We start from the raw sequence: 266,690 nt of genomic DNA, 5'->3' as shown, positions 1-266,690 counted from the left end.
AGCATCCTCAGGCTGCTGTGCCACTGCCCTTGCATGCTAATGCTTGGTTCCCATCTGAGTGACCCAGTCACACCCCCAAAATCACAGCTCAGCATCTCCAGCACCTCGCAGCGACTGCCTCGAAGCCCCAGCTGCTGAACTGCTTTGTTTCTAAATGCTCGCCCTCTCATTCTGGTGTAAGCGTGAAAACAACAAAGGCAGCTTTTAGAGAGGTCCTAAAATCAGGAATGTGTCCTCTCAAAGCCCTGGTGCAGCTTGAGCTCGACCACAACACGTTCAGTGCACGGGCAGTGACTCCAGTTTGTTTCCTAAAGGGTTCGACGCGGCCTGCAGTGGGGTTAAATCCCGTGCATGAAATTGCTGCACCCTTTCCTCTACCCTGCAGAACCGAGAGGACCTCGGGAGTCACCCAAACACTTCTGGAAGGAAATCAAAGCCACACCTGGAGGCACCCAGTAGTGAAACAACTGCAGGCAACACCTCAGTAACCAGAGGGCATTTGAGCAGTGAGGAAGTTGGAGGTATTTAAGCCCATTCTCCAGTACAGCTAGGAAGGAATCCATTTCCCCAGGCAGACAAGAAACACCCCAGGTGCCCTTTGCCTCATACACACCTTTCTAAACAACAAGGAGGGCAGCCAGGAACCAACCTTGTTGCGAACAGAAAGGAAAATGATAAATACCTCGAGTCCCAACTGAGGCACTCGACTGGGTGAACGTGCAAGAGGGCTACCACCTGCAGAGACAACTCTGGTTTGGAATAGGAAGGCCCACGGTACCACTTTCTTACACAAAGTTAGCTCCAGACCTTCAAATACAAGATGCAGAACAGCAACAGGCTCAGTTTTTGTGGGAACACTGCACCCCCTACCCAGCCAGAGAGGAATCGCTGGTTATGTTTTTTGCATTCATCTGCATCGTGAGCATTCTCCTGCACCCATGGAAACCAAACATAAAGCACACTCAGTCTAAACAGTGACTGAGCCCTATGAAACACTGGGTTGTAAGCTTCCTAGAACAGGAACTGAAGAAATCAACGACAGCTTTACCAAAATGCGTGCGGTTTTATTTTCTGAGTAAAAAACTGTTACTAAAAACACTGCCCGTGCAGTTGTTTATTTGTAGAAAGTGAAGTTTTCTTTAGAGTTGCAAGCAAGGAAGGCATCTTTTGAGCTCACACACCATGCAAGTGTTCTAGTTAACATACCATTTCACCAGCTGAGTAGAGCCAGGACAGTTCTTGTCTTCCCTCAGGATTTTGACGCACAGATCTCAAAACAACAACAAAAAAAGTATGTTAAATATTTTTTTTTATATGTTAAATATTTTTTTAATATAATATTTATATTATATGACAAAATTATGACACTAAAAGTGAAGTTCATTCCCCAGAATTGTATGTTAAAAGTAGACTATCACTTACATTGCTCTAAATATTCTAATTCCTGCATCAGCATCACCCCTATCTTTAATAAAACTCCGTAATATTAGCAAAGTTTTATGACATTCATAAGAAATAGCTATTGCCTTTAATTAAATGAACTTTAATTTATTTAAAAACGCCAACTTAACAACCACCCTGTGCCACTGCATCATGCAAAGAGCCTGTTACCATCCAGGTATCTTGTCCCATAGGCACTTTCAGGGAAGATCCCCCTCAGGTACGTGATGCAGGACACTGCCACCGCCAAGAGCCTCTTCACCAGCGTCAGAGATTGCTGCTCTGTGGTTATTTTATTGGGAAACACAACCGCACTCTGTAAGAGGAAAAATAGCTTTCAACATCAAATGTGCAGCCTGCGGTCTGTTCCGCTGCCTAACATTTTAATTGACAAACGTTTATAAAACTAAGCATTTTCTTCACACTTGGTGTTCCTACGTTTTTAGGACATTGACAATTTCTACCAAGTGTATGACCGCAAAGTTCAGACTTTTAAACCTATTTTGAGCACCTTTATGTGTGAGTATTGAATTAATCCATAATTTTCCAACCCAGAAATCTTACAAAGCACCTGGGTGCATTACTTCAGCTACGATTCACTGTTTTTCTTTATTCGAATAGCACATTGTGCTGAAACATGACAAAGTCATACCGTACAGTTCTTCTGCTTCTGAGCAGTTGCCATTTTGCTGATTTTACTCTTCTGGCTGTTAAGAAAACATCTGCATTAATGCACGTACAACCACTGCTCAGGAGCGCGTTCAGCTCACGCTGCAGCTATTTGGTTTTATCAGCCCAGTAGCTGAACCTACAGATGTTTCCTGGGCAATTTACCTCCATCAGCTGGCAAACTCATTTAAATGGAACAGCACACGAGGTCTTATTTAGTAATTGGCTGTATTAGGCCCAGGATTTTTCACTTCTAACAACAAAGGGAAAAGTTGCATGAGCTAAATAAGATCAGGGACGCATGTGCACGGGCAAAACCCACCCCAACCACCACCTCCCCTGTGTGTGTCAACACAAAGCCCCCCTCCCCAGCTCCCCATACATAATTACAGTATTTGGGGCCTATTGGCATGATATAGGAGCCTTTGAAATAGATGCTACATGTTAACACCAGCCAAAGCCAAACCATTCTGGTTTTGGCCACCACCTCCAGATTTCGGTTGTTTTCCTTCACCACTCAAATGAAAACACACAGAAACAGAACCTTCCACGGCTCCTTTTTTTGCCTGTTTAACCACTTTTTGACAACCCCTGACATTCAGTGGTTTAAGCATGTGGTACGAACACCCCAAGCAAGCCTTCCACAGCCCTGTCTCTCAAAGTGAGATGCACCTATGATGAAGGACAGTAACCCCTTCCCTTTGTAGTCCGGAAAATACACCAGATTGAAAATACACCTCCAGAAAACACCACACGAGGCTGAAAAAGCCACCCCACAATAAGCACAAGGGCCTGACACAGACCCTCCCCCTTCGCTCCTCAGAACGCAACTGGCCCGGCCCGCCCGCTCCCCTCCGCTTTTATAGCCCGCGAGGGCCGTGCGCAAAACGGGGCGGGGCTACGAGCTCTGCACGCGGCGCCGCGGGCCGTGCGCAGCCCCGCCTCCTCCAGCCCTCAGGCGGCAGAGGGGCCGTGCGCAAAGCTCCCAGTACACTCCCAGTACACTCCCAGTACACTCCCAGTACACTCCATTCCCAGGCTTCTTCAGAGCTCCCAGTTCTGCTCAGAGTCTCCCCCTACCTGCCCCCAGTTCCAGGGTTTTCAGTGTAAAAAATAAATGTATTTACAAAGAATTTTAATCCCTGTTCAGCTGCTGGGATTGCCTTGCACAACCAGTGCTCTGTTGCTGCCAGTACAATGGCCAAAGCCAGAATTAAAAGCACTTGTTGGGTTTATAATTAATGGGAGGGTGTTTGCTGTGAAAAATGTAGTGAGGGAAGTGGTGCTTGACTATGGGAAATCCAGGGCAGCTCCCACCACAGTCAGCTGTGAGGCTGGGCCTTTTTATTCAATCAAATTTGGGAATTGTTTTGGCTAAAGAGGATGCTGCAAGTGCTGTGATCAAGCTGGTGGTGGACATCCCAACTCTGACATTTCATCACATCGTTTGGATGTCAGCCCCCTGGCTCTGTGTTGATTGGGGGCACCTCTAAGAGAATTAACTTTGCTTCAGGCTCGGTAAGGCAGCAAAGCTTCATCCCCGTGGCTTGTCCCTAGCAGAAGGTAGAGAAGTGGCAGCTTGGAAGTGGTTTTCCAGACCTGAGGCTGTATACCTATGACAGTTTAAAAATCAAACAAGTGAAAAGCGCAGAGAAACCCTGTTAGAAAGTAAAAGAAATAAGCATCAAGTGCTTTGGTGTCTGTGCCCCGTTCTGTCTCATGCTTGCAAAATATGCTTAGTCTGCAAAATGGTGCAATAAAACAAAATGCCTCTTCTCCCCAAGATGTGAAACCTGCACGTAAAAACGACACGGGCACCATGGCAAGCCTTTGCGTTCGGGCTTGGTCTGACAGAGGAAGAACCTCCGAAGAACCTAGGGGAAAAGACCCCGGGGTGATGCCACAGCTGCCACCTCAGGGGGCACCTCTGTGACCTCAGAGGCGTCTGTGCTCACCCCTGGGGTGAGCCTGAGGTCTGCAGTGCCCTGGAGATGGCGAGGAAGGCTCCCCGAAAGAGGCGCCCGGGGGCACCGCCGGGCCCCTCGCAGAGCGAGGCCGCCAGCAAGCCCACAGGGGAGGCAGCGGGGCCGAGCCCCGGGTACGGGGTGCTGAGGCTTTACGGGGAGGCAGTAGCCCCAAGTTTTGCCCCACAGGGGGGCCAAGCCCCAAGTTTTGCCCCACAGGTTGGGGCCAAGCCCCAGGTTTTGTTCCTTAGGAAGGCCAAGCCCCAGGTTTTGCTGTACGGGGAGGCCCTGCCTGGCTGAGCGTGGTGGCCGTACAGGCAGAGACCCCGCCAGCATCCTGGGACACAGTGGCCATGGTAGGGGACTGTCCCTGCTCCCTGAACAGCATGGGGATATTGAGAGTAGATCTAGGTTAGATGTAAGGGAGAAATTCTTCACCCAGAGGGTGGTGAGGTGCTGGAGCCTGCCCAGGGATCCTGTGGAGACCCCTGAAAATCACCCAGCCCCGCTGCCCTTCCTTGCTGCAGCTGGGAGGCCCCTGGGAGCCTTCCCAAGCCCTGTCCTCGGGCTAGGGGCTCTGGTGAGGCTGCTCCTGCCTGCTGTGGCTCCTGCGGACAGACAGGCTTCAGATTTTTCCTCCCGCAGGTGTCTCCATGTGCAGGTCGGGCTGCAGGAGGTGAGGCACTCGTTGGAGCTCATTCCTGGCTCTGCCAGTCAAGAGCCTGCAAGGCAGCATGACACAGCCACGGAAGCTGCAGGTAAGCTGGGCGCTGCTGCTTGAAATCCCCTGGGGTGACCCCACGGAGCTCCTCTGTGCCCAAGGAAATCGCTCCAGCAACATTTCCCCCGTGGCAGAAGCACCACAGGCTGCTGTCCTCCGGGGCACGCCTCTGGTGGGGATCCAGGGCAGGAGAGCTCAACACCGAGAGCTGACTTTGTGCTCATTTCTTTGCCCAGGGACGGTCGTCGGCACTGCTCGCCATCTGGCAAGGGTCCTCGTGCTGCAGACCCTCCTCAGCGCTTGCATCCTCGCTGCGTACGTACAACACGGTACTGTTGTGGATTAGGGGAGAAATGGGACGGCTGCGGGCCGGAGTGTGAGCAGGGGAGGGCAGGGAGTACTGCCCGGCCAGCACACTGTGGCTACCACTAGCCAAAGCTCTGGCACTGCTGTTTCCATCCCTTAGCTGCGTTTATTTCCCTGGGTTATTCCCGTGCCCTTTCTGAAGGTGCTCCTGGAGCCCTTCCTTCGGGGAAGATCTGCCTGCGGCGCTGGGCAGTGTGGACAGAAGGAGAGTTTCTCCTGAGGGCTGCCCCCTCAGCTTGCTCTCCACAGCAGGCTTCCAAAACGGCTTCTTTCCAGACTGCGACTGCAAATCCACCCACAGCGGGGGTTGCCCAAAGCTTGGAATATTAACACCACCAAAACTCCCTCCTTCTTAGGAAAAAGATGACCCTGCGCAAGAAGGAGCTCTTGAAAATCCTCCTCGTGGTCTCAGTGATCCTTGGTGAGTTTTCACGAGGAAATACCTGGCCGTGCCCATGTTCCCCGCGTCCTCCTTTCACCCGCTGCCACCCAGCAGCAGGAGGAGACGCGGTGACCACGGGCAGAGTAACCGTGTCCCGGTGATGTGCGTTGCAGCAGCCGGCGCAGTTTGCTGCAGGACCTCACGGCTGGGCTGGAAAACGGGGGCGAGGAAAGCGGCCCAGGTGAGCGATTGCTGCGGGGCAGGCAGCTCCTCTGGGAGTGCTGCTGCTGGGAGCTGGGGGCATCGTTTTCTGCTCTGGTCCCCTCTGGAGAGACCCGAGGAAGCGGCAGCTTTGCTGTGTCTCCTCGGGGAAGCCCATGGGGAGCCCCAGCAGCTTCAATTCTCTAAGGGAGAGCTTTTCCTTTCCAGAGGCTGCTGGCAGAAACGGAGTCTCTGCGGTAAGAGATGTTTCCTGAGCCGGGCTTGGTTTTGGGCAGTAGCATGTGCTGACCTCTGGCTACTTGCACTCATTTTCGTAGCGTCCTGGGCTCGTGTAGGTCTTTGGGTCTTCGCCTTTTGCTAAACCCAGTGATGAAGGGAAGCACCCACGCGAAGGAAAAAGAAAGGAGAGCCAAGCACAGCCTCCTCGCTGGGCTTGGAAGCTCTCAGGAGGGGACAGGCTGTGCTCTGACGGGATCTACTGCTTTCCTGTTGGCCGCAGGAACTCTCTGGATTCTGTGGAGGTCCAAGCCAAGAGGATCCAGCTCCTGCTGGGGCAGCTGGCTTCGCTGAGGGCAGAGCTCAGCAGCGTGAAGGAGGTGATCCTGCACTTTGTGAAACGAGGCCGGGATGAGCACAACCCCTGGAGGCTGGAGCTGCAAGCGTAGAGGGTGGAGGCAAGGCTGTGGGGCCTGGCCCACGTCTGCGCTGTGGCTGCAGACACAAATAATGCTCCTCAGCCCTTCCTGCTCCTGCCAGAGAGCAGAGAGAGCCTCGCCTCCCTCCAGGCATCGCTTGCCTTGAGCTCCCCTGGAGAAACTGAGCTGCTGCTGCTGCTGCGGTTCCCTCCTGTGACCGCTTCTGTCTTTCCCAGGAGGTTCAGAAGCTGAAACGGGCAGCGTCTGAGACGGCTTTGGAAGACGATGCTCAGCTGCCTGACCGGGCACTGGAAAGCTCAGGTACAGCCACACGCTCTCACAGGGGCTGAGCAGCTTTCCTCTGAATCCCGGGGCCGGGTCCCCCTTTGCTGCCCGTGCTTGGCGTCCCCGTGGGCGCTCGGGGCCTCCCAGCGCCACCAGAGCTGCTCCTTGCGGTGCAGAGCAGCAGCCAGGTGGCTCCTCTGCTTTCCCTGTGCAGCTGGGCACCTCCACCCGGCGAGGACGGCGGCGAGATGAGGGGCTTGGCACCAACAACACCGTGTGAGCACCGTGTAAGCACCGGGGTCTCCTACCCCGCAGCCTCTTGCACCCTCATGCCCCTTTCTTCATTAAAGGTGCCACCACCGACCATGTGAATGCCCAGAGTTGGTCCTGCAGGCTTTTTTTTTTTTTTTTTTTTGCTTCTTCCGTGCCACGAACTCCTCCTTTTAACCATCTTGCAGCTTTCAGCCCTTCCTGCAGGGTTAGCAGATCTCCCCACAGCCCAGTTCTATTGGGTAAGGATCCTAAAAGCCAAGGTGTAACGCAGGGCACAATTCTTGCACCCTAGAGGCCTCCTGGGGACACTTCCTTTAATTTACTGCCTTCTGGAGGTGTCACAGAGCTCTCCAGTGTGCTCCAGGGGCCTCCCAGGGGCCCACATTTTGTTCCAAAAGCAGCTGGAGCCATGGGAACGCTCCCCAGTGACCTCGTGGGTGCCCTGGAGTCCCTCCAGGCAGCACCACGGCCCTTCTGGGAATCGATAACCCACTCCAGAGTCCTCGCGTGTCTACAAGGACCACCCGAAACCCTCCCAGTGACCTCCAGTGTCCTCCAGGATGCCGCAGAGCCCTCCCAGTGCTGCCTTCAAGCATCCTGGGGCCCTGCAGTGCTTCCTAGGACCTTCTGGAGGCCTCGAAGGGCTCTAGCACACCATAAAGACCTTGCTGGACTCCCCGGTGCTCTCTGCAGTCCCCTGCAGGCCTCCCAGTCCCCCCCTGCTGTTCTCCAGTGCCCTGTAGGTGCCTCCCAGCACTCCCAGTGCTGGCGATTCCCAGGCAGGAGGGGGGGAGGCGGGCACGGGGCTGTCTGCACCCACAGGACAGCCCCCGGAGCTGCCGCGAGACCCCCACCTCCAAATCTGGGGGGGTCCTGTGCCCGAAGGAGCCTCGCACACCACTGTTAGCATAAATAGATTTTATTACTCTGTACACATCTACATGTTTGCCCCCAAAACGCGGCGGTGCCCCAGAAGGAGGCGGGGGGGGGCAGCCCCCAGCACAGCCACCGCGTCCCCGCAGGACCTGGCCCACCTGCGAGGAAAACGGGCGGTGAGAAGGGGCTGCACCCACCCCGGGCAGAGCCAGAAAGCCCCCCCGTGTGCCCCCCACACCCCTCTCACGTACCGGGGGTGGCCAGCAGGAGGTCAGGGCTACCAGCCAGAGAACCAGCGACGGAAAAAGCTGCCCAGCACGGCCGAGGGGTCGCTCAGGGTGGGCGCACGGAGCTCGTCGTGCGGCGGCCACGTGCCTGCGAACTGCGCCAGCTCCCCTGGAGGGCAGGGGGGGCTCGCTCGCAGGGCGCTGTCCCCTTCCCCTCACCCCTCCTGTCCCCCTCCCCGGCGCCCCACTCACGGTCGTCCACGCCGAGCAGCTCCTCGCGGTGCTCCTTGCCCTGCCCGTCCTCCGTGGTGGTGCTGACGAAGGCCTGGGCGCCCCTCCGCAGGGTGACGGTCGTCTCGCGGCGGCCGTGGCTGTCCTGCACCGTGCGGCGCTCCTCCACCGCCTGCACGGGGCACACACAAAGTGGCACGGGGCACCCACAAGGTGTCACAGGGTGCCCACACCATGGCATGGGGCACCCACAAGGGGTCAAGGGGCACCCATGCCGTGGCACAGGGCACCCACACGGGGTCAAGGGGTACCCACAAGGGGTCAAGGGGCACCCACACCATGGCACAGGGCACCCAAGAGGGGTCAAGGGGCACCCACACCATAGCAGAGGGCACCCACAAGGGGTCAAGGGGCACCCACACCATGGCACAGGGTACCCACAAGGTGTCATGGGGCACCCATGCCATGGCACAGGGCACCCACAAGGGGTCACAGAGTGCCCACAAGGTGTCACGGGGCACCCACACCATAGCATGGGGCACCCATAAGGTATCATGGGGCACCCACACCATAGCATGGGGCACCTACACGGGGTCAAGGGGCACCCACGAGGGGTCACGGGGCGCCCACACCATGGCATGGGGCACCCATAAGGTGTCATAGGGCATCCACACAATGGCACCGGGCACCCACACCATGGCACAGGGCACCTGCACGGGGTTTCGGGGCACCCACACCATGGCAAGGGGCACCCACGCAGGGTCAAGGGGCACCCACAAGGTGGCACAGGGCACCCACATAGGGTCAAGGGGCACCCATGCCATGGCATTGGGAACCCATAAGGTGGCACGGGGCACCCACACCATGGCACAGGGCACCCAGTGTCATGGGGTACCCACACCATGGCACAGGGCACCTGCATGGGGTTTCAGGGCACCCCCACAGGTCAAGGGGCACCCATAAGGTGTCACGGGGCACCCCCACTCACCCCGTCAGGCAGTGTCACTTTGGTGACGGAGACGCTCTGGAAGTAGGAGCGGGGCTGGGGCTCGTGGGGCCGCAGGATGGTGCCCAGCCCCTCCGAGGACACCTGCGAGTCCAGATCTGCGGGGGGGGCCGCACGGTGAGCGCGGGAAAGGGGCAACGAACCCCGACCCCCCCCCATACAAGAGGCGCCCCCCGCACCCACCTCGGTCCTCCCTGCGCTCCGGGGGGGCCGGGCGAGCGTCCTCCAGCTGCAAGGCAAAGCCAGGCACCGGTCACCGGAGCCCGGTGCCGGGACCGGGGGGGGCTCCGCTACCCGAGGGCCCCCCCTGGCAGGGCAGGGCCCCCCCCCACGTACCTCAGGGAGGAGGCTCCAAGGCCGGGCCGGGTCTCGGGAGCCCTCGGGGCCGTCCGGGTGCTTCAGCATCGAGTCCCGCAGCGGCCGCCCGGGACCGGGGCCGGGCAGGGGGGGCTCTGCGGGGCACAACCGAGGGTGAGGGGGGGTGAGGCCGGGCCTCGGGGCCCCCCCTGCGGTCCCGTTCCCACCTATGGCCTGGGGGGGCCCGGCCCAAGCCCCCCCGAAGGCGCCCAGGAGCTCGGCCGCGTCCCGGAACAGCTCCTCGAGGGCCCCCCCGGGGCCGAAACCGAAGCCGAAGACATCGGGGGGCGGCGGCGGCGGCCGGGGGGGGCCCTCGGCGGCCTCGTCCTCGTCCTCGTCCCGCGGCGCTCCGCCGAACAGCGGCTCCCGGGGCCTGCGGGGGGGGGGCGCTGAGACCGGGAAGGGGAACGGGGGGCCCGCAGAAGGGGCCGGGGGGGTGTAGGGGAGGCCCGGAGGGGGCTCCGGGAGGGGGTCCCGGGCCCGGCTCCGGTACCTGCGGCCCCCCGGGAGCCCGAAGAAGCCGCGGAAGGCGTCGTAAAAGCTCATCGGGCCCCGCCGTAAAGCGCCGCCGCCGCAAAGCGCCCCCGGGGCCGGCCTCGGGACCGGGAACGGGGCTGGGACAGGGCCCGGGGCCTCCCCGCCGCCCCCCCCCCCCCGCCACGGCGCTTGTGGGGAGGGGACGGGAGCGGAGGGGGCCTGGGGCCTGTCGGGGGGCGCAGCCCCAGTAACACACCAGTAACTCACCAGTAATACACCAGTAACACACCAGTAATACGCCAGTAACAGCAGCAGTCCCAGTAGCACCAGTAACACCGGCAATCCCAGTAGCACCAGCAGCCCCAGTAGCACCACAGCAGTAACGCCAGCAGCCCCAGTCACACCAGTAACAGCGGTAACGCAGCAGCCACCTCATGAACACCAGTGGTCCCAGTAACATCAGTAACCCCAGTACCACCACCAAGAGCAGCCCCAGTAACCCCAATAACACCAGCAGCCCCAGTAACACACCAGTAATCCAAATAACACCACCAGCTGCAGCCCCAGTAACCCCAATAACACCAGCAGCCCCAGTAACACACCAGTAACCCCAATAACACCACCAGCTGCAGCTGATTCCGGGTAGGGATACATTTAGGGTTGTTCGGAAAGAGCGAACACAGAGGGTCGAGTTGCATGTGGGGCTGCGTAAAGGCTCCCCTGGGGAGTTCAGGTGTACCCAAAGCCTTCCGTTGGGGGCACTTTTTGATGGGAGAAAGGGGTGTGACTTCTAGGGTCATAATTAGGGTTAGTTTTGGGGTTACTGGGAGGCTTTCAGGGGGAGCTAGAGGGCTCTGGGTGGCTCTGGTCAACAGGGTTGCACAAGGGTGCACTGGAGAGCCCCGTGTGTCCTCCAGAGGCCTCTAGATCCCAGGAAGTGTCCTTGTTTTGCCTCTAGGGTTCAAGAGGAGGCTCTCAGAGCACCGCAGGGTGCCCCAGGAGGCTTATACGGTGTCCTAGAGAAAATTGGGGTCACTGGAAGCCTTTCCAGAGGACATTTGTTGTCCTTGGTAGACCCACAGAGGATCTGGAGTACCACAGGAGGCTCCTGGTGTGCACGAGAGCACACTTGAGGGCCCCATGATTCTGCTGGACACCAGACTCTAGGCAGAGAATTTATGATTTACTCCTATTATTTATTTAGAACGTTTATTTATTATTATTATTTATTCCTTGTTTTGCCTGAACGGCTTGGAGGGCGCCCTGGGAGGCATCCAGGGCGTGCTAGGCGACACCGAGGGGGGGACTCAGAGGCTGTCCGGGGAAGCCCAGCCCTGCAGCTCCCGCCCGACCCATGGCGTGAGGTGGCCACGGGGAAGCCCCCCGGGGCCCAGCAGCTGAAAGAACCGGTCCCAGCACCTCCATGGTGATTAAGGAGGCATTGGGGAGGCATTGGGGAGGTAAGGACAATCCCCAGACAACGAAACAAGACACTGGAACTCATGATAAGGAAGCGGCAGACGGACAGAGAAACAAATGTAAGGACTATGTATCTCGAAACTGGACATTGGAATTCATTATAAAGATACAACAAATTCTTAATTGCTCTTGCAATTAAGAAACCTGCCAACTCAGCAGATTCCTGACCAAAGGTGAAAAGTACACTGTGAGGAAGACTCAGGGTCTTCCTCCCAAAGACCACTGTCCACGTCCCAAAGACCCCTGCCCACAATTCTTGGGAGGCTTTACGCAGGTGTAAGGTGCCAAAAGGCTAATTAGCATGAGAAGCGAGGGAAGGCGGGGATAGGTGTTGAATATGTACAGGCGCTTGTAGAATATTGACAGATTGATTGTATAAATTCAAGACTGCTTTCCACTTTGGGTATGCACGATAGGTGGAGAGATCCCCCGTGCATCCAGCGCTGCAATAAAGAATATACCACTTCAAGGAAATTTCGGCTTCGATCTTTGAATCGATAGCGCCGATTTCCGCCCCCCGCTTTGAGCACGCCGGCCCGGCCGCCAGAGCTGCCGGCCATTAGTACTGGCGCGGCCGCCATGTTGCCGGCCCTCAGGGCCGCCATGTTGCCAGCACGAAGTCCTGGCGCGGCGGGAGGCGGGCTCTCGCGAGGTGAGGCCGGGCCGGCCGCCGCCATGTTTGCCCGGCCGCCGAAATCTCGCGAGAGCTCGCGCGAAGGGGGGCTAGGGGGCAGCCATGGCGGCCGAGCGGGGCCGGGGGCGGCGGCGGCGGCGGCGCGGGCGGCGCTGAGGGGGCCCCGGGAAGGCCCCGGGAAGGCTCCGGGAAGGCTCCGGGCCTCGCCCCCCCGCCGGGGAGCCATGAGCCAAGGCGGCGGGGCCGGCGGTGAGAGCGGCGAGCCCGAGGCTAAGGTGCTGCACACCAAGCGGCTGTACCGGTGAGGAGCCCCGAGGGGAGGGGGATTGAGGGGGTTAAGGGGGGGGTTGAGGGGGTTGGGAGGGCACCGGGGGGGTCCCGGGGGGTTGAGGGGAGCGGGGGGGTGAGGGAGGATAGGGGGGAGCGGGGGGGATCAAGGAGGAGAGGGTTGAAGGGGGTCGAGGGGGTGTGGGGGGGTTGGGGGGGTATAGGGGGGCCAGGGGGGGTCTGGGGACAAGGGGGGGGTCCCGGGGATTGAGGTGGTGAGGGGGGATCAGGGGGACCGGGGGGGGTCAAAGAGACTGAGAGGGTTTGAAGGGGGCTGGGAGGGATAGGGGGGATGCCAGGGACCGGGGGGGTGAGGGGGAATCGGGGGGGGTCAAGGAGACTGAGAGGGTTGAGGGGGATCGGGGGGGTCAAGGGGATGGGGGGGGATCAAAGGGGCTGTGGGTGAGCAGGAGGAGCGGGTGGAATCAAGGGGACCCAAAGGGACCGGGGGGGACCACGGGGATCAGGAGGGTTGGGGGGAATTGAGGGGGCTGGGGGGGATCAAGGGGACCGGGGGGGATCCCAGGGAGCAGGGGGGGATGCTAGGGACCGGCTGAAATTAGGGGGAGTGGGGGAAATAAAGGGGATCGGGGGATCGAGGAGAGCAGGGAGGATCGGGGGGATCATAGGGATAAGGGGGGGATCAGGGGAAGGGGAGGGGAAAGGGGGAAACTGGGGAGGATCGGGGGGGAAGGGGCTGGGGGTGTGGGAAGGGCAAGGGAAAGGAGACTGGGGGGGTTAGGGGGGGTCTGGGGAAGGAGGTGGGGGAGGATCCCAGGCAAAAGAGGGGAAGGAAAAGGAAAAAGGAGGTGGGGGAGAAGGAGCCGGGGGGGAGAAAAGGTAGGGGGATTCAGGGAAAATGCGAGGGGGTCAGGCAAAGGGGGCAGGGAGATGGGTCAGGACATTGGGGGGAGGAAGGAGTCGAGCAGGGTCCACGGGGATGGGGTAGGGGACGTGAGGATGCAGAAGGACGTGGGTAAGACTTGGGGACACCCAGGGAAAGGGGAGGCTGTGACGGGGCCTGCATGGCACCAGTGGCACACAGGGGAAGAGCTGGAAGGATTTTGGGGCCGGGAAGGCTCCTGCTGGAAGGAGGGCAAGGCTACGGCTGCTGCGAGCCCTGGTGACAAAAACACTCCTTGGGGCTCTGCTCCTGCTGCGTCTCCACGCCGTGCAGGTGCTGTCAGGGCAAAATCCGGGCAGTTTTGGTCTCCCCAGCCCTGCAGGACCGAGGCACCGTGCCGAGGTGCTCCGTGGATGCCTTATTTTGGGACCACCCCCACCTCTTGCCCCCTTTTTCGCCGTTTCTCCGGTTGTGAAGCAGGCTGGCAGGCGAGCGGAGCAGTGACAGTGCGCCTTCCGAGCTGAGCGAGGTGCTGAAGGGAGATGTTTTTGGGCACAGCCCGTTTGTTTTCGTCCCACTGGCTTGCCCGGTGACATCGGGCCCGGCCTTTCACCTCTCCCAGCCTCATCACCCCCTTCTAAACTCGCTTCCCTCAGAGAAACCCAGCGAGACCCTTGACTGAAAACACAAAGCACAAGTGGCAGCTTGGAGGAGCTAAAATCCATTTCCTTGGCGTGCTTCGGACAGGTTTTTGGCGCTGGTTTTGGCCCTTTGAGGTTAGATTCCTTGAGCAGACGTGGGGCTGGTCCTCGGGGCAAGGGGGAGGTCGTTTCTTTACAGCAGAATTGGCTGAGTGGTTTCAGCAGAAAAAGTCAACTGCAGCTCCTGGGGATCTCCGTCTCCTTTGAGCCAGGAGCGTCGTGGTTTCGGCGCAGGGTTTATAAAATCTGCAGCAGCCACAAATTTCCTCGCTGTGGCTGATAGCTCTCCTGGCCAGCCGTCCACCTGAACCAGCCCTTTGACAATTTTTCTTGATTTCAGCCCGAGAGTTGATGAGGTCAAGCAGTATCTCACTCTCCTTTACTTTGTGCTCCTTGCTGCGTGCCTCGGATCGGTTCCATTTAACTCTTCCCCGACGGATAATCCCGGAGTTTCACCTCAGATCGTGGCAGCTGGATCAATCTGGCTGCTGTTTCAATCTGCTTTTTTTATTTTAGGGCGACCAGGTATTTTTTTTTGACAGCGTTCTCTTGGCTTTGCCCTCCTCTCCTCGCCTGCCAGCCTTGTTCTGGGCAGTATTTGTGCACCGACACGTGCCAGGATCAAGCGAGCGGCTGCAGCTCCTCTCCCTGAGAAACCTCACACTCCTCCAAGTCCGTGCCTCTTGGTGATGCATTAAATAAAGAAATACAGGACAAATAACTCCCCCTGCCATCTCGCCCTGTCCTGGAGCTGTAGGGACACACGGAAAGCGTTCCTTCCCGCTGGGCGTCCGATTCTTGCAAGTCGCCTCTGGCCATCGCAGCCTCTGCCTCCTCCTGGAGTTTGTGCTAAGAAGAGCTTCTAGCATGGGGCATCCCTTGTGCCCTACAGGCACCCGCATCCTAAAAGACAAACCTTGCTGCCCTGCGGTTTTTGTGGCATCAAGTTTTTAGGATCCCATTAAAAAAAAATAGCAAAAGGATCCGGTGTCTCCAAGTGCCCGCGTCTGGCTTTTGTGGGAAGTAATCTGTCGCTGTTGGACTCGAGGATCTTTTAACAGGGCTTCGTGGCACCTTTTTAGGTATTTAAAAAAAAAAAAAAAAAGAGGAAATCACCGAGTCGTTTCCCACCTGGTGGTGTCAATGATGTGTGAGCTTGGGTCCGACCCCCAGCAGCCGCCAATTCTCTGTATGGTGAAGGCATTTTTACAGCTGTTCTGAAGACGGAGAGGCTACCTATTTTGGGAATAGATCATAGATTTCCTCTCCTTCTCTCTGGGAATCAAATGAATCAGCAGTTCCCCTTTCTTCTGGCCACCCTTCTGCATAGGAAGCGAAGCAGTTCCCCGTGCACGGCGCTGGTCGCTTCCTGCCGCAGTGATTGCTGCAGGAGGTCTTTGGGAGGTGGCGATGGGACACGGAGCACAGGCTGCAGCAAGGATGGTGACTTTGGGGGAAGCTAGGGGTGTGTGGAGGTTTATTTTTCTTCTTTTTCCCCCGTCGATATGCCGTGAGCTTGGACGAATGCTTCGTGGCTTGGTATTTTGCATCTTAACCTGCTAAAGAGAACGCGTTCTCCTTGCTTGCCTTTCTCACTTTGGAGAGCAGTGGGTTGTTAGAGTTTGCAGAGGATCTCCACGCCGCAGGAGAAAGATGTTAGTGAGCAGAAGGACATCCAGGTTAGGGGCAGGCTTCTGGGCCACTTGTACTCTGGTCTGGGTTTTCTCCGTGATTTTTTAGGAAGAAGTTGGTTCAGGTTGGTGTTGCGATCTCCCAAGTCTTCCCTACATTCCTCTCCTCCTGTCAGGTGCTGTGGTGTACTGAAAACAATCCCTCTGTTACCTGTCATCTAGAGATCTTTAAGACCTTTAATTAAGGAATCGTGGTAACGAAGGAGAGGAAATTTTGGCAAATAAGTTGCTTTCTGTCATAGATCAGTTGGTAAGGAAGCAGGAATTGGTGGAAATTTGATTCGCCCTATCAAAATGGCAATCGTTGGGAATTAATTCATTTTATAATGAATTAAATGTATGGTTCCATGCAGAGACTCCAGATCTCGTAAAATAACCTCAGACAACCTGTGCTGAAGCTCCTCTTTGTGTTTTTATTACCTTGCAGAGCAGTGGTAGAGGCTGTTCATCGATTGGATCTCATCCTCGGTAATAAGGCAGCGTATCAAGAAGTGTTCAAGCCAGAGAACATCAGCTTGAGGAACAAGTAAGTTGGGCAGGGCGGTCATTTTTTTGTATTTCTCTGGAAAAACCCACATGAAGTAACACGTGGACGTCTTGAATCAACGGTTTTGCGGTGTGTTCACTCTGTGGTGCACCCACTGAGGACGGATTCCTCCAGGTTTTCGGAGCAGAGGCTAAATTTCAGGTATTTGAACAACACCTAGCCACAGAATCTCTGGCTGGGGGCTTTCCCAGGTGCCACTATAATACAAAAAAGCTGTTGGCTGGTGCCTTCCTTGTAATTATCTTAAAAAAAAAGAAGTGTGATGTAGAAACTTCGTGTTTGTATGTGATAAATCTTTTTTCGGGTTCAGAAGATAACTCGTGGGGTTGTCTTTTCTTTCTAGCCTGTGGCCATAGACAATTTTTTACACTGCTGCAATTTAAGAAGCTGCTGATGGCCAGCTGAGCCGTGGTAACTGGTTAGGGGTGGGCTTTTCCAGATGTTCTTGTGTGGGAGCAGCACAAGCTGTACCATCACCCGATAGCCTAGCTCATCCATCGTAATTAATTCAGATTTTCTTGGTTTTGCTCATGTAGTGGCAGCTGTATTTGAAGCTGCTGTGGCTAAACACGAATTCTTTGCTGTCTCTCTCAGGCTGCGAGAGCTGTGTGTGAAGCTGATGTTCTTGCACCCAGTGGATTATGGAAGAAAAGCAGAAGAACTGCTCTGGAGGAAAGTTTACTATGAAGTTATCCAGCTCATTAAAACAAATAAGAAGGTAAGGATCTGTTGCTCTGGTATGAGAGAGTCTCTGGGCAGGCAGTGGGTCAGAGCAAGTTAAAGGCTTTATTTGCTTGGAGATGTTGTTATCTGAACGCTGGGCAGTCCTGAATTTTAGTTGTGGAGCTGATGTGCTTTTTGGCTAGCTGTGGGCAGGTAACTTCTAATGCTCTGCTGCGAGGGCTGCCACTCCAGAGTATATTCCAGCATCATTTACTTAATTTTTGTCTTCCCAACTTCACAAAACCCATTTTCCACGTAGAACGAGTGCCAGTGATGGACTTAGGAGGCTTTGTCAGTGCTGATGTATTTATTTTTTTTCCCCTTAGAATTGATCACTGGAAAATACAAAATATTCACGCTGTATTTTCCAATGCTGTGACCTGTCTCCTGGTGATCTGGTTGTCTGGATGTAATGACGGCGTGTTCTAACCAGACAGCTTGATTTTACTTTTATTCTTTGTTGTTCCAAGTGTTTCTCCTTGGTGTCTACCCTCGGTAAATACTACTAGATAAAACACTGTTGAGCAAAGGGAGGTGCAGAACTGTGCAAAACCAACAAAAGCTGAGTTGCCTGCTATTTTGCTTCATATAACTTGGGTTTCCAGCCTAAAATGTCATCGGGCTGCAGTGACAATCTTTTCACCTCTCTTCCCTCCAGCACATTCACAGCCGCAGCACTCTGGAGTGCGCGTACCGGACTCACTTAGTTGCTGGCATAGGATTTTACCAGCACCTTCTCCTCTACATTCAGTCTCACTATCAGCTGGAGCTGCAGTGCTGCATCGACTGGACGCATGTCACGGACCCTCTAATAGGTTGGTGCTCGGTGTTTAGGGCTGTTGGGTAAGGCTGGATCCCAGACCGGTGGCTTCCCCTTGTGCCAATCCATCCTTGTTTCAGCACTCAAGGTGCCATCTTTTATGTTTCTGATTAGATTGGTGTCTGTTCCGAACAGCTTGTCCTGTTCTCCCTGTTCCCTTTTCCATAACGCTTTTTATTTTTTTTAATATTAAACTGTTTAAGCCAGAAGGGTTTCTAATAGCAAGAAAACCCTGCTAGAAAATCCCTCAGTAAATGTTTGGTGATGGCAGATTTTTGTGGAATCATAGAATCGCAGAATGGGTTGGAAAGGACCTTAAAGATCATCTCCTTCCACACCCCCTTCCACTAGACCAGGTTGCTCAAAGCCTCATCCAGCCTGGCCTTAAACATTTCCAGGGATTCCACAGCTTCTCTGGGCAACCTGCTGTGGTGCCTCACCACCTTCAGAGCAAATCAAAGAATTCACAGCTCAAGGCTGTGTATGGATTCACATCCTAGATTATCTTGCAATGCTTCGTTCATCTTTGCTCCTGGGTTGTGCTCAGTAACCTCAAGGTGCCTGTTTCCGTCTTAGGTGAGTCCAGCTGGGAAATGGATCGTCTGAATTTTGGGGAACTGCATTAGCAAGGGTTTAACTGGCGTTTTTCAAGCTAGCAGTGGGGAGGACAGCAGAAATCAGAGTTAGTACACCTTTAGCAGTAGAATGTTTTAGTTGCCGGGATCCTATTCTTAGCTTCTGGGAGATGATTGTATCATGATCAGCTTTGAAATGTCAGTTGATAAGGCAGATGTCCCTGGCAACTGTTGATTTTAGAAATGTATCTCAGCACGGCAGAATTAATAAATTTTCAAAATGCACGCTCTAGATCAGTTTATGCCCTGCGGTGTGATCGCATTTGAAAGGCTCCCGTGTTCAGGTTCCTTGATGTGTCTGGGCTCTATAATTAAAATGATGCAGCAGACAAATATGTAACTTCATAATTAAGATGGAACCTTGCATGTCCAGGAGAGATAGATGTGGAAGAATCCTGCATGAACTCCAAATTGGGGTGGCGACAACTTGATTGTTATATAAAGGGAAATGAGAAGATTAAAAGGGAAAAGGAAAGGGAGGATAGATCCAGTAGCGTGTCTGGACGCAGCTTTCGAGGCCGTGTGGTGGTGTTGTGTGACTCAGTGCCTGTCGGTGAGTGGGAACCATTCCTCACGGGTCACTTGAGCCTCCAGATATCACTTCCACCCTTTTAAAGCAAGCCAAGAGGAAAGCAGCTCAGGCTGCAGATTGGACCGAGCTGAAAATCTTCCTTTGGGATTCCTGTTTGAGGGATTTTTCTCCTCAAGTAGAGACCTTGGCAACAGGAAGACTGAACCTAGACCACATCCGTGACACTGATTTTGCCCAGCAGCAGTAAATGAATTCTGGAGGGGAAGGGCAAATGCAGTACCTGTGCCCCTGAGCTCCAGCTGAACCCCTGGGCTGGGGAGAAGGTGCTGATGCGGGGATGGGAAATTGTGGCTTCCCAACTGCAGCCCCTCCCAGGGACTGAGCCACGTTTCACAGCTTAAATTAGGTCAGGTCAGCTGGCTGGAGCTTTCCCCTGTTGCTTTTGACACTTTCTACTACCTGAACTGTTTGTTTGTTTGTTTGTTTTTTTCCCCGGAGGCAAATTCTCCCTGCCTCTAACACAGATTTGCTGTCCTGACTTCTTTTTTTCACTTTTCTTCCCTTTTTTTTTTTTTTTTTTTGGCAATTCTGAATCCAAATCTCAGTCTTGATCTGGAGTTCGTTACCACCTTCAGTGTCGGGGGGCTATGTCCATGCTGTGTGCTGTCGCCAGGTGCAGGCGTGCTCAGCCTTTGTTCTGGCTTCCAGGGATTTGCGCCAGCTCCTATCCAAAGGCCTCATTAGCCATGCTAACAAAATCAGCCTCTGCAGGCCTTATTAGCTTGTGCTCAACGCTGTGTTAACACGGTCACGTGCCTCGTAGACAGGAATTGGCCTTTGTCCTCTCGTCTCGGTGCAGGCGTCGCCAGCTCTCTGTGGCGTACCTTTAAGGCAAAGCCTGAGCAGACAGACATTTCGGTGACTGCTGGCGATGCCGTGACACTCGCTGCCCCCGATCAGCGGGGAGGAGGCGAGCATCAGTGCCTACATGGCACTTGTCACCTTTTTGGCAGCGAGGATGAGCCGCTGCTTGTCTGTAAGGAGCCCCAAACAGCCCACGGTGCAGTCTGAACGTGTGATTGTGGTTTTCAGCTGGTGAAATGCTGGGGTCTGAGGCAGGGGTGTGGGCTGCTGGCGTGTCTTTCCAGCTGCCTGTGCCCAACGGTGTGTGTGACTTTCGTATTTTGCCTGTAGGCTGCAAGAAACCCGTGTCTGCATCGGAGAAGGAGATGGAGTGGGCACAGATGGCATGTCACAGATGCCTGGTTTATCTCGGAGATCTAGGTAAGAGCAGCAGCATCTTTCAGGGTAACCTTTAATACGTTAAAACTGGTGCCTGTGCAGCACTGAGTCCGTGACCGTAAGTCACCAGTTACTAGCAGGTGCTGGTTTCTCTTGCACACATTCATCACTGAAGGGTGAAATCGTCACGGATAACTGCTGCAGATTGCAGGAGCTTTTGTGTGTGTGTGTGCCAGTAGCTGAGAGCTTTGCGTTTAGCAAACAGCTGCATCCCTGAACGTTAAGGAACGGAATCCTTTGCTTTCAGTCATGTTGCTTGGATGGTGTGAAGGAAACTCAAAGCGGGCTGATTTCGCAGTTGAGGCTTGCTTGAAAGTTGCCTCGCTGTCGTGAGAAGTGTGACTGCAAATCAGGTTTGTTAAGCACTATTGTGAATTAATCCAGAGTGATGGGCCACGGCAAAGCCCAGGGTTCTTTGTCATCGTGTCTGGCTGTGTGTCATCCTTCGGGTAGCAGACCTCTCTGTCCCACAGTCACCTCCTGAAGCGTGTGGTAAGCGTGTCAACTTCTCGCTTGATGGTGACCGTGTGGGTGTGAAAGCAGTGAGCAAACATGTAATGGTGTGAAAAACAGCTAGCTGACGTGTGTCATGGGTAAATGTGCTTGGCACGCAGCAGCAGCCTTCAAGCTCTTGAAACCTGTGTGAATCAGCTCGGAAATGCACTGCAAATATGTTTCCTGGGGGTGGTGAGAGTGCCATACCTGGCTGGTGGGAGACAGACACGCTCACCTCTTCACTGTGCTGTCCCCTAAGGTTTCCAAAATGCCTACTTTTGTGTCTGCGATCCACCACTGCCACCCAAATACAATTGTCTAGCCACAGCCAAGTGTTTTGTGTTTTATTGTCTTGCTTTAGATTTCACACTGTGCTGTAGTAGAACATAGTCTGGTTGAGGTACTGGGAAATGGAGCACAACACGGAGTTATTCAAGGAGAAATTAATCAGCACTTAGCACACGGAGGAGAAGAATTTCTTCTTTTTGCTTACATGCTACCACAGGCGCGGAGGGATGCTTTCTGATTTGCAGTGTGTGGTTTTCTTTCAGCTCGCTATCAGAACGAACTGGCAGGAGTGGACACAGAGTTGCTGGCTGAGCGGTTTTACTATCAAGCCCTTTCTGTTGCACCGCAAATTGGTGAGTTGAGTTACGTTTTGGTCATTAACATCACTTTTCCCTAACCTGAAAACAGTGGTAGTGGTTTTTGTTCAGGTTTACATCCTGCTGCTGAGAGAGGAGTGGTTTTATTCCCTAGTTAAAATCACTTCCTTTTCTGAGAAACTCTCTCTTGCTGACAAGCCAAACAGAGGAGATAGAGCAAAGGTTGTCTCCCCGCATGGCCTCAGCTTACTCATCTGAGAAGGTCAAACTCCATGGATGTGGTAAAATTGGGTTTGTCTGGCTGAGGGAAAATCCAGCTGCCCATTGCCAGAAGCAGAGCGTTATTGCTCCTCTCTGTGCCTTGCCACTGCCACCTCTAACCCCCAGTCTCATGTGTTCCTGTCTCTTCTAGAAGGAACTACTTTACAAGAACACGTTGTGGCAAGAGTTGGGAGCCTGTCTTATCTCAAAAAGGATGTTCCAAAGAGATCTGCCCTCTGTGCTGTCTTTGCAGGATTCTTGCTGAGGTGTTTGTTCAGTCTGATCCCCAATACCAATAACTGACCAACGTTTATGTAGCGCAGTGAGGTGGGACAGAACTCTTCAATGCTGACAAGATGTTGTCTAAGACAAGAGGAATACAGTATGACAGAGTCAAGGCCTTGTCATTATTAATACAGAGGTGGAGGAGGAGTTGTTTGCTCTGCTTACACAGCTAGCCGGCAGGAAGGTGCGGAGGACCAAAAGCACCGTAAAGCCAGAAAAAAAAAAGTGGTGAAAGAATCGAGTAGTCCAGTTCTTTGTACTGCAGCTTTTTAGCATTTTTGGTGCCACCTGTTTTCGCTTTCACGTGAAACGGAGTGAGGAAGAAAGGCTTTGCTTTCTAGCAGGGCCTTTGGAGGATCTAAGTTAATTCCATTGCCCCTCTCTTTCATTACAGGCATGCCTTTTAATCAGCTGGGGACATTGGCTGGGAGCAAATACTACAACGTGGAAGCCACCTATTGCTATTTACGCTGGTGAGTGTCTGTGAGGATCTTGGCTTTCTGGGCAAAGAATCAGTGCTCTGTGGTTGCTGGTGCCAGATTCTTTTCTCCTTTACTTTGACCACTAAACAAACACACACAGGGCAGCGTTTCAGCTGAGCCCCTATGCCTGGGCTAGAGAGCTGTGTCTGAAGGGGTGTGGAAGTGCTGAGTGAGGCACCCAGCACAGTGAGGTGGAGGGAATTAAGATATCTGAACATGGCCTTAAGGCACAAATTTAAAAAAGGTGTGGAAACATTGCAGACAGAGCCGTGATGCAGCCTGGAGTGGGATTCACAGATCTCAGGGGGAGTGAAGTTCCTTAGCTGTACCCATCTTCGTGTTTAGATGCCTGAATAACTCTCTGGCGAAGTAAAGCCATAGAACGTGAGCAACCTTGTGGCAAAGTAACTCCTGATGTGTTTTATTTCCATATCTCAGTATCCAGTCTGAAGTGTCCTTCGAAGGTGCCTATGGGAACCTGAAGCGTCTGTACGACAAAGCAGCCAAAATGTATCACCAGCTGAAGAAATGTGAAACCAGGAAGTTGTCTCCCAGCAAGAAACGGTAGGAGGGCAAGGAAAAGGAGAGGGGTGCGGGCTGAGGGTTTGCAGTCACACCAATATCCTATTCTGGGGCAGGAGCAATGTCTTTCTGGGAAACGGGAACTGCTAGGTCATCCATTTGAGGCAGCAAGTGTCAAAATTTGGGGAGTCCCAGTTTAGATCCCATTCCAGGTCTCTCAGGCCACAATCTTAGGAGAGAATATGAAGGCTCTCTGGGTATAGATGTTGAGGTGAGGTATTTCTCCCTCTCCCCTGGAGCTGGTGGCTGTACAGGAGCATCAAGACATGGGTGAAAAGCAAAAATACATAAACTAACCTTTTTTCTGCAGTTTCCCTAGGATGTAGTTATCGATTGAGACCTGATTTACCTATTGGTAGAGCTCTGTTAGCCTTTTCCATCTCAGGGATGGATACCTGCAGGAGGGTACCTGCTTGACAGTGTTTTCTTCGCAATCTTTTTAGGTGCAAAGACATTAAGAGGTTGCTGGTGAGCTTTATGTACCTGCAGAGCCTTTTGCAACCAAAGAGCAGGTAAGGTCATGACAGATTCTATCTTCCATTAATAATTCACCGTAGCAGGCATTCAGAAGTGGAAGAGGCTCTTCCCTGCAGGATAACAGTGCCTGTGCTGAAGCTTTTTGCCAAAAGGTCCAAGCTTTATGTAGTCTTTTTCTGCTGGGAGGTTTTCAGGTGATTCTAAATTCACCTCTTGAAATAAAGCAGGCGTTTTAAAGGGCTAATACACAGACTGCAATTAAATTCATCATGGAATAGTGTAGTTTGGAGGAGACTTTCTAGAGGTTCAGTCTTTTCCCCAAAGTAGGGTCTGCTGTAAAGATAGATTCAAATGTGAAATTAGGTGAGGTTGCTCAGAGCCTCAACCAGTTGAGTTTTCAGTGAATCTGAGGACAGAGATTTCACACCTCTCCGGTTCCCCTTCCAGTCTTTCACCACCTTTACCACGGAGGGATTTTTATTTTCCTTTACTGCAGCTTCTGCCTGTTGCTTCCCTTCTTTTTGCTGTGCACCATGGAGAAGAGTCCTCTGGCTGAGGCCCTTAAACCCACCTATTTGGCACCTGAACACAAAGTTTATACTTCCCTAAGCCTTCCCTTCTTCAAACTGAACAAACTCAGTTCTCTTTCTCTCTTCTCATACATCCTGTGCTGTGTTACACAGTACTCCAGATACCATTTCACGAGTGCCAAACAGAGAAGAATAATGATTACGTTCCATGTGCTGGCTGTGCCCTTGCTGATGCAGCCCAGCATGGGGTTAGCATTCAAATATTGACTGATACCAGACAATATCTTTGGGCCTGGGACTCGACGTGTGAGTCCACCTGCTGACCCCATCCCACCCCGTGTTTTTTCTGGTGACCCATCTCTTTGCAAGGACGTGCCCTAGTTATAGTTTATCTTTAATTTATCAGCCTTGGAGAGGAAAATGTAATCTGATTCATCCCATTTGCTTCTCATACCTGTGGTTGCCTGCGTTATGTTCCCCTTTGCTTTATCATTCCCAGGGCAAAGGATCGCCGAACTGTAGCTTCTGCCAGATCTGGTCATTCTCCGCGCAGCCATTGCCAGGAGTTTGGGTCTTGAATAATAATTCTTGTTAATTTTTTCTTCCCGTTAAGCTCTCTGGATTCCGAGCTGACATCACTCTGCCAGTCTGTACTGGAGGATTTCAACCTGTGCTTGTTCTACCTGCCTTCTCCTCCTAACCTGAGCTCAACCAGCGAAGATGAAGAAGAGTATGAGAGCGGCTACTCCTTCCTTCCCGATCTCCTGATCTTCCGCATGGTGATCATCTGCTTTATGAGTGTTCACAGCCTCAAGAGGGCAGGTAACCAGTGCCTTCAGCCATTCGGAAATCAAGTGATCTGATAACAATCAGCAGTCCAATTAGTCAGAAGAAGTCTTAGTGGGCGCTCGTGTTTTGGGCTAGCGGTCAGTCTCCTCTGCCTCATTAAGCTGTCTCCTTGCAGGTTCGAAGCAGTACAGTGCAGCCATTGCTTTCACGCTGGCCCTCTTCTCTCACCTGATAAATCACGTCAATATGCGGCTGCAGGCAGAGCTGGAAGAAGGGGAAAATCCAGTCCCAGCCTTTCAGAATGATGGCACAGGTAAGAAGACGGAGATGGAATTAAGCTGGCTCTCCCCACTTGCATGAAAATAAGGGGGTGGCTTTTCCTTTCCTTTCCTAAATCTCCTGGACGTGGGTTTTGTCGCATCGTGCCTGAGTGGTGCTAGAAACATCTCGATCTTTGACTGCTGGGCTGAAATCCACGAAGACGGGTAATTTGGGGAGACAGTCTCCACTTCGATGCTCTCAGCGAGTAGCAGAATCATCATAGGATAGAAGGGTCGCTTGCTTTCTTGAAAGGAGTTATGGTTTTGTGTCTTTTGGCAGCTTGTTCATCATCTATTTACCCCAGTCTGTGCTGCTTATGTTCTGTCTTTGTTCACTGTTATTTACTGGACTCTTTTTCTCCTCCATTGAGATGATCTCAGGTAAAACACCTGAGCAGAGCAGTTTGTAGGGGAGGCTGGCCTTACTCTTCACGCCTCATCTCTGTTGAGACAAAAGCAGGTCTGTAGCTGCTGGTGGAGCCTGTTGAGCAGAGAAGAAAACCACTTAATCTTTCCCCTCCAAACGGTCAATTTGTACCATTTCACAGAATGCAAGGCTGGACTTTTCCTGGCCAAAAGCAACAGTGAACGACTCCTCCCCTGCCTGGGTTTTGAAGCTGGCAGGGTGACAGAGGGCTGCTGGAAAGGCTCGGGGCGTGTTGGTGGAGGAAAGGGATGAGGTCAACTCAGTCTGGTTATGAGGTGGGGAGGCTGGTTTCATCGGGGTGACTGGCACACGCTCCTGGCCTGCTAGGTGGGTCACTTGGCTCTCAGATTTTAGAAAGCCGGGGAGAAAATTTCAGATTCAGCTGCGTGTTCTGTGCTGGTTTGGCAACGTTCAGCGTTGAGGCTGCCTGATAACGGAGCAGCACAGCTTGGGCTGTAGGAATCCAGGCTTCTTGAGTCTTTCCGGCTGCCCTTTTCGTGTCTGAGTCATTCTCTCAGGGTTGTCATTACTTCTCTTTCTGGTGAAAGACAATAATAGAAGCGATGGCTGAAATTTATGCTGCTGGTTCCCCTGGCTCGGGGCCGGCAAGCAGCTTGTGTGAGACATCGGTGCTTTTCTAACTTGTGGCCTCATTTGAAATGTCTGCAGATGACCAGGAGCCGCGGGAGCCTTTGAACTCGATTGAGAAAGAAGCCGAAGCTGAGTTGGCCAATCACCAGCCCAAAGAGGAACAGCGGAAGAATGACTGCAAGAAAAGCAAGAAATACTCTCGCCTCTCCTGTTTGCGTCGCCGTCGCCACCCCCAGAAGGTGGATGAGAGCGACCTGAGCGAGGGCTTTGACTCTGACTCCAGCCAGGGCTCTACAAAGGGCAGCGATGGCTCAGAAAGTGGCTCAGAGAAGAGTGACGAGGAAGCAGAAGCTGCTTTTGATGTGGAGACGGACTCTGACATGAACAGCCAAGAATCTCGGTCTGACTTGGAGGACATGGAAGATGAGCCGGGTGAGGAGGGAAGCAGCCGAGGCAAAAGTGTGCCCAAAGAGGCCTTAAAAAACTGTGTAGATGGCAGTGGGCTTGGGGACTCTAAGATCCCGAGCATCTCTAAAACTGAGACCCCAGATTCGGCAGTGAATGGACCCGTTTCCCTGAGCACTAACGACGCGAGCATAGCCAGTAACCTCCAAGCCATGTCCACCCAGCTGTTTCAGACCAAACGCTGCTTTCGCTTGGCTCCCACTTTCAGCAACATCCTTCTGAAACCAAACTGTGAGCCAGCTGTCTTAAAGGATGGGCTGGACAACAAGCCATGCGTCAACGGAGATCTGGAGAAACCCAGCTTGGCAGAGCAAGGTAAGGACGTTGGAAATGTGTTGTGCTTCTGTGTGGAGGGCTGCGAGCTCAGAGCAGTCTGTTTGCTAAAATCCACCCCCTTCTATCCTGCAAGGTCTCCTTCGGGCAGGTTTGGATGAGCTGATTGCCCACGTACCGTACAAATCTGGGGCTGGGTGTTTCCTGGAGGAGCTTTGCTCCTTGCCTGACATCTGGGATCCCGTGCAAGTGAGCAAAGGAGACACCTGCAGCCAGCCAGCGTTAGCTGTTGTTCTGCTCAGCAGGCAGAATAATAATTCCAGCCAGGTGCTGAGCACCTCTGATGTAGTACCGGGGATAATTCCAGCAGGGATTAGCAGTCTGGATTATCTTCCTCTTCCCCACGTGAAATCTCTGTAATCAGATCCTTCCCAGTGCAGACGCAGTCGAGGAAGTTTTCCACGAGCCATCATGTCACCAAAACTGTTGTGGCTTGTCTGGAAGACGTGTCCTAGGTGCGTGCAAGAGGAGTTTGAGGTCACTTTCTGTGACCCTCTGAAGGCTTCCACGCTGAATTCAGTGCTGAACCAAACTGCAGATGCACAGCAGGTGGAGCTGTGATTTCTCTGTCACCACACCATTTATGCAACTGAGTAATGCTCTGGGAAGGAACAGCTTGGAAGGGAGATCTGATGCACTACAGGGCGTTGTTTGTGTTTCAGATAAAACCACATGGGCCTGTTCAGTCTTGTTTGTCGTTCCTCCCCGCTTCCCTGGAGCAAGGAAACATTTCTGCATCGTGCTGCCAGACTCAATGGGCCTGATTCAGGCTCTGCCTGGGTTAGGATTTGAAGGGGAAGCATTAGATCATGGGTGCAATTTGTGACTCCCAGCTTGGCTCAGGAGCCACTTGAAAGAGTTTGGGGGAAAGAAAGAAACAAAAGGGGTTTGGTCTGTTTAACATTTTCCTTTATATATTCAGTGGGCTATGCAGAAGCTGCAGATCCAGGAATGTATCTGAATCGTGTGGCCGTGTTGCCTTTATAGATGCAGAAAGTGAGAGGTTGAATGAATCCCTGTGCTTTTTGGCTTGGAGCTCCCCTTCCCTCAGCTGTGCTGTTTCAAAACCGGGGCTAATTCACGGTTTTAACGCACTGTTGGGGGTGGTTTCTGGATAAATTGCTTCCTCCCTTTTGATTCTGAGCATTTATTGAATGATAATCGCTGTGCTCATGGACAGAAGTGACTGTGCAATTAAAATAAGGGACTGGAGTAGAACACAGCCGATCCCACGCTTGCTGCTACCTTGACCTCAGGTCGCTCGTGTAGCTGGCCTGATGTTGTCATCGAGGGATGTTGCTGTGCCCTGGATGCTGACTTTGAGATCCTCAGGTCTGTGGAATGACAAAATGGCAAAACGTACTCAATATTTAAGTTCTCGTGGTCCCCCGGCTTGTAAAATAATGCTGTTTTCTGCTCTTGTGTAGCCCAAAGCTGGGTGCACGTTGACCCACCTGGTGGTCTCTGTTCTGTGCAGTGAATGATGCCGTCCTCGTGCTGGCACGTGCTGTTCCCCCCTGCTCTGTTGCAGAGTCTCAGAGGCAGCTGCAGAGGGTTAAGACTTCTGTCAGGTTTTCACAGAGCCATTTTAGCAATCTTCCATCGCTGAGGAATAAAGTGCAACAGCAAGACACTCATCAACAGCACAGGGGGCAGAGAACTGGCTTTGTCAGGATATGCAGAGGCACTGACAAGTTCCACTTGACTCTTCCAGCTCAGCACTGTTCTCACACCCGTAAGGCTTGGCTTCTCGGGGGGTTTAATGCCTGCCATCATCTCGTTTTCCCTTTTATTTTTCCAGACGATGTGTCTGACTCTGAGGAAAGCATTTCAAGTAACAAATCCTGCAGGAACGAGCGATCCCTTCAGGAGAAGCTAGAGATCGTGACCAACGAGGGGCTGCTTCTCACCGTCAAGGTGTTCCTGGACTGGCTGAGGACAAACACAGACCTCATCATCATGTGTGCTCAGGTGGGAACTGGGCTCGGTGTTTGCTCCAGGGCTGTGTCTGTTCAGATCCCCTGGGCTGGGCTGGGGCTGCTAAGGGCTTAATGAAACTGTTGGCCCAGTCCTGGACGGGAGGTGAGGTTCCACACCCCACCAGCTGAATTAAGATCATCGTGGCCTCAAGAAGCGTTGTGAAGTTTATGTTTTTAAAGCATTTTGAGGTCTGCGAAAGAGAATGAGAAGCCCACGTGGCCTGGTTACTGCATACATCTATCCTGACGATTTCTGTGGCCTTTTGTGTTTTGTTCCTGCAGAGCTCTCAGAGCCTGTGGAACAGGCTGTCTGTGCTCCTGAACCTTCTGCCTTCTGCTGCAGACCTGCAGGAATCAGGTAGGGGAGAAGGAAAGGGCAACGCAGTGTTTCAGCAAGCCTCGGTGATTTTTCCATGTTTCCAGTAGCAGTTTGCTTTAAGCCCAATGCAAAGTGACTTCTTCCATGTGTTATTTTCTTATTTAAACACTGCTCCAGTTAAATACTGTCCTGTAGACTTCAGCTCCATGAATCCATGATGTGGGGCTGCCTATAACCAAAACTCTCACACCTGTGTGTGTGAAGTCCTTGTGTGGCCAACCCGATCGGAATCATCAAGACCGTAAGTGAGGGTCTGATTCCATCGTGGCAATCATGGAAATCAGTTTTCAGCCTTTGGATGCTCACGATGTGCCCTGCACCTCAGCCTAAAAACCCACGTGGGTGTTAAGAAGCATAGTTTCGAGGGATGCTTCTCTTTTGGAAGGGATGGGCAAGCTGACCCTCCAAACTACAGCTTTTCGGACCAGAGAGGTTGTTTGGAGCAGTTACTCTTCGTGCTGTGGGTGGCCTTTTTGTTAACAGCATTCCTCCCCCAGCACATGTTCACAGTACCTATGTAATTACAAACCTCCGCCCTTGTTCACCGTGCATTATGTGCCTTAGAGCATTTTTCCTCTGTCTCTGCATCAGTTGTTTCAATCAGCACATGTTGGTGTGCTTCTCCTCCCTCCTTCCCAGGACTGGACCTTTGTAATGAAGTCAAGGACATGCTGAGCGGCGCCGAGCTGCCAGACCTGCACACCAACTTGCTGCTCCCAGAAGATGTGGCCCTGCGAAATCTGCCCCCTCTGAAAAATGCACACAAGAGGTTTAACTTCGAGCAGGACCGACCGATTTTCTCAGCAGTGGAGGAGGTGAGTCAGGGTAAATCCCGAATCTTGGCACGAACTGCATTTGCCTTTCTGGAAGTGCAGCTTATCTTAGCTGTGCAGGTGAAGATCTAGTTCTTTTTATCACCAAAACAGGCCCCAGAGTGACTCAAACCCTTGAGTCTGAGTTCATGTTGTTATTGGTGGTTGCTGAAGTCATCTGTGTCCAAAAAACCAGCGTGCTTTCCCTTCCCTTCTCTGTCAGAATCATTATGAAAGGAAGCACAGTCACATGCCAGCCTTGCTGCATGCAATCTCCTGACCTCTCTGTCTGGACAGAAGAGTTTTGTCTCTGCCCTGCCTTGGATGAAAGGGTCAGAGTTGCAGGATACATCCTGTGATCCTACTCAAGAAAAAGCAGAAGCTGGTGAAATGTTGTGTTTTGTGGCGCTGCGTGCCCTCGCAGAGCACTTCTGTCTGTCTCCCCAAATGTAAAGGACCAAGGTGATAATTTAGGGGTGGTGTAGCTGTCTTCAGAAAGAAAACAACAAACAACTGGTCTTCTGTTTTGCATTGCTGGACCAGTCTGCTTCCTTCGGGGTGGGGAATATGCTAACATCTTAACCCCACGCTGTTAAATCGCAGCCCGGCTGGGTGAGGTCTTGAATGTCCTCTCAACCTGCCGGGGCAGCTGGAGCAAAGAACATCAACGTCACGTCCCACGTGAGCTCACCTTTTGCTGCCTTCTGCCAGCAGCGCAACAAACAGAGTAGTGCCTGCCCCAAAACAAGTGTAGAGGTTGTAGTTTCATTTGATTTCTTCTCCCAGCTCGAGCAGAGGTTTCATAGGGAAAGCCTGTGGATGTTTTCTGGAGCTTTTTTGAGCTGAGGAAACCCAGGCTGCAAACACCAAACACTTCTCAGCTTTCTGGCCAACTGTAGACTTTCCCTGCAGCCCTCGCCACATGTCCCTCTATTCAGCAGCACGTTTTCATCAGAAATGTTTCCTCTGAGGGTTGTTTTCTGCTTCTTTGCAGTCTGTTGTTCGGATTTGCTGCATTCGGAGCTTTGGCCACTTCATTACCCGCTTGCAGGGCAGCATCCTGCAGTTCAACTCAGAGCTTGGGATCTTCATCAGCATAGCACAGTCAGAGCAAGACAACTTGCTGCACCAGGCCCAAGCCCAGTTTCACATGGTGAGTTGGCAGAGGTGGGCTCATTCTCAATGCTTGCCACAATTCCCTACATCATTCCTATTAAATTGGAACTATAATCAAACAGATTTGGGGTTGGAGTTGGAAGTTTTGCTCCTGTTACCCTCCAAAACCTACTCAGGTGTCCCCTTTTCACCCTGTTTCTGCAAGTGGCTGCTCGTGTCAGCTCGTGTTTCCTGCTAATTGATTTGGAAGTTTGTTTTTGTAACTAGGCTGCAGAGGAAGCTCGTCGGAACAGGCTCATGAGAGATATGGCTCAGCTTCGATTGCAGGTAGGAGACCTTTGGTTGCTGGCTAAACCCTGGCAGAGTGATGCCCCTGAAATGTCTGAAATTGGGAAGGGGGAGATCTCCCTCCCTCTTTCCCATTCCATGCAGAATTAAGAAGTTTTCTCTGCAAAAGAGAGCTGTGATGGGTGGGATGGAACCGACCACTTCCAGCTCTCTGCTTCCTGCACAGCTTCTCTGTGCTGGAAGGTTGGGAGGGCCGGATGGAGCACCGTGAGGGGAATCTTGCCTCCTTCCATCGTTTGTTTCAGCAAAATGTTAAAGCAAGTCTCTCTGTGTTTCTCTGTGTGTTTCAGCTGGAGGTTTCTCAGCTGGAGGGAAGTCTCCAGCAGCCCAAAGCACAGTCAGCCATGTCTCCTTACCTTGTCCCGGACACCCAGGCCCTCTGCCAGCACCTGGCTGTCGTCAAGCAGCTGGCCACCAGCGGGAGGTTCATAATCATCATCCCTCGAATAGGTACGGGAGCTCTGCTTCGTGTCACGCTGCTTTCCACCCTGCTTCTGCTGTCCTTTAGAACGGCTGCAGCAGCTGAACCACGGTTTCTGCGTGTCCCTTTTGGGGCCTGTTTGTGCCTCATGTTTGGGATCTAACGTGGTTTATCAAAAAATAATAATAAATAAAGAGAGAGAGGCCCTGTTCACCCTCCCCTTCGCATCCTGTCCCAATCCTGTCCCAGAAACTGCTGCTGTGTAGGGACAGTTCTGTGGGATGAGAAATTCCTGACGCATCTGGATGAGTTTGCTAAGGCAGATGTCTCTGTTTCTTTTTTTTATTTCTGTTAGTGATCGATGGCTTAGACTTCCTGAAAAAGGATAACGCAGGTGCTCGGGACAGCATCCGGTATCTGGAGGCAGAATTTAAAAAGGGAAACAGGTGAGAATGGGAGAGGGAGGCGCTTTGCCCTTGGTTTTGTAACGGGGGTATTTTGGGATGGAAGGAAGCATCAGAGATGGGAGCAAGCTGTGCATCCCTTAGAGCAGAGTGAGGAGTGGGCTGAGGGAATGCCAGGCCTCAGGAATGTGCTTGGCAAGAAGGGAGGTGGGGAAATAACAGCTTTGGCAGCTGGTTCTCCAGATGGGCTTGTAGTTGCTGCTTGGCCGTGAAATGTGGCTGCTTCCAAGGAGCGGAGTCGCAGCTCTTCAGCAGCATTGCCCAGGTTTGCTGCAGCAGGACAAACAGCAGCACTTCTGCAAAGACAAAGTGCACCTTCAAGGCTTGTGTCAGGGCTGGCAGCCTTGGAAACACTTGTGGGATCTGTGAAGTGCACCCAGTGGCAGTGATGAGAGGGGGGAGGCGGTCTGAGGGGCTTCACAGGGGGTTTCTGGAGCCATCCTTTAGGTATTAGTCTGGCTGATAAAAGCCAGCGTTGCCAGAGGTGCCTGGGGACCCTGACAGACCTGTTGTAGGGCACTGACTGCAGTCTGTGTGACAGTCTCAGTGTGAGCTCAGTGACTCTGATCTTTCCGTAGGTACATTCGTTGCCAGAAAGATGTCGGGAAGAGCTTCGAGAGGCATAAATTGAAGAGACAGGATTTAGACGCCTGGTAAGATGACAGCATCTGGAGATGTCTGAGCCCGATTCCCAGCAGGCAGGTGGTTCTGGAGAGAAGTGTTAGCGCTGGGAGCAGTCATACAGCTTGCTTGGTTTGATATTCTGTGTGGGTGACAGTCAAATTCCCCAGAGAGGGTGGGGAGGGCGTCCTTCTGTGCATCGTGTGTGGCACCAAACGCTTCTGGCCCTAAAAAGGGTCCCAGAAAAGCCCTCAACAGGCAGCAGAGAAACAGCCCTGCTTTCAGTGTGTCATCCTAAGAATATCTGAAACTGTTTGCACAAACAAGTGGTCTCCCCTCTTTCTCTTTTCTTTGCATCTGCGTGGCAGGAATCTCTATAAAATCCTGGACAGCTGCAAACAGCTGACGGTGTCCCAAGGGAACGGAGAGGACGACACCACGGGAATGGTCACCATCATCACAGGCTTTCAGCTGGAAGACCCAAGCACGCTCTCAGCACCCATGCAGGTCAGTAACTCCGTGCTGAGCTCAGCCCTCCTGCTTCCTAGCAAGATTAAAATCTGGTTGGGTTGGCAAGAGGGTTTTTACTTAATGTTTTCTGCAGTGAGTAAAAACAGTCCTGGATTTCCCAAATTTAGTTGGAAGCTCTTGGTCCCCACACATATTTCCTTGAAAGCCCCTCGATCCAGCATGCTGTAGTGGTGCGAAGTAATCCTGGGGGAGGAGAGAGAAGTGATTTGTGTGTCTGTACAGGCCTTTAATGCCAGAGAAACTTCAGCATGAAGGAGAGCTGGGCCTTCTAGCCGTGGCTGAGAATCTCCAGGTTGTGAAGGGCAAGAAAAAAAATAACCTGTCGTGTCTGTTTGCTTGCAGTCTGCCATCCAGGCAGCCACCAGCGCCAGCGTGGAAATAAAAAACGTTCTGGAGTTCTACAAGCAGTGGAAAGAGATGGGCTGATGTTCAGAAGGGCATCGGGTTGGTGTACCTTTCTCTCCCCCTCTCGGAACGTGCAGCGTCTGAACAAAGGAAACAAACATCCAGGCGACACTCAGCCACGAAGCAGCAGCAGCAGCAGCAACGACAATAAGAAAAATACCTTCAAAAATTAAAAAAAAAAAAAAGAAGAAAATAATAAAAAAAAAAATCAAATAATCTGATTCGGCACGCACACAGACACCCGCCACCTGCACCCCAACCAGACGGCTGCACATCTCTGACGGCGCCAACTGCTCTGAGAAGAGAGAGGCACCTCGGCACGGCCGAGGCAGAGCTCTGCCCTTCTCCCAGTCGGCAGGGACGGGCGAGAGACGGGCAGTCATCCATTTTTTCCCCCCTTCCTTCCCCACCAAAAGCTTGCTTGGTCAGCTGAAATGGGCAGGCGGCTTCAAAGCGTGGACTCGACTTAAACGGAACCGAACCAGCAGAGCAGACACGGAGCCCCCCTAGCTTGGCAAAGAAGATCCAAAGAGTGTTGAGCTTTTGCTTGGCAATCTGGTGACAGGAAAACGTACTTTTTTTTTCTCTTTTTTCCCCTTTGAATTAATTATTTTTCAAGGATTTTTTTTTTTTCCTTTTCAATTCTTAGTTTTTTCTATCTATAAATAATATTAAAAAAAAAAAAAAAAAAGAAGTGGAGTTCCTTTGGGGTTCTGGATACTCTTCCAATGTCAGAGAGAAAAGGAGACAATGATGCTATTTAAAAGGGGGGGGAAAAAAGCTCTTAATATAATTTTTTTGTTTTTTGGAACAAGCATATTTATTTCCTTTCCCTGTCCCCATGGAGCGGGCTCAGTGCAAAGCGATGTTGGCCTGCGAGAAGAGCGCTGCGCCCGTGGGCTTGGTGCACATCCTTGCTTCCTCGACGAGCTGCACACTTCACGAGCAGTAAGGGATCGACCAGGCTGCTCGAGAGAGGTGAAAAGGACTCTTCCCCTGTCTTTTTTCTCCTTTTTCCCCCTTCCCCGCTCCCTCCCGCTTCTTTGCTTCCAGCCTCAGGCCTTGGAGGAAAGGAGTGGAGTCCAGCAGAGTTGCTGGAAGAGGAAGAACCACGCAGGATTCAAGCCCCAGTGAGGCTCAACCACTCGGTTGGAATGCAGAGACTGAGATGGATCGAACCAGCAGACATCAACAGTCCCAATGCCTCTTTTTTTTTCCTTTTTTTCCTTTTTTTTTTTCCCTTTTTTTAAACCTTGCAGTGAGGCGTTAACGGAGGAAGCAGGATCTCAAAGCCATTCTCTATTCTGCTGGCTGTTCTGACACCACTGCTGCTACGTCCTGCTAGAGAGGGTGGCAGAACTGGAGTGGTCGTCGTGTTCCCCCCCTCCTCGCATCCCTCCGGGGCAGCTCACAAACTCTCCAGTGCTTTTAGCATCCCGCAAAGAAGGGAAGCTGCTCCACGGCTGGATGCTGGAAGATCAAAACTCCCCGCCTGACCTTTCGAGGGCCCTTTCAGCCCTCCATCCATCTCCAGCATCTCCAGCAACCTGCGTTTGACGGCCCGCCACGTGCTGATGCCTGGAAATGAAGACACGGGTTGCTCCCAAGACAGCTTGAGCGGTGGGAGACGGGGCTGCAGGGCCTCTTGATAATTCATCTGTGGCAACGGGATGGAGATCCAGCTGTCTCTGCCCACGTGAGCTAACAGCAGCTATGCAAGTCAAAACCACTAGTCCTCTCCGCTCGGTTGTTTTTCACGTGGGCCAGCCAGAAGCTGCTACAAAAGCCTTCCTCCCACCACGCGTTGTACTGGAGTTGGCAGGATGTTCCTTGTTTTCAGGTAAAAAAAAAAAAGAAAAAAAAAAAAAAAAAGAAAAAAAAAGGAAACATAGCACAAGTCCCAGCTGCTTCGTTTGTCTTGCAATTTGCGTTCCCTTTGCAGCATGCAGCCTGGTAGCACAGCGGGGAGAGATGCCAAGCTTTAAATTACGCCCGGAGCTGGCCCCAGCAGGGCCACGCACTCGAGGAAAGGCGAGGGGAGAGGGGAGAGGGACAGCGTTTCCCCGCTGATTTTTTTCCTTTTGCAGCTTCTCCCCAACCCTGCGGGGCTTTCCTTGGCTAAACCAAGGAACCACCACCAGTCAGAGACTCCGGCTCTTCCTGGGCACGGTTAAGAGATCTCAGGCGGGCCGTGAAGCTGGTCGCTCCTCCCGTGCTCCCAATGTTTTTTTTATTTTGAAGCCCTTTGTTTGTCTAGCTCCTTCTTTTTAATTGATGGGGATGGGAGAAGAAAAGAGAAGCCCCCTGTGGGACTGGGAGCGATGTGGTGTGGTGGAGAGCAGAGCCCCCCTCCCCTCTGGGGGCCTGGAGAGTGCTGAGATGCCCTCCTTGTTCACTAGGGGCCTGGCTCAGTGGGATTTTTATTTTTTTTCCCCCTTTTTTTTTTTTTTTCCCCCTGCTGCTGAAGAAAACCATCCTCCTCCCCGCTGCGGGGCAGAAGGGGCTGCAGCCTGCACCTCCCTGGTGGAGCCCGGCTGGGGTTGCAGTCCCCAGGCTCAACTCTCCTTCCCTTCTTGGCACCTAGTGCCAAGTGTGGAGGGTTTCGGGGGGGTGTTGCTGCTCTGAAAGCCGGAGGCTGAGGTTTGGAGACGTTTTTCAGCTTTGCCCTGGGCTCAGTGCTCCCTTGGCTGGAGCTGGAGGAGGGGGAAACGCAAATAAAGCAGTGCCCAAAAGGGAATTCCCCTCGTGCTGGCGGTGAGAGCATCTTGGTTCTTCCTGGAGCTGCTGGGGGGGGACAGGAGCAGGGCTGGGGGTCAGGGCTGGAGCTGTCCCCTAAAAAATTGTCCTTTTCTGTAACACGAGGACGTTGCTGAGCTGCACCAAACCCTCTTACGAAGCCCCAGGGCAGGCTCAGAGGGCTTTTTCCTGAAAGGCAGCGAGGCTCTGTCCCCATTCTCCTCATCCACATCCCCTAGAGCCTGCCCTGCTCTCCGGAGGGGTTGTTTTAACATAACCCCAATGGTTTTTTTTCCACCTGGAGAGGAAGAAAAGGCCCCAGCCCTTCAAAGGGACATCTTAAAAACTGCTAAACAGCCCGAGGGAAGGTGGCAAGCTGCCCGAGGCTCAGCTTGCCACCTTTAAGGTCAGATTAAGGGAAGGTGCTGAGCCCAGGACCCCTGCCCCGTGGTTTCCCCACAGCCTTCCTTAATGCCAGCCTGGCTCAGCTGGGCAGCCCTCGAGCCTTGCAAAATCCCCTTCTGGTGCCCTGCTCAGCCACACGGTGCTATTCCCCTGGCCCTGAGCTTTTTAGGACTGGCTCCGAGCTTGCCCCATCAACCCCTCCATGCTGGGAAGCAGAGCAAAAAAATAAGAGGAAAAAAAAAGGTAATTTGCGGGCTAAAAGCGCTGTTTTTACTGTGTTTTCACGGGCTGTGCCAAGCGCCTCTTCCCGTCCTTCCCATCCCTGGATGCCACCTGCAACGCCGCGGATTTTTGGCTCTTTTTCCCTTCTGACCATCCAGCAGAACTGCCCTGGGGATGGGAGGAGGAAATAGGGTGGGCAAAAATTGGGGTGGCTGCAAGAATGAGCAAGGGGGGAGGGCTGGAGCCGCGCGCCGCGGGTGCTGCCTCTGGCTGCGAGGCACGAGGCAGCGTCTCCCCTTCCAGCCTCCTTCCTGGAGCCCAGACGAAGCCCAGGCTGTGGATTTGTGCCCGGGTTGCTCTTGCTGGGGGGCTGAGGGCACCTCCAGCCGGGACGAGGAGCTCGGGGGCTCTCACGGCGTGTGTCTGGATCCGGACACGGCGGCTGGCTCAATAAAACACACGACGTTTGTACCCCTCGTTCTGTCGTCATTCCCAGCCCGCGTTTCTCCTCTAATTACCTGGATTCTGAGCTGGGTCCGTTTTAATGCACAAATCAACTCTCAGACACGATTTCCTAACCAAGCTTTGAGCTTTTTGGAAGGGAATGACTGCCCAAAGCCTTGCCACCTCTACCCCATTTGATTTTTTTGTCCCAGTGCCATGATTTGGCTCATTTTGGGTGAGATCTGGGGAGTTCCTTCCTTATCTCTAAAGCAAGGACATTATTTCCTTTGCTCCTTTCACTTTTACCCCCTGCTTCCCTCCTTTGGGATGACTTTGCCCTCTTGCTGGGGTGCCTGTAGGAGCATCCCTGACCTCAGTAACATTGGCACAGGGAAATAACTGCAGGGTTTGCTGGGCGGCTCCTCAGCTTTGTTGTCCAAGCAGGCAGGGGAAGGCAGGTTTATTTGAGGTGCCTTAAAAAACCTCGATTCCAGGGGCAAAGCTGGTGAGGACGATTGTAGTCGGGCCCTGAGGGACAATGCCAGGCACTGGGGAAGCTGGGGGAGGTTTTTTTTGGGGGGGAAGAAGAAAGCTGGGGCATCTCCCAACCCCTGTATTCAGGGTTCCTGTAAATATTCCCTGTTTATGGTGCTGGGGGGGCTGTGGTTGTGCTGCCTGCCCTGCTCACAACCCCCCTGCACCTCTCTTTGCGCATCGCTGCCGAGGGTGCGTGGCTGGCACGGATCAGCCTCGCCCCGGAGTCACCAGCTGGAGGCTTTGCTCCCAAAAAAAAGGCACCGTGCACGGGACCAGGGGGGCCGATTACCCACCCCCACCCCATCAGATCCGGCCTTAACGAAGCGCTGGCTCATTAAGAAATTGCTGCCCTTCGTACCTCCCATGCCTGGGATCAAGCAGCTTTAAATCAAGCTGAATTAACACTGGGGCTGCTCATCGCCGGGGACGAGGCCGGTCAATGCTCAGCCCCGCAGGTGCTGGGAGAGCGAGGAAGAGGCTGGGAGCCTTTGGCCTCACGGGGGGGGGGACACGGAGAAGCCTCCCCCCCACCCCCAGCATAGGAAGGAGCCAGCTGCACGGTGTGAGCCTTTATTTCTTTCCACAATTAATGAAGGGGAGCATTAACGAAGGGTGGCCCGGGGCACGGCACCCACGGGACCGCGGTGGAGCTGGGGGGGGGTTAAACGGGGCCGTAGAAGCGCCGGTAAGCCTCCTGGAAGCCGATGTGGTCGGCCAGCTCGTCGCAGTCGGGGTTCAGCTCGCACACCTCGCGCTTGGCCTCCAGCGGGTTCCAGGCGGGTGCAGCTCCGTAGACGCTGCTGGGGACGGATGGGGGCACGCAGAGAGGGTTGGGGAGGGGCAGAAGGCACCCAGGGAAAGGACCTGGCAGCAGGGCCCCTCCCCAGAAATGGGATTTCATTGCGCGGCCTGGATGGGGAGCGAGGGTTACCTGTCATAGACGTAATTCCTCTTGTGTCTCCGCGCCATCTCGGCGCTGGCGCGTTTGGAGATGAAGGCTACGGGGACAGAGCAGGGGATGAGGGAGGGCCGGGTCCTCCCCAACCCCGTCCCCATCCCCATCCTCGGGGTGTCAGGGCCGTGTCTGGCCACGGGCACCACGGGCACTCACCTTCGGAGCTGGGCGACTCGTCGGCGCTGACGGAGTGCTCGGGGGCTGCAGGGGAAGGGTTGAGGTGCTCAATACCCCCTAGTTTGCCCCCCCCCAGCTGCCCCCTCGCCCTGCTCCCAGCCCAGTCCCTCACCCGGACTCCCAAAAAGCTAACAACAGGATCCAGGCTCCTGATCCCTGTCCCTGCACCGCGCCACCCACCCCAAAGCTCAGGAAACCTCTCCCTGAGCCCCTCTGCTCCCCCCAGCTCACGGCGTAGGTCCCCTCCCCGCAGCCCGGCACCCCCCTAAAACTCCCCATACCCCTGCGGCAGAGGCCGAGGGTCAGGAGGGCCAGCAGGAGCAGCAGGACGAGGGCCTTCATGGTGCCCGGCCGTGCAGCACCGCGCTCGCTGCAGCCCCCGGTCCTCGAGCAGCTTTATAGGGTGCCGTCAAGGAGGGGCCCCGCAGCCCCGCCAGGGCTATTTCCAGCGCATCCGCTGGGGCCGGGAGCTGCCGGCACAGGCGGCAATTGTGGTTTTGGGGTGAACTCAGTTCCCCTGCGAGCGGCCGGAGCCCGCAGGGAGGGAAACACGGCCCCGGGCCAGCAGAGAGCGGCCGGTGCCCACGGCCGGTGCCCGCCTGGCAGCACCGAGTCTCCGACCCCTAACGGGATGGGAGATGGAGCACCGGGTGCAAATTCCTTGCTGTGCTCCCCAATCCCTGATGGGGCTGTCCCTCACCTCGCTGCTGGGCTCCCAGCGGGCTCGCAGACACGCTGGGAGCATTTCCTGACAAAATCCACAAGGGTTTCCCCTCGGCACACGGGGTGATTTTTGCCTGGGGACAACGTGCGCCCCTTCAGCGGCAGCCGCTCGAGGTCAGCGGGGCCGCTCCCCATGCCAAGCCCCAGGAAGAGAAAACCAGCAGATGCCACTGGCCTCGCAGCTGTCCCATGCCACATCCTCTCCAGCACCTCGTAAAACCCCAAATCAGGGCTTTGGGAGGGCAAAAAGTGTGATGCTGGCATGGGGCAGGTACTGAGCAGTGGGAAAGGGGACAGGAGAAGCTGGAGAAGGGAACCCTCAGGTTCCTCCTTCCCTTTACTTCTTCTTCCCAACTCCTCGACACGAGCAGAGCTCAGGGCCTTCGGCCACCCCTGGCAGCTGGTTCAGGACTCGAAGCAGTGCGAGCTTCCTCGAGCTGCCCAGGACGTTCCCCCTTGGGATCCTGACCACTTCCCAGCCGTTCAGATCCTACAAATCCTGCCCTGTCCTGAAAAGCGGAACCGGAGGCTTTGGGGTGGAGGAGGAGAGAATTCCTGAAGCCAGAGCCTTTGACAAACAAACCCATAAAACTATAGAGTACGTGGGCCAAGGAAGCACAGCAGGAGCCAAGACCGGGGAGGGGGGGAAAGCAACAGCCCCAATTTATTTAGATTATAATGCAGCGAGGGAAGGCTTGTTTATGACAAAAGGAAAATATGCCCAAGTCAGTCAATCACAGGCTGTAACGGCCTCTAATTGAAAACAGAGGCTTGTGCTTGCTGGAAATTGCTACCTTTGTTCTCAGAATTCCTGGTTTGACACCGCACCAGGCAGCTTGCACCGACAGCCCAAGTGCAACGCAGGCCAGGGGGCTGACAGGTGAGGACCCGCAGCTTTTGGCAGACCTGGCATCTGCTGGAAACGCTTGTGACTGAGCCCTGCCAGGCCCAATAAGGCTCCTCATTATCTTCCCAGCCCCGACAAAGGACTTTCTCCTCCCTCTGAAGAGCAGCCTCGCTTGTAAGGTTTCAGTACGGCCCTTGCAGGCAGCCTCCAGTTAAGTGCCTGCTCCCGTGGCTGGCAAATTTCAGATGGGATGGTGAAGAATCGCTCTGGGGGGTGTCACCAAACCCACCTGTGGCTTACAGACGCAAAAAATCAACAAGGAGGTTTCTTAGGGAAATATTCAGTCCCTTTACACAAGCCCACAAAGCCACAGCGGGGCCATGCTAAGCCCTGCTCAGCTCCACACCAACAAGGGACAGGTCCCCACGTCCTCAAGAAGTGCCCTCCCCGTGTACCTTGCTCGTCTGTGGGTAGCAGAGCAGGGCTAGAAAACAGCTGGGAAAAAAAGAATATTATGGCAACGAGGAACCTGATGGGATAAGGCAGATGCTGACGCCTTTTCTCAGGGGTCATGGGCAGAATTATTTAAAGAAGTGGGAACTGGACACGAGCACCTACAAACGCAAGGCACAGGAGGAGTCTGATGTGGGCTCCTCACTCCTGAGCACAGCACAACCACCTTCTGTGCTTTTTTTATGTATAAGGCACCGATTTTTCTCTAAGATGCACCTGAAATGCCTTCGAGGTCTCCAATTTGGCTTTAGCATGCCAGAATCACACTCGTCGTAGTGCTAAGAAAGCGTGTGAGAGCTAAAGAAGTGTGTGGATGGCTCTCAGACCTGGGGGCATACAAATTTGTCATCTGGTCCCAAACATCCTGATGTGCTTTCATAGTTCTTCACAAACTTGGAGCAAATTGTGTAAGTCCAGCAACTTTCTGGTTCTACTGCTGGTTTCTTTCAGGCGGAGAAGATGAGCTCAAGTTTGCATGGTTTGTACGTGCCACACGGTGTCCCACGTCCCGAGGCATCATCAGTGCTTCAGAGCTGAAGATAAAATTCCTACGTGGAAGGTGCAGAATCTCTCTGCTTCCTCACTGGGGATCCTTGAAGGTCATGATGAGTTCTCGTTGCTCTTTACTAATTGCCTAGAAGGAAAACAACCACCACCAACTTCAGCACAGTGCTTTTTCTCCACAGTTGCCACCGCCCTCAGCACATACAGAATACAACCCACCGATTTTAAACATTTGCCCCCTGGAACATCCCACTCAGCACGCTCTGGGAGCGCCCAGGGAAAACCATCCAAGGCTTCCACTGAAAATTCTCAGGCCTTGCAGGCCAGCGTCAGCAGTTCTTGGCTCCTGGTGAGGCCTTTCATGAGCGAAGGGCATAAATATAGTGCAGCCGTTTGCTAGTCAAACCACAGCTCAGCATTTCTCTCAGGATGATGCCGCCAAGAAGAGCATTTTTAAATTATTATTATTATTTTTTTTACCTGCCAGGCTTGTCTGCGAGTGTCTATCAGCTGCTGCAGCTTAGCAATCTGATCCCTCCCCGCGAGCACAGACTCCGCTAGCTTCCTGTTTTCTTCCTCCTTCTCCTTCAGGACTTTCTGCAGGTATGACTTGTGCTTCAGGAGGTAGGGCACCACGGCGCTGCGAATGTCTTCTTCTGGGATCCCACTGGGCCGCCTGTGAAGGACCAGGACCTGAAGCCACCAGAGGGCCTCGATTCCCCACAGCAATTAGTCTCACACGCTGTAATCGGAAGTTGTGCTTTGCCAAAACGCATCAAATCAGCTCACCAAGCCCAAATTTACCTTTAGCGCTGCCCAAGCCTGGATGGGCAGATATAACGGGATGTGCACCCGTGGTATAGCCCCTTGTGGGGCACGTGAGGAGAGGGAATCCTCCCCAAAACTCTGCAGTTAGCTGAGGTGTGGAGGCAGGGGATGTAATTAACTTCCCCAAACACAGAAACAAGGAATCATTATGATGATTTTGATTAAAAGACCCGGCCTGCCCTTAGGGCAAACAAAGGCAGCTCATGCAACTCCCAGTACCTGCAGAGCCCCTAAGCCACACGTTCCTACAAAAAGCATCGATGTGAGCTCCTCTGTTAGAACAGAGGCTAAAGGCTAACTCAGCCTCTTGAATTATTCAGATTTCTTTGAGTTTATCCCCATTCTGGTCCCACCAGCACTAACCTCTCTCCCTGCACAGAGAAAGCATAGACGCACGGCTTAGAGAAGCACAGACAGAAGAGTTTTCAGATGTTTTAGAAACTGTGACGTTGCTGTTAAAGTCTGTGGGGTTTTGGAGGATCCCTTTGCAGCACCAGACCTACAGAGCACATCAGCAGGGCCCGGACATCCCACGGAGCTGCCTGTGGGCTTCCCAAACCACCTGCCACCAAAATTGCTCTTACCAGGCGGGCTCTTTCCAGTCTTTTGACTCCTCCACGATCTTATCCAGCGAGTTAAAGAGCTCCTCCAGGTTCCCCTCCTTCTTCACCTCCTGGATCTCCTCCTGGCAGGGAAGGCACCAGAGGGATTCAGTGGGGCAGTGCCCTGCTCACCTATCCCTGGTTCTCCTCAGGGGAAGGCTCCAGCCTTTCCTGAGGAAAATAAAGCCCGGCAGAGCACCCAGGGGGGTTTCTAACTGCTTTTTTTTCCCGATTTTAAGGCGTATTTGCCACCGAGCAGGGGGTTTCTCCAGCTGGGGCTCGGAGCTCGTGTCCACCCCGGGACCCCCCTTCCCCTTTTCACCTTGATGGAAGCCTGCAGCTGGGCCACGAACTGGTCGTAGATGCTCCTGGTCAGCTCGGGCTGCAGCCTGTAGAAGCGGTGGTAGCAGCTGGCGAACCTCTGGTAGCTGCAGAGCCAAAAAGAAGGGGAGGGGGGGACGGGACCGGGCGTCAACCACCGGGGCGCGGAGCCTTCCTTTCACCCCCTTTCCCCTTCAGCCTCACCTCCCCGCCGCCACCAGCTTCTCCATGAAGGCGTCCACCACGGCTGCGAAGAGCTGCCCGCGGCCGAGGGCGCCGGCCCCGAGCTCCTCGGGGCCGCCATCGCCGCCCTCCGCCGTCCCCTCAGCCCCGCCGCTTCCCGCCTCAGCCGCGGCCGCCGCCATTTTGCCGCGGCCCCGCCGCCATCAGCGCGCATGCGGCGGGCGCCAAAACCGCCCCCCCCGCCCCCCCCCCAAGAGGCTCCCCTCAGGGCCCGAAATTTGGGGAGGGGGCTGAGGGGGGGGTGATAGGGGAGCGATTGGGGGACGGGGACACTGTGGGGACACACTGGGAGTGATGGAGGGAATATGAGAGTGATGGGGGGCAAGGAGGGAGGAGTGGGGGGGACACAGGAGGGACTGTGGTGGGACAGGGAGAGGAATGGGGGGGCCACGAGAGTGATAAGGGGACAGGGACACTGTGGGGACACACAGGGAGTGATGGGGGGGACACAAGAGTAACTGGGGGGGCTGGGGGAGACACGGGAGTGACTGGGGAGGGCCACGAGAGTGATGGGGGGACAGGGACACTGGGGGGACACAAGGGGAGTGACTGGGGGGACACAGGAGGAGACACAAGAGTGACTGGGGGGGCTGAGGGGACACAGGAGTGACTGGGGGGGACACACGAGAGTGATATGGGGACAGGGACACTGTGGGGACACACCATGAGTGATGGGGAGACACAAGAGTGACTGGGGGGGACACACAGGAGTGATGGGGGTACAGGGACACTGGGGGGGGACACGGAGAGTGATGGGGAATGACTGGGGGGACATGGGGAGGACACAGGCAGTGATGGGAGTACACAGAGGGACACAGGGGGGTCACAGGGAGTGATGGGGGGGCAGAGGGGACACGGAGGGATGAGGACACGGGGGGGCACTGGGCAGACACTGGGAGCGACTGGAGGGGACATGGAGAGTTGATGGGGGAGTGATGGGGAGATGGGGGGGGGGTGACAGGGGGACACTGTTCACGACTGGGCAGAGGGGAGGCACTGGGGGACACAAGGAGTGACTGGGGTGACACTGGAGGATGGGGGGAGTGACTGGGAGGACATGGGAAGGGATGGGGGGGACATGGGGAGTAACTGGGGGACTCTGGGAGGGGCATAGAGGGTGACTGGGGGGACATGGGGAACGACTGGGGGACACGGGGGATATGGAGTGTGATTTGGGGACGACTGGGGGGGGACACCCTGAGCCCTGGGCCCCCAGTCCCGCAGGCAGCCACCTGTAGGGCCCGGGGCTGGCTGAGGCTCAGCCACCGAGCACCCACCCCAATCCCACCCACCCCAATCCCACCAGAGCAGCCTGGGTGCTTCAACCCATTTTTTCTGGCTTTTTTTGGCTTTGTGCAGGGTCACTGCCAGCAGCTGCTCGCTCGGGCTCTGCTGGGGAGGTTCCTCCTGGTGCTCCTTCAGAAGGCAAAGCATGAAAAAGAAGGACCCGTTGCTGTGGGGTGACGGGAACTGGCAGACTGCCTGGGCAAGAACCCCGAGACCGACTCGCTTCAAGCCCAGGCATCGAGTTGAAGGTCTCAATTTTATTAGTCACCGAGAACTACTCCGGTTACGAGAGAAAATATCGAGCTCGAGAGCATCTGCCTGCGTTCGTGGGGGCTGCTGCCACCCCTGACACACCAAAATTCACCCCGCTGGCACTGGGCAGAGGCTGGTTAAGGTTTGGAATTGGCATCACCACTGCCTTCGGATGAAAATGGGGCTACCACAAACTCACAACGCTTCCCTGCAAGCCTGTGAGTCCACCGTGCCACTTCTTCCAGCAGAACCAGCGGCCACAGAGCTGACTGCAAGGGAATCAACGAAAAAACACAACAGGAGAGCAGGCTGCAGAACGCACGGAGGCATCCGTCACCTTACCGAGCGCTGCAGACAATTAGAAGGGGGATTAAGAGGTCTTTGATGACTCATCCGCAAGCCAATTAAGGAGTGCTGCGTCTCAGAGCCGGGTTCTGCCCTCTGACTCCAGCAGTCCCCGTCTGTGCGGGTTCCACCTGTGGCAGCTGAACTGCAGACGCTGGCATCGGGCACAAATCCCTCACTGCCCGAGGTGAATCCCAAATATTGAGACCAGCAGGGTGAAATCCAACACCCCTTTCCCTCCTCCTCCTCCCCAAGCAGCAGCCTCTCGCTTCACCGTTCGGCTGTGGGTTTTTGCCGTGTCAGAAACACGCCACAGCTTCAGATTTTGATCCGGCAAGAGTGTGCAAAGAACCATCCCCGTCCTCCCCGAACAGGACCAGCAGGATTTCGGCTCAGGCTGTATTAGCAAACCATCGCTTCTCATTCAATATGAACATGCCAGTCAGGTTTGAACTGGATCAAAAGCCAGTGCAAGATTTCTCCTTCCCTACCTCCCATCCCGCTGTAGCTCACGTCAAGCTGGGCTCTCACCTCGGCTGCTGGCAGCAGAGCAAATCCGACGCTGCCGAGCTCTGCGCCTCTTTTTGCTTAAACTAACTACAGGAGGAAAGTGGCCTCAGCCACCCTGAACATGCAGCAGCGACACATTGAACAAGGCCACGGAACAACCACTCAGTCCCCCAGAAATCAGAGTAAGCTTCCCTGAAATAAAATAATTAAAAAAAAAAATAATTAAATTAAATAACATTAAAAACACGGGTGTCAAAAATCGCCATCGACTAACCACAAACAGCCAACTCGACCCTCAACTCGCCCGTCAGCGAGGCTTGCTGTTTGAAGGATGAGAGACAGGAAACAGTTCCAAGAATATACAAAAAAAAAAAAAAAAAGGTATGTACAGATCTATTTAAAACGCGGGAAATCAGGTCGTTAAGTGGTTCCAGGTTACTCTCTTCTCACACCTTCTAGCAAGAAAAGTGCGTGAGTGGGGAAAGTTTCTTGGCTAAGTTTAGTCCTCCAGCGTCCCACGGGACAACTGCAATCAGCACACGACCCACCAGAGGGCTCTGCTGCAGTCTGTTGGATTCCCCTGCTCGGAAGTTCGACAGAATTTAAAATAATTTAAGGAATAAACCGGCTTTTTGCTTCAAAAAAAAAAAAAAAAAAAAGGGAACCGAGAATTTGCCAGGATGCATTCACGCATCTGGCTGCTCTTGAAGGAACCGTCACAGGCGTGGCCGAGGGTCACGTTTTGGGTGGTTTGGAGCAGAAAGAGCAGCAGAGCACCAAATTGCCATCCAATCTGAAGAGGTGAATTGCAGTTGCTCCTGCTTCTGCCTCGTACTGTGAGAACTCACTCCACGTTAGCTAGAGACAAAGCTTTCCACCGTGACAGTCCAGATCCAGAGGGTCGAAAGGAAGGTTTCTCTCCCACCCCTCTGCCTCTACCAGTGTCTTGAATCCACCAGCTCCGGGCGGAGGCTCAGCTTCTTCAGGGTTTCGTAGCCCACCACGATGACGATGGTGGAAGGCGTGGCGGAGATGATGCGGGCAGAAAGGCCTTTGGTCAGGCCCCAGGGCCCTTCCTCTGCCATCAGCTGCTTGAAGGTGAGGACGATGGAGCTCTTGCCTTCCACCTGAAAATCAAAAGAGAGATTCACCGAGGTGCTCGATTTCATCCTGAGCTGCCCTGGGGCTCTGCTCCAACTGAATTCTAAGGTTCAGCTGCTCCAATAACCTTTATCCAGCATCCAGAACCCACAGGGGGACCAAAAAAAAGAGCAGCAAGCCCTAAAGAGGCATCAGGAAGTTTCTTAGACCCGTCCCCTCCTTCCTTTTGTCTGCTCCTTCCTCAAAGGGGCTGGGCCAACACCACAGCTCGAGTTTTGCTCAAACCAAGCCTGCTGGAAGCACCTCTCCTGACACAAGTTTGAAGGGGAGCTTTATTTCAACAAGCAAAGCCAGCCTTGCCACCCGAGCTGCCTCCTCCTAACGCCAAGTGCAAATGAAGCAGGGAGATGGCAGCACAGAACAGCCCACAGCTCACCCGAAGCCGCAGGGATCAAAGGGAGTGAACCCCACCCCGGCGTCACGCTGCTGCTGCTGCTGCTGCTGCAGGGAGACGCGGCGAGCGGGCAGCCAGCTTACCTGCACCCGAGCTCTGATCACATCCATGGGGTTGGTGAGCGTGGAAGCGGTGGCAGCCGCGAGCGGCCCCGAGATGGCTTGCAGGAGGAGGTGGGGGCAGTCTTTAGGAGTCAGGCTGGAAAGCTGCTCTGAGGACAGGAGAGAGAATAAGGATTCAGAGAGAAGCAGCTGCTTATCGGTTCCTTTATGACACGTGCTAATTTAGCCCGATTTACAGTGGGCAGAGCTCCTGATTCACCGCCTGCCACCTCTCCTCCCCTCAGCACACCCACCCGGTGCTTTCCAAACCACCAAGGAAGTTGGCAGAGTGCAGGGAGCCAGCCTGCGAGCACCCCAACGGCTCAGCCTTCCAGCAGCCTTTGATCAGCTCTCAGGCCTGCTGGGCAAAGCTTGGGGGTCTCCAAAACACAGCAGGGAAACAGCCCCCCCGTACCTTTAAAAGGCAGGGGGGAAGCCTTTAGACAAGGCAAGCAGATCTGCGGGGAAGATCAGTCGCTGCTACCCACAGATCACCCGAGAAATATCAAGCTGACATCCTGCTGCGGGATCTCCCCGAAGGAAATTGCCACACGCTGCTCGTCCCGGGAATTTCCTCAGCCTGCCCCGAACTACCCGGCACACAGGATGTGACTCTCCTCCCTCTCACACTTTTATTAGCTAAATTTGCATAGGACAGAGGCCAGAAGTCCCAGCTGTTGGTTGTTTTGTTTTTTTTTTTGATGGTTTGGTGGCTGTGCCTAGCTGGAAGAGAGGAGGAGAGGAGGAAGCTGCTCCATTTATGACCCCAAACACCTGATCTGAACGGCAGCCAGCCGCGTACTTTGAGCCCTGAGGAAGGTTCAGTGCCCGCTGCTGCTGGCAGCCAAAACCTGCACTCTGCCCAGGGACCGAGCACGGGAAAAGCAGCTGGAGCAGGGTTTTGCTGTTAAAAACTGCTGCCACGGACAGCAAAAGCCTCACACGGCGAGATCTGAGCCTGCCTCTGCTATCACTTTTAGGCAGATCGCTGCACGACAAACCTCAAAGATTACTGAGCACAGGGAACGTTACCTGGCCGGGTTCCTTCAGCACTTGGGAACAGCCCAAGCGTTACCAGAGCTGAGTTAGAGAGGGAACAGCGTTAAGGATATCCCAAGATTTCTATCACCACGCTTGGTGCCAGTTTGAAAGCCAAGGAAACCAGAGCACGATGTACACCCTAACCACAGCTGACCGGCCTTTGTTTCTGCCTATCCCTTGGTTTCGTTCTGGAATTTCAAGCCCTGGAAGTCTTTTTGCCACACACAAGGCTCCTGAGTCCACGTGAACTGCCACACAAATGGCACGGTGACTTCAGAACTCTGCCTGGTGCCAGCCAACGGCCTTCCTCACCTCCATACCAACAGCCAGAATTATTTGGGGTTAGCAGGAGGCGAAATCAGCCACATCGAGCCCCTCTCGCCCACAGCCTTCTCGTTTTAAAGTCCTTTAGCACTCACACCCTGTTCTTTACCTGCATTAAAACAAAGGCTGCTCTGCCAGGCTTCCACCTGTAGGATTCATTTCAATCAGACCCAGCTCTTTGTTCTCGCCAGCTCCTGCTCCCACCCCAAATCCATCAGAGAAAGCAAATCAGGCTGGTCCCACAGCTTCAGAGGCGACCTAAAGGCCTTCAGGGCCTGCTGGGATAAGACCTGCTCAAAGCCAGCCCTCACTTACCAGCATAGAAGTGGTAGAAGGGCCACCAGACCGCGCTGTTGGGAATATAGGTGAGCAGAGAGGCCACGTAGCCCCTGTAGAACCCCCGAAAACCGTCAGCCTTGAAGATCTGCACGATGATGTCCTTGGTTTGGCCAAAAACCAGCATTCGCTTGCCATCCAGGTTCTGCACCTTGAACCTGCCCATGCTTTCCCCTTTCCTCTGCATCATGAGGTGCTGGGAGATGACATCGATGGGCACCGTGATGCTCTGGGCCACCAGGGAGGCCGAGCCCCCGGCCACCAGCGACTTGATGGCGTTGTTGTTGTTGTAGCGGGCCACGTACTTGCGAGTCAGCTCGTAGGTCGTCACGTAGCACTGCCCGGAGATCAGGGTGAAAGTGTTGACCAAAAAACCCCGGTAGAGCCCGGCCGTCCCTTCTGTCCGCAGGATTTTCACGAAGGCATCGAAGGTCCCGTTGTAGAGGCTTTTGCCCTTCTGGACCTGCAGCCGCGTCCGGATGAGCGTGAAAGGGTAAACGCTCACCCGGATCATCATGGTCATGCAAATCCCAAAGACGTAGAATTTCCTCTTGTCCAGGTGCTCCCACTCGATGATGGGGATGTTGCGTTTGTCCTCCATGGCTCCCTGGAGAGGGGCAGCCCCAGATCGACCTCGGAAGTTCAGGACGGATCCGGGTCCGGCTCCTTTATCTCAGGCACCTCTCAGGCTCGGATGTGCTGGCACCTGAAAAAAAAAAACCCACAGAGATGCCTTCAGAGGACTGCTAAGAACCAGAGTGAGCTTAAACAGCCTCCACCACCCAACTTCACTGATTTTAGAGTTCCCAAAGAGCCCGTGAATGAACCATTCTGCTGGGGAAACCCCAGGAAGGAGGGCTTTGAAGCGTGGCTGATGGCAGCAGAGCGATTTGTCACCCTAACGGCGCTCTGTGCACGCAGCAGGTCTCACTCTGCTCCGGATTGCTCTGCCCCAAAGCTTTGGAAAGCAGCTTGGAGAGGGAGGGCGCTGCTCCAGCAGCGAGAACTACCTTTGAACGAGCACTCGGGGATACGGCTCGGCAAGCAAAGCAGCTTCTGCCCGCTCATTCCGGGTTTGTGGTGCTCAGGATGGCAGGATGCCACTTGTGGGTTCCGGGCTCTGTAAGAAAACAAACAAAATAAAATAAAATAAAATAAAAACAAGAAGTGAGAGGCTGTGAAGTCCCTGCTTGCGTTCCCAGGTTCCCTGCACAAAGTAGGAAATCAGACACGGGTTTCTTGCATGTCCTAAAGCTGGAGGGAGACGCGAGGCAGCAAAGGGGGGGGGGGGTCACAAAAGGAGAAGAAACAACAGGAGAAAAAGGCTTAGACCCCGAGTTACGCAGAGCATCCACGTCGACAACAAGATCCTGAAAAGAAAGGGCTGAAAATCGCAGCCCAGGGATCTCTTTTCACTTCTCGGCATCCCAGGAGCTGAAGGATCAGGAGGGGAGCACCGGGTTCAGCCTCCTCCAGCAGCCCCCACACCCCTTCCCCAGGCTGAGGCTCGGGGCAGTTCCTCCCCTCCCCATTTTGCCTGCAATTTGCTCTCATTTGATACCAAAAAAAAAACCAAAAAAACTCCCTGAGAGGACAGAACCCACACACAGCCGATGGTCACTGACCACAAAAGGGTTTTCCTTTATAGAAAGCCTCCCATAATTTATTTTTTTTGTGTGTTTTAATTTCTAGGAATCACACAGGCTTCGTGAGGAGAGCTCCACCACTCAAGATCTGGTCAGAAAGGCGAGGACCAAACCAGCCGTCATTTACCTCTGGCACGGAGAGGAAGCGAAGATGACGAAATTACGCCTGGCTGCCAACAAAATATTTACCTCGTGCCAAGAAAGCGCGCGGCCACGCGGGCTGCTGATGGGCAGGGAGTTAAAAATACCCCAGGAGAGCGGGGAAAACGCTCTTGTACCTACCCGACCGAGAGCTACAGGTCATCCTTAATCAACTGGCTTGATAAATAACACGTAACAAACACCACGGCTTGTCTAAGCCAGAGGTGCACGGCTTTCACTCTAATTAAACCCTCACCGCTTCGTTAAGGTGTAATTAGCCAGCAGAGAGCTTCCTGCGCAGGAGCTGTCTGCACAGAACCTGGAAAAACGTGGTTCTGTTCCCATCAGGAGCCCCGCCAGCTTCAGGCTTTATTTAAAAACAATTTAAAGCTTGGCCAACGCAGCTGCCCGGCAAAACCTCACGCGGGGTTGTGGCCACGCTCTGAATTCCTCCTCCACCCCAAACCCGACCTCGCAGAGCTCCCCACGTGGAAGCTGCACCCACGAGGAGAAATCCTCAGGAGGGAATTAACTAAAACCAACCTCGCTGGTTTTTGGTTTTTTTTTGCATTCTCTCCACGTACGGCAGCGCTCGGCGTTTGGCACCCGAGCCAGAACTTCCCCGGGGAACTTATTAAAAGCCCATTTCCATGCAGGATCTAAATTAGAGGGGTGATGTCACCCAAAAAAAGCACCGAATTGCTCCCACCAGGAGCTGAGGAGGGAAGGAATGCCTGAAACCACCAGCGACGTCCCCGTTCGGTGGCCACGGGCAGATCCTTGCTCTGCTGAGAGGAGTTTTGCTCGTGGCAACGCTCCTGCAGCAGCCAAAAAGTTCCAGTTTTGGGGCTGAATTCGGGCAGGCGGAGAGAAAAGGAACCTCTACATCTCCGAGGGGCTGAGCCTTGGTGCTGGAAACGAAACCCAAGGTCCCGTCTGCACCTCAAACCCAGCCTGGCCCTTACCGGGATCCTCTCTCACGCCCCATTTGTCCCCTTCTTGGTGCTGCCCCGTCAAATCCTCCCCCCCAAAACCCTTCCTGCTCCATCCGGGGCTGAATTGGAGTCTTTGGCAGGGAGAGACGGGCCCTTTGTGTGCCTCCACGGCCGCCTCCTGCTCCGCATACCAACGCCTCTGCCAGGAGGGCTGGGAGCCGGCCAGGGGCGGGCGAGCCGCCGCCGCCTCCCGCGAAATCCTGGTGGGGGGGATTTTCTTCACCCCGACAGCTCCGGAGCGAATAAATCCTGAAATGTGAAATTTATCCCTCCGGGATGAACCCGGCCGACGCAGGCAGCTTGTTTTATAAAGCTGGGAAGTCTCCCTACTTAAATTGCCCCCCCCGGGGAGCCTCACAAGTCCTGGAGGGGCGTGGATGAGGCTGAGGGGCTCCAGTGCAGGAGCCCCCCCGAGGCCACGCCGCCTCCTCGGTGGTGTCGTCGGGAGGAGGAGGAGGAGGAGGAGGGGGGCAGCCGAAATCTGGAGCTGCTCCGAGAGGCTGCGAACGGCGCGGGGCCCGCTCAAGGTCACGGTGGGGTCGGGAGTGGCTGTGTCCCCCCCAGTGTCCCCCCCGTGTCCCCTCCCCGGTTCTGTGGCCTCCATCCCCTCGCAGCCTCCCCCCTGGTGGCTCCACCCCGGCCTCTCTCTGCAGCCTCCTCCTCATCCTCAGCTCCCCTCTGAGCATCCCTGCACCCAGCCCCCCCCGACCCCCCTTACAGTGCCCCCACCCTTCAAGGCAGGTCCTGTACCCCCCCAAATCCCAGCCTCTGACCTCTCCCCAGCCTTCCCCCAGCCTCCAACCTCCCCCTAACAACCCCAGCTCCCCCCCAGCCTCTGGCACCCTGAGCCTCCAGCCCCCCCCCAACCCCCCCAGCCTTCCCCCCAAGCCCCCAGCCCCCTCCCCACAGCCCCCAGCCCCCACCCCCAACCTCCGGCCTCTTCTCCAGCCCCTCCCCAACCCCCCCAGCCTCCTCCTCAGCCTCCAGCCTCCTCTTAGACCCCCCCAGCCTTCAGCCTTCCCCCGTCCAACCCCTCCCCGACCTTCAGCCCCCCCCTCAGCCTCCAATCCCTCCCCAACCCCCCCCCAGCCTCCTTCTCATCTTCCTCCCAGCCCCTTCAGCCTCCGGCCTCCCCCCGAGCCCCATCCCAACCCCCCCCCAGCCTCTTCCTCAGCCTCCAGCCTCCCCCCCCTCCCAAACCTTCATCCCCCTCATACCCCCCCCACCCCCCACCCCTCCCCACCTCCCCCCAGCCTCCTCCTCACCCTCCCCCAGCCCCTCCAGCCCCCCCCCTTCCTCCCAGCCTCCCCCTCACCCCCCCCTCAACCTTCACCCCCCCCAACCTTCCCCCTCGGCCTCCAACCTCCTCCCAACCCCCCTCAGCCTCCAGCCTCCCCCCCCGGAGCCTCCATCCCCCCCCCATCCCCTCAGAACCCCCCTCAGAGCCCCCCCCCGGAGCCTCCCTCACCTCAGGCCGGTGGCCGGGACGCCCCCGCCCGGCCCGGCCCCGCCGCCGGCCGCCCCCGCCGCCCCATGGCCGCTTCCCCTCGGCTCCCGCCCGCCGGAAGTGAGCGGCGGCGGCGGCGGCAGCGCGTCGGGCCCCGAGAGCCGCTCGAGCAATCAGCGCCCGCCCGCCGCCGCCATCTTGGAGAAGGGCTGAAGCCACGCCGGAAGTGGGCCTCCCCCCCTCCCAGCGCGCTTCCGGCCGTAACCGACATGGCGGCTGTCCCCGGGGGGAAGAGGAGAGGGCGGAAGGGGAGCGCGCATGCGCAGAGGGATGGCGCCTTCAAAGGGCAGAGCCAAATTGTTCCTCTTAAAGGGGCAACGGCTCTTAAAGGGGCAGTGCCAAGTAATTCCTCTTAAAGGGGCAGCGCCAAATAATTCCTCTTAAAGGGACAGCGCCAAATAATTCCTCTTAAAGGGACAGCGTCAAATAACTCTTCTTAAAGGGACAGAGCCAAATAATTCCTCTTAAAGGGCCAGCGCCCCACCCCGCCTGGCAGCGAGGCGTGCAGACGTCGCCCCCCCAACCTTGCCCACCCCCCTCGCACGCACCCGCGCCCACCCCCCCCGGTCCCGAGCTGCCCTGGAGCCAGCGGAACAAAGTTGGTGCCTTTTGGGGTTTTTAATACAAAAATGAAGCTGTACAAAGCGCAGGGGGATTTGCAGCCCTTCCTTCCGCAGAAATGAGGCGAAACGCGGCCAAGCGAGCAGCGGGGGGGGGGCAGCGGAAGGAAAATTGGGGGGCACCAGGGCGAGGATGGGGGCACCGTGGCTGGGGGGGGGCCAGGACAACGCCGCCACCCCCTCCCAGCCCCATTCCCGACCTCCCCGTCCCCATCCCCACCCCCGTCCTCACCCCTTCCCCATCCCCGCGTCCCTCCCTTGCCCCTTCCCCACCTCCCTGCCCGTCCTGGCGCTCCCCCCCCCCTCACCCCCCTTCCCGCCACGCCGCCGCGATGGCCAAACGCTACCACGTGTTAAAACGATTGTATTAAATTAAAACCAAACCAAAACCAAAACCAAAAAAAAACAACCAAAAACAAAACAAAAAAAAATAAATTCACATTCATACTCCCCCTCCTTCCACGGCCCAGCGGGGGCTCAGCTCCCGCGGCCTCCCCCCTTGCACCCCAACGGGGCCGAAGCGGTGCTGGTGGCGGGGGGTCCGGGCGTCACGCTGTGACCGGGAGCCGAGCGGTGCCGGTGCTGTCCCCTGGGCCGTTGTCCCCGTCCAGCTGCAGGCAGCAAGCGGGGGAGCCCCCTCGCTCCTCCTTGCCGGCCGGGGCCCCCCCGTTGAGCGGCGCCTTCTCCCGATGACGGCCGGGGGGGCTGTGGGGCACGCTGCACCCCTGCACCTTGCTCTTGGCCTTCAGCTGCTCGCAGTAGGCGGCGAGGGCCAAGGCGCCGGCGGCCGCCAGGGTCACGGCCAGCAGCACGGTGACGGTGACAAATTGGGGCCAGTAGGAACGGGGGCCGCCGGGGGAGACCGGGGTGTCCCAAGACAGCCCCTCCTGGGCCGGTCCGTCTTGGGGGGTCGCCCCGAGGGGGTCTTGTAGGTGGTAACGAGCCACGGGCCAGGTGTAGCCGTTCTCGGTGGCCAGGCAGGTGTAGGTGCCGGCGGTGCCGCGCCGCACGATGACCACCAGCGTGTGGTTGGGGAGCAGCGCCGAGCCCCCCCAGCCCCCCGGCTGCTGCCAGCTGTAGGTGGCCAAAGCCGAGTGGCGGGGGCACGCCAGGCGCACCACGGCGTTGAGCGAGGGGCTGAGCCCTAGGGGAGAGGAACCAGGCTGGCATCGGCCCCGCTGTGTCCCCCCCTGCCCTCCCTCCCCGCTGTCCCCAACGCGTCCCCGTTACTCAACTCTCTACCGGCGGCCCCTCGTGCACGCCGTGGGTGTGCGGCATGGCCAGGCTCCTCCCGCGGTGGCACACGGCGGCTGGGCTCCCCTCCTCGATGTCCTGAAGCCACCCGCTACTGGGGATGGGACAGCAGTGTCAGCATTGATGTCCCCCCCCCAAAAACCCTCGTCCATCCCCCCGCTGTGGCCGTCCCCCGGCTCACTTGTCCCCGCTGGCAGCCCGGGTGGGTTGGCAGGAGCTGCGGGCGATGTTCCAGGCGCAGTAGGGGTCTCGTGCCAGCACGCACTCGGCGCAGCTCCGGTGCTGGCTGCAGTTGGCCAGGGGCACTTGGAGGATGCCGCCGGAGTAGCCGATGTAGAGGATGCCCTGGGGAGGGAGCAGAGTGGGCCTGAGCTGTGGTTTGGCCGGGTCCCTGTCCTGATCCCATCCCTGTCCCTGTTCCTAGCCCCATCCCCATCCCTGTCCCCGTTCCTAACCCCTGTCTTTCTCACTGTTTCCATTTCCAGCCCTGTCCCATTCTCCATCCCATCCCATCCCCATCCCTCTCCCCATCCCATCCCATCCCATCCCATCCCATCCCATCCCATCCCATCCCATCCCATCCCATCCCATCCCATCCCATCCCATCCCATCCCATCCCATATCCCCATCCCTTTCCCCATCCCATCCCATCCCATCCCCATCCTCATCCCTCATCCCTATCCCCATCCCATCCCCATCCCTCCCCCCATCTCCATCCCCATTCCCATCCCTCTCCCCGTCCCCATCCCCGCCCCTGTCCCTGTCCCCATCCCCTACCTTCCCTGGGGCCAGCAGCAGGTTCTTCACCGGCTCCGGCGTGCCGAAGAGCTGGATGCTCTCCACGATGTGTGGGCCCGCAGGCAGCTCCACCGCCTTATGCAGGAAACCCTCCTCTGTCGGGGTACAGGGGGGTCACCGTGGGGGCCGTCTCCGACCCCAAAAGTGGTGACTGGGGCAGCACAGGCTGGGCGAGCGGGCTTCCTGTGCATAAACCCACCGGTAGCCAGGAACATGACCCGGTACACGGCCCCCAAGACGCCGCGGGTCTCGTCCACCGCGATGCGCGTGTACTTGACGTCCGTCTTCACCAGCAGCGGCCGCCCCTGGGTGGGGGCCACCTTCCCGTCCATCAGGAAATGGTCCTTCATGAAGGTCAGGGCTTTATCCGAGGAGGGGCCCATGGAACACTGCGGGGAGGGAGAGAAGAGTTGGTTGGGGAAACCGAGGCACGGCCACACCAGTACGGGCGCACTGGGATGAACTGGGAAACCGGGGAGGTGTCGTTCCTGGGCAGGAGGCACTTACGCTCCCGGGCCGGGGGCTGATGTTGGGGCCGCTGTAGACGGTCCAGCGGGAGCTCTCCTTGTTCAGCTCCTTGTACTTGCCCTCGAAGACCTCCTCCAGAGCCTCCTGGCTGTAGACGCAGACGGCCGCGCTGCCCGCCCTGCCCGCTTGCCTGTGGGGACAGCAGGATGCCCGCGGTGCTGAGGACACGGGTCCCCGGCACCCACGGCACCCCTGGGTGCTGGGGGCTCACCACTGCGAGGTGAAGACGGCGTAAAAATCGGCGCCGCCGCTGCCGTCGCGGCGGGGCAGGGCGAAGGCGTGGTGGATGACGTTGAAGGGGAAGCGGCCGGGCTGCGAGCACACCAGCTGCGCCTTCAGGAACGTCGTCCACTTCTTCTGCAGCACCTTGTCCCCCCCGACGTCGCTCTGCGGGAGCAGGGTGGGCGCTCAGATTTTTTGGGGGAGGAGGGCGGGGAGGGGTGCAGGCGTCCCCGCTCGCCCCCCGTCCTCGTCCCACCTTGCAGACCCGGGCCACCCGCGGCACCAGGAGCCGCTCGAAGAAGTCGAACTCATCGGCCGTCTCCTCGAAGAAGAAGTAGACTTTGTCGTCGTTGGGGATGCTGAAGGAAGCCACGAAGGCGGCGTCGGCTGCGGGGCACGGCCAGGGGTGAGGTGCTTGACGGGATGGGGTCCCTCAGGCCCTCCCCAGCGCTTTGGGGAAAGAGGGGGACGCTGCGGGGACCCTGCAGGATCCAGGTCCTCGCTCACCCGAGAGCCAGCGGAGGAAGGCGTCCGTCTTGAGCAGCGTGCGGCTGCCCAGCGAGCGGGAGATGATGGGCTCGTTGCCCTGGAAGTTGTTCATGGTGCCGGCGTAGAGCTCGCCATCTGCTCGGGGACGGGCACGGGGGTGAGCAGGCACCGGGGCGACCCCCCCCCCCCCACGGATCCCCCCTCAGCCCTCCCAGGGGACCGTGCTGGGGGCTGCCAGAGCCCGTACTCACCCACCAGCAGGGCCGTGTAGGTGTGCTGGGGGTCGAAGGGGCACTGGCCCTTCCCGTCCAGGAAAGGTTGGCTTTTGCCGCTGGACACCAGCGTGAAGTTCTCCAGGTGCTGCGGAAAAGGGAGGAAAAACCCCTTTTTCAGAGCGAAAACGAAGCTGAAACCTGCAAAAATCCAACTGCAGGAGCTCTACGGGGCTGCAGTGCTCCAAGAGCGGGGAAACGGAGGCAGGAGGGGTGGCAGGACCAGGAATTGGGGTTCTGTCACCCAAATCAGACCCGGCAGGGGGCAAATCCTGCCAATGGTTTTGGCACCAACAGCGCAGGACCCATGGCACTGTGTCACGGTGGTGGGGGGCACCCGGCGTCCCCCTCCCCAGCCCCGAGGGCACTCACGATGTAGGTGCAGGCCGGGCTGAAGGCGTAGGTGCCGCAGACGTAGAGGTGGGTCTGGTTCAGGGCCACCAGGACCCGGATGAAATTGAAGCACTCGGTCTGCACGGGGGAAAAGAGCAGAAAGGGGTGAGGATGCTGAGAGTCCCTGCAGGGCCAGCTCCAATTCCTCCCCCCCCCGGCTCCCCGGGCCACCCCGCGGTGTTTCTCACCTCCTGGCTCTTTTTCTTGAAAGCACACTCCGAGGTTTTCTCTGCCGTGGGGCCCCACGTTATCTGGGGAGGGAATTGAGAGGGTCCGGAGCTGCCACGCAAGCAGGGAGCCCAGCCACGGTTTCCCAGCCCAAGCAGGGAAACTGAGGCACGGCAGGGCTGTGGGGGGGCACCCCTCCACCCCTCCGCTCACCGAAGCTTTGGCATGGATGGTGCCCGGGGCGCCCACGGCCAGCGCCAGCACCCTGTCACGAGCCCCCACGTACAGCTCCTCCTCGCCCTCGCCCAGGAGGAAGATGTCGTAGTGGGAGACGTTCTCCTGGCTGAAGCGGGTCAGGATCCTCCGGGGGTCTCCTGGAAGGGGTAAAACGAGCTGAGGGGACGCCGAGGAGCTGAACAAACACCCCGGCGCCGCCGTCGGCCCGGATGGATGCGGTGACAGCAGCTTCTTCCCCCGGCCCACGCCGTGCTCTGCCCACTTCCCTCTGTGGGTCCCCGCTTCCCCTCCTCGTCCCCAGCCAGGCCCTGCAGCAGAAGCCGGCGTCACCGCACCGCGAGGGCCCTAAAGCCCGTGCCCTCAGAAGCTGCTTTGCTGCCCCGAAAGATTTGGGGTGCTTTTTTATTTTTTTTTCCCTGCAGGGTGCAGGGTTCTGCCCCTGCTGCTGCGGGGCAGCGCCTGCGGGGCCGGCGGTGGGGTGAGTGGGGTGGCCGGGGGGCTTCCCAAAATCCCCGCGGTGTCCCCACGGGCAGCCGGGCTCCGCCGGCTGCAGTTTGCCACCGAAACGAGGAAAAAGAAAAGGGAGATTTTACAGTTCTCCAAATGGCTGCGTGGGGAAGTGGAAGTGGCAGCTCAAGCAGGAGATGGCTGCGGGGTGCAGACCTCCGCCACGCCGCCGACCTGCAAGTGCCCCGGACACCTCCAGCACCTGCTTGTGCCAAACCATCCCTACAGACATGGGCAGGGCACGAGGATCCTTTCGGACCCCTCGTTGGCTCCATTAACACCTCAGAGGCAGAAGATGCCCTGGACGGGGTGGCCCTGAGCGGATCCCCGGCTGCCAGGTGGGTGCCAAAAGCCCTCAGCCAGAGCTTGGGTGGCCGCCAGCCTCACCCCACGTGCCCCACGCTTCAGCCCTGCAGCCGTCTGCATCACCGGGCTGCCTCCCCTCCCAGCCCCACGGCCACAGCCCCACTTCCCCGGCCCCACAGAAGGCGAAGGAGAGGTCTGACGAGCCGGGGACCGGCCGCCACCCATGGGTGCCCAACACCAGCCGCCTCCTCCCTAGGGCACGGAGGCACTCCCAAGCCCGTGCTCCCCGCTCCCGAGCCACCTCGTCCCCGTCCCCGTCCCCTCCACCGGTTTCTCCCCTCTCCGTGCCCCCACTCACCGCTGGGGAAGGCGACGCGGGGCAGGGGCTCGGCGCAGAGCATGGCGGCTGGCACCACCACGCCGCAGAGCAGGCGGAGGGCGGCTGTGGGCATGGCGGGGGGCGGCAGGCTCGCGCCCCTCGGGGGCCCCGGCACCGTCCCTGTGGGAAGGGCGAGGGTTAGGGAGCCGCAGGAGGGCTGCGTGTGTGTGTCCCCCCCCTTCTACCCCGACGAGGCGAGCGGAAACGAGCCAGGGCTCAGCGCGGGGAGGGGTTGAGAGGGGGGGCCCCAGCGCATCGAGCTGTGCACGGCCTCAGATGTGGGCGAGAGCTTCCCCCCTGCCACCGCAGCCCCAACGACGGCGGCGCCGGGCCCCTCGCACGGCAAATCCTCAGCATGGGGGTGTCCGGATGCACCTGCCTCGAGCCCCGGGGACCCCATCCTGTCCCGTCCCCGTAAGGGACCCCCTCCGTGCTGGCCACAAAAATAGAGGAGAAAGCGCTCAGCCGCCCCCCCTTCCCCTCCTCCCCATCCCTCGCAGCTCTTTTTGCAGCTCTTGCTGGAAACACCGGGGGTAGAGCGATGCCTCAAGAGCCGTTCAGTCCCCGGGACCCGTCACGGGTGTCCCCAACGAGTGGCATTTACCTCTCCGACGGCGAGGACAGAGCCAGCTCACCTCTGCCCCTGCAGCATCGGTGCCCAGCGGGTGCCTGGCCCCGGGGGGCTGCAGCTGGGAGACCCCCACGGGTCCATGCCCAGCACCCGGCCGCGGTCCGGCCGAGCTGCCAGGCTCCGAGCCCGGCTCGTGGCGGGGCTCGTGGTAGCCCAGCCCAGCCCAGCGTGGCCCCGTCAGGGCCTCTGGGAACCAGAAAGTCCTGCTGGAAGAGGACGAGCCTCAGCAGGTTGGGGACGCAGGCGCCTCGCCTCGCCTTCGCATCTTCCCCCCCCCAAGGAAGGCAGCGAAGCCTAGTGGAGGGAGTTGGGATGGGAGCCGGGGTGCTTCCCGCTATGAACTGGGGATAAACTGGGGGGATTTGGGGTGCCCGGACACACGGGATCCCTTTCTGGCTCCGGGGAGGCCTTTAGGGTTAGAGCCAAGTGATGGCACATCGCCTGCCTGCGGGTGTGGGTCAGTACTGGGCCTGAGCATCGTCCTGTGGAGCTGCAAACAGACTGTGGGGCCGAGCATCATCCCACAGGCAGTCCTATGGGGCCAAGCATCACCCCACACTCAATCCTATGGGGCCAAGCATCACCCCACAAGCAGTCCGGCCGCCCCGCTGGCTCCGTTCTCCAACCCTGATTTCTCTAGGATGGCTGTGGGTCAGAAACCCACCAGATCCAGACACCCTCACACCACACCTTCACCCGTACCCCATTAAGGATGAGGTGAGGGGACAACCCCGGTCTCCTGTCCTCACCCCGTCCCCACCGGGGCCTCCCTACCTGCCTCCCCTGACGCCTCCATCTGCCCGTTGTGCCACCGAGCCCCGGGGCGGGCAGCGCCGTCCCCGCCACCTTGCTTGGCCGGGACAGAAAGCTCCTTGTGAGCACAGAAATTAGGTTATTCTGCCCCGGATTTCCCACTTGGCGGACGTTTGGCTGAGAAACGGGGGCTGCACAGAGCCTCGGCCCGGCCACATTGTTCTGCCCTGGGCCGGAGCCACCATGGGCTCGGAGGAGGAGGAGGAGGATGGGTGGGAACGGGAGCAGCGGCTCCAGGGCAAGGCTGGAGGCTGGGGGGGGTCCCGACGGGGCTGGGGAGCCCCCACGGAGCCTCCCCATTTAGGCTACTGGAGCCTTACTGGGAGCTAAACCCTGGCCCAGCACCGTCTCCCCTCCGGATCTCCCAAACCAAAGTTTCGGTGCACACGGGGGGCTCTGTTACAGCCCCCTCCCCGCACACACACACGTGGGAATTGGCACAGGGAAGCAGGAACCCCCCCCCCAGGCCCTCATAGCACCGGGGGGGTTCAATTTTTCCCTGCTGCCTTCAAGTTTCACCCCGGTGGCACCGCGGGGACTCGGTGTCCCCTCCCAGCCGCTCTCCGCATTCATTGCGTGCCCTAACGGGGGGGGGGGGGGCACACACACACACACACCACCCACCCGTCCCGCTGGCAAAATTAAGTTTGACTTTAACCCGTTCCGAGGCAAATTGGGTGGTGGGAAGCGGGGAGGGTTAAGGGAGGACACGGGGGAAACCCGAGGGGTGCTGGGGAGGGATGTGAAGGGGGGGGGGGAACGCAAAGGGAGGCGGCCGTGGTGGGATATAGGAGGGATTTTGGGGGGGGTGGACGCGAGGGGGGATGCTGGGGGGGATGCAGAGGGGAGAGGGGAGGAAGAAAAATGGGATGTGGCAGGGGAGGGCTGCGGGAATGCCCTGCTTGGCCCCAAGACCTCAGCCCCTTTGTACGGAGCCGTCTGGGGAGTCCCCAGAGCCCAGCCCCGCCATGGCGACAGCCCCCAGCCCCAGCAATCCCTCACGCGCCCCCCCCCCCTCCACACCCAACCCACCCCCAAAATCCCCCAAACCACCCCTAAAAAGGAGCCCCCGTCCCCCGTCCCCCCCCCCACACACCCTGGGGCCCAAGCACCTCGGTACCGACCTGTGGCAGCGCCCGCGGGCGAGCGGGCGGCCGGGGGGGGCCTGGCGGGTGCAGCATCCCCCGGTGGGGGGGCTGCTGACGGATCCCCCCCCCCCCCCTTCACGTCTCCATGGCTACGGCTTTTCCCTCGGCCGGCCTCACCCGCGCCCGCCGCCGCGCACGGACACACGGACGATGGGGCCGGACGGATGGACGGACGGACGCGGTGCTGCACAGCACGGCCTAGCACCCGTGGGTGCCCCGTCACCCATCCATGCCCCCCCCCCGAGCACCCCCGTCCACATCCAGCCCTCTCTCGTGCCCCCCCCACATCTCCCCTGCAGCCCACCGAGTCCTCACCGCACCCCGACGCCCCCATTTCTGCCCCCGGACCCACCTTGATCCCAGCCCCAAATTTTTTTTGGGGGTGCCTGTGGGTGCTGGAGACCCCCGCAGGCCCCTGGATGGCGGCACGTCCCGCTCCCCCCCCATCAAATATCCCCAAGGATGCAGCCCCCACGTCCCCCCCGGCCACCTTCCCCTGGCATCGGGGTGCCCGGAGCCCCCCATGGGATCCCCCTGCTGCTGCCCACCCTTGGGGATTTCTTCCCCAGCCCGCTGTGGGGCTGTGACCCTACAATTTTTTTTCCTTAAATTATTTTTTTTTATGGCCTGTAATGGGGTTCTCAGCTCAGCCCTGCCAAGCAGGGAGGTGGAGGAAGGGGGAAATTGCACAACGGGGCACCCCGGATGCGTGCCACAAACCCCGTGCCGGTCTCCCCCCCCAACAGGCATTGAGCCAGGATGAACCCACACAGGGGTTCTGGCCTCTGCCCACCCCAAAACGGGGATTTCTTCCCCCTTCCAGGGCTGGGGAGCCGATCTGGGGGTCCTGTCCCTTGTTCTCCCCCCCCCACCACCCTCCTTTTCCACTGCCCTGCTTCCCACGGGGCTTGGGAGCTTGGAGCTTTCTCCTGGGTGCCCTAAGGAGCTTGTCTCTCGTGCCTGCCCGCCCGCCGGCACCGGGGGCTTAGCCAAAGCCCGCTGCGGGGAGCCAGAGCTGCCCCAAACCTTTGGGGTCGGGGTGGGGTACCCCCCAACCCAGCCTGGCTCTCCCCACGCTGCCCCCGATGCGCCCCGCGCTGGGCAGCAGCGCCTCGGGGTGCGACCTTGGGGGGTGGCAACGTGAGCAAGCTCCCACCTTAACCCCCCCCCCATGGGATTAGCGGGGAGGCCTGACCTTAATCCCCCCGGGCACGCAGGGGGCTGGATGGGGCTGCTGGGGGACTTGTGGGGCCCCAGGAACCCGCTGAGATGGGCCCTGGGGTGGGCAAACCCTGGTGGCTCCCAAGTATCGGGGTCAGTCCTGGCACTGTCCCCAGCTGGGTGCTTGGTCCGGGGACCCCAATACCTGAGGGTTCCCCCCCCCAGCACCCTTGTGCGTGGTGCCCATGGGGTTGTGCACGGTCCCAAGGGGTCAGGCACGGTTTCCACGGGCCACCTGAGGTCCCCAGGGCACCGATGGTGACAAAGGGCACTGAGCAACGCCGCCAGCTCAGCCCGTCCCAGCGTGGCTCAGACACGCCGTGCCAGGACTCTGGGGTCCTGTATGGGGTTTTGGGGGGCACCGGGACATCTCCCACTGCTCCCAGATGGGATCACGGCCAGGCTGGAGCACGACAGCCCCATATCCAACAGCGCGCAGCCTCGTGACTTTTGGGGTGCTGGGCTGGGGTGGGTTCCCACCTCGTGGGTCACAGCACCGATGGGTGCAGAGGGGCCCTGTCATGACTCCTAGACACCTCCAATTTTGGGGTTCACCCGCCCCAGGGGTGCAGTGTGGGTGTCCCCAAGCCGCCAGCACGCCGGGTGCCCTGCTGACACGGGGTCAGGCACGTGGTGGTGCTGGCACCGGTGCCAAAATGTGCCCAGCCACCCCAAAAACAGGGAGAGCACCTGATCCCGAGCCCCCCACCACAATCCCTCCTCCTGGGGGGCTGTGTGTGTGTGTGGGGGGGTGCAGAGATGCCTTGTGCCTCCCCACAAATTGGCACAAAATTGCACGCACCAAAGCCACATCACCTCCCCTTGTCCTCAGCCCCGCTCGCACCCGATTTTTGGGGGGCGAGGAGACCCCGACACGGCCAAGAGGCCCCATGCCCAAGCCCCTGGTTGCGCACTGGTGGTGTGGGGGGGGTGTTTGTCCTGCAGGGTGGGCACGCCGGGCACCTACCTGGCTGTGCCTGCGCCCCGGCCGCCCGCCGGTGCTCGCTCACATCGCGGCTCCCCGGCGCCCGTGTCCAGCAAAGCCGATTACGCGCCGGCTTTGCGGCTCTCCCCTTTCCCCAGCGCCCCTCCTACCCGGCCACGGTGCCTGGCACGGCCCCCCCCGGGTTGGGGGGAGCAAATTGCAGCCCCCTCCGTCCCTACATCAGGGGAACATCTGTCCCCAGAGTCCCTGGGGGAGGCAACCCCTGATCCCGCAGCCTCTTGAACCGGGTCCCCTCGATGCTCTGCAAGTGGGAGGAGGGCTCCCGGCTGCCCCCCCCAGCCCACAGCATCACACCCCGGACCCCCCCAGGTTCCTGATGGCAATGACAACAGCACACAGGGTGGGAAGGATTCTGCTGTATTGATTTCAGAAGGCGATACAGGCACGGGTACAGAAGCTTGGCAAGCACAGGTCCGAACGCGGGGTGGCTCCTGCTGGGGGCCTGAACCTGCCCCAGGGCCACGCTGGAGGCAGAGGGGCCGGGGGCTGCCCCCCCCAGCGGGGCAACACGTGGAAATCTCTGCTGGTAGCTGGCTGGAGCCTGGCGGGGAGGGGAGCTGCCTGTGCCAGACCCCGAAATCCCCCTCCCTCAAACAGCCGTCCTGGCAAAACAGCCCAGCCCGAGCATCCTTGGCCTCATCCTGCCCTGGAACGGGCGCCCGAACTCCTGCACCGGAGGAGAGCCAGGCTGGACACGGCAGGACTGAAGCCCATGGGGCACGGGGCCGGATCCAGCCCCCAGGAGCCCCCCAGGAGTGGGGGCCGCTGCCCCCTCAGCCGAATCTGCCAGGAGCAGGGCGCAGCTTGGCCATCAGGGGACCCACCTCGGGGCTGCGTTGGTGGCAAGGCTCCTGGCTAAGGCACAGCTCGGCTGCTGAGAAACCCTTGGGGGGGGGAAAACGGTGCCCGGGGAGGGGGGGTCGGCAAGGTGGCAATGCCCAATGCGAGCCAGGACGCTGCCCACAAGCTGCCGGGAACCCCCTGAGATGTTGCAGCGGAAAAATAACCAAAAAAAAAAAAAAAAAAAAAAAAGGGAAAGCCTGGGGAAATTTGGATCTGGATTTAAAAAAAAAAAAAAAAAAAAGGGGGGGGGATTACAAAGGCTCTGGGCTCTGCTGGAGCCAGCAGCCCTCCAAGGCACGTGCCCAGGAGTGTAGTGGGGTCACTGCGGCAGCGCTGGTGTGGGTGGCCCAGCCTCTGCCCCAGCACCTCTGAGCTCCGGTCCAGCCACCGCGCGCAGCGCCCGGCACATACCCGGGCTGGCTTCGCTTGTCTTAGTCCTATATAAAAAGCTTTGGCAAAAAAGGCATCAGCTAGAGAGCTATTAAACTACGATCTCTTCCTGCATTGCTGCTCGGTAAACACGATTCGTCGGTGTCTTTGGCTGAAGTTTTAAAAAAAGTTGTGAAGCTGAAAAGCTTTTTCTTTTTTATAGAAATAGATTTTTTTTTCTTTACAAAAAAAAAAAAAAAGCATCTTTTAGCATTTTTAATATATATATATATAAAATTCCTGCTATAGAAAACAAAAATTTCAACCTTGGTTTTGATATCTTCTTCTTCTTTTTTTTTTTTTTAAAGGAAAACAAAACAAAAAAAAAATCTTTTGCTTTGGGAATAAACTAGCTCGAGATGGCCAGGAAACACAGGAATGGTGCCACAGAGTTACATGATGCTGCAGTTTTGCGGGGCCTGAGCCTGGGAGGAAGTGGAGAGAAGAAAAGAAACGAAACCACGGCGTTACCCTCCGCTCGCTGCGGCCGCCCAGGCGACGCCAGGCGGCAGCATCCAAGCGGGACCGCGCGGGTGCCACGATGCCCGAGGATCCCCCGGCACCCTTTAACCCACTGACCTGCCGGCGAGGGCTGGAGCTGCCCAGGATGTAGGACCTGGTCACCAGGTTTTCCCCGAGGCCGCTGCCACCTCCGGAGCCTCCGACGCTGCGGTAGCTGCGGGTGACAGTCACGCTGGAGGAGGAGCCCGAGGACATGGAGCTGAGGCCGGCGTTCTGCGAGCCCGACTTGTCGGCTGGCTGACCGCAGCTGCTGCACACCACCGTGCGCGAGCGCAGGTTGTACTCGCCGGGGTCCCCGGAGTCACCGCAGCTGCCCTGGATGGGGACGAACAGAAAAAAAACCAGCCCTGAGTGCCCACCCGAGTGCCTGCTGCCTCAAGCATCCTGCCCTGAGCACGGCAGAGGCACCAGTGTTTGGTGCCGGGCTCTGAAATAATTCCCCCAAAATCCCAAATCATTGGGTTTGGGTCTGGCGCACGGCACAGGGTGGGTGCTGACCCCCACCACGCTGCTGCTCGCAGCCCCAGGCTCTCCACGTGCTGCAGGAGGTGTTTCCACCACGCTTGCCCTGTGCTCAGAGCGTCCTATTCCTCAATGCCTGGCACAGCCCCCGCTGATGGCTTTCCAAAAGGAAATTTGTTCTTGGAAAGGACTCAGGGCCCAGCAGACCTGGGTCCTCGGGGGCACCTGGGTTCTGCATCCAGGGATAATCGATGCTGGGCTTGGCAGGGCTCTTCCCACCCAGAGCAATTCCCAGGCAGTGGATCCAGAAGCCTCCAGCAGTTGTTTTTTTATCGAGGAAGGACAGAGGCACCTCTGGATCCGGCCCAAAGCCCTCACGAAGTGCAGAGGATGGTGCGAGTGCCACCAAGAGGTGGCATCCATCAGCCTCCCACCACCTCACCCTTCATCCCCAGCCAGGCAGGGCCCAGCTCAGCCTCTCTGCCAGCTCCTCCCTGCTGCTCCACAGCGAGCCGAGGTCCCTCTGGCTCGGAGATGTCTTCCAAAAAGACCTGCAGAGCCTCTTCCATCTCCTCCAGGTGCCTCTGTTCTTCGTTTGGTGGTTTCCAAAGCACCCTCCCACCTGCCTGCTGCTGCCGGGCCAGATTCTGCCTGGTTTTGAGCTGCCCCCCGCCTCGACCAGGTCTGAGCTGGGCTTCCCCAACACCCCCCCACGAGAGACGAGCGCGGCACTCACGTGGTGGTGGCGGTGGCCGGTTTCGTCATCCTCGTCGTCGTCTTCGTTGTTGATGATCACGGTGCGGACCAGCTTCCGCATGGCCACCTCCTGGAGCAGAGAGAATCCCAGAATTATTAGGGTTGGAGAAACCCTCCAAGCTCACCTGGTCTGACATCCCCCTACCACCAATGTCACCAATAAACCACGTCCCCAAGCATCACGTCCAACCTCTCCTTGAGCACCCCCAGGGACGGTGACCCCACCACCTCTCCAGACAACCCGTCCCAAGGCCTGGCTGCTCTTCCTGAGCAGAAATATCTCCTCATTTCCAACCTGAACCCCCCCCGGCACAACTTGAGGCCATTCCCTCTGGTTATCTGCGAGAAGAGGCCGCCCCCAGCTCCCCACCCCTTCCTTTTGGATAGTTGGAGAGAGCAATGAGGTCTCCCCTTCTAAAGAGCTTGTAGCCATCCACTGCAGCACCCCAGCCGTGGCAGTGGTCCCACCACATTTCAGGGACCATCGTAGAGCAGCTCGGGTTGGAAGGGACCCCAAAAACGATCTGTTTGTGTCCCACCCGTCCCCCCCAGGCTCTCACCTCCCCGTTGGAGTTGATGAGGGCAGTGCGCAGGCTGTCCCCGCAGCCCCAGCTGCTCTGGTTCTTCCACACCATGTCGGTGGGGGGGCTGTGGGTCGCCCCGGCCCCCGAGGCCCAGATCTGGGGAGGAAAGCACGGAGAAAACGAAGGGCTCAGGACCCTGGGGCCGTGGGTTGCCCCCCCGCCCCACCGAGGAGCCGTCAGGAAAGACTCACCGTGACCGTCTGGCCAGCCTTCAAGGTGAACCTCGGGGGGAAGCGGTAGGTGATGACGGGGTCGTCCCCGTTCTGCCTCTTGATCTGCCAGTTCCCTATCGCCTGGTCCTGCGACAGCAAAAACAACACCCTTCAGACCCCGCCGCCTCCTCCCCACCCTGGGGGCTGAGATAAAACGCTGGTGAAGCCCCGGGACCCTCCTGGAGGTGAACCCACCTCGTTGGATTTGTTCTTCAGACGGACGAAGCGGCCCTCCAGGTCCACCTCCTCCACACCGATGCGGCCGCTTGTCCGGGCATGGTGGGAGAAGCTGGTCCGGCTCTCGCTGTCCTCCAGCTTCCTCTTCTTGGACGAGCTCGAGCCAGAGAAGTGGATCCCGTGTCCTTTGTGGGAGGACGGGCTGGGGGACAGCCTCAACCTGGGCAGGAAAAAGCGAGAAGGAGCCCGTGAGGATGCGAGGGCTGGGACCTGTGCCCTACCTGGGGTACCTGGGGCAGCGATTCCCACCCACCTCTCCTCCTCGCCCTCCAGCAGCTTGCGGTAGGCATTGATCTCCATGTCCAGAGCCAGCTTGATGTCCAGCAGCTCCTGGTACTCGTCCAGCTGCTGCTGCATGCGTGCCCGCATCTCGGCCATCTCCCGGTCCTTGTCGGCGAGCAGGCGCCGGTTGGTCTCGCGCTCCCGGGACAGGGCATCCTCCAAATCGTGCAGCTTCGCCTCCTTGGCAGCCAACTGAGCAGGGAGAGAAGGTCAGGGCGGCCACCACGCCTGGGGTCGTCCACGCGAGGGGACCAGCCCGGGGTGGGGGACAAGCTGGGGGAGCCCCCTCGGTCCCCACTCACCTGCTTCTGCAGGTGGCTGACTTCGGAGGAGAGGCTGTCGATGCGGATGCGGACTTGCTGCAGCTCTTCATGGGCAGCTCCTGCGATGTTGCTGTTCCTCTCGGCAGACTGCTTGGCGTTCTCCAGCTGGACGGGGGCACAAGGAGGTTAAAGCCCCCGGTCCCCTCCATCCACCGGCGCCCCGGGAGGCGGAGGAAAAGCCACGGAGCAAAACCTGAGCGTGAGGAAGGGTTGGAAAGGGGCACGGCCGCTGCTCACCTTCGCGCTGTAGGTCTTCTCCAGTTCTTCCTTGTACTGCTTGATCTGGTTCTCGTGCTGCCTCCGCAGGTCCTGCAGGGCCTCGGACAGCTTGCTCTCAAACTCCTGCTGCCGCCCGTTGTCGATCTCCACCAGCCGGGTCTCGTGGCGGCGTTTGGTCTCCCGCAGCTCCTGGGGACGGGGCAGGAGACACGGGGTCAGCTGGGGGTGGCACCAGCTCGGGGAGAGGGGCTGGAAATGCGGCGTGCGGGGCTTGCCCCGAGCACGCTGCCTGGATCAGCCTTCTGCAGGGAGGCACGGGCAGGGAATTCGCCCTGCACACCCCCCAGGGCAGCTCTGCCTGCTTCTCACCTCGCTGTAGATGTTCTTCTGGAACTCTAGCTCTTCCTTCAGCGTCTGCAGCCGGTTCTCAGCATCCACCCGGCGCAGCATCTCGTCCTGCAGCTGCTTCTTAGCCTCGTTCCAGGCGCTTTCCAGCTGTGGAAAGAGAAGGACCGTCACTGCCTGCACCCGGGGCCAGCCCGGCTTGGCCTCCAGCTCCTCCACCCCACAGCCCCAGCACACGGGGGATGGCTTCAGGGGTCCCCGAGGGGGACGGGGACGGTTCCACCACTGCTCACCTTGGCCACCTGTGCCCTCAGGTCCCTCACTTCGGCCTCCAGGTTCCTCTTCTCGCTCAGGGCGGTGGAGAGCGCAGCCTCCTTGGAGTTGAGCAGCGCCTCCAGGTCCTTGAGGCGCGCCTGGGCGGACAGCAGGTCCCCTTCCTTCTTGGCATTGCTGCGAGGCACCGAAAAAAACGTTGGTGAGGAGGGGGGCGTCACCACCCTGCAGCTGCGCCCCTCCGCTCGCCCCCCAGCATCACCGCAGGGTTGAGGCTGGAGCGCGCCCTGCGCGCACCCGCTAGGGGTCACTGCGAGCCCGGCTGAGCCGGAGGTGCCGTGGGGGGGTCACCAGCCGTGTCCCCCCCTTTTTTCCCCTTAACTTCAAGCCCTCTGACAGCAAGGTCAAGGCCGGCTCTCGCAGGCAGCAGGCGCATCGCTGCGGAGCCAGGGAACCTGAGCCGAGCGAAGCGCAAGGCAGCCCGGCGCTATTTTGGTCGGGTCTATAAAAAGAAAAAGAAAAAGAGGCACGGGGAGGGCGTCGACACCACCAAGTTTGCACCCTCGGCTCCTGAACGTGGAGCCCCCGCTGCCCACCAAGTGGGGTGGACGAGGGACGGAGCCGGCCGCGGTGGCCACACGGTGGGCGAGCAACGGCCACGTGCCGGCGAGCGCCTCCGGACATTCCTGGGGCAGCGAGCGTGAACCCACGCCGTTAGATCATGGGTAAAGTTAGACACGGCGCTGAGCCTGCCCCAGCTGCAGGATCTGGCCCGGGTAGGACGGGGATCACCAAAAACCAGGCACTGGGGAGCCGTTCACCTCCCTCTGCGGCGGGGCGAGCAGGAACCGGTGACCCCGACACCTCTCAGCCTATGTGGATTTTCCTGCGTTTCCTTCTGCTTCACCAGGACATCGTTTGGAGACTTTTACACCTCTCCAAGCCCGGCCACACTCGAGCAGCCCCACAAGCCAGCCCAGCTCCCCATTTTGTGGCTCGGTTTGCCAGGGCCGGCCGCCCAAGCGCTGTGCCGGGGGGGGGGGGGGGTTCTGCCTGCGCACCACCACGCTCCTTCCATGCCAGTGACTCATAGGAGAAAAATGCCATCTGGGAGCCGAGCCCGAGCCTCCTCGGCTGAGCACAAACACCCCTGGAGGTTGAGCTTTCCCAGCTGGCAGCAGCTCGCCCTCGCAGCCAGCGTGGCTGGCTCGTTGGCCACCGCTGGCACGGTTTAATCCTGCTTCCCCTGATCGAGTTAATCGCTGCTTAACTCCGCGGAGAGCTCTGCCTTCGCTTTTTTGCATCTGGAGCTCTTTGCTCTTCCTTTGAGGGACCGATTCAGGCACTGCTTGGGCTGTTTGGGTGCAGGGCCGGGCATGTCCTGCAGCCTACAGCTCTTCAGGGGACACCACCGGCACCATCAGTGATTGAAAGAGGGAGGGGAGGATGCCAAGTGGATGGTCACACTCCTGTCTGCACAATGATTAACAGGTTTGCACTCTCCAGGGACCAGGAGGGCCGCAGGGCTCAGGGGAGGACCTGTTGGTGCCTGGAGAGCCCCGAAGTAAATCCCAGAAGACCCGAGAACAAAACATTTGTCCTGAAAACCTCCCCTCATCATCCCGGGTGAGGCTGGAGAAGAGCGGAGAGGGGAGCTCAGAGCCCAGCCTGGGCCACATGAGGCTCTGGGGGACCTGAGCATCTCCCCAAAACTCCGGCACCTCTGGGTGAGCTCCCCCCTGGACCCAGCTCACCCCTGCTCCAGCCCAGCCAGGGTTTGGGGTTTCCCTTGCCCCCCCATGGCCGCTGCCTCCCGACGGGTCCTGTTATTTCCCCTGCAGCCTCTCGGCTCCAGCTGACGGCGGGCTAAAAATAAGAACGCTTACGGCAGCTGCACCGCTCCCACCTCCCTAAGCAGGGAGACAAGAGGGGATGGAGGGGGCTGTCGGTCTCCCCATCCTGCCCACGGCAGCCTGAAGGATCCCAAATTCTCCACCGGGCAGAAGGGAAGCGCGGGTGGCACCCCGAAGGGCCCCCCCCATGCCCGGAGAACCAAGCCAGTGAAAAAGAAGCATTTATCAAAGCCCAGGGCGGAAAGATGCAACGGAGGCAGCAAATCCTCGAGCAACAAATGTCTCGGGAGAAAAAGATGGAGGGAGAAGGGGGCCTCAAGGCGGTTTTATTTTTAGCCTTTAAAAGCAGGAAGGAGGAAAAAAAAAAAAAAAAAAAAAAAGAAAATTGCAGCCGAGCTGCCAGAAAATGCAAACATTAATGGAAAGTTGGATCTGCTCTGCCTGTGCTTAACGCAGACACGGGGAAGAGCCCGGCCTCGGAGCGGGCTGCAGCTGAAGGGGCCCCAGGGTGCGTGGTCCCTGTGCCCAGGCACAGATCCGCCGCTTTTCCCCCCAAATCCCAGCCCAAGGCTCAGCCCAGCGGCTCCGGGCTCCCCTCTAGAAAGTTTGAGAGAGTTTGGAGCCGTCGGGGCTCACGGGAGGAGGCAACCAAACGGCTTTGGGCACGTGCGCCGGGCTGGCCGGCGAGCCAAAAACCCCGCTAAGCCCACGTCGGGAAACACCCTTCGGTTTCTCCCGGCCCAGACAAATCACACCGAGACGTTTCGGAAGCTCCCACGGACCCAGCAGCTCCTGCTGGGCTGCTGGAAGGGACCCAGCACAGTGGGAGAAGCGGGCGTTCCCCCGCCTCCGAATCGCAGCCGCCCCACCCTGGGGACCTCGCGGGTTCGTGCTGGCTTTTGCCACCCGTCTCTCCATCCCCTGCACGTCTGCAAAGCCCCTGGGGAATTCGGTTTCTCGCCTCGCCACGGGGCTGGGGGGCACGCTGTGCCAGGAAAGGCTCACGTTGTACTGATGGGTTGGGAAACTGAGGCACGGAGCAGCGCGGGGTGCCCAGGGAGCTTGGTGAAGGATCTGGTTAACGGGAGGACCCGGAAAAAGTGCTCTGCCCCCGTCTTGGGTTTGCTGCTGTGCACGGTGCTGCCTCTGGCATTGAGGATTTGTTCCTCATCCCAGGGATCCACACCCACCCCAGGGATCTGTTCCCATCCTAGGGATCTGTTCCCCACCCCAGGGATCCACACCCACCCCAGGGATCTGTCCCCATCCCATGGATCTGTCCCCATCTCAGGGATCCACACCCATCCCGGGGATCTGCCCCCATCCCAGGGACTTGTCCCCATCCCAAGGATCTGCCCCCACCCCAAGGATCTGTTCCCTACCTCAGGGATCTGTCCCCACTCAAGGGATCTGCCTCCACCCCAGGGATTTGCCCCCATCCCAGGGACTTGTCCCCATCCCAAGGATCTGCCCCCATCCCAGGGAGCTGTTCCCCACCCCAGGGATCCGTCCCCACCCCAGGGATCTGCCCCACATCCCGGGGGGCTGGCAGGCACAGCGGGAGGAGATGTGGGCTGGGAGAACCTCGGCGGTGGGGCACTGGGAATGCGGCCGAGCCGCTTCTCCCAGCTCCTGACTCATCGGCGCTCGGCGGGGCCGTCGCCAAATCACCAGGATAAACAGGGGCTGGTCTCCTAGCAGGGAACTGTAAATAGCCAGCGCGACGTATAGGGAGGACCAACATCTGCACACAGCCAGCATCCTGTTAGGCACCAGACCCCGGTGCCAAACGGCAGCCAGGGGATCCCGGTGCCGGCGGCGTTCGAGGTTGTGTGGAAACGGCCCCCGCCCGCCGGCACCCGCGGTGCCAAAATCCCTTCCCGGGGCCAGGGCTGGTGCCAGCCACGCTGCACGGCCCCGGCACGCTCGTCCCCTGTGGCCAAAGGGCTCGGCTGCACGTGGCCAGAGCAAACAGCTTGTGAGAGCTGGGGTTCCCCAGCCCCAGTTTGGGATCTGGTCCTTCCCTGCATCCCCCAACTGACCCCAAAGCACTGCTCCTCTGGGGTTCACAAGGATGCCAAGGCAGCTCGCCACTGGCACGGGGGGGATGTTGTGGCCATTTCGGGCTCCCAAAATCTTGGTCATCCCCGTCCCACCTCAAATCCCATCCCCAGGAGCTTTGCTTGGAGCACTGGGCACACAAAACCCTGCACAACGGGACCCGAGTCCAGCCAGGATTTGTGGCCATCAGCCACAAACCCCCTGCGCCCACACCCCTCTCCATGCAGCCTCGCCTCTCACAACAGGGGAAAAAGCAATTTGTGTCCGTTGGCGCTCTGAAACCTCAACACAACTGACCACAGCGGGGGCTGGAGGGTTTCTTCCCCCTCCCTTGCTATTTAAAAAGGGGGGGAAACAAGCTGGCAAAGCATCGAGCTCACTGAAAAGCCCGGCGCAGCCCGTGCCGCTTGGGAGCCCCGGTGTCACTCGTTCCCTTTCCCGTCTGCCTGCGCCAGTGCCGATGACTCACCCCAGCCCTTGCCGGCGGCACGAAATGGAAATCCCAAGTCACCGAGCGCCGACGTTGCTGTTTGGGCTGAGCCCCCCCCCTAGTAACAGAAGGGCTCGTGGTTTTGCTGGCAGTGCTGGATAGAAAAGGGGGAGGTTTTGCTGGTGCCCCTGGATCGGGATGGGGCCAGGCTCCTCGCTGCCCACCCCGCACGATCGAGGGCCACGGAGGAGTTTTGCGGGAGGTGTAAATCCTATAAACTGCCTGCACAGAGGACGGGCAGGATTTATCCTCCGCGTCCACTCAACCCTGGGAAAACAGCTTCCAAACGGGTCTGCTGCTGGCTCGCCGCCTGCGAAGCTCCTTCCACTGGTGCTTTAACCACTGCAGGGTGCAGCGAGCCGCAGAAGGAGGATGCAAGGGGATGCAAAGAGCTGGGAAAGAGCAAGCAAGCATCAGCTGCTGGAAGGTGGCGGAGCTGGGGAGCACACACGGCCCCCCCAGAGCCGCCGGTGCTGCCAGCGGCCGCGCCTCGTGCCATCCGGAGACGTGCAAGCAAAGCGAGGACAGGATTTCCCTCTCCATTCCTGGCTTTGCCACCAAGCCCTGGGTTATCTGTGGCTTAAACACCCAGCTGGGTAGGCTGGGGCTTCCAAAGGCAGGGCCGTTTCCTACGCCGGCAAAAAAAAACTTGTGGTTCCCATCGTAAAAAAACGGCAAAACCTTCAAAACCCTGAACGTCTCCACTCCTCTGCAAACTGCAGCCAAACGCTGAGCCCAACTTGCCAGCCGTGTCACGCACATGGCGCTGCCCCAAACACCACCAAAAGCATGGAGACGAAGCGTATGTTCCCGGATTTTCCTCTGGGGGCTTGATTATGAGGGTAGGGCTTATAATTGAGGTTAAAAAAAAGGGAGCTGAGTCACTCCCGTTGAACACATCTGTGGGGTTGGGAGCGCTGGGGGGGTGGCAGCTGGCAATGTGGGGCAGGAGAGGAGCGGGAATGCAAATCCTGGCCCCACGAACCGGGAACTTCGGCCGCCACCAGGCAAATCGGGTGGCTGAGCCCCACGGAGCAGCAAAGGGAGCAGGACCCCGGAGAGGGCAAGCAGGGAGCGAGCTCGAGCTCTCCTCTCCAGCGGCTCGCCCCATTTTCCATAAATCTGGGTACGCAAAACTGCCGGAGAGCAAAATTTGCTTGAAAAACAATGCAGGGGATTGTTGGATTCAGCTGCCACCCATCGACCTGGGAACAAAAGGCTTTGCTATGCGGGCTCCCCGGGCACAGATAAAGGCAGGCGAGGTGTTTACTCTGCCCCAAGGCCGACCGCGGGTTTACTCGGAGGCAGCAGGGCCTGGAACTGCCTCGTTCGCCCCCTCCGGCAACTGAGACCCTGCCCTTGGCCACGCTGCCACTGCTGGGGAGGGTCCGAATCTGGTGGCACCGGGAAAACTCACCCGGGTGGCAGAGCGCAGGAGATGATCCCAGCACCTCTGCGGCTGTGCCGGGCTGAAACCTGGCTGTGGCCAGCTCAAGAGCTGCAAATCGCAGAGCCAGAGCCCCAGCCCAGCAGCTTTTTGCAGGGGGGGGGCAGAGGAACCGAGGCTGGCTCACACGAAGCGATGCCGCCCGCTCGCCGGGACGCACGCTGCGGGTTTGGGTCTCGGCCCCGCAGTTGGGGGTGCAGGGCACAAGCCAGCCTGTAAAAGCAAGGAGCCAGCTCCCCAGCAGCAAAACCGCTGCAAAAAGTCTTGGGTTTGCAAAAACAAACAAACAAAAAAACACCAAAAAACCCTGATTTCTCCTAGGGCTACAGGGAGAGAGCTGGGGGAGCGAGCCCGGTGCGACGCCCTGTGGGGCCACGTCCCTGCACCCCACAGACCCCCCTGGCACGTGAGCTGCCGTGGCACCAGGAAGGAAGGGGCAGGCGAGTGTGGTTGATGGAGTGGCCGGGGCCTCCCGAAAAAGGCAGAGGAGCCCGGCCCAGCTGCACCCAGCCTCAGCCCCGGGGCTCAGCGTGACTCACGGCCCCGCTCCGTGCCTCCTCCTGCCTCCCAGCCCTGCGGAGGCCGGGGTTTAAACACCCCCAGAGAGAGCCTGGGCTGTTATCTGGGTGGCTCAGAGCTGGGACTTTTTAAGAGCGTGGCCAAAATGATGTTAAAGAAACCCCCCGAAGCGGGGCTGGTGTGCTCAGCCCCCATCCGAGCCTCGGCGGGGAGCCCCGGGGTGGGCACAGGACGAGGACGTGGAGGTTGGAAGCAGGAGCAAGCGGCCGGGGTGGCCCCGCTGTCGCATGCACCCCCCTGGAGACCTGCTGGGGAGCTGCTCGTGGCCTTGATAAAAGAATTCGAAAGCTCCAGGAAAGCCCTCGACCCAACCCTGGCATATCTTGGCACGGATATGGCCCCATCACCTGCGGCGCCGCACCCCTGTAATTGAGCCCTGTGAAGTGAGGTTTCGGACACGTGCCCAGACCGTTGGGGTACTTTGTCCTGCCGACAGTGCACTTTTCAGCCCCGAACGGTGCAAAGAACGTGGCAGAAGAACTGGATGAGCCGAAAGGCCCTGCTCGCAGCACCCCCTTGTCCTTGTCGACGGGGAAAGGAACCGGGATCGCAGCAAACCAAGGCGCAGTCGGGCGCTGACTCAGCAGCACCTGCAACGGAGGAACCCTGACCCCAGCTGGGTTTTGTGGTGTCTGTGGGGTGGGTTCAATGTACCTCAACCAACTTTCCACCCCAAGCAGCCTCTCCCAAGTCCCCGTAGCCCTCGGGGACAGCGCAGGGGCTGCAGCTGCCACCGTGGCACCGGGGGGGGGGAGCGCAGGGCACCCCCAGCAGTTGTTCAGCCTCACACTGGGGCCATTCAGCTCTCGGTTGGATGGGAGAGGAGCAGGGCAGGTGGGAAGCCAACCCACATCACGCTGGCCTTAGGAAGCGTGCCGAACCGATGGGCTTAAGGAAGGGCACAAATGGAGGGCAGGGGAGGGGGCTGCAGCCAGGGCTGGGGGCGATTCCCAGCTCCCACCCCCCCCCCAGGCTCCCTGGGGACCCTTCCCACGCCAGCCCTGGCTTTGGATGGGACCCAAGGGAGAGCTCCTGCGGCTTCCTCCTGTCCTGGTTGGCAGCAGCAGGGAAGGAAACTGCAGCTCCCAGCGGGAACAAATTTAAGCAAAAAAAAAATAATAAATAAAAATAAAAATAAAGGAGCTGGCAGGAGCCCGGCGGCCCCACCCCAACTCCCCTCGCGTGCCTCTGCCGAGCGCAGCTCCAGGAAAAGGCTCGCGCTGCCGCCAGGCTCTGAAATTTCGGCGTTAATGGGATCCAGAGAGCTGGAGTGACGTGAGCGAGGCCGAAAAACACGGCCAGGGTGGGCTGGGACCCGCTGCGCGGGGTGGGCGCTTCCCCGAGCCAGGAGCTGCGGCCCCGTGCCAAAACCAGCCCCGTTCCTCTGCGATCGCCCCCTCTTCAGCCCCCGGTTTTGGGGCTGAGAAACGCCGAAAGCGACAGGATTTCCTCCCGTCCTGCTGATCCCTGTTACGAGGAACAGGCAGGGAGTGGGGCTGCAAAACGAAAGCGCCGCGGCGATTTCCTCCGCCTGCTGACCGCGCAGGGAGCCTGGAGCGAAGGGGGGGGACGGGTGCTTGTGGGGGTGAAAAAAATAACCCCGGTGCCGCTGGGAACACGGCAGCGTGGCTAAAAGCAAGCAGCAGCCTCGGAGCAGAGTGGGTTTTGCTGCAGAACCCCTTGGCCAGGCTGAGGAAAGGTGTAGGGGGGGAGAAAAAACAAGTGCTGGGGAGCTGGAGACGAGGGGTCGGTGGCAAAGCGTGGGCAGAGGCACCCGGGAGGGGCTGGGGGCTTGGGGCAGCCCCAGAGCGGCGGCGCCGCCGGCTCCTTGCAAGCATCGGGGCCGCACAAAGCGGTTTTTGTGTGCTCCAAAAGGGCAGGTCCCGCTGCTGGCATCTGTGGGGTCAGGGGAAGCAGCCCCCGAGCTGGAGGTTTCTCCCCACGCCAAACGTGCCGGGAGAAAGAAGGCGGCTGCGCGGCACGGGCAGCACCAGCTCACGGGGACGTGGCTGCTTTCCGTCTCCACCGGCCTCTGGGGTCACCAGGAAGAACTCGCCGCGGGCAAAATCCAGCCCAGCATCGAACAGGGCAAATTCCACCCCTGCCACCTGCGGGGCTGGAACCGGGGGGGGGCTGCAGGGGTGACCCCAGCCCCTTCCAGCTCTGCCACCGTGGGGCTTGGTTGCTCTGCCCTTAGCAAGCTTCCCCCCTCGCCAGCTTTGGAAGACGGGAGATTGTTATTATTAATTATTATTATTATTACTATTTTTCTCCTCATTAAGGCCCGGGATGAGACCTGGGCCCGTGGAGGAAGAGACACTGCCAAGGCACCGACTTAATCGGGTTAGGGGCTGCAATTCAGGAAACCATCGCTCATCAGCCGCGCTCCTAACAAGGGCCTGGTTCCTGTTTCGGAGGGAGCTGTCTGCGGCACAGCCGGCCCTCACCCGTGGGGCTCTGGAAACCTGGGGGCTCCTCTCCCGGGGCACCCAAGGGCCGTATCCGTACCCCCCTGTGCTCCCTGATGGGGGCTTACAAACGGTCTGCACCCCATAAACCCGGGGCTGATGCGCAGACCCTGCTCCAGAGGGACCCCGTGCCCCACGAGACCCCCCAAAAGCACAGGTTGGGGACACCGGCGACACCCTAAACACCGTGCTTTTGGCCCAATCCTGGCTCGCCACATGGCTCTGGAAAAAAAAAAAAAAAGGGAGTCTCCAGGCATTGCCAGCACCCGTGAGTCACGCACGGGCTGTCCTCGCCGCACCCCACGCCTTACACGCAGCACAACCGGCCCCATATCGGGCTGGGAGCCGAGAGGGAAGCCCAGATGCTGGGGACACTGGTGCCACCGGACCCCACGGGGCAGCCACTGGCACCCCAGCGTCACCCGCAGGACCCTTGGGTGCCTCTCCGCAGCGCAAGCATCCCTTTGTGTGTGCACACCCAAGGGCGAGGGGGCTGCTCGCACGCCCTCGCCTTGTGTCCCCCCCCCGGCACGGAGCCCCCGCTGACTCAGACACGCCGGGCACCCTGCCCAGGGCTCTGCTCGCCGCCCCCCCGGCCCTGCACAGCCCAGACAACCCCAAGCGAGGGCTGTGGTGGGGCTGTGGGCGCTGATAATGAGGACCGGGGCGCCTGCCCCGCCGGAGATACGCGGCACGGTCCCCGTTATAGATGTGCCGGGTGCCACCGGCGAGGCGGGCACCCCAGGGCTGACAAAAAAAGCCCCGGGGGATTTTTTTTAGGGTTATGGGGAGAGGCCCCGATGCAGCCAGCATGCGAGGGACAGCACCGGCTTCGCTACACGGAGCTGTTCCCGTCTCATCCGCCGGGACTCGGAGACGACACGGAACAGCGCCTTTCTCCCCGGGAACCGCAACTGCAACCTGTCCTCCGAAAAAAAAAAAAAAAACAGAGCTGCTCACCAGGAACCCACCACCCCCAGCCTCGAGGGAGTGCTTTCCAGGCGCCTTGGGGAGCACGGCCCCACTCAGGACAAAACCAAACATATTTTCGCCGAGCGGCCAGGCAGGCTGAGCACGCCACTCCCAGCCAGGCAGCGTGGGGACGGCCGCACGCCGGGCATTTTTTCCAGGCACAGCCCTCGAGAGATCGCAGCCAAGATAGTTCGGGGCTTGCATAAGGCAGCAGAAGCTTTTCCGACAGCTCAGCTCCGCATCTCGGCGGCTCCCAGCCCACGGCCCTGCCCGCCCCACACCATCCCAAATCCCAGGGACCCCGCAGGCAGGGAGCAGGGTGGGTGCAGCCGCCTTATCTGGGGACGGAGCCGCCGCAGCGCACGGGAAACCGAAAGCTAAATATAAAAACGCTGCACGGTTTTCGAGAGGCAGCTGTGGAAGGCTGCGCAGTCACTCCCTTCCCAGTAGGTAGATTATTTATGGCATATTCTGAAGAAGTTAATTTTAGCCTCGTTAGCCTATCGGGCTCAAAATGAGGCGTCCGGTAAAAGAGGCAAAGGAGCAATCGGGGGAAGAGGGATCTCGCCTGGCCATCGCCCAACCCAAAACCCTGCCTTGGAGAGGGAAAGGACCCGCGGGGAACCACGGCCACGGTGCCTCCGGGTTTGGGTGCAGGGGCTGGCGGGGACAGGGGGAAGCCAGGGGCTGGTCCCCATCTGTGGGGGGGACCCACGCTGGGTGCCTGCCACAGCCCCAAGGAGGGGGGAGCAACAGAAACTGCCGGCAGCAGAAAGCAGGGGGCATTTTCCACGGCAGGGAAGTGGCCGGGGGGGATTTGAGCCTTGAAGCAGACCTGGAGCGTGGCACCAGGCACGCGGGATGTGGGCGCTGTCCCCCCTCCCCTCCCCTCCCCAAGCAGGGGACCCCGACAGCTCGGCACGGGGAGGGTTAAAGGCAAAACAAAACCGGAGCAGGTCCTTCAACCCGTGCCAAAGACAGCAGAGGAAAATAGGACGAGCAGGCGAGGTCTGTGGGCAGGACGGAGCCAGCTGGCTGGCACCGCTTCCCCGCTTGCGCAGGATCGCGCTTCGGAACAGCTCCAAGATGACGAACGCCCGGGGGGCCGCGAGCTCAGCACCCGACCAGCGTCGAACCGGCCCCAGGTCCCCACCACCCTCCAAGGGCATCCCGACCACCCCGGGGCGAAGATGGCGCTGGGAAACGGAGCGGGAATGCCGGGAGAAATTCCCCTCCTCTCCCGGCCCCCGCTCCAGCCGGGTCACGCGTTTCCCCCCTCTCCGTGCCCGTCCTGGATCTCCCCTGCCTCTCCCTCCCCGCTCCCCGTTCGGCTCAACCCTCCCGGGTGCTCACCGGGCTTTCAGCTCCTTGTGCTCCTCCTGGACTTTGCTGAGCTCCAGCTGCAGCCTCGCTCTCTCCTTGGCCACCGAATCCAAGGTCTTGCGGGCGTCCGCCAGCTCCGACTCGTAGGCGGCTTTGATGCCCGACACCTCGCGGCTCACCACCTCCTCCGACTCGGTGATGCGGAGCCGCAAGCCGGCGTTCTCCAGCTCCAGCGAGCGCACCTTGTCGATGTAGACGGCCAGGCGGTCGTTGAGCTCCTGCAGGTCCTCCTTCTCCTGCAGGCGGGTGATGCGGGTGGGGGACAGGGGGGTCCCCGAAGCCCCGCTGCGGGTGCTCCTCTTCTGCGAAGGCGTCGCCATGGTGCCCGGCGTCGAGGCGAAGGACACGGCACAGGACACGGCACGGGACACGGCACGGGGCCCACGCGCACCCAGCCGGCTGTCTCGGCTGCCCCTGGTCCTCCGAGTGACTTATATCCCAGCTGGGCTGTGCACCGCAGGAGGGGCTGCGAGGAGGAGGAGGAGGAGGAGGAGGAAGAGGAGGAGGGTGGAGTTTTTCGGGCACGGGGTGGAGACAGCCGGCTTGCGTCAGGCCACGGCTTGGCTTGGGAATGGCTGGAAAAGCATCCCTAGGAAAAGCAGCCCTGGGAGAGCAGCCCTGGGGTGGGCAACCCACAGCAACCCCATCGTGAGCCCCACACGTCCCCAGCTCATGGCAGCAGCTCCCCGAGAGCCCGGCTGGGCAGTGCCAGGCTCTTGTTGCACCCCGACTGCTGACGGGGGTCCTGGGGTGCTGCAGGGTCTGTGGGACCCCCCAGGCTGCACCAGACCTTCCAGCACCCCAAAACTGGGCTCTGGAGACCCAAAATCATGGGGGTCCTACGGCACTGCTGGGCAACTCAAACTCAAGGCAGCCGGTCCCGCAGAACCCCGCTGCCCGGGGGAACCCCCGAGCCCCTCAGCATCAGGGGGACCCCCCTGGAGAAGGGGGTGCAGTGTTTGGTGCTCCCCCAGTTTCCCCAGCACCATTTTGCCCAGTTCCCCCAGCACTAGCTGCACCCCTTTCCTAGCCCCCCCCTCCCCTAGCCGCAGCCCCCCTCAGCTTTATCCTTTCTCCCGCTTTCCCTGCGCTAAGATTTTAACTTCCCCCAAATTTTGCGCACCAGCTGCGCCCAGCTCCAACCCCATTCTCCCATCACCACCGTTCTCCCAGTACCCCCAGTTCCCGGATGCCCCAGTTGCCACCCCCAGTGGAGCCCAGGCTGTGTCCCCCCCCCTTGCTGGGGCCGCTCCTTCTGCAGACTTTGTCCCTCCTGCGGGGGACGGGTGCCCTTTGCGCGGCAGCGGGATCGGGCTGGGGGGCAACGTCTGCGCTCCCCCAAAAGGAGCTGCGGCCGGCCCAGCCCATCCTGCCCGGTTTGCCATCCAGCCCCGGTCCCTTTCCAAAATCGCCGACGAGCGGCGAAGCCGCGGGCAGGCCGGGAATGACTCACGCAGCAACGGGAGCAACAGAGGCAAACAGGCGCACGCAGCCGCACGCCTGCGCGTGCTCGTTATGAATGATTAATCCGGCGCTGATGAGTCACCGACGGGGAAGGAGGGGGGGGGGGGGGGAGGGGGGAGAGAACGGGATATGGGGCGGGGGGGGGGTAGGGGGGGAGGACACAGGAGCGCAACGAAAATCCAGGGTCAAAATTTCAAAAATCAACAGCCACGCACGGGGATGCCGCCTCGGCACTTGGGGAGGGTTAAGAGGAAGGGGGGGTGCTGGGCGCAGCGCTGCTCGGGGTGGGAGCCCCGCAGCCCCTTCCCCGTCCCTGGGAGGGTGTCAGGGCAGCCGAAGCCCCCGGGGGCTCTCCGTGCACCCAGCGGCACCCTTGGGTGCACGGTGCAGCGGGGAAGGGGGGGGGTTCCCCACACAGCCGCCCCCTTCTCCACGCACACGGGGGGCAGCGAGGGCCACGTGGGACCCAGCCCAGCGCCCTGAGGGACCTGGCACCGCTCTTGGGGGATGTGGGCACGGATGTGGGGGGCCAGGAGGGGGCCGGGGGGCCCCCGGGACGCCCGCGGCCTCGCTGCCGAAGGCGGGGTCTGGGTGCGGCGGCGGCCAAGCCGCGGGGCAGTGTGGGATGGGAGCCGCCACCGTCCGCTCCCCGGCTCGGTGCCGTCTTCAAAAAAGCCACCCCGGGGGCGGGAGGGTAGAGTTTTTCCCCCCCCTCTCAGGATGCCTCCATATCGGGGAGGGGGCTCCAAGATCCGGAGCATCCCCTGGGATCGGGGTGGCAGGGATCGAGGCTGCTCGGCCTCACGTGGGAAAGCGCAGCCGCGGGGACGGCACCGAGGGGCCGGCTTGGGCAAGAGCGAAAATCACAGCCAAGGGTCACCGGCGCCGCCGTCCCCTTGCTCCCGGTGTCCCGCGGGGATCCCAGGCTGCCCCCGTGCCTCGCTGCCCCCCCTGGGGACGCGCTCAGCGTCCCCTTTTTGGGGTTGGGGCAGCAGGGTGGGCACGGGGGCTGTTTGGGACGCAGCCCTCCTCGGGGGGCTCCGGCTGCCTCGCACGCTTGCTCCATTTTTGCTCCCGTTTGGGGCCAGGACGGGGCACCCCAAAAATCCACTCTGGGTGCAGATGTCCCCAAGCACGGAGCCACACGGCCTCGACACCGCCAAAACGAGACATCCCCTAACAAGGGGGGGACAGGCAGGGCTGCAGCCCCCCCGGTGACTCGGAAGGCAGGAGGCACTCACAGCCCTGCAATCGCAGCCCCGTTGCCGCCCCCAAAAGCTCTTTGGCCTGCAAAAAGCGTCGCTGCTCCAAGGGCTGCACGGGGCACCCTGCGTGCCACGGGGCCAGCCCTGTGGGCTGCCTCTCAGCTGCCTTTTCCCAAAGTTTTCCCCGCAGCTCTCCAGTTTTGGTGCTGTTTAAGGATGCTGGGACGCATTTCGCACACCCTGCAGGTTTTTTGCCACCCTGCAAGCCAGGACGGAGCCAAACGAACCCCCCAGCTCCCCACACTCCTGGCTCCAGCTCTTCCCTTTCCCGGCAGGCACACAACATCTCCAAGTGGGGATTTTCCCTTTCCAAGCCAACAGGACATTGTCACCCGCATCCCAACCACCCCGTCACCAGCTCCCAGCCCCCAGATTTGTTCCCGGCACGGGGCTGGGAGTGTTTAGGGTCCCCCCCCCTTACATCCAGAGGCTAACGAGCGATGCGGTGCCGGGGACAGGAGGGGACCCGGCTCTCCCTGCCCCATGTCCCACCCCGTCCCCTCGCACCCTGCTCAGCGCTGACCTGCCAGGGCCCCGCTGCGGCGGGCTCCCCCCCAACAATCCACCCCCATAAGGGGGTTTTGCGTGTGTGTACAGAGGAGTTTTAATTAGCTAATAATCTTTAATAGGGTTTAATTGCCTTGTTATAAAAGGTAATTACAGCAATACATCAATTAGAGCTGTAAAATTAATAGATTTACCAGCTCTGTTTGTTGAGAGAGCCGAAACTTGCGGCGAGCAGTGGCCGGGGCAGCGCTGGCGGCTGCGCTCTGCAGCGACAGCCAAGAGGATGCCCGTGGCTCCTGCGAGCCCTGCGCTTTGCTCTCAGAAGCAAAACGGGCGAAAAGCATCCCAAAACCCAGGCTTTGAACCCCACCCCGCAAGGCAACGGGGACCCAAAGGCGCGGGGACCCAAGGGCGCAGCAGCAGAGGTCCCCGAAGCAGCAGGGCGGGGGCTCCGTGCTCCCTGGTGCTTGCCAAACCCCAAATGCTGGGGCTGTGGCGGGGCTGCCAAGCCGCGAGGATGCAGCAGCCCGATGGAAAATGCATCTCACGGCTTCCTGCAAGGGCAGGGCTTGAAAGGAAAAGCTGCTCCGGTGGCACATTGCTCCGCTGCCCCCTGATCCGACCGGCGCCCACCGAGTGTGCCAGGGATCAGGGGGGGTGAAGGCTGTGCCCTGAGCTCCTCTGTCCCCTCCCAGCCTCACCGAGGGTTGTTCCTGCAGAGCAGGATCAGACCACGTCCCATAAAGTCCGCAGACCACACATGCATCCACCCTAAATATCCCATTTCACTGCAAGCAGCAAGTTTCGGAGGGGAAAAAAAAAACCCTGAGCAAGCCACTTTTTCTCCTCCCCGCGAGCCTCCTCCTTCCCCCAGCGCCACCGGGCTGGGGGTCACAAATATTTTAATGGCCATTTTTTTTTTCCTCTCTGCCTGCCCCAAGCAGCGAGCTTGGCGCGCACAGGAAAGGCGAGCACAATGAGCTGGCGGCAGCCCAGGCCGGTGTGGGGCAGTGGACGGAGGCACGCACACGGGTCCCAGCCCAGGATTTGCCCCGTTAAATGCCAGCTCTGGAACAGCACCCAGGGACCCGGAGGGCTGAAAGGAGTTCAAATCCCTGTGCGCTTCACTCAGGCACCTGGGGGAACTGGGGGAACCTGGGTGATGCTCTGGATTAATCTGGTGCAGCGGGGGGGACCAAGGCTTTGGGGAAAAAAAAAAAAGGGAATAGCACCCAGGGGTTCCTGGGCATGTTCCCTATTATAAAAAGGTGCCATAAAAAAGCCTCGAGCAGCCACATCCTGCACGGCCAGGGCTGGGCCGTGAACTGTGGAGCTGTGGAGGTTTCCCCCCAGGCGAGAGGCATCGACTGCAAGAGGTGCCAGAGGGGATTTCTGCGCAGGATGGAGCTGGAGAGGACCAAGGACATCCGCAGGGCTCAGCCTGCCCCGTTTCTCCTATTTTCCATTTTTGCCATGGGATATACACCTGGGATAAAACCCCCGGAGGCTGTGCGAGGCCAGGATGCCCTGCAAAGCGGAGCAGCCTCCGGGCATCTCCCAACTCCCTTCTGCAGCCCTGGAGAGGGGCTGGTGACAGGGACAGGACCTGGACCCAGCATTTTCAGCCCGGATGGCAGCAGCAGCAGCACCCAGATGGGACGGGGTGGATGCGCCCTGCGGTTCCCAGCAGCGTCCCCCCTGCAGGCCCTACCCGCAGCGGGTTCCCCTTCTCACAGCCTGGCAGAAGGAAGCCCCCGCGCCCCCAGCTATCAGCAGCTCGAGGTCTTCCCAAGGCAGAGATGTTTCACAAACTCTCCAAGCCCTCCGAAACCACCCCGCGTCCCTTTCTCGAGCCGATTTGTCCTTTTGGCCGCCCTGCTCTCCTCCAGCCACCAACCCCTCGGTCTTTGGGAAGCGCCAGGCTTTGAGCTCATCAAACTACGGCGTTCGCCTCTTTTAGCTCTGAACCCCAGCGAGACGGAAATCTCCGCTCTTCCTTTCCGTCCTCGTACAGCTGCAATCCCTGCAGCTGCAGAGGAAAGCTGGAAATGGGACCGAGCAGAGCTGGAAAGCTCCGAGAGCAGCGCCCCAAGCCCGTGCTGGCTGCGAGGCTCTCCGGCGTGGTTCTGCCTCCTCTCCGTGCCAGCACTGCTGGTTTGTGGGCTGCCGGGATTCACCTTGCTGCTGCAAAACCAGCCTAAAAATAGCGCGGAGAGGAAGTGCTGGGGGTGTCCCGCAGATTAAAAGAGAAAAAGAAACAGGCTTGGAGGCAGAAAGGAAGGCAGGCGGTGGCACGAAGCAGTGGGAGGCAGCGGTCAGGGCACGGCACGGTGCATCCCGGCGGGGTTTGGCACCTCCTTGCTCCAGCCCAGCCCCACAGCCTCTGTGCTTCGGGCAAAAAAAGGTCTGTTCCTGGAGCAGAGTGAACAAATTTGCCCGGTGTCCCCTGCTGTGCTGAGGATGGGACCAGAAGAGGTTGAATTTGGGAGCAACCGGGTGACCGTACACGGGGCACCAGGAACCATCCCATTTTCTTACATGGTTTTCTGAAGGGTTTTCAGCCATAAAAGGCAGCAGAGGCTGAAAACGAAAGGATTGACTTCGAAGGAAAAACAGGATGCAAAAGTGCCTCGGCTCGGGCCCATCCCTTTTCAGCCTGTTAATTAATGACAGGTTGTGGGGTGGCCCAGCTCGGTGCCAACCTTGAAACCTTGTGGTTTCAGCCCCACGGATGTCTTTTTTTTTTTTTGGGGTGGGAACCCTGCAATGAGGTTCCCCTTCCAGTTGCCTCCACTTCTGCTTTTGCACTTCCACGGCCCCACGGATCTGCTGTGCCAGCTCTGCGGCACTAATTAAGCAGCCCCATTAAGCAGCCCCATTAAGCAGCCCCTCCACCCTGCAGTCCCTGGAGCTCATCTGCACCCACGGCGCACCCCAACGGGTCCGTGCCTCAGTTTCTCCACTTGCTGGGCTGGGGAAATGACCTCCTCCCAGCCCTTTTCCCAACTCAGCCACCAGCTGGGGGCCGTTCTCCAGATGCCAGCTCTCTCTTCGTGCACCCACAGCCAAGCCCTGCTCCCACCCGAGGATGCCAGAAGCTCGTATATGGTGAAAACCCCACAAATTTGGACCAAATCAGCACCGCTCGCACCCTCCGACACGGCGAGCGAGCAGCCGGGCAGCTCCACGACCCCTTCCTGGAGGCAGCAGGAGGGGTGAGCTGGGGGGTTTTGGGGGCAAGGACGGGGGTTCAGCCTCGGGACCCGTCTCTCCCCCCCAAATCCCAATCCCCATCCACGTCTCCCATCCCCATCCCTGCGCAGCCGAGCGAGCGGCAGCACCACCTCGTGTCCGCCGGGCGAGGTGCGCGTGGGGGAGCCCCAACCCGTGCCAAAACCGCTGCCCACCCCCCCCGGGGACCAAAACCCACGGGGTTGGGGGGTGTTGTTGGGGTTGGTGGGGGGGCTGCCAGCACCACAGCCTCACCCAGGGGACTCTGGATGAGGTTGGGGCTCGTGGCGGAGCTGCCACGCGTGACGCAGCCACCGCTTGTCCCTAAAAAGTCCCCCACCAGGAGCTCAGGGTGGCGTGGGGGGACCCGCGGGGGTCCTGCCGCTCACAGTCCCAAGCTGCTGTGCCCCCCCCCAGCGCACTGAAAGCACCGCTGCGGTTTTTGGAGGCACGGTGCCGGGGCTGCTCTTTGGGACAACCTGGCAGAGAACGGGCTGGCATCCTACAAGGGGTGCAAAGGGGACGGGGAGAGGGGACATCCCTCGTGGGACACGTCCTGGACGCAGCGTTTGTCCCAAAAGACCCTGTGCGGTGGCCCTAGGGAGGGGAGCATCCCCTTTTTTCCACCTGACCCCACTGTGGGGGCTCCTCCGTGGGGAGGAAGACCCCTGCCTGGGTGCCTGGCCACTCCTGCACCCGGCTGACGGGGCCGTTTATTGCTCGGGGCCGCTTGCCAAGCAAAAGGAGGAGAGAAGGGAAGGGAAGAAGTTCCCCCAGACAGCAGACAGTCCCGGTGAGCCGGCCAGGAGCGGGACACGCTGCCAACGGAGCTGCTGGCTCGAAGCAGGACTGGGAAACCAGCCGTAACCCCCGGGCAGAGCGAACCCAGGACCAAACCCACACCGCAGACCACCGGGGTCTCAGGGGTGCAAGCAACAGCTCCTGCACCCCGATCCCTCTGCAAGGAGCGTGCTGGGCACGGAGCTGGGGGGTCCCTGAGCCCTGGCTGCCCCCTGCTGCCCTCCCCCAGCTCGAATCCCCCCCGCCCTGCTCTCACCAGCACATCGCTGGCGCCGGGATCTCGTTGCTCCCAAGGCAGAGAGCCAAGCGAAGCGGACGGGAATAGTGAGCGGGCTGACAGCCGGGCCGAGCTGCAGGTGTTGGGCTGACAGCAGCACCTCCCTGCTGCCCGGGGAGGCGGCGGGGGCAGCGCCGAAGCTTCTCTGGTTTCCAGAAAGGAGATCTCCAGGGAGGCTGCCCTGGCCCGGGCACCAACTGGCGAGCGCCGCGGTGGGGACGGGGTGGTGGCCCAGGGTTTGCTTTCGAGGAGACCCTGCAGCATCCATCCTGCAGGTCCTGGAGCAAGACGGTGGCTCCGGCACGGTCCAGGGACCCCGCTGCAGTCTCCAGGTGCCGGGATATGGGATGGGCCCCCACGTGTCCTGCGAGGGGCTCGGCCAGCTGAGCTCTTTTCCAAAGCGCTGAATTATGCCGCGTGCGAGGATTTCCACCTCCCTGTGATCGCCCACAAGGCAGGCTCCAGCCAAGGAGGGAAGAGCAGGGTGAAAACCAGGTCCCGGGGTCGCTGCCCCACACATCATTCTGCTGTCCGACCCGCTGCCCCCTCCCAAAGCGCCTCGTTGTGGGGATGGCACAGCACCAGCCACCTCCTCGCCCTGAGACGCTGGAGCCAAGAGGTTCAGGCCATGGTGGGATGCGGTGATGGTCTCGGGGTTTGCAAATCCAGAGCCGAGAGCTGCTCCTTGGCCACCCCAAAAAGGGCTCTGAGCACAAGACCCCGGGGGCTGCCTCCTGGCCCCTTTGCACAGCCCCACGGCACCCATGGCTGGGGCGGTGCTGGAGTTTCGGGGCGTAGCCGAGCTGGGGTTTGCACCAGGTGGCCCTTTGCTGCTCGCAGAGAATCCAGCCCCTTGGCAGGCTCTGAAATGATCCCAAGCCCCCCTGCTTTGTTATTAAATCAAATCCATCTGGCCTCGACCGCGACGCTTGTTATTCGAGATCCCTCTCGAGCGGAGCTGGGATTAGCTGCCGGGCATGGGGGGATTCTCCCTCCCTCTCCCACCCGCTCCGGCCCCTCCTGCTTTTACTCTTTTGTGTTTCTCCACTTCTTGGAGGAGCAGGGGGAGGCGCAGGCTCTTAAGGCAGCTTTTGTGCAGCGCCGGGGTCCCCGCGGGACCATTATTGCCACCGAGCTCCCGGCGGGTCCGGTCGGGACGTAATTGCCTGCACCCGACCTACCCGTGTGGGGGGCAGCCCCTGGCCCCAGGGACACCCCAAAAAGGCTGACCTAGGGCTTTGTCCCTGCCACCTGCTGTCCTCACTGCTGAATCCACGCAGCCTGAACCCCGGCAGGGTCAGGGCAGCTCTCTGCAGAGGGGCTCAGTGGGATTATCTCCCACCCGGCCGCAGGGAATGAGCCATCCCAGGAGGCTGGCACCGGGGCGAGCTGGAGCGGTGCAGGACGTGCTGCTGCTGGACAAGTGTTTTTAAGCGTGGCTGCTCGCCTGGGCCCTTTCCTGCTGGTTTTCCTTGAGGCTGCAGCTTTCTGACTGCTGCTCAGGAGCGGCTGGGCTGAGCAGCCACCTCTGGCCGTAACCTCCACCGAGGCGGCCAATTTGCGCTGCTCTCCCAGCCTAAATAAGTGCCGGGGAAGTGCAGCCGCTGCCGGCACGACGCAGAGGCTGGGACACTTGGTATGGAGAGCCTCGTGCCTTCCTGCTGCCATCCTGGGGCCAGCGGTGGCCAAAATCACCAGGCAGGGATGAGGTGACAGCACGTCTCTCTCCGGACCCCATAGGGACCCCTCAAGGGGCACCGGGATCCCCCCAGCACCGGGCTGCCAGCAAAATGCCAATTAGTGCAAGAGCTCGGCCATGGGCTGCTGCTTAACGAGACGGGGGGGTTCGGGCATCCCCCCTGCCCTGCTGTGCTCGGTGGAATCCCACCTGAAACCCAGAATTAATGCACTAATTAGCAGCAGGTTTGTTCGCTCGTGGGTCACGCACGCACGGACCGATGCTACCGCACCAACGCTGCTCTCAGGAGGATCCTCAGCATTTTGGAGCGATGTCTGCACCCCGCAGGAACTTTTTCATGGTGTGAGGGACCTCTCGGTGACAGTGGCGGTGCTGTCACCATCGCTGGGGAGCCCCAGTTCCCCTCGGGGTGCCGCCAGCCCGCTTTGGGGGCGGCCGGGAACACGTCCACTTGATGAGCCTGAAAAGCAGCATACATCTCCCCGTTGCTATGGGAACCCTTCTTTTAAAGCAAATGAATAATAATAATTAACACGATCTATTAAATAATAGTAATAAAGGCGTTGGTTAATGACTTCTAATTGGGAAAGCACCCTTAATGACAGAGGCTGGCTCCGCGAGCCGGCACAGGATCGCCCACCCCAAGGGGAGCCCCGGCTGGGGCGAGTGCCCTCCGCGGTCAGCCTGCAGTGGCAGGAGCTTAGCGGGATTCGGCGAGGATCAGACACTTATCTGGATAATGAGGATGTCTAGACTGATAAGAAGAAGGGTTAAATTGGCTCAGGGCCTGATTCTGCCTCACCGTGCAGCCTGCGGTGTGCCTGGGAGTCACCTGGGGGGCGAAATGTGGATGGGTCCTGCGTGCCCTGTGCTGTTCCTTGGCACCTGGGCTGGACTCAGCCCTTTTTCCTCCCCTTTTTTAAGCCCAGGAGGCAGGGGCATTGCCAGAAGCCTTAACCCTGGCAGGCAGAGGCAGGACAAAGACTCTGACACCTTGGCCGTGCTCTAAATTGCTTTTCTGCACTCTTATTTTTCTGTCTCAGGCATCCCCTCACTCTCCGTGGAGCAAACCCACGGGCACGGATTTGCATGAAACTCAAGGGATGTGATATCTCCACACCCTCCAGCCCTCTGCAAAACTTGGCTAAGGCCAGTCCAGAGGTTCAGAGGGGGAGGACAGACGGACAAAGCAGGGATATGGTGGCCTCCCCAGGATACCACCCCAAAACCCGCTGTGAGGTGCTGCTGGAAGGACCTGGGGCTGCTGAGAGCAAATAAAAGCAAAGAACTGATGGGGTCGCCTCTTGGTTAGCGCCAGGAACACCAAACCAAAGCTGCAGCCCCGAGGGCAGTGGACCTGCCCGGCTCATCCCCACAACGGCGTGCGGCGAATCTCACCACGAGACTAAAATTAAGCAAGGAGGCATCACATGCAGTGCAACATCCGCCTCGTCTCTGACACGATGTGGAGAACAGTTTGGGTAAAGACTGGAGGGGAGAAAGAGAACGGTGCCCCTAGATGAAACCGGAGTGACACCGCTTGTCTAGGGGAGTCTGGAAAACCTGGGAGCGTGGGCTGCACCATGCTGGCCCGACTGCTCAAAGAACTCCAGGATCAGGCACGCTGCTGCTGCCCGAGGTTCATAAACTGCTTCGGTTACAGGTAAGTAACAAGATTAAAGGGATTTTTCTTTTTTTCTTTTACATCTCTTTAACTTTGTGTGTTTGAGAGTGCTTTGTGAATAATTAGCGTCGTTGCTTTCGAGCGCAGTCAGTGGGGATGAGACACCGATCTCTTGCTGCGTGCCAGGATATCCAAATCCAATCCTCTGAGCTCTCTGTTGGCCTTGTTTAGGCCAAAAAAGTGACTGCAGCCAGCCCCATCACCCTCATGCATGCTCCTGAGGGGCAAAGGGACTTCACTGGACCTTACCCTTTAGCAAAAACCTTCCCCATTTCCATTGTCCTTGAGGCTGGAACCACGGCACGTTGCCCCCCCCACGGGCACACTCGTCACAGACATTTGCCACGGTGACGGGAGACGGGTAAACCCCCTCGGCCAGGGCTGATGTCCTTCTGCACCAGATTTCCTGGCCAGAAATCCCTCTGCATGCACCACACAGCTTGGCGAGGGGCGTGCCGTGCATCCAACACGGTCTGGACATGCCAGATTTGCTGGGCACACGCAGACCATCTGTCTGGCACGCGGTGTTTTTGGGGCCAACACGGCCAGGAAGCATCCGACCACGGCGGCACCGGGTGCCTGGTAGGAGCACCCACGTTGGACCTGCCCCGCTACCCCTGCTTGCAGAAGGTGGGGGTCCAACGGGAAACAAAAATACTCCTTGACAAACACAAACCACATTTCTAAGCAGCAGGAGTATGATAGAACGTGACCCTGACACTGAAAGACCCTCTAGGTCCCAGATTTAAGATCACTGAGATCTCCACTTGAAAGCATTTCAACAAACTTAGGGCATTTTTTCCAAAAACCTCGTGCCCAGAAGTCCAAAACCACAACTCTTACAAGCACGACCAATCCTGCAAATCGCTCAGCACCAGCAGTCCCACCACCAGATTGTGCCCCTAGCTTAGCGCTCCATCTGCAGCCAATATGCTGAGCTCTTAACAAAATTGAGGGTTTTTTTCAATCCGGTCTCCCGAGCCTGATCCCATGGACGTGGACTCAACAAAACCAATGGACTTCAAGGAGCTTTGGAGCAGAGCTTTACAGTAATTTACTTATCTCACAGAAGAGCTTAATTAACAAATGTTTGCAAAGCACTTTAGGATCCCTGCACGGAGGGAGAAGAGAGCTTTTGCTATGGGGCCGGTCTAGAAAGCAAAAGGGTTTACGATGGGTACGCGGCGCCCCGCAACCACCGCAGCTCCCGCACACGGGGAGGTCTCGTGGTGAAGGTTACCAGTGCCAAATCTTTTCCAGCAGCTGCCATCCCACAAACACCTCTTTCTCCCAGCCGCGGGTATATTTGAGGAGAAAAGGGATGCAGGGCTGGGAAGGGGAAAAACTTGGTTTCTTTGCCACGCTCGCTCTTGGCAATGAACGTCAGTCGCTGTTTTGCCTGTTTGCAGCCAACGGCAGCTTTATTCCTGCCTGCAACGAGGCTTTCTGCGACACACTGTAATGCCCACACCCCCCCCGGCAGCTCTGGCATCAGCAGCAGTTGCACTTTGCAGCTTCTGACTTTTTTGGGGGGATTGTTTTGCAACCCATCGCTTAGGAAAGGCGCGAGGAGCACGACACCGCCACCGATCCCCACCCCTGAGCCTTCCTGGTTGTGGTTCATCCTCTCTTCCCTGCCAGTCACTGAGGGATGAGGAGTTTAAACCACTCGGACGTACCAACTTTTGAACTAGAAACACCGTGCGGCTGCCAAAGGGAAGTTTGCAGAGTGCTGTAACCGTGCACGGTCCACGCCCGCAGCAAAACGCCCCAAGTGTGCAACCTGGAGCAGGAAAATGACTTCTTACAACGACGCCACCATCCCAGCCTCTGCCCGTCCTGTGATAGGAGCTCTTCCAGCTCATCGAGGCAGTTCTAGAGCGCTAACTTTAACCCGAATCGCTATCAAAACCCAGCCACCCCAGAGGGCAGCAGCGCCAGACGGGAGGCAAGATCATTCCTAAGCAGCTGATATCACCGGGAGGAGGATCAAAGCCTTGGTCGGAGCCCAGCTACGCCCCCAAAATATTGTATGAACCGAGCAGCGCGGCTATCAGGGACCCATCAGAATTAGTCATGGCCCAGGGTGCCAATTCTCGCAATTTTGCTGTGAGCATTCATGTTTGTCTGAAATTCCCAGCTCCGTGAGTCATGTGGATATGTGCGAGTCTGAATTTTCGTTTTTTGAAGCAAGTTTCTAGACCCTGTGGCTGTGCAGAGAAGCAAGGTGATGTAATTCAAGTGAAATCTGGAAGCCCTGGGAGAAGGTGAGCGAAAAGCGGCCCATATTCTCCATTTTTACGGAGTCACACAACTTTTTGGCTAGTTTTATTATTTCTGGGCCTGTCGGCGAGCTCAGAGCTGGAGCTCTGCAGTTCTATCTTTGTGTTTTGTTTTTTTTTCTCCTTTCACTTTATGACTTCAAGGGGCTTTCTCCTCCTGAAAGCTACAGGACAGAACCTAAAATGGAGGTTGGAAGCACACCGGTGTCCCTCAAACGATGCGGTGGCCACAGGCCAGGCACCGCCACCGCCTTCATGAACGGGACCAAACTTTGAGGAAAATCCAGCCGTAATGTGAATTACAGGACAAAATATACATTCCCAACCAGGCAATGCAACGTACGGGTGTTTGTGCGTGTGGACGCACGCGTGAACCCACACCTGTGTGCGCACAAAACACTTCGTATCAAAACCCATTCCCACTTTACGGATGTATTTGGGGTAAATGCTCACCCCTCGCACGCTCGCTTCCCACATCTGCACCTTGCACGCGCGTGTGCTTAGGCAGTCTCACGCCCAACCTCACCGTGGGTTGTTAGGTGTGTGAGTGAGCCGTACCTGGCAGCGGGTACGGGGACACCCACGGCCACCAAACGCCCACCTCGACCCTCTCCAGGCCACGCGACGTGCACGGGGCTGAGCCAAACGCTGCCGTGCGTGCGCAGGATGAGCCCCCCATCCGGCACCCATGTGGGACATTGCCTGCAAGCAGACGCTGCCTCTCGGACGAAGGAACCCCTCCCCGAGCTGCCAGACCTCAGCAAGTCCCAGCACCGTGCAAAGGTTAAAATAAAACACGAGCAACTCGAGACGCTGCTCCACACTCGTGACTGAAAGGAGACGCGCGAAACGCAGCAGCACGAGGTGGGGTTTTTCTCTTAGCTCTACTTTTTTGCTCTTTTTTTCTTTTTTTTTCAGAAGCTCGCAGCACGGATGCCAACACCTCCAGCCCCAAGGCTGCTTTGTTGCGTGTCCTGCAATGAGGGGAACCTGCCCCGGCCCCTCCTGCGCTGTCCCAGCATCTGCCCGACTTCGCGCTGCGGCTCTGGGGGGGGGCAAAAAGGGAACAAAAGCAAAGCACCCATTCCCAAAGTGCCTGGGCAAAGTTGCCGGGAGAGCTATAGCAACACCTTACCGTCTGAGTCACTGGATGAGACATTTCCTTGTGCTGTGTGCCCCATCTGCTTAGTTCATCTGCAAGCTGAGCTCTTCTGCTGTAGACCCAGAAAGAGAGACGGGGGGGGGGGGGGAAAAGAGAGAAACCTCGCGGCGAGGATCGGAGAGCCAGGGAGAGGAAAGCAGAGGGGATACGGGGAGAGGGGGGGGAAGAAAATTCCTGCCTCGGTGACAAGGCACCATCCATCCATCCATCCATCCATCCATCCATCCATCCATCCATCCATCCATCCATCCATCGCCCCGCTCCGTCCCCAAGCAGCGCCGCAGCCGTCGTCGCCTCTGCCAGGGCTGCAGAGCGCGGTGTGGCGTGGGGGGGGTGGGGGGAGCCTCGCACCGCTCCGCATTGTCTCTCCCCAGCGTAAGCTCGTGGCAAGCCCATTTCATGGGCGAGACATCTGGTTTGATTCAAGAAGAAAGGGGAAGAGGGGAGAAAGGCGCACACACACACACACACACACAGAGACACACAGGGCCCAGCCCCAGCCTGGCTGGCGGGGAGCTGAAAAGCTATTTTCAATGCTTCCCGGCCCTGAACCGCTCCTCATTTCAATGAGAAAAGGGAGAGGAGGAAGAAGGGCTGGCCCCTGGCTCGCCCCCAGCAGCCCCACTTGCCTGGGGGGGGCTTTGCTGGGGCTGGGGAGGGGGATTTGCTGGGGGCTGGGGGGGTTTGTTGGGGGCTAGGGGGGTTTGTTGGGGGCTGGGGGGGTTTGTTGGGGGCTGGGGGGCTTTGTTGGGGGTTGGGGGGCTTTGCTGGGGTCTATGGGGAGGGGGCTTGCTGGGGTCGGGGGGGGCTTTATTGGGGTCTGGGGGTTGGAGGCTAAGAGTGGAGGCTCCGGAGGCTGAGCCTCAGCGCTCCCCGATGTGCTCGTGCGGCACCAAAGCCTCGGGGGACCGGAACCCCGCGCCCCCCCCGCCCCCTTTTTCCGTGTCCCGTCCACCCCCCCCCAAAAAAAAAAAAATTAAAAAAAATTAAAAAATCCCTCCAAGCTCCCAGCCCCACGCCGTGCCCCCCAGCACCCCCGTGGGTGCCGCTGGGTCGCCAAATCCCCCCCCTCAATTCCCCCCCCTAAGGATGCGGCTCCCCACGCCCCCCCCATGAATTCCCACGCCCCCCCCCTTCCCCTCGGGACCCCCCCCCCGCCCCTTCCACGCGTGCCCGGGGGACTCCCCACGCCGTGTGCGCGTCCCCCACGGGGGCCAGCGAGAAACACCCCCCTCCTTTAACCCCCCCACCTTATCTCTTCCCCACCCCGGCTATTCCCACGCACCCCCCCCCCGTCCTTTTTCCCACCCGCTCCCCGTCCACGGAGCTCCTCGGGGAGGGGGGGGGCGTGCGAGCAGGGCTCGGGGACTACATCCCCCAGCAGGCCGTGGGCCGGGGCAGGCTCCCGCTGCGCCCAGCCGCCTTCAAACAAAAGAGTTTTTCCCCCCCCCCATCCCTCCATCCCCCCCCCACCCCCCCCCTCCGGCGGGGCTCGGCGCCCCCCGGCCCCTCCGAGCACCGGCGGCGGCTGCGAGCCGGGGGCGGAGGCGGCGGCGGGGGGACCCCGGCGGGCTTGGAAGTGCCTGGGCTCGGGTTACAGAGAGAAAAGGGGCTTGGCCAGGCGGAGGGGAGGTGGGCGGAGGGTCCTTTTCTCTCTCTCTGCCTTTTTTTTTTTTTTTCTTTTTTTTTTTTTTTTTTTCCCCTCCCGAGCTCTTTGTGTGTCCCCCCCCCCCCACTCCCCTCCTCTCTCTCTCTCTCTCTCCCTCTCCCTCTCCCTCTCTCTCTCTCTCTCACACCCCCCCCCACCCTCCCCAACCAACCACCACCACCCAACCCCCCTCTCAAGTCTTTGTTAGCCATGCCTAGCCTGGTAGTACCAGGGATAATGGAAAGGAACGGGGGTTTCGGCGATTTAGGCTGTTTCGGTGGGAGCGGCAAAGACAGAGCGCTGCTGGAGGATGACCGGGCGCTGCAGCTCGCTTTGGACCAGCTCTGCCTGCTGGGGCTAGGCGAGCCTTCCTCCTCCTCCTCCTCGGCCGCCGTGGTGCTGGTGGAGGACAGCAACAACAACAACAATAACCCGCAGCAGCAGCAGCAGCAGCAGCAGCAGCAGCCCCCGCCGCCGCCACCGCCGCCGCCGCCGCAGCAGCCGCCGCCGCCGCCGCCTCCGCCGCCGCCCCCGGCCCCGAAGGGTCCCCCGGTTCCCAGCGCCGGGGCGGCGGAGCCCAAGTTGTGCGCCCTCTACAAGGAGGCCGAGCTGAGGCTCAAAAGCAGCTCCAACACCACCGAGTGCGTGCCGGTGCCCAGCTCCGAACACGTGGCTGAGATCGTGGGGAGGCAAGGTGAGAGGAGCCGGGGGGGGAGCCGGGACAGGACCCCCCCCCTGGATGGCCAGGATCCCCCCTTTATGGCCAGGACAACCCCCCTTGATGGCTAGGATCCCCCGCTTTATGGCTAGGATCCCCCCTTTATGGCTAGGATCCCCCCTTTATGGCCAGGACTCCCCCCTTTATAACCAGGACCCCCACCCCTTTATAACCAGGACCCCCCTTTTGGCCAAGGCCCACCCCCCTTTACGGCCGGGACTCCCCGACTTTTCGGCCAGGACCCCCCCACTTTTTGGCCAAGCCCCCCTTTTCTAGCCAGGACCCCCCTTTATAACCAACACCCCACTTTATGGCCAGGACCCCCCTTTAGGACCAGCACCCCCGTTTCTGGCCAGGACCCCCCCTTTTTTAACCAGCACCCCCCTTTTTTAGCCAGCACCCCCCTTTTCGGCCAAGACCCCCCTTTTTAGCCAGGACTCCCCTTTTGTCGGGAGGCACCGTGCAACACCCCCCCCACACCCCCTTTTTAGCACCGGGACCGCCCCGCTTAAAAAGAGGGGGGGGGGGACCGCGAACTTCCCCCCCCCCTCCCCACAAAGCTTTTCCCCCTGCCATTGTCCGAGCCGAGCCGGGCCAGCCCCAAAGGGGGGGGGGGGGACAAAGGGGAAGGGGCGACCCGGGAGCACCCGGGCACGGCGGGGAGCCGGGGCTGAGCCCCCCCCCCCCCCAAGTCGGTGGAGGGGTGATGGGGATGCCCACGCGTGTCCGTGTCGCTGCGCCCCCGAACCCCAAAAGGAAAAAGCGGGGCTAAAAGCAGCCGGGGGGGAGGCAGGGGGTCGTGGCTGGAGCGGGGAGAAAAAAATCCCCTTTGTTGGGCTCGGCGTGGAAGCGAGGGGGTGTGGTTGGGGAGGGTTTTGCCGGGCCGGGCGGCAGCCCCCGGGCCTAACGAGGCCCCCAGGAGAGGATTTAGGAAAGTTGAACTCGTCCTGGCCCCGGGGGACAAGCGGGGACCCCGCAATGGGACGCGGCACCCCGTCCCGAGTGGGGTGTCCCCGGTCCCCCCTTGGCATCAGCCGCCGAGCGCCCGGCCCCGCTCGGTGACAGTGATGCTTTTGTTCTCCTCGCGGCTCTGTTCGGAGCGAGGTGGAATGGAGGAGGGCTTTAAAAATTAAATATATATATATATATTTATATATATATATATATATACACACACCACACCACACCCACTCTTAAGTCACCCCTCGCCCACCGCTCCGGCTCCGCGAGTGGGGGGCGCAGGGGGGTCGGCGCGGAGCCACTGCGGGGCTGGCGAGAGAAGTTTGTGTCGCTTGCAGAAGGAAGGGGGGGGGGGGGGGAAAATAATAATAGTGTGGCTAAGTGGGATTTTTTTTTTCTCTCTCTAAGCAAGTAACTTGACGCTCTGGAAGTGTGACGGGCAGAGACTGCGGCTCCACATCCAGATGCTTCCTCTTGGGTTGGGAATTGAAATTGCTTGAGCTGGGAGGGTTTTTTTTTTGTTGTTTTGTTTTTTTGGAGCCCTGCTGCTGTTGGGGTGGCAGAGAGAGGGGAGCTGGGGGGGGACCCGTATGGGTGAGGCCGATGCCGCCAGCCGGGGACCCGAGGGGCGCGAACGGGCTGATGGCCGCGCGTCGCTGGGCTGGAACGCGAGCCGGGAACAATGGGGCCTCCGGTGGCTCGGCTCGCCCGGGGACGAAGCCGGGGGTGTGGGGGCCACCGTCCTCTCCCCGAGCCCCCTGAGTTGGTGGCGAGGTGTCCTGCTTTGGTTTCCGTCCCCCCCCCACCTCGTGCCAAAGGCTGGGGTAGGGGCGAGGGCACGGCCGCCCCCCCCCCGGGCAAGGGGTTTGGCAGCAGCCCTGCGCGGCGGGGGCACGGCCGTGGAGAATCAGGCCCCCTTTGTTCCCTAAAGTTGGGAGACAGACGGGCGGCGTGGGATGGGGGGGGACGCTGGGTGATGCAGGAGGTGCCCCCGCTGTGCCCCCCCCTGGCCTCACTGCTGCCCTGACTTCAGGTGTTAGGGTATTTCATTTTTTTGGGGGGGTTTGCTCGGCGGGCAGTGGTGTGCGCGGACATGGAAAACCTGGGTTTCTTCCACCATTTTTCGTGTGCGTGAGGGTTTTCCCACATCTGGGAAGCGTTAGCGGCCGGAGCCCTGGCTGGGTCAGGCTGCGCCCCCCGACAGGGCTCGACGGGGCCGGATCCTGTGCGTGCTGGGACCCAAGGGTGCTTCGGCAGAGCCCGGGCAGCCGCAGCTCTGCGCTCCAGCAGCCATCCTGGACCCCGCTGGTTATTTTCGGAGGCCTTCAGCCGTGTCTCCCGGGTCTGGTTTTGTCGGGAGGCTGGGCTGTGCCGGCCGCCTCGCCGACGTAGCTGGGTGCGGACGCTGCAGGGACCTGGCGCCATCCCTGGGGGCCAAATCCTGAGCCACGCTGGGGCTCAGCACCCCCCGGGGATGCTGCAGATGGGGGAGAGGGGAGCTGGCTCTCGAGGGAAGCGAGTGGTGTGAGGGTACTGGTGAATGGGGCGAGGAACGTCTCGGAAAAGAGGAGGGTAACAAAAAAAAAAAAGTGTTATTAAAATAAAAATCGTATCGGGGCTTTGATGGGTAACAGGGGTTGAGCGTTTTCTTTAACTTGGTCTTTTTTGATCTGACGAGCCGCGCCATTCGTGTTATCGTAAAATGTTTTCCACCTCTGAAAGTCTAACTTGCTGGCACGAGCGCACGCGAGCAGCCTGGACCTGGGCACGGGGGCCCTTGGTGTGCCTCTGGCCTTGGGATTTCCACCTGCTCCAAGACCGCCCTGTGCGTTGCTGGAGCTGTGTGCAGGCACCTGGGTGTAAACGGGGCTCAGCCCTGGGTGTTTTAGTTGGGATGGACGCGAGTGTGACTGGCAAAGAGGTTTTGGTTCGGGGAGGACCCTGCTTGGGCTGGGGGATGCTGCAGGAGCTCGGCCTGAGAGCAGCCGCTGTGCCCTGGTGGAGCTGATCACTGGCTGGAGACCTCATCTGGGTCCGTGGCAGCGCTGGGTTTGGCACCAAATTCAAGCAGCACTTCCTCGGTGGCACGAGAGCCTGCCGGGAAGCGTGGGGGCTCTCATCGGGACAGCGTGGAGCCCCAAAATTGGCACTTTGGGCAAATTGGCCCACCGGGAGCCGCTCCTCCCGGGGAGGCCGGTGCCAGGGGGCAGGAGCAAAGGGGAGGACACCAGAAAGGGAAAGATGAGGGGACAGGGATAAAAAAAGGTCCCTTGACTAGTCTGGGACCACGCTGCCCTGCCCGTGGTTGGCAGTAGGTCCCCTTCCCTGGCTGGTGGCGGAGCCGTGGCCTCCAGGTGTGCCCCCATTTTATCCACTAGGGCGAGGAGCGGGGACACATCGCTCAGGTGTGATGTAGGTTCTGGAGCCGTCGGGGTCTGCAGGGTGCTCCGGGGTGCTTGGTGGCACCCACGTTCCACTTGCCACCTCCTGCTGTGGGCATCTTCCCTACAGCCCCCTCCCCGGGACCCTGCCTGTCATCGGAGCTGTGCAGGTCGATTTGCCAGGGTGTAAGGACAAAGCACCACCGTGCCTCGGAGGTGATGGGGCAGGGGGGTTGCAAGAACCTCGTCCTTTGCAACCCGAGGGTGTGGTTGTAGCGGAGAGGGGAGCGATGCTGGGAAGGGCGGAGGATGTGCGAAGGTGTCATGCTTTGGCCGTTTAGACGGAGAACTTCAAAAGAGGCAGAAATCCCCAGCCCCCAAGACATCCAGGTTCTTCCTAGAAATCAGCGGAGGTGTGGACGAGCGAAGGCACAGCTCTTGCTTTGCTGCCAGGGTTAAATCTGCTCCCTCTGGCAAACTGGACGGCTGTCAACAGAGCCAGGGAGGAGGAGGCTGCAGGACTCGGAGGGAAGCGCGTTTGAGGTTTTGTCCCATTTCTTTGTGCACTTGGGGTGTGCAGGCGTGGGGAGGAGGTGCTGGGTCGGTTTGGCTTTCCGCTGGTCGGAGCACGGCGGGGCAAAGCCGCCCGCTCCTGGCGGATACGTTCCCTCGGGGAGCAGTGCTGCTGGCGTTGGTGGCAGCACCCATTGTCACCTGCCCCCAGAGCCACCCTTCGGTGAAGCATCTCCCAGCCTGCTCTAACTGGCCCCGCTGTCAACAGGAATGAGATTACGCGAGAGAGGAGCTTAGCATAAATTGCTCTTTCTTGGCAAGGTGAAGTCAAATAACAAGAGGCCCCACTAACCCCAGGTGATTGGGCTCTTTGTGTAGCTCCAAACATGCTCCAACGCTTCCAGCATTTAAAAATAGTCCAAGGAAGCCTTTCCCATTGAGGAAGTCTGATGACTGCAGCTCCCCCACCCACCATGTGGAGGTGGATGTACAGCATCCGAGAGGCAGCGAGGGGGTCAGATCCTGGCGGCTGGTGGCTGCGTAAAGCTGGGAGCCAACGCCATCCACCCGGCCCGGGGGGGCCCCCGGCAGCCCTCCCGTTAACCCCGTTCCAGCAACCGGAGCCGGGCCTCGCCGGGAGAGCGGGGGACTGCAGGCGGTGGCAGCCCCATTTTGCCGAGTGTTAACGAGAATCCGTCCGAATTTACACCACGGGGGGGGGGGGTGGCGGAAAAAAGTGCAGAGCGGGATCGACTTGGCGCGGTTTGAACTGGAGGTGGGAGGAGAAAATGGGTCTGGGAGAGAGACAAAGGGAATTTTCCAGGGAGACGTGCGCGCTCCGCGCCCGAGATCCGGCTGCTGGATGCCCGCGCGAGCCCGGCCGCGGCGCAACCGGCCCCGAATGTAGGGCAGTGGGAGCACGCTGCCCACCCCCCCATACTGCCCCCACCATGCTGCCCCCCCTTGCCCTGCCTTTGTCTGGCAGCCCCCGACCCGCCGTGCCCCCCCAGGAGCCGTCCGGCGCCACGCGTGCCGCGGTGGGATCGGGATCGGGATCGGGATCGTGGCGTGCGGGGGCCGCGGACACACCCACCCCGGTGCGGCGCGGCAATGCCGAGACCTGGGGGGGCTTCGGCACCGTTTTCCCCCCCCCTCACCACCACCACACAACAAGGCGGTGATTGTCTGCGGCGGGCGGGCTGGTGGGGTCTGCCGCTGCGGGGTCGCGTTGTTTTTTCCATGGTGTGTTTCACGTTTTGCTTTTTTTTTTTTTTTTTTTTTTCTTTTTAACACAACTTTCATCGCGATGTAAAATCGCCGCACCAAAATGAGGCGGTTGCTTATTTTCCTGCCGTATTGGTTTCTCTCTTTCTCTTTTTTCCCCCCCCTCCCCACCTTGTAAACACAACTTGCATCATCAGTGCAATAAAACCTCGATGCGAAGGGATTTAGTTGTTTGTTTGTGGTCCTTTTGTGCGCGCCGGTGTTTTTTGACACCACTTTCATCAGATTTCCAATGCAGCAAAATCTTACCCCACAGATATTCAGGAGGGTGTATTTGTGATGTTCTTTGTGTGCTTGTCTTTTAACGTGGCTTTCATCTTAAATGGGAAAGGAATGCCCCACCTTACCAGAGATATTGGATGGTTGCTGATTTTATGGTCCTTTAATTTGATGATGATGATAACAGGAAAAAAAGACAAAGTCCTAATTTGCCCTTAGGCTCTTTAATACCACACCGGCAATGTCAAAATGTCCGAAGTGGGGTATTTACAGGTGTAACTTACGCCCGAGCAGCGTGAAGGAACCTCGGTGTAAATGAGAAGAGGACTAAAAATCTTTTGTCTGGAGAGCTGGTCTCGTGTCTGACAAAACCACGAAATTCAGGGACCCGGAGTGATTTCTGTGGTGTGTTTAAGAGCTGCGAGGATGACCTCGGGGCTGTCTGCTGTAGGTGAAGCCCGTGCAGGGGCTGCAGGAGGTGTGCCAGCTGATGCCAGGTCAGATCCTTCCAGGCTGCACCAGTGGCACCGTGCACCCCTTCAGGATCCGGCCTTCCAGCAGCGGCAATGGGAAGGGTGTCTGTGGGTTTAACCCTGAATTTACACTGGGATAAAATTCCCGATGGTGGCCACGCCTGGGTTTTTTGTCACGCCATCCTCCTGCTGGCATTTGCCCCGTGCAGGGGGCACGTGCAAGGTTTGGAGCTGTTTTAAGGCCTTTTGCCACCGCCAGAGCAGCGCACGGGAGCCTCGGTGTAAACCACGAGGTCCCACAGAACCGCGTTGGTTTCGGGCCGCTCCGAGTGAGGAAAGGTTTGGGATGAGCCCGTGCAAAGTAGACGGCAGTCAGGTTGGACGTATCCTACACCCTCGTCACCTTGGCAAGGTGGCTCGAGCTCCTTGAGCCTTCCCTGTTAGTTTTGATGGGTTTGCTTACCCCTAATGCAGGGGAGAATTTGGCTCTGCATCTGAATCACCCCCTGACTTGCCCCCGTCTCCAGTTTGGCAACGTCTAGGCCAGATTTATTTATTTATTTGTAGCCAGAGCTCGTGCTCTGTGGGCTCCTTCCAGTTAGGTGACTGGTCTGGGTGCCGGAGGCTCGGCAGCCCTCAAGGGTTCGCTCTTGCAAGTTAAGGTTTGTGGCTTACTAGGGTAATTTGCAAACACATTTACTTGGAGTCAATTGGCAATCAGTTAACCGAAGTTAAAAAGGAAAAAGGGGTGGGGGGAGGAAATAAAAAAAGGGGTGGGGGGAGGAAATGATCGTACGAGCCTCCTTCGCAAAATGCTTCGGGATCTGTGTTACTGGCAAAGAAAAGAAATCAGAATAATAGAAGCTAGGTAGTGGAAACACAACAAGAAAGAGCTTAATTCTCTAATATAAAAATCTAACTGGCAGGAGTCTGCCAGGGATCAATTAGCTGATGTCTGCACACTGCCTTAAAGAGTAGAATGCTACAGCAAAGTTACACATTATTATAGTTCCTACAGGTCCTTTTCTCCTCTTAGTTTTACATTTTTAACACCACCTACTACTAAGCAGTTCTCTCCCCTTTTTTAACAATCTACCAAGCAAAGCAGTTTGTTGCACGTTGTTTCCAAATTTCGGTTACGCACAAAGAAAGCCTCTCATTAAAAAAAACACACAGGGCAAATTTCATTTAAAAAAAAAAAAAAGAAAAAGAAAAAGCACTCTAGACTGTGCTACTAATCTGGCCAGGACATGAAGGGCCATATTCTGATCTTGGCACGCTCCGTCAGAAGCAGAGCGGTGTCGGAGAGCTCGGCCCCTATTTTGCGGTGTGCGGCAAGGTCGAGGTTGGGGCTGGGGTAGGCAAGGAGCTGCGGCTACATCAGGTTGCAGCGCAGCCTGGTTTTAGCCGATGTAAATCAGTGCAGCCCTCCTGGAAGTTGGTGGAGTTATCTGGATTTGCGCTGCTTACGGCTTGGCCCGTTGTCTGCACCGATTTAGAGCTGCAGGAGATCTGGGCCACTGAACCTGCTGGTCTGGATGGAGTTGGTCTCATTTCCTGTGGGGTTATTTTCTCCAGTTTTTAAGCGCAGGATCCCCCATCTGTCTGCCTCCGCAAAGCTGGCTTTCCTGTCTGCAGGCCTGCACAGAGACCCTCCCTCCCTCCTCCCCCTGCTTCTCACACCATCGACTGCACCATGCGTCCTTTTGTCCGTTTCTCCATCTTCCCTCCCCTTCCCTTGCCGTTCTCTCTCCTCGCCCGTCTCCCGTTTGCCTCTTTGGGGTGTCTTCCCTTGGCCTCCACACCCCTCATTCTCCTCCTCGCCCTGCGGGATCACAGCTTGTCTCTCCCCTCCATTTCCATCACCTTTCCTCCATCCCTGGCTCCCTCCCACCCTCTCCAGCTCATGTAACTCGCTGACGCTTGCCCTCATTCATGTGTATTCCTTGCCACTGTTCCCTTCCATCTGGCCCCAGCGTGGAGCCCCTGTCCTTTGTCACTGCTCTGCTTGCCTGACCCTCCGTGTCACCTCCTCGATTGTTCCCTGTGATGCAGGGCTCGGATCCCTCTCCCCTCACACACGGGCATTGTCCCGTGCCTTAAAAAACGCCGACCCCGCACCCAGCCCTGATGAATCCCTACCTACGGACCCTGTTCAAGCGAGAGCCAGCCTCGCGGTGCTAGGAGGCAGGACGTGGGGCGTGGGGGAATTCAGCAAACCCTGCCTCAGTCCCCAGCAGTGCACGGGACTCATCTCCAGCGTGGATGCTTGTTGCAAACACCCCCGTTTCTTGCCGTGTGACGCTTCGGTGATATCCCTGGGGAAATGGTGGCATCTCGGTTAATCTTCCTAAGATGGAATCTCCATCTTCGGAGCCAGAGTCACAGATGTGGAGCAGGCGTACGTCTGCCCAGGACAGGCCAGGAGCAGCCCAGCCTGCCTCGGGGTTGTGGAGGATGCAGGTAACCCCATACAATTTTATCCTGCCCTCCGTAGGCTCCCTGGGGGAGCCTTTATTCTCTTACTTTGTGTGCATGTTTTTATTCTGGTTTTATTCTACAGTTGTCCTGTTCTTTGACCGAGTTTCCCAAGTACTAATAATACATCGCTGTAGGCAGCCATTGGTCCACATCAACTGTTTAAAAACTTTGCTAAGCAAAGCATTGCAGATATACTTCAGGGTGCAAGCTCCGTGGGGAGCAACGTGTTGGCTACACAGGACTGGTAGGGGCTGGATTTGCTTTGGACTTTCAGGATTTGCCTGGCTCTTTCTGTGTCAGATCTTGCGTTTCCATTCCCCGGGAGCATGAAATCAGTGGCTTAGAGATGTGTTTAATGCAGCAGCATCACCACACTAATTGTTACAGGAAGTTTTGTGGTAACGCAGAGCAAGAGACAGCAATTCTCACCATTTTACAAACCGGGAACCGAGGCTCGGCGAGCCAAAGTAACTCTGAGGAGTTAAAAGTTGCAGTGGGAGTCTGCAGCAAAGTCAGGATTTGCCTGCACACGCCCTGCGTTTCTACACCCATGGTAAAACCCTCTGACAAATGAGGGGAAGGGGGGTTCAAAGCTGTGCCGGGAGGTTTCGTTGGTGGATGAGGCTGCACTCCAGTGCCCGCGTGGTGTTGCGAGAGGGAGTGCGACCCGTCGGGCTGGCTGCCTCTGCTTCGTGCAGCTGGAGCTATCGGTTGAGCCGCGCGTGGCGCGTGCCACCGCTGCGAGCTTGGAGCAACATTCCTGCCATCTGCAGCGGCACCAGGTTCTGCTTTTATCGCTGAAGGTGCAGGGTTCAATTCTCCCTAATGCTAGGGGGTGGTGGGATCGTTACGTTCCTGCAGGTACCCCAATGTCACAAGTCCGCGTCTCGTGAGACGAGCTGCAGATAAGTGGCAGCGCTAAGCGAGTGGCAGCCCCCAGCTCCCAGCTGGGAGAGATGTTGTTATTTATTAGGGTGTGTATAAATAATAATGTTCCAGCCTACCAGCTGCGGAATCTTAATTTCCTGGTCACAGAAGCATCGTTGGCGGGTCATTTTGTGTTAGAAGTGTGATGTCGGCATAGTGTGCTGTGGAAAGCTAGGGTGGTGTCAAACAGTCGCAGGAGAGAAGAGGTGGGCTCATTTTGGGGAGAGGAGGTTGCAGGGACAGGTGATTTTACGCAGTATCCTGATCTTTTTGCTCCGTGAGCACTGAGCCTGATGTGTCCAGACACCTGCATGCTTGGGAAGCCAGGGCAGAATGCTCCCCTAACTCCATTTTCACTAGGAGGAATGCAGTACCCTGGAGAAGCACATTTTTTAGTTTTTCTTAGAGACCCAAGCTTGGAGCAAACCTCCTCCCACAGAGGAAGCCCCAGTCTGAATGGGAACTCGGTGCCAAGGCTTTGAAAATGCCTTCAGGCACTGAGCGAGGCTTTTGGAGAGCAGGGTCAGAGGGGCAGCCGCGGGGAGGGCTTCCAGAAGTAGTTTAGAAAACTGTGCCACATCTGTAAAAATATTTAGTGGCTCGATGGCATCCTAGTGTCATCGAGGAACCTGGAGTCGCATTGCTGCCTCTAAACCCTTCTGAAAAAAAAAGACTTGGAAGCCAAAGCACAGTGAAAAGTCTCTTGCCTTTTTTGGAAAAGCAGAAAGACATTTTCTGAGCTGTCGGGAGCAGAGGGAATAGGCTTGGTGGGCTCCAGGGGCTGGGTGTTGGCATCACAAGTGGATGGCATGGGAAGTGATCTTGGGAAAGGGTCCGAGTGCCTGGGCCACTGTGCTGGGGAGCCGTGTGGCACCGGTGTTCGATGCCCCAAAGCAGGGGTCAAGAGCAGAAGGCAGCCCTTGGTGGGGAGCAGGGCTGCACACACCGTGGCAGGGCTCTGCCTCGGTGCAGGAGGGCAGCCCTGCCCTGTTCTGTGCTTTTTTAGCCCCAAAGCAAACGGTAGCATCCCGCCAGCCCCCAGCAGTGCTGACAGCGGGGGTCCCACAATGTCTGAGGTGGGAGCCTGAAGTGTTGCATCTCTGCCGCTTCCCCCAGGCTTGTCCTAAAAGAACGGAGTCTGGCTCACACCACAGTTTCACACCAAAAGCCCCACAGGAGGACAAAAGTCTCCATGCAGAGAGGAATCCTGCCGCTGTACCGAGAAACACGCTGACTAGTGGCAAGGGGCAACTGGGGCGGCCATCTTCGCTGAGGGGCAACATGGCAGGGCCCAGGTCTTGGCCAGGATGGGCTTCCTCACAAGAACCCGCTGGCCCATGGGGAGGGCTCAAGCTCTCCCTGGTTCCTGGGGGTGGGAAATTTCTGAGGGGTGGTTTCTGAAGGATGGCTGCTTTCTGAGGGGAAGCATCCGAGGAGGATTGCATGGTGAGGGGCAGCGCACAAAATGGCAGCGCCCTCCTGGGCATGGCAGAAGAGGGGGCTCCTGGAGGGGGAGACACTCCTGCTATGCTATCAGTGAGGGGGAACCTTTGGCATTTTGTCTGTCCCCATTAAGGGAGTAAAGGTCTTTCCCTCGTGTTTTGCCCCTGGGCAGTGGCACAGTGCACACAGCCTGCTGGAAATGAGGTGGCTTGTCCTGGTTTCCTGAGAAGAAGGGAGGGTGGTGAGAGAGGAGTCCTTTCTAACCTCCCTGCCTTGTTTTCCTTCTCTTCCCCAAGGCTGCAAGATCAAAGCCCTGCGGGCAAAGACCAACACCTACATCAAGACGCCGGTGAGAGGCGAGGAGCCGGTCTTCATGGTGACAGGGCGGCGGGAGGATGTGGCCATGGCTCGGCGGGAGATCATCTCCGCAGCCGAGCACTTCTCCATGATCAGGGCCTCCCGCAACAAAGCCGGCACCACCTTCGGCAGCGCTCCCACCTTGCCGGGGCAAGTCACCATCCGGGTGCGCGTGCCCTACCGCGTGGTGGGCTTGGTGGTGGGCCCCAAGGGCGCCACCATTAAGCGGATCCAGCAGCAGACCAACACCTACATCATCACGCCCAGTCGGGACCGGGACCCCGTCTTCGAAATCACAGGTGCGCCGGGCAACGTGGAGCGTGCTCGGGAGGAGATCGAGACCCACATCGCGGTGAGGACGGGCAAGATCCTGGAGTACAACAATGAGAATGACTTCCTCTCCAGCAGCCCCGATTCCGGCATGGAGAACCGCTACTCGGAGGCCTGGCGGGTCCATACGCCGGCGCCGGGCTGCAAACCCCTCTCCACCTTTCGGCAGAACAGCCTGGGTTGCATTGGCGACTGCTCCGTTGACCCCGTCTACGAGACACCCCGGCTGAATGACCAAAACGACTTCAATTATGGTTACCTCTTCCCCAACTACGGCGTGAACAAGCAAGATCTGTATTACGGGGTGCCGGAGTCGGGCGCCCCGATGTGGGCTGGGCAGGAGAACACCAACCCTGTCTCGGTGCTCTTCTCGAAACAGCAGCGTTCCAGCAGCACTGGTGCCATCCACCCAAATTCACATCGCTCCCCATCCTCCTCCATCCAAGAGCCCAATCTCTCTGGTCTCCCCAGGCGGTCCCAAGGAGAGCCGCTCCAAGGGTTTTCCAAGCTGGGGACGACTGCCGCTGCCCGGACGTCTGTCTCCAGCAGCCGCGAGTGCATGGTGTGTTTCGAAAGCGAAGTTACGGCAGCGCTGGTGCCGTGCGGCCACAACCTCTTCTGCATGGAGTGTGCCGTGAGGATCTGCGAGAGGACTGATCCGGAGTGCCCGGTTTGCCACGCTGCAGCCACTCAGGCCATTAGAATATTTTCCTAAAGAGACAGAGCAGGGCATTGGGGTTGGGGTGGGGGGTAGGAAGGGAGCATGGGGGGGGTCCAGGAAAGAAAAGTGATGATAATAATAATAATAATAATAATAATGACATCTGAAGAACAAACGAATGAAAGAATAAATTAATTTAAAGAAGAAGAAGAAGAAAAAAAAAAGAAATTATTTTACAAGCAATGTATGTTATTTTTTAAAAAAAAAGTGAATAATAAAATTAAAATGAATAGCAAAGCCAGAAATTTTGAAGGGCGAACGATGCTCCAGCCTGCGATGTCTTTTTTAAAACAAGTACTCTGAACGCACACTCGGATCTCGCAAGCAAAGCGGTTTAGTTCAGTTTTTTTTGGTGGTGAGATTGGGACTTCTCTGCATTGACCAAGCCAGGCCATCTCGATCGGACGGGGAAGGGAGCAGGGATGCGGGGAGGGCCCTGCCAGCCTTTCTTCTCCAGCCATGTTCAATCTTCATCTTGGTCTGAAGCCCCTACTCTCCTCCCCCCCAGGGATGTCAGCCCAACTGGGAGCTCAGAAAGAAACAAATAGAAAGAAAGGAAAACGGATGTCGGGGATTTAAAAAAAAAATAAAAAAAGAAACCATCAACCTCTGGGAACCTGTTAGAACGAGGGCACAACTGTATTACCTCAAAGATTTAAACAAAAAAACCACAGCAGCTAAAGAACTTTTATTGTTTTCCTTTTTTTCTAAAAAAAAACAAAAACAAAAAAGCCACAAAAAAAAAAAAAGAAAATAAAAAAAAAAGACGAAGAAGAAATAAAACTGACGCCGGTGAAGCTGAAGAAGGTTTGGAAGAACCTATTGGAATCACACTGGGCGATTAGCATTTATTTTATTATTCTGAGCCACCATGGAGTTTGGAACTTTGTTCTTTTTTCCTTATCCGAGCAGGGATTTGTTCATCAGACGAATCAGGAGTCACTAACAGGGTATTTCAAAAGCAGTCCTGAGTTCCCATCCGTGGGGGGAGTGTATCGACTTCCGCGTTTCTGTAGTTCACTCTTCATCCTTTTTTCCAAGTGATGCCAGCTGCAGCTACATGCAACACGCAAGCGCACGTGCACACACACACACACACACACACACACTTGTAACATTGTGCTTTTCTTTTCTTAAAAAGTATATATATCACACCAAAACCTAAGAAAGACGATCATGCAATACAGGCAATGAGCCCATATGAAACCAACATGCATCCCAACAGAAAGCAAAAAAGAACCCCGAGTTTATATATATAATTTTGTTGTCGTCGTTTTTAAACTGGACCAAAACTTTTGTTACCCAAAACCGAGTGGGGGGAAAAAAAAAAAAAAGAAGAAAAAGTATTTCTTTATGGACCAAAACCTCTTCAGCTGTCCTTTACCTGGATCTTCCTGAGGTTGGCCGCTTTTATATATTATATTTTTTTCAGAACGAAACAAAAAAAAAAAAAAAAGAATTGCCTTGTTGAACATCCTTTAATCATTTCAAGACTCCTGGTTTTGTTAAATCAGATACTTTCTAAACCATTGGGAACTGGGAGAGGACGGGCTTCGAATCTGGCTTCTGTGCCAATGCACACAAGATGCAAGCCAGCATCTTAACATCATCAGGTTTGTTCAACCAGTCTGTGGATGCCAAAATGCCGTGATGGTAAAGATGTGTGTTGGATTAACCTATCAAGTACCAGTATACCTATCTATAAATATATGTGTGTATATATATATATATATAGGCACTTAACTCATCGAGCACCTATATATATATATGTATATATAAATTATATATAGAGTTTTTCTCCCACCACCACCGCTTCCCCATTTCCTGCCCCTCGACTTCTGCTCACAGATCCTGGACCCTGATTTAGAACTGAACCAGCAAGTTTCACAACTTGGCAGAGACAGTTCTACAGCAAAAAAAATAATAATAATGATAATACCAATAAAAATCGCCTGAGATTTTTTTTCCCTTCAGTTACAGGAGACTTTATTTTCATCGTAATAATGTTCCTGGGAACATCCCCTCTTCTGCTCGGTTTGCTGCCGCTTGCTGCCGGTGCCGGGGCAGGCTGCTCCGGTGCTCTGCATCGATAAAGGTCTGCTTTCAATCTCCAGATGCTGGGTGGAGGGGGCGTGAAATGATGTACCTCCACCGTTCGTGCATCGACGGTAAAATATGACGTAGGGGGCGAGATGGAGGGGTGGACGCTGTTCCTAGGTTCTGTAATGGATGCTGATGTTTCGGAAAAAGAGATAAAAAAAAAAGAAAAAAAAAAGAAAAAAATATTAATGCTGTGCTAAAGGGACACTGTCAGGTCGAATGTGTACTCGCCTCCTCCCCAAAGCTTTAAGAAACCTTCGGCTGCCTGGTTCTCCGTGCCCTGCGGCGCGCGTAGCCGCTGGCACCCGGAGCGGGTCGGGACGCGAGCGTGTGCCCGGGGGAGGCGCTGCCTCGGCCCTGTGGCCAGCCACGTCCTTCCTAAACTAGCCTGGTTCTTGTTCAAAGTCTGGCTTTGGTCTGGTCCCAGTAGAAGAAGGGTAAGGGAGAGAGGGGGGGAGCATTTCTGCGCGCCGGGCAGTAACCTCTCCGCACCCCGCGCGCCACCGCCTCCGCTCGTCCGCGCCCCGGGGTTGCGTCGGAGCCGTTCTCCCCCCAAAAAATCCTCCCGACGGTGGCAAGAGAGTGGTTGGGGCAAGAGCTGGGGGAAAAGGGGGGTGCTCCAACCACCATTCTGGGAGGTGGGGGGGCGTTCGGAGATGTTCGTGTCGGTACCGGAGGGGCTTGAGCTGGAAACGCAATGGCAAAGTGCTTCCCCGGCCGAGTCCCCCGGGGCCGATCTGTTAGTTGAGTGACTAGTCGTTCTTGGCTGAGTGAAGTCTGTTCGTGGTAATGTGAGCAAGTTTTTGGTCAATGTCTTTCTTTGATGCCAGGTTGTGAAGAGGTTGGGGGGGAGCGGGGAGGGGGGAAGGAGACACCCGTGTGGGGGCCCGGGGCGGGGGGGACCTGTGCTAGCACTGACCCTAAGGGATTTGGAGGGGTAAGTGGGTAAGGGATAAGGGGGGCCCTCGTCCGCTCCTTTTATCCCTTCCCCTTCCCCCGGCAAGCGAAAAGCGATGTAAAAGCCTCCTGCATGCTGAAAAATGTTAGAGAAAAAAAAAAAAAAAAAAAAAAAAAAACCTTTCTTTTTAGAAAACAAAAAAACAAAAAAATGAAAAAAAAAAAAGTTTTAAAAAAAAAAAAAAAGGAATTAATGACCCAAACAAACATCCATGCTTGCTGATCGGAACCAGGGGCCGGCTGTCCGTCTGTCCAGGCAGCGGCAGTCTGTCCCTCTCTGCAGACGAGGTTCCTACTCAAGTCTCCAAGTTGGCCTTTAATAAAATCTTCAGTTCCAATAACCTTTATATATATATATATATATACATATATATATACATATACATATATATTAAAAGAAAGCTTGATGTAGCAGTTCTAGTTTAAAATGAATAGAAGTATTTCGGCCCCCCTTTTATTTTGATTTCTCCTTTTCCCCTGCTTTTCCACCCTACGCCCCCCTACCCCCCCCCTCCCACCCCAACCAACTCCGTATTTTGATGTAGCAACTTTGGAAGAAAAAAACCAGGCGCTGTAAACGCACCGAGAGCTACCTCTGGCCCACGAGGGGCTGCAGGGGGCTCGGGTGGGGGGGGAACCGCGGCCCCGCCGCCCCCCCAGCCCCTCGGGGGCACCCGGAGAGGCTCAGACCCGGGCCCTGTCCTAGGGGGAAGCCCGGTTGCGGGGCTTAAAACAACAAATTTGCGTAACTTTTTTTTTTTTTTTTTTTCTCTCTTTTTAAATATATGTATATATATAAAAAAAATCTTTAAAAAAAAAAAATAAAAACAAAAAACAAGAAAAATGCCCATGACCTTAACTATTTGCTCTGACTTGTATCTTCCTTGATAGGTGACTAAAAATAATAATAATAATAATAATTAAAAAAAGGCTTGTTGGTCCAATTCACCAGCAATAACATCCGCTAAAAGCAGAGCCCTCCAGATGGGGGGGGTCACGGTCCTGGCTTTGGGGGGCTCCCTCGTCCCCGCCGTGTCCCATCCCGCCAGGGGGGCCCAGCCACCCCCGGGTGTGTTTTGGGGGCGCAGGGCAGCGGGACGGAGAGCAGGGCGCCGAGCACCCGGGGGGCTCGGGGCGCTGCTGCCGGGCGCAGGCAGGATCAGGCCCGGGGGAGGCTGGTGGGCGCTTGCTGAAATGGGGGCTGTGCTGAATACAGGGTTCGTCCGGCTAAATTTTCGGGCTTCCCGGGGTTGGGGACGCAGCCAGGGAGGGGACGGAGGCGTCCCAGCCGGGCTCTGCGAGGGGACGCCCCGAGGAGAGGCGATGAGGCGGAGCGGGGGGGGGTGGAAGGTGAGAAAGGGAAGCGGAGGGATGAGATAATACCGTGCCGTGATGTCATCCTCATCGACGTAAATTATGTAGAGAATAGTGTGTATTATAATGCATAACAGAAAACGAAACAAAAAATAAAAAAAAAAAAAAGAGAGAGAGAGAGAACCAAAATTGGATTTATATTTAATGAGGAGATACTATAAAAATATCTTGTCCTAGCTCCCATTTGCAAAAGTATTTTTCAGCTGGAGGGATATCTATTATTTTTTTCTCTTTTCTTTCTTTCTTAAAAAAAAAAAAAAATCTCCATACATACAAAGGCTCAGACTGTTACTATTGTGAACCTCTTAAATCAAAATGCTCCAACCTGTTTATTTGGTATTTGAAGGGTTTATTTTGATGCATTTACTGGTGTTTTTTAAAGAGAGAGAGAGGAGGGAAAAAAAGATTAAGATTTTAAAATTAGAACATTTCTTTATAATTTAATATTCTATTTTAATAAATGCATTTATTACATGTAAATGTAGCAAGGAACTGGGCTAATAAAAATACTTTTTATTAGGTAATTTATTATAAGAAAAAAGGATATTTTATTTTATGATAAAGTGATCCTTAAAAGTTTAGAAGGTTTAGAATATATGTAGGTTAAAAAATACATTTGTATCCAGAGTATTGCTTAAAAAGTGTTTTTAATATATGTTTCCTTTTTCGTGTGTGCGTGTGTGTATGTAAAAGGTGATAGTTATGGTGCAGATAGCCCTTTCCAGGAATAAGAAATTAACACAGTTGGATGTATTTAAAAATGAAAAGAAAAAAAAATGAAAAAAAAAAGAAAAAAAAAATGAAAAGAAATTACAAACCGGAGAAGTGAAATAGACAAAACCACTACGACTCGGAGCCGCGTGGTCGGTTCCCAGGCCCTGTCCTGAGGTCGCTCGGTGCCGTCCGTCCCCGCGCCCGCCGCCGGGTGACCTCGCTTTGCTCTGACGGTGGCAGCTTCGGGGAGAAAAAGGGCTTTTTTTGGAGCAGGCTGGGCACGCTCAGAAAGCCAAACTCACCTTTCTCGCCCCTTCCGCCCTCCTTTCTCGCTCGTTTTCCTGCAGACCCCAGCCTGCCCCAGATTGCCAACGGGGCAATGTTGCCATTGAGGCGTTTGGAAGCAGGATTTGGGGCGATCCCGGCGTAAAAACCGCTTCTCCCCCAGCACCGGGAGGCTCCGCGGGGCCCTTGGGTGCGCGGGGCCGCTCGGTGCTGGGGCAGCTCCGGCCCCTGCCTCCCCTGGGCCGAATTTGGCTCCGTCTCCGCAGCCGGCACGGCCCTGGGTGCACCAAACTCGAACCCGTCCCCAAACCAGGAGGGCACCGGGACACGTAGCGAGCTGTGCCCGTCCCCACCGGGCTGGCAGGGCCCAGGCCCCGTGGCCACCCCATGGACGGGAGCCCACCGGGGGTCTCGTCCCGCATCCCACAGTCGCGAGGCGGCGGGGAGGGATGCTTCTGCTCTGTTGCCTTTCAAAGAAGCATGTTAAAATAAGATTTTTTTTTTTTTCTGTTTGTTTGTTTTTAACCAAAAAGGAGAAGAAGAAGAAAAAAAAAAGTTTGCGTTGATGGGTATTAAAAAAAAAAAAGTTAAAATAATAATAATAAACGCTCAAATTTATTTCATATAATCCTAGAGTAAAGATTAAAATAAAATTAACTAGTTCAAATAGTAGATGCTATCCATATTGTTTAATCTATAGTAGATCCAAGTGATCCCAGACAGAGCAGAATGTAAAGTAAACTTGTAAACAAGATCAGTTATCATTTTTAACTTCCCCAGAAATTCCATCTTTTTTTGGTACTATTTTTCTGAAGCAAACACATCGACGAACGAAAAGCCTAACAAAATAACAGACCACCGACTGGTACCTTCTGTCAAAGTCCTGAAGTTATTTTTATAGAGGGGAAAAAAAAAAATGGGATCTAATAATATGTATTTTTTTAAAAAGATGCGTTTGGGTTTTTATGTTGCTTTTTTAATAAAAAAGTATAAGGATTTGGCTAGTCACTGAGCAAAATAAGAAAGTTTTAGGCCATTATTTTTGCCTTATTCTGACCTCCAGCCTCGGGCCTGGAGCACGGAAATGGAAATTCCAGAAAAAAAAAAAACGCTAAAAGTCAGAATCTCGTTGCTGTTAACGTTTCTCGCGCCGGTTGTGCTTTTGGAGCTCCTCCAGGCACTCGAGGTGTCGGCGGGTCCCTGTGACGGCGGCGGGACCGTCCCTGGGTGGGTGGAAAGGAAAATTGGGCGCGGGTGAAGTCCCCTCTGTAAGGTGACGGCCGGAGCTGGCGGCAGCGAGGTGCCGGTGCCGAGCGCGGAGCCGTGCCGAGCGCGCCCTGCTCCGCGCTCGGAGCACGGGCCGTTAGGGTTTGGTTCGTTCCCTTTGGTTTTCGGGCTTTTTTTGCTTGCTTTCTTGGTTATATCTCGACCCAGCAAGGGGAAGGGTTGTGCCGGGAGCGGGCGGCGTACGGCTTGGGTCGAGGGTGCTTCGTGAGCAGCTGGCAGCTTGCAGGATGCCAGCTCCGGCTCGGTGGCTTTTTTTTCGGTGCTGGAGGCTGTGGTGAGGGAGCCAAGGCTCAGCCCTTGAGAGCTGGGACTGCGGCGAGATATTCGCCCTCTCCTTAGCTTGTGCCAGGAAAGACGAGCCCTGGCTGGTCGGACCCTGCTCCGTGCGCGCCCAGCCAAGCGCTCGGGCCCCTCGGAGGCTGCTTTTCGCTGCACTGACCCCCTGTTTACACGCGATGATGCTAAAATAAACGACCTAGTGCAAGCTCCGTTGGTCGCGGAGGGAGTGGAGCATTGCCAAGAAAACACCCTCGCAAGGTGGCTGGTTACCTCCGGGTTTAGCTCTTGCTCCTCTCCTCGGTGTCGTGGCTCAGCCGGAGCGAGCCCTGGCTGTCCCGCGGTTCAGGAGCATCCGCCAGGATCCCAAAGCCTTCGACAACCACAGCGGCCACCCCGGCGCCCGGCACCCGGGGCGGGACGAGGCAGCCGCTTACCAGCATTCAGCAAAGCCATGCAATAGGTTAGGACAGGAAGCGAAGACAGTTCTCATTCGGTTTCTGCGTATAGCACTGTGAATCCGAGATCGCTCGCTGCGCCCGCCCCGTCAGCCCAGCGCCGGTTCGGGAACGCGGAGGCACGACCCCTCCACCCGGTCCTTCCCCGCGGGGCAGCGAGCGGCCTGTTTGCTCTTTCATTTTCGGTTTACCTCATTTATTTTTTATTTTTATTTTTTTTTGGGTTTTGATACTTGAAGAAGAGTCAGTGCTTGACATTGTGCAGCGGCGCCCTGGACCGGAGAGCGGATGCACTTTATAGTCGCTTGTCCACGGCTCGTGGGGTCCCATCCTGCCTCTGCCGCGTCCCCGCAAAGGTTTCCCTCGGTGTCAGCACCGCAGAGCCAGGATGGGCAGGTTCTTCCAAAAAAAAAAACAAACAAAACAAAACCTTTCTAGGATGTTCATGAGCAGTCTGTGGTGTGTTGCGGGTTGAAACTCGGAGCCGTGTTCTGCTGTCAGTCAGCCCGGCCGAGGTTGGGCAGCCTCAGCCTTGGTCCCTGCGCCGCTCGCCCGCTTCGGTGGGGTTCCTCCCCGGGAAACCAAAGTCCCTTCGGCCCTGGCAGGCTGCGGTGTCCCTGCTGGACCCGAGCCAGCATCGCTCCAGGGCCGCTAATGGAGCAAATTGAAAGTCACCCCCGGTAAAGTGACACTAATGTGAAATCTGGAGTTGTTCCACCGCTGTCTGCGCAGCTACGCAGGGATAAAAAAAATAAAAATAAAAATAAAAAGGAAATCGTGTCCCCACCCTGCCTGGCGGTGGCGGTGCCAGTTCACTGGGTGGCTGATGGCAGAACACGTCCTGGTCTCGTGGCGATGCTTGGGGACAGCTCGCTGAGGACCAGGGACGGGGCAGAGCAGCGCCGCGTGGCCGCGGGGTCTTCCCTCGACTCCCAGCAGCTGCTTTGCTCAGCTGTGAGACCATCGGCCCTTTTGGATTTATTTTTTTTTTCCTTTTTCTTTATGAATTCCCTTCAAGAGAATTGTAAAGAAAAGGGAAAAAATAAAATACAAAAGCCAGGGCCAGATCCTGTCTTGCAATTGAGGGTTTGCTCCTGGGTTAAGCAGGCGTGAAAGGCAGTGGGATTTGACGGCCGGGCGCGTGGTGCTGGCTGATCCCGGCATCGGCTGCGATTTCCTCCAGCTCTTCCCAGTATTGGAGGTCCCAGCTCCAGCTTTCTGCCGCTGGGGCTCCGGCAAAGCGTTTCTGGGGCCATTTCCCCATTTCTCGAGCAAAGCCTCAGCCCCAGGGAGCTTCCAGGGGAGCTCAGCCCCGCGCAGCCCTCGCTCGCCAAGTGCCACTGAACTTTCTCTCGCCCTCGCTCCGAAATGCCCAACGAGCCCACGTGCATCCGCTTTTATCCACGGAGCTGCCGGTGTCGGCCTCGGCATCCCGACCGTGGCCCCTCCGCTTAAAGTCCATTCCCTGTTACGTTGTGTTTTCCCTTTTTTTTTTTTTTTTTTTTTTTTTTCCTTTTCTTTTAACGTCATAGGAAACCTGTAGTCGGGATTGTTACTATTGGAAACCGATCACATGTTCCATCCAGGTATTTTCATCTCTCCGGCATTACGCAAAAATAAAGGCCTGAGAGAGAGATATAACCGAACATAGAAGTAGAGTTAGGCTCGTTGTCTGAGTTTTGAGGCATATAGTATAAGGGGAGAAGGAAAAAAAAATTAAAATAAAAAATTAAAATAATGATGTTGCACAACTTGTAGAAAAAAAACAAAGAAGGGAAAGGGTTAATGTATTAAATGTGCTAAATTACATTAAGAACTTAATTTTATTAAAGTATTATTACTTAAGAAACTTGGTATCTGCTCTTGTTTTCTGTCTGTTCACGCTCTGGGAAGGGCTCCAGCAGCGGCGGGTGGGAGCGGGGCCCTGCTCAGAGCAAGGGGATTTCACTTCCACGGCGATCCCATACCCTGAACCCGCTGCCACCCTCAGCCCTGGTGACGAGTTCCCATCTCCGTGAGCTTTGGGGTCACCCTCTCTGCCACATTCTAGCGGGAATTGTGTAAAAACGGGGGAATCGGAGCAAAATGGAGCTAAAAGCCGCGACGCCCTGGGGACGTGGCGGTGCCCGGGGACACGCTGCGCCAGGGGGGCTCCAGCCAAGGGTCAGGTGCTGCCACGGTGGCTGCTCAAAAAGGGGTAAAATCAAGCCAAAATGGGGCTGGCCCCACATTTCCTTTGTACCCTGCTCCTCTTTGTGCCCTTCCTTGCCTGGGGATGCCACTGAGCTGCCGTGTGCCAAAAACGGGGGGGAAAAACGGGGCCGGAGCTGGCGCGGGTCCTGGGCTCAAGCAACGACCCCAACAGGCAGAAAAAGCCTCCAGCAGCAACTTTATTTTAGGATCCTGTCCAAATTCCCGTTTTGTCAATAAACCGTGCCCCAAGGCAAAATCCTGCCAAGTGGGACGGGGTGACCGTGGGCAGATGTGGAAAGAGAGAACCCCCCCCATACACCGGGGGATGCGCTCCTGGGGCAAAGGGATGGGATGGGATGGGATGGGATGGGATGGGATGGGATGGGATGGGATGGGATGGGATGGGATGGGATGACCCCTGCATTGCCCCCTGCCCATCACGCCGGTGGCACCGGCTCTGTCCCAGCCCTGGGGGGCCCGGCTCTGTTCCCTGGGCAGTGGGATCGGGGCTGGCAGCCCCCCATGAGCGCAGCACACGCTCCATCTAGCGGCAGCCTCGTCCCCAGGCTGCGCCCTGCTGTCACCAAGTCCCTCGTCCTCATCCCACAGCCCCAAAAGTGGCAAAATCTTCCCAAATCCCCCCACCCTGGGAGCCCCCTTTCCCCTCCTCGTGCATCCCAGCACCCGGCTGAAGGACAGGGCAGATTTTTCCTCTGAGCTGGCTGCGCTGCAGGCGTGCCTCAAAGGGGCTCAGGGCACAAAAATGGGGTCCAAGGTGGGAATCACCCCCTGCACCCCCCAGCAGGGTGCCCCATCCTCACCCAGAGCCGTGCCCGGGGCTGGGTGCACCCAGTCTCTCGCCAGGCAGAAAGAAGGGTGCACCCTGGCCCCTCACCATCCCAAAAAACCTTCCCCAAAGGGCTGCACCCACGGGTGCCACAAAAACCTGGGTACCAGGCAAGGGGTGGGCTGCCTTAGGGTGTCACCCTAAGGTGACTTTGGGGCTGGAGAAAGCAAGGAGGTGAAGGGTGGCACGTCCCGAGCCCTGGGGAAGAGAGGCACTGGTGGGGACACGCGGCTCAGGGAGAGCTTTTCCTCTCCATTCCTGTAGGTCCTACATAAACACGGGGAGAGCAGCACAAGGCGGCACAGAGCGGCCGTGCGGGAGAAGAGACCCCCAGCCCCATCCCATTCCAGGGGGGCTGCAGCGAGCAGAGGTAGAGGGTGAGGAAGGCGACGGCTCCGTGTGCAGGGCAGGGGGGGGGCTCAGATGTTTTGGCAGCAGGGAGCCTGGCGGCCCTCCTGCTGCGTGGGCAGCACCCGGACGGGCTCGATGGTGGTGCTGGGGCCAAACTCAGACTCGGGCTGCCCGGCGATCTGCCGCTGCGACACGAGGCGGTAGATCTCTGCCGAGAAAAGGGGAGAAGGAGGGAAAGCTTTTAAAAAAAAATGTGGATTTCAGTAGTTTTCAGATTTCCCCAAAAGCTCAAGAGGCTGGGAGCACCCACCCGTCACGGGGAGCAGGATCCCACCCCCAGAGCTTAAATAGGTCCCGGGAGGACGCAACCTGGCCACCCCTTACCCGTGAGGATGCTGTGGAAAGCCGTCTCCACGTTGGTGGAGTCCAGAGCCGACGTCTCGAGGAAGGAGAGCCCGTTCTTCTCTGCGAGGACAGCCCGAGCTCAGCCAGGAGTCATAGGGGATGGGGTGGGATGGGGTGGGATGGGGTTTAGGGGATACCTGCAAAGCTCCTGGCCTCGTCGGTGGGCACGGCCCGCAGGTGCCGCAGGTCGCTCTTGTTGCCCACCAGCATGATGACGATGTTGGCGTCGGCGTGGTCCTGCAGCTCCTTCAGCCAGCGCTCGGCGTTCTCGTACGTCAGGTACTTGGCGATGTCGTAGACCAGCAGAGCTCCCACGGCCCCCCGGTAATACCTGGGGGGACAGCGAGGGGACGGGCTCACGGCGGATTCCCAGGGAAGGGACGTGGGATTTTGGGGGGTCAAGGGGGGGACACTCACGCCGAGGTGATGGCCCGGTACCGCTCCTGCCCGGCCGTGTCCCAAATCTGAGCTTTCACGGTCTTGTTGTCCACCTGGATGCTCCTCGTGGCGAACTCCACCCCGATGGTGCTCTTGCTCTCCAGGTTGAACTCATTGCGGGTGAAGCGGGACAGGAGGTTGCTCTTCCCCACGCCGGAGTCCCCGATGAGCACAACTGGATTGGGGGGGGGGGAGAACAAGCACAGCGTCAGCCCCCGGCCCCCCAGCACCAGGCAGCACCAATTATCCCCAAATTATCCCCAGCCCTGCATGGACTTGGACGTCCCCATCAGCCCCCATCTCCTTTTCATCCCAAGGGAATCGGGGCATAACCAGGGATTTAAAGAGCTGGTCCCAAAGCGAGCACCAGCCGAGGAGGAGGAGAAGGTGAGGAGGAAGAAGAGGAAGAGGAGGAGGAGGAGGAAAGTCCCTGGGTGTGGGCCAGGTGATGCATTTTCTACCTATTTCCTGTAAAACCTGGCGCAACAACAGGCTGCGGGGAGGCTCCGTCACGGCTCCCCTGTCGAGTTTGTTGGGTTTGTGACTCAACAGCTTTGGATTTCTTTTCTTTTTCATGGCTGCTGGCTCGGTCCGTTCCCCGGGGCAACGAGGACTCTGGGGGGGGCTTCACCTTGCCCTCCCCAGCTGGGACAAAACCCTGCGAGGGACCAGCAGCAGAGGGAGGGAGGCTCCCGACGCCGCGGGGCGCTTTGTGGATGCCTGGGGAGACCACGATGGGCTGGGCTGCCCTCGATGAACAGAGGAGACGCAGCGGCCAGCAATGTGCCAGGTTCGTTAACGAGCCTCAGCGCTTTGATCCAGGCTCGGTGTTTAATTAACGGCAGGTTGCCACTTCCCTTGGCTCAAGCACAAGGTCTCCGACGCCGGCAGTGCTGCTGCAATTTGGCTTCCACTGGCCCCGTGCACGCCCCCGGCAGCGCCGAATCCAGCTGGGGAAACTGAGGCACGCGTGTGCCGTGCCCCTGGAAGCCTTAGGAGCAGGATGCTCCCTCATAAAGAAAGTCGGAAGAACGCTGCTTCAAACCGAAACCAGCACCCGTTTGGGGAAAAAAAAAGCCCCAGCAAAGCTCCGGGGACCCAGCGAGCGCTGTCCCAGCTCCGTGTCCCTAAACACCGCGTCTCCCTTGGACTTTGCCCCTGGTTTGGGTGGAACCGACGGGTTCTGGACTCAAAGCCAGGTTCTCTTATTTTTAAGGAGAAGAAAAGAATTGGGAAGGAAAAGCAGAGCCCGACCTCCAGCCGCCCTCAGCCCCAGCTCCTTTAGGAGCTCGGCACCGCAGGGGGACGCTGCTGGGCCCCCCCCAGAGCCATGCCTCTGGCGTAGCAGTGGGCGAGACGCAGGGGACGCCCCTCACTGGGTCCTGGGAGAGCTCTGGGGAGGATTTTGGAGCCACCTGCTTGGCAGGAGGGGTCCCTGCCCACGGCAGGGGGTCGGAGCGAGGTGATTTTTTAGGTCCCTTCCGACCCAAAGCAACTCCGAGATTGATTTCCTGGGCGGGGGCCGGGGGAGGTGCTGGCGGCTGACTCACAGCAAGGCCATCCCTGGCTCCTATCGCGACTTTTGGATGTCCTGTCGCGACTTGGCGACGTCCTGTCGCCACTTTGCTCCAGCCAACAGCACCGGGACCCCGGCTCCCTTCCCAGGGGGGCTTTTCCCCGCTCCTCTCTCTGCCCACGACTCCCCCCCAGCCTCCTGGGGCTGCCCAGGGGCCGAGCACCCCCCACCCATGGGTGCTGCCCTCCCCCAGCACTAATGAGGAGCCAGGGCCAGGAAGAGCTGCTCGCACCCTTGGGTGTGGGGGCACCCAGCACCTGCCCAGCACCTGGAGCTGGGCCCAGTTCCCGCTTCAGGTCCTGGGCCCCAGTCCTGGGTTCAGGTCCCACGTCCCAGGTCCCGATCCCAGTCTCTGTCCCCAGTCCCGGTTCCTGGTTCAGGTCCCAGTCTCCATCCCTGGTCCCCAGTCCCGGTCCCTGGTTCCCAGCCCGGTTCCCAGTTCAGGTCCTGGTTCCCAGTCTCTGTCCCCTGTCCCGGTTCAGACTCAGGTCCCAGTCCCCAGTCCCAGTCCCGGTCCCCAGTCCCGGGCCTGGGTTCAGGTCCCGATCCCGATCCCTGGTTCCCGACCCCGGTTCAGGACCCCAGTGACGGCCCCGATCCTGATCCCGGGTTCAGATCTCAGTGCCCGGTTCCCTGTCCCTGATTCCGATCTCGATCCCGGGTTCAGGTCCCGGTCCCCGGTCCCCGCTCCCCGGTTGCCAACCCTGGTCCCTGGTTCCCGGTTCCGATCCCAATCCCGATTCTGGGTTCAGATCTCGGTCCCCGGTTCCCGGTTCCCGGTCCCCGGTTCCCGGTTCCTGGTCCCGATCCCGATCCCAGTCCCGATCCCGGGTTCAGGTCCCGGTCCCCAATTCCCGGTCCCCAGTTCCCGGTCCCCGATTCCAATCCCGATCCGGGTTCAGGTCCCGGTTCCCGGTTCCCAATCCCGGTCCCGATCCAATCCCGGTGCCAATCCCAATCCCGATCCAATCCCGATCCCGATCCCGGGTTCAGGTCCCAGTTCCCGTTCCCGATCCCGTTCCCAATCCCAATCCCGATCCCGTTCCCGGTCCCGTACCCTTGAAGAGGCAGTCGTACTCCTCGTCCCGGCCCCGCATCCTGCCCCTGCCCCTGCCCCTGCCCCTGCCCCTGCCCCGAGTTCCGGACCGGGGCGTGGGGGGGGTGGGGTTGGAGGCGGGACGGGGCCACCCCCCGCGATCCCATTGGTCCCCCCCCCGCCCTCCCCCGCTGCCATTGGCGGGCTGGGCTGTCCGTCACCGCCCGGCGGCTCACCTGGGCCAGGTGCATGGGGGCGGCGGGGCCCCGGGACCCCCAGCCCCCCGTCCCCAGCCCCCTTCTTCCCACCTTCCCCTTCCCCTCTCTTCCCCTTCTTTTCCCCTATTCCCCTATTCTCCTTTTTCCCCTTCCACCCCTTTTTCCCCATTCCCCTTTTTCCCCTATTTCCCATTCCCCCTTCCCCCTTTTTATCCCCCCTTCCCCTATTCCCCTTCTCCCTTCCTTCTCCTATTCCCCTATTCCCCTTTACCCCCTTCCCCTATTCCCTCCTTCCCCTTCTTCTCCCCTTCCCCTATTTCCCCTTTTCCACCTTTCCCCCACTCCTCCTTTCCCCCTATTCCCCCTTTTCCCCTATTTTCCCTTTCCCCCTTCCCCCCACCTTCCTCTATTCCTCTTCTCCCTCCCCTCCCCTATTCCCCTTCCCCTATTCCCCCTTTTCCCCTATTCCCCCCTTTCCCTTATTCCCACCCCTTCCCCCCTTCCCCTATTCCCCTTTTTCCCTATTCCCCCCTTCCCCTATTTCCCCTATTCCCCTTTTTCCCTATTCCCCCCTTCCCCTATTTCCCCTATTTCCCTTTTCCCTTATTCCCCTTTTCCCCTATTCCCCCTTCCCCTGTCACAGCACAACCCCACTCCCCATGCGGAGCCTCCGGCCCTGGTCCCACACCCGGGGGAAGACCCTGGGAACCCAGAAACATCCCCCCATTTCCCAGGGGGTTCGGCAGAGGCCCCTTTTTGGGGCCGATCAGCTGCCGGGCATCCCCCCGGGGGCCATCGGGGCAACGGGACAAGGGAAGGGGCTCAGGGACCCCCATGGGGACGCACCCCATGGGTATGGGGTGGGGGGCGCAGGGCTGAGGCCAGGAGGGTTGAGGGATTCCAGCAGAGCGGAGCCGCCTTTCGCAAGTCCTTTAATGGTGGCAGCACCACATTTTGGGATGCGGTGACCCCGAAGCTGTCCCCACTGGGGACACGGAGCTGTGGGGACAGGCAGGTCCCCAGCGCGCGGCGCAGACCCCACAGCAGGATCGTGGCAGCTCCCGTGGGTGGCACGGCCCCGGCGAGAAACACCAGCAGCACCCTTGGGTGTCTCAGTCCTCTGCACGGCGGGGCTGGAGGGACCGGGATCGGGATCGGGATCGGGATCCGGGGCAGCTCGGGTGCTGGTGTTAATTGCTCAGGACCCGATAAAAACGAGGCGGATGGCGCAGAGCTGCCGGCACTGAGGCTTTTCACCGTTTCTGGCAGAATTTGCCCGCTTTCCAGGCTCCCCACCACGCCGCAGCAGGGGGTGGCACCGCAGGCTGCTTGCCCCCAGCCCGTGTTGGTGGCCCAAAGGGACCAGCCCCAGCCCCAGCTCCGTGCCCTTGGTCCCAGGACCCCCCCGAGCTGCCCGGGGGGGCTCAGATGGCCACGCAGCACGGGCGCTTCTCCCCCTGCGCTGGGGCCGAGCTCTCCGGGCTCTCGCTGCCGAGCGACACCGTGCTGCTTTGGCTGCTCCTCTGCTTCTGCTTCTGCACCTTCTGGAAGATCTCTGCAAAACACAAAAGGGTCCGGGGAGGAAAAAAGGGGGCAGATTGGTGTCCTGGGCGGGGGGGCAGACACCTCTGAAGGCTCCCCGTCGTGTTCGGGAGGATGCTTTGTGGGGTTAGGGGAGCAGCGCGCTGCGGTTGCGTCCCCGTGGGTGGCGGGGAACACCTCGTGGTTTCCTCTTGCCCAATTTGGGTCAGGGGTCGAATTTCGGGGTTGGCACGGCACAAATGGCACAAATGGCACCAGTGGCACCACGGCACCCATGGCACCACGGCACCCATGGCACGGCACGGCGCACCTCGCTCTCCTTCCTGGAGAGGTGCTCCAGGTCCCTCACCGCCCCTCTCCGTCCCCCCAGGCCCCTGCGGGTGGTTCAGCAGGATGCCGGAGACGTTGAGTCAGGAGCACCCCCCCCCCCCAGAGGGATTTTTGCCCCCCAGGGGACCGCGGATTACAAGGGGGAGAAGGAGCCCCCGGGGCCTTGAGAACAAAGCCGGCGGGTGGCAGGGAGCGAAACGCCCAGCGCAAAAGGGCCGGAAACCAAACCAGCCAGAAAGACGGCACCGAAACCGGCCCCAAAAGTGCTGGGGCGGAGCAGGGCGGAGGAGAGACGCGCTGGGAATCCTCCGCCCAGCCCCGGGTCCCCACGAGGGACCCCACGAGGGACAGGACCCCACGAGGGACCCCATGAGGGACCCCGTGCCACCCCGCGGTGCCGGAGCGCTCACCCTTCAGGATGGTCTCGAAAGCCTGCTCGACGTTGGTGGAGTCCAGCGCCGAGGTCTCCAAGAAGAGCAGCCCGTTGTTCTCTGCAAGGACAGCGGCCCCCCCCCACCCCCCGTGACGATGGGGACCCCAGCGAGGGCACGGCTCCTTTTGGGGCCCCTCCCGGGATTTTCGGGACTCCCCTTTTTGCCGCGAGCGCCCGCTAGCTTGGAGGCTTGGAGGCTCCCCGCTCGGTTTTGGGGCGGCAGGAGCAGCGAGCGGCCGTACCTGCGAACATTTTCGCCTCCTCCGTGGGCACCTCCCGAGCCTGCGCCAGGTCGGTTTTGTTGCCCACCAGCATCACCACGATGCTGGGCTCGGCGTGGTCGTACAGCTCCTTCAGCCAGCGGTCCACCACGTCGTAGGTCTGGTGCTTGGTGATGTCGAAGACCACCAGGGCCCCCACGGCGCCCCGGTAATACCTGGGGAAGAGCCCCGCCGTCACCCCGAGGTGTGACACCCCAAAACAGCCTCGTTTATAGGGTTAGGGGGGGCACGGGGAGCCCCGTCCTTACGCGGAGGTGATGGCTCGGTACCGCTCCAGCCCGGCCGTGTCCCAAATCTGCGCCTTGACCGTGGCGTCGCCCACCGCGATGGTGCGGGTGGAGAACTCCACGCCGATGGTGGTGCGGCTGTCGTGGTTGAACTCGTTGCGGGTGAAGCGGGACAGGAGGTTGGTTTTGCCCACCCCGGATTCCCCGATCAGGACCACTGGGGAGGGAAGCCAGAGGATCCCCGCTGGGGCCGGGCGAGGAGGGTGGCGAGGAGGGCACCCGAAAGGCTTTGGGAGGGCTCGGAGAACCTTTCCTGGCCTGATTCAGCCCCGCCAGTGGCCCGTTGCCTTGCTGGATTGTCTCAGAGGGTGGCACAGGGATGACCCTGACACGGCGTGAGCCCAGGAGGGTGAAGACGAAAAGGGAAAAGGGAAAAGGAAAAAGAGAAAAAGAAAAAGAGAAAAAGAAAAAGAAAAGAGAAAAAGAAAAAGAGAAAAAGAGAAAAAGAAAAGGGAGAAAGGAAGAAAAAAGAAGAAAGCAGCCCCTGGACCATCCTGGCCCTATTGCCAACGGCCCCAAACATGGGCCGAGATTGGGTTTAACCCCCCGGCACAGCAAACGGAGCCCCAACCCCACCGTGGGAGCTCGCAGCCCCTCTCCAAAGCCACTCAGGGGCTCGTAGAGCCCCCCCCTGCACCCCCTGAGCACCGCTGAGGCCCCAGCACCGCTCGGGGAGGGGGAATCCAGGCAGCAGGAGCAGGACGAGGACGCTGCCGAGCCCAGGGGACGTCCCCGGTGGGTACGTGGGGCTGGTGGCACCCGTCCTACCCGGTGACACCATGGGGGGGACACCAGCACCCGCGTCCTCTGTGTGTGCCACCGCCGGGCACCGCGGCAGGATGACTTTGAAGCGCCCGCCACCCTCGGCTGGCACCTTTACACCTTGTGGGGACGGCCCCAACCGCGTCACCCCCTCCATTTAACCCGTGCCCCCGGGGTGGCAGAGGGTCCCCGGTACCTCCACGGGCAGCGAGGCAGCCCCCCGACCCCACCGCCAGCCCCCCAGTCCCAAAACCCCTCTGCAGCACCGACGGCTCGCTCGAGGGGCACAGGGGTAGCCCCCAGCCCCATCCCGGTTTGGGAAACACCAGCCTGGGGGAGCACCCCCGGCCTCATCCCACCCCGTCCTCCGGGTGAAGGCAAGGGGGCGAAGTTTCCTCCTCACCCTTGAAGACGAAGTTGTAATCCTCCTCGGCGCTGCTCATGTCGCCCGCCCCGGCTGGTTTTTTGTGTTTTTTTTTTTTTTTTTTTTTTCCTCCTTCCCTCTGCAAAGCCTCGAGCGGGGGAGGCCGCCGAGGGAGGGGGATGAGGAGGGCAAAGTCTCCTCGGTGCCGGGGAGCCCGAGAACGGGGGGGCTCAGGAACGGGGCCGGGGGAGCAGAGGGCGCCGCGGGTGGCGTTGGCGGAGCAGCGGGGCCCGGGCCGGGTTGACTCAAGGGGTGGGACGGGTGGTGGCAGCGCAGGTTGGGCAGGTAAAGTCACCCTTGGGACCGTCACGGGGCAGCCGGAGGAGGAGCTGGGCCCGATCCCGAGGCCGGCGCAGCGCGGGGCAGGCTGGGGCAGCGGGGCCAGGAGCAGGGCCCCGGGTTCAGCCGGGATCTGGCCGGACACCGGCGCTTTTCCTCCCCTCTGCTGCCATCATGTGAAAGCCAAGAGCAGCAGGGAGGGGAAAAGAACCCCCCAGACCCCCCCCCCGCAGGAAGGCAGAGGGGTTTTGGGCACCTTTTTGTGCTTGTTGCAGCCCCCAAGACCCCAAGCTGAGGGGTAGCTGCCCCGTTTCACCTTTTCTCCCTCCTTTTATCTGAGCAGCACAGAAGGACACGAGCACCAGACACGTTTTTATTCCTCTTTCCTTGGTCCCCCCCCCGCAGCAAGCGGACGTCCAGGCTCTGGGGCTCCCCTCCACGGCGTCGGAGCTCTCGGCCGTGTCCCTTGTCCCCCGTGAGCCCGTCAGCTCCCCGCTCCCGGGGTCAGGATGCGGCCACCTGTGTCAGCGGCTCCTCCAGGTACTGGACCAGTGCCTGCGCCTGCAGGTGGGGACCGGTGTGAGGGGTGCTGAGCGCGCCGGGACCGCAGCCCCCAGGGGACCCGGTCACCGCGGGCAAACCCACATCCTGCCCCAGCACCCGGGGGGGATTTGGGATCGGCACGGACGCCGTTTGCGTTCTCGTTTTGGCTTAAATTTCCCCCTGGAGCCTTAAGAATGGGTGGTTTCCTGCCTGAGCTGTCAAAACTCTGCCTGGGGGAAAAAAGCAGCCTTGGCGTGGCTGCTTCCTCCAGCTCTGCCATCCTCTTCCTCCCGGAATCACCCCAACGCCCCCTTTTCGCCCCTCCCCGCCGCGTTACCTTGGCTTTCAGCATCCCAAACCCGACCGTCTCCTTGGCGTACATGCACAGCAGGAGGTTGGCCACGCGCGTGATGGCCACTCGGCCCTCCTGCCCGGAGAAAAACGGGACCTGTCGGACCCCAAAACTGCACAGGGACCCCTGGGGGGGGTGCAGTGGGGTGCGGCGGGGTGTCTGTGGGGTTGGGGGGGCGGGGGGCAGCCCCCACCTACCATGCAGTCCATCAGGATGAACTTGAGGTTGTCCTCGTTGAAGGCCTGGTGCCCGTTCTTGTCGTAGGCCACCCAGATGTTGCTGGCGATGGCGGCGGTCACCCTGGCGTCGGTGTCGCCGTAGCCCGAGTAGGCCAGCAGGGACCCCTCATTGTTCAGCAGCCTGCGAAAGAGACAGAAAAACGAAAATTTGGCAATTTGGGGCATAAAGGGGGGGGGGTCACCAGCACCCAAGGGTGCGGCTGCCACCCCCACAGCTCACCACCCCCCCCCAAACCCCCCAAGACGATGACGGATCTGGGGTCGACCCCAACGCCCCCAAACAAGCTTTAGGGTCAGGAAGGGGGGGATTCCACCCCCTCCCCCCCCCCCACCCCCAAGCAGCCCCCTCAGGACCCCCCCAACCCCACTGCTGGCCCCCGGGGGGGGCTGAGGGACGCCCCCAGCCCGGCTTCGCCCCGCTCACAGCGTGCTCTGGACGCCGCCGGTGTTGGCCTGGCTCAGCACCTGCGTCAGGGCCTTGGGCCGCAGCATGGCGGCGCCCTCCCCCCCCCTCTCCTTCCTCCCCCTTCCTCCTCCTCCTCCTCCTCCTCCTCAGGAGCTACCAGGCGCGGGGCACGCCGGGACTTGTAGTCCTTCCTCCCCACTCTCCGCGCGGGGCACGCTGGGAGTTGTAGTCCACCCCCGTGCGCACACACACACCCGCGGCCCGCTCAGCGCGGGGCACGCTGGGAGTTGTAGTCCCCCCCCCCCATTGAGGCCTACTCGATCCCCAAAAAAAAATAAAAAATAAAAACCTTTCCCCGGCTCCCAGCCCTTTTTTCCCCTCCCCTGCAGCTTTGCAGCGGCTCCGCCGGGCCGGCAGGGGGCGGAGGAGGCAGCTGGGAAGCGGGGAGGGTTCGGGAGGCGAGCGCCGCCTTTCTCTGTCGGCGGCGGCCCGGGCGGGCGGCGAAGATGGCGGAGCCGAGCGGCGGCGGCGGCGGTGGCGGAGGAGGAGGAGGAGGAGGAGGAGGAGGAGGAGGAGGAGGGCCGGGCCCCGGCGGGGTGGAGCTGGGGGGGCCCGGGGGAGCCCTGATCCGAGTGACGGTGAAGACCCCCAAGGATAAGGAGGAGATCGTCATCGCGGACGGGGCCTCCGTGCGAGAGGTGGGGGGCTGGGAATGGGGGGGTGGAGGGGTGTGAGGGGGTGTGGGGGGGGTTTGGGGGGATAGGGGGGGTTGGGGGGTGTAGGGGGGGTTGGGGGGATTTGGGGGTGTGGAGGGGATATAGGGGATTTAGGGGGTGGGGGGGGTTTGGGGGGTGTAGGGGGATTTGGGGGATTTAGGGGGATCTGGGGGTGTGGGGGGGATATAGGGGATTTGGGGGGTGTGGAGGGGTTTGGGGGATTTAGGGGGATTTGGGGGTGTGGGGGGGGTTGGGGGATTTTGGGGGATTTGGGGGTGTGGGGGGGATATGGGGGATTTAGGGGGTTTGGGGCGTGTGGGGGGGTTTGAGGGATTTCGGGGGTTTGGGTGGTGTATTAGGATTTGAGGGGTGTAGGAGGATTTAGGGGGTGTGGGGGAGGTTGGGGGGTTTAGGGGGATTTGGGGGGTCGGGGGGTGTTGGCTTGAGGTGAGGATTCGGGGAGGGGGAAGTTTGAGGGGGGGAGAAATGGTTTTTAGGGGGCGGGGGGTGCTGTAAGGCCCCCTTGGGTTATATGGGGGGAGTAGGGGGGGCTGGAAGGGGGTTGGAGGTGGGGGAGGATGTCTTTTGGGGGGGGCAGAATGGTTTCGGGGGGGGGGAGAACGGTCTTAGGGGAGCAGAATGGTGTCAGGGGGGACGTGGCATCGTTGGGGGTGTGGGGAGGGGGCTGGGGAGGGCTCGATTTTGGGGAGGGGGCTGCGAGGGCTCGGGGGACCCCCCCCGGGTAAGGGGGAACGGGGGGCACGGCGCTGGGGCTGGGCTGGGAAGGGCAGCGGGGAGCGGTGCTTTGGGGTGGGGGGGGCACAGCCTGCGGGGTGCTGGGCTTGGGGCCGGATCCTTTCCCTGGGGGGGGGCAGAACGGGGCTGCGAACGTTTTTGGGGCAGAGCTCGGGGCCCGCCTGGCACCCATGGGTGCGAGGGCTGCTCCTGCCAGGGAGCTCAGCGGGAGGGGATGGCAAAAACGGCTCCAGCGCTGGCAAAGCGGCGTCGCCGCCACGGCTCTCGGCCCCACAGCGTGGTTTGGGGCATTTAGGGTCCTTCTGCTCCTTCCCAAGCAGCTCCCCAAAACCCGACGGCACTCGGGGACAGGGGCAGGGGGCTGAGGAGAGCCAGGAGGGCCTCGGGTTTAGGGCTTTGCCCTCCTGGGTGCTGGGTTTGTGGGGGTTTGGTGCAAAGGCTGCGAGCTCCGTGTGTGCGCTTCTCCTCCTGGCCTTTCCCGGTGAATTTCTGCTAGTCCGGGGCTTCCAAATGCAAAGGTTTTGTGTTTTTTCGTTTTTTTTTTTTTGTTTTTTTTTTTTCCCCTCTCCAATCAACATGGGAATGCCCCAGCTGGGCTGGCGGTGCTGAGCTTATTGGCAGGTGTTAATCCCTCCCTGTCGCCCAGAGGAGATGTCAGCGGTGAAAGGACGGTGCCCTTTTCCCCTGTTCGGTCAGAGCAGGGCTTTCCTTCCAAAAAAATAAAACAAAATAAAACAAAATAAAATAAAATAAAGCTCGGGCGCTGAGGACAAGCGGTGTGTTGGATTAGCCCTAAGAGGCACGCTTGGTCTTAACTTTAGAAGCCTCCAGCTCGCCTCGAGGTGATTGTTCGACGCCTTCTGAGCTTTGCTCCTCGTCCTGCAAGCGGTGTAGGGCTCGGCTTTGCCTTTTTTGTTGTTGTTTTTGTTTTCCTGAGCGCCTCAGACCTCCTCAGCAGCTGGCGACTGAACAGGCTCCTTTTTTTGGTGAGGTGCTGCAGGGCTGTCGGTTCCCAACGCCGTTTGCGTGCCCCACCGATGCTATCTGCAGCGTTATCTTCCGATTCCTGGCCCCAGCCGTTTGCCTGACGCGTGCTCTGTTTGTTTTTTTTTTTTTTGTTTTTTTTTTTTTTCAGTTCAAAGAAGAGATTTCCAGGCGGTTTAAAGCCAAACAGGATCAGCTGGTTCTGATCTTTGCCGGGAAGATCCTGAAGGACGGAGACACTTTGAATCAACACGGGATCAAGGATGGGCTGACGGTGCACTTGGTCATTAAGACTCCACAGAAGTAAGAAACTGGTCCACACGGGGAGGGGAGGAGGGAGCTGAGAGTAAAGCAGCGCTGGGATTACGCCGTGGTGGAGCAGCCCTGCTGCACCAGGGACCGAAGCAGAGCACTTTTCCCTGGGTTATGGGGCTGTGTGAGCTCGTGGCGGGTTCCTGAGGGGGCCAAGCTGCCCCCCAGCACCATTCGCAGGCGAGGCTTTGCGTAGTTTGAGCCTCTCTTAACTTGGTCATGGTGCGAGATCCCATCTGAGCTCAACGCTGTCCCAGTTCTAACCCAGATGACTCGCTGCTAACAGGAATCACCTTCCCGGTGAGCTTGGCTTAGAGCTGAAAGCGATGCCTGCTTTGTGCTTTTCCCTTCCTGCTCCGTGCTCCAGCCAGGAGCTCAGCCTTTCTCGGGTGCCGTGGAGGACCCGCAGCGCTCCCCGTGGGGCAAAAGGGCTTCCTTGTGGCACCTGCAGGCAGCTCTGTGTGGCCACATGCAGACAGCTGGGAATTTAGGGAGTCTCGGGCCTTTTTTCTGCTTGCAGTGAGGTCAGCAGCTCGAGAGCACGCTGCGGGCACACCCCTTGGTGGCTTCCAGCCCGAGCCCGGCTCCCTCGCGTCCGCCTGAGCAAGAACCGTGGGGTGAGCGCGAGGTCCTGCGGGGCTGGGCCTCTCCCAGCGCTGCCCAGTGAAGCAGAAGGCACACGAAAGGCTCCTGGGAGCTGTTTTTGTGCCTCAGCAGCGTCTTGTTGATCTCAAAATGCCCTCTGCGACAGTTCCTTGGGCTCCCTGCTGCAGGCTGAGCGGCCGCCCGGGGAGCGAACGGGGCCGCGGCTCTTTGTGCAGTTCTGCTGTCCCCCGGGAGAGCTGCCGGAGTGGGGATTAGTGCTTTTTTTTATTATTTACAAAGAAGGAGAGTGTGTATTGTCAGCTTCTGCAGGAGGTCTTGCTCTGAATCCTGCATTTCCAGGTACCTTGATAGGCTGAGGCTGTTTACTGCTGTCCCCGCAGCAAGCTGCGCTAGCTGGGAACCTTTTCAAAGGGTAAATGAGAGAGCTGTCCTGGGCTGCTCGTTTTATTCTCTACGAGTCACAGATAAGCGCTTACTGAAGTCATTACAGCCTCTTCCTGTGCTGAGAGAAACCAAGTGACCTTTCTCCAGCTTCCTTCTTCCTTTTTTGTTAAGCTTCCTATTTGCTTTGTTCCCCACGCGCTCTGCCTCCCCATCGGCGGCCGGTGGTTTTCAGCACCGGTCGGATGGGGCTGGAAAACAGGGTGAGACCTTCAGGGCAGGTTCTGAAAGTCCCAGAGGACACGTGGAGAAGGAAAGGGGCTTAGAGAAGGGATTTGGGGCAGGAGAGAGAAGAGAAAAGGGTGGGAAAAACAAAAAACCGAGAGTTTGCCATTCGTTATGCGTTAGTGACATAAATGGCATTTCTTTTTTTTTTTTTTTGAGGTGAGTAAAGTGAATTTTGCCATCTAATTTCATTTGCAAGCTCTTCAGCGCCAGTCCAGGGCTCTCACTGTCACGGCTGCAGATGCCTCCGAGAATCTTTGCCATGTTCTTTTTTTAAAGGCCCATAAAAATCCCAAGGAAAGACCCGTGAGTACGAGGTGCTGGCTTGGGTCAGTTTAGTCAGGAAAGCTGGCGCCCCGTATCTGCTGCTGCGCTGTGGCTTGTGGTCCTGTGGGTGTTAAAAGAAGCCACGGAAAGCTTGTGTTGGAAGGAGAAGCCTCACGTGGAAGGTAAAACCAAGAGCAGAGGTGTGAATTCATAACCCTGCTGGCCAGAAGTGTTGTCTGGGGCGGATGCTCGCTGCTTCGTGCCTCGTTTCTCCATCTGTAGGGTAAGGCAGACACTTAACTTTGTCCCCAGGAGCACCAACAGAAATGCTCAGAGCAGGAGAGGAGTTGCAGCAAAGCCAACTCTTGTTTACCCCATCCACTAGCCCTGCTGTAACCTCCTGTGGTTTCTGCGGGAGCAGCAGGAGGATTTTCCTGTTTGGAGCAAACTCATTGCTCAAGGATATGGCTGAGGTAAAGAGTTCAGCGCGATTCAGGCGAGAGCTAGATGCAGCTCGGAGGAAGACCAGTCGAGCCACTCGGTGTGGGCCAGGATGAAATGTCAGAGGCTGTTATGCATCAGGAGGGTGGGAGGCAGATTCCAACAGATGGAAGGCATCTGGGAGCCACAGCTGTGCAGCCGGGAATGAAAGCAGAAGGGGCTGGCTGCTGCTGGGCCAGCGGGCTTGAAGGGAGGCTGCCTTGCTCCAGGGCGCACGGTCCCGTGTCCCACGCGGAGGATTCTGCTCCCATCTCCCTGTTTTCAAGAGTTCAACGCCTCGTTTTGTTTCTTTGCAGGGTCCAGGATCCAACAGCTGCTGCTTCTGCCCCCAACGCTGCTTCTGCCCCCACCTCCACCTCCCCTTCTCCTGCTGCCCCGTCTCAGCCTTCCACATCCAGCAGCGCCGCTTCGGACGCCGGCAGCAGGCGGAGCAGTGGGTCAGGGACTGGGGGAGGGCCTGGAGATGGAGGCCCCAACAGTGCCACGTCCATCCTCTGTAAGTGCTGGCCGGGAGAAAGCCGAACGGGAAGGAGCCGGGAGCCCCTGTAATTGTCTCTGCTTCTTGCATGAGTTGTTTCCCTCAGCGCAGCTCGGTTTGCCTGCTCAGGAGAACAGCAAAAACCCTTTTGCGAAGCATGTGCAGGGGGTGTCCTCCCTCAGAGCTGGCTGCCGTAGGAATAGGATACCCCCCAGATGAGTGTGGGTGCAGTTCAGCTGCTGCACTTGTCCTCTTCTTGCAGCTGCCGGCAGTTTCTGACTCCCTCCTCTCTCCCCGTGTGTTGTTCCCTCTCCAGCTGGCTTCGGTGGCATCACCGGGCTGGGCAACCTTGGGATGGGCTCGGCCAACTTCATGGAGCTCCAGCAGCAGATGCAGAGGCAGCTGATGTCCAACCCCGAGATGCTGTCGCAGATCATGGAGAACCCCTTGGTGCAGAACATGATGTCGAACCCGGACCTCATGAGGCAGATGATCATGGCCAACCCCCAAATGCAGCAGCTCATGGAGCGAAACCCGGAGATCAGCCACATGCTGAACAACCCAGAGCTCATGAGGCAGGTGGGTCAGCACGCCGGGGGCTTCTCCGAGCAGGTCCAGCTTTGTTTGTGGACCAGCTTCGGTGTCTGCTCACAAAAGGGGGCGTGTGAATGCCAGCCTGATGAATTTAGAGATCTCCTCCTTTTCCTTCCCTCTGTAAGCTCCTCACAAACAGATGGTGGTCCCGAGTTAAGTGAATAGCGATTACACAACCCACATGCCTGCAACTCTTATCTCCCTTGCAGGGCTGTTGTATCTATTCCATGGTGGGCAAAAAAAAAATAAAGGATGCTTGGATCGTTCTGGTGTGCCACACACAAGGCTGCTGTGTTCTGTGTAACGGGAGCAAAAGCAGTCAGGGAGAAATGAAGCTGCTGTGAATGGGTTTTGTTCTTCTCTTTTTCTGGGGCTGGATTAAGTACAGACCACAGAGCTGTAGGGTTGATGTTTTACTAATAAAATATTACGCTAGGCATAGGCTGGGATCCTAGAGGTCTCTTTTTTTCTGTACTGTCCCAGAACAGAGAGGGCCCGTGCCCCGGAGAGCGAGCTGTCTGTGTGAAGGTTTGTCGGAAGGGAAGCTGGAGGGGAAAAGTGAGAGTGTGAGTGTTAAATAGTTGGCAGGGCGCTGCTGTTTCTCCAGGAAGACTTTTCAAGAAGTGTTTCCCAGCATGAGTGTAGTTTCCCTGTGCTTCCAGTTGTCTTTCCTTTCAACTGTGTTGGGCCTACGTGAAATATTCCAGCGTTGCAGGGCTAAATGGTGAAGGATCCATATTTTTGCATCTCCTCAAAGGGCGTCTGGGTGTTCCTTGAGCAGGGGAGACCCACGAGAAGTCTGGAGATGGTGAATTACTCGGTTTTCCTGCAACAGGAAGGATCCAGCCTCTTCCACCTTCTCAGTTTTGGAACGTGGTCCACCTGCTTGGAGTGGGAACATCTGGGTGTTAAATGTTTGGATGTCCTGATAGTGCTTAGAAACGAAACAAGGCGGAATCGAGGTTATGAAGGAAGAAAGCTGAGCAAGGGTGGGAGGAGCCAGGATCCCTGGGCTCCCTTTGCTTGGATAAATGATCTCTCTGCTCTCCGGCTGTGAAACGGGTTTAATTATACTCTTTCTTCTGGGAGCTGAGCTTTAACTCTTGCAGTGCTTGGTTGGTAAATCAGTAGAACACCGCTGGGCTGCTCCCCAGGCTCTCAATCTGCTCCAGTTTTTGGTGGTGCACACAGACCTGAGCTTCCCACCTTTCTCTCCTTCTCGCAGACAATGGAGCTGGCTCGTAACCCTGCCATGATGCAGGAGATGATGCGGAACCAGGACCGTGCTTTGAGCAACCTCGAGAGCATTCCAGGAGGCTACAACGCCCTGCGCCGCATGTACACGGACATCCAGGAGCCCATGTTCAGCGCAGCCAGGGAGCAGGTACGGGCTGCGTGCGGGGCACAGCACGCTGAGCAGGGGGATCTGGCCTCTCCCTAACCCTCGTGGGGACGGGCAGCCTCCTCAAACCACAGCTGTCCACCCCCTCCCCTTCCAATTACGAGCGCAGCCGTTAGCAGAACATCGTGTGGTGCCAGTCAGCTGCCTTTTTACTGCGTGGTTTGGGTGTAGAGACCTGCCCTTGCTCCTCTGGTGTCCGAGCAGGCTGGGTGCCAGCCGGTGCTGATCCGAAAGCCCCACAGCTTCGTTAGCACGGCCCTCGGCTCCCAGCAGGGCTTAGTGTATTAGCTCAAGCCTGACGCCTTCGGATTGGAGCTGGCTGGGATCCAGCTGGCTGGGAGCACGGGAGGAGCGAGCGCAGGTCTGGCTGCAGAAGGCTGCGCAGACATACTCCGGTCTAGCATTACCTACTGGTATGTCCGGGTGCTGATTTTTACATGGATGTTTGGAAGGCCTGCGCTGGAGAGCCAAACCCAGGGCTGCGGCCGTTTCTCGAGCCTGGAGTTTTTCGGGACGTGGCGTGTTGTGGGTTACAAAGTTCTCGGGAAGCAAACTATGGCGTGTGTTTAGCAAATCCTGGACCCAGATGGATACGACGGGTTGTTCTCTAGCCACGCAGCGGTGGGGTTAGTCCAACGTTCCCTGTTAGGGCTGACTGATTAAGGCTCTTTCTTCCTTCTCCCCTTCTTCCCTAGTTTGGCAACAATCCTTTCTCTTCCTTGACGGGGAACTCTGATAGCTCAAGCTCTCAGCCTTTGCGGACGGAGAACAGAGAGCCGTTACCGAACCCCTGGAGCCCCACGCCCCCTGCTTCCCAGAGCCAGGCGCCCAACAGCGAAGGCAGCACTGGCCCAGCAACCACCCAAAGCACACCGACCGTATCCAACCCCTTCGGGCTGAATGCTGCTAGCATTGGGGCTGGTACGTAAGCGAGAGAGGGACCAGAAAGAGGGTGGCAAGCAGCTGTGGCTGTTCACAGCCATATTCCCTGTTGCCTAGTGGCTAGGTGGTGTTGTACTTCAGGTGCTGCAGCAGTGCTCAGGCTTGTAATGGGTTTTCCTTTGTCTTCTCTTCCTTTTACCCTTACAGGCATGTTTAACAGCCCAGAGATGCAAGGCCTCCTGCAGCAGATTTCCGAAAACCCTCAGCTGATGCAGAACATGATCTCTGCCCCTTACATGCGGAGCATGATGCAAACTCTTGCCCAGAACCCGGACTTTGCAGCACAGGTAAAAAGCATTGTGTTTGTAGCTGCTATAATCAGGGCATGACACATAGGAGACCAGTCTGCTTCTGTAGTTGGAGAGGTTTTTTTCTTGCTGAGAGCTGAGTGAATGTGTACAACTTTTGTTTTATTTCTCAGTAGCTTGAAGGTAGTCACAGTAAGCAGTGAACTCTGTGTCTTTGGTGAGCCCCTAACGAAAGAAAGTGGCTTTCAGAGGCACGTGGCGTTGGCCCTTCTCTTTGCCCTTGGGTCCTGCGTTCAACACTGCTGCCAGGAATTGAGCTGCCTTATTTCAGTTCCCACTAGCAGGGGAACGTGCTGAAAGCCCAGGGAGGAAGTCAGGGACACGACTGACTTGTTCTTCGTGGCTTAGTTAACGTAGGGTCTAACAGCCAGCGGCAGCAAGCCTCTGACCCTACCTACGTGTGCTGTCTCTTGCTAGATCATGGTAAATGTCCCCCTCTTTGCTGGGAATCCACAGCTTCAAGAACAGCTCCGCCTTCAGCTCCCTGTCTTCCTGCAGCAGGTAAAGGCCCCTGTCTGGCCCTGTGCTGCTCTCAGCCCCCGGGCTCCAGAGCTTTTGCATCCTCTGTAGGCAAGGGAGCATCTCGGCTGTGTCGTCAAGTGGTGTAGGAAGCATGTGGGCGTGGGTGGTTTGGGCTGTGAAAAAAAGGGGTTTGCGCAAAGGAGAGGGGAAAGTGAGAGCGTGTTTGGCCACCTAAATTAGGTAATCTAAGCTGCCTAAAGCTGGCCTTGAAATTGGACTAGTTAGCATGCATGAAACCCCTTTGTGGACAGCCTCTCGCAGTAATGAGCTTACAAAACTGAAAACAGCTAACTGTGCTAGAGCAGCTGGGTCACTCAGGTAAATCAAATAGAATCACTTTAATTCTGAAGGCGTGTGTCCCCCTTTCTAAGCCGATTCACCGAGCCTCTTTAGGAAATTTGATCTGAGCTCTCCCAGCGTCTCTGTGTAGATGAGCCCTGCAGTCTAGAGACTCGAAGGAGAAACCAGACTCGCAGGTTGGCCCTGGCTGCAGGGCTCGAGGCGCAGCTCTGTGCAGAGGCTGGTTCAGATTTAAAGCTGGTGGCTCGCTGGCTGCAGAAGCTCTCGCTGTTTGGTACCGCTGAGCGTTGATTTTTTTTTTTCCCCCTTTGTTCCCAGATGCAGAACCCAGACTCCCTCTCCATTCTCACCAACCCCCGCGCCATGCAGGCGCTCCTCCAGATCCAGCAGGGACTCCAGACGCTGCAAACGGAGGCCCCAGGACTAGTGCCAAGGTAATGAGTGCTGGGTTTCTGCAGGCAGAGCTGACGTGCTCGATACCAGCAGGCAGACGAGCGGTCGATTCATCAAGGAGAGGCATGGGGACCTGTGTGTGTGTGTGCCTGCAGGCCTTAGCGAGCTCCAGCTAATTAGCACGTTCTGCTTGTTTGCACTCAGTGCGGGGGAAGTCCTTGACCCTTTCTTTTCTCCAAAAAGATTCGGGAGCTGCTGGGTCCCTCCCCTGTCTTTTGGTAGCGGTTGGACCCGAGAATTTTGTCTCTGAGGAGGAACGAGATGCGCAGCCAGGAGGTTGGGTGGGGAAGCGAGGTCAGACTGATCTGCCAGCAGCCCTCGGGCCCTCTGCTCTCTGACAGCGCGGGTCTCCTTCAGCTTTTGCAGTTCCTTTCAGGCTGCACCTCTGTTGGGATTGCCTGTGCCCCGTGGCGTGCATGACCGGGGTACAAACGAGGCCGATGAGGTCTACGAAGCTGTCCCGAAGCACGGGTTGTGGCGGGGGCTTCCCCCCTGCTGCCCAACTCCCACGAGACGGGCAGGGGACGCCCAGAAGCGCCAGCTTGCCCCTGAGCACACCCTGCCTTTTTCTGCAGCCTCGGCTCCTTTGGCATGCCTCGAATGCCCCCGTCCTCCACAGGAGGAAGCACAATCCCGGAGAACCCCGTTCCCTCTGCTTCGACGCCGGCCAGTGCCTCTCCAGCTGGGGGTGGTAACCCCCAACAGCAGCTCATGCAGCAGATGATCCAGCTGCTGGCCGGAGGAAGCTCTCAAGTATGTAACGCTCAGCCCCACGCTGCTGGGCTTTTGGGGGACACCTGCAGGGTTGAGCTAGAGCTTGTCCTGATCCCACCCCGCTCCAGGGACGCGGGTCCGCAGCGGATTTCTCTTGGGTGCGGTGCTTGCTGCTAAATTTGCAGGATTTGGTGTCCCAGAGTGGTAATTTTGGGGTAAATGCTTTGAAACTAAGAGCACTGTGCACAGTGCTGCTGTCGCTGTAGGTACAGGACTGGGACCAACTGGGTGCTGACTGGGGGCTCTGCCAGAACCTGGGGTAGGTTGGGGGAGGCTGGTAAGGTCGCCAAATGAGCCTGGAGAGTTTCAGTGCTCGGCACAGGCTCCCCGTGCAGCCGTTTCTGTCCACGTTGGATGTCGTCTCCTCTCCCTGCCTCTAAGGTCTTTGTCCTCTTCCTCTGTAGGCGCAGAGTCCTGAAGTGCGATTCCAACAGCAGCTGGAGCAGCTGAATGCCATGGGCTTCATTAATCGTGAGGCCAACCTCCAGGCGCTCATTGCCACTGGTGGAGACATCAATGCAGCTATTGAGAGACTGCTGGGCTCCCAGCCTTCCTAAACTCTTGTCATGCTGCCCCACAGATGTCAGCACACGCATCCATACACATGCGCAGGGGGATCTTTCAGGAAAGCCCACCATCATTTTCATATCTGACAGCTGTCCATGTATTTAAAACAAAAAAGATACAGCTTAACCCCTGACCTTCCTACTAAGTTAAGATTTCATGTTGAAATGCTCTTTAACTGGCTTGTATGTGGATTCCAGTTCTCATCGTGGCCACAAAGACTTCAGATGTGTATTTTTTCCTAAATATGCCCTCTGTCTCAGACACTCTTCTCTCTTTCTCTAGATGGTAGAGGCGATACTTCTAGTTATTTACCTGAATGATTGTGTTTTGAGTAGCTTGATTTTAACTGTACATGATTCCCTCCCTTAGCCTTCCTTTCAGGCAAATATTTAAAACTTGAGCCAAGTTTGGTTTCTGGTTCTTTCTCCCAGCATCTTATTGGGAATGGATCAAAAGAAAAAATTGAAGTGACTTGGAAATTCCTGATGTCATTTGTCTCAATGCTTCATGGGATGAACCGAGCTTGTGTCCCTCGCACGCAGGTGTCACAAATCTCCTGGGAAAGGGGTGATGTGCATGAAAACGACGTCTGCACTATGGTTCCTGACGCTGTTGGGATAGTGTAGAGTAGCCTGGATGCCTTCAGGGATCAGGCTTGGAGTTGAAGTGGCGTGCAGAAGGTGTTTGAAAGGTGGGTTTCTGCCCAAACAGTTCTTGTGCAGCGATGCTGGGGGTTTGTTGGCTCAGCAGGTTCATTTCTGAAAGCGTAAAAACAAGAAGAGGTTGAAAAATGAGTTAAAGACCTCTTCTTTCCACTGGAAAATGTTGACGTTCATGTTCTTCCCAGTTTAGACCACCCTCCCCCCCCCATTTTGGTGTGTTTGAATGTTACGACTCTCCAAGAAAACTCTCCCCAAGGACCAGCAGGGTGATATTTTCCCAAGAGCCTCCATGGCTGTGTAATTTGCATACCATTTTTATCAAAGAAAAAAAAAACAAAAAAACAAAATAAATGCGCACAACCATCCGTCTCCCTGCGCTCCATGTATCTTCCTTGATTGCCACACCGCAGCTGATTGAGTTCCCCTAATTATTGGTGATTAATCCGTCTCATCCCCCTCGCAGCTAGGGCGGGGTGCCGGGCTTCCTTCGCTCCGGTGGCAGGAAACCTTTTGGACACTTCGGTGCTTAAGAAATGCTGCTGAAAGCTCTTTGCCTGGTGGATTTTACCCCTGCTTTTCAACAGCAAGCAGGGCACTCACTGTTAGCTCAGCACTCGTGTTCTGCATTTCTTTAATTTTTTATTTTTATTTTTTTTTTGATAAGGGAAGATTGGGCAGTGAGGGGGAAGGGGATTGCAGGAGGCGTGGGATTGCTCCTCCCTTTGTGTGATGTGCATCACAACAAGGCTGGGATTTTAGACAGGGATTCCAATCGCCTAGGTTTAATCCCTTCTCTTGAAGGCTCTGCCTGTATACGTGGATTTTTTTCCTGCAACCTCTCCTCAAATGTAAAAAACCCAAACCCCACAAACATCTGCAACAAGCGCGTACGGACGGGCGCTGAAGTTCTTGAAGCACTGGTGGAGGCAGAGCTCTTCCTTGAGCTGCTGCTCAGCCCTTTTGCAGCTGAAAGTGGCTTTCTGAGAAAGGCCTGTGTGATCCCAAATGGTTTCTTAGGTTTGGACACCCCGTGCCTGCGCTTAGGATGGGGTAAGCAGGTGAGTGCAAGGGAGAGGAGATGGCAGCTGGCAACGGTGTCACTTTGAGGTCATTCCTCACCTGCTGCCAGAAAAGGTGCCAAAACCAAAATAGGGGGACAGCCTCTTCCCACCCGATGCTCACCCACCAGCTCACCAGTTCCCTCTGGGGAATTTGGCAAAGCTGCTGCCCCCCTTTCCCCTCGCTGCTCGGGGGGCTTTGTGGAGCACCCCACGGATTTGGGGCTCCGATTCCGTATCTGGAGCCATGTGCAGGGGCTTGGGGCTGGTGGGACCCTGGGGAGGGGGCTTTGACTGCAGCCACTTGGCCCTGGGGACCCCCCCAGTGGGTTTGGGTCCCGCTGGTGCTCGCCAGCAGCCCCGCACGGCCTCACCTTGGCTCAGCCCAGGCTTGGGAGGAGAAGGCGGCTTTGAACGCTGGTGGAGGGGGAGGATTTTAGTGAAACCTTAATCCCCTCTGGAGAGCTCTCCCTAATCCTCAGAGCTGCTCAGGAGCCCCCTTTTTAGGGGAACAATTGTGCTCGCTCGCTGTTGTCTCTCTCCTTCCCCAAGGAATTGCCCTGTGGTGTTTCTCGCCGACTGTTTCCTCTCATTTTTTCTCTGGTAAATATAAGTCATTCCTTTAAAATGTAATAGAAGGAGCAATTTCCTTAGCAGGCAGTGGCAAATCTGGCTGATTGATTGGGGGACGTTTCTGCTGCAAAGGGCTTAATTTCGCTTTGTTCCTCCCCTCTCCCTGGAGGGGAAAGGCAGCGTTTTCCCCCAGTAACTGAAGGTAACACTTTCAACTTTGAAGTCAAACCTCTTAAATGTGGAGGAGGGAGATATTGCAGGAAATGAACAACTAAATTCCCTTCAAGAAATCTCTTTTTTTTCCTTTTTTTTTTTTTTTTTTTTTTTTTTTTATTATTACTAAACCTCCCTGGCCGTGCCCTGCTCTGCATCCAGCATCTGTGGCCCTGATTCAGAGGGTGCGAGGCCAGAGCGACTGCTCGAGGTAATAAGGGGGCAACGGGGACATCTCCCAGGGGCTGGAGGTCAGAGTCAGGACATCTTACAGGAAAAAAATACATAAAAATGCTGCGATGTGTTCATTGCTCAGCCCTGGGAGCAGGAAGGGATGGAGAGAGGGGGCTGAATTGTGCTTCTGTGCCTCCCCGCTCACAGGGCAGAAACCCTTGCCATGCTCTGACTCAGTTTATTTTTAATTTCTGTCTATTTTGTAATTTCTAATTTTTTAATGCTGTTCTGCTTCATCTGGCCGCAGCGTGCCGGGCCTGACCCGTGCATTTGTGCTCCCACCCGTGCCCCAAAAAGTCCCCGTGCACCTCTGACCCGTGCCAGCAGCTCCAGGACAGGAATCCACAAAGGATGAGGATTGTGCCCAAGGGGTCGAGTCCCAGCTCAACCCCATTTCCCCCCCCCCAGTGGAGCCAGGATTGCCATGGTGCTGCTCTGGCCCCATCATTTTGGGGATGGGGGGGACATCTCTGTGCTCCTTTTGCTGCTTTGGGGAAAAAGTCTCTTTTTGGGGAAAAAGTCTCTTTTGGTCCCCAGGACGAGCCTGGCCTGGCTGTGGGGGCACGGTGACAGCTCGGGGGGGCGATGGGATGGGGAGGGACGAGGACAGGGTGCCACAGCACCTATGGGACCCACAGGGACCCCCAGCAGCCATGAGGGGAGCCCTGAGCACCCACAGGGACCCCTGCGGACCCTTGGGAGCTGTGGGGACCCCCAGGAGCTTTGGGGGGGGGATCCCCAGGGACCCTCAGCAGCTGTGGGGGCCCCAAGCACCCACAGGGACCCCCAGCAGCCTTGGGGGGGCACCGCTGGGACCCAGGGGGACCCTGAGCACCCATGGGGGACACGGAGGAGCGGTGGCGACCTCCGGCACCCACGGGGACCCCTGGAAGCCTTGGGGACCCTCAGAACCCCCCTGAACCCCCAGAAGCTGTGGGGACCCTCAGGATACGGGGGGACCCCAGAAGCCTTGGGGACCCTCGGGACCCCCAGGACCCAGGGGGACCCCCAGAAGCTTTGGGGACCCTCAGGACCCCCATGACCCCCCAGAAGCTTTGGGGACCCTCGGGACCCCCGTGGCCCCCCAGGACCCGGAGGGACCCCCCCCAGAAGCCTTGGAAACCCTCGAGACCCCCCTGCCCCCCCCGGGACCCCCGTTTGCGTCTCCTCCCTTCCACAGGGGACATTTTTTTTGGGGGGGGGGTCTTTGCTTCCTCCCCCCCCACACCGCGCACGCGCGGGGCCCGCCCCGGGGGTGGTGCCTTTGCCCCCCCCGCCTCCCCCCAGCCCCGTCCCGTCCCGTGCCCGTCGCCATGAGCGCCCCGGGGCCGGGGGGCCGGGGGCTGAGCTTCGCCGAGGGGCTCCTGCGGCGGCACGGCTGGAGCCAGGGTGCGGCTGGGGGGTCCCGGGGGGGTCCCGGAGCTGTTCTGGGTCCCCGAAACCCCCCCGGGTATCTGGGGTCTGTGGGGATGCTGAGGGTCCACGCTCGGGGTGCTCACCCGGTTCTGGGGGTCCCCGTGGGTGCTGGGGGGTCACGGGGGGTCCTGAGGGTCCCCAAGGATCCCGGGGGGCCCTGGAGGACCTGAGGGGGCTCGTGGATGCTGGGGGGCCACAGGGGTGCCAAGGGTCCTGACTCCTGCTGGGGGTCCTGAGGGTCCCCACGGCTCCCGGGGGTCCCCAGGGGTCCCCACAGGTTCTGGGGGTCCCCATGGCTGCTGGGGGTCTCCATGGATACTCAGGGCTCCCAGGGGTCCCCACGGGTCTCGAGGGTCCCCTTGGGTGTCAGGGGTCCCCACGGGTCTCGGGGGTCCCCTTGGGTGCCAGGGGTCCCCATGGGTGTCAGGGGTCCCCACGGGTCTCGGGGGGTCCCCTTGGGTGCCGGGGGTCCCCGTGGCTCCTGGATGCCCCCGTGGGTGCTGGGGCACACCGCCACCCTCCACGCACAAGCAGTGCCCTCATCCTTCGTGCGGCGGCACAGCTGGGGGCATGGTACAGCCAGGCCTGGGGGCTCCCTTCGGGTCCTTTCCCTTGAGACCCCCCCGAGACATCCCCCAATTTGGGGTGTGGAGCCCCCGTGAGCGCCACTCCCTCTGTCCACAGGCAAGGGACTGGGCAAGAAGGAGGACGGCATCAGCCAGGCCCTCAGGGTGAAGGTGAAATGCGACAGCGCGGGGGTAAGTAGGGTGACGGGAGGGGGCCAGACCCGGTTGTGGCCCCAAAACGCACCCCGGGGGTGTGCTGGGGGGGTCCTGGTGGCTGTCCCCTTTTTGAGGGGTCCCCCTGCCTGTCCCTTTTTTGCCCCACAGGTTGGTCACAACGCGGCCGAGCAGTTCTCCTTCCACTGGTGGGATCACGTCTTCAACGAGTCCGCCGCCAACATCGCTGTGGAGGACGGGCAGGTAGGGGGGGGGCGGTGGGGAATTCCACCAGGAAGCGGGATTTGGGGTCGCTTTTGGGGTTTTTTTTTGCACCCCCTGAGGCTCGCAGTGCCCGGCACTGCTGCATGCAGATGAAAACACCCGTTTGTGGTCTGCTCCTGCAGGACGGCGTCTGCCTGAAGACCCTCGGTGAGCAGCGCTCTGGGATCAGCACCAAGAAGCCCCGCAAGGCCGTCGGTGCCAGCAGCAAACTGTACGGCCGCTTCGTCAAGGTGAAACCTCGGGACGTGGCTCTGCAAAAGCTGCTGTGAGCTTTGTGCCCCCTCTGTGCCACGGACCTAGCAGCCTCTTGCTGCTGTGGCCCATTTTCAGCCCCTTTTTTTCCACGTCCCCCTTTCCCTCGGCAGGCAGCCACGCTCACGGCACGCGGCGAGGAGCCGGCCAAGCTGCCCGCAGGCTCGGAGAGCAGCGAGGAGGAGGAGGAGGAGGAGAAATTGGACCGCTCTTCGGCCCGCAGGCAAGGAGGGAGGGATGGGGACGGCAGGGGAACCCTGCTGCGGCTCACGCCGGTGTCACGGTGCTGGGGGTGACACCTCCTGATTGTGTCCCCAGGCTGACGGATGAGGAGCTGGTGAGAGCATGCGGGGGCCGCACCGCACACAAGTGAGTGGCTGGGGGGTGGGGGGGGCTGCGTTTTTGGGATCGAGCACCCTAAAGCTGGGGTTGTTGCAGGGGGGCCCGTCACGGCCTGACCATGAGCGCCAAGCTGGCGCGCCTGGAGGAGCAGGAGCGAGCCTTCCTCGCCACGTACCAGCAAAAGAGGGAGCAGCCCCAGCCCGCAGAGCTGCAGGAGAAAAAGAAGAAGAAAAAGAAGAAAAAGAAACGGGCTGGAGATGGAGGTGAGGCTGAGGCGCCGCAGAGCTGCGAGCCAAGCGGAGAAGAGGAGGTGGAAGGAGAGGAAGAGAAGGTTGTGAAGAGAAAGAAGAAGAAAAAGAAGGAGAAAGAAGAACTGGCTGAGGCAGAATTACCTCTAGAAGAGGCAGAAGGGGCAGAGCAGGCTGAGCACAGCCCCAAGAAGAAGAAGAGGAAGAAGAAGCGGAGGGAGGAGGAGTGAATGCTGCTGGTACCGCCTGGCTGGGAGGGCACCGATCCTGCCTGCAGCACCGATGGGCACCCAGAGCTGTGGCCGAGCCCCTCGTGAGCTGTGTGGGGCTCCTGGGCTTGTTGGGCTGGGGCTGGCTGGAGTTTTGTTTCACCCACAGAGCCTTCCTCCAGCCTGGGGTGCACCCAGATCCCCCCAAGCCCTAGGGCTGGGACGTGTTTGTTACGGGTCCAACATCAAGGGACACAAGGGCAGAGCCCACCGCGCACTGGTTCATTTCCTAAGAGCATCAATAAAACTTTATTGCAGTGAAACGCTCCTGAAGTGCATCGTGTGACAGATCCTGGGTTGTGTCTACACCTAGAAACACCCAAATTAGCTTCTAACCCCAAACCCCAGCCCTGGCAACCTGCAGCAAACCTCCATCCCGCTGCCGGAGCTGGGCAGCACTGAACCAACACGCGGTGCTGAGCCTCCTCTGGGCGCAGAGCTGCATCTTTGGCAAAATTCAGCCCTGTATAGCCATGCCCGTGCCAATCCCCAACCCTAGGAGAGCTGCAGGACGCAGTCCGTCCCCGGGTACGGGGGCAGGTTCAGCGAATATTTCTTCTGCAGCGCCGCGGGCACGAAGCGGCCGCCCAGGAAGTGGTAGCGGCCGGTGAAATGCCGCGCCGCCTTCTTGGGCGCCGTCAGCGAGATGAGCATGTCGGGCTGCAGCCCGTCCGCCTTCCCCTTCTCCACGTCCCAGCCTGCAACGAACCCCAAAACTTGGCTGGAGCGGGGAAAACCCCCCCCCAACCGGGTGCCTTTTGCCCCAAAGGGTCCGGCCGCTACTCACCCGAGGGGATGTCGATGCTGGCCACCGGCACCGTGACGCGCTCGAGGGTGTTGAGGATGCTCCCGAAGGGCTCCCGCACCGCCCCCGTGAAGCTGAACCCAAAAATCGCGTCCACCACCAGCCCGTAGAGCTCGTCGATGAGCGCAGCCTGCAGCAGGGGGGGGAAACCAGCCTCAGGGTGGGGGTACGGCCCCGAGGAGGGGGGTTGTGTGCCGTTTTGGGGTGCTTTTTGCTCACCTCTGCCGGGAATTCGGAGAGGAAGGGGATGTCCATCTTCTGGCACTGCGTGGTCAGCCCTTCAAACAGCGGCTTGTTGGGGCGCTTGGGGTAATACACGGTGGGCTCGTAGCCCTGCGAGGACAAGGATGGGGCTGTCTGGGGGGGCAGAAACCCCAAATTTTGCGGGTCCTGGGACCCTGGGGGCAGGGGGCGAGGCTCGGCCCCGTGCAGGACATACTCACAAACATTTTCAGGTGGCGGGCGCACACCAAGCCGTCACCTCCGTTATTCCCCGGCCCGCACACGACCAGCACGGCGGGGAGGCTCTTGGTGAAGGAGCCGGGGGGGTACGCCTTGGGGTAAGAGGGAGAGTAGGGTTACAGCGGGCTGGGTGGGCACCCAAGGGTGCCGCTCGCCGCTTCCGCGCCCACCTTGGCGATGGCGGTGGCGCAGCTCAGCCCCGCCAGCTCCATCAGCTGGTCCACGCTGAACTTGTACTCGGTGAAGAGCTCCTGGTCGATGGCCTGGGCCTCCTCCTGCCTGGGGGGGCAGCAGGCACCCGTGGGACCCCTGCGGGCACCCCTGGGACCCCTGCGGGCACCCCTGCGCTATGGGACCAGGGCCAGCACGGGGGTGCCGCTGCACGAACCCACCCCCCACCCCACTTTGGCATTGCAAAACACCCAGGGACAGAGGGCAGCCCCCCCCCCTTGTACTTCCCCCACCCTCTCCAAATCCCCCTGCACCCTCTCCATGACACCCCCCGCACCCTCTCCATGACCCCCCTGCACCCTCTCCAACCCCCCCACACCCTCTCCACCCCCCTTGCACCCCCTCCACCACCCCCTGCACCCTCTCCACGCCCCCCTTGCACCCTCTCCATGACCCCCATACACCCTCTCCATGCCCCCCTGCACCCTCTCCACCTTCCTTGCACCCTCTTTACCCCCCCACATCCTCTCCGCCCCCCTGCACCCTCTCCAACCCCCCCCCACCCTCTCCAACCCCCCTTGCACCCTCTCCACGCCCCCCCTGCACCCTCTCCAACCCCCTTGCACCCTTTCCACCCCCTTGCACACTCTCCAACCCCCCCTGCACCCTCTCCAACCCCCCCTGCACCCCCTCCAGCCCCCCCGCACCCTCTCCACGCCCCCTGCACCCCCTCCACCACCCCCTGCAACCCCCTTGCACCCTCTCCACCCCCCCCTGCACCCTCTCCACCCCCTTCCCAAAAAAAACAGGACCCCTTACCCAAGGAAGCGCAGCCCCCCCGTGCCGGAGCCGTGCATGGCGCAGCGGGGACGGCTCCAGTTCCAACCCCGGCTCGGGCAGCGCCCCCCCCGCGCCGCCACCAGCAGCCCCAACCCCAACCCCAACCCCAGCAGCCCCCGAGGACCCCGCATGCAGCGCCCCGGCCCCGCACGGCTCGGACCGGCCCGGAGCAACACGGAGCAAGCGCAAGGGGCGGCCCCGGCCCCGGCTCCTCCCCGGGTTTGGGGTGCTTGGGGCGAAGGGGGAGCCGCTGGGGGGCGCTGGGGTGGGAGCAGAGAAAGGCGAGAGGCTTTGGGGTCGCTCAGCTTTATTTTGGGGGAGTTTCCAGCAAAATGGGAGAGGGGAGAGAGGCCGGTGCTGTGCGCGCTGGTGCGCAGCCGGGGCCGGATCCTGATCCTGCTGCGGTGGTGCCGGTGGAAGGGGACCGCTGGTGGCCCCGGTGGCTCCGTGCCACCCTCCTGCCCTCCGTGGGTGTCACAGGAGGCTGCAGATGCGGGACAGCATCCCGCTGCCCCGGCCGGGTCCCCAAATCCTGCGAGGCACAGGATTGGGGGCTGCTGAGGAGTTTTATAGGGCTGCCGGCACCCGCCGTGGCCCCGCCACCATGCCCAAGGGCTTGGGGTGGGTTCCCCGGTGCCAGTGCTCGGCGCCTGGGCACCACACGTGGTTTTGGGGAGGGGGACGTGAGGGTCGCAAGGAGCTGCGGTGCCCAAATCCTGCCCGAAAACCCCAGCCCGTGGCCCTGCACGGCACCTACCACTGCGGGGAGCGTGGCCCCAAGGGTTTGTGCTTGCTGTGCCTGGTGAAACGTGGTGTGAAGACAGTGGCTGGGGGCGCGGGGGCTCGGGTTTTGCTTCGGCACGCACCTCCTGGCCGCAGATGGGTGCTGTTCAGGTGCCTGGGAGCAAAGCAGAGAGCAAAACGGGGAGTGCTGTGGGACGAACGCTGCCCGATCCCATTGCCACCAGCCTGTCCCCACGTCCCAGCCTGAATTACCCCCTTAAAACCCAACGCATGATGCCAGCCAGGAGCGTTTTGGCCAGCTGAGACAGTGGTGACGTTGCTGCAGTCGCTACGTCCTGGCCCCATGCAAACCTTCTGCTGAAATCCAGCCCGGCCGTGGCTCTTTGCCTTCATCCAGGAGCCTGCAGCAGGCCCTGGAGCGATGCCGCTCGCTGCGTTGCTGCTGCTGCTGCTGCCAGGGCTAAAAATCAGTGATTCGGTGCAGGGAGCCCTGCCTCTCACCCACCCGTTAACGTGGGGCTGGCTGTGACGCCCCGGAGATGTGCTGGGACCATCCTCATCCTCCTCGGAGCTGGCTGGGTGCCGGCGAGGGGCCTGGGGCTTCGCTGCAGGGTCGGGGGCCGGGGCTGCTGCTCCTGTGCCACCGGGGAGGAAAGGTGAACAGGCAGGAGGCTGGCACGAGCCGTGCCGAAGCCTTGCCTCTGGCTGAAAGCCACCGTGTGGCTCAGATGTCACCTGGCTCGTAGTTGGCAGGAGGATGGGGTTCGGTTCCCCCCTTGCTGCTCGGATAATTGTTCCGGGAGGGTTTTTTTTTGCTTTGCTCCTCTCCCCGCTGCTGCCTCCCCACGCCTCTGCCCAGCACCAGGCGACGTGCCCCTCTGTTTTTTTATTGCAAATTGGGGAAAAAATGCCCATCCAAGTTTCTGCAAGTCTGACTTTCTAAAAATTTCTCTTCCCAAGACCGTGGCCAGTGTGGGAGCAAACCCAGCGTTTCCCTCTGCAGCACCCAGGACACGTGGGCTCCACCCCAGGCACACTCTGCACCCTTTTACCTGGCATCCCAGGCTGTGCTCCCAGCGCAGGCTGGTGCAGCTGATCCCCAGCTTTCTCCCTGAAGGACCTGGGGTCGAGGGAAGGAAGATTTATCTCATGGATGCTGCTGGGAACTCAGCCATGGAGGAGTGAGGGGCAGGACACCGGCCTCTGCTGGCACGGCCGGAGCTTTCCTACTCACACCTCGCTTCCCCGGAGCCGTGTCCCACTGGCACGGGGCAGCACGGAGCAAAACTGCAGTGGGTTGAGGTCCTGCGGGGCACCAGCGGGGAGGACGGGTGGCCTGGGGGCCACACAGACGTGTCCCTGTCCCCCAAACCCCAAAGCAGGGCTCGGTCAGGAGAGGCGAGCAGCTGCACAGCTCGGGGAGATGGCAGAAAATGCACACCTTGGTGCAGAGCTTTGCTGGCATCTCCACCCCTGAGCACCATCCCCGGCCCTATTTCGGGCCCCATCTGGCTCCCAGCACCCCAAACGGCCCCGGGGTGCTGCTCACCGGCGCCGGGGCACCCCAATATGAGGGGTGGCGGTGGAGGCAGAGCTGGTGCTGGAGGGCACGGGTGAGCTGGCTGACAATCCGCTTGCCAGCGGCCCTGGGGGTGCCCTGCAGAGGAGAAATCCCCCCCAGGTGAGTCTGTCCCTAAGCTGGGGCTGGCGCTCACCACGCACCAGGGGGTCTGGCCCTAAAGGTTTCCCTTACCCGGCAGCGGGACAGCAGAGTCAGGGCCTCCTGGTAGTGGCTGATGGCTTTTTGTGGGTTCCCCAGGTGGAAGCGGGCGGCTCCCAGCCCCTCGCATGCTTGCCACTGCCCCTGCACGTCCCCTGCAAGGCAAAGATCCCCTTCAGACACTCGGCTGGGAGCTGTGGAGACCCTAACAGGGCAGTTGGGGCCGTCGTGACTGGGATTTGTGTCCCCTTACCTGAATCCCTGAAGGCTTGCAGGGCATGGAGGTAATTCTCTGCAGCAGCCTCGTGGTTCCCAAGCTGGCTGAAGGCGTACGCCAGGTTTCCAAAGCACTGCCCTTGGGCCCTCCGGTTCCCCACGGCGCCTGCGAAGAGAGCGAGGGGGTCACGTTTTGGAGCCAGAAGAGGGGACCACGAGGGACGCCGTGCGAGCTACCGTGCAGCTCCGCCGCTCGCCGGTGCAAGCCCAGGGCCGTGCCGAAGCTGCGCAGGGCGTTGCGGGCAGCGCCCAGGTTCTGCAGCAGCGCAGCCTCCCCTCGCCACCCCAACGAGCCCTGGCACAGGGCGAGGGCTCGCTCGAAGCTCTCGCTGGCCAGGGAGAAGACGTGGAGCTGGGAGAAGCCGAGGCCGACCTCGTTGTAGAGCTTCCCTGCGGGACATAGAGGAGAAACCGGGTGGGGATCGGCGCTTCCCAAGCACCGGGAGCAAAGGAGCCGGCATGGCGTTACCTCGTAGGGTTGGGTCGGCGATGCTGTCGCAGAGGGAGCGGCACCAGGTGAGGATCCGGGCGATTTCTGCCACCCCAAACCTCTGGCTCTGCAGCATGGAGCCGCTCGCCCTGCTCAGAGCCACCGCAGCGGCCTCAGGGCTGTCGGCCACCACGTAGCTGTGCGCAGCCTCCAAGAAGCACCGGGCAGCTCGTGCCGGCTCCTGCATCCCCAAGTAGCAGCAACCCATCTCCACAGCCTGGTTGCCAGCCTGGCACGGCCCAGCCGCTTGGCCAAAACACTCCAGAGCCTTTGGGAAGTCCCTGAGCCCCTCGCCGGCCGCCCCGATGTTGAAATAAAGCCCCCCAAAGGGTTCACCCTCTGCTGGCTGGGACTCCAGGAGGAATTTTAGGCCCTTTCTGGGCTTGCCAGCCTCCACGTAGGCAGCCCCCAGGTTGAAGGAGCAAACCCTGCGGAGCCGGGGGCTTGTGGTGCCCAGTGAGAGCAGGAATGCTTTCCTGAAGCACGCCAGGGCCCCCCGCACGTCTCGCAGCCCCAGTGCCCGCTGCCCGGCTTGTGTCAGCCCCTCGATCTCGGCCGCTTGCCCCTTGGCACCATTTCCCCCTTCCTCGGCTTCCTCCACCACCGCGAGCTTCTCCTTCCTTTTCTTCTGACTCTTCCTCCTCCTGGCCATGGGGTCCATGGGGGCTGTAGGGTCCATGGGGGCTGCAGGGTCCTTGGGGGCTGTGGGGTTCATGGGGACTGTGGGGTCTGTGGGGGCTGCAGGGTTCATGGGGGCTGTGGGGTTCATGGGGTCTGTGGGGTCCGTGGGGTCTGTAGGGTCTGTGGGGTCCGTGGGCTGTGTTCTCAGTTCTGTAGCCATGGGCAGTGACACGCCTGCAAGAAAGAAGCACTGAGCAGCCTGGCGTGGCACAGCCAGAGTCCTGGCACCCCTCAAAACAAGCAGATTATTATTATTTTTATTATTATTATTATTATTATTATTATTATTATTACTATTACTATTATTATTATTACTATTATTATTACTATCATCATCATCATCACTATTACTATTATTATTATTACTACTACTCTTATTGCTATTATTACCACCACCCTCCTCCTCTTCACCATTATTACTACCATTATTATTCTCATTATCACTCGTTATTACTATCACTAAGGTTTGGAGCCCGTTTGCTGCACAAACAGGAGGAAAAACCTTCCCACGGAGGACCCCAAGCCCAACCTCTCTGCTCATCACGTACCCGAGCAGAGGGGCGGCGCGGCGGGGAAGGCTTTTATTTGGGGTTTTCTTTTAGGACCGTGTCCGGCTGCACTTACTGTTGTCCTTTTAGGTTTTGAGCGGGCAGGGGGCGAAGCACGGAGCCCTTGGTGGGGGATGAGGCTTCCTAAAATGTCCCCGAGTGCCTCCTGGCCTCGCAGCCCGCTGGTGACGGCCGCCGGTGGCTCTCGGGTGTCCGGGGAGCAGCAGGAGCGGCGACGGCCCCGCAGGCTCCGGTTTCAGCTCCGCCACCATCGGGCTGTGCAGTGCCATGGTAACGGGGGCCTGTGGGCGCGTGGCGGCTGTGGCGGGTGGCACAAGCGGCTGCTGGTGATGGGTGACACAGGCGGCTGCTTGTGGTGGGTGGCGCGACCTGTGATGGGTGGCACAAATGGCCATAATGGGTGGCACAACTAGCTGCTAGTGACGGGTGACACAAGTGGCCGTCTGTGGTGGGTGACACCATCGTCTGCTTGTGACAGGGGGCACAACCGGATACTTGTGATGGGTGGCACAACCGGACACCTGTGATGGGTGACAGAGCCATCTACTTGTGACAGGGGGCACAACTGGACACCTACAAAAGATAGCATAAACCATCCGCTTGTGATGGGTGACAATAGTGGCCAGTTGTGATGGGTGACACAACCAACTGCTTGTGGTGGGTGACACGACCTGTGATGGGTGACAATAGTGGCCATAACAGGTGGCACAGCTGGCTGCTTGTGACGGGTGACACAAGTGGCCATCTGTGATGGGTGGCACGACGGGACACTTGTGAGGGGTGACACAATCGTTTGCTTGTGACAGGGGGCACAACCGGCTGCCTGGTGGCACAACCGGCCACCCGTGACAGGCGACACAACCGGACACTTGTGACGGGTGACAGAGCCATCTACTTGTGACAGGGGGCACAACCGGACACATATGACAGATGGCATCACCACTTGTGCTGGGTGACACAACCAGACACCCCTGACGGGTGACAACAGCGGCCACTCGTGACGGGTGACACAACCACCGGCCACCTGGGCTGGGTGGCAGAAGAGGCCTCAGCCTTGAGCAGAGAACTACAAGTCCCGTCAGCCCCCGCGCGAACCCCCCCACGTGACCACCCTGCAGGCGGGAGATTCGAATCGCGGGCGGGGCCGCGGCTGCACCATGGAGGGAGCGGGGCCGGAGCCGCTCCGGAGTGAGGGGGGGGGGGGAATTTGGGGTCGGGGTTTTGGGGTCGGGGGGCGGTTGGTTATGTCTGGGAGGGGGGTTATTGGAGGCTGAAGGGGTTGATTTTGGAGCCGGGGGGGTGTTATTGGGGCTGGGGGGGTTATTTGGGGGCCGGGGGTGTGGTTTTGGGGCTAGGGGGTGATTTTTGGGGGGCTGGGAGGGTGTTAATGGGGCTGGGGGGGTTATTTGGGGGCAGGGGGTATGGTTTTGGGGCAAGGGGGTTGATTTTGGGGGCACGGAGGGGGTGTTTTTGGGGTCAGGGAGGTGTTTTGGGGGATTTTTGGGGCTGTTTGGGGGTGTTTTTGGGGTCAGGGGGATGTTTTGGGGCCCAAGAGGGTGTTTTTGGGGCTATTTGGGGTTGTTTTTGGGACCTGGGAGTGTTTTTGGGATCAGAAGGGTGTTTTTGGGGCTATTTGGGGTTTTTGGGACCAGGGGCGTGTATTTGGGGCTGTGTATGTATTTGACGTTTGGGTCTGGGCGTGGTGGGGGTGTGTTTTTGGGGCTGGGGCGTGCTGCTGTTGCCCCCCAGCACTTTTGGGGTCCCCTGGCTATTTCCAGCCCCCCCTCCCCAAACCCCTCCCAGCTGTGGGACCCCCCCCACACTCATTTAGGAAAGGGGACAGCTGGAATCCTCCCTCCCCACCCCAAAAACTGCCAAAAGCTCGACTTTCCTTTGACAACCCTCCTCCGAGGGGGGGCTATGGGCACCCCAAAACCCCCCCCGAGCCTGGGGGGGTGACGGGGGTCCCTGTGCCCCCCCAGATGAGCGCCTCACGGCGGACGAGATGGACGAGCGGCGGCGGCAGAACGTGGCCTACCAGTACCTGTGCCGCCTGGAGGAAGCCAAGCGGTGAGGCTGGACCCCCCCCCTGCTTCAAAATAGACCCCAAATTTATTTTTTTTGGGGGGGTGGTTGAACAGGATGAAGCCCCATGGGGTGGGCATCCCCCTTCTCCTGTTACGGGGTGGCCCCGTAAGCACAGAGGGAGGGGGATGAGTCCCCTTTGGGCGCACCCTTCCCTTTTGGGGTGGTGTTTTTGGGGTCTGTGACCCCCCACCCTCCCAATTTTCCCCCCCCCCAGCTGGATGGAGGCCTGCCTGGGCGAGGAGCTGCCCCCCCCCACGGAGCTGGAGGAGAGCCTGCGCAACGGGGTCCTGCTGGCCAAGCTGGGCCACTGCTTCGCCCCCGACGTGGTCCCTGCCAAGAAGATTTATGACCGCGACCAAACGCGGTACAAGGCAAGTCCGTGGCACGTTGGGGGGGGACGTTCCTCAGGGCTTCCCCCCCCCAAAAAAAAAAATCCACAGGTTTTGAGGCATCTGGGCAAAGTTTGCATGCAAAAAAGGGCTTCTCACACAGTGTAAAAGGAAGAAAAATCAGCAAAAAGCAAATTTGTTGCTCTGGTAGTTGGCGGGGGTGGGTTTTCTCCTGGCTTTGGTGGCTGCGGGGCTTCCTCGGGGGGGGGGTGATCCGAAAATTGGGGGAAGGGGCTGATGGCAGCGGCTTTGGGGTGTTTTGGTGAAGCGGGGGCTCCAAGCGCCTTGTCCCAGGGGTGGATTTTGCCTTTTTTTGCCCCTAACTTTGGGGTTTTGGGGTTTGGGGGAGATTGGGGGGGTCCCAGAAGCTTCATCCTGGCTTGATTTTTTTTTCACCCCCCCTTCAGGCGAGCGGCCTCCACTTTCGGCACACGGACAACATCAACCACTGGCGCGATGCCATGAGCCGCGTGGGCCTGCCCTCGGTAAGGTGTCCCCGGTGCTGCCCCCCTCCAAAAACCCCCATTATGGGTGGGGGGGGCTTCATCTATCTCCCACCCACCTTTGGGACCGTTTTCTCCGGGGGCTGGCTCGCTGCCGGCGCCGTTGGCTGCTTTTTGGAGGGGTTTGGTGGTGGCATTTGGTGGCACTCACGGCCACCTTGCCACGCTGGCAGCTCTTCCACCCGGAGACCACCGACATCTACGACAAGAAGAACATGCCGCGGGTGGTCTACTGCATCCACGCGCTCAGGTGGGTCCAAAACTGCAGCGTTTCGCCCTAAAACGGGGCTCATCGTGGTGGCACCGGGGCTGCCGCGCTCCCCTTTTCCCAGCCTGGTACCCGAAGGACCTGGGGCAGGGAGGGAGAAGCGAGGCCGAGGGCTCACGGCGTGGGTCTGCTTCTTCTTCCAGCTTGTACCTCTTCAAACTGGGGCTGGCTCCGCAGATCCAGGACTTGTACGGGAAGGTGAACTTCACAGGTGAACGTCATGAGGCTCTCAGGTCTCTCTGTGGGATGGGGAGAGGGAATAAAGAGGTTTTGGGAGCTTTCCCAAAGCTGCTCAGTGCTGCTGGGGGTTTGCTGCGCCCCTCAGGCTCACTGGGGGGGCTCTGCTGTGCTGTGGGGCCGGGCGGTGACCCCTCTGCCCTGCTCCAGAGGAGGAGATCAACAACATGCAGCGGGAGCTGGACAAGTACGGCCTGCAGCTGCCTGCCTTCAGCAAAATCGGGGGCATTTTGGCCGACGAGCTCTCGGTGGACGAAGCAGCAGGTGAGGGGGGCCCGGGGGAGCGGTGCCGCGTGTCGTCCTGCTGCCAAATCCACCAGTTGGTGCAAAAAAAACCCAAACCTGGTGCCGTAAGAGACGCCACGGCCTCACGCTTCTCCATCCCAACCCGTCCCCAGTCCACGCCGCCGTGCTGGCCATCAACGAGGCGGTGGAGCAGGGGGTGGCGGCGCAGACGATGGAGGCCCTCCTCAACCCCAATGCCATGCTGCTCGACCTGCGCCCGGTGCTGGCGGGCGCCTACCAGGAGGTGCTGCACCGGGCCAAGAGGGAGAAGGGCAGCAACGCCAGGAACAGGGTGAGGACGGCACCAAAAACCTGCGAGGGGGGTGGGAGCCCACCCCGTTGGGATTTTGGGGGGGTAAAAAGTGACGGGGAAGGGTTTCTCTTTTGGGGTTGGGGGTTGGGAAATGGGCCCCGAGAGCTCAGCAGGGTGGAAAGCTCACGGGGGGCACCCTGTTTGCAGCACCTGCGGGCGATTCCGGATGGCGAGGATATCTACGACCGCTGCCTGACGCAGGCTGAGATACAGGGGAACATCAACAAGGCGAACGGTGAGCGCGGTGTTCCTGCTGGGGGGGCCCCAGGGTGCTGTCCCGGTGCTCCAGGAGAGCCTGGGTGGGGTGGTGGGCGCCCAGATAGGAGCTGGGTGCTCACAGCTGGCAGGGTGCACGTTTCCGAGGAGAAATCAGTGGGATTTGGGCAAGCTGATGGTCTCAGCCGCAGCTTGCTTCGATCCTGGAGGTGTGACCCGGCCTCTCTCCTAGTGCAAGGAGCTCTGGAGGACGTGGACGATGCCCTGGAGAGACAGGACGCGCTGGCGCTGTACCGTGCCCTGCAGGACCCCGTCCTGGCCCTGCGCCACCTCCGCTGGGACAACCTCGACCGCTACCTGGAGCAGCTCGGCGCGGACCGGCAGCAGAAGGCCCTGGTAGGAAGGGGCTGGCACCCCATGGCTGTGGGTTCCCAGGGCCAAGCAGGACCTGGGGCACTTGTAGATTCCCCCCCCACTCTTTTTTTGCAGGAGCTGGGCTACGTGGAGCTGCTGGAGCAGGAGGAGGTGGCCGCGGGCATCGCGGCGGCGAACGAGAAGGGCGAGGAGGAGCGAGCCAGTGAGTGGCCGCGGCGCACGGCGCGATCAATTCCTCCCCGGCCGAGCTCCGCGGGGAGAAAATGGGGGCACGGCCACGTCCTGCAGCCCCTGGTGTGTCCCCTGGTGTCCCCCGCAGTGCTGCAGGCCGTGAGCCGAATCAACGCCGCCATCCGCCGCGGGGTGCCGGACAAAACGCTGGAGGCGCTGATGGAGCCGGCAGCGCAGCTGCCCGCCGTGCACCCCTTCGCTGCCCCCCTGTACCAGCACCAGCTGGCCCTGCTGCAGCGCCAGCACCCAAGGGTGAGGGCCCCACTTCCCAGCGAGGATCTTGGAGCTTCCCACACGATTTTGGGGGCTCTGGGATGGGGTGAAAGGGAGCGGTGGGGTTGTGCAGGGGCTCAACATCTCCGCTTGCCCTGCGCAGGGCGAGCTGGTGCAGGAGGAGCTGTTTGTGGCCGTGGAGATGCTGTCGGCCGTGGCGTTGGTGAACCGAGCCCTGGATGCCAGGGACCCTGACGGGCTCTGGAGCAGCCTGGTCAGCCCTGCCCTGGGGCTGTCGGATGTGGAGGATGGAAATGCGCAGAGGTAAGGAGGTGGCGGTGGAGTGATGGTCTGGGGAGATCCCCTGGGAGGGGACAGCCAGGGATCCTGGCGGTGCTGGGGCTTTTTCCACCAGCTGCCTCGCTCTGTGCCTCCTTTATCCCACCAGAGAAACGAGGCAGCTGCTTCTGGCAGAAGTCCTCCCCGCTTAAAACACTCTAAGCCATCGCCCCGTGTCCCTCCTGCAGGTATTTCGATGACTTACTGCAGCTGAAAGGCCAATTTAGGGAAGCAGGAGCAGAATTCCTGACCTGGAACGACGTTCAGGACTGCGTGAACGCCACCAATTCAGCGGTGCAGGACGAGAACGACAGTGAGTGCCCGCGCGGCGCGTGCCTGAGCAAATCCCCGAGAGATCTGGCGTGGGGAGAGACGCCAAAAAACCCTGTGTGGTGCTGGGGGGCTGAGCCGTGTGCCCTCCCCTCCTTGCAGGAGTCCTCGCCGTCCGGCTGATCAACGAGGCTCTGCTGCAGGCGGACCCCCAGAAGACGCTGGCGGCGTTGCTGCTGCCCGCGGCCGCCCTGCCCGGTGTCACCGCGGCCGCCGCTCGGCGCTACCACCACGTCCTCACCCGGGCACGGGTGCTGAAAGCCCAGGTGGGGTTGGGAGCCTCAGGGCACCGCGGAGGAGGCACCCGGAGGGCGACGTGGCTTAAAAACCACTTGGGTGGGGGCTCCCCAGCTTGTTGAACCCCCGTCTCTCCACCCCGCAGGCCACCAAGGACGACAGAGCTGTCCTCTGGTGGGAGGAGATCCAGAGCGGGGTCTGCGGGGCCAACGAGGACGGGGTGGCAGCGAGGCGCAGTGAGTGCCGTGGGAGTGGGGAGCTGCTGGGTGGGAAGGAAACCCTCTCAGCCCCCCCTCTGCTCCCGCAGTGGCTCTGGGCACCGCTGCCATCAACCAGGCCATCAAGGAAGGGAAGGTGGCGCAGACGCTGCGGGTGCTGCGCAACCCCGACGTGGCGCTGCGTGGCGTGGTGGACGCATGTGCCGCGGCGTACCAGGAGCAGCTGGCGGCGCTGGCGGCCACCAAGAGGCAAGGAGGTAAAGCCTGGGGGAGCCAAAACCCTCCTGGAGGGGACGGGGGCCTGGGGTGCTTCCCTGTCCCCAAGGGAATGGGGTCCTGGGGTGCTTCCCTGCCCCAGCAGCCCCGTGGGGGTCCCCAGCAGCTCTCCGTTGGTGCGCAGGGAACACGAAGCCCCGCTGGGTGCAGCACAGGCTGCAGGATGGTGCCGAGTACTTCCTGAGCCTGCAGACCTTCGAGGGCAGCTGGGAGCGGCCGCGCGACGGCGAGCTCTGCACCACGCACCTGAGCCGGGAGGAGATCCAGGTCCGGGGGGCACGGGGACGGGCGGGATACTGGCGGTGCCATCGGGTTGTGACCCGGTGCCTTGTGTCCCCGCAGTCGGTCATCACCCGAGTGACCTCAGCGCACGACCGTGAGCGCCTGTGGGCGTCCCACGTCCCCTTCGTGGTGAGGCTGCAGGCTCGGCTGCGAGGCTTCCTCGTCCGCCAGCAGCTCGCGGCGCGCTGGCGCGTCCTGCGGGAGGAGCAGCCGGCCGCCCTCCGCATCCAGGTGAGGCAGGATCCGTCCTACTGCTGCGTTTTCCTTGGGGTTTGGGGTGCCCGGAGCTGTGAGCCCGTGGTGCGTGGAGCACCGGGTGCCTGCTGCTGCCTGCGTTCAGCAGCCGAGGCTCTACTCAGGGGCTGTGAAGCGCTGACAAGGGGAGCGCAGGGCTCGTTTTTCTCCCCGCAGCCACTCAGGGCTCTGGTTTTGTCTCTTCCGTGCTGGGTGTTGTGGTTGCGTTGTCTTGTGCTCTCTCCAGGGCACCAGCTGGATGTTGCAGCGGCCTCGTGCGGGTCGGTAGCAGTTCTCTTCTCTCTCCAGGCTTGGTGGAGGGGGCAGAAGCAGCGCAGAGCTTACCTGGAGCGCCTGCGCTACCTGCGAGCCCATGCGGATGCTGCGGTCAAGGTCAGCCGCCCTTCTTTCCCCTCTGCTCCCACTTCCACATCCCTACCTGCCGGCGTTTCCCTCCCTGCCTGGTAAAAAAGGGCACTGAATCGACGTCTCTCTCAGATCCAGGCGGGCGTGAGGATGTGGCAGGCTCGGAAAAGGTACCAGGAGAGGCTGCGCTACTTCAGGAGGAACGTGAGTGGTGGCTGGGGGCTGAGAGCGCTGCCCACCGCCGCGGTGAGGTCCTGGGGGCCCCCGAACGTGTGGCCAAACTCCCAATGTTTGTAGGGTGGCTGGAGAGGAGAGAGAAGCTGCCGCATCCTTGTGCAGGGCTTGGAGGAAAGAAAAAGTGCCTGGTGTGTCTGCGTGCCAGGCTGGTGGGCTCTGGGGAGGGTGAGGAGAGAAAAATCTCTCCGATTTGTTCAAAAGCCAGCAGGGGCTTCGAGATCCCCATCAGAGGGGAGAGAAGGGTGAGGGGAAGGTGCCTGCTGCCTGTGGGCATGTAAAATGCAGCACTTCCTGGTGTGCAGCACCTGAAGAGGCTGAGGGTAGCGTCCTGAGATCCCTGTGGGGTTTGGGGTGCCCCCACCACGGGCACCGGTGGGTCCCCGGTCCTGGCACTGCCTGGCTCGCCGCAGGGCTGCATCCCCCTCCCCTCGTTTGTCTCGGCAGGTTAAAGCCGTGATTAAAATCCAGGCTTTTGTGAGAGCCAACAAGGCCCGCGGGGATTACAGGATGCTAGGTACGTGCCTGCTCGTCTCCCCCCTCCGAAATGACCCCGGTTAATTGGGGAGGGGACCCTGCCCCTCTCCGCTGGGGGCCAGGGTGCTCACGGGGCCGTGCCCGGCCGCAGTCCACGCCAGGAGCCCGCCGCTGAGCATCGTCCGGCGCTTCATCCACCTGCTGGAGCAGAGCCAGCAGGACTTTTGGGAGGAGGCCGAGGTGCTGCGGCTGCGGGAGGAGGTGGTGAAGAGGATCCGGGCCAGCCAGCAGCTGGAGAGCGACCTGGACCTCATGGACATCAAGATCGGGCTGCTGGTCAAGAACCGGATCACGCTGCAGGTCGGGAGCGCGGCGCCAGCTCCGTGGCCTCTCCGTGGAGGCTGGGCTTGAAATCAGAGCTTGCCACGGCCGCCCTGTCCTCGTTCCAGGAGGTGGTTTCCCACTGCAAGAAGCTGACCAAGAAGAACAAGGGGCAGCTCTCAGAGATGATGTCCCTGGACAAGCAGAAGGGGCTCAAGGCGCTCAGCAAGGAGAAGCGGCAGAAGCTAGAGGCGTACCAGCACCTCTTCTACCTGCTGCAGGTGAGGCTGGCGATGCTCAGACGTGCCCAGCACGATGGGAGGACCCCGGTCCCACACTTTTGAGGCTAATTGGGGTGCTCCTCGTCCATCCCCGCAGACCCAGCCCGGGTACCTGGCCAGGCTGATCTTCCAGATGCCCCAGAACAAGTCGACCAAGTTCATGGAGTCGGTGATCTTCACCCTTTACAACTACGCCTCCAACCCCCGCGAGGCTTACCTGCTGCTCCAGCTCTTCAAGGCGGCGCTGCAGGAGGAGATCAGGTGGGTGGCCGGGGGGCGGTGCCCCAATTTGGGGACAAACTCGGAAAAAGCCTGGAGACGTCAGCAGGGACGTGGCGGTTCCCTCCGGCTGCTGGTTCCTTGCCTCCTCCCTGTGCTGGAGGACAACTGAGGTGGTTTCTCCTCTCCTTCCCACCTCCCCCCCCAGGTCCAAGGTGGATCACATCCACGACATCTTGACGGGGAACGCCACGGTGATCCGGCTGGTGGTCAGCTTCTACCGCAACGCCCGCGGGCAGAACGCCCTGCGGCAGATCCTGGGCGGCCCGGTGCAGGAGGTGCTGCAGGACAAGACCCTGAGCATCCGCACCGACCCCGTGGACATCTACAAGGCGTGGGTCAACCAGATGGAGTCGCAGAGCGGGCAGAAAAGGTCAGGAGCAGGGGAAAGGAGCTCAGCCCAGCCACAGGGGGGACGGGACGGTGACGGGGACCTTGTCTTCTGCCTGCAGCAAGCTCCCGTACGAGGTCAGCCCCGAGCAAGCCCTCAGCCACCCCGAGGTCCAAAGACGGCTCGATATTTCCATCTGTAACCTGCTTGTGACGACAGACAAGTTCGTCTCTGCCATCACCTCTTCTGTAGATAAAATCCCGTATGTATCTGAGGCGTGGCCCTGCAGGGCTCTCGGCTGGAAGGCGGCTTCAGCAAGGCCCTAGAAAAGGAGCTTGGGCCATGGGGGGGCTGCTCGTCCTATTATTGAGCTGTCAGCAAGGAGAAATCCCAAAATAATCGGATCCTGCTCTTCCACTAATGCCCTGTTGGGTTGGTGCTCTTTGCCTCTGAGTCTGAGCGCTTTGCTGTCGGTGTTGGGTGCCTGCGAGGAAGAAGCTGAGCTTTGAAGGAGTCCCAGGATGAAGGCTTTTAGGGAGATTTGGGCTGGCAGCAGGGCAGGAGAAGGAGCTGAGGGGCGATGCGTGCTGACAGACCTCTCCCTGCCCTTTTTCCAGCTACGGCATGCGCTACGTGGCCAAAATCCTGAGGACATCCTTGGCTGAGAAGTTCCCCAGAGCCTCGGAGGAGGAGGTCGACAAGGTGGGGACCTGTGCTGCTTGGTGGGGTGGGAACCTGCGTGCCCGGGAGAGCCAGGATCTCGTTCAGACACACGTGTTGGTTGCCATTTCCCCCTGGACTTAAAAATATGTTTAAGTCTGAACATTTTCCTGGAGCAGCAAGGAAATGCCAACCGTGGGCTCTTCCCCGTGCTGCTGTCCCCTCTGGGAGGCTCCCACCCCGCGGTGCGAGGACGAAGCAGCCTTCCCTGCTGAGCTCCTGCTGTTCTGTGCCCTAGGTCGTGGGGAACCTGCTCTACTACCGCTTCATGAACCCGGCCGTGGTGGCCCCCGACGGCTTCGACATCGTGGACATCTCGGCGGGGGCCACGCTGCACCCCGAGCAGCGCCGCAGCCTGGGCTCCGTGGCCAAAGTCCTGCAGCATGCAGCCGCCCGCAAGGTCTTCGAGGGGGAAAACTCCCACCTCTGCGGGGTCAACCGCTACCTGGAGGACACCCACGCCAAGTTCAGGTGGGTTTTGGGTTGGCACCAGGGTGTGTGGGGCGGCGGTGGTGTCCTTGGGGCTCAGCGCCGCCGCCGCCGGTCCCGCAGGAGGTTCATCGCCGCCGCCTGCCGCGTCCCCGAGCCCGAGGAGAGGTTCAACGTGGACGAGTACTCGGAGCTGGTGGCGGTGGCCAAGCCGGTCATCTACATCACCGTCGGGGAGCTCATCGACACGCACAAGGTGAGGGCCTGAGGCCACCTGTGAGCGAATTGGTTTGGTGCAAAACGGCCTCAGGAGATCCCCGTGGTGCTGTACCGAGGCAAGCTCCTGGTTCCCTGGTGACTTCTGTTGTCTCTGTTGTCCCCAACTGCTAAATCAAGGCATTGGTGTCCCAGATCCCACCCGTGCAACTTCGTAATTCCCAGCAGAGACTTGTGACCTCTCTGCTGCCAGCCGTGGGGCTGAATCGCACCCCACTGGGCAGGGCGAGTGGTCCCATTTCTGCTGTCCCCAGCTCTTTGGGCTTTTTCTGTTCTGTTTTGCCCCGTTCCCCTGTATGCCAGCGCAAGCACAGCTCCTTCTGGACTTCTTTTTAAGCAACAAATCCATATTTTGTGGATTCTTTGCTGTTTGTCTTCCCTGAACCTCCTAACTTTGCGCACAAAAGGGGATTGCCAAGGGACTTCCACATTCGCATCGTTCCCTGGGGGCTTTTGATCGCAGCCCTGCTCCTTCACTCACCCCTTTGCCACCAACTCTTCTCCCTTGCACCCCCCAGCTCCTGCTCGAGCACCAGGACTCCATCGCCCCGCACCACGGGGATCCCCTGCACGAGCTCCTGGAAGACCTCGATGAGCTTCCCACCGTCCAGTCCCTCGTTGGTGCGTAGCTCCCTCACAGGACGGAGGGGAGGGATGCGTGCTCTTGGTTTTTGGCTTTGTGGTGCTTTTTTTTCTCCCCGTGGTGGCTCTGGGCATGACCCTGCACTGGGCAGGGGATGCTGGCTCTGCTCCCCCACCCAGCTCTGCTCTGTGCCCCCCAGGGGAGAGCGCTCCCAGCCCAGCGGAGAGCAGCGCTGAGGCCGTGCTCGCCCAGCTCAGCAAGATGGAAATCTCCCTCACCCTCACTGGCAAGCCGCTGCTGGAGGCCAACAGCGAGGAGAGCGACGCCAGGAGCTTGCTGCTGAGGTGAGCACGGGCTCCTTGGGGACAGATGGACCCCACAGCCCGACCTGTTCGGGATCCTGGGCATCTCTGGGGGAAGGAGGAGGAAAAAAAATCCCTTGGAAGGCACCTGAATAACCCACAGCTGCTGCAGCGGTGTGGAGCAGGCGCCCAACCTCTCTCCTGTCCCTAGCACCAAGCAGATGCTGGTGGACGTGATCCAGTCCCAGCCAGGAGAGTCCCTGCCAGAGATCCTGCAGACACCAGCGTCAGATCTTGAGGTAGGACGGGCATGAGATGATAAAATCACCTGGGGAAGAGGCAAGCAGGCTGTGAGCACTGCCCTGTCCTGCCTTGCTCCACGGCTTGGCTCCTGCTCGTGTGCTCCAGCAGCGTCCAGCTCAGTTTTTTGGAGAGCCTCGGGCCAAAGCTCAGGCTGGGAGCTGGTCTGCTCCATCTGCTGGTGTCCCAGTCCAGTCCCTCGTGTCAAACATCCCCCTCCTGGTCCCCAGGAAGCCTCCCACGAGCACCTGATGCGCAAGCGAGCGCTGCGGGACGCCCAGACCCCCGACAAGCTGAAACGCAACCGCTCGCTGGCCGCCAACAGCCAGCTCTCCGTGGAGGAGAAGAAACGCAAGATCATCCGCAACCTGCGGCGCCTGGAGAGCCTGGGGCTCGTGGATTCTGCTCATCACTACCAGGGGCTCGTTAACGAGCTGGCCAAGGTGGGCTGGGGCTGGGGGCGGCCGTTCAGGTGCGCTCGGGGGAAATGGGAGCTCCCCGTGAGCTCTGTCAGCTTCAGAGGCTTCGTTTTCCTCCAGGACATCCGCAACCAGCGGCGCTACCGGCAGCACCGCAAGGGCGAGCTGCTGAAGCTGAGGCAGACCCTGCAGGGCCTCGACTCCAAGACCCTGTTTTACGAGGAGCAAATCGATTACTACAACCAGTACATCAGGACCTGCCTCGACAACCTGGCCGCCAGCAACAGGTGCGCGTACAGATGTTTTTTCAAGGAAAAACTCCAGTAATTAAAATATACGTGTAATTTTGTGTTCCCAGCTGGATTTTGTGATGAGCAAAGGGGATTTTCCTCGTGGTTGGAGCTGAGAGCGTGCTCCCTTCTCTTTCCAGGGCCAGCGGGAAGAGCAAGAAGCTGCAGCCGCTGCGCTACACGGCAGCACGGCTCTTGGAGAAGGGCGTGCTGCTGGAGATCGAGGACCTGCCCGTCAGCCAGTACGTACCCCTGCCCCCAGGGAGAGCCGTGGCAGCACAGAGCTCGGGCACAGGGAGGGAGGTGGCAGCTTTAGCCGTGCTTTTGGGGCTGCAGTGGATGCGTGACCCTCTCCGTGGTCGCCTCCCTTCCCTCCAGGTTCAAGAACGTCATCTTCGACATCGTGCCCTGCGAGGAGGCCGGGAGGTTCCAGGTGAAAGCCAAGTTCATGGGGATCGACATGGAGAGGTTCCAGCTGCACTACCAGGTGGGGAGCTGGGGAGTAAAGGGGGGTCCTGCCCCAGGAATGGGGCGGTTGTGCTGTGGGGAAGCCTCCCCCTGCCCCGTTTTTCCCCCCCGTGGTGATGTCCGCCCCTCCTGCAGGACCTGCTGCAGCTGCAGTACGAGGGCGTAGCCGTCATGAAGATGTTCGACAAAGCCAAAGTCAACGTCAACCTGCTCATCTTCCTCCTCAACAAGAAGTTCTTCAAGAAGTAACAGGATGGGGGGGGACAGGGGGCACTGGGGGCGATGCAAACCTGCCAGGGCCCCTCTTCTCTGCGTGCATGCAGCGTGCTTCTGCTCCCATAGCAAACGGCCTCAAACTGGGGGAACGGAGGGTTTGGGCACCCCAAAATCCCACCTCTGTGCCCCCAGGAGCGGGCATGAGCCCTGCAAGAGCAGAGGCTGCAGCTGCTGCGGCTTTGCAGCATAGCTTTTTTAAAAAAATTAACCTAGGTTTGGGGGATGCTGAACGGTGTCGTGGCCGTTCAGTGCCCGTATCGCTAACGGCTGGCTGCTTGAGGACACTATGGAGCTCAGGACACTAGGCACGTTTTTAGTGATGCAATCAAGGTTTTCTAATTTTTTTCTTTCACTATTTAAAGATGGGGAAGGTCAGAGTGAGGCTCGCCTCCCTCTCTGCACACTCCCTATAATACAGAGGCAATAACGGCTCCTGCGGACGCCCCTGCGCTGTTCGCTAGTAAATCAAGTGCAATAGGTGATCTCCTTTTGATTTTTTCCTCCTTTTTAGCTGAATTTCAGTGCCTGCTCTCTAACTGAGGGGGGTGGAGTGGGATCGCTCCTTCTAAGACTGCCACGGCTGCTCTTAAAGCACTTTCTCCAGTAGCTCCTGCCCCATTTCAGGGATCTGGAAGGAGCTGGTACTGGTCCCAGGCACCCTTGGGAGCATTTTTTAGGACCTGAGGCAGTCCCTATTGCTACTTCAGCTCCTGAAATGAGGATGAGCCCTTGCCTGGGCTCAGCGGTACCCCCAACGTAGTCTGTCTGTCTTGTCTTCAGAAGGTTTTTACGTTTTGTCTTGTCTGTGAGGTTTTTATGGATTTCCTTTCTCCGGTAAAAGCTGCAACCGTTTTACCCCTCCTCTGCCTTTGCTCATTTACTTTAAATAAAGATGTATAATAAAAGAAAAACTGCTCTGGCTCCTTTCTCCTCTTCCTCCCCGGCCCCCCACCCTCAGCATCCTCCCCTGGGAGCTGGGTCCTGGCTCCCTCGGCGCGGTGCTGAGTCAGCTGCTGAGGCACCGACTCAGCTCTTGCAGGGGGAATTTAGGCCACTTTCAGACAAGCTTAATTCTTAAATAAATACTATGATTACATCTCATAAAGACTATGATTATATCTCTGAAGGAATGAATCGGGATCAAGCTGCAGCGCTCTTCCAGTTTTAAAATAGGACCGGGCTGCGTTAACCCCTTGGGTGCTGCTCCCCTGGGGGGGGACAAGAAGGGCTGGGGACAAGATTTTTGTGGTTTTTTGTGTGTTTTTTTTTTTTTTTTTTCTTTTTTCCACCTTTTTCCTCCTCTGATAGAGGAGCTGCTGCCTTTGCTCCTGCCGCAGCGCTTGCCGTGGATGGAGCGCTTTTGGGGACGGAGCGCGACGTGGAAACCTGTGCCCAAAAATTCCCGCAGCGCCCACCTCGGGGCGGGCTGGGGGGGGGTTTCTGGGGTCGGGGGGGGTCTCGCTCGATGTCCCCGTTCTTGTTGAGGGTCGCCAGGGGCTCCCCTGGCCGCGGCTTCCCACGGTGGCTCCGCCAGGTGGCAGCGCGGCTGCGGGGAAGCGGCTGCAGGCGCTGCGCAGCACCGAGGGGCTCGAGCACAGCCCGGGTTGGGGGCGCTGGGACCCCCCCCCCGGGTCTTCTCCTCCTGGATTCGGGTCCCCCAAAGGCTGGGGAGCGCTCCCGGCTCGGTTTGTGGCCGGAGGGGTTGTGACACGCGTGGGTTTGGACATGCGTGGGGCGCAAGGTGGTGGGTGCCGCACGGTGTCTGCGTGCGCTGGGGGTGGCCAACGCAGGGGGAAATCATCCCCTGCACCCCCCCGCTGCCAAATTCCTTCTGGAGGGTGTAAATTTGGGGATGGGGATGGAGGGAAACGCTGGGGCTCTGCAGGGCCCCGTTTCACGCAGCCCCCTCAGTCCCCTCACCGCTCTCCCAGCCTTCAGGTGCCAGGTTTGTGCTCTTGTGCATTGCCCTGCTCGTTAATTGCCTCTGTAATTACCTTTGTAAGTGATCCGAGAGCTGGGTGGGCTTCAGAAAAAGAGGAGAAAGGGCTCCTGGGGGTGTGAACGTGTCCATACATTTGTATATGGGCATCTGAGAGCGAGAACGGGATGTGTATTTGCCATCTCAGACCTAACGGCTGCCTCTCTGGGCACCGGGGCTCAGCCCTGCAGCCCCTGGGACGCGTTTGCAGGAGCTTGGTGGCAGCTGCTGCACGCCATCAGTGGGCACAGGTGACACCAAACCCTCCGTGGGGCTGCCAGGGGCAGGGCTTCCCCAGCTGCGCCTGGATTTGGGGAGGTTAAAAAGCAGGGAGGCGCAGGGGCCGGCTTCTCGCTGAGGGTTTACAAGCCTAAAAAGCCGAGAAGTTGTTGAATGAGGATTGGAAAGGTGCTGCTGAGAGCCCCGACCCCATCAAAGCAGGGGTTGGGTGCTGGGCAGGTTGGTTTGAGGGCAGCGCTCCCGAGGAGCGTGGGCTCGCACCCGCATCACGTGCCAGCAGCACTAATCCTGCTCGGAAAGCCCGCGCTGCGCCCGCTAATCCCCCTAACGCGGCCACGGGGCTTGGGCTGTGGCTCTGCCCTGCTGAGCCTGGGCTCTTTGCGCACCTGAGGCCCCTCCGTGGGTTTGTCCTGCTGCGTCCCCGTCCTTCAGCTCCAGCCTCGAGGATGCTCGCACGCTCCCCATCCTACCCAAAAGGGGGCTGAGCCCTGGGTCCCAAAAAACCCGGTTGCTGGCTCGAGGTTTGGACATCCCAGGAGAGCGCCGCGACTGCCCCTGAGCTCCGGACATCCCCAAAAAATTCTGCAGCCACCCCGGAGGTGGGATTCAGCCTGGCACAGCCCCGATTGCTCGGCACGTGAGGATCCTGCCCGGGAGGGAGGTGAGCAGCTCCTCGGGCTCGGGGCTTCGCCGGGCTCCTCTCCAGGAGGCGCTGGGGTTTTGCAGCGCGGCTCCCGCTGGGATGGCGCGGGCTTGGTGCGCCGCAGAATCATCTTGTTGTTCCCTTCCGATGGCAGCAGCAGCTTCCTCGTGGGAGAGGGGGAAAAAGCACAAACCGAACCGGGGAGAAAATAAGAGGGGAATGTTTGCCGACTGTCTGCTGCGCGTTGTTGCTGTTTGTTGTGTTTCTGCCGTTGCTTTGGCAACCCCGGGGAGACGTGCCAGGCTGGAGCATCGCGGGTACCAGCGCCCTGCCGCAGGGAGCTGGGCTTTCGTAGGGTGAAGCAGCCCTGGTGGGGATGGGGGCTTTGGGATTGGGTTTTTTTGGGGGCTATCCCATGTGTCCAGCTCTGCTGGTGCCCTTCTGAGACGGGTTCTTGCTCCTGGCCCCGGTTTTCTCCGAGAGGGAGCCAGCTCTGGCACAAACCAGGGGAAAGCAGCTCCTGGGCCTGCCTGGTTATCCTCATCCCTGAGGAGAGGATGCTCCCCGGGCTGTATTTGGGCTCATCCCCCTAAAAAAAAAAACACGGAGCAAAGGCGCTGCATTGCAGGGATGGATGGGTTGGGGCCCAGCGCTGCGCCCAGCAGGCCGGGGCTTGGGGCAGTGCCACGTGCGGGTGCGCCTGGACCCGCTCAGCTCCTAAACCAGCCCCCTGGGGCCAAACTCAGCCTGGTTTGTGCCATTTCCTACCTCCAGGCACCTTCCTCTCCCTCTGCCTTGCGGGTGAAGGTGGCGGCCACCCCCGAGGGCTGCGGTGACCCAGGAACGGGCGCAGGAGGGTGGTGGCGCTCCCGGCTGCCTCCGGAGCTGTGCCAGCGCTGACATCTGTCAGAGCCTGAGCAGCGGAGCCCTGCGGCATCCCCCGGGCAGAGCAGTCAGGGGGTGGGTGAAGGCTTCGCCCCTGGGGGCCAGGAGCAGCTCCTGGAGAGGCTCCAGAGCCTGGAGGTGCGCAGCGTTAACTCTTTTGGGGATGCGGGCGCAGTCCCCGAGCCGGGCGCTTTGCTGGGTGCTCCTGCAGGTGGTGGGCTGGGGGCAGGTCCGGGGGCTCCATAGCTTTCGATTCGAGCTTCACACGGGAAGTGTGAGCGTGGAAAGGCTGCAGCCTGTCACTGGTGAGGGGTGCCAATTTAATTATCTGATTTAATTGCCGCCTCGCCAAACGGTGCCGGTCTGAACTGAAAGCAGAGCAGCAGCTCCGGCCCGGGGAGGAATCCTGCTCTGTGCTGGAAGCTGACTCATTCTCCTCCCGGCCTCGGGGTCAGCGCTGGATTGCAAATAAAGGCATGAAATTCCCACTGCTCCGCTCTGGGAACGTGATCCCAGCCCCGCAGAGGGCAGGGACCCAGGACGGGCCGGTACCCGCGTGCCTCCCGCTGCACCACAGGGCCAGGGGGCTTCGGTGGTACCTGGGGGAGGATAACACAGCACCGGGATGGAGGGCTTGTGCTCTGCACCCCAAAACCTCCCTGTATGGGCTGAGCAGGAGCCACTTGGTGCCCCTGAGCCAGGGCAGCCTTGGGGCCGTCCCCACCAGCTGCGGGCAGGGGAGGTTTTGAGGTGCAGGGGTAAAGGACGAGCCCTGGGGCTGGGAATGCTGCGGGGTTTGGGGTGGGGAGCGGTGGGCATGAGGCTGGGGGTGCAAGGGGAGGGTTGGTGGGAGCGGGGGCAGGATCTGGGCATCGCTCCTGGCTGGCGCACGGGGTGGGCTCGCTCTCCGGTTGTGAAATTCCTTGGCGGGGGGGAATCTCCCCTGCAGCCACAGCCCCGGGCTCCTTCCAGGCTGGTGCTCGTGGATGTTTTTTGGGGCTGTCAACTTCTCTGGCCTGAGTCAGCGGACGTGACTCACCGGGAGGGAAGCGAGGGCCTTGGCGAGCTGTGCCGGGTCCGAGGGTGGCACCGCCTGGCAAAAAAAATCAAAAATCAACGGGTTTGTGCCCAGATCTGGTGCCACAAGGCGGGGAGGGAGGCTGAGCCCTGCCGCCACTGGGTTAGGGGAGCAGCCGAGCGCGGGTGCCAAATCTTGGCCGGATTAGTTAAAGAGATCAAGCAGCCCGGGGATTAGGGAGTCAAGAGAGCCAAGCCACCTGCGGGGGTAAAAAACCGATCCGAGAGGATATGCTGGAGCTCCGGAGAGGTGTACAAGGCCCGGGCTTTGGAGCGATTAGATAAGTGAATCAGGGCCTCAGAGCGATTAGGGAAAGAAATCAGGTTTTACACCAATTAGGTAAAGTCCCCCGGCGATTAGATACGGTGGTGTCTGCAGAGAAAGGTCTCCGGTGGCTCTTGGGACAGATAGGGCTGAGAATTGATTAGAGGAGCATCCGAGGCTGAGAGCGATTTGATAAGAAAACAAAACAGTGGATCAATTAACCTGGGGGAGAGGACGAGGCGGGGTGATAGCGGAGCTGCTGGGCCTGGCCGAGAGGGGAGAAGGGGAAAAGAGGGGAACGGCCCCGGCTGCGCCCTCGGGGGGCTGCAGGGACCTCGGACACGGGGCATCGGGGGGGCTGCTGCCCCTGAGGGGCTCTTCCAGGCTGATGCTGGGGTGGGTACATCACAGCCTGGCCCCAAAAGGAGCTTGGGGATGGTTGTGTGAGCCCCAAGGATGGTCCCGTGGGGTTCAGTGAAACCTCCTGGGGCTCTGCTCCTCTCGCCGTGTCCTGCAGTCGCCCTTCAGAGGTGTTTTTTCAGCCAGGCTCTGCTCTGGGCTCGCCACACCTGGAGCAGGTTCGGTCTCTGGGAATGGCCCCAAGTCCCGTCCCAGCTGCTCTGGGAGCCTTCAGATACGGGTGCCAGAAGAGCAAGCAATTAAATAACTCAGCAGAGCCTTGAAATAATTAGACCAAGGAGCGCAGCTTCGGCAGATGAGTTTAGTGAAGAAATGGGAGTGTTGGAGAGATGGAGATGAGAAGGGTGATCAGGTCTCGGCACAATTATCTAGAGAAAGTCTGCTCCAGACTGATTAGAGGAAGGGAGAAGAGCTTTCCAGGCAATTAGGTGAGGGAAATCAACGCTGGGCAGGAAGAAAAGAGATGCTGGAGGAGATTGGGGTTGGGAGAGAGCAAGTTCTCTGCCCTGGCTTTAGAGGGGGGAGCTTGGTGGGGGCTTTTGGATGGGGATGAGCTGTGCCTGGGGGGACCCGAGGAGCTGGGAAGGCCAGGCTCCTTGCGCTTTTTGTCCTTCCTCACCTTTTTGTGCACGCAGGCAAGGAAAGGAAAGCGGGGAAGGGGACACAGCATCACCCGGGCGCACGATGCTGCTGCTGAACGGGAAGCTGCGGCTTGGCTGCCGGGTCAAATTTGTCAAATTTTGGGCCCAGAGCCTGCTGCCTGCATCTCCCCACCAGGAGCCACCCCATCGTGCTGGAAAACACCCCCAGCACCCTTGCAATCCCAAACAGGCTTTTACTCCTGGTGGTTTTCCCCTGATTTGCACTTGTGAGGCTCTGCCCGAGCTCCCAGCGAGTGATGGAGAGCAGAGCAAGGCTGGGGACGGCTGGGGACTGCTCGTGTCCCCCCCCCCCAGGCGCCGCAGCCCTGCTTTTAGCAGCGGGAGGGGAGCTGTGCCCTATCTCCTTCACCCTTTGGCCTCGCTGCTGAGATTGCCGGGGCGAGCCTGCTTTCTGCGGGGTGACAGCGTTATCTGGGACGCGAGCAGAGCCAGGCTCCGCTCCGGCCCCGGGTTCAGCAGCGAGCCCAGCAGGCGGCCGGGCAAATCTCTCCCCCGGGGCCCGACGTGCTTCTCCTCCCATCAGCAGGATGGGAACGGGGCGGCACAGCACACTGCAAGCCAGCAAACCCCAGGGAAAGCGCACGGCTCGGTCCCTTGGGGGGTCCCATGGGGGTCTCTTGGGGGTCCCGTCCTCCTTCCCATTACAAAAGGCTTCTTTTGTTCAAGCCCGAATGTGGATTTTGGTCTTCTCCCCTCCTGATTCTGATGAAAAATGTTTTTTGGGGGGAAGTAGAAATATTTAGATGCTTCCCTGACAGGCGGCGTTGCTGGAAGGGTTCTGCGAGCTCAGCCGCGCTCCGGCACCCGCGCACGTGTGCGCTTACGAAACCTCAGCACAAAGAGTTGGGCTCGGGGACGCGCCGTGTCCTCGGCCGCCTTGTTGCACTGCAGGCAGGGCAGGGGGGGCCCCTCGATGCCCCCCAACACGAGAGCCCTTCCTGCAGCGCAGGGAGATAATAAAATGGGGTTGAGCTGCTTTTGGAGAAGCTCCTGCTATCTATTTTTTGGAGGGGATGCGCTTTGCGTTGTGCCTCGCCAGGGCTGGAAAGGGAGTGGGTGTTCACAGCTCATCCCCGCCACCCGTTTTCCCTTCTGCAGGGCTCGCAGCGGTGCCTGGGCATGGATGAGTGGGGTCGGATCCCCCCCGAAAGAAATGAGGGAGAAAAACCCCATCTGCAGCCCCGCACCGCTGCAGGGAGCTCGGGGACGGCGCCGTGCTCCTGCCCTGGGGGTAAACCCACACCCCCCTGCAGGCCGAGGAATCCCCAGCCCCGAAACTCGCCTCCCCACCCCATTTTTCTCCCGCTCACACCCTCGGGTTTTGGTCTCGGGGAGACGTCAGCCCCAAGGCTGTCGCCGCACCCTGCACCGGGGAGGGGACGCTGGGGGACGTCCTGGGCCCCAGCAGCTCAGGATTTACCCCGCTGCTTGGCCTCGAGATCTTGCAAAAAGATTTCTCCTGCTCCCAATTTCAGTGATTTTTGGTCCGTGCTCGGTCCCTGGTTGGCCCCGTTTTGGTCCCCGGCTGCCCTTGGTCCTGCTCGCCCCCGCTCTGCTCCCCAGCTGGTGATGCCTGGAGCACCCTAAACCCCATGGGGGGGGGGGGGGGCACAAAAAGGATGAGCTGGGGCAGCAAAATGCCTGGCTCCTTGGCTGATCCTCCCCGTTGGCAGGATCAGGCTCACGGGGAGCGTGCGCATCCTCGGGGCGCGCAGGCAGCGAGGGCACCGGGGCAGATTTTGCTCCCCGGGGCTGGGGGGAGTGGGGCAATGCTGTTTTTTTTCCACTTGTTGGTGCTGGTTTTTGGGGCCGGGGGCTCGCTGCCCCTTGCTGCAACCCCCCCCCCCCCCCCCAGCATCCCGGCTCCCTCGTTAGCCTGACCCCTGATTACACTCGGCAGGCTCTGCATCGCTGCCGTTGCTCCGGCAACGTGTCGTCGCCACGGCAACCGTGACAACCTTATGTTCATTAATTTAAAAAGGTTCACGGTGTAACAAATGAAAGAGTTAGAAGCTTGTCAGGGTGTTAAGGAGCAGGGGCTGACAACCCGAGGTGCCACCGAGCCCCCCCCTCCCCGCCTCCGGACCCCGGGGTGCCCGTGGGGTTCGGAGCATCCCGGTGGTGGCACCCGGTGGCCCCATGGTGAGGTCGGGTTTGGTGCTCGATCGGAGGGTACGGAGCCGGGGTCACCCCAGCGCCCTTCCCCGGGGGGATTAGCAGCATTTCTCATCCCCTGTAGGCATTTGCACGCCACCTGTAGCACCTCGCTGTCCGTGGTGGTGACACCGCTGTCGTCACACCCGGCACGGCTGAGGGCGAGTGGACCAAACACGGGGTGATTTCTTGGGATTTATTTCCCCTTTCCTTAGGGTCAAAACCACAGGCAGCATCACCAAACCCACCATGGCTCCCTGTACCCTCGGCTGGTGGGGTTACTGCCAGCAGCTGGGGTAAATCGGGGCTTTCCTTGAAGCCCTGGGTTCGTGGCCAGGTCTGCGGAGGTGCTGCTGAGCCGGGGCTACCAACCCGTGCCGGTGGTTGCCCGTCGTGTGCCTGCCTCTTATTTCATTAAGGGTTATTTTGGCTGAAGTCTCCGCAGCCTTCCAGTTGACCACAGCACTTTCATCTCCAAGAAAGGCCGGCCTCTCTTTGGCTTTTTGTAAGTGGAAACATGAAAGGAACCGCTTTTTTTTTTTAAAAAAATAAAAAATAATAATCTCCTGCCGTTGAGATTGCACTGGGTGAGCTGAGAATAAGGTCGCTTTTCAGCAAGGAAAGCGCCGTTTTGGTTAAAAATAAAAAGGGGGAGTTGCAGGGCTGCATCTGTAGCTGGTGGAAGCCAGCAGTGGGGTTGTGCTGGCTTGGCCCTGGGGCTTCCCAGTGCTGAAACGGGGAGTGAGAGGGTTTGGAGGGTTTGTGTTGTGCCTGGGGAGCCTTGCAAGGGTCCCTGAGCAGGTGGGGATGCTGTGGGACAACGCAGGGGGTGTGTGGTGCGTGCCGTGTGTCGGGCTCTGCTCTGGAGGTCAGTACATGGTGCCCATCGCGGGCATCGGGGCTGAGCAAACCCCGCCGGCAGCAGTGGGAAGAGGAAATTTGGTGAGCACCCGCGGGTGCTCGTCTCATCTTCGAGAGCTCCTTCAAACCCTTTCTCAATAATTAAACAAGCAAAGCCTAAAAATAGTGCTGAGCTCTACTATATGTGGCAGGATAATTTAAGGGGAGAGCAGGGAACGAAATGTCCTCGCTGTCCTAACCTCCCCCCCGGCGCCGGCCCTTCGCGGTGGCTCGATGGGAGCGGGGACCGTGCCGGTGGGGAGCCGGGTACCCCGCGGGGCAACGGGGCTTTGGGGAGACTTCTTCTGCAAAAGAGGCTCCAACAGCACTTCTTGTGTCGTGCTGGGGCTGGGAAGGGCATGGCTGGGGGTCCCCACGCTGCGGCGAGGAAGGGGCGCGCGTTTGGGCACCCATCCCAGCTCCAAGGCTTCTCCACTTGGTCACCCGCAGGTGGTCCCCAAAAGAGGCTGGTGGCCCGGCCACCCGGCCCACGGTCACGTCTGGCTGGGAATAGCAGCCCCCGGCGTGGCAGCCTGAGCCTTCAATCCCTGCTCTCCCGAGCCCTTGCTTATCTTCAAAGCTCCCCAGCAGGCGAGCAGGTCTGCGGCGGAGCAGATAAGCGCGTGGCGGGGAGGTGATGCTCTGCTCCAGCCTCTGCTCGCAGGGAGAGGGCTGGGGGGAGGCACGGGGTTGGGGGCTCGGCTCCTTGGGGTGCCACACTGTCCCTCCAGGGAGGGCTTGTGTTCATCCGTCCCCTTGCAAGGAGCAAACTGGGATGGAAGGAGCAAACTGGGGCTCGGTTTCAGCCACCGGGTGGCTGAATCGGGGGTCCCTGCAGCCTGGGACGTGGCTGGGTCCCAAAAAATGGGGGTGAAGGATGAGAGGGAGCACCCGGGCAGGGCAGGGCGAGCAGTGGGCGATGTGACACGGCCGTTCAGAGAGCAAAATTAATTCCTTGGGCAGAAGGAGCTGGGGGGGAGCGTCACTGTGCCGGGCACCCTGCGAGGCCTTTGGGAACGGGGCGCTGGGATGCCTGGCGAGAGCGAGCGGGGAAAGGGAGCAGGAAGGGACGCAGCACCGGGGCAGGATGAGGGTACCCCAGGGCCGTGGCCTCGAGGATCTCCCTGGCATCCTGTGGCCGTGAGCGGCTCGGTGCCGCGTTGTGTAACCGGGAGAGGCGCCGGGTGGCCGCCGGCCAGCCCTCGGCATTAGCGCGGAGCCCAGGGCACCGGGAGGCGAGCGGGGATTACGCGGGGAGGAGGCGATGGGATCAAGTGAGCAGCAGCAAGGGCAGGCGGGCGGGGGGGGGCTCGTCCTGATTCTGGCCTCTTGCCCCCATCTTTTTGTGAGAAATGGAGGCAAAGCAGGGCGGTGGGGGGCTCCCAGGTCCCTCTGTGCCCCCCAGTGCGGTGCAGGAGCGGGGCCGGGAGGCTGCTTCGAGCTGTGGGTGATAAGGACCTCACCCAGGGGAGCTCGCGCTGGTTGGACTGGCTGGGTGATGGGAAGGAGCCGGGCCCTGTCATTAGGGCCAGGCGTGCAGGCAGGAATTGCAGGCTCCGGGGAGGGTCTGGGTCTCGTAGCAGGGGGTGTGGAGACCGCCGGGTGCAGCCAGGGTGTCCTGGGTGCGGAAAGCCAAGGGCCTGACTCTGAGCCTGGCTTTCTGCAGGCTGCGGAGCCGCTCTGCGTCTCGAGCTCTGATTCAGCAAGGCATGAAGGCATGCAACTTCGGGGAGTTCCTTGAAATTGGGCTGCTCCCGATCAGCAGCTACTCCCACACACACCAAGGCTGCGCTCTTGCTCGGGGAGCCTGCTGGGGCCGTCCTCTGCCGGCTGCTTCCCTCGCTCCGCGCGCCAGAAAAAGGAGAGCAGAGCTGTGATTTCGTGCCTGGGAAGGGACAAGGAGAGAAGAGATCCAGCTAACGGGAATTTGCAAAGGCGCCCCGTGGTTTTGGTTCCGAGATAGCCGTTTTCGCAGCCCTGTTTAGCTGATAAGCTGCGTGCTGGGCTTAACCCTCGGGGGTGCTAAAAGAGGCCTCGTGCCAAGAAATCCCGCAGCAGCGGGCGCTGGATCTCGCTGTGCCTGCAGGATCTGCCCCCAGCACCGCTCTAATCCGGGGTAGAAACCTCTGGAGCAGCCCCACCGGGGCTGAGCTCGCCCCAGGGGGGTTTGGTGCCTGCAGCAGCCCTTGGGTGCTGCAAACGGGGGGCTGGCACAGGGTGCACCCCACATGTACCCTCTGTGTGTCCTGAAAAGGGGCCTGGGGACGTGGCAGGGGCCAGCCCTGGGATGGGGGTGGCCTCGCTTCTGTCCCCCTTGGCGGTGTCCCCTGGGGGCCACTTGTGGGCAGAGCGCTGGGGGCCCTGACTCAGCTCCTCTGGCCGCCGCAGACGGTCTGTGGGACGCTGAGGGTGGCTGCCTTCAGCAGCTCGCTGGTTTTGTCGCTTTTTCTCTGCTGGTGGCTCCCGTTTGAGGGCTCGCCGTGGTGGTTCCCACTCCCCCACCCGTCTGCGCCTGAAACCAAAGCACCGAGCAGCTCTGGCTGCAAGCAGGGGCTCGGGTCCTCATGGAGGGGTGATGCATTGGGGGGGAGTTTGTGCCCTGGGGAGCCAAAAGCAGCCGGAGGTGCAGGGAGGGCAGCGCAGGGGGGCGGCTTTGCACCAAAAACTGGGGCTGAGCCAAGGATCTGTGTCCCAACGCCGGTGGCACGCGGCCGCCGTGCCGGGAGAGGGCAGCTGGGCACGCAGCGCCCGCTCCAGCTCCCGTGGGCTGAGGAGCCAGGCGAATCCCGTTTGAAGGCAAAAGGTTACGGCTGGGAAGGAAGCAATCATAAAGCAAACACCGCGGCGTTCTCCAACCGCACGCGGATTTGGTGCAATAAATAGAAGGGAAGAGCCAAAAATAGACCCGGGGTTGTAGGGCTGACACGGAGAGGAAGCGGGGCTGGGGAGGGCTGGGGGGCTGCGCTCCCACCCAGCCCGAAGCCCTGAGTCACGGGTGAGCCGACGTCCTTCGCTGTAAGACAATATCCCGGGGCAGAAACGGTGAGTGGGCCTTGGGGCGAGCACACGAGACCTCAAAAAGCTTCTTGCAACCCGGGGCCGAGTCCCCGCACGGCACCCTGTGTCCCACCCCTCGCAAAGCTCCCCGCTCGTGACCCCCCCACCCCGGTCCCTGGGGGCGTGCAGCCCTTGGGACCCAGCCGAGCCGCACCTTGGGTTCAGCACATGCGAAGCGCAGATGTAGAAAGGCAAAAGGACTGGCCCGGGGCCAAGCGGGGAGGGGAAAAAAAATTAAAAAAAAAAAAATCAAAACCACCAAGAGTCTGGCTCCGGGTTTTGGAGCCAGGGCTGCGAGCTTGCACTTGGAGCACAAACCGGCCTCCTGCGCTCCTGGCCCCCGCTCGGGGCTCGGTTTGGAGAGCGGCGGGGAGGGGATGCGGGCGCAGACCTGGAAGCAAAATGTTTACACGCTCCCGTGCGAGCCTTGCTGCGGGGGACAGCAGCCTCCTCTCGCCCCGTGCCGTGCGCTTTGCCCTGGGGAACCCCCTCCCAGTAGGGCTGTGGGGTACTGGGGGGGGTTGGGAGGGAGATGTGGGGCGCAGAGGGGTTTTGGGGGGTGACCCCCCCTTGCGGGGCACCCCGCTGCCGGGGCGCGCAGCTGGAGCCGTGGCGTGGCCCTGCCGCTTTAAACCTGCCTCTCCCACGTGCTGTCTGGTTGTGCTGGAGACGGTGACGCAGGCAGGACGTCAATGGAGGCTGTGGGAGAATTTAGCCTGGGAGAGGAAAGGGGGGGGCAGGGAGGGAGGGAGGGAGCGGGGCGGGCTGGGGGCCTGGGCAGGAGGCCCCCGGCACCAGCCAAGCAGGGCCCCCCAGCTCCCTAGAGCATCCCTTTGTGCGCTGTCCCCCCCCCCCCCCTTTCCATGGACCCCTCTCCGGCAAACGTGGCCGCCCTCGGCTGCGGGGGCAAATAATCCGCTCGGGCGCACCCCTGCTGGGGGGGGGCACGTGAAGGTGATGCTTCCTCCCTGCCCGTGTGTCCCCGACCCGTTGTCACCGCACGTGTGCCACCCTCACCCTGCCAAGCTGCGGGGTGGGCACTGGGAGAGAGGGCGCTGCAGGGAGCGGGGCTGGATGTGCCCCCCCGGGGATGGTGTTGGTGCCCCTCGGGATGGTGTTTGTGTCTCCAAAATGCCACCCACGCCCCTCTGTCCTGAGCTATGGGGTTGGTGGGATGCCAGCATCCCACCTTTTTTTAGGATCTTCCTTTCTTTTAGGATCTGTAGCATCCTGAGGGCTCTGGTGTTAATGGGGTCGAGCTGGCGGTCGCACGTCTGCGCAGCCGCAGATTTGGGTTTCCCACCGTGTCCACCCATGTAACCACCACGTTTTGTAACCACCCAAGCAGTGTCCCCAAAACCGCCATGGGAGCTCTGCTCCTGCTTGGTCTAGAGGAGGCTGAAATGGAGGCAAGGAGATATCGAGAGCTGCAGCCAAGGGAGCAGAGATCCCACAGCTCCTCCACGGCACAGGACCGGTGGTGTTGGCCTCTTGGCCCACTGGGTGGGTGCTGGATTTGCCCTGGGCTGGTGCAGTCCTGGTGCAAGTGAACATCCCCTACACACTGTATCCTGGTGCCAGTGGGGTTTTGCTGGCCCCAAAACAGCACCGGTCCCGTGGGGAATGAGAATCCTGGTTTCCTCATCTCCATCCTGGTAGCAACCTCTGGAGCAAGACCGGGATGAGTGAGCGGGGTGCTGGGGGCAAGGACATGGGGACGGGTCCCCGTGCAGCCCTGGCGGAGCCACCCATGGGTGCCAGTGCTGGGCAGCCGTGCGTCCGCTGGTCCCACTGCCTTTCCGTGCCACGCAGCCACCAGCAGAAGCTGCGTGCGGTGTGTGAAAGGAGCGAACGTTTTTCACGCTTCAGGATTTTGGGGTGTTTTATCTTTTTTTTTTTTTTAATAGCCTGACTTGCAGAGGGTGTAGGTGGCTGCGTATCTTTGCAGACCCAGGAGTCCTCCTCCCTCCTACCCGCTGGCATAGGGCAAGGGAAAGCAATTTCCACTGTCAAGAGGCTGCGTACCAGCTGTACGAAACGATCAGCCTGGTGTGGGAAGGGAGTTACTCAGCATTCGGTTCCCAAGAGAAAAAAAAACGCAGCCCGAACCGACTTTCCAAAATACTTTGAGGTTCATAGTACTGTTCTTGTCTTCGTCTCATAAATATCCTGGGCTGGATGCTTCCCGCGTTTCCACCAGTATCTCATGGAGCGGCACCGGAGCTCGGCTGGTGCACATTATTATGACTATTTTTATTTTTTATTTCTTTGGATACGCGATCTCGGTTGATTGGAAAACAAACCCCAGAGAATCCTTGAGGAAAGGCTGCAAACAGCTCTTGGTGGGATGACTAATCCCATCTCTATCTAATCCAACAGGGTGCTAAAAATAGCGCTATTTCTAACAATAAATATAATAAAATAACTCACTGACAACAAACAGCCCCAAAAAGCCAAACACAGAGAAAAGTCCACTGGAAATGTGTGTGGTGATGTGGGAAGGAGCCAGCAGGGAACTGTGTCACTGAGCCAGAGGGGTGGGGACGGCACGGGTGCTCGTACCCGTCACCTTGGCGGAGATTTTTGAGTCTTTGATTAGTTAGTCCCAAATTAAGGCAGCGTAAAGCTTCTTGTCGGCCATGGGGATGGCACGGAGCAAGGCCCTGATGTGCTGCTCGGTGCCTGAGCAAAGATTAGAGGTCGGCAGCTTCCTCGGGTTATTAACTTGCTAATTAATGGCTGGGTTTGCCCAGTGCAGGGCCACGCGTTGGCAGCTGGTTGGGGGACCATAAAACATTTCCCAAGGAGCTGCTGACCCCAAGCACAAGCCTGCTTCCTCTGGGATGAGCAGAGAAAAGTCCCATGGCAGCTCTGTTTATATTTCCACAGAATCCCAGCGTCATTAGGGTTGGAGAAGCCCTCCAAGCTCATCTGGACCAACCACCCCCTACCACCGATGTCACCCCTGAGCCATGTCCCCAAGCACCAGGTCCAACACCCCCAGGGACGGTGACCCCAACACGTCCCTGGGCAATGCCTGAGCAGCAATGCCTCCTCATTTCCAACCCAAACCTCCCCTCAATTTTCGCACGATCTCCGTTCAAATCCTTCAGCTTCCAACAAGCATTTCGTTTTGGGACCAATTCTGATGACATACGCTTCAGAAATTTAAAAATGTGCTCAAAAATGCTCCTTGGCCTTTAGGGTAGAGATATTACAATGGGGCTGGGGGCTGAACCGAGCCCCTCCGAGTGCCCCCCCCAGCACCCATGGAGGTGCCGGACCCCAAACCGAGCCCCTCCAAGTGCCCACTCCCCCCCTTACCTCCCATTTTTAATCAAATTCAACATTTATTTGCAATTTATTCCTTTATTACCCCCCCCACAACACCCCTCCCTCTCCCCACAACCCCAAACCCCCCCACTGGCAACCGAGCCGCGGGACAACAGCACCCCCCGGGAAGAGCCCAGAACCACCCCCCTCTCCCTAATTTCCCCCCCCCATGAAGGGGTCGGGGCTGCGGGGGGGACCCCCGCGAGGGGAGCGAAGCGGGGCCGGGCCCAGGCCGGGGCCTGCGGCTCCTTCCCCGGCCGCGGCCATTTGCTCCCGCCCCGCCCCGCCGCCGGGGCTGGGCCGGGCCCCGGCCATGGTCGCTCCCCGCCGGCAGCGCCGCAGCCCCGGGAGGCGGCTCCGCCAGGCCCCCGCTCCGCTCCGTGGACTCGAGGTAGGGTCCCGCGGCCGTTCCGTTTTACTTTTCTGACCTTTTTTTTTTTTTTTTAAATAGGCGTTTTTTTTTTTTTTTTTTCGCTTTTTTTTTTTTTTTTTTTTTTTTTTTCGAAACGGCTCCGCCGGGGTTTTTTTTTTGGCGTTACTTCCGAGAAAGGCGGCCCCGTGCCGAGCAGCTGGAGGCTGGGGGGGGAGTTGGCAGCACCCTCCCAGTCCCCCTAAAGCCCCCCAACCCCCTTAAAACCCCCCTATCCCCCTAAACCCCCCCCAATACCCCTAAACTTCCCCATCCCCCTACCCCCCCAGTTCCCCAAACCCCCCCCAGTTCCCCTAACCCCCTCCAGTCTCCCTAAACCCTCCCTAACCCCCCCCAGTTCCCCTAAGCCCCCCCAATTCCCTTAACACCCCCTCAACCCCCATAAACCCACCCCAACCCCCGTAACCCCCCCCAGTCCCCCTAAAACCCCCCAAAGCCCCCCTAAACCCCCCACCCCGATAAAACCCCTCCAATCCCCTAGACCCCCAATTCCCCCTAACCCCCTCCATCCCCATAACCCCCCCCAATCCCCAAGATCCCCCCAATCCCTTAGACCCCCCCCAGTTCCCCCTAACCCCCCAAACCCCCCCAAATCCCCCAATTCCCCCTAACCCCCCCAAATCCCCCTAACCACCCCCCAATCTCCCTACCCCCCCTCCCCTACCTCCTCCCTCCCCCCCCACTCCCCTTCCCCCCCAACCCCATTTAACCCCCCCCAAACCCCCCTAAACCCCCCCAAAACCCCCTAAACCCCCCCAAAAGACCCCTTAAACCCCCCCCCCCCCAAAAAAAAAATCCTCCCCCTTCCCCCCCAAGCCCCGAGGCGGCGGGGATGGGCGGCGGAGCCGAGCCGAGAGCCGAGCCGTGGCGGCGGGGGCGGAGAAGCAGCACATCCTTCCCCCCCCCCACCCCCCCACCCCATAACCACCCTCCCCATCCTCCTCCTCCTCCTCCTCCTCTTCCTCCCCCCCCCCCCCCTCCCCGTTCACCCCCCCCCCTCTCCCCTCCGCCGCTTCAAAACAAACCAAAATGGTGCAGAGGTGAAGGAGGGAGCCAGAAGGGAGGAAGGGGAAGAGGTGGCGCTGAGCAGCGGGGGGCCAGGTGAGAGGCGCCGGGGGGGGCTCGCCCCGTTATTTAAAGGGGGGGGGGGACACGAGCTGGCAGCCCCCCAAAACCCTATTTCCACCCTAACCCCCCCCCATCCATCCCCTTGATGCGGGGCCGCGATGTTTGGGCTGGGGGGGAGCGGGGAGATGGGGGCGATGCTGAGGGGGGATGCGGTGTTTTTTTTTGTGTTTTTTTTGTTTTTTTTTTTTTGAGGGGGGCTCCATGGGGGGGTCCCCGCTGCGGGGGATTTGAGTGGCAAGGGCAGCTTTTCGGAGGAGCCGGCGGTAAATGGAGTCGAGGAGCTCCCGTGCCTTGGCCGCTTGCCGGCCCGGAGCTGACAGCTGGGATTGTTTGTTCCTTAGCGGGGGGGGGGGGACACATTTTGGGGGGGGGCCCAGCGCCGCCGCTGCCGTTTGTGGGGCTCGGGATTTGGGGCACGAAGCCCCCCGCTCGCTGCCGGGGGGGCCTCCATCCGCCGTTCGGCCTCCTCGCCCTCCGCCGTCTCCTTCCCAGCCGTTTCCCCCCCCCTCCCCAAGCTTTGTCGTCGCCTTTTTTTATTTTCATTTTTATATTTTTTTAATATTTTCCCCCTCCCCCCCCCCCTACGCACCCACGGCTTCCTTCCCCATCCCGGAGCCCCGGCCACAAATCGGGGTGTCCCCTCCTGTGTCCCCCCCCATGATGACACCCCCACAGCCCCCCGGCCGGGTTGCTGCAAATCCCCCCGGGGCGAGCCTCCTGCCCCCTTCTCCCCCCCCCCCATTTTTCCTGGGGAGGGCCTGATCCTGCCCCTCCGAAACCTCTGAGCTTTTAGGGCACCCACGTGGGCTTTTAGGGCCGAGCTGGACCCGGGCTCACCAGCCCCAAACCTCGCTGGGGACGGGGACGGGGCCGTGCCCGCGGGCTGGGACCCCCCCCCATGTGTCCCCCCAACCCCAAAGCGAGGAGCAGCGCTTTTTTGGGTGCAGGTAAGCTCGATTCTCGCTATTTTCTCCCCATCCCCGGACCGGTTCGGTGCCGACAGCCCCAAACTTGGGGGACGGCACCAGCTCCGGCGGCCCCCCGGGACCGCTCCGGTTGCGGGCGGGGGGCGGTGGGGGAGCGCTGGCGGCGGGCTCCTGAAGGTCACGGCCCTCTGGAAGGGCCTGGCGGCTTTTTCCTTTTTTTCCCTCCCTCCTCCCCGTGCCCTTCAAATTCTGCAGTTGTCATGGCTTTGCCAGGCTGAGGCATCCGCACTTGTGCCGGCTCGGGAGCAGGTGGTTGGCGGCCCCGCTGCTCGGGGGACGGCGCCGTCAGGGCGAAAACGGGCAGGGGGCTCGGGGTTTTGGTGGCACGGGGGTTGGGGGTCCTGCCGGGGAGGGATAAGAGGGGATTTAATGGGGTCGAAGTGAAAGGCCTGGCTGTGAGGGTCTGGGCACGGCCGGGTGCTGCCTTTTGGCACCAGCCACCCCGCGGCCACCCGCGTGTCCCCCTCCCTGCCCACCCGCTCGGTCCGGCGGGGGGCTTGGGGGGGACCTTGGGGACCCCACGAAGCGCCGGCTTTGTCACGGGGTCACCTTGGGAAGTCCCTCAGCTTCCCCACGGGGCCGTGCTGGGCCAGGCCGGGGGGGGCCGGTGCCCCCTCCTTGCTCGCATGGCGCTGGCCGCGGCGGGCGCTCGGTGCCGGGGTGGGGACGCGGCCGGTGCCGGGGTGGATTTTATTTATTTTTTTTTTCTCCCCGGTTGCTCCAAGCGAAAGGAGCGGGGCCCCGATTCTCCAATCCCCCCCGGCCCTTTAGCGCGACTCCGGCGACGTCAAGGAGCCTAAATATGGTCATAAACCGCATCCACTCCGAGGTCCCTCCGTGCTTCCAGGGCCGTGTAAAAGCCTCTTTGTGCACGGGAGAACAAAGCCCAAAGTGTCCAACGCGCGACCCGGTGGCCCCGGCCGCCCGGGAGGCCAGGTAGAGGCTGCGGCTCCTCGGCACGGCGAGGCCGACGCTCCCGGCCCTCGTTTGGGGCCTGTTGGGGTTTTTTGGCCGAAGGGGGCAGCTCGGTGCCAGCTCCGCCGCAGGCATCCCAGCCTGGCCCTTTTGCGTTTCGACCCCGAAACGTGTCAGGGCCTCGGCGAGGGGCAGCGATTTTCGAGGTGTTTTTCTCCAAGCAGCCTCCGCCGGCTCGCCGCGGCTGCCCCCAGCTTCAGGAGAGGAGGGACGCGCGTCGCCGGCATCACCCCTGTCCCCCAAAATCCCCGTCCCCCAAAATCCCACCGTAGGTGCCGTGCGGCGTGGCCGTGGCGCTCGGGGTTTGGGAACGGAGCTGGCGGCGCCCCGTTAAATCCCGGGGGGGAGCCCGGGGGGGTGCGCACCCAGCTCAGCCCACCAGGGCAGGGGCAGCGGCGTGGGCTGCCGCGTGGATGCTGGCTGAGCCTCGCCGTGCCGGACTTCCCCATCTGCAACCAGAGCTAAAAATATCCCCGTGCCTCGCCCCGTAGCCGTCCCATCTGTTCGGAGGGCGAGCTCCTCGGGCCAGGGACTCTTTTCTTCTTTTTTTTTTTTTTTTAATTCTGGTTATTTTAGCGCTTCCTAGAGGCTGAGCTGCCCCGGAGTTCGGAGGTGAGCGGATTGCAGATGACAGTCCTTCCCCCCAGGAAGGCCGCGGCCGTAGCGACGAGCCGGGGTGAGTCAGAGCAGGGGCAGGGAGGAACGGGGAGGATGAGGCAGAGCCACGATCCCGTACCCTCAGCCACGATCCCATACCCTCAGCCACGATCCCGCACCCCGAGCTGCTCGTCCCTCCCGCAGCAGCAGGGACGAGGAGCAGGATCGGTCCCTGGCGCCGCCGCTTTTCCATCCGACGCTCCTCTCAAGGGTTTTTTTTTATTTATTTATCCCCCTCCCTTTCCTCCTCCATCTTTTTTTTTTTTTTTTTTTCTTCTTCTTCTAATTAGAGAAGCTTTCAATAAAGAGCCGAAATTTGTTAATCATTTTGTTTGATCAGAGCTTAGGCAGTGCCGGCAGACCTCTAGCTTTTCCCTCTGCCTTGTTTGAGCAGCAGTTTGCTTTTGCTTTCAAGATGGATCTAGCCGTCTGCCTGCCAGCAGCTCTACCTTCGCCGAGCTGTCGCTTTTCATCTCGCACTCCACTTCTGTTTGCCTGTGGTGTGTTTTTTTTTTTTTTTTTTTCTCTTTAATTTCTCCTTTCTCCTGCCCTCGCTCCTGGTGTCTCCCTGCTGTAGCTCCCCAGAGCTTGAAAAAAAAAAAAAGAAAAGGACGAGGGCTTGCATCACTTAACCCAAAAAAGTGCCTGCGTGGAGCGAGGGCTTGTTAAGCGCAGGGGAAATAGGTTTGGAGGGATTTATTCTGGGGGAGGGCCGTGGCTTTGCTTTCTCTTGGCAAAGGGGGGAGTGTCGGGAGAGTTTTCTGGGCAGCCCCGTCCCGTTTTTGCGCCCTTCCCGAGGGGGATGCGTGGCGGGGAGAGGCGTGCGCGGTGCCGGCCGTGGCGCAGAGGCAGCTCCTGAATGCAGGAGTGACCCTGGAGCAGGTGAGTGCCTGAGCCCTTCGCCTCCTGGGATGATTTTTTGCAGGGGGGCCGCGTGCTGGCCCCCGGAGCTTGCAGGAAAACAGGAAAACGTGACCCCCTCCAACAAGGGGGTGTCCCCCGGCGCCTCCAGCTCTGCTCCGACAAAAACACTGCGGGCGCATCCTGCCCCCGCGTGCCCCAGCCTCATCCCCTGGGTACCAGCGGGGATCCAAACCCTGCGGCGTGGTCCTGGGGGCTGCGAGAGGAGGGGTCCCGTCCCCAAAACGCCCTTCAGCATGAGAGGAGCCTCGGTGGGAGCCGGTCGGGCCGGCCGGTGCTGCGTGGGGATGTGTCAGGCGGCGGCCACCACCCTGCAGGCACCCGGGCGCTGCGCGGTGAAGTCGTGGCGGCGTGACGAGGACGAGCAGGGCACGGAGCCGTTTGCGCAACGCCCGCTGAAACGCTGCTTCCCCTCCTTTTTCCTCCAGCTCCTCCGTGCCTGCGCTCGGAGCATCGCTGCTCCGCGGGCTCGGCCGGCACCGTGCGCCGGGCACCTGCGTTCCCAACCCTCCTCGGTTTAATTAAACGGGGCTAATTGAAAGCCGGAGGGCCTCGCCGTCTGTGCCCCCGTGCCAGGGGGGTCTGTGGGGGACTCGGGGGGACCCCCACATCGAGGAAAGGCCGGCACCGTGCCTCTGGGCTGCTCTTGGGCATTGTGTGGCGTGGAATTGCAGCGCTCCCACCTCGCGCCTTGAGTCAGCGTTGTTTTGGGTTTGGGAAGGTGGTAATTAAATGACCTATTTAGGAGCAGGGAGGAAGAGAAGAGTCGGTTCCCTTTCCAGAACTTCAGGCAGCTGCCAGCCAGCATCCTGGGCAAGGATCCTTTCCAGCAGGAGCAGCTGCCCGGGTGCCCCCTTCCAACGGGGCTGCTAGGGGAGCAGGGTGAGGGACGGCGTCCCACGCGGTGCCGGTGCCACGTCGGCACTTTTTGGAGGCACACGTGGCAAAGCCACAGCTCCCGAACCTCCCCGCGTGCCAGCAGCAGTTGGTTTTGACACGGGCTTGAACCCGAGGCCAGGGGGCTGCCTCGTTCCCTGCTGGGTATAACAGGGGCAAGCTTACGGCAAGAAATCGGGTGAGGGTGTAACAAGCTCCCCATCTCCTTATGGGATTTTTTATTTTATTTTATTTTATTTTCAGCAGTTTTTGCTGTATCTGCTGCCCCTTCCCAAGCAGCACGGGGTCCTGTGGCACGGTTTGGCACAGCACGGTGCCGGGGCTGTCGTGGGATCGTGGGGCATTACCTGCCCGGGGCGCACGGTACGGCTGAAAGGTGCCGCCGCTGGGGATGAGCAGGGGTTATAAATAGCCCTGGCTGAAACTTTTCATCTTCCTTTTTGAACGCGAGTGCCTTTTGGAACAGCGTGCCTCTTCTCCATCCTTTTGGAAGGTGTCCATTTTTATTTTTTTATTTATTTATTTTTTAATTTTTAAGATGAAACGTTTTCGAAAGCAAGTTTTTCCCTTTCCAATTATCGGAAGATTTCAGGGGAAAAACTGCCAGGCCCCAGGAACTCACCTCGTGTTGTGCAGGTGGGGAAAGGGTCGGGGCTTAAATTTGTTTTGAGCGGTTTTCTTCCAGGCAGGAGCTGATAATGCCAAGCGTTCCCCGGTCACTGAGGGTATCCTACCAAAACCATCAAAATCTGGGAGGGTGGAAAAAGCAGGGTTTGCCGAAAACCTGCTGCACCAAACTTGAGATCAATGATAAAAAATGGGATGAATGGCTGCTGTTTGGTTAAAAAAAAAAGAAAGAAAGAAAGAAAAAGAAACATTTCTGTGTTTCTGTCTGGAATTTTTCAGTTGTAAAACCTGAAATCCTCCCCCACCCTGAGCAGTAACCTTGAGACACGGGGCCGCGGCAGAAGTTTCCACTGACAGGGAGGGGAAAAAAAAAAAAAAAAAAAGAAGAAAAAGAAAAATGTGGACGAGTTATTTTGACCAGCTTGACTTTTTTTTTTTTTTTTTTTTTTTTTTACACGCTGCAGTCACCGAGAACATCCTGTCCTGTAACCGTGCGGATCCGGTGGTCTGCACCGAACGCAGCGTCTCGGGATGAAACAAAACCATTTGGGGCTGTGTCGGGGGGCTGTGATGATGAATAACGAGGATCAGAGCCTGGGGTTTGGTGGCCTGGAGCTGCCGTGCGTCGTGCCCGTCCTGCCTGCTGGTGGCTGTGAATGTTTTGACACCCAGGGCACCCTTGGGTCCGCGTCGCTGCGTGAGCCGCGATCCCAGTGCCGGACAGCGGGTTCGAGTGGCTGAAATGGGGCAGATTGTTAAAAATCCAGCACTTTCACCTTCTTCCTTGCCAGGAGCGCGCCGAGGGCTCCCCGGGGACCGGTCCCTGCCCTTGAGAAAAGTCTGGGCTGGAGGTGAGCGTGCGCAGGTAGCGAGGAGACAAAGGCGAGGGGGCCGAGCCGTGTGCCCAGGCACCTCACGCTCTGCTCTGGTGTGCCACCGAGGGGCTCCGGCCCCCTCCAACTCCTGGGGTGCTCCTCGCCGGCCCCAATCTTTGCTTTTGGGCACCAACTCGGCTAGCAGCGAGCTGGAGGAGCCCCAGCTCCTGGGTTCGAGGCACCGATCAATCACGGAGCAGTCCCCAACCTCGGCGCGCCCGCCCTTCCCACGCGCCCGCGACACGCCGCGGGGAAAACTAGCACCTCTCCGCTCGCTGGCTCCAAAATATCCCCGGCCCCGCGCGGAGCCGCTGCCAAGATCGCTCGCGGAGCCGTCGCTGCCTCTTGGCTTTGCAAGAAATCCGCCGCCTCCCTCGGCGGTGGGGAGGCTGGGAGCCGCGGAGCGCCGAGCCCCTGCGCTTTTTAAAATAGAAGCAGAACAAATGGTTGGAGCAGGATGCTGGTGGCGAAGGCAGCCAAGCCTCTTCCCGCGGCAGCTGGTGGCTGGTATGCTGCTTCTTGCTCCCTTCATCAATCCTCTCGATATAGCTGGCATTTTACTGCAGGGGGAGAGAGGCATCTGTCTTCTGGGGCGGTGCCGGTGCCTCGGGGGGTTGGCGCGCTCCCCGCACGCTCGCGTTGCGCCCGGGTTTTGAGCGGATTGTGGGGACACCGAGGTCCCCGTGCCACGAGGGAGAAGGGCGTTGGGAGCAGCACGTTTGGTGCAGGCTCGCCGAGGGACTCGGTCCCAAAACAGCGATGAGCTGGGGCACGGCTGCGAGCCCGCGTGGCCGCGGGTGAGCGCTGGGATGCGTGGCACCATCCTCATCCTCCTGCAGGGCTTGGTTTCACCTCCACCAGCTCGCCCTCGTGCTTTGGAGAGGTGCTCGGGGCGAGCAGCCCCGCACCGTGCCCTGCGGGGATGGGATTTGCTGCCTCAGGGATGAAGCTGGCTCTAGGAGCAAGGAGGAGAGGCTGAAGGAGCGAGGAGCGTTGGCAGCCCCCTGGTCCTGGCGGTCTCCAAGGCCAGAAGGCGGCCGTGTGTTTCTCCAGCAGCATTTTCTGCGCTGCTGGGCGGCAAAAAGCGCTGCTCCAGCTGCACTTGTGCCCGGGAAGGTCGGGAGAGGCTCCCCGCGAGGGAGGACGTTCTTGCCTCGTCCTTTCCAGCAGCGAGGAGCAGGCACGGCGAGCTCGGCATCCGCTCGCGTGACCTTCAGCGCCTTCTGCTTGGCAAGGGAGGAAGGCTGCTTTGCATGCGTCCTCGGGGCGATGCTACACAGGCACAGAGCGAACAGGGGGTCTTTTTGTGATGCAAATGCCGATTTGTTTTTAGCCTGGCGGAGATGAATGCCTCCGGGGCTAAATACGGAGCTCGGGTCACTGCTCAAAGCAACCCTGGTGGCTCAAGGGCTGCGGGGTCAGCCACGGGGGCTGGCGGCTTTGGGGTTTGCTTCCCGTTTGGGGACTGGAACAAAACGGTTCCTCCCCGAGGCCGTACGCCCCTTTTGGGGGCTCTGCCCCCGTCCTGAAGCTGTGCACCGAGAGCAGGATTTTTGCAGGGTCCCGTCACTGCTGTGCGCCACCAGCTGCCCTGCGCCGTGGCCACATTTCGGCCCCAACACACCGTGATTTTTTTATCCAAGTGTGATTTTTTATTGTGTGGCTCCATGCCCAGGACCTCGAGCCCCTCGCTGGGCTGCACCCGAGCTCTGACACGGGACCAAGGCCGGTTCCTGGGTGCCAGCACGGTGCTGGGTGCCGTGCACCAGAGCAGGGCACCTCGTCCTCGCCTCCCCGCGTGGGCGAGCGCGGCGTGGGGTGCACGGGGCGCGGCGTCCCCGGGGTTTTCGGGCTTCCTCTGGGACCCGCGAGCCCTCGCAGCACAGGCAGCCCGCGGGTCATGGGCCGTTGGGCGGCGTTCGCGCGGAGCTGTGTTGTGTGTCACCTTATTTTTATTTGCGAGCCTTTTCGGAAAGTTTGCATCACCGCCGGCGCCGCTTCAGTGCCCGGCGGTGGGGTTGGAAGGGGTGCGGGAGGGGAGATGGAAACGTGGCTTAAATTGATTTGATTTTCCCATCCCTGCGTGGCAGCGGGGGCTTCAGGCTCCTGGCCTTTGGGTGCTGAAGTCCCCGTGGCACCAGTTTGGTTCCTGGCTGGTCGCAGGTCACCTCCAACCCTACAGCTCGCCGGCACCTGCCCAAGGGTTGTTTGGGGCCAAAATCCTCAAGCTTGGAGCTGAGAGCACCCAGGGGTGTCTCCTGGCCCTGCAGAAGTGGGGAGCAGCTGCTGGGTTTGCTCTTGGGCGAGCTGGTGGCTCGAGTCCTGATGGGGATGGGGAAGGGGATGGGATGGGATGGGATGGGACGGAATCAGGAAGGCCAGGCCTCTCTTCCTGCCAAAACCCAGCTGCTTTTGGCACCCACCGGGTGCTGCAGCGCTGGATGGAGCTGGGGCTGCCCCAAAACAGGGCACTGGGGCCTTGGGACCCCACACCCTGCCCTGCTTTGGGGAGCTTCTGCTGCCCTCTTGAGCCCTATGGGGTCAGCAGCTCCCCTCCTACTACCCCAACAGCACCCAAGGGTCCCGTGCCAGGACCTTTCCACCTGCCCCTGCTTGCTTTTTTCCCCTAAAAGCATCCGCGGCGCAGCTCGTCCATATTTCAGCCTTCTTCTCCCTCCTCTTCTCGCGCTGAAGTCTATAATGCTGAAATTATGGCATCACCGCCGTTTCCGTGGCAACTCTCGGGGATGTATTTAAAAAAAAAAAAAAAAAAAAAAGGACCAGAAGCCCTCCGAGGATTATGACTTCACCGAGGGATCAGGCTGGAGGGGAATCTGGGTCAGGCTTTTCTGCCAGCCTGTCCCCGGTAATTCCCGCTGCCGCCGCGGGGCAGAGCCGCCCTCGGCACCTTTGGGTGCCCCCGAGCACCCCGGGGTGGCCGTGACCCGGTCGGGGTGCCCTTGGCTGAGCTCCGTGGCCGGGCTGGAGCTGGAAAAAGGGGGACGTGGTGGAGACCCCATGGGGGGGACCCTTATAGGGGGGGCACAAACCTTCCCGTCCCGAACGCCGGAGCCGCGCTCCCCGCCTCCCCACGGCTTGCGCATTGCAAGTTTTCTCTCTCATCCCCCAAAATAAACAGGACTTTTTTTTTTTTTTTTCCCCGTTTTCTTTTCTTTTTTTTTTTTTTTTTTTTTCCTCCCTTTTTCCACACCCCCAGAGCCGCTGTTGCTGGTGGCAGGAAGCCCAGACTCCGTAGGAACTCAGCAATGCTGCAGATCCAAGCCCCGGCTGCCCTCTCGGTTTCGCAATCCTGGGGAAGGGAGCGGGGTGGGGGGAGGAATAAAATGGGAGGGGATTTTTTTTTTTTTTTCTTTCTTTCTTTCTTTTTTTTTTTTTTTTTTTTTTTTCTTTATTAGAGATTTATAGACTTTCCCACCAGTAGGGACAAGCAGCCTGGTGGAGCTGGGCGGCCAATTTCCTCAGTAAGTTTCCAACACCGGCTTGGGTTCTCCGGCCGCGCGGCGGGCGGTGGCTTTGGGGCATCCTCGGGGGGGACCGAGGTGGGGGCGTCGGGGCAGGGGGCTGTTGCTTTCTCCCCTCCCCTTGAACCCCGCTGAGACCGGAGGGGATCGGCTCAGGTCATCCCGAGCTGTCAAAATCACCAAAATCGGATTGTTGGGTGCGGGTGCCGTCGCCGCGCGGTGCCGAAGCCGCGGCGGGTGGGTTATTTTTGGGGACTGGCAGCATCCGAGCGCTTCCTTGCTCTCCGTGGTGGCTGGACACAGGAGGGTGGTGCTGGGGGGGGGTGTTTTGAGCCCTGTCACCGTCCCCAGGCCCTGTTTTGCCCGAGCGGGGCTGGCACGGGCAGGGTGCGAGGGCTGCGGGGCCGGATCCAGCCCGCGGGCAGGGCTCCCGCTGGGGAAAAATCCTCCCTCTTACCCAAAGGGTGGGATTGGAGCCCTGGCTGCTCGGGGCCGAGTGTCCAGCGTGCAGTGGGATTGCTGGTTTGAACTGGTGGTCTCGGTGCTGGTTTTTTAATTCCGTTTCGCATCTGGTTTTCTCGAGACGTTTCGGGCAGGGAGGGGACGGGGCCGCGTCGCCGCGAGATGCGATTAGATAAGGGCGAGGAGCCTGCGAACAGAATCCCGGCCGGCTAATTATTTATACCTCCGCCTGCGTCACCAGTAAACAGCTGGAGCCGCTCCAAACATCTTCCTTTGATTTGTTTTGGTAGGGCCCTGGCGGGGGCTGGCGGTCAGATCCCCTCCCGGCCCTCCCCAGATCCCTCCTGGTCGCCTCGCTTCGCCTCCAAATTTTGGGCTGGGTTTTCGAGGTGGCCCCGGCTGGTGGGACGCGGCCGTGGGGCGCTGCCCCCTTTTTTTTTTTTTTTAATTTCCACCCTTTTTTCATTTCGGGGCATCGCCGCCGTTCGGGCGCGTGGCCCGGAGCCCCGGCTCCTCGTGCAGGCGCGCGCGAGGCCGTCGGGCGGCCGCTTCTTGGGAGCTGAAAGTTTCTGGTGTTTGCGGCCGGAGGAGAAAAGCGCCGGGCAAAACAAACAAAGAGCAAACCCCCAACGCGCCGCCGCTTTCTATTTTGGAAGCTCGGTGCCTTGCCTTCGGCCGAGGCAGGCTCCTTCCTGACCTTTGCGAGCGCGCGGGGCTGGCAGTCGCGCCGAGCTCCTTTGAGGCGAGGGCTGACTCCTCGCTCCGCTTTGTGCAGAGCCAAGAAATGAATATTAAATCCCTTTCCCCCGAAGGAGAGCTGAGTACCTGCTTCCCTGGGGCTCCTCGCAAGGCTCGGGGCCGGGGTGGATAACATCAGCAGTCATTAGGGCCGGCCGGGGCCGGAGCATCGCGGCGCTCGCAGCTGGGATGCAGATGGAAGGGCTGGGTGTGGGAGGGGAGAGATCAAGGGAGCCACCGGCTCCGTTTTAGGGCGCCTTGGGCAGGGCTTTGCGACGCCGCTCGCGATTTTGGTGCGCCGCCGTCCTCCTGGCGTGAGCCTCAGCCCCTAAAAGCCACCCCGAATCCGCAGCCCCTTGGTGGAGGCCGCCTTTCGCAGGGGCTGAAATTTGGGGCTCGGATAAACCCTCACCCGTAAAACCCCCCGTTCGGCTGGGTGCTGCGCCCTGCCTTAATCTCTTTAAACTGCCTTTTGCTAATCCTTCATTAGGCTCTCGTTGGGAGCTCGTTATCCAGTTAGGGCTTCGAGCCACGCGGGGCGTTATTTGGTGGAGCCGGGGTGGCACGGCCAGGGCCGAAAGCGCCCCTCCAGGGTTTGGTGGGGGGCGAGGAGGGGCACGAGCAGCACGGGGGCACCCCCTGTCCCCGTGTCCTCGCTGCGGGGCGTCATCGTGGCCGTCTCAATTCTTTGGCTCATCCATCTCTCCCCGTGCCGTCGCGGTGCCATGATGCTAAACACTCCTGGAGTTTGGTTTGGGTGCTCTTGGGGGTATTTTTGGGGGGCTGCAGCAGACCTGGGCTCAAAGGGATGCGCCCCCAAATCCTTCCCCTTGCTCCGAGCTTTAAAGAGGGCATCGGGCAGGGGCGCACCGCGGGGCGGATTCCTTCCCTGGGGGAGCAGCCGCCTTCCTGCAGGGAGTCTGGGGCTGGTGCCTGCTGCTCCGTCCCTCTTCCCCATGTCCTGTCCCCAAAATGCTCCGAGCTGGGGTCCGGGAGCTGCGCTGGAGGGGGAGAAGAGCAGAGGGAGAAGAGCAGAGGGGCGGAAAGCGCGCCCGGCCGGATGATGGAGCGGGGCTGAGGAAGCTGCGAGCTGCAAGGCACCGGGAGATGGTCTGCAGAGCGACTGCAGAAAGCAAAACAAAAACCACACACCCACACATTCCCACATGCGCATGCAAACAAGGAAGCGAGCATAAAAGGGATAAGCGAGCAGTCAGAGTTTAGGCTCAGTTTTATCTGGTTGAAAATGAAAAACCATTGCGGCGAGGGAGAGGGCTCCTGGCTTTATTTATTTATTTGTATTATTCCTCCCACCCCTGAAAAAAAAAAAAACAACATTTGGTGGGATTTCTTTCTCTCCCTGCTTCTCGTTTTGTCCTGGAGGTTGAGGAACGTGGCCCTGAAGAGGAGCTTTGGTGGCGAAAACGTCGCCGCTGCTGCCACCGCCTTCCTGCCCGACCTCTGCTGCTGGTGGATCCCAAGGGCACCGTGTCCGCGCGTCCTTGTCCCCACCAGCCGAGCCGAGGGCCCTCGCCTCTCCTCGACGGAAAGCAAAAAGCCCTAAAAATCACAAGAAGAAGCTGGTAATTCTGGCACTATCCCCGCCGTGGCGTTTCTTCGCCCGTTTTGCAGCTTGTGCTTTTGGCGCGCCGCGGGCACGGCGAGAGGGCTCCGGCACCGCCTGGCGTAACGGGGTCTCCACGGGGAACCCCAAATTCTGAAATTCCCGGCGTGGGGATGATCAGCTGGGCTTCGTGTGCCCTTGTGGCCGCCCGTCCCGCTGCGGTGCCCCTCTCCAGGCGATTTCTGCGGGGTCCCGTGAGCGCCTCGCTCCCCTTTTCCTGCGCTTTGCTTAGCGCTGGCTCCCTGCCACCGCCTGCTGCACGATCCTGGAAAGAGGTCGCGGCTTTTCGGTGGTTCTTGGGAACGGAGCTGCCTCTGCAGCTGGGAAAGCAGCGCGGTTTCCAGGCTGATAAAGAAATAGGGCAAATGCAAGCCGGTTGGAATTCCTGGGCAGCTTCGCCCCACCGCGGTGCTGGGGGCAGCGGACGGATGGCTCGGGGCGTCCAGGGCGAGATGCTGCCGGGTCCGGGCTGGAAAAAGAAGTCAAACCCCATTCCTGGGGGTTTCTGATCCTTTGCGCTCCTCAAACTTTCCATTTTCGTGCAGTCCCCGGCTGTTTCTGGGCCTTTGCACTCCTAAAACTTTCCATTTTCCTGCGGTTCCTGGGAGCTGCCTTTTTTGCAGCCGGGTTAGGAGCGGGATCACGTTTTTCTCCCACGAAGGAGGGAGCGGAGAGGGCCGGGGTTGGGTTCCTCCTCCCTCTGAGCCTTCCCGTGCCGAGCAGGGAAAACTCAAAGCGAGAGGAGTATTTTTAAAGCACAAAACTCCCTTCTTCATAAAACAGAGAGGCGGCAAGAGAGCAAAATCCCCTGTTGTAAAGTTTCCAGCCGCCCCGATGTTGTGTCTCTGGCCTCGCAGAGTAATTCTGAGAAAAAACTCGGGATAAATGCGAGCAGAGAGGGCAGGAGGGGAGAGCGAGGGCTCGAGCTGCCGGCCTGGACAGGGCGGCACGGCGCGTGCTGCAGCAGACGACCCTGCCTGGAGATTAGCTCCAAAAAAAAAAAAAAAGTAAAAAAAATCCCGAGATTACAAAGCAAACCGACCGCTTTCCACTTGTTTTAATTGGCTCCCGGGCCGGGGAGATTTTTCTCTCCCTCCCTTTCAAATCGGAAAGCTGTGATTTTCGCTGTAAATTACAGGACTTCGAAGCTGGGGCTTTAAGGGGAGGAAAAAAAAGCACCGAGGGTGCCGTGCTGTGAAGCTGAGCTTTGTGCCAGAGACCTCCCAGCTACGACCAGAGGCCACAGAAGACGATTTTTGGGTGCCCAGAGCTCCCGCGGCTCCGGGGGCTGCGTTTTGGTCCTTGGAAGGGGCCGAGGGGGGCAGCCGAGCCCCGTTTCCTACGGATCCGTGCTGCTGGTTAACCAAATTACCCAGCGAGATCTTCTGCTTGCTCCGTAGGTGCCCACAAAATCCCCCCTTCTGCTTTCCCCTCGCGGCGACGCGTGGCGGGGGCGGTGTGGGAGTCGGTGACGACGGCACCGAATGCGCCAGCGCCGCGCCTCGACGGCGAGCGGCCTCGGAATCCTTCCTGCAGAGATTTTTTTTTGGATTTCCAGCCCGGGGAAGAAGCAGGTGGAGGCCGGGAGCTGCCGTCGGGGTGGACGTGGGGTGGAGGCGGTGAAACCCCTGTAGGAATTCGTCCTCACCCCGTAGAGTGGATGTGGACGCTCGCCAGCCCCGCCGTGCCGTGGGGATCCCCAGAGCCATTTGGGGGCTTGGACCCGCAGCGTGGGTACCCCTGGGGCTGGTTTTCTTCTCCGTGTGGGGGCTGCTGCTTGGCCCCCAGCTTTTCCTGGGGGTCCTGGCTGGTTTTTGGAGGTTCCTGCTATGTTTTGGGGGATGAGCAGGGTCCGGAGTGCGAGCCAGCCTTAGGTGCACCCCTCCGAGACATCCCGTGCCTCACTGCAAGCTCAACGAAGGATTTTTCCCTGGAGAAGCAGGTTTAAAAACCCTTTTTGGCTCCCAGCGTGGAGCTGAGCTGCGATTTCCCAACCCGGGCGAGCGTGCGGGGGTCCCCGCACCCGGCTCGTGCCCACCCTGCCTCCGTCCTCCTGGTGGTTTGCGAGGTGTCGGGGGACCACCGCAGACGTTGGCCCCCTCCCAGCTCCCCCGCTGCGGCCGGAGGGTGCCGGACACCCTGCCGTGTTTGTCAGGGCTGTCAGGGCCAGCGTGTTTGTTTGGTTTCCATAGGGAGAGCAGGGCTGAGCTGCCCGGGGAGGCTGCGGCCCTACAAAACCTCCCGGGGGGGGCCGGCGGCTGCTGCTGCTGACTCAGGCGACAGCCGAGTGCTGGTGGCGAGGGGTCCGGGCTCCTAATTATCCTCCTTTTTTCCCCATTCTCACTCCCGTTGTCTCCGGTACGTGCCTCTTGCCTCGCCTCACCCGGTGGCCCTGGAGTTTGGACCCGATGAGCCGAGCGGTGCTGGCGGGTGCGGGGTCACCCGGAGCTCGTCCCGTGCGTGGGTCCGTGCCCCGTGGATGCGTCCCCTGGTGCGTGGATGGTGCCCAGGGCATGGATCTGTGCCCTGTGGATGGTGCCCGGTGCGTGGATCCATGCCCTGGTGCGTGGATTTGTGCCCCGTGGATGGTGCCCGGTGCGTGGATGGTGCCCGGTGCGTGGATCCGTGCCCCGTGGACGCGTGCCCTGGCACTTTATCTCTTTTAGGGGCATTTTGGATGGATCCTTTGCACTTCCACCCTCCCATCCCCACGGTGCAGTGGCTCGGAGCCACACGGCAGCTCCAGCACCACCACGGCTCGTGGTGCAGCGAGCTCCTGGCCGGCCGGCACCATGAGACCGTTCCCAGCGCCTCTTCCCCCTCCCTCCTTCCCTCTCCCTGCAGAGAAAAGCTCGGAGGTGATTTTCTCGTGGCCACAAACACACTGGGCTCGTGTCCCCTGCATCAGGTGTGGGGTTTTTAGGCCGTGGGGGGAGCGGTCGCAGAGCGGCTGCGCAGGGGCAGGATGGCCAGGGCTGCCCCCGCTGCTGGGGACGTGCCTCGGAGCCGTGCTGCGGGAGCTGGAGCTGGAAATTCGGAGGGAGCAGAGCGGTGCCGGGACTTTGCTTAGCCCCGTGGGCTCCTCAGCCAGCCCGGGCTGCCCGTACCTGGGTGAAAAAATCAGTTTGGTAAAAAAAAATCAGTAAAAAATCAAAAAATGAAGCTGTGGCCGCTGCGATGGGACCTGGGCACCTGGCGCCCTTTTTGCTCGCACCGGTGGGGCAGATGCTGAGCTGTGTTTGGTTTTTTTTTTTTGGGGGGGGGGGGCAGCTGCTTTTGGGGGTGTAGCATGTTTTCAGCTGCCGAAATCTGGAGGCTCTGATTTGTGGGGAGCCTTTCTGAGGCTTTTTGCCGGTCTCGTGGGTTAAACCCTGCGGGGGGAAGCCGCCTTTTCCCACATCCCTCCCTCGGGCAGCCAAAGTCCTGGCGTGGGAGATGGGAAAACCCCGATCCCGACCCCCGAAACCTCTGCGGGGCGGCCTTCCCGGGGAGCTGCTCGGTGCTTTGGGTGCAGGGAGGGGAAGGTGCCACCCGTGACGGGGTGCGTGGGTGCTTGGGGCCCCCCGGGATGGTGCCAGCAGGTGGCAATGTGGCCCGAAGCAGCGCAGGGCGAGGGCAGATGCTGAGCGTGTGGGGTACGGGGCGCCCCCATTTGGGTTTATGGCCAGGAGCCCCCTCTCCCCTCCTCCCCCAGGATGTCCTGATGTGTTTTGGGGCTGTTTCGGGCACCGGGGTGGTGCTGCAGAGGGGGAATTTGCGTTCCCAGCTCTGCTGTTCGCTTTGTGGCCCTCCCCGTGCCTCAGTTTCCCTGCTTGGGGAGGGCCGAGACCCCAGGACCACCCCACGCAGGTCCCTCCCTGCAGCCTCAGCGGGTGCCCGGGGATTCCTTGGGGCGCTGTCGCCACCAGGAGGGCTTTTGGGGACGGCTGAGCTCACGGGGCCACCCCAGGTGCAGCCCCCCCCCGGGTTACGAGGCGCGTTCCTGCCCCAGCTGTGCCGGGGATGGAGCAGGAGCAGGGCGAGCGCACCGAGCCTCCGAGGAGCCCCCCTCTCATCCCACCTCTGTGTCCCCCCCTCAGGCATCCCTATCCCAACCACGGCACCCCGGGGTGCTCCGGGACCCCCGCCGGTGCCTCTCACCCCGCCGTCCCCCCCCCCCCAACCCGCGTCCATCCAGCTGCAGGTTTCGCTTCTGCATCTCCGCCGCCCAAGGGGGAACTCAGCTGGCGAGAGCGAAACTCGGCGGCTGCAACGGTCGCACACGGGCGCACCGCCCCCCCCCCCCCCCCGTCCCCATCCCCGGCACCCCCCTCCGCGTCCCCCAGCTCCTGGCGGGGCCGTGCCGTGCGCTCGGCGACCTCCCCAAGAGCCCCGAGATGGTTTTGGGGTTCGGCGATCGCTGCCCGGAGCTGGGAGCTGCCCCGCTCCGTCCCTGAGCTGGGGGAGCACCGGGGGCACCTCGGGCACCTCGTGGAGGTGTCCTGGGTGCACCTGGGCCGTGGTTTGTCCCCGTGTTGTCCCCGTTCCCGTCCCATCCAGCGTCCCTCACGCCTTCCCCCCGCTGTTCTCCCATCCGCGGGCTCCTCGGGTTTAATTTCTTTTCCAGCGGCCGCTGCGGGCTGGAGGCACTGGAGAAAAACAGCAGAAGGTTTGGGGCCAGCAGAAGGTTTGGGGGACGAGCCCCCCGAGCGGGATCGGCCAGCGGCCCAGGGGGAAGTTTGGGTTTGGAGCCCAAATGTTTGCGGCCCCGGCCCGTTGCTAGAGGAAACGTGAAAAAAGGGAAGGAGAGATTGCGGTCGGGCCGCTCTTCCCCTCCGCAATCTGCGCCTCCGTCTTGGCCCCTTGGCATGGAGAAGCCCCAAGGGGGGGGTAAAAATGCCCCATGGGCCCCCCTCCTTCCCATTGCCCCCCAGTTCTCGGCCATCCCCGTGGTGGCACCGGGTGCCGGTGGCCCCGGGGATGTGGGCACCCCGTGAGGAGCCGGCCATGGCAGGGCTTTCCTGTGGAGGCAGCGGCTTAATTAGCTCAGGATTGATCTAATGAGGGGGCTGGGCCCTCGTTTGTGGGATTTAGGGCCTTACAGCCCCCTGTGCCAGGCGAGGAAGGTTGTCCTGGCCACCTTCCTCCAGCAGGCCCTCGGGAATAAGAGCTGCAGCGCGAGGCTGGTGGGGCAGCAAGGCTCATTTTGCCCAATTTCGCCTTGTTTTGCCCAATTTCACCTCATTTTGCCTGATTTCGCCTTGTTTTGCCCAATTTTGCCTCGTTTTGCCTCAGGCTGGCTTCCAGCAGCGAGGTGGGACCGATCCTGCTGGGAGGTCGGGGTGTCAGTGCCATGCCTCAGCCCCGTGCTCCTGCTGCCCTCGCCACGCGGGGCGAAACCGAAGCTCGGGCTTCCGAACAGGAACAGGTTTTTTTCTTTTTTTTTTCCTTTTTTTTTTTTTTTTTTTTTGCCTGGTCAGCACTTCTGTGCGGCCGGACACAAAAATCTCCTTCCCTTTCCCCCTTTTCCTCCCCTCATTTCACTCCGAAAAGGGATTTCGCTGCCCTGTGCCGCCTCCACCGCTCCCGTATGTTTTTTTTTTTTTTTTTTTTTCCAGCTTAACGCACGGTTTGGAACACCCAATACTTTTTTGCCCTGGGGGGGGGAAATAAAACCCTTTTTGCCACCGTTTGGGGACAGTGGCCAAGCACTGGTGCTGCCACCTGCGTTAGCAGAGGTGTTTCTGTATTGGTGGGCACGGGCACGGCTCCAGGCTCCGGTGGGCGCACTTGGGGTCCCCGCGGGGTCTCGATGTGACCCCCTCCTTATTTTTTTTTGCATTCAGGGGATCAGCTGGCAACCAAAAGCAGCAGCTCGTAGCACAATCCCCGTGTTAGCACATCCTCCACCCAGCTCTCTGCTTGGAGCACGGGGCTCTGCCAAGCAGCAGCGCCCTGAGCCTCACCGGGGGGCTGAGGGAAGGAGAAACCCCCTGGGAGGGGGGCTTGGTGCACACACCCGGGGCAGAATGGGGACGGGGACGCCTCGCAGCCTGGTGTTGGGGTTTGGGTGCAGGCCCGCTGGTGCTCCCCACCCACCCCTTCCCGGGCTGTGGGTGACACCTGGCTCTGCTGCGGTGACACCAGGCCGGGTAGAAAGGGCAGAAAGGGCAGGGCGAAGCTCCCGCTGGTTGTCTGTCCGTCCTGCTGCCTGGCGTGGCAGGACACGGCTCTTTTTGGTAACAGGAGACCGAGGGGTGGCCCTCGAGGGTCGTGCTTGGCCAACAGGTTGGTCGGGCTGGGAATTCTTTAATGCAGCAGGTGCAGCAGGGGGAGAGGCCGAACGCGGCATCCCCGGCCCCGCAGCTCTCCCGTTGCGGAGAGGAAGGAGCCAGACCCGTCCGTCTGTCCTGCAGCCCACAGGGCCCCATCCTGCGTGGCGTGGGGACAAACACGTGGCCGGGAGCTGCTGCGGGGTCACCCCGGGACCCCTCCGTCCGCAGCTCCCCCGTTATTTTTGGGGGGGCAGGCGCAGCCCCGGTGCGAGCCGCGCGCTCCTGGGTCCCTCTTTGTTGGGGCTGAATTTTGTAATGCCAGGAAATGAGCTGGCCGTGGGAGGGGGGAGGCGGCCGGGGAGAGGAAGGCTGGTTTTGTGGTCGAAGCGGAGGACGCGGACGCCGGAAAGCCGAGCACAATTCCTTGCTTTGCTTCGCAGGCGCTGGGGGGGGGGGGGGAGGCTGCAGCTCGGCTCGGGGGCGCAGGCGCGCGCTGCGCCACCGCCGCCCCGCGTGCGCGCTTCTCCGTGCCTCAGTTTCCCCTCGAAACCTTCCCCTCGCCCGCGGAGCAGAGCTGCTGTCACCTGGAGGACGGTGGCGGCCACACCGGGAAGCCAGCTGGTAAATGAGTGACCAGCACCGGGCTGCGAGCCCGTTTCTGCCCCGCGTGGGTCGTCTCCGCGGCCGGCCTCTGAGTCACGAGTGGGATGAGCTTCGCCGCCGCGTTTCCTCCCGGGCTGCTTCGTTGGGTTCCCCGCCAGGGCCGCCGTCGGCCCAGCTCGTGCGTTTTGTTCCCCGGGGGGGAGCGTCCCGAGCCTGCAGGTCGGTGCCGTTCCTCGGTGGGCACGTGCAAGGCTTTGCAGGGAAACGGGGAAGTCGGTGCCGGAGCCCCGGTGCCGCGCCGCAGCGCCCTGCTCGCGCGGAGCGGCCGCTTGCCCCTGCCCTGGGTTAATGATCACTTGGATTTTATGGTTGCTTTCATTCCCGGGCTCTTCTCGGTTTCTTTTTCTCCCCACTGTCCTTGCACTCATCTCTCACCTTGCTCTTGTCACCCTTTTCCCTCACTTGTGCCCCGTCACACCTCCTGGCACCGACGCCTCTTAGGATCAGGGCTTTCGGCTGCTTCCCCGGGGCTCCGTGCAGGCTGTCCCCGCTCCAGCTGCGGGGTCACCATGGGAGGGGACCCCCCGGCCGTGCCGTGCCCTATTTGCTGCCTCCCTCCCCTCAGCCTCACGGCCGTTCCCTTTTTCCTCTTGCAGCTTGACTGACGAGCGGTGGCCGCAGCTCCTCGGCTGGCAGGATCCCAAGATGCAGGAGTCCGCGTAGCAGGTAGGGGGGACGAAAAAACCCTTTTCCTCCCAGATTTGCTTTCCACGGGACGAGCATCTCCCCCTGGCCCCGTCTTCGCCGGGAGCTCACCTCCAAATTTTTTGCAGCGGGCACCTGAGGGGCTGAGCACCGCGGCCACGCTCCTTGGAGCAGCCTCTTGGGCGCACGGCGGCGTGGGTCGGGGCTGGCAGCGCTTCCAGCCCCCGTGGCAGGGAATTTTGTGGGCAAAGCTGTCCCAGGGCAGTCGGCTGGACGAGCCCTGCGGGCAGGAGCCGCTGTTATTTTGTCCCCTCGCCTTCCCCAGGAACGAGGAGGGAGGGAGGGCGTTGCGGTGCGGCTCAGAAAGGGCTCGGTGTCTGCGCGCTCTCCCTTCCTGACCTTCTTTGCCTCTTTATTGCTCTTACGGTAAATGTTTGCATCTCCGCCGGCTGTAACGAGCTTGTGGGAGAGCCGAAGCCGCGTCCCTCGCTCGTGCGGAATCTTTGGTTTCGTGTAATGCATGTTCCCTCTCTGCTCTTCGGATCAATAAAAGGAAAGGTCTTAAAAATAATCCGAGCCCAGCTCCCGAAAGGAGGGGACTCTCTTCCCTCCGCTTAGCAAGCACTTTGGCTGGCTTGAGATGGCTTTTTCAGTGCCGGAGAGGGGGCAGGTGAGCTGTTTGGAGGCTTGGGGCTGGGAGATGGGAAGAGCTTTGCCCATTTCCCTGCAAGGTCGGGGCCAAGGACTTCTCCTGCTGCCGTAAATCCGCGGGGCGAAGCGGTGGGTGGTCCTGCTGTATGGGGGCAGGCGAAGCGTCGGGCGATGTTGTCCTGCCGCGTGTGACAGCAACGTGGAGAGCCCGGGGACACGGCGCAGGGCTGGGTGAGGACAGGGCTGGCTCCCGAGCACCGTGGTCCTGAGGCACCCCCGGCCCCACTCAGGATGCCGGGGGGCAGCAGCGGGATCTCTAAAAGCCTTCATTCGTCCCCAAATGCTGCTGGAGGCCGGTGTCTCTGCGTGTTTTACGTCAGCACAAGCGCTCGGGTTTGGGGCTGGGGGCGCCGCTGGAGGTGCAGGCGTTGAGTTTGGATCCAAGGAGGAGCAGCTCAGCAATCCCCGCACCTCCACGGCCGGCACGTGGAGCTGGTGGCTTCCAAAAACACCTCTGGGGGCTGCTTTGAAGCTCGTCCCCCCCCCGGCTCACCGAGTGACAGGAGCAGAGGGATCGGCCCAGCCTCGGAGGCGTGCGGCGACCGGCGCCGGGCGCTTTTGTCCCCTCCAAGCCACATCCTCGCGTCCCGCGGCGCTCGGTGCCCGCGCTCGATGGGCATTTTGTGCCCCATTTTGCTCTGCCCGAGCTGGGCTGATGCAGGAGCTCTTCTTGGGACCGTGACCTTAACGGCATCGACTCCTCCGTGTCCTGAAGACAGTCGCATCGCCGCTCAGGAAATCACGTGCCCGGCACCGCGTGCGCCAGCTGCAGGGGCTGTGCCAGCCTGCTGCCTCTCTCTCTCTCTCTCTCTTTATGGGATTTTGCAGCAAAAAGGCCGATTTCCCTCTCATGGAGAAGAGACCTGAGGTTGCCGGGCCTGGCGCCACGTTCTTTTTATGAATTTTGGAGGTTTAGTTCTGGTGGACACCTGGGCTTGCGGCCGCTGGGATCGCACCGTGCCGTAGCCACGAGCAGCCCCTCACCCGCTGGGTTTGGCACGGGGCAGGGGGACGCTGGAGGAGCTGTAGGGTCTCGCCACAACCCCCCCGGGGGTTTTTGGGATGCCCTTCTCATCCCAAAAGAGAGGAGGAATTGGCAGGGCGATTCCTCCAGCCCTGCACCCTGAGGTCTCCTTTCAGCTCCGGGGGGCTCCGAGCGGGTGCCAAAACCCGCGGGCATCCCGACGCTGGAGAGGAGGGGGCGAAAACCATTTTTGGGGCTAAAATCCTCAACTTTGGGGGCAGAGCCAGCCCCGCCACACCGAACCACTGCCCTGGCCGCGTGGCTCTGACCGGGGGCTGCATCCCCTGCCCTGTCCCCCCCCTGCCCTGCGCCCCGTCCCGCGTTTCCTCCCGGCCGCCAGCGCCCCGCGGACGTGGAAGGGCCGCAGCCAGGCTGTCTCCTGGAAGGCCCCGCTCACTCTTTCCACTGGAGAGTTAAAATTAGCAGCTGCTTTTTTTAAAACAGGCGTCGCTTTAAAAGCCCTGCCAGCCCAACTGGGTTTCCTTTTATTGCCCCCCCCCCAACCCGCCGCCACCTCCTCCCCGAGCTCCTTTTTCTCTGGAGTTTTGTTGTTGTTGTTGTGGGGCGGGTGCTGCGCTTTTCTCCCCCTTCTTTTTTTTTTTTTAATTTCCCTCCTTTTTTAGTTATTTTTTATTTTTTTCCCCCCTTTTTGTCCCTCTCTGGTAAGCACGGGGGCAGGGTTTGGAGCCAAACAAACAGCTCGGGGCCCCCCACCCCGATCACCTTCTGGGATTTGCAGCCCTTATCTCTTATCAGCCTCCCCGCTGTGCCTGGGGGGGCTGCTTCCCCTACACCCCCCGTTTGCTCTGGCACGAAGCTCCAGCATCCCGTTAGCCCCACGTACCCACAGCTTGGGGTTTTTGGGGTGTGGGGGGGTCCCATATCGGAGAGATCAGCTGCACAGGGAAGGGGAAACTGAGGCACGGGGGGAGGATGCTCCTCGCTTATGGGATTGGGATGGGAGAGTTGGGATTTCCCCCAAAACTGTAGGAAAACTCGCTCCGAGCCCGGCTGCTTGGTTAACACGGCTAAAACCCATCCGGGTGGGGGCCACTTTTGCCCCCCACCCATCACCACAGCCCCCCAGGGGGACGCTGAGCGATGGCACGGGACGGATCCGTCCTTGTCCCCTCTCCACGTGGCTCGGGGAGGATGCCCCGGGGAGGGGGGGACCCCGCTCGCCCCGGGGGCTCGCAGGCGCCGAGGGGACCCCGGGGCCGGTGCTCGGCGGTGGCCGTGGCAGCCCGGATCTGTGAAAGCAAACAGGAAGCCGAGCGGGGAGCAGCCCACCCTATTTACTCGCCCACAGCTCGCTTGTTTACCGGGGGTTCCCCCCTGAGGTCGGTGCTGGGGTTTTTTAACACCTTCCTGCTCAGCCCTGCCCCGGTTCGGGGCCCCCCCAGGGTGGGAAGGGGGCCTTTTTTGGGGGGGGGGACCCAAAATTTGCTTTCCTTCCAGCGCATGTGGAGGAACTCGGGGTAGGGGTTTGGCTCTACGGGATGCAGGGATGCTCGAGGTTGGCTGGTGTGGCTTCTCCAGGGTTTTTTTGGGGGGAGAAGGGAGGTGAATTGGGGTCCAAAAGGGGTCGGTGCTGGCGGTGCTGTGCCCAAATTTCCCCAGCTGCTGAGTGTGCAGGAGGAGTGGGGTGAGCTCTCCAGGGATTTCGGCTGGTGGTGCCATCCGAGGGGGCTGAGGGTGACCAACGGAGGTGGAGGGGTCTCAGATATGGGCTTGCCCCCCAAGAATAAGAAGTCCCGGAGGTGTCCGAGCCTGGGGATTTCCCCTCACCATCTCCTGGTGTGGGGACGCAGGGACCCCAGGGATTTGGGGACAGACGCCTCTGCCCCTGCGCTTTTTTGGGGTTCCTCTTGGCTTTGGGGCTGGGACTGCTTTGATCCTGGGTGGGCCTGGGTTAGGGCAAATCACCCCAGTAATACTTCTGCTAATTCCAGTAAGGATTTTAAGATCCATTTCTGTGAAAACTTAGGTGCAAAGCCTGTTGGAGGGTGGGATTTTTAGGACGAGTTTTAGGTTTTTTAGCTCTTTTAGTTCTTTAGCACGCCGCCCTTGGAAGAGGATCTGGGGAAGGACCAAACCCAGCTCAGAGGCTTCTCCGTGGCCACTGAGATCTTGGTGGCAACAACCATGGGGTGGGTGAGAAACGCCACAATTTGGGCTAAAAACCAACATTTAGCCAGTGCTGGGGGGGCTCGGCGGGGTCTTCGCTCTGGGTTTGGCACGGTTTGGGGCCGGGGTTTGTGGCCGCGGGTCCCATCCCTGATCTTTGGAAACCAAACCTGGGTCCCGCTACCTGCTCCTGGCCTGCTGGGAGACTGCTTCCCTCCTCCTGCTCTACCTCTTTTTTCTTTTTTTTTTTTAAATTTTATTTTTAAATCCCCTTTCTTAAGCCAAAATTTTGGCTGAAGCGCTTTAACTTCTACCCGCCAACTTGTTCCTCCTGCAAACCACGTGTTTTCTCCCCCCCCCCACAATTTGGAAGCCTGCAGAGAAAAAAAAAAAAAAAAAAAAGCCTTGTGGCCACATTTTTTTTCTCTTTTTTTTCCCTATTTTCCCTTTTCCAAGAGGACTTTCCCCCACTGGGACTCGCCTTCACCCACAACACTTGGGCAACCCCTGACGGCTCCCGGCTGCCTTCGGGTCCTGCGGGTGCCCCCGGCGCTGGGTGCGGGAGCATCTCCGCAGCTTCCCCGCGCTCGGGGGGCTTCGGGGGCGAGCTGGGCACGGGCACGGGGCCGGGCGGTGACTCAGGCTCCTGCTTTCTATTCCTGGCAGGGCCAGGAAACGCGTCGGGAGCGCGGGCGGCGTCGGGCTCACGGGGCCGTGACTGCAGCCAGCGTCCCCAGCGCTGCCGGGCCGGGCATCTCCTCGTGCTCGCCCCCGCAGCTCGCTGGGGTGGCCAAAATTGCGGGCCCCGCGGCGTGCCGAGGCTTTTCGTAGCCTGGCCGCCCATCCCTCGCGGAGTTTTGGGGTGATTTGCATTGTTTTGGGGTTATTTGCATTTCCCGAACGCCCTCGGGGAGAGGCGTGATGTGACGTGGGCGTGCGCGTGAGCAAGTCACGGGGACGCCGCGGCGAGGGACGGGGCCGGGCGTTTTCGGGGTGCAAGCAGCCATGTAAACATGTCAAAAACAAACCCCAAAGCTTCTCAAAACCCAAGGATTAGCTCCAGGGCCGTGGGACACGGATGGGGTTAAAACAGCTCCAATTTTGCCTTCCCCACTAATAGGAAACACACCGCAGCGGGGCCGGCTGGCGCAGCCGGCGGCGGCCCTCGGCACGGGGACCCTGCACGGCTCGGTTTGGTTTTGGCTTTCCAGTTTGGCCCGGCTCGGCCCCAGTCATCGCCTGCAGCAGGGCCAGCTGCACGGGGCGGGGAGGACAGGTTCTGTGCCGGGAATGGGAACAGGAATGGGAATGAACGGGGCACTGGAGAGCGAGCGGCAGCAGCTGACGGCCAGCTGTCTCCGCGAGCCGGGGCCGGATCCTCACCCCCAGGCCAGCCTTTGCTGCCGTCTTCGCCCCGAGGAGCGAGGGCTGCACGTGGATGTTTGTTCCCTTTACTCCCCAAATCACTCTGTCTGGTGGAAAGCTTCCACCGAGGGGCTGGGGAGCAGAGTTTGGGGCTGGAACTGGGCAGGGAGGCGCGCGGACGTGCCGCGGGCTGACTGGTGCTGTGAGAATGGGGTCTGGTGGCTGGGATGGAGGCGCAAACCCAGCCCTGGATGTTCCCAGTGCTGCTGCCCGATTTCCCTCATCCTTTTCGGGGATGCTCCGGCGTGCTGAGCCTCACAGGCATCCAGCACAGCAGCAGGCTCTGCGTTCCCATCGCGTTCCTGGATGGCACGGCGCAGCAGCAGCCACCGCCGGGTCTCGTGGAGTTTCCCCTGGGTAAAACCCACCCTGGGGAGAGATTTGTCCTCGTTGTCACCGGGGGAAAACCCGGCCCCGCTCCTGGAGAGCCCCAGACTTTCCTTCTGGGCAGGTTTCACCCTCCTCCCCCTGCAGAATCTCAGTGCGGAGCCGCGCTCCCGTGTCCTGGTCGAGGCAGGGGTCCGGAGGCAGGGGTGGTGCCCATCAGGCCTGTTGTATTTTGGGATTTTCGAGCCGTCAGCATCCTTCTGGTGGCCCAGGGGTGCACCCTCGTGCTCAGGAGCAGAGGTTTGGGTCCCTGCTGCACCCTTCTCACGGTGGATACCCGGCGCTTACCGTAACAGGCGCTGGCGCCGCGTGGCGCCGCTCCGCCTCGGCTCCCCCACCCCTCCTTGGTGTGGTGCTGCACGGTTTCCCATTCGAGAGAGAAAACCTCAAAGCGAAACACCGAAGCGTCGCCACCGCCGGGTGCAGGAGCTGAGCTGCCCTGGGGGGAGCAGGGCTGGGTGACCCCAAAACTGCAGCTACTTCGTCCCCATCCATCCCCTTTCGTCTCCATCCATCCCCTTTCCTCTCCATCCATTCCCCTTTCCTCCCCATCCATCCCTCCCCATCCATTCCTCCCCTTTCTTCCCCCTTCCTCCCCTTTCCTCCCCAAGTCCTCAACCCAAACTCCCCCCTCTTCCTCTGCTTTTTGATCCAGCCCTGCTTTTGCTCCCCCCCGGCATGGGGACGATTTGACAGCCTCCTGCTTTCCATCCGGGCTCGGAGCGCAGGATCCATCCCCCCTAACTCAGCTCCCTCTCCTTCTCTCCCTTTTTTTTTTAATGAGTCAACCTCTCATCTGTCATATTAAACCTCCTCATTACCAGGTATCTAAATTTTGCTCTGACAATAGTGACAGGGGAAGCTGCGATATCATTGCCGCGGCGCATGGCTACGGGGAGCTGGCAGGTGGTTATTTCGTGCCCTGCAGGGAGCCGTGGGGGTGGGCGACGGAGCCGGATAATGGGCTCTGGCTTCCCTTCATTTAGAAAACTGTACTTAGTGCCGAGGGAAAATTACCCCGCTCCCCAACGCCGGAGCTGGTGACGGATGGAGGACAGGAGGGAGGCGAAGCGGCCTCGCCATGGGACCCCGGCATCGCAGGTGACGGCGGGCGCGCGGGGTGGGCGCGGGACCCTCCCCGGCACCATCCGCGGCCCCGACAGCGCCTGGGAGGGCTGGGTGCCACCTGCGGGGGTGCCACCGTGTGGGTGGCACCTCCGGGGGTGCCACCGTGTGGGTGCCACCGTGGGGATGCCACCGCCAAGGTCGTGCCGCTCCAGGTGGTGGCTGTGGTGGCGGCGAAACCCGTCCCGTGCCCAAGGGCGCTTCGGAGGTCGCTTGGCAAAGCTCTGCCTGGCCTGACGCCTCCGACCCGTGCTCCCCTGCCCTGTCCCCATGGGGTGGCTCCTCGGGGGGCGTCCCAGTCCCATGGGTGCTTCCTCCCAGCAGCCGCCTTCTCGCCTTTGCAGAGTGTGAGCGTCCCTGGGTGGCTTCTGGCTTTCGGCCAGCGCCGAGCAGGGCCGCGGGCGCGCCGCTGACCTTGTCCGGGGGGCCCCCTCCCCGCTTCCTTCCCCCGTGTCCTTTCCATTTAAGTGGTGTGGGCAGCCACGAGCCTCCGTCGGCTCCGGCCGTGCCGGTGGCATGGGGAGGGTGAGAAAGGGACCTCGGGGATGTGGTCGGCCACGGGCTGTGAGGGCACCCCCGGCTCATCGCGGCCCCTTCGCCTCGCGCCCGGTGTGACGCCGGCACAGACGAGCGCAGGAGCTGCAGGGGAAGAGACAGCGTGCCCCTGGTTAATGCTCTCCCCAAATCCTCTAAAGCCCCCCCTGCGAACGCTGCTTCTCCAGCCTCGTTTAAGGGCTGTGCTTTTTTTTTTTTTTCCCCGGGCTCGGCCGCTGTTGGCACGGCCCGCGGTTTTGTTACAGCTCGGCGGAGCCGGCGGCGCGGTTGGCATCTGCTTTTCTCCAGAGAACGCCTGAATCTGGGTCAGGAATATATGTATCTTTTCAAATTCCTCGGGGGCCTGATTGAATCCAGCCTCGATTCTGCTCTCTGGAGCCTCCCGAGGTCTGTACCTGCAGCTTGGTGGGACGGATCCTGCGCCGGCAGCGGGGGCCGTTTTTGCAGAGCCCCCTCCCCGGGAAGCCGCCCGAGCCGGGCGCTCGCTGCTCCAGCTGCGCGCACCGGGCGTTGGGTGCGCGGGAGGGACCTGCCCGCCCGCTCGCTGCCAGGCTCCTCGCCGCATCGTGCCGGCTCTGCACCTGCTCCAAGAGCAGGATTCGGCCCCTGGGAGGGCTCGGGCGAGCCCTGCAGCTGCGCTTCCGAGCCAGGTTTGCTCCGGAGCCGCGTTTCGGCCGCCTTCCTCTCCCCTCCCCCCCTGCCTGCATCTGGAGGCTCGGCACAGGAACCCAGATAGCATCATCCTGAAACCAGAATAGAAGCTTTGGAGGAGACTCGAGCGTGTTTGTGCGGTTTTGATCTCGGTTTGGAGATAAAGAGGTGCTAAACAATGCTGAGCTGGTGAGTTAGCCCTTCGCACGGCGCGCAGCGGGGCCGGGGGCGCGCGGACACGCGGTGCCCGACGGAGCTGTGGCCGTGTCCTGCCCGGTGCCACCATCCTGGGCGAACCCGCGCGGGGCGATGGCTCGCTGGGGAGGTGATGGCGAGCACGAAGCGGCGACGTTGCAGGAGGAGGAGAAGGAGGAGGAGGAGGAGGAGCGGTGCCAGCTGAGCGCCAGCACCGTGCGTTAGCGCCGGGGGCTTCTCGTCCCCCCTTCCCCACGGGAGAAGGAAGCGGGGTCCCTCGGATCCCGAAGCCGGCGAGGAGGAAACGAAAAGTCCTTGGTGTCAGCGTAGAGGATATGTAAAAAACAACAATTCAGGCACAAAAGGCCGGCCCAGCCGCCAGCGAGAAAAGGAAACAGGAAGGCAAGAACTGCAGCTAAACAGTCAGGTTCAAGAGGTGACCCGAGCTCAATCCGTAGCCTTGGGAGGTGGAAGTGCAGCCCTGCGCCGCTGCCGGTTCGTGCCGTGGTGAGACCGAGACGCACGATGCTGGGGGCTTGGACACCTCGGCTGCGCTTTGCTGCTTCGTTTGCAGGTGCTTTTAGGGCTCTTTTGCCACGGGAGAGAGCTCAGGGGTGCTGCCAGGCTGCTCTCAGGGCTCTGCGTGGTGTCTCCCGGGCTCGGCTGCTTTTCCTGGGGGATGCTGTGGGTTTGGCACAGGGGGGGCCCCGTGCTGGTGCCCGCACAGCACCGGCTCCTCCCTGCCCTGACCGGAGAAGGATGCCCCAGCTCGAAGGATGCCAAGCAGGGATAAGCCCATCTTTGGGATAATTCCTCCAAATCCTCATTAAAGGGTGGTTTTGTGCTGCGGGAGCGGGTGGTGCTGGGGCGGGGGGGGGAAGGCGCTGGCTTTTGGCTGTTGTGGTTTTATTTTGGGGTGTGCTTCCCCGTGCCTGGCCCCTGCCACTGGCCGCTGGTGCCTCCACGTTGCTGCTTGCAGCAGATCTCCTTTCCTCATGCCTGGCAGGAGGTGGGAAACAGCCTTTCTCCCTTTAATTTGGGATTCAATTTTGGATTTAATTTGGGGATTTGCTGTGCCGCTGGCAGGCCTTCTCCCTCCCGTTCACCTCCTCCACCAGCTGAGCAGTGCAGGGCCCTGCACCCTCTTCCCGGGGCAGTGCTTTTCTTCTTTTCCTTCCTCTCCAAATTTCCTTCCAGATTTTGCTGTCCCTTTTCCCCCTGCTTCCACCACGGGTTTCTGCCCTGGTGCCCCGGGGAGCGTGGATCCGGGAGCGCACCGGGAAGGGCAAGGCCACGCAGAAGTGCAGAGCGGGCAGCACTTGAAAGGAAAAAAGTTGTTGTGTGTTTTTTTGTGGTTTTTTTTTTTTTTTTTGGAAAGGATACGATTATTTGCCTTTGCCTTCCTATTCCGAGGGCTTTGGGGTTCGCCGTTTTGATCTCGCCTTCACAGCTGCGCGGCGGCCGCTTGGTTTATTGGAGCTGACATTGTGCTGAGCTCACAATGCGGCTGACTTCAGCGAGGAGGCAACGAAAAGGGGACGCGATAAAAGTGCGTTAAAAATAGCAAAAAAGGCCCCCAAAAGTGGGTGTGAGACCCTGAGCGCCCCCGCTTGCTCCTAGGGAAACACAGGGATTTTGGGGGGGATGGAAAAAGGACGGTGCGAAGGACCCCGCTGCTCGTGCAGTGCCAAGGGGAAATATTTAAAAATGGGTAAAATAGGCTGTAAATATGTATAAAGGGTCAGGAATGCAGGAAAAAAGTCTCGGGGGAGATGGCAGCTCTCGTGCCTTCCCAGCTCCTGGGCTCAGCACCCCCCAAATTCCTGGTTTTGTGCAAACACCTCCCAGCTGAGAGGGAGGTGCTGCTCCTCTCCTTTCTTCCCCCATTTGCAAAATGCTAACTCTGCTCCCTCGCCCGTCTCTCCAATTTGAAGCAATTTGCTCGGAGCCGGGTATGAATTACTCAGCACGGAGTTAACCAGCACCTGCTCGCAGTTAATTGGCATGTGTGTTAATTGCCGTGACAGTCGTGCTGGTGCGAGCGCGCGAGGGGGTGCCGGGTGGGAGGGATGCGGCCCCGTCCCAGCGCGACTCGCGGGGGCAACGCCAAATTTCCCCCGGGGTTTTGGGTCCCTCTGATCCTCGCAGCGATTCCCAGGTGCCCGTGCTTTGCCGGGCTGAATTTTAGGACTGTGGGGATTCTCTGGTGTCTTATTAAAGGCTGGGCTTTCCCCCGGTGTGCGACTCGTTGGAGTGCCGTGGCTTGGGGACGGCGACGTCCCCTGGGCTTGGTGGGCACACGGGGTCGGTGCCTCCTTGTCCTGTGATGCAGCGAGCCTCGTTTCCTTAGAAAACCAGGCTGAGGAGCGAGGAGCTGCTGTCTAGAAGGGCAAAAAGATGGTTGGGTCATCGGGGATATTACTCAGAATTAAAACACCCGAGGCCCCGTGCGTTACAAGTTAGTGAGGAGTTTGAACTCTTTTTAAAAGTCCCAAGTCCTGGGTGCTTGGGAACGTGTGTCCCGGTGCTTGAGTCCCCCCTGAGCGTGCCGGAGGGTGATGGGAGACCCCAGTGCTTTGGGGTGGGTGACTGGGGGCTGAAATGATTCGCAGGGAAGGAAGGGACCCGCCGGCAAGGTGCGTGGTGGGACCCGGCGCTCGCTCCGCGTTCCTTGTGCCTGCAGATGCTGCTCAGAAAGTGGAGCCTGTGGTCGGGCTTTCTGAAACAGCCACCTGGCCAGGAAGCTTGAAAGAATACCTGGGTTTAAAAATACCTCGGGGGAAAAAAGAAACCCCGCAACGCCCTAAAACCCCACCAGCAACATGGAGAGAAAAGGGGGGAGTTTAAAAACCTCCCCGTGGGTGAGCTTGGAGAGCAGCAAGCTCTGCAGTGCTGCTCTCAATCCCTTCCCTTCTCCCATCGGAGCCCCAAATTTGGTGTTTTCCTCCCCGGTGCCAGCTCTGGATCCTCTCCCCTGGGGACGAGCAGGAGGAGCAGCATCCTCTGGGCAGCGTGGGCGAGCACCGGGCCGGGACGCGCCGTCCCCATCCAGCCGGGGCAGGCTCCAAGGAACGCGGTGTGGTGGTTGAGAAAGGTGATTTGCGTCGGGACACCTGGGTTTTATTTGCAGCTCGGGGAAGGGAGCGTGGTTTTGGTGCGAGAAGCACGAGCAAGGCTCGGGGCAGGGCAGGGCTTTGCTCCTCTCGGCCCCGGCTTTGTGAGCTCTTGGCTGCGACAGCATCCTGTGAAGGAGTCCCACAGCCGAGTAACGTTAAAATATGTTTCCTTTCACTCGCTTTAAATTTACGGCCCGTTGTTCTGCAGTGTTTATTGTTGCTGCTGGAGAGTTCCTCTCTGGTTTGGATAGCAAACCCGCCGTCGTTTCGGAGGGTTGCTCCGTCCAAGCGCTGCGGCAGAAGGAAAGAATTAGCGTCCTGCCCCGGGTCCGGATGCGGAGCTGTTGCTGCTTCGTCCTGCCGCTGGCGGTGCCGAGGCTGGGGAAGGTGCGTGTTCTCAGCCAGCTGAAGGAAACGGCTCCGAAGGGAGAAGCTGCAAAGAAAACTTTGCAGAAGGCTCCTCCTGCTTTTTTCCTAGTCCTCGCACCAGCCCCTCACCTCCCCGCGGTGCTGGGAGCGTGGTGATGTACCGAGTGCGCGCTCGGAGAGGTGATGGCACCCCTGGCACTGGGCCTTTCTCAGCCTCTGGTGTCCAGAGAAAACAGTGCCCGAAGTGGGAAAGATTCAAGCAGCCAACGGGCCATTTGTCCTCATCCTGTTGGGGTTTGGAGGAAAAGGGGCTTTGGTTGTCTTCTGCCTCCCCGAGCAGTCGGGGTCCTGAGCGCTCGCCTGCTCCAGGCAGCAAACGGTGGGGAAAATCGTCTCCCTCCCCTGCCTGGTGCTCAGATCCGTGCCGAAACTGCTCAGCGCGAGGCACGATGAATAATTGCACCAAAAAAAAAACACAGGAGGGTGACTCACAAGCTTCCACGAACCCCGAAAAACAAGCGCGGGAGCGTCGGGGCTGCTTTGGGGTCGCAGTGCCCGGCGAGGAGGCAAAGGATGGGGCGAAAATCCCCGTGGGGCCCAGGCTGGGGGCTGCGGGGTGGGACAGGGGCAGGGAGGAGGCTTTGGGATCGTGCCTCCCGGAGCCAAACCCGGAGCGTTTGGGGCTGCCAAGCGGAGGCAGATACGGGGCTATTTTGGGATTGGCTTTTCCCTCTGTCCGGGCCTTGGCACGGGGCACCGTGGCGTCAAAGCGCGACGTTAGCGCTGCCCCTTGGCTTTGCCAAATCCACCCGTGCCGCCCCTCTGCATCCCGGAGTTTCACCAAAGGGGTCGGGCTCGGGCTCCCCCCTCCACCTTCCTTCCCCCTGCCCCGTGTCCCGGTTACGCGTTATTTTTTTTAAAAAGCAATCGAATAAAACCAGCTGAAAATGCCAAATGGAAGCTTAACGCAGCAATCGGAGCCGTGTGGAAATGGCCCGAGCTGATCACCCCCCGCTCCACTGCTTACGGCTTTATCAAGAGGAAAAAAAAAGATCCCAGGGGATCGCAGAGGGACGGCGCTGTGCCCCCCCAGTGCCTCCGTGCCCCCCCGGTTCCCTACCTTCCCTCGGTCCCCCGGCTCCATCCCTGGGGGTTCCCAAGACCAGATGGGACCAACGCGACGTCCCCGACCCCGTGCGATGGATCGGAGACCTGCCGAGGTCCCTCGTCCCCAAACTGGGCTCCGGTGCTTGGGGGGGGGGGGAATCCTGGGGGGCCACAGCCTGGGCACGGATGGGTTTGGGTCTCACTCCTTTCTCTCTCCCTCCCCGCAGGTTTCTGACGGCTCAGCCCCGCCGGACCCGGCTGTGCAGGAGGGTGCCATGAACTGAGAGCGCAGCGCCCCGCGGCTCGTCGCTCTTTGATTTTTTTTTTTTTTCCCGTTCATTTTTCGTCGTCTCCACCACCCCCCCCCCCCAACGCTTTTTCATGAAAGCCTTTTAAAAAGGGGGCTCCTCTTCGCCTCCCCTGAGCCGAGTCGCCCCGCTGCGGTGAGGATTTCCCGAGAAGATGGGGAGAAAAAAGATCCAGATCCAGCGGATCACGGACGAGCGCAACCGGCAGGTGGGTGCCCCCCTCCCCAAAACCCTTTTTTCACATATTTCCAGGGTCCCGTTTCTAGAATCCTCATTTCCACCCCCTTGGGGCCAACCTGTGCTTTTCCCTCCTAACCCAGAAGGTACAGAGACGGGCGAAGCTCAGCACCTGGGGCTGGATTCAGGCCGCTTGTGACAGTTGCCCAAAAACGGGGCGAATAGCCCCATTTTCTTGGGCCAGCCACAGCCGCGTCCTGGAGCCGCTCGTGCCATTTCCATCTAAGTGCTTTTCCAGAAAAGCGTCTTCTCCACTTAGCTGCTGCTTTTCTATTTTTTTTTTTGTTCTTGCAGAAAATATATTTCGTTTGACATTTTCCGTGAGGTTTTTCCAACAAAAAACAGCCGCAACAAGTCTCCATTTTTCTGAACGCAAACAACCCAAACAATTTTTATTTTTATTTTTATTTTTTTTCGCTTGAAAACTTCTAACTGCCCGGGGATCTTTGTTTTTTTTTTTTCTTGTGCCAGACTTGTGCTGGGCTGAAGCCAAGCCGCTGCCACGCGTGCGTGTGTGTGCATGCGTGAAAAACACAGGCGTGTATCTCAGAGTTAAAAAAAAAACACAAGTTTTTCCCTCGTTTTGTCTCTTTGCTGAGCCTGATGGGTGGAGTGGCAGCACTTTGCTACAGCAGGTTTGCCCTGGGATGGATCCATCGATGTTTTTCCCGTAGCTCTGAGACTTCCAGCTGCAGGTGCCGCAGCATGCCCCGCTCTGCTTTTTTCCTGCTGCTTTTTTTTTTCAGGAAAACCCCAAAATCGTGGGCACGCTGCGTGTTCCTGGCGCGTAAAAGGTGGCAAGCGGCAAAATCCGCGGAGCCGTTTTATGGCTCCGCAGCTAAAGAAGAGAAAACCGCGGGTTGGCTTCCTCACGGCTTTATTTGGTGGTGCTGGGGGGACAGGACGGGCGTGAAATGGTTTCGGGAAGGTCCCAAATGCTCACGGCACCGCTCGTTTCCACGCCACGCAGGGCCACGAGGGGCAGCTGCAGGGATGCGCCAGCGCTGCCCGGCCTTGGGTCACCACCTCCCCGTGGGAGGCTGAAACGAAGGACAAACGTTTGGTCACCCTGGGGCTTGGTGGCACAGCCCGGCGCTGCTCTAGAAGCCGTCGGGAAGGGGACGAGGCGGCTCTGTGCCAGCAGCCGAGGCGGTGGCAGGCGTTTGTGGGGCGGCACAGAGCTGGTGTTGACCCAGTGGGGAAGCAGCTTCGTGGGCTCAGGTCACCGGGCTCATGAACATCCCCGTTTTGCCTCATTTTGTTTGTTCCCCTCCTTCTCCTGCTGCTGCTGCAGGTGAGGGATGTCCGTGCCGGCACCTTGTGTGCAGCTGCTCGGTGAAACCGGCTTAAAACCAGGGTGAGGGCAGGCACGGGGAAGGGCTCGCTCTCCGTGCTGCGCTCCGGGGTTTGGGGAGCCCGAGGCTGTTGGATTACGCAGGGGTTTTGTGCTGCTGCCCTGCAGCCAGCTCAGATGGAGGTCCTGTGCTCACAGCCTGCATCGCCCGGCTGGATCCTGCAGCTGGCAAGGAGAGGGCTGCAGAGGGGCAATATTGTGGCAGCACCCACGTCCCCACCGGGGCTGCTGCTCCCTAGAGTCCACGAGCCCGTGCGGAGGAGACCGGGATTACAGCAGAAGCCAAAGCCCGGGGAGGAAAGCGAGTAAGAGTCACTAATGTCATTAGGGGAATTACTGGAGAGGATTTGCCACGACAGATCAGACCATCAGCCCTTCAGGGCCAGGCTGCTGACTCTGGCAGCGGCCAATATGGTTTGCATCAGGGGAAAGGCAAAAAGCCGCTGGTGGCGCGGGGCTGTGCGGGGCAGTAATTCCTTCCTGACCCCTTCGGTGATCGGCTTACGCCCCGAAGCATGAGATTTGATTACCCTCTTAGCCTTAGAAGGTTAATTCTTGGAGATGAGGCTCGCACCCGTGTGCGCCCCGGCCCCTGGGCTCAGCTCGGCCAGGTTTGGGGTTTCTCTCCCCTGTCCCCGGTGGATGTGCGGGGCGGTGGTGTCGGGGACAGTGGCACAATGGGGCTGGTTAAAGGGCAAATTTATGCTTCCCTCTGCAGGGCACCGAGACACGGGGGTGCTCCTGAGCCCTGTGCCCAACTTGTAGGGGAAACATCCCCTCATCTGCAGAGCCACGGGGGTTTATTCAGTGCTTTGTGTCCTGCTGGTGGCTGCTCATTTTATGGGTTCATTCTGACCCCCAGAGCAGGAGGGGGGGTCCCCACGGGTGTTCGGAGCCCCTTGGCCCTCGAGCATCTCTCCGCGCAGACGCCGGCCATGTGAGCGCACGCTCGGAGCCGCTGGAGCACCGGGGCGAGCGGGCGCACGTGGCGGGGAGCAGCGGGCAAGGCGATTAGAGCTGAATCTCGTTAATGCTTAATCATCCCCGGGAGATGGCCGGGGGGGGGGGAGGCAGGCAGCTCCCAGTCCCCGGGCTGTGCCGTGGCCGGCTCGGAGAGACGCGCTCCATCCATCCGCGCCAGGGTGGACAGGGAAGCTTGGGCAGCCTCGGGCTCAGCTCTTTTACTCCTCCAACCAGAGGCTGGTGGAAGCAAAATCCTCATCCATGCTCGTCCCGCCGTGCTTGGAGCTGAATCTGTTGGGCTCTGAGGCCGTAATGGGGTCGAGCCCTCCTGTGCCGTGGGTGGCGATGCCCCGGCTGCTGCCTCGCCCCCAAGGGCAGTGCTCAAAGCGTTGTGGGAGCCTCCCTGTCTCTTTGTTCCTTTTTATTCCTGTTTTTTCTTCTTGATCTGGGAGCTTTGGCCGAGCATCGTGCCTTCCTCCAGCAGTAGGAGAACGCTGGAGGGTTCGGGGTTTTTTTTTCAACATTTGCTTGAGGGCACCCGGAGGATCTGCGTGTCAACCGGCCCCAACCCTGCCAGCGGGGTCCTGCTGGGACTGGGTTCAGGCTGTGAATTGCTTGGGTTTGGAGCTTGTGCCCAGCTCCCTGCAGCTGTGGCCACCTCATTCCCGGCCCCCCGCCTTCTCCTGACCCCTGCACGAGGTGCTGGGGGGGGCTGTCGAGGTGTTAGGGGGTACCTTGTTGGAAGCCGGGGCGGGATAGGTGCAGGAGATGCCCCAGCAATGTCACCAGCGGGGCAGGGAGGTGGCAGCAGGAGCCAAATCGCAGAGTGGGACAAGCAGAGGGGCCAACCCAAGGCCAAAGGCTTTGTTCCCAGCACCCCTTTTCTGTGCTGGGGGGGACTTGGCTCCCGGCTCCACTGCTCCCAGGGTCTGGTGCTGTCCAAGTGGCCACGGCGAGCGAGGAATTGCTCTGTGCTGCATGAATGTTGGGCTGGGAAAGAGAAAAAAAAAACAAAAAAAAACCAACAACCCTCAGCCCCCGGACAGATGGTAGCTCTGCTGGGGATTTTGCTGAAATTTCTTTTCTCTTGATTTGGCAATATGCGATTTCCAATGCTGATAATCATCTCTGTGCTTGTGAAGTGTCTGCCTCGCGCCGAGCCCAAAAATAGGCAGCGGCACGAATCCGCTGGGCCGCGTGAGCCCGCGGAAGAGGGAGGTGAGAGGGGAGAGCTTGGGGTCGTGGTCCCCGTGGGGGACCGAGGCCAGGAGACGTCCCTCTGCCCTTCCCTTTGGTTTCTCCCCCGGTGCTCATCCCGAATCCTCTCCTCTTGCTTCCAGGTGACCTTCACCAAGCGCAAGTTCGGCTTGATGAAGAAAGCCTACGAGCTGAGCGTCCTGTGCGACTGCGAGATCGCCTTGATCATCTTCAACCACTCCAACAAGCTGTTCCAGTACGCCAGCACCGACATGGACAAGGTGCTGCTCAAGTACACCGAGTACAACGAGCCCCACGAGAGCCGGACCAACGCGGACATCATCGAGGTGAGGCCGGGGCCGGGGCCGGGAGGGGGACGCGCAGATGCCCGGTGCCGGGCTGATTTTGCCTCTTTTTTGCTTGAGCGTGCAAAAATCCTCGCTTCTGGGTGGCGGAGTTGGAAGCCACCTGGAGCTGCGTGCTGTTTTAGGGCTGCAAAAGCGAGGTGTGCTTTTGGGGATTTGCTTTGTGGGATCTGCCCATGACGCAGGCGAACCTGGGGTGGTTTTGGAGGCACCTCCTGGAGCTGCGGCGCTGGGCACGTGGCTGCAGCCGGCGCTGTTCCCCTGAAGCTGCTCCAGGTGCTCACAGTGGGGTTGCAGGACACCAGGACCTGCCTCACCGACTAATTCGGGCTGGGAGGGACCTTTGGGTGCCTCTGCGCCCACACCCACTCAGGGGTGTTCACCGGGCGCCCCGCAGAGCGGCGATGGCACGAGGGCACCGCACGCTCCTCCCTGCGCGTGTGGGCAGCTCCCGTTTACGCCTGGGCAAATTCAGACAAACGCAAGGGGCCGGACGGGTAATTATGGGCATTATGGGCATTACAGGCGGGCAGGAATTAACACCCGCCGAGCCGTCAGGCGCTCAGGCAGCAGCAGATCAGAGCGGTGCCGCGGGGGGCGCGGGCGCTCCCCGGCACGGAGCCGCTCGGACCTCGCGCGGCGAGGCCCCGAAGCGCTGCAGGGATCGTCCTCCCCCGCCGCTCGGACCTGTCACTGCTGCCTTTGAATCCCTCCGGTGCAATTCAGCAGCCTCAGGCTTTGATTTCGTGAAGGGGAAAAAAAAAAAAAAAAAAGCCCACAGCCTAGCTCACGAATCGGATTTTTTATTGTTTTTTTTTTTTTTTCTCGTACCTCCCCGAAACGTCTCATTTCTGAGCTGTCCTCTGCGCCAGCAGCAGCACCTGCCCGCCCCATGGACCTTTGGAGACCTCCCTGCCTGCGCATGCTTGTCTTAAATTGTTCAAAATGCCTTTTCTGGACCCTTTTTGAGGCGCAGCAGCCCCGTCCCCGGGCAGGGAAGCGCCCTGAGCACCACGCGGTGGTTTTACAGCCGCGGTTCCTCGCCCAGCCTCTCCAGGATGCTCATACTGGAGCTCGCGGCGTCGAACAGATTTGTCTTGGCCTAAAAATACCGTAAACATTTTGGGCAGCATTCTCTGTTCCCTTATGGTCCAAGATGCAAACACTCCCAAGCCGACAAGTTACACGCAGTCCTTGGCACCCAAAGAAATTCTGTGTTTGCACCACATGAAACGATGAATCTGCATCCAAAGCTGGAGAGAGGAGCGTCGGGAGGGGAAGGATCCGGGTGGATGGCGGGGAGGAGAGCCCGAGCTCGGCACGCAGAGCTGCTGTCACCCGCTCCCGAGCATGGGGAGATCCTGCTCGGGCAGGATTGAAGCTGCTCAAGCATCCGTCCTCGTCCCTTGGAGCAGGGCTGGGGCCGCTCCAGGGTTTTCCTGCTCCAAAGCTGACTGCAGGGGGCTGAGCAGCAGAGATTTGGCGGGGTGGAGGTGGCTGGGACACCCGTGTCCTTGTCCCCCCAGGAGGGCTGCAGCCCCCAGCAGCATCTCGGATGTTTGAGGGTGGCCGTGGGGCCGTTGGCAGCCCGGGGAGAAACCCCTCGAGTTGGTTTTCCCGGTGCAAGGGGAGCGAGCGCGGGCTCATGGCGAAAGGGATTTGGGCTTTTCTTTCACACCCATGGTTTGAACGAGGATTTCACCTTTCTCCCCTTGAAAGAGAAAGGAGAGCGAGCAGCTGAGCACCCTCGTAACAAAAAACCACTGGATGGGAAGGTCCTGAAATTAAAAAGCCCGGTGAGGGGCGGCGCTCCCTTAGGGCTGCGTTTACCCAGCGCATCAGGAGAGGTTTCAGCCCCTCCGCTCTGTGCCCGGCCAAGTCCTGGCTGCGGCAAGCTTTTAAGTCCGAGAAAATCTCCCTGCCTGCACGAAGGGGGGGCTCCTTAATCGGCCGGGGGACAGCTGAGGCCCCCGGGCAGGCACGCTGGGTGCCACGTGCGCGCCCGGCCGGGGATCACGCCGGCTTTGCTCTCGCTGTCGCTCCTCGTTTCCCGCAGCCCCGCTGACGTGCCAGCTCCCGATGGATGGGGCAGAGCTGCGGGGACCCGGGGTGCTCCTGCTCTTAAAGTCAGGCTGCAAATTCCCTGCTTTCCCTGAGCGTCCCAGGGGAGCTGTATCTTCCTTAATTTCCCTTCCCAGGGCTGTGCTCATGTGGGTTCAGAGCCTGGACACCCCCGAAGTTGGGGGTGGTTTGGATCCCGGTCGCCCTCCTTTAGGGGAAGGATCCTGCATCCTGGTCCAGCATCATTTCCTCTCCATGCTCTGGGTTTCCTGCTGCTCTCTCACCCTCCTGAGGTTTAAACCCACTCCTGGATGAGGCAGGAAAGCCAGGAAAGGGCTTTTTTTTTTTTGGGGGGGGGTGACCTTCTCGCCCTGGTTTCATCCTTGGAAAAATTCCTGATGCGAAGGTGCTCGTCTTCAATGGGCTTGGAATGAGAAGTGGGCATTTTCCACTGGCTGCAGCCCGGTGAAATAAAGGTTTCCTTTCTCTTCACACCTTCTGCTTTTCCCCCTAGCAGCGGACCGAACCCGGTGGGGCTCGCAGGTTAATTACAGCAGGACTAATTGCATGAAGTGGCCGGGGAGAGGGAAGAGGCCGTGGCATGGCTCCGGCGAGGTGACGGCAGCCGTAATTCTGCACTCGCTGCTCCGCTTGGGCAATAAATCCTGGGAGTTTGGGGCAGATTCGGTGCATCTGGGCACTGCCTAAAGCCTCCTGCCCCAATTCTGGGCTTCGGGGCTTAGAAAGGAGGAGAGGGGGGGTCCCACTTGGCTGCGACCTGCTGCAGGGAGGTAGGAGCTGACCCCAATGGGGGCTTTGACCGCGGTTGGAGGGGATCTCCAGTGGGGCTGAGGGGTTTCTGTGCTGTTTTGTGAAAAAAGAGAGAATTGGGGAGCCGTGAGGGGGGCACAGCCCTTATTAGACACCGGAGAGTCTCCCCAGCACGGCTCCTGCCGCACGCATCGGGAGGAAACCCGGCTTCATCGCTTCCACGGCTCACGGAACGGCGTTTTCCACTTTGCCTCTGGAAGGGAGAGAGGGAGAGAGGGAGGAAAAACTCCTTGCAGGGCAAGGAGAGAGGCTCAACTTTCCGTCTCCCAGCCGCGGCAGCGAAACAAAAGGTTTTGGAAAAGAAACACGCAAAAAAAAAAAAAAAAAAAAAAAAAAAAAAACGCTTTCCAAAAAAAAAAATAATGGTGAAGCCGTCCCTTCCCCGCTGCGGGAGCGCGGGGCTGTTTCTGGCCCGTTCTAAAAACAAACAAGGGCACGCACAAAAATAGCAAAATAATTGGGAAAAATCCTCGGGAACCTTCAAAAAAAAACCAAAAAACCGCCCAGCCTCGGGAACCTCCCCTTCGGTGCTGCCCTCGGGGTCAAGCCCCAGCTCCGTGGGTGACGCCGATGAAATTCGCTCCCAGCCGTGCCAGGAAGGGGCATTCCCAGCACGTCTGCCCCTGCCTGCCCTTCCCTGGGGAAAGTCTTTGGGGAAAGGGCAACAAACGGCATGATTTTGTAGGATTTTGGGGTACAACAATTCCAAAAGGGGCTTCGGATGGCGCCGCGGCGCTTGGGCGAGGACGCGGCCAAGTCCTGGAGGTGAAAAGGCCGGGCACGAGGGAGGCACAAAGAAATTGGGCTGCTTTTTTTGGGATATCGTGTCCAAATCCGCTCGTTTTCCTTCCTTTTGGGGTTGAATTCCCCATGCCATCGGGCGAGCAGAAGGTCGGGGAAGTGCCTCGGGTGGGTGATGGAGAAAGCGTCGAGGCACGGCTGCAACGCGGGGGGTTTGGCTGGAGATTTGTGAAGTTTTCAGGGGCTGCAGCGAAAAAAAAAAAAGCTATTTTGGGGCAAACCACGCCACCCGTACGGCCCCCAGGTAGATGGAGAGCCGCTCCAGGATGTTTTGGCCCCAAAACAGAGCTGTTTATTGCTGTTTCGGAAGACAAGAGGAGAATTGTCAAGGCCTTTTTTTTTTTTTTTCTTTTTTTTTCCCCTGCTGGATTTGGCATGAAAAGGGACCAAGACTTCCAGGAAATTCTGTAGCTTTGACTTTCAAAAAAAAAAAAAAAAATTGGCACGCGGCGGTTCCATAATAACGCCTAATTGCCTTTGGTATTTTGAAAATAAAATGATTAAATGTGCCTGCGTAACGCAATCTGCAGATCGGCTCCTGAGCACGACGGAGGGCTTTTTGGTCCAAAGCCTGCCCGGGGTCTTTGTGCCCACCCCATGTGCAATGGACGGACCCCAAAGCTGCTGCACGGGGCTGGGTGATGAGCCCGGGCCTGCTTTTTGCCTTTTTTTTTTAGGTTTTGGTTTTGGTTTCCTACGTGGAATAACGTTTTTTGTGTTTCTAGCAGGAGAGCGCGCCCCGGATTTAGGGTTTATTTCCCCTCCTTGGCTCTGCGGTGACCCTGGGTGACAAAAACGCCTCCGAGCTGGTGCAGGGCCGAACTCAGCACCAGCACAGTCAGGAAAAATAGGAAAAAAAAACAAAAAAACATGAAATCCGGGAAGTTTCTCTCCATCCATCCACCAAAACCCCTTTAGGACCCACCCGGCGCTGACCCTTTTTAATGCCACCGCGCGCCCCAAAGCGGGGGGCGTTTTGGGGGGTCACCACCCGTCCCCGAGGGCTGCCCGTTGTCCCCAGCAGTGCCAGACCTCAAAGTGTCCCGGTTGTGTTTTCAGACGTTAAGAAAGAAAGGTTTTAACGGCTGTGACAGCCCGGAGCCCGACGGAGATGACTCGATAGACCAGAGCCCCTTGATGGAGGATAAATACCGTAAAGGCAGCGAGGATCTGGATATCCTGTTCAAGCGATACGGTGTAAGTACCTGCCCCGTGGCCGGAAAACCTTCATTATTTGTTCTTTTTGTTTTGTTTTTCTTCTGTTCGATTTCCTCCCCCTCCCCGACCTCGTCCCCGACACCCCCGTGTCGTTCCCCCCCCCCGACCCCACCCCGCACGTCACAGGCGCTGAACAAGAAGCACAGGGAGTGCGAGAGCCCGGAAGGGGACGAAGTGTTTGCGTTGACCCCGCAGACGGAGGAGAAATATAAAAAGATTGATGAGGAGTTTGATAAAATGATGCAGAGTTACCGGCTCGCAGTGAGTAGCTGGTGGCCTGCAGCCCCCCCCCCCCCCCCCACCTTTTCCCCGGCTGCCTCCGGGTGACGGGGGTCTTGCATGGCTTTGCTTCGGAGCCGTGCTGTGCCGTGGGAGCCGATGCACCAGGGCCCCGAATGCACCCGAAAGGGCAGGAAATTGGGTAGAAAAAGGGGAAAAGTGGCTCCTAGGGGTGGCGGCACCGGGGACCCTTGGGGTCCCTCCGGTTTGCCAGCTGGAGGAGTTGGAGCAGCCCCAGGGTGGGCAGCTGGGGGTGCCTCCGCTCCCTGGCCCCCAAATACCAGGTTTTTTTTCCCCCTAAAAGGGGTTTTCCCTGGCTCCTGCCCCCCGAGATCCCCAGGAGCCGGCAGGGAGCAGACGGGGTCAGCCCGGTTTGGGCGATTCCGCCTTAATTCCCCCCAAATCCATCAAGCCCTCGGGGCAGCTGGCGGCCGTGGCAGGAATCCAGGCAGGTTTTAGCCCCGTGATCCCAGGCCCGTCAGCGGGGTGGCATCGGGACAGCGCTGGAAGGGATTTGTGTCAGGAGGAGGAGGAGGAGGAGGTGGGGGGGGGACGAAGAGCGTGTCAAATTAGTCGTTAGGGCAAGGCAGCGAGGGCTTGGAGCAGGGGGGATTAGCCCCGAGTCGCTGCCGCGAGCACGAGGGAGGCGAGTTTTCAGGGCTGGCTGCAGCGTTAGAAAATTTCACGCCCCCTCCCCAGGAAAAAAAAAAAAAAAAAGAAAAAGATGAAAGAAACACAAAAACCCCATATCTGCCCTTCTGCGCTTCTCGCAAGCCCACGCGAGTGAAAATCGGGGCTTTTCTCGAGATCTGGGGCTTGTGAAATCCGCCTCCCTTGCTTTTGCTGACTCAGCTGCCAAAGCGCGAGGCGTTTTCGCCCCGGTGCCGCTCGCCCGGCGGCGACGACGAGGAGGATGAGGTCCCAAGCCCTTGCCGGGGTTTGCGTGGGGTGGGGGGCACGGCCCCGGCCCCCCAACTCCCCGCAGACCCCAGGGGGAGCTCCCCGTGCCCGCCGCGGTTCGGCGGGTGGCATTCGGGCGCCGGGGATTGAGGCCAGGGCATCGGGCTCCCCGACTAAACCCAGGGCCGGAGCGGTGCCGGCGCTGGAAGCCGCCGCTTCTCCTTTTTAACCGGCTGCGGTGTTTTTGTTTTTTTTTTTGGTGTGTTTGTGTGTGTGTGACCAGAACTAACCGGGGGCGCTAACAGCAGCCTTGCTCGCTCAAGAAGCCTCTGCGTTTCGCAGCCTGTTTGCCAAGGCTTTGGGTGAAAGCAGAACCGGTCGAGGCCAGGCTCACGTCTGCATCTTCTCCCCCCCAGATTTCGGTCAGAGACGCGCGCCGTGCGCCCCCGGGTCCCACTCGTGCCCCCCACCCCGGGGTGCTGGCACCGGGGGGACCTGGCACCGGGTGCAGAGGTGCCGGGGGCCGGAGGCGGGTTAAGACCAGGCTCTGCTCTCCGGCCCCAGCCCTCCTGGCTTTGCCACGGCATCGCCGAGGCCGCGCCGCGTTCGCTCGTCCTCCCCCTTCCCGGGGACACGCGGAGATTTCTTACACAACGCCGCCGCTTCGTTGTTCACACGCCCAACAAAACCTGCTCCCCCTGCCTCTCTCCCCTCCCTCCCTCCCCCCCCTTTGTTTTTTTTTTTTTTTTCCTTTTTCTCATCTGCTCTGAGCACGGGGAGGGCACGGCATCAGGGCCAGGAGGGGATGAGCCCGGTGCCCCGGAGCCTCCCGGCGCCGTGGGGCAGCGCGGGCTGGCAGCAGCCGCAGGATCTCTGAAGGGCAGGATGCCCTTGAGCGGGTGGGAGGGTTTCCAGCAGCCAGCTGGGCGAGCACCTTCCCTTCTCCCCTCCTCTCCTCTCCCCCTAAAGGAATTCGAGGCGACGGGGGATGCTCTGCTCCCCTTGCCCTTCGGGGCTGGCCCCGCGGCGATGCCCAGCGGCACCGGGGCGCTGTGCCGTGCCAGCCCCCGGCAAATTAAAGTGGGACTTTAGCAAAGCCTCTGCTAAAGCCTCTAAGCAGGTGCCTGCTCCTGTTAATGAAGAGCAAATCAGTGACATAAGAGAGGCTGATGGGATAAGCACGGCGAGCCTGGCTCCCGCGGGGACGCTGGTAGGTGAAACTGGGCCTCGACCCGCGGCCGAGGATAGGGCTTGAGCCACGCTCCTGCTGCCCCAGCTCGCCTCCTCCTCCTGCCCTGCAGCTCCTGGTGGTGGCAGGTGGCAGGTGTCCCCCCGGTGTCACCAGGAGGGGATGAGGTGACACCAGCCTGCACCGGGGGCTCGGCACCAAGCGGAGCCTGCCCGAGCTGCGGGGTGTCCGTGGGGCAGCGGTGCTGGGTTAGGGGGCTCGTCCCAAACCACAGGATGGGGAACGGCCTCGTGAGGTCCCCCTGGCCTCTGCCGTGGGACAAAAGGAGGTGCCAGCACCCCTTGGGGCACCCCAGGGCGCTGCTCCCCCCTGTGATGCTTTGAGTCACGTCCTGCTGGGGCTGCTCTGGAAACACGTGGCCGGACACCAGGGGTACATAAATAATTTTGGCCTCAAAGAGAGGCGAAGTGGCTGCTGGCGAAGCTCAGCTGTGTCCGAGCGAACACCCAGCTGCTTTTCCTGAGGGGTCCAGGCTCCTGTGCCGGGGTCCTCAAGTCACCGGGACTTAGGGCAGCAGCGAGGGGGCTCGGGGTGACCGAAGTGGCCCCCACTTCAGCCGTGGGACGTCGCCTGCCCGACGGCCCCCCTTTACCTCCCGCTCTCTCTTCAGTCCGCAGTGCCCGCGCCGAACTTCGCCATGCCGGTGACGGTTCCCGTGACCAACCAGAGCACGCTGCAGTTCAGCAACCCGGGGAGCTCGCTGGTCACCCAGTCCCTCGTCACCTCGTCGCTCACCGACCCCCGGCTCCTCTCGCCGCAGCAGCCGGCGCTGCAGAGGAACACCGTGTCCCCGGGGCTGCCGCAGCGGCCGGCCAGCGCAGGTGAGCGGCACCCCCACGATAAGGGACACCCTAAAATCCCCCTCCTGGGGGTCCCAGTGACAGTGTCCCCTCCCCTCGCCCGGGTGTGCTTCTCCAGAGCAGGATGTTTCAGAGCCAGGTGGAGCCGAGTCACCCACTGCCAGTGCTGGCTTGGAGGTGGCAACCGGTGTCCCCTGTGCTGGCGGTGCTGGGGGACACCGGGGGACACCGGGGGACACGGGACCGCTGCGTAAAAAGGGTTTTTCTGGCTGCAGCTGGTCCCTGAGCTGTCACCAGTTGTAGGAGCGGCCGCTTCCAGCAGGGACTGGTGGCCGAGGGGAGGTTGGGGAGAGGCTCGTGTCACCCACGTCCCCTGCAGCAGGGGGGTGGGACACGGGGCTGGGGACGTGTGACCTCAGCCCGGCTCTCCCGCGATGCGGTCAGAAATAATAATAGCGTGCAGAAAGCCCCCGCCTGCTATTTTGGATGTCGCAGATGATCCGAGCCAGGCGCACGGGCTGCAAGCGGCAGAGGCGAGGACTTGGGAAGGGGGCCAGGGGGTGCCCCCAGCAACCTCTGGAGGGGCCAGAGGGTGGGATTTCAGCTGGACACGACAGGAGCCGTGGTTCGGAGGTGCCTCGTTCGCTTTCTGCTCCTTCTGCGCAGCCTCGGGGATGGCTGAAAGCTCTTGGAGCTGAGGAGCAGCTCCCAGATTTGGGGAAAGGCTCTTTATGCTCCAGAGCTGGTCCCAAAAGGCAGCAGCTCCCCCCAGGACGGGGCAGAGCCCGAGCCCTGTGCCAAGGCTACCTGCAGGCATCGCCCCTGCCCTGCTGCCGGCCTCTGCAGGAAAAAAAAAAAAAAAAAAAGAGGCTTCACCGCGAGGCAGAGCCCGCTCGACGCTCGCAGTTTCCATCCAGCTCACGAAGCGTTGGTTTCGGGGGGGGATAATTTGGTGGTTGGGAGCTCAGAGGTGTTCCAAGTCCAACCATCTGCGTTTCATTCACTCGCTGCCTGGGACACGGAAGAAATCCTGTTTATAGGAGCCAGGCCTTCGCATGTTAGAAGAGCTATTTCTTTTCTCTCTCTCTCTTTTTTTTTTTTCTTTTTTTTTTTTTAAGCAATGCGCTCGAGAGGGGCGCAGAGCGCTGCGTGATTGTTTCCAAAGCGAAGGCAGCGCTGGCTCCGTGTCCCTGCGCTCACTGCTGCCGCCTGCACGGGGACAGCATGGGCACGGGGCAATGGCCAGGGAGGGTTTTGGGGGCTGGGATGGGGTCAGCATCGCCCCCACAGCAGGCTGAGCCTGCTCTCGACCCCTGGGATTTGCTGTGCCGGTGAGGGTTGGGGGCGCACGGGGTCCTGCCTCTCCAAGCTGGGTTTTGGAGCTGCCGGGCACGGTTTGTGCCCCCATCCCCTAAGGCAGTGCCATGCTTGCCATGCCTCTGGGGTCACCGTGCCCTTCACCACACCATAATTTATTTTGGGGACCACCCCAGCCCACGGTCCCACTTCCACGCAAAGGGCGAAGGCCCTTCCCGGCACGGCGGCCCCCCAGCACTTCTGCTTTCGAGGGCTCACTGCAACCCTCAGCCCCCGCTCTGGCAGCAGGTTCCCGGCTCCTCTTTCCCCATCTGGGGCGAGGAGTGAGGTGGGTCTGGTTTTTGGGGAAAAAAAAGGGCCCTGATCTGCTTTTCCCAGCACTTTCCAAGCGCTCGCCGTGGTGCAGCGGGGCCGTGGGGCCGTTTTCCGTGCGGGGCGAGCGTTGCAGGGCAGGTTGTGTTTCACAAGTGAGGGGTTTCACAAGCTGGGGGCTCCCTTCCCCGCAGCACGGGCCCCGTGTCCCTCAGGAGGGCTTGGAACAAAATAGCCGCAGTGTTTTCCGAGCCGTGCGCTTCGGACCGGGCCCCCCGTGCCGCCTGGCTGCTGCCCAAAGGAAACGGATCTGCCTGGATATTGTTTCCAAACCCGATCACCAGGAATGCTGCTCGCTTTCGCCCGGGACTTTTCTCCCCGGGAATGCGACGCCGCTGATTTCCATCTGCCTTCCTCCCTCGCCTTCCCCCCTCCTCCTCCTCCCTGCTCCCCATGTTCCCGAGCTGCCTCTGACCCCCCCTTTTCTGATGGCTTTTCAGGGGCGATGCTCGGCGGAGACCTGAACACCACGAACGGAGCCTGCCCGAGCCCTGTGGGTAAGTGCGGGGCAGCTCCCCGGGCTCTGTTTGCAGCCCCGTGCCTCAGTTTCCCCATAAATCCTACAGGGACTGGGGGTTCCCTTCCCATTCAGAGCATTTCGGGGAGGATGGAGAAGCGTCGGGGAGGATTTGGTGGCTCTTGGTCCCACCAGTGGGAGGGTTTTGCCCACGATGCCCCAAGCTGACACATTTCCTCGAGGCGTTTCGGCACAGATCCAGGGGTTTTGGGGTCTTTGTGGGTCTCCTTGGTTTTGGGATTGCTGCAAAGCACGGGGCCGGTGTTGGGCAACAACATTGCGGGGATTTGGGCAGCTCTGCATTTAGCTCCCCGAGCCAAAACCCGCTCCTCCCCTGACCCCGGGTGAGTCACTTAACACCTGATTCCTCCTCGCGCCTGGGTCCTGTAAAGGAACTTTACTGCGAGGAAAAAACCTCATTAAGGCCCCTTTCCACTGCGAGAGCCCCGGCGCTAACGAGGCTCAGCCCTTGTGGCTTAGCTCCCCGGCTATAAAACGAGCTAATAATGTCTCCTGCCTCTGCTGGAAGAGCACCGAGGGCTTCGGGGCCACCACCGGGACTGGCGCTTGCGTGGGCGCAGCCAGCACCCGGCGACGGCTCCTGCAGCCCCCCGGGGATGGGTGCTGCCCCCCCAGGATGGGTGCTGCCCCCCGGGGAGGGAGCAGGGAAGGTGACCCCACACCCAGCACCCCAACCATCCCATTTTGCCGTGGCTTTTCCACCCACCACCACGCCCGGGGTTCGCCCTTTCCCCAGTTAAAACCCAACTGGGACCAGGATCCCGCTGCTCCGGCGGCGCTCCCGGCCCTACAACCGCCCTGGGCCGGGGATGAGGGGGTTGGGGGGGGGGGCCTCTGCGGCCCCCCGAGGCTGCCCGCCGCCCCCACGTCAGCTGTCGCGAGCAGCCGCGGCGGCGCAGAGCTTGGCAGGGCCGGTGAATGTCAGCATTGACGTCAGCGCAGCATTCCCCGCGTGCCGACGGGCGCGAGGAGCGGGCTCGGTGGCCCCGGGGGCTCCCCGAGCCGGCCGACGGAGCCCGGGTGGGTTTTGGGGGTACCCGGGGTATCTCCTCCCCCCGCTTTCCTCCTCCTTCTCTTCGTCCTCCTCCTCCTCCTCCTCTTTTTCGGCTCTGCACCACCGTCACCTGCTGCCTCTGAGTCATCGGCCGCCGTGCCTCTGGCCCCGAGCCCGCAGCCACGCGGGCGGCATCCCCGGATCCAGCGCCCCCGGTGCCGCGGGGAAGGGGGGCGAGCACCCTGCCCACCCCCGGCCTCGCCGCAACGGGGACTGTGGGGGGGGGGGCAGCAGCAAGGGGCCTCGCTGCAATCCTGACTTTTTTTTTTTTTTGACTTGCTCTTTCCCTTTTTTGCTTTTTTTTTTTTTACTTCTTTTTCTTTGCCGTTTCTGAATGTTTGACTTTTCTTTCTTTTCCCTTTCTGCGTTTCCCCCCCCACCCCCACGATGGCCGTGCCAATAGGGCAGGGGGCTCTCTCCCGGGCAGTCCACCCCGAGCACTACACACAGGGGGGTGGCAGCGTCCCTCCGAGCTGCAGTTGCCATGGGAGCCGCGCACGCAGCGGTGGCAGCGCCACCTTAGCAAGAAAAATTTCACTTTTTAACACTTTTTTTTTGGGGAGGGGGGGCTCTGCCTCCACCTCCGAGCTTTGGCACGGCTCCGGGCCACTGCCACCGGCGCCGAGGATGCGCCGCGGGCGGTGAAGGTCACCCAGGAAATGTCACGAGCATCGGAGCCGGGGGCTTTGCACGCTGCTGGTGAGCAGCTCCCGGTGCACGGGGGCGATGCTCAGGACCCCGTGTGATGCTTTAGGGCCGGGGGGTGGTCGGCCCCCTCCCTCGGGGACGGTGCCGCAAGCGTTGCCAGCGTGCCGGGGCAGCGCCGCTGCCACCAGCCGCCTGCTGAAATGCAGATGTAGCAATGCCATGGTGGATGTGATTAATAATGCAATCAGCGACCTATTTTTCCCGGTCTAACGTGCAATGAATATGAGGGCTGAATCCTGGTGATTGCTAAACGCCTTTCTATCTTTGGGGCCTATTCATAAAAAAAAAAAAAAAAAAAACCCTCATCAGAACAGTAATCTGATCCAATTTATTCCTTTCCTGATGTTCATCAAATCTTTTCCTTTTTAAATTTTTTTCTTCCTTTCCTTTCTTCTTTTTTTTTTTTTTTTTTTTTTTCTCTCTCTCCTCTTCGCACATAAAAATCCTTAAGTGGAGCAGCGGGAGGAGGAGGAGGAGGAGGAGGAGGAGGGATGCTCAGATCTTCAAAGGGGCAGCAGGATCAGTGAACCGGCTCCTCTGCTCCGCCACAGCCCCTTTTGGCTACTCCGGTCCCAAAAAAGGGGCCTGAAAAGTGAATGTAAGAGTAATTCCTCCCCCTCCCCAGGGCCCTGGTGCCCTGCTGGAGCAGCGTGAGGAGTCATCACCCCGAGAGTTACCGCTGGTTATTGCGGCGATGCCCTGCAGGCCAGGAGCTGCCCGGCTACGGGGGGCTCCGTGCACACCAGGGGGGGACCTTGGGGCACGGCCACAGCCCTTCTCACCTCCTCCTCGTGCCCGTTTTCCCCGCAGGCAACGGCTACGTGAGCGCCCGCGCCTCGCCGGGCCTCCTCCCCGTCTCCAACGGCAGCACCTTGGGCAAAATCATCCCGGCCAAGTCCCCGCCGCCGCCGCCACCCTCGCACGGCGCCCAGCTGGCCGCCAACAGCCGCAAGCCCGACCTGCGCGTGATCACCTCGCAGAGTGGCAAGGGGCTCATGCACCATTTGGTGAGCTGGTTGGGGGGGCTTTTTGGGGACGGGTGAGGGGCTCACGGCCCCGTGCCGGGCACCGGGGAGGGAGGGAGCTTTGCCGCGGGGGCGCGCGGCGGGCACGGGCAGCGGGGTTAACGGTGCCTCTCGGTTTTCTCCCCGTTCCTGCGCGGGCAGACGGAGGACCACTTGGCTCTGGTGAGTTGGCTGCTGAGTGCGCATCGTGGCGGGGCGGGACGTGGGCTGCTCGTCCCCGTTGTCCCCGCATCCTGCCCCGGCTCTCCGCCGGGAAAGCCACCGGCACGGGCACCGCTGCCCCAATCCCGAGAACAAGCCCTTTTTTAGGGAAAGCAGAAGGAAGATCTCAATCGCAGGCTAGGATGTGAGCGCAAACCCTGCTGGCCTCCCCCAGGGGCTCAGCCAGGTCCCCGTGTGCCACCCCCAACCTTCACCGGGGTCACCACAGCTTGTGGCATGGGGAGACCTGGCCCGATGCCCCCCCCGGAGCAACGGGGGGCGAGGCAGCCTCTTCCCGTGGGGAGGATGTTATTTAAAGCCCGAGCGAATCCTCCAAGCCCACTTTGTGCACAGGGGCCGCTCTCCCTGTTATTTTTGTGGCAGTTTTCCCTTTTTTTTTTTTTTATTTTTTTTTCCTGCCAGCAAAGTGAACGCCACCTTGCTGGTGGCCGTGATTCACTCGGCTCCGTTGCTATTCTGGTGCCGGGCAGATGGGCGGCAGGGCAGCGCAGCGAGGAGAGGGCGAGAGCCGCTGCGGGACGCAGCTCCCACGGCCAGGGAAAAGCTCTCCAAAAGCCTCTGCAGCCTGCGAGGAGACGCTCCTGGCCAGGGCGAGGGCCGAGCAGGGCTTTGATGAATCCCACCGGATGAATTCTCCTGCTCCCTGTGCCCTCCAGACCTCCTGCCTTCCCCTCCCTGGCAGCGCCGTGCCTCAGTTTCCCCAGAAAACACGTCCTAAACCTCCTGCCCCTGCACGGGATCTGCCCCGCTGTCCCCATCGGGGTGCTGCGGGTGACCTCTGGCTCCTCGGGGGGGCTTTTTGGGGTGCATTGGAGGGGTGCCCCCCGTGTCCCTGCAGGATCTGCTCCCCACGAGCATGGCGGTCGCACCTTTGGGGCATGCCTGCATGGTTTGGGGGAAGCTTTGGGGGGCTTGCAGCGCTTTGCAACCCGCCTGGCACCTGGGGTGGAGAGCTTGCACCCACTTGGCACATCTCCCCTGCATGCATCGGGATCAAAGCTTGGGGAGGGGGCTCCCCGCAGCACAGCCGGGGCTGGCACCCCCGGGCGAAGGGGCTGGGGGCTGGGGGTCGCATCCTGCTCGCTCTTGCCATGCACAGGACGGGGCTGAGCCCACCACCACCACCACGGCGTTTCCCTGCAGCATCCCTGCCCCAGGGGTCAGCGGGCGCCGGTGAGGGCGCGTGCCAGCGGGATGCACGCCAGGACAAACCTTCCCCGCCGGCTCCGGGGGCTTTAGCAATTAGCACCCTGCTAATCGCCTTCCCTGCCTGGCTGCAGCACCCAGCACCCTGCCAGGGCAGGGTTCAACCCAGGAAGGCCCTGGGAGGCTGTAGATCATTTCCCAGCCCCAAAACGCCACGGAACCCCCCTGGGACCCCACGCCGGTGCCCGCTGCGCCGCGGAGGACGCGGTGGCCTCGTGCCGGGCGCGGTGGGAGCCGGGCACTGCCTCCCTGTGCAGGGTGACGTGTGTCGGGGTGCTGCAGCTTAGAGGCAAGCCTCTTGAGTCGGGTTTAAATCAGATCAAGCAGAGGCAGCGCAGATTATCTGCCTTGTAAACAGGGCTGAAGCCGACCCGCCGAGCCGCCCACGTCGCTGCCTCTCAAACCCTGGGGGGAGGCCGGCGCGCGCCCCTCCGAGGGCAGGATTTTTCCGCAGCGCACCCGCTGACGCCCAATTCTCCCAAACCCCACAAGGGCACCAGCCCCACGAGGGCACCGGCCCCACGAGCTGTCGAGCATGGGGTTTTTTGGGTGCGAGGAGGCCGGATCGCCTTCCAAACCCGGTGCTGCAGCTCGCCTTGGAGGCTGGGGAGGAGGAGGAGGAGGAGGAGGCGTCAGCCCCGCACAGCGTTAGCCAGCGCTGATTTTGTTCCGCGCCTTTCTCCCAGCACAGCAGTCACATGCATCCTCTGGAAAATAGTGCCTGTTCCTTTTCTTCATTTTTTCTTTTTTTTTTTTCACATCAGAAGGGAGCTGGGAGGATGGGTGCCTTATGGAGGCCGTTGAGGCTGCGCCCTCCCAGCCCTGAGCAGAGAAGTGCCCCGATGCCCACCCAAACACCCCCAAACCTCCCAAGTCTCCTAAAAGCCTCTAACCGGTGGGCTTCGTGCTGCAAGGAGGAACACCCAGAGCGTTTGCTTAGCCCCAGGACCTGCCTGAGGGGGGATTTCTTTTGGGGGGGGACAGCAGGGCGCAGCGCAACCCCTTGTAACATCCTCTCCGTTCGCTTCCCCAGCAGAACACGCAGCGGTTAGGTGTCTCCCAGGCGACCCACTCTTTAACCACGCCGGTGGTTTCGGTGGCCACCCCGAGCCTGCTGACGCAGGGGCTGCCTTTCTCGGCCATGCCCACCGCCTACAACACAGGTAAGGAGCTCTCAGCCCTGGGGGGGGCACGCTGCGACCGTGCCATTCCGAGGGGAAAACGCACCCGGGGCTCCCCAGGCAGCTCCGTGACCAGGCGTGGAGAGGTCCAGGAGCTTCACGGGATTAAAAACGAGATGAAGCTCATTACATAAATATAGTGGGACCTGGCTGTTATAGCCAGAAGCGCTGGAAGGGCACGGTTGTGGTGCTGCAGCCCACTGCAGGGCGCTGGCAGCGCGGGGAGGTGCTGTTAAGCGGCTGCTAATTGCAGCTACGCCCAGCTCAAGGCGAGCCGGGGGCGATGTTGTAACAGGGGCTTAAGGAAAATGAGCGTCGGGGACCCAAAAGTTGGGGAAGAATGCAAACCGTCCTGCTCCTGGGCAGAAACGGGGCTGGCGGGGCGCGAGCCCAAGCGGAGGGCTTGTCAAACCTCCCGGAGGTTTCAGGGCTTTCCTGCCTGACTCCTTCTGGCGTTTGCGCCGAGAAAAGTTTGCAAAAAATGTCGAAAGCTGCTGGGCTGGAAGAACCCGGGTTAGGCGTGCTGGGAACTCCCTGCCGTAATTAGTAGGTGTTGCCCAGGAGATGTTTGTGCGTGGCGGGGAGGCTCCTCTCCTCCCGTGGAAGTCGTCCTCGGCCACCGGCGAGCCTGCCTATTGCCAAAATCCCCAAAATAGGTTTTAATTGGGCCCTGTGCTGCTGCCTGCCCACGTGGCTTGGGGCTGAAGGTCAGCTTTTGGGGTTTATTTTCCTCCTGAGATGATCCATGGGGGGAGAAGCGATGCCCACCCAGGCGCCTGGGGTGTCCGTGGCCGGGGTGTTCGGTGGAGGTGCAGCGGGGGCTTGGATCATCACGGGGTCCTCACCAAAACCCCAACCCCATGCCCTGGCTGTTGGCCCTCGTTTCTCCCAACCTGCCAACTCGCTGGGAAGTCTTTTTGGGGCCGTGGAGCTGACCTGGAGCTTCCCGGGGCCCTTCCCGGTGCCAAACCCAGCAGCTCGGTGCTGCTGGAGGGACTGGGGGGTACCAGGAGCTCCCCAACCTGACGGGCTGGTGCTGGGGTGAGAAGAAAAACCCCATGTGGGGCAGGAACGTGGTGTGGGGAGGGTGTGCAGGGTGTGCCTCCTGCCAGCCCGCCGGCCCTGGCAGCGGTTCAGCGCCTTCGCAGCCACCTCTCCGTGCGCCTGAAACCACAGGCGCCCGAAATGACAGAGGGGAGAGGGAGGAGCGGGGTTGGGGTCGGGGTCGGGCTCGCTCGGCGGCCGAGCACCCGCGGGGTGGCCGTATCAGATGCAGACGTGGCTCCGAGGACGGAGCCAGTCGTGGCTTTGGACGGCTCCTGGATAAAGCAGCTCCCTCCCCGGCCCTGCAGCAGCGGGAGAGTCGCCACCGCTCCCCGCAGCCCCATTTTCTGCCCTGCAGCCCGGTGGCCTCCCTTCGTCCCAGTGGTCCTCCTGCATCCCGATGTCCTCCCTGCATCTTAGTAGCCTCCCTGCATCCCAAGTTTCTTCCCTGAATCCCAGTGGCCTCCCTGCATCCCAAGTTTCTTCCCTGAATCTCAATGGCCTCCCTTCATCCCAGCAGCCCCCCTGCATCCCAGTTTTCTTCCCTGCACCCCAGCAGCCCCCCTGCATCCCAGTTTTCTTCCCTGAATCCTGATGGCCTCCCTGCACCCCATTTTTCTTCCCTGCATCCCAATTTTCTTCCCTGCACCCCAGCGGCCTCCCTGCATCCCAATTTTCTTCCTTGCATCTTGGTGGCCTCCCTTCATCCCGGTGGCCTCCCTTCATCCCAGCACCCTCCCTCCCATCCCAGCACCCTCCCTGCATCCCAGTTTTCCTCCCTGCATCCCAGTTTCCCTCCCTCCCACCCCAGCAGCCTCCCTCCACCCACGCGGAGGCCCGGCCTCAGCTCAGCTCGTGCCTCCCAGCGGCGGCCGGGCAGCGCCATCTGCTGATGCGCAGCGAGGGGCTGGGGGCGCGCAGAGCCCAGGGGTGCCCCCCCCCCTCACCCACCCCATTTTTGGCTCCTGCTGCCCCTGCCCGGTGCTGCCTGGGCTGGGGGAGGTGCAGGGGGGGTCCCCTCGAACCCACCAGCCCCCCGTGCCGGTGAAGGTGCCGATTCCTTCGCTGCGCTTTTGGGGAGCTGCAGCCGGCGGTGGGGGCTGCGTGGGGGGCTCCTGGGGAGGGGGCTCCTGCCTTGGAGCTGGGAGGGAGGTGCCCCGTGGCCAGCGCTGCTGCGGGACTCGGTGCCAGCCGTGCTGCTGCTCACGTTGGCGTTGCTGCTCCTTCCCTTGCAGATTATCAGCTGACGAGCGCTGAGTTGTCCTCGCTGCCCGCGTTCAGCTCACCCGGGGGCTTGTCCCTCGGCAACATCTCTGCCTGGCAGCAGCAGCAGCAGCAGCAGCAGCAGCAGCAGCAACAACAGCAGCAGCAGCAGCAGCAACAGCAGCAGCAGCAGCAGCAACAACAGCAGCAACAGCAGCAGCAGCAGCAGCAGCAGCAGCAGCAGCACCTCGTTCCCGTCTCACTAGGGAACTTAATGTAAGTGACACAGGTACCGTGGGCGGCTCAGTTCGTGCTGCAAAAGGGGAAAAAAAAAAAACACAGAGGGAAAGGGGAGCCTGTCCCCGCTGTCCTGGCAGTGAGCAGGAGTCTCCAGGCGAGGTCGGAGCCTCGGGGGGGATTTCGGAGAGCTGTGGCTGGAGATTTGGGGGTCCTGGCGCATCGCTCCCTGATGGGGGGAGCTGAGGTCCAGAAGGGGACAGAGTCCCTGGGGTGAGCGGTGAATGGGTGATCGTGGCAGGATGAGGTGACTGCAAAGAGCGGTCCTGCTAGTGCAGGGGGAGTAACTCCTAGTGCAGGCGGTGAATTGCTCGAATTAAAAAGTCCTGCACGGTTCCCTCGTGGAGCAGCTGTGCAGAAATGGATCTGCTCGCAGCCAGGAGCAAAGCAGCCACGTGCCCAGAGCTTTTTCAGGGTGTTTCAGTCAAAACCAAGGTCTAAGCAGCTCGCCCTCGGTCGCACAAAGGCTTTGAGGCAGGGATTGAAGAGAGAGGGGCTCAGCCACGGCCCCAAAGCCCTCTCAGGAGGAAGAAGCTGGCACTTGGCTCTCCCCCGGGGGTGCCCAGGTCCCACATGGGCACGGCAGCACCTCTCTCTGTGTGTCCGGGGGCTGGAGGTGGGATCGGGGCTGGAACACGGGGTGCTGGTGGAGAAGGGCTTGGGCAGGGTCTAATCCTGGCTCGGCAGCATCACAGCCCCTTGCTCCGTGGTGGTAGGAGCTGGTAGGAGGGAAGGAGCTCAGCGGATTGGAGGGCGAAGGGCCACCGATGAGATGAGTAACGAGAGCCTTCCCATTATCTCCTCACCCCTTTCTCCACCTCCTCCTTCCCCCTTCCTCCTCCTCCTCCACCTCCTCCTCCTCCTCCTCCTCCTCCTCGCACGCTCCCCACCCTCGGACGCCCAGACAAGGGAGCCACTTGTCCCACACCACCACTTTGACTGTCAACACCAACCCCAACATCAGCATCAAGTCGGAGCCCGTCTCGCCCAACCGGGAACGAAACACTGCCACCCCGCTCAGCACCTTCCCCCACCAGCCCCGGCACGAGCCCACCGGCCGCTCGCCCGTCGACAGCCTCAGCAGCAACACCAGCTCCTACGAGGGCAGCAGCGAGCGGGACGATCCCGCCCGCGCCGATTTCGGCACCTCCCTGGGGCTCCTGCGCCCCGGCAGCGAGCCCGAAGGGGAGAGCCCCTCGGTGAAGCGCATGCGGTTGGATACCTGGGTCACATAACGGGGGTCCCCCGCCGTCCCCTTTTTTTTTTCTTTTTTTTTCTTTTTTTTTTTTGGGGGGGGGTAGGGGAGGCTCCGCCGGCTCGCAGCGGGGAAAGGGGAGGGCGTGTGTGTGGGGTGGGGAGGGTTACCGGGGAGGGCGAAACGGGTTAGGGGTTGGGGTGGGGTTGGGGAGATTTATCATAAACTGCCTGAGAAATAGCTTTAGGATTTTGTAGGCATTCATTCTAGCACAGCGGGCGGCGCGCGCGGCGAGGCCGGCGAGGATGGGGATGGACGGGGGGAGGGTGGCAAAAATCAGATGGCTGCGTCCGTGCTGGAAGGAGCGGTCCCTGGTGGGGCTCATCCCTGCGGGGACAGCGGGGACGAGGGGTCCCGGGGTTGGGACATCCCCGGAGCAGAGCGTCTGCGGGGGGCGAGGGGCGATGGGGCGCGTGCTGGCAGGCGCTGAGCATCCCCGGAACGCCTCGTGCTGCCCCGAGAGCCCGGGGCAGGGAGAGGAGGATCGGCCGTGTGAAATCTGGCTGAAATCCTCCCAAAAAGAGGCCGCCTGAGGGCCACGTCCTCCGCCGGTCCCCAAAAAGCGGCGGGCAGGAGCGGGGTTCCTGCCGGGATGGAGCGCAGCGCGCGCGTCCTTCGCCACGGGAAGGTGCCGGGGGGCACGAGAGGCAGATTTTGAAGGCTTAATCCTGACTTTTGGGTTGAAACTGAGCTCCAGAGAGCGTCTTTTCCTGCAGATAAGGGAACTGTGTCTGGCCGCAGTCGCGTTAAACCTGCCCTGACCTCTCCTGGCCGCGTCCTGCGGGGTGCAGGTGGAGCCCAGCTCGTGCCCGGCCTGGGAAAATCGCGGTTTTTACCAAACGAAAGGCGCAAATGCATTTCAAATGCATTCCCATCCCACGTGGGTCAAAGCTTTAAATTAGAGGAAGAGGAGCGAATAGCGTTCAGTTAGGGATGCAGCTGAAATAACGCCCTTGGGGTTTCGCCCGAAGGCCTCGGAAGCCGGGGATGAGCCACGCGGAAAATCTGCCGCAGCCTCAGCCGCATGAGCCAGGGGCAGGAAAAAGGGCACGAGGGAGACAGGGGAAGTTGTGGTGCTGCCGGCTGCTCCGGCGGGTCCCCTGGGTGCCGCAGCCTTTTGGGCTTTCCCCTGCAGGCGCTCTGCTCTGGGACGCCGTCCCCGTCCCCATCCCTGTCCCCGTCCCCGTTCTCTGTGCGCCTCCCGCTCGGTGACCTCGAGGACACCCCTTGCGCCGGCACCTCTCCCCCTCTGCTGAAAGTTGCGGTTGCAAAATGGCACAAAACCTGCCCAAACGCCTCCCCACCAGCTGCAGCTGGTGGCAGAGGCTGCCCTGGGGCCTGCGGTTTGGGGAGAGGAGCAAAAATTCGCCATGGGATTCACCCCCACCTCGGCTCTTGCTCCTCCTGGAGACCTCCGCAGAGCGTGGGGTTTCCAGCCCAGCCTGCTGAAACGGGGAGTGTTGCGTGAAAACGTGCTTGGGTGATGTCAAAGGAGAAGCCAATTGGTGTTTTTCTAAAGTTTTTCCACCCTTTATTATTTTTTTCTTCCCCCAGTGTGATTTCCCCAAAGTGTCTTAATTGGAAAAACAGCAGAAAAGAAAAAGTAAACGATTGTGATGGAATGAACGTGGGCAAATTAAAGCGAGTAGTTTGAGGCGAGGAGACAGAATGTCCTCCAGAAATCAGGTGGAAAAAAATGGCTAGGAGAAACGATGGCCAGGGAGGGAAGCACGGGGTGCTCCTCCTGTCCCTGCACGAGCCACTGGCTGCAAAAAGCATCATGAAAACTTCCCTGACCCGGTCCTGCTGCTTCTCACCCCAAAATCCCCGTGCGGGGCAATGCCACGTGCCACCAGCTCACCCAGGGACGTGCCGGGTGGAGATCTCCTAACAAAAAGCTTTGAAATACCAAACCGTTTCCACTTCTTGAGGTCTCTTCCAACCTAGAAATTCTGTGATTCTGTGATTCTGTGATTCTTTTTTTTTCTTTTTGATGAAAAATTCTCGCTTTCCTCTCCCAACCCAGCACGGCGCTCCCGAGGGACTCGGCCGGGCGATGGGAGCCCCCGCAGGCTCCCGGCAGGTTTTGTGCGGTTCTGCTGCAGCACCCCTCTCCCCACTCCCCAAACCTTGCCCAGTGCTTACTGGGGCGTACTGGGAGGCTTCGTGTCGCGAGCGGGAAGGGGCAGCTGTGCCTCTGTCCCTCCGTCCGTCCAGGAGGCAGGAGCCCCCCGCGCGCTCCCCACCGCTTTCCGTCACCGTCCGGCTCTGCCCCGCGGAGCCGCAGCGCAGCTCTTTGCACGGCCTTGCTTTGGAAATTAGGCGGGATTGACGACGACGTCTCATCGGTATCATTTTGTTTTCTTTCCTTCTTCACCCGTCCTGCGAGGAAAACCAAACCGCAACCAAAGGTTTTCCGCCCCACCGGGGGGGAGGCGAGGAGCGCCGGGCACCCCGCGGCACCGAGCGGCGGCACGCGGCCGCGCGCGGGGGGCGACGAAACATTTCTGCTCACGGACTTCACGCCCCGACTCTTCCCGCGCTCGCACCTCTACCTTGAAGCTGAGAGCCTGGAAAAAAAGAGGGAAAAAAAAAAAAAAAAAACACACAAAAAAAACACACAAAAACCCACAAACGGAACAAAACAAACCCAGAAAAACGCACTCGGACGCGGATCCACCTGGAGGGGCGAGCCGTGCCGAGCTGTGCCGTGCTGATTTTGTGCCGTGCCGATTCGTGCCGAGCGGATCCGCAGCAGCACGGCCCCGGGACTCGACGACCCCCGGCTCGTGCCACGGGCAAGTACGGCTCGTGGGCGAAATGATTTGGGGGTTGGTTTGTCGGGGGTCTCTCCGTTGGTTTCATCGGGGGCTTGGGGTATTATTTTTTTTCGTCCGGGCCATTATCCTTCCTTTCCCCACAGACTGTAGAGTCCAGTAAACTCCTCCTAATTTTCAAAAGACACCAAGAAGAACGACAATCTAAGAAACCAACACCCTCCTTTGTGCTTCTATAAATATGTTTCTGATCTTATAATTTTATTTCTCGTGCTCATCTGTACTGTTGACAGTTACAATTGTGTATAATTTTTTTTTTTTTTTTTTAATTTGGAATTTTTGCATTGTATAGGGTTTAGTTTTAAAATATATATATATATATTTTCCATTTTTTAAAAAGGGGTGTTGCAAAAAAAATTGCACGATTTAAATGACAATAGTTAAAATGCTGCAGTTTTTAGAGATGTGGAAGCAAAATGGAGCTTATTTATTCTCAAAGGCTATAAAGGTGTAAAATGCATGAAGAAAAAAAAAAAAAAAAACATTTACAAAAAAAAAAAAGACAAAAAAAGTGTAACCTGAACAAAGTGTAGCGTTAAAAATTTTAAACGATGACGACAACGACAACAACAAAAAAAAAAAAAAAAAAAGAGAAAAAAACAGCTAATATATTGTGTTTGGGCTAGTTTGCTTTTGTTTTTAATTGTTCCTTTTTTGGAGAATGAAATACAATTGTGTATATTTTCATATAAGAAGTATGCACTGATATGTTTCAAAAATGATATATTACTTTCTAAAAGTGTGGTTACTTACCAAAGCCTGTTTCTGATCTTTACCTTCTCGAACCCTCCGTGGATCCCTCGAGCGCGCACCGCCGGGGGGCTCGACGCCGCGGGCCGGACCCAGAGGTAACCCGGTGCAAGACCCCGGTGCCGGCTTCCTCCTCCTCCTCTTCCTCCTCTTCCTCCTCCTCCTCTTTCTTCTGGGGGGCTCCGTGTAGGTGGGGCTGGGCTCGGGACCCCCCCGTGCTGGCTGATTTGGGGGATGCTGGCCTTTCCCCGATCCCACTGGGGTTTTCCGCAGGGCGATGCCGAAACCCACGGGGGGTCCCCGGGTGCGCGGTTCCCCTCGGGGTGCCCGGGATGGGGGGGCAGTGGGTGATGTGACGAGCGGGGTTTGCCCTTGGATGGGGCGTCTTATGCAAGGAGGGGCTCATGAAAAATAACCCGGGTGCAGGGTATTTAGGGAAAAACCCGGGTGTAGGGGATGGAGGGGCACCCAAAATACGCAGGGGGCTGCAGGGGGCTCGGCCGGTGGAGGAACGGGGTGGCCCCTGCTAATGGGGTGCTGGTGCTGGCTGCGGCTGTGCGAGGGGCACCCCAAACCTCCAGGCAGGGGTCTCCGTGTCCCCCCCATCGCCCCCAGTGCTCAGGGTGGGGATTTGAGGTCACCCCCGGTTGGTGGAAGCGTTGGAAGCGGAGCTGGTGGCAAAAAGGGTGCGCGTGGTCTGCAGGGGGGGGCGAGGCGGAGGGGGACGCTTTCTCCCCTCCCTCACTTTCCGCCCTTCAAATTCTCACCTAACCATGGAAAATGCAGAATTACGACAACAAAAAGTCCTTAAAAACTCCACCTCCTGCCCTTTTTTTGCACCGGTTTGCCCGGTGGTGCCAGTGCTGCGGTGCCCACGGCATCGCGGTGCCATGTGCTGCCCCCCCGCCTGTCCCCTCTGGCTGAGGGTGACACTCGGGGTCCTCCAGCACCCAAAAGTTTGCTCATTTCCCATCTTGGCATCACTTTTACTCTGTCCTTCCTTCTCCTCACCTTGCTTCGATTTTTTTTTTTCCCTTTCACTTTTTTCCTTTTCACTTTTTTCTTTTCATTTTTTCCTTTTCACTTTTTTCCTTTTCATTTTTTTCCCTTTCACTTTTTTTTCCTTTTCACATTTTTCTTTTTTTGTTTGTTTGTTTCACTTTTTTCCTTTATTTTTTCCCTTTTCACTTCTTTTTTTTTTTTTTTTTTCTTTTTTCATTTTTAACCCCCCAAACCCCTCCAGGCCCCCAAACGAGCCTCGTGTGCTCACTACCTCCATCCCCCTTCCCCTGCCCGAAGCCAGAAGCCATGCTCGGGATGCAGGAGGGCCGCTCCTCCCTTCGTGTTCCCCGTCCTTCTCCCCTCCTCTCTCTCTGATCTCTCTCTCGTAGGATTTTACCTGGCTACTGTAACTGTAAATAGCGAGTTTCGATATGTTAGCAATGGTAACAGTACAGAAAACTGGTTTTTGTTGTATTGATATGAAATGAGATTATATTTTTGTCAGAGTATATTGTAATAATACTGACTTTGGACATGGCCGAACTGTACAGCTGTTTCTTGTTTTACCCCTGGCTCTTTCCCAGTCCCGCTTTGCCCAGCCCGGACCCCGCCAGGATGCGGCCAAATGGGGCTGATGTGGGAGGGGGGACAAGCCCAGGACCCCCCGATTTGGGTTCTACTGCTGGAACCTGGAGAGATCCCAGGCTTGGAGAGGCCGAGGGGACCCCGCCGCCAAACCCTTAGGGAATTTTTCAGCCCTGTTTTCTAAGAACGATGCCTTTTGTGAAACCTCAAGCCAGAAGAGGTTGGCGTGGCAGGGGCAGCCTGGGGGGGGGGCTTTTTTTGAAGGGGGGTGGTCCTGGGATTGGGGATTCTGCAGCATCCGTGGCCAAGTGCCCAGGGCGCAGGGACAGCGGCGATGTCCTGTGGCTCTGCCCAAGCAATTTGCAGGCAAATAAGATGCTGAAATCGCGGGGGGCATCACGGCTGTGCCGTGGCCCCCCCGTGTCCCTCCGGTCACCTGCGGTGGCTTTAGTGGCGGGTCCTGCTTCTTACCCCATCCCCGTCCCCCTGTTCCCTGTAGCTCAAGTAGGTGGTAGCATACTCTGGGGTGTCCGCAGCACCCTCTGTAAGATAGAATAGACCCTTTAAATGATGCACTAAGAGAAAAAAAAAATAAAAATCCCCCCCCAAAAAGTGTAGATATGCAGTGGGCAGTCGGATCTCCTGCACGGCCCAGGCGGCTCCGCTCCTCGCCCCCCCCCAGGATGCTGCACAGGTAGAAGCGAACCAGGACGTGCACTCCCCCCCTCCTCGTAGTTTTATTTATTGTTCCAAGAAGCAATTTAAAAAAAGAAAAAAGAAAAAAAAAGATAAACTGTGTATCTATAAATATATATATATATATTTTTAACCTTTTTTTCCCCCCCGATGCTCCTCCAGCTGTGTGTGTGCGTGTGTGTGTGTGAGTCGAGGGGGTCTGCGGCAGCGGGGGGCAGACGCGCGACGTCGCTTTTGCCCTGGGGAAGGGGCACGGGGTGGGGGGACCGGGGGTCCCGCCACCACCCTCAGGCTTTTTGGGGGGCAAAGCAGGGAGAGGGGAGGGTTTACGCCAAGAACTTGCGAGCGTTGCACCGGGAGCTTTGACCAATTCCATCTTCCTTTGAGTGTTTGCACCCTTGGGTCCCGCCTGGTCGAGGGGCCCCCCCGTCCCCGCCTGCACCTCTGACAATCAGTGGCTCCTTCCCGGGGACCGCAGCACGTGGCTGAGACGTCCGTTTTGGTTTTTCAATATTCCTTTTTTTTTTTTTTTTTTTTTTTTTTTTGTGTGTTGTATGGTGATGCGTTATTGTATATTCCACAATAAAAAAAAAAAAGGGAAAAAAGAAAAGAAAAAAAAAAAAGGATAAAAAAAAATGCTAATAATAATAATTATCATGAGAAATTCTTATGAGTTTTGTTTGGAAGCTCTTTCACTATATTTGTTGTAAAGAGGTTTACTATTAAAAAGGAAAAAAAAAAAATACACGTTTCTGATAACTTTCTGTGCCTCTGGGTCTTCATTCCTCTCCCTCCTCACCCCCTCGTGCCGTGGGGGCGGTTGTTGTGTCACCCAGCCCTGGTGGCTTGGGGCACCCTTGGGTGCTGGCACAGACACCGGGGCAGCGGGACACATTTGGGGACACCGACCTGGGGACGGTGCCCCCCGGGACCGCCAATTCTGGCCCCCCTCGTAGCCCTGTCCCTCCCTATGGGCTCCGTTCCTTAGCCTCGCCATGGCGTGGTGGTGGAGGCTGCGCAGGAGGCTGTAGGGACAGCAGTCCCCATGGCCACCCATGTTCTGGCACCCTCTAATACCACGTTTCCCACCCAAATTTCTTCCCCCATGGCTGATGAGACGTGCTGTGGTGGGCTTATGGGGCACGCTCAACCCACAACAGCTGCACGAGGTTAGAAAACGGCCTCCTGGCCTCCACCCAGAGGTGGGCTCTGGTTTGGGCAGGGGGCTGCAGGTAAGTGGGTGAATTCTTTGGGGCTGAGCTGTGGGGTCCCACAAACACCCATGGGGCTCGTGGTGTGGGCATTGGGACGAGCAGCACCGCACCTGGAGGCTATGGGGTGGGAGGAGGCACGGGCCTCCGATGTCCTCCTCCTCATCCCAAACACAGCTGGAAGGGTCCACAAGTCACGGGGCCCCCATACCATGGGGAGGCGCGTCCATGTCGTGGGGGTCCTTCATGTCATGGGGTCTTCATGTCTTAAGGGGTCTTTATGTCATGGGGTCCTCACGTTGTGGGGGTCATGGGGTCTTCACATCTTAGGGGGTCTTCATGTCATGGGGTCTTCATGTCTTGGGGGCTCTTTATGTTGCGGGGTCTTCACGTTGTGGGGTTTTCATTTCATGGGGTCTTCGCTTTGTGGGGGTCTTCGCTTTGTGGGGTCTTCACGTCATGGGGTCTTCACGTCATGGGGTCTTCACAACATGGGGGTCTTGGGGTCTTGATGTCACGGGGTCTTCATGTCTTGGGGGCTCTTTATGTCGTGGGGTTTTCACTTCATGGGGTTTTCACATCTTGGGGGCCTTCACATCGTGGGGTCTTCACCCCCTGGGTCCCCCCTTTGCCCAAAAGGCCCAGGTTTTGGGGTCGAGGCCGGGCCGGGCCGCCAGATGGCGGCAGAGCTCCGTCCTCGGCCCGGCCCCGCATGGCCGCGCGATGGCGCCGTGGTTGTGGGGCAGGCCCCGGGAGCCGGGGGGGGGGGCGCTGGGGACGTTTGGGACCCCCCCCAAAAACGAGTTTGGGCCTCCTTGCTGGGGGAGGCCGGCGGGCTCCCGCTGTTGGGTGCGAATTATGTGAAAATGTAATTAAAAAGGCGAACGCCTGGGCCCTGTGTTGGCTGTCGTCACACGCCGACCCGCAGCCATCCTTTGGCCCAAACGGCCTCAAAGCGTGGTGGCAGCCCCGTGGAGGCTTTGGGGAGCACGAGGGCCGGTACAAGGCCCCCAAAGACCCCCAAAATGTCCAGCACAACTGTTTAGGTTGTGAACCACCACTTCATCAAAATCGCGTTCCTACAAGGCCCGGCTCCGTGCTGCGAGAGCTGGTTCCCCGCTGCAGCAAGCGCACGCTTGGGGTGTAAATAAGGAGGTTTCATCAAAAGAAACTTGCAAAAATGGAGTGATAAGTGTGTTTGTATTGCAGCTATTTGTGCTGGAGGGGCTTCGGCACCCGCAGGTGCTGGGAAACATCTCTGCCCTCTGGGGACAGCCACAGGGAGAGGGGAAGAAGAAGGAGAAAATCGTTTGCCCCTCGTCATTCAGCTGGAGGCCTGGGCTTGTCCCCCCATGCACTGCTAAGGTTTGGCAAGCAACGAGACTGGAAAAAAACCCTTGGTGCCTCCCTGCGTGTGGGATGACCCCTTGGCAAGGTGTCCTCCAGCCATTTCCCGTGTAACCGATGGCTCCAGAGCCACTTGGTGCATGGCAGAGCCAGCCGCCGGGCTCAGAGGTTTGGTCTTAGCTCGGGAAAGCCAAGGGGGTGAAAAGAAAAGCCCCAAGGAAAGCTTCTGCATGCCCTGAGAGCCGTCCGCAGGCTCCAGGCACTCCCTGCCTGTTTTACAGACCCCCCTGTCCTCAAACTTTGAAGTCGATCTTTTAAACAACAGCAACAAGCTCATGTGCCCGGTATAAATCTTTAATCAGAACATGCTTTTCCCCCTCGGAGCCTGCACCGCTGTGTACAATCGGAACGCAAATCAAAAGAAAGCAAAGTGAATTATTCATCGGGAAGCTTTCCGTGCCCGACACAGTGAGGCTCCGAGGCAGAGGCCGGGGCTGTGCCACGATCTCGGGGCTCTTCGGCCTCTCCCCTGCACCGGGAGCTGAATCCCCACGAAAAAGGGGTCGTGGAAGCGGACCCCCACGTCCCTCCCCAGCTCCCCGCAGAGCCCTCGTGCCCCCCTGCTCGTTGTGAACCAACGCTTCCAGCGCCGGCGTCGCGGGGCTCCTCCTGTGTTTTGCTGCTAACATGACACAGAGGCGTCGAAGGATCTAAACATTTAGGCAGAGTTGCCAAAGCTGCACGGAGAACGGCACCGAGCGCGCTTCTGGAGGGGGGAGGATTATTATCAGTATTGTCGTCGGCATTATGATTATTATTTGAGGGATGCTCGGGCCTATGTATTGATAAATCTCTGACACGGCGCATTGTTCTCATTCTTCAGTGGAAGGAAAAACCTTTTCTTGTTGTTTTATTTTTTTATTTTTTTATTTTATTTCACAGTCACGCTCCATGGCACAAACTGTAAAAATACATTTTTAAATGGCAAAAACAGACAGGTCGAGACCTTTCTGTTAACAATCCTCCACCCCATCCTTGAAATCTAAAGTAGTGAAGGATTTTGCGGAAAATAATGGATCATTTTCCCATTTACCCATGATTCAAGGATTAATAACTAATCCCATCAAAGGACATCTGCTTAGATTGTTCCTTGTCAGTGAAAGTAAATAGAGCCTTTTAGTCTTTAGACCTAAACTCCTCTGAGGTTATTATGCCGAGGGAACCTCCTACAAGCGGTCGCTTTCTCTTTCACTCCTGCTGTGCCTAACCCTGGAGGGAGAAAGCAAACTTTGCTAGTCCTGGACATAAAGGTTACGTGCTGGAAGGGGGGAGACCTTTAGGAGAGGCCGGTAAGCCGAGACCCTGCCCTGGCCTCAGCAGGGCAATGGCAGGAGGCTGCAGCCTCCTTGTCCTGCCTCCGTGCACAATTCCCGGGTGCTGCTGCAGTGCCCTGGCTGAAAAAAATCTCCCTGGTCCAAGCTTTGCTATTTTAGTGACGTTTGGGATCAGATCTCTTGGGATCAGAGGAAGGGAAAATGGGAAACTGCTTGGGTCTGAGTCAAAAATCCCTTGGGGCAGTAGAAAAAGTGCACAGGAGTGGGGCCAGGGCCAAGCCCAGCTCCATCGGCACCCGGGGGACACCGACCCCCTGGCTGGGCAGCAGCACGGCCCACCGGTGTCACCGCAGGGAGAAGCAGGGGGATGGTACAAGTCTTTTGCCCCCCAAAAGCCAGGAAATAATGAACTTCTCGATAAATCACCAGCTGTGGTTGTGTGGCGTGGTCTGGCACCAGGCGGGCTCTGGATGCTTCATAGAAAGCAGATTTTGGGGGACAATCAGATAGAGCATCTCCCCAAAGAGCTCAGGATAAACCTCCAAAGCAAAAATGTGACTAAATTACCCCAAATAATTTCCAAGGAGCTGCTTTTCACACGGAGGGGGCAGTGGGACCCCTGAGGATGATGCTGAGGGCACCTGGGGCCAGGGCCAAACACCGGGCAAGGGATGCGCGCATGTCATTTGTTGTAGGCATTTCAGAACATCTAAAATTAGATATTAGGGTTTCTTTTTTTTTTTTTTTGTCCCTTGCCAGAACATGGCTGTGTCTCATCCATGAACACCAGCTGTGGGTTTTGCTTCCTCGGAGACTCAGACAAAAAGGAACGCTGCTCCACCCTCTCCCTCGCGCACAAAATCCGGGAGGAATCACAAGATCACGGCCCCAAAACCCCTCTCTGGGGGAACTTTTCACAACCCTGGTGGAAAACAGCCCCGTGGACCCCGCGCCCCCGTAATCCAGACCCTGCTCCAAGCCCTGGCTGAGGGAACAATTGCAGGCAAAGCCAGTGGGAGTTCAAAAGGAGCAATACTGAATTAAACGATGGCAATTTCCCTTATTTTCCGCCGCTTAAAGGTGCACGCTGGGAATGTTTAAATATCCTTGTTATCCCCTTCAATACCTAGAGAACATTTTTTTAACGAGCAGGGCTGTAATCAGGCCGCGTTCGTGCCAGGCATCTCTTACTAACAAACGCCATTCTCCAAAAGAGCTGTCCAGAGCCCATCCAGAGCCCTTTGAAGCAGAAGAAAAGGCACCTGCTGGACTGAGCGCTGCGGGCAGCTGTGCGAGCCGGGTAGGTGCCGGGGGGACACTTCGCCCAATTTCACCGAGACAAAACAGAGCCCCCCCCCCCCCCTTCAGTGCAGAAAGGGAGATTTTATTTATTTAACTCTATATTTTTGGGGGGTTACTGCGCGTTTGGGGGTGAAGCGGTGAGGACAGCCTCACACCTCCGGTGAGGATTGCCTGGGGTAAATGGATTTGTTTCCAGGCTCCAGCTCCTTTCCCCTTCAGAGCTCCCTGGCGGCGTGGGCGCTTTGAAGGCATCTAGCCGTGGCTTGGCCTTTGGGAGAACAGTTAAAATCTCCATCTTGGGCAGGAAACCCGTGCTGGGGAGAGGCAGGAGTAAGGCAGGAGGCTTCCCAGCCTGGATCTGGCTGGGGGATGAGGATTTGCCCCGGTACCCGTGGGTGCCTGGGCAACGGTGGAGCCGGGCACGCGGTACCAGAGGCTGCCCATGTGCAGCGCAGCCCTGCAGGCCTGGGGATGGCTCTGGAGCATCTTTTGTTGCGCTTTTCTTTGTCTGGTGTGTGCTGAAATGGGGGCATCGCGTGGCCCAGGCGGAGCAAAAAATGCCCGGTGAATGAAAATGCCAAGCGCAAAACGCCGGGCGGGTGCTTACAAGGAGACGAAGGCTTTTCCCTGGGCATCGCCCCAAAATAGTCCCCAAAAATCAGCTTAGCCATTGACCTGCTCACACACCCGCACCCCAATTTTAGATGTGCTTGGGTCCATAGAGAGGATTTTGAGCAAAACCTGGGTGTGCTGGGCTGGGTGAGAATCTGTGCATGCTGTCGGAGGCAGCGGTTGTTGCACGGCCGTGGTTTATAGGCAATAAACGCACGCGGCGTGTCTGGAGTCACATGTGTTGGTGTACATCTTGGTGCAAACACTTAAAAAGCCAAAAAAATCTTCTTTGGACCATCTGTGGCGTTTCTTCCGGAGCTCAAACATCTCCCAAATGGAGCCTCTCCGAGCTGGCAGGCGAAAACGAGGGAATTTCCCTCAAAAACCCCACCACGCGCTTCGCCCGTCTGCGTGCTCCCCGCGTGTGCCCGCGTTCCCCAGCTGGACGTGGCTGCTGGGTGCACGCCTGCAGCTCCGTGCAAACCCTCTCGTGCCTTGCACGCTCACCACCTGCGTGTGCTGCACGCCCGGCGTGCCCAGGGCTTCGCTGTGGGATCGCTGCGGGATTCCCGCGCCAGCTCCAGCGCCGCACGCATCCTGCATATAGGGCGCATCCCTATGGGGTGTGAGCGCACCCCAAAGGTTTCGGGGCAGCTCTGGGTGTTGGTGCTGCTGGATTTGCACCCTGCTGGCATCGCAGCCCCCTGCTGAGTGTGGCCTGATGTGGGCTGGGGGGCTCGGCCCCTCGCAAGCCCCCCAAGCCCCCCTGGCACAACGCCTGCATCGTGCCATGCACACGAGCCCAGCGCCGGGTGTGTTTTGGGGCAGAATCGAGGCATTGCGTTGTGGTGGTTTGTAATTATTATTATTATTATTATTTACATTCCCTAAAAAATGATTTTTTTTAAGCCGGGGGCTCCCCTGCGGCCCCCGGTGCACGCAAACACCGCGGGGATGGGGATGGTGCAGGGGGGTCCCCCCGTCCCTCACCCCCTCGGGACACCAATTGCCCAAAACTGCTGCTTTCAGGGCTGAAACTCGCCTCGAGCACCTGCGATTATTGATCCCCCCTGCACGGCAGCCCGGAGGTTGCCTGGCTTCGAAATTTGCTTGGTTTGGGGATTTTTTCTTCCTTCGAAATTCGCCTTCCTGCGAAATTTGCCTGCCTTCGGGATTTGCCTGCCTTCGGGATTTCCCTTCCTCCTGAATTTGCCTTCCTCCTGAATTTGCCTTCCTTCACGAGCTTGCTAGAAAAAAAATAAAATAATAAAGTTTAAAACGCCCGTTTTCCTTAAATAACGCCCCCCCCCCCCCTCCCCCCAAGTGCTCGGACTGAGAGCCACCGACGCCTTAAAAAATAAACGCGAGCCTCGGTGGGCGCAAAACTCCTCGGCTCTGGGCTGTGCTGCTTCCCGAGGTGGTGCCGAGCAGGCTGGGGGGCGGCTTATTTCGGTGCCCCCCCCCGGCCCCTGCCCCTGCAAAGCACCGCGGAGCTTTGCAACCCCCCCCCCCCAGGAGCTTGGGCGCCCGCCGGAGCGCAGCGCCCGCAGCCGAGCCTGGTCCGGAGGCGAAAAGTCGCCGATTTCTTTAATTTCCACTTAAATTTCCACCTTGGGTCGAAAGAGCGAATTTTTCAGGAGGAGGGGAACCGAAAGGATTTGTGGTGGTTTGGTTTTTTTTTGGTTTATTTTCTCCTTTTCAGACGGTGTTTGGGAACTCGCCGGCGCTTTGGAGAAACTAGCGGGAATTAACCCCAAACAGAAACGCGAAACAAATCAAAATAGGAGATAAGGCGAAAGGGGGGAGGAAAGTCCCTCCGCCTGTCGCCTCCCGAGCTATTTTCCAATTTGGGGCCATTCACGGTAAATAAATGAATGGGGAAAAAAAGGGAAAAAAAAAAAAAGAAAAAAAAAAAAAATCCTGGTGGCTGAGGAATTAATGAGGGATGGGGCAGAGGAATGCGGAGAGCAGCGACCCGCACGGGGCTGGGAAAAGCGGCTCAGCTGCCGAGCTGCAAATTCAGGAGCTTGAAAGGGCTTTTCCCAATTAAAAAAAAAGAAGTGGCCCCCCCGGGTCCACCCCCAGGACCCCCTGCAATTACCTCGTTCCCCGCGGGGCCGAGCCGGGCTGCGGGGCTGTTGCTCGCCGGAACAAAATTTTGGGGTTGTTTTAAGGGAAAGCCGTTAAAAATCGCGCCCGGAGGGAAAGGGATCGGTTGCGGGTTTGGTCGCCTTGTCGGGGTTTTGGGGGTGTTGCAAAAAAAATTAAAAAATGCCGTGGATGAAACGGAAGGGGAAAAAAATCCCAAACAGGGAGGAAAATTGGAGTCCGGCTTGGAAGGGGGATTCTTTTTTTCTGCGGAATAAGCTAAGTTTTGGGTTTGTTGAAAGGGGGGGGACAGAAGGTGTTTGGAAAAGAGAGGGGGGAGAGCGTGGGGCTGGGGAAACTTGGGGAAATGCCTCGGTGCAGGTGCCCCCTGCCCTGGGTGGGCACCGAGGAGGAAATCCTCCGGCTTTGGTCAGGAAATGCCGGGAGGATTTTGCTCCTAATCTGTGCTTATCGAGCAAAAAAAAATAAATAATAATAATAATAATCATCATGATAATAATAATAAAAAATAAAGAAATAGGAAACCCAGCCGGCGATGCTTCTAAAATCGCAGGTAACTCTGTATCGCGATAGGGAACCCGCGGTCGGTCGTGTGCGCCGGGAAATCCCAGGTTTGGTTGATTTGCTTTTATTTTTCAGGAAGAAATCCGTATTTTCCGAGGTTGGTCGTGCCCGGGCCGGAGCCGCCCGGGTCCCCCAGCATCCTGGCACCCGGCGTTTCGCTAATTACCAGGCGCTTTCCCCAATTAGCGGCCGTTTTCCCCGGGCTGCCGCTGCCGGGGCCGTGCCGCCCGTCCTGCGTTTTGCTTTTTTGGGGGCCCCAGCGAGCTCTTTGTGCCCTGAAAGCCCCCCCAAAAAAGTCCCCTGAGCTCCCCGCGCCCTGTTCAGCCCCGAACCGGGGCTCATTCGCTGGGAAACGCTCCCCGCATCTCAGCCCCGCCGCTGCGCCTATAGCTTACCACATTTGCATATATGCTAATGAGCCCCCTAATTGCCAGGCTGCGGCGCTTCGCCGATCGATTTCCAGAAATCCAGAGGTGAAGGGAGCTCGGAAATAGCGCGGCTCCCTTCCCCCTCGCAGCACCCCCATCGGCGGACCCCCCCCCCCTCCCCGATCCTCCCCCCCCCCCTGGACGGAGCTGTCCCCGCGTTTTGCAGCGCAACTTTTGCACATGGAGCCACGGCTGCGCCGCGGGGAGGCTGCGGGGAGGCTGCGGGGAGGCTGCGGGGAAAGCTGCGGGGAAGGCTCCGCTCCTCCGGATCCCCGCGCCCGGCTCCGGCCCCGCTCCTCCGCCGACGGATCCGGCCCCGGCCCCGGCGCGGGGGCTGCGGAGGTGGGGGGGGAGCCCGCGGAGGGTAGGGAGGGGGGGGGGATGTGGGGCAGGGGTGTGGGGCAGGGGGAGAGGGATTTGGGGCAGGGATAGAGGGCTGTGGGGTCGGGATGAGGGGCAGGGCTGTGGGGCAGGGCTAGAGGGATGGGTGGCAGAAATGTGGGGTAGGGATGGGGGGGAGGGATGCAGGGATGTGGGGCAGGCTTGTGGGGCAGGGAGGGTGGGATATAGGGTGCGTGGATATCGGGTAGGGATAACAGCGGGGATGTGGAGTGAGGATACAGGGATAGAGGGCAGGGATATGGGTCAAGGAGGCAGGGACAGAGGGCAGGGATGCAGGGATATAGGGTAGGGATATAGGGCAGGGACACAGGGATATAGGGTAGGGATATAGGGGAGGGATGGATGCAAGGATACAGGGCAGGGATACAGGGATAGAGAGAAGGGATAGCGGGCAGGGATGGAAGGATATAGGGCAGGGAGGCAGGGCAAGGATGCAGGGATATAGGGCACAGATGGGTGCAGGGATGCAGTGCAGGGATAGAGGGATATAGGGCAGGAATATGGGGTGGGGATAGAGGGATATGGGGCAGGGATAGAGGGGTAGAGGGCAGGGATGGATGCAGAGATACAGGGCAGGGATGCGGGGATATGGGAAAGGGGTACAGGGCTATAGGGCAGAGATACAGGGATATAGGGCAGGGAGGGATGCAGGGCAGGGATACAGGGCTATGGGACAGGGATGCGGGGATAGAGGGCAGGGATATGGGGTTATAGGGCAGGGATCCGGGGATATAGGGCAGGAATCCGGGATACCGGGCAGGGAGGGATGCAGGTGAGCAGGGCGGCACAGGCAGCCCCAGCCCCAGCAGCCCTCGGCCCCACGTCCCGCCCCACGCGGGGACAAACCTCGGGGACAGCCCCGGGGGAAGGGGGCGGCCGAGCCCACCCCCCCCCCCCTTCAGCCCCCCAAACCCCCCCTCCAGCAGCGCGCCCCCCCCGGGAGCGTGTGCGCGCTGCGCTCGCCCGGCCCGGAGCCGGCCAAACAATGTGAGAGCCTCGGCGGAACAAAAGCCCGGGGGCTTGGGTTGCTGAACACGTCTGAGGCCAGACGAGCCGCTCAATTTATCGGACTTGGTGAGAAAATCATAATAAAAAAAAAAAAAAAAGAAAAAAGAAAAGAAAGAAAAAGGAAAAAAAAAAAAAGAGAGAGAGAGAAAAAAAAAAATCGGGGGGGAAGCCGGCGGAGGCGCTGGAGGAATTTGGCTCTCGAAGCGTCTTTATTAGGAGCTGGGGGCGGGGGCCTGGGGGTGTCCTGGTAGCGAAGGGGGGGTCCGGATCCCAAAATATTCACGGTTGGGGTCACGGGGATGGACCCCCCCCCCTCCCCGGGGCCGGGGTGACCTCGGCGCTCCCCCCAGCCCCGCTCCGGGCTTTTCTCCCCCCTTACCCTCCCCATAACCCCTCTAATCCCAAGAGCCCGCTGTCGGCACGCTCCGATCCCCCAAATATTTGGGGGGGGGGGCCTGAAGTCGAACCCAGGATACCCGGGGGGGGGGCCACATCTGGCCAGATGTGAGGGCAGCACGGCTGCCCAGATGTGAGCCCTCCCCGGAGCCGGCGGGGCCAGCAGAACCCCCGCCCGGCTTTTTCACCCCAAAGCAGGGAAGGGCCCTTTAATTTGAAATTTAATTTCATTTTAATTCATTTTTTTTTTCCGATCCCCCCCCCCCAAAGACCCGCGCCCCGCAGCCCGTCCTTAATTCGCCTCCAAGGAAGGAGCCGGGCAAAGAGGGGAAGGCGCGGAGCTCCGCCAGCCCCCAAATTTGGGCTTTTTCTGCGGTTTTCTGCAATTCTCGGTGCGATTTTTAAAGCTGGACCCCCCCCCCTTCCCCCCCTCCCCGCAGCCGCTCATTGTATTTGGGTTTTGTTCTGCCTTCGGGGCGCGGAAAGCGACTTTTTGTAGGGAGGCAGCAAAGCATGGAGCGGGGTTTGCATTTAGCTACGGCAAAACCCAAGCCGGGAGGGCATCCCCTGCAAATCCCGACCCCCCCCCCGCGAAGGGAGGGCTAAGAAAATAATTTCAAATCAAACCCAAATCCAAATTAAATCGCAAGGTCATGGGGAAAACCCCTCCGAGCGGCCAAGTTTGGTGGCGGTGCGGCTCGGGGTAAAGAGCAGAAATATCGTTGGTTTTCTTTTATTTATTTATTTATTTTTTTCTCGACGGTTTTTTAAAAAATTCCATAATTCCGGGAGGGTGTTGATTTATCAATTTAGCTGGATTTGCAATTAAAAAAATCGAAAGAAAATCGCGGTCGTGTGCGGGAAACCGAGCGGGGATGCGCGGAGCCGCGCGGTGGTTGCGCCCTTTCCACGGTCCCCGCAGGATCCGGGACGTGAAAGTAGGGGGGAAAAAAAGCTGTAAAATGATCAAATAAAAAGGAAATGCCCCAAATCAAAGCTGTCCTTGGCCCCCAGGGTCATCCCTGGTCCCCGTCGCTGGGGGCCGGCCCAGTGGGCTCCGGGTTTCCCAGTTTGGGGAACTGGGAGAGGGCCCCGGTGAGGAGAATGCGGCCCGGGGAAGGAGGGCAAATTGATGGAAACAGCCCCAAATTTGGCTGCTTTTAGGCTGGGATTAAAAAATAATAAATAATAATAATAATAATAATAGTAATAAAATAATCCAAGGCCAAGGGGAATTTTAAGGAAAAAATGGGAAAAAAATCGCAGCCGCCCCAGTTCTGTTTGAGGGATCCTGGGGTGGTTTTGGTGCTAACGGGGAATAAAAGGGCGGAGGGGGGGAAAAAGAGGATGGGAGGTTAAAAGTGGGGAAAAAATGCAGGTTTTGGTGCCCCCCCCGGGGGAGCTGGGACCCCTGGGGGACGATGGGGGGCTGTTGGGGCTGGGGGGAGCTCAGGGTTGGGGGGTTTGGGCTTGAGGGTTTTGGGCTTGGAGGTTTTGGGGTTGGGTTTGGGGGGTTAGGGGGGGATGGGGTTGGGGGTTTTGGGGTTGGGGGGGGGTCGTGATGGGGGGGTGGAGGGCAATGGGGGGTGATGGGGGGGCTATGGGGGATGGGGAGGGGGTGCCGGGGGTGGGGGCTGCGATCCCGGCGTGTGCTGAGCTCTCCAGCCCGCCCCCCCCTTCCCACCCCGTAGCCTCCCCCCCCCAACCCCCCGCGCCCCGTAGTGTGCCCCCCCCCCCCCCCCCTCGTCCATTGATAGGCGCTGCAGAGGGGTGGGAACCGGGACCGGTGACGTCAGGCGGGGCTCAGCCAATGGGGGGCGGCGGCGAGGGCCGGGAGTGGGGAAAGCATGAATGAAAAGTGCCGCGCGCCGCTCCCCCCGGCGCACAGCCTGCGGGCGGCCGCCGGAACCGGGCCGAGCCGTGCCAGAGCCGGGCCAAACCGTTGATGAGCTTTTCCGAGCCGGGCCAAACCGTTCTGAGCTTTTCCGAGCCGGGTCAAGCTGTGCCGGAGCCGTTCCGAGCCGTGCCAACCCGTGCCAAAGCGTTCCGAGCCGTGCCGGGCCGGGCCAAGCTATGCCGAGCCGAGCCGAGCCGGGTTTGGCTGAGGTCGGAGGATGCTGCCGTGGTCCCTGGGATGCGGCCCCGGCCGTGCCGAGCCGTGCCGAGCCCGTAGGACGTGGCCGTGGCCGTGCCGAGCCGTGCGAATTGGCCTCCCGCGGAGCAAGGAGGGCTGCAGGTGAAATAAGCGGGGCCGGGCGGGGCCGGGGAGGGGTGGGGGGGACACGAGGATGGAGAGGTGGAAGGGAGGATGGAGAGAGGGGTGGAGGGGAGGACGGAGGGATGGGGAGAGAGATGGAGGGGAAGGAGAGAAGGATGGGGGGGAGGATGGAAGGAAGGATGGAGGCGTTGAGGGGTGGAGAGGAGGCTGGAAGGAGATGGAGGAGATGGAGGGGAGGATGGGGGGGGGGATGGATGGATGGATGGATGGAGGGGAGACCCGTCCGCAGGTGGAGGCAGGAGGGAGGACGCCCTCCGGGCTCCCCGAGGAAGGTGGAGGCTGCCGTGCCCCCCCCGGAGGACGGAGGCTGCCCGGGGGAGGCAGGGTGGAGGCGCGGAGCTCGGCCGGGAAGGAGCTGCCTGCGGGTGTGTCCCCCCCCCCATAACATAAACCACCCCCGGGAGGCAGCAGAGCCCCCGAGGAGGGAGGAGGAAGAGGGATGAAGGCTCGGGGGGCTGCGGGGAGCTGCGCGGAGCCGTGCGAGCAGGGCTCGCTGCCTCCCCCCCTGTCCTCCCTTCCCAGCCTTCCATCATTTCCTCCGCCTTTTCCGCCCCTCTCCATCCCTCCCGGCCCCCCCCCCCCAACACACACACACCTTGGCTGAACCCGAGGCATCGCAAGTTAGCGTTTATTTTTAACCTGCGGCTTTTGATTGATTTATGATTCTTATTTTTGGCAGGCGTTTTGTTCCGCGAGGGTTCAATGCGTTCCCGGGGATGGGATGGGGTGGGGTGGGGTGGGGGGGGGGAGGAAATGTCCTTCTGGTCCCCTGCGTGAAGTTGGGGGGCACAAATTCTGCTCGCTTGGCTCGTTGCTGCGCCGAGCCCTTCAATTCGAGGGGGCTCGGGGTTGCTAAAAACACCGTGGGCTCGATTTTCAGCACCTGCAGAGCACCATTTGGCTTGCAAATGGACCAGCTTTTAAGCTGGCGATGGGAAAAGAGCAGCTCCTGGGTGCTGATTCCCCCAAATTCTGCCCAAAATCGCGTTTTCGAGGGCCTGATCTTGCTCGTCCCACTGGTGCTGAGGGGAGCTTGGCGCTGGGTCGAGGACCCTGACGTGTCTGTGCTGTTCCAGATCGCACTGCTAATATTTGCCTCTCTTTTTATTCGTTTCCTCCCTCGTTCCTTCCTCCCAAGCCCCTGGAGAAGAGGAGGCTGGCTTTTTTTTTTCCTGCTGATGCTGTAGACTTCAGGGGTTGGTTGTTATCTTTGGTTATCTAGCTGTATGAGTGGTGTCAATTCTTCATAAAGCTAGATAACCGAAAGTAAAAATAACCCCAGTACACGCCTGAGGAGGATGTGGAGAAGAAAGGAAATTCATCAGAAGGAAGAGGAGGAAAAGGAGAGGAAAAAAAAAAAAAAAAGAAATGGAAAAGAAAGAAGAGAAAGGAAACGAGAGGCGGAAAAAAAAAAAGCACAGGGGAAAAAAAAAAAAGACAACTTTTTGGGACTGGAATTAAAACCTGAGGTAGGATTTTTTTTTTTTGTTTTTTAATTTTTAAGCACCTAATTTCCTCCTTATGGTTTTAAGGAAGAGTTCAGTGATGCTGTGCATGCGAGGGGGGAAAAAAGAAACCTGCCTTGAGTCAGCCGAGGCTGCGGCCGCTCTCCCCTCGGCCGCTGCCCGTGATTGAATTAACGAAGTCAAACTTCCCCAGGCCAGGAATTGGCGAAGTGCAGGACCCAGGCTGCACACCGAGGATGAACTTTCCTCGTGTGAGCAGCCCCACGGCAGCCCCGAGCCCGTAAATCGATGCAGGTTCCTGCCGTGGATTATCTGGGCAATAACGCAGCGCCGGAGCACGCTTTATTAATGCTTGTTTTGCAAACACAAATACTGAATTCATCCCCCCTTTTTATTTTTTTTTTCCCTCCCCCTTCTATTTTCTCTCTGTTAAATGTGTAATTTCGTTCCCTGGCAGATACAACTTGCTATCGGGGCTAGAAAGACCGAGGTGGTGATTTGGAAAATGGGATCTTGCAGTTTTCTTTGTTTTTCTTTCCCAGTACCTCTCGATCCAAGCGCTGGCTTTCTCCTTTTAACCCTTTGTCTATGAGCGTTTCCCTGAATGGATTTAAGGTTCCAAGATCAGGGATTTACAAAATATATATTTATAACTTGGGTATGAAACCATATGAGGCTAATCAGGGAATCTGATTTTATTTAATTTATCCTCTCTGACTGCAAATTCACGCTGGTTGTCACCCCCTGCACTGGATTTTCTGTCATCTTTTTCCTTATGGAATCAGATTTTTTTTTAATTTTAATTTTTATTTTTTTACCTGCTCTCTTCTAGAAGGGGATTTTGGGTCAAAGATGTGGGCTGGGTGCTTCTTGCCTGCTTTTAACGGTCAAGCTGGTTGGCTTAGAGGCTGCCGTGAAATACAGCAGCCTGTTTGGAGAGGTGTCGCGGTGGTGCTGAGAACACAAAGGTCTTGTGGTGGCTTCAGTTATTTGTTGCATATCACCTTGGAATGGTGATTCCAAGGGAAAAAAAATCGTAATAAAAATCCGTATGGGTGGCAGCACCTGAAGTGAGGTGGGAAAGGAGTATTTATGGCAATGCAACCTCACAAAAAATCATTGTGGGGGATGGAGAAAAAGAGCTGGCCTCTGAGCCGTGCTGGACCCGCTCTTGTGCAGGATCTTTTATTTATTTAAAAAAAAAAAAAAAAAAAAGGCAAAAGGGACAGGGAAAGGCTGGAGTTCTGGGTGCAGTGTGAAGGACTCGTCCTGCTCCTGGGGTTACTTTTAAATTAATAAATGAGCTCATTTCCCTTGGCCATGGAACTTGGAATGGGGGAATTCTCCGGGGGTCTGGTGGGCACCATGCATTAGGCTCGAGCATCTTTCGGGGGACAGAGCCCTGGCCCTGGTGGCAGGGGGACGTCACCGTGCCTCGGTCCTTCCAAGTCTTGTGGCCACTGGTGCCACCGCTCCCCATGATGCTCGGACACCAGCACCGAGCGCGGCCGTGTCTCTCACCCCCAAATCCTCGTGGGGCGGCTCCTGGTGCAGGGACGAGGCTCTTTTATGGCTGGGCGAGCGGCGGCGAGCTGCCACGTGCCACCCACCATTGGCTGGAGCCTTCATCCCGGGGGGGGACAGCGTTTTTTGGCCAATCCGGGGCTGGAAGCGGTGCCGTGCGCTCGCCTTTTGGGTTTCGGCCGTGGCCAATTGTGCACGGGGGGCACGCCGGAGGCTGCAGCCTGGCGGTGTCACTTGCTTGGGGATAACAAAAGGCATGGGCAGAAATGGGGGCTGGTGGCCTGGGACGAGGGCAGAGCTGGGTGGGGAATGGGGCACCCCGCAGCCTGGGTGCTGTCCGGGAGCAGGATGGATCTGGGGGCGCACGGGGCAGGAGGTGCTTTGTGGTGGCAGGGGGCACCCAGGGTCCTGCACCCCTCTTGGAGAGCACCCAGCCAACGTCCCCATCCCTCCTGGGGTGCAAAACCCCCCAAAATGGGGTCCTTTTCCCTCCACTTCTGGCTCTTTAGAGGGCCAGAGACCCTGAGAGAGGGACAGGAAAGTCCCCCAGCTCTGTAACCATGCTACTCTCCATCTTGGCAGAGATTTTTTTACATTTTGGCTGAATTATGGCAGGTGAGCGCTTCCAGCCCAGAACTGGAAGTCCTGGAGGCCTTCGGGAGCTGGGGCAGGCTGCAAGCAGCCGTTTGGGGCATTTTTTTATTATTTTTTTTTCCCCCTTTTCTCCCCAGTTTCCTCCCAGGGCGCAGCAGTGCTAGGAAAGCCCCGCGCGTTGGCGTGACGTTGATCTAAATTGCAGCTTACGTGTGGCCGTTTAAGCTTGCTTGGACACTCTGATGTGACTGGTTAACACTCAGCACTGTCTGCTCTCCTCTCCCTCGTGTCTGCCTAACTGCTGGGGACGTTAAGAGGAGATGCTCGTGCAGGTTCTGTGCTCCTGTATTGCGCGATGCGCTCCCCGCGTCCTTTTTCCTGCTTGAAGCAGCGTGATTGGAGCCAAAAAAAAAAAAAAAAAAAAAAGGAAAGAAAAGGGAAAAAAAAAAAGGAAATGCAATCCTAACTTTTTGATGGGCGAGTCATGGAGAAGAACCGAGCTGTACAAATAGAGCTGCTGGAAATTCAGAATTCAACTATTTTACTCAATGCATCGGTTTCAGCTTGAAATAGCTGGGGAGAGCTGCTCCCCTGCCTGCCGTGTGAGGACGTGGGGAATGGGTGATTTCAGGGGGCATCGGGAGGAGGGGGAAGGATGGTTCAGGCTGGGTGTCCTTGTCCTGGCCTTCCTCTGCCTCCTCCTCCTCCTCCCCAGCCCATTTGCTGCAGGGATCCCTCTGAACCCTCAGCCCCATCGGTGCCGTGGGGGTCGCGGTGATCTGCTGGCACCGACCCCTCCTTTGGGAGGGCTAAAATGAGTAGATGGGATAGGAACGGTAAATTCTCAGCCCCAAACTGTTAAATCTTCCCCCCAAAAATGGGATTTCTGTGTTGGAGGACAGCAGGCAATCCCTGACTGAAGGAATTTTCTGCTGGCCTCGTTGGGGACTCGAAGGTGGGAACAAAGGGAGGCCCCGGTGGCTGGAGGCTTTCGGGTCTCCGGCCTTTCCCTTGCACTCGTGCTATGGGATGTTGAAAGGGGCAATCACAAAGAAGTTGTGCATGTATAGGTGTAGAAACATAGGTATGAAGAGATTTTTTATTTTTCCCCAGCCCTGAGCAGTTGAAGCTTGGCATCGGATGCAGGATGGGCTTTGGCTTTTGGGTCCCTGTCTCGGCTCGTTCCCAGTGCGGTGCCCCCAAAATGCTGGGGATTTGGGGGCATTTTGGGGCCACCTGAGGCTGCGCCTCACCGCTCTGGGTCTGTGCTGGGGACAGGAGCGAGGTTCCCTATTGCTGGTACCCGGGGAGGTCAGGCAGGCTCGCTGAAACCTCTGGACTGAGGCTGGGAGACGAGAGCGCCTTTGTGCCACCAGCAGCCGCCCCTCTCCAAACAATCCGGGCTTCAAAACCCCTGAGCGGTTTTGAGGGAGTGTTTTTTTTTTTAAAAAAAAAAAAAAAAATACTTTTTCTGCTGGGATTATGGCAAACCATGCACTCTAAGCCACTGGGGGAATCGGATCAGGCCCCACTTTCATTTTGGGGCTGTGTGGGAATGGCCGGGGCCCTGCTCCGGACTCACTGCACCTCAGGGGTCCCCATCCCATTCCCAGATTTGGGTCTCGCCCCTGATGCCCCTGCAGCGGGGCTTGCTTTGGGATGCTCGCTGCTGATTTTTGCACCACGGAGCAAAAAATCAAGGGCGAGGGGCTTTCTCTGAGCCCCCCTTTCAGGGTGCAAACGTGGCAGAGGGCATCCAACAAATGGGACCGGACGGGTCCCCTGCATCCAGCC

The 266,690-nt window shown here is 59.3% G+C and overlaps 18 protein-coding genes across 32 annotated transcripts in view; 6 read left to right on the top strand and 12 right to left on the bottom strand.

The window, feature by feature from the left end:
- HORMAD1 (HORMA domain containing 1) overlaps window positions 1–2,332 on the bottom strand; it is a 9,841-nt gene extending 7,509 nt beyond the window's left edge. The window contains exons 1-3 of the mRNA XM_082781028.1: window positions 2,093–2,332; window positions 1,612–1,756; window positions 1,207–1,270 (exon numbers count right to left, since the gene is read on the bottom strand). Coding sequence (XP_082637154.1) covers window positions 1,207–1,270; window positions 1,612–1,756; window positions 2,093–2,125 — 242 coding nt within the window. The 5' untranslated portion in view covers window positions 2,126–2,332. The remainder of the gene's footprint in view (window positions 1–1,206; window positions 1,271–1,611; window positions 1,757–2,092) is intronic.
- A 5,528-nt stretch (window positions 2,333–7,860) lies between these two features.
- LOC309888640 (HCLS1-associated protein X-1-like) lies at window positions 7,861–10,239 on the bottom strand. The gene is made up of 8 exons (XM_082781075.1): window positions 10,148–10,239; window positions 9,822–10,027; window positions 9,634–9,749; window positions 9,481–9,526; window positions 9,280–9,395; window positions 8,313–8,463; window positions 8,085–8,229; window positions 7,861–7,991 (listed from the first exon to the last, which is right to left on the bottom strand). Exons 1-7 carry the CDS (start codon window positions 10,198–10,200, stop codon window positions 8,111–8,113), a joined length of 807 nt encoding a protein of 268 aa, XP_082637201.1. The 5' UTR covers window positions 10,201–10,239; the 3' UTR covers window positions 7,861–7,991; window positions 8,085–8,110.
- Window positions 10,240–12,369: 2,130 nt separating this feature from the next.
- Window positions 12,370–37,912, top strand: SMG5 (SMG5 nonsense mediated mRNA decay factor). Of its 2 annotated transcripts, XR_014319164.1 has the most exons (23): window positions 12,370–12,545; window positions 16,235–16,333; window positions 16,949–17,072; window positions 17,736–17,892; window positions 20,259–20,348; window positions 21,413–21,502; window positions 22,407–22,485; window positions 22,933–23,058; window positions 23,520–23,588; window positions 24,697–24,905; window positions 25,048–25,185; window positions 26,289–26,990; window positions 28,810–28,979; window positions 29,270–29,345; window positions 30,006–30,181; window positions 31,173–31,331; window positions 31,562–31,621; window positions 31,933–32,092; window positions 32,419–32,509; window positions 33,106–33,180; window positions 33,517–33,655; window positions 34,022–35,924; window positions 36,027–37,912. XR_014319164.1 is itself a non-coding variant. In XM_082781064.1 (22 exons), the coding sequence occupies exons 1-22, from the start codon at window positions 12,469–12,471 to the stop codon at window positions 34,103–34,105; spliced, it is 3,150 nt and encodes a 1,049-aa protein (XP_082637190.1). In that variant the 5' UTR covers window positions 12,370–12,468; the 3' UTR covers window positions 34,106–35,971. The 2 variants fall into 2 exon arrangements, 1 of the variants encoding a protein (XP_082637190.1); XM_082781064.1 differs by lacking the exon at window positions 36,027–37,912 and having other exon boundaries at window positions 34,022–35,971.
- A 1,177-nt stretch (window positions 37,913–39,089) lies between these two features.
- BGLAP (bone gamma-carboxyglutamate protein) lies at window positions 39,090–39,902 on the bottom strand (the record flags this gene model as incomplete). Its single annotated transcript, XM_082781154.1, has 4 exons — window positions 39,090–39,228; window positions 39,360–39,426; window positions 39,540–39,584; window positions 39,842–39,902. 4 exons carry the CDS (start codon window positions 39,900–39,902, stop codon window positions 39,090–39,092), a joined length of 312 nt encoding a protein of 103 aa, XP_082637280.1.
- A 1,017-nt stretch (window positions 39,903–40,919) lies between these two features.
- On the bottom strand, window positions 40,920–44,322 carry PMF1 (polyamine modulated factor 1). The gene is made up of 5 exons (XM_082781093.1): window positions 44,103–44,322; window positions 43,900–44,005; window positions 43,560–43,660; window positions 42,628–42,823; window positions 40,920–42,277 (listed from the first exon to the last, which is right to left on the bottom strand). The coding sequence occupies exons 1-5, from the start codon at window positions 44,261–44,263 to the stop codon at window positions 42,224–42,226; spliced, it is 618 nt and encodes a 205-aa protein (XP_082637219.1). The 5' UTR covers window positions 44,264–44,322; the 3' UTR covers window positions 40,920–42,223.
- A 1,336-nt stretch (window positions 44,323–45,658) lies between these two features.
- SLC25A44 (solute carrier family 25 member 44) lies at window positions 45,659–54,302 on the bottom strand. Its single transcript, XM_082781080.1, has 5 exons — window positions 54,143–54,302; window positions 50,903–51,012; window positions 49,872–50,598; window positions 48,174–48,301; window positions 45,659–47,662 (listed from the first exon to the last, which is right to left on the bottom strand). The coding sequence occupies exons 3-5, from the start codon at window positions 50,491–50,493 to the stop codon at window positions 47,471–47,473; spliced, it is 942 nt and encodes a 313-aa protein (XP_082637206.1). The 5' UTR covers window positions 50,494–50,598; window positions 50,903–51,012; window positions 54,143–54,302; the 3' UTR covers window positions 45,659–47,470.
- An 823-nt stretch (window positions 54,303–55,125) lies between these two features.
- Window positions 55,126–60,556, bottom strand: SEMA4A (semaphorin 4A). Its single transcript, XM_082780860.1, has 14 exons — window positions 60,334–60,556; window positions 59,139–59,299; window positions 58,946–59,008; window positions 58,737–58,835; window positions 58,344–58,452; window positions 58,111–58,227; window positions 57,860–57,990; window positions 57,593–57,768; window positions 57,361–57,511; window positions 57,053–57,242; window positions 56,833–56,948; window positions 56,237–56,400; window positions 56,037–56,149; window positions 55,126–55,945 (listed from the first exon to the last, which is right to left on the bottom strand). The coding sequence occupies exons 1-14, from the start codon at window positions 60,425–60,427 to the stop codon at window positions 55,350–55,352; spliced, it is 2,280 nt and encodes a 759-aa protein (XP_082636986.1). The 5' UTR covers window positions 60,428–60,556; the 3' UTR covers window positions 55,126–55,349.
- Window positions 60,557–65,514: 4,958 nt separating this feature from the next.
- LMNA (lamin A/C) lies at window positions 65,515–82,375 on the bottom strand. Its single transcript, XM_082780978.1, has 12 exons — window positions 81,884–82,375; window positions 70,681–70,837; window positions 70,412–70,537; window positions 70,061–70,231; window positions 69,803–69,928; window positions 69,472–69,692; window positions 69,177–69,378; window positions 68,961–69,068; window positions 68,746–68,865; window positions 68,166–68,255; window positions 67,025–67,282; window positions 65,515–66,870 (listed from the first exon to the last, which is right to left on the bottom strand). The coding sequence occupies exons 1-12, from the start codon at window positions 82,231–82,233 to the stop codon at window positions 66,838–66,840; spliced, it is 1,962 nt and encodes a 653-aa protein (XP_082637104.1). The 5' UTR covers window positions 82,234–82,375; the 3' UTR covers window positions 65,515–66,837.
- A 15,768-nt stretch (window positions 82,376–98,143) lies between these two features.
- On the top strand, window positions 98,144–110,734 carry MEX3A (mex-3 RNA binding family member A; the record flags this gene model as incomplete). Its single annotated transcript, XM_082780602.1, has 2 exons — window positions 98,144–98,627; window positions 109,629–110,734. The coding sequence occupies 2 exons, from the start codon at window positions 98,144–98,146 to the stop codon at window positions 110,732–110,734; spliced, it is 1,590 nt and encodes a 529-aa protein (XP_082636728.1).
- An 8,997-nt stretch (window positions 110,735–119,731) lies between these two features.
- LOC309888375 (ras-related protein Rab-11A-like) lies at window positions 119,732–125,124 on the bottom strand. The gene is made up of 5 exons (XM_082780647.1): window positions 125,059–125,124; window positions 122,405–122,600; window positions 122,125–122,318; window positions 121,967–122,047; window positions 119,732–121,790 (listed from the first exon to the last, which is right to left on the bottom strand). The coding sequence occupies exons 1-5, from the start codon at window positions 125,096–125,098 to the stop codon at window positions 121,651–121,653; spliced, it is 651 nt and encodes a 216-aa protein (XP_082636773.1). The 5' UTR covers window positions 125,099–125,124; the 3' UTR covers window positions 119,732–121,650.
- Window positions 125,125–126,176: 1,052 nt separating this feature from the next.
- Window positions 126,177–129,599, bottom strand: RAB25 (RAB25, member RAS oncogene family). The gene is made up of 5 exons (XM_082780636.1): window positions 129,294–129,599; window positions 128,090–128,285; window positions 127,803–127,996; window positions 127,538–127,618; window positions 126,177–126,810 (listed from the first exon to the last, which is right to left on the bottom strand). Exons 1-5 carry the CDS (start codon window positions 129,331–129,333, stop codon window positions 126,680–126,682), a joined length of 642 nt encoding a protein of 213 aa, XP_082636762.1. The 5' UTR covers window positions 129,334–129,599; the 3' UTR covers window positions 126,177–126,679.
- Window positions 129,600–129,953: 354 nt separating this feature from the next.
- LAMTOR2 (late endosomal/lysosomal adaptor, MAPK and MTOR activator 2) lies at window positions 129,954–131,241 on the bottom strand. The gene is made up of 4 exons (XM_082780601.1): window positions 131,152–131,241; window positions 130,686–130,848; window positions 130,474–130,563; window positions 129,954–130,154 (listed from the first exon to the last, which is right to left on the bottom strand). The coding sequence occupies exons 1-4, from the start codon at window positions 131,217–131,219 to the stop codon at window positions 130,098–130,100; spliced, it is 378 nt and encodes a 125-aa protein (XP_082636727.1). The 5' UTR covers window positions 131,220–131,241; the 3' UTR covers window positions 129,954–130,097.
- Window positions 131,242–131,624: 383 nt separating this feature from the next.
- UBQLN4 (ubiquilin 4) lies at window positions 131,625–143,324 on the top strand (the record flags this gene model as incomplete). Of its 2 annotated transcripts, XM_082780849.1 has the most annotated exons (11): window positions 131,625–131,831; window positions 133,741–133,892; window positions 136,238–136,437; window positions 136,736–136,998; window positions 138,239–138,397; window positions 139,111–139,336; window positions 139,505–139,644; window positions 140,083–140,166; window positions 140,806–140,921; window positions 141,516–141,693; window positions 142,119–143,323. In XM_082780849.1, the coding sequence occupies 11 exons, from the start codon at window positions 131,640–131,642 to the stop codon at window positions 142,269–142,271; spliced, it is 1,863 nt and encodes a 620-aa protein (XP_082636975.1). In that variant the 3' UTR covers window positions 142,272–143,323. The 2 variants fall into 2 exon arrangements, with proteins under 2 accessions (XP_082636975.1, XP_082636974.1); XM_082780848.1 differs by lacking the exon at window positions 140,083–140,166 and having other exon boundaries at window positions 131,640–131,831; window positions 142,119–143,324.
- Window positions 143,325–146,298: 2,974 nt separating this feature from the next.
- Window positions 146,299–148,634, top strand: GPATCH4 (G-patch domain containing 4). Its single transcript, XM_082781090.1, has 7 exons — window positions 146,299–146,410; window positions 147,122–147,195; window positions 147,328–147,420; window positions 147,564–147,671; window positions 147,807–147,916; window positions 148,012–148,062; window positions 148,132–148,634. The coding sequence occupies exons 1-7, from the start codon at window positions 146,335–146,337 to the stop codon at window positions 148,511–148,513; spliced, it is 894 nt and encodes a 297-aa protein (XP_082637216.1). The 5' UTR covers window positions 146,299–146,334; the 3' UTR covers window positions 148,514–148,634.
- Window positions 148,635–148,777: 143 nt separating this feature from the next.
- Window positions 148,778–150,961, bottom strand: NAXE (NAD(P)HX epimerase; the record flags this gene model as incomplete). Of its 2 annotated transcripts, none has more annotated exons than XM_082781091.1 (6): window positions 148,778–149,250; window positions 149,340–149,487; window positions 149,577–149,690; window positions 149,801–149,911; window positions 149,990–150,098; window positions 150,810–150,961. In XM_082781091.1, the coding sequence occupies 6 exons, from the start codon at window positions 150,959–150,961 to the stop codon at window positions 149,048–149,050; spliced, it is 837 nt and encodes a 278-aa protein (XP_082637217.1). In that variant the 3' UTR covers window positions 148,778–149,047. The 2 variants fall into 2 exon arrangements, with proteins under 2 accessions (XP_082637217.1, XP_082637218.1); XM_082781092.1 differs by having other exon boundaries at window positions 149,990–150,128; window positions 150,810–150,888.
- A 1,843-nt stretch (window positions 150,962–152,804) lies between these two features.
- Window positions 152,805–154,775, bottom strand: TTC24 (tetratricopeptide repeat domain 24; the record flags this gene model as incomplete). The annotated part of the gene is made up of 6 exons (XM_082781027.1): window positions 152,805–152,879; window positions 153,124–153,231; window positions 153,328–153,449; window positions 153,548–153,676; window positions 153,748–153,960; window positions 154,040–154,775. The coding sequence occupies 6 exons, from the start codon at window positions 154,773–154,775 to the stop codon at window positions 152,805–152,807; spliced, it is 1,383 nt and encodes a 460-aa protein (XP_082637153.1).
- A 2,522-nt stretch (window positions 154,776–157,297) lies between these two features.
- Window positions 157,298–169,136, top strand: IQGAP3 (IQ motif containing GTPase activating protein 3). Its single transcript, XM_082781074.1, has 37 exons — window positions 157,298–157,380; window positions 157,613–157,769; window positions 158,195–158,272; window positions 158,464–158,540; window positions 158,702–158,769; window positions 158,946–159,059; window positions 159,194–159,372; window positions 159,541–159,628; window positions 159,842–160,005; window positions 160,099–160,186; window positions 160,304–160,467; window positions 160,592–160,752; window positions 160,956–161,080; window positions 161,200–161,363; window positions 161,480–161,570; window positions 161,642–161,809; window positions 161,953–162,095; window positions 162,171–162,341; window positions 162,654–162,737; window positions 162,843–162,914; window positions 163,392–163,461; window positions 163,573–163,781; window positions 163,871–164,023; window positions 164,121–164,284; window positions 164,451–164,675; window positions 164,755–164,895; window positions 165,251–165,335; window positions 165,592–165,824; window positions 165,906–166,038; window positions 166,577–166,679; window positions 166,841–166,985; window positions 167,155–167,242; window positions 167,474–167,686; window positions 167,783–167,949; window positions 168,093–168,194; window positions 168,331–168,439; window positions 168,556–169,136. The coding sequence occupies exons 1-37, from the start codon at window positions 157,316–157,318 to the stop codon at window positions 168,667–168,669; spliced, it is 4,875 nt and encodes a 1,624-aa protein (XP_082637200.1). The 5' UTR covers window positions 157,298–157,315; the 3' UTR covers window positions 168,670–169,136.
- Window positions 169,137–180,938: 11,802 nt separating this feature from the next.
- On the top strand, window positions 180,939–242,511 carry MEF2D (myocyte enhancer factor 2D). 12 transcript variants are annotated; one of them, XM_082781114.1, is made up of 12 exons: window positions 180,939–180,962; window positions 205,626–205,695; window positions 218,694–218,982; window positions 222,669–222,872; window positions 227,643–227,780; window positions 230,840–231,050; window positions 233,159–233,215; window positions 235,829–236,025; window positions 236,185–236,205; window positions 238,505–238,634; window positions 240,932–241,175; window positions 242,101–242,511. In XM_082781114.1, the coding sequence occupies exons 3-12, from the start codon at window positions 218,929–218,931 to the stop codon at window positions 242,429–242,431; spliced, it is 1,587 nt and encodes a 528-aa protein (XP_082637240.1). In that variant the 5' UTR covers window positions 180,939–180,962; window positions 205,626–205,695; window positions 218,694–218,928; the 3' UTR covers window positions 242,432–242,511. The 12 variants fall into 12 exon arrangements, with proteins under 12 accessions (XP_082637240.1, XP_082637237.1, XP_082637242.1 ...); XM_082781111.1 differs by lacking the exon at window positions 180,939–180,962 and adding an exon at window positions 184,616–184,701; XM_082781118.1 differs by lacking the exons at window positions 180,939–180,962; window positions 227,643–227,780 and adding exons at window positions 185,729–185,841; window positions 227,928–228,062.
- The last annotated feature ends 24,179 nt before the right edge of the window (window positions 242,512–266,690 follow it).

This window comes from Aythya marila, assembly GCF_965140915.1.
Source record: "Aythya marila genome assembly, chromosome: 29".
In the NCBI taxonomy this organism is placed as follows: domain Eukaryota; kingdom Metazoa; phylum Chordata; class Aves; order Anseriformes; family Anatidae; genus Aythya; species Aythya marila.
The sequence above is the reverse complement of the archived record's forward strand: the minus strand, read 5'-3'. Positions and strand labels throughout refer to the sequence as shown.

Coding starts and splice junctions, on each gene's coding strand:
- LOC309888640 (XM_082781075.1), bottom strand. CDS start 10,200: ATGAGCTTTTACGACGCCTTCCGCGGCTTCTTCGGGCTCCCGGGGGGC. Junction 10,028..10,147: donor GGGCTCCCGGGGGGCCGCAG/GTACCGGAGCCG, acceptor CCCCCCCCGCAG/GCCCCGGGAGCCGCTGTTCG. Junction 9,750..9,821: donor CGGGCCCCCCCAGGCCATAG/GTGGGAACGGGA, acceptor TGTGCCCCGCAG/AGCCCCCCCTGCCCGGCCCC.
- SMG5 (XM_082781064.1), top strand. CDS start 12,469: ATGAGCCAAGGCGGCGGGGCCGGCGGTGAGAGCGGCGAGCCCGAGGCT. Junction 31,332..31,561: donor CCCAAGCCCAGTTTCACATG/GTGAGTTGGCAG, acceptor TTTTGTAACTAG/GCTGCAGAGGAAGCTCGTCG. Junction 33,181..33,516: donor AGACAGGATTTAGACGCCTG/GTAAGATGACAG, acceptor TCTGCGTGGCAG/GAATCTCTATAAAATCCTGG.
- PMF1 (XM_082781093.1), bottom strand. CDS start 44,263: ATGGCGGCGGCCGCGGCTGAGGCGGGAAGCGGCGGGGCTGAGGGGACG. Junction 44,006..44,102: donor AAGCTGGTGGCGGCGGGGAG/GTGAGGCTGAAG, acceptor TTGGCTCTGCAG/CTACCAGAGGTTCGCCAGCT. Junction 43,661..43,899: donor AGCTGCAGGCTTCCATCAAG/GTGAAAAGGGGA, acceptor CTTCCCTGCCAG/GAGGAGATCCAGGAGGTGAA.
- SLC25A44 (XM_082781080.1), bottom strand. CDS start 50,493: ATGGAGGACAAACGCAACATCCCCATCATCGAGTGGGAGCACCTGGAC. Junction 48,302..49,871: donor CTTCTACCACTTCTATGCTG/GTAAGTGAGGGC, acceptor TCCTGTCCTCAG/AGCAGCTTTCCAGCCTGACT. Junction 47,663..48,173: donor TGATCAGAGCTCGGGTGCAG/GTAAGCTGGCTG, acceptor TTTGATTTTCAG/GTGGAAGGCAAGAGCTCCAT.
- SEMA4A (XM_082780860.1), bottom strand. CDS start 60,427: ATGCCCACAGCCGCCCTCCGCCTGCTCTGCGGCGTGGTGGTGCCAGCC. Junction 59,009..59,138: donor CCATCCATGCCAAAGCTTCG/GTGAGCGGAGGG, acceptor TTCCCTCCCCAG/ATAACGTGGGGCCCCACGGC. Junction 56,401..56,832: donor TGCTGCTGGCCCCAGGGAAG/GTAGGGGATGGG, acceptor CTCCCTCCCCAG/GGCATCCTCTACATCGGCTA.
- LMNA (XM_082780978.1), bottom strand. CDS start 82,233: ATGGCGACGCCTTCGCAGAAGAGGAGCACCCGCAGCGGGGCTTCGGGG. Junction 68,866..68,960: donor AGGCTGGCCAGACGGTCACG/GTGAGTCTTTCC, acceptor TTTCCTCCCCAG/ATCTGGGCCTCGGGGGCCGG. Junction 67,283..68,165: donor CCGGCCACCGCCACCACCAC/GTGAGTGCCGCG, acceptor GTCCCCATCCAG/GGCAGCTGCGGTGACTCCGG.
- LOC309888375 (XM_082780647.1), bottom strand. CDS start 125,098: ATGCGGGGCCGGGACGAGGAGTACGACTGCCTCTTCAAGG. Junction 122,319..122,404: donor TACCGGGCCATCACCTCGGC/GTGAGTGTCCCC, acceptor CTGTCCCCCCAG/GTATTACCGGGGGGCCGTGG. Junction 122,048..122,124: donor CGAGGCCAGGAGCTTTGCAG/GTATCCCCTAAA, acceptor CTGTCCTCGCAG/AGAAGAACGGGCTCTCCTTC.
- RAB25 (XM_082780636.1), bottom strand. CDS start 129,333: ATGAGCAGCGCCGAGGAGGATTACAACTTCGTCTTCAAGG. Junction 127,997..128,089: donor TACCGAGCCATCACCTCCGC/GTAAGGACGGGG, acceptor GCTCTTCCCCAG/GTATTACCGGGGCGCCGTGG. Junction 126,811..127,537: donor TTTCGAGACCATCCTGAAGG/GTGAGCGCTCCG, acceptor TGTGTTTTGCAG/AGATCTTCCAGAAGGTGCAG.
- LAMTOR2 (XM_082780601.1), bottom strand. CDS start 131,219: ATGCTGCGGCCCAAGGCCCTGACGCAGGTGCTGAGCCAGGCCAACACC. Junction 130,849..131,151: donor GGCGGCGTCCAGAGCACGCT/GTGAGCGGGGCG, acceptor TCTCTTTCGCAG/GCTGCTGAACAATGAGGGGT. Junction 130,155..130,473: donor TTGGGATGCTGAAAGCCAAG/GTAACGCGGCGG, acceptor CCCCACCTGCAG/GCGCAGGCACTGGTCCAGTA.
- GPATCH4 (XM_082781090.1), top strand. CDS start 146,335: ATGAGCGCCCCGGGGCCGGGGGGCCGGGGGCTGAGCTTCGCCGAGGGG. Junction 147,196..147,327: donor TGAAATGCGACAGCGCGGGG/GTAAGTAGGGTG, acceptor TTTGCCCCACAG/GTTGGTCACAACGCGGCCGA. Junction 147,917..148,011: donor GACCGCTCTTCGGCCCGCAG/GCAAGGAGGGAG, acceptor TTGTGTCCCCAG/GCTGACGGATGAGGAGCTGG.
- IQGAP3 (XM_082781074.1), top strand. CDS start 157,316: ATGGACGAGCGGCGGCGGCAGAACGTGGCCTACCAGTACCTGTGCCGC. Junction 164,896..165,250: donor TCTTCTGTAGATAAAATCCC/GTATGTATCTGA, acceptor CCCTTTTTCCAG/CTACGGCATGCGCTACGTGG. Junction 168,195..168,330: donor GAGGACCTGCCCGTCAGCCA/GTACGTACCCCT, acceptor CCTTCCCTCCAG/GTTCAAGAACGTCATCTTCG.
- MEF2D (XM_082781114.1), top strand. CDS start 218,929: ATGGGGAGAAAAAAGATCCAGATCCAGCGGATCACGGACGAGCGCAAC. Junction 231,051..233,158: donor GCAGCGGCCGGCCAGCGCAG/GTGAGCGGCACC, acceptor ATGGCTTTTCAG/GGGCGATGCTCGGCGGAGAC. Junction 233,216..235,828: donor AGCCTGCCCGAGCCCTGTGG/GTAAGTGCGGGG, acceptor TTTTCCCCGCAG/GCAACGGCTACGTGAGCGCC.